General features: G+C 42.6%; 2 protein-coding genes across 7 annotated transcripts; one reads left to right on the top strand and one right to left on the bottom strand.

Moving 5' to 3' along the window:
• The first annotated feature begins 34,959 nt into the window (after positions 1–34,959).
• BCL2L14 (BCL2 like 14) lies at positions 34,960–58,568 on the top strand. The gene is made up of 6 exons (XM_077807433.1): positions 34,960–35,195; positions 48,350–48,786; positions 52,746–52,913; positions 54,158–54,228; positions 55,562–55,834; positions 57,360–58,568. Exons 2-6 carry the CDS (start codon positions 48,357–48,359, stop codon positions 57,399–57,401), a joined length of 984 nt encoding a protein of 327 aa, XP_077663559.1. The 5' UTR covers positions 34,960–35,195; positions 48,350–48,356; the 3' UTR covers positions 57,402–58,568.
• Positions 58,569–80,162: 21,594 nt separating this feature from the next.
• Positions 80,163–269,244, bottom strand: LRP6 (LDL receptor related protein 6). 6 transcript variants are annotated; one of them, XM_077807430.1, is made up of 22 exons: positions 269,173–269,244; positions 256,821–257,214; positions 160,618–160,814; positions 159,700–159,831; positions 149,689–150,085; positions 148,436–148,607; positions 126,492–126,708; positions 125,198–125,487; positions 122,653–122,879; positions 119,197–119,381; positions 118,394–118,720; positions 107,618–107,820; positions 105,392–105,603; positions 104,223–104,413; positions 97,420–97,629; positions 95,765–95,890; positions 93,363–93,599; positions 90,263–90,373; positions 88,168–88,398; positions 86,653–86,789; positions 85,336–85,433; positions 80,163–80,454 (listed from the first exon to the last, which is right to left on the bottom strand). In XM_077807430.1, the coding sequence occupies exons 1-22, from the start codon at positions 269,225–269,227 to the stop codon at positions 80,163–80,165; spliced, it is 4,641 nt and encodes a 1,546-aa protein (XP_077663556.1). In that variant the 5' UTR covers positions 269,228–269,244. The 6 variants fall into 6 exon arrangements, with proteins under 6 accessions (XP_077663556.1, XP_077663552.1, XP_077663553.1 ...); XM_077807426.1 differs by lacking the exon at positions 269,173–269,244 and adding an exon at positions 177,007–177,204 and having other exon boundaries at positions 256,821–257,008; XM_077807427.1 differs by lacking the exon at positions 269,173–269,244 and adding an exon at positions 177,007–177,204 and having other exon boundaries at positions 80,163–80,448; positions 256,821–257,008.
• Between the last annotated feature and the right edge of the window lie 19,114 nt (positions 269,245–288,358).

The following is a 288,358-nucleotide window of genomic DNA, read 5'->3' as shown; positions in this document are numbered from 1 at the left end:
ACTAGCTTTGAGCTGAGCTGGCAAGCGGAACTCCCTAAATTGTAACACTTCATTTTCTCCATGCCCCTCTCTTAGTGCCTCACTTTATATTATCACAGGAGCCTGGTTATCCAACTTCCAGTTCACCCCAACTCTCTAAGGTCCAAATCACCCTGCTGTCTAAGCACCAGTCTAAAGTCCCTTTTAACTAAAGGTCAGTTTCGTCTCCCCACCTTCACCTCCACTTCAGACCATATATTGCTTCCCTACTTATTCATGCTCTTATTCTTCTTAAAATTTTGGATGTCTCCAAAATTCTTTGGAAACATGCCTTGTACTGTGTCGTTTGCCTGAAAACCATTTAAAAAAAGAAATCCATTTGCCTATGTAACCTATTAGCAGAAGAAAACTGCCCTGTCCCTTAGGTCTCATATTTTTCAGTACATATGCTGAAAACATCTGAAATTGTTAGGATTTAGATAGGCTGATCGGGTGGTCTTTGCAGACTTAACCTGGCCTTTGATATATAATTTGATTTTGAGTCTCACTTGCATTCTCTTTGAATAAGTTCTTTGTTATCAGCATAAGAGTTTTTAGTGGATCAAACCAAGTATTTTTGTTGTGGTTAGTGTGTAATTTCTGTGGGCCAGATGCTCAGTTGATGTAAATGAATAAGCCAGGCCAATTTACACCAGCCAATGATTTGGCCCTGTATTTTGATGCCAATTTTAATTTGTTCTCCCCCCCACACACACACACACATTTAGTATATAATCTCTCTCCATGGTTTCTGGGGAGTTCTGTGGTTATCTTTCAACTTTGACTCTGATTCAAAAGAAGGAACCTCGAGCAGCTCAGTGCTTCATGCCAGGGCACTGGTTTAGCAGTGATTCACAGTGAAGAGTGACACCTACTGACACCCTGATTTACCAGGACCAGTTCCATCAGGGATAGGGGATACTCTTCCAAAGGACACCAAAAGACGAAGAAAGAGTGTTTGCCTTTTTAACAAAGCCTTTAAATCACTAGAAGTGCATTTTGCCCCATTGTAATAGGCAAAACCACGGGGAAAAAAGCTCATGAGTTTTTCGTGTCTCATTGTTTTTCTCAGTTTTAAGCAGAAAAGTACACAAGGAGAGAAAAACTTGTTTAAAATGGAGTGATACACCTTTAAGAGGAAGGTAACAACCAATGATCCATCCTCTCTACATAGCGACTCGACTTGTTCTTCCACTTCTGGCTTAGAGATAAAATGTTAAATGTCATTTCCTGTATCAGTGGTTAACCACTGGATGCTGGATCAGAGATTTACCAGAAGTGCAGTACTCAAAAGAGGACCTGCTGCTTTCAATAACCCTTTCTTGCACCTTGTGGGAACCATTTAACCTTTGCAAAATAAAATTAAAAGTCTGGATTTGGATAGGGAAGTGAGTCACAGGATTTGTGCCAAACGCTCACACCTTGTACAGGAAGCTGCAAGGATAATTCCTCCCCTGTTCCCTTTTTGTTACAATGCAGGGAGGGAAGTGGGATAGTATAGTAAATAACTGTACAGGTTATTTGTTAGCCCTCTGCTTTATCGACACTTAGAAATCAGACAGTGGGAGTCAGGGCTGTTTCTTTTGTATCCATTTCCCTGCATTAAAAGCTATGATATTTAGAAAACAGAGTGACACTGGAATCCGGAGACCAGGCTTATATTCCCTATCAGCCTTTACTTCTGATTTATTTTCCACTGAAGAGCCAGAGCAATTAATCTCTCCAGGCTGTATCAGTTTTATTATTATTGTTATTGTCATTGTCACTTGTGTGGGGAAGGAAGTGAGGGGGGTTTCCTGTGATCAAAAATCATTTGGGGGAACCTCAGAGTTATGAGCAGATAAAGAAGAGCCAACCAGGGCTACATTTTCAAAGAATGCATTATAAATTTGTATTTGGGTATAATTGTTTGTGCAACTGCCTGCCCAGCTAGAAAGAGTTGTTTTCCTAATTACGTAATATTTGTATAGCACTCAGAACATAAAAAGTGCTATTATTCCAGTAGACATGCATCAAGATTTGAAAACAATGGCCAAATAGTTGTGACTAGAGTACAGAAATAACAGTTGCTTTTAAACTTTGTTGATATATATAATACCCAGGACAGTGAGAATCCAATAATACTGACCATAGCCAGTTACACTGTGCAGACAACTGATGCCCACGCGGCCCTATACACAACTTTTAATTGCAATAACTCCCATCTCCTCAGCCCTCAGCTCCCTGCATCCCCTTCAGCACCCTATACCAAAAGACCCAGATTTTCAAAAGCATTTAGGCACCTAACTCCCATCGATTTCAGTGAGAGGATCTGGGCCAAAGAGCTCTGACAATGCAGCTCACGCTTAGAATGTAAATGTTCTGGGGCCGGGCCGGTCTTTGCCTAGCACAATGGGGCCCTGATCCCTGACTGTAGCCTCTAGGCACTACTACAATAGTCATAGTCTCAGACTTTAAATGAAGTGCCCCTTTCTTGCCCAGCCGAGAGACAACACCCCCATCTCTGACAATTATCGTTATTATTTTATATTGTTGTAGTGCCCAGGAGCCCCATCACGAGCCTGGATCCCAGTGTGCTCGATGCTGTACAAACATAGAACAAAAACACAGTGTCTGTGCCAAAGAGCTTGTGCACCTCTGATATGATATGAAACACCGCCTGCCTTTGCAGCCATAAGTGCCATGCACAACTTGACCGGCAGTGCCAGCCTCCTCCAGCCCCTACCTCCCTATCACACACACGCACAGGGAGACCACTGGAATTCAGATCCAAAATTTCCTAGGCACATAGGCAGCACATCTCTTGTTGCTCTCCAGTAGCGCCCGCGGCGTCACTGACAGGCTCCAGAGGCAGATCCCTCCAGCTTTGTTCAGCATGAAGAACTGCTCTGCCTTCGAAAGCAGGTAGTGGAAAAAAACAACAGATCCAAGAGGATGCCCTCAAAAAGCCAATGAGCCCCCTGACTGCAAAACTCACACAGGAAACCTCCAAGATACTCATGCCTTCCCAGGAATCCTGCTTGGAAAAATCAAAAGGCCTCACTACTTTCCCCTCCACAAAGGAGCCCTACAAAGCCGTTCAAGCCAGCTGTGCTTGCCCTTGCCAGAACTTCCTGAATCCACCCCCCATCTACCCTCGCTTTCCAAGCAATGCAAATATTTGAGAGGCCGCCTCGCTTCCCCAGCATCTGATGTAAAAATCCACATCAAATCTGAGCAGTAAAGGCTGTGACTCAGAGCCACTCAGCAGCCAGAAGTCCTGTCACCCAGCCCAAGCTTTTATACTGCAGGAGGTCACAGGAACACACTCTCCCATTTATCAAAATAAGTGGAACCCCTCAGAAATAGCTCTTCATTTGCTGCCCTAGACTCGCTTTCCTTTTTTAAAAGTGCACACTAAGGAGCTGCTTCCTGGTCAGCCAGGGGACTGACAGATAAAAGACTGACATGGTACAACCTCTCTGGAGATGAGAATGACCTTCTTTCTGGCTGACTGGGAGAACATGTAATGCAGCCGGGTTCTGTAGTGTCACCTAGCAGTTAGTGCAAGGATGAATTGAAAGTCAGGTAACCTGACTTGTACTCTTGACTCAACCCACCTCTCTTTCCTCCTGTTACCCAATTCCTGCCACCACCAGCATGGGACCCAGTAAGGTGGAGGTATGCAGCTGGGGCCCAGGATGAGGGCCCAGGATATGGTATCAGTGTGTCATGGCAGGGTGGAGTGTCTGGAGACAGAGTGGGTGAGTGGAGCGTGAAGTAGCTAGCCTGCTTGAGGTGTTATGGCAGGGCTGTCAAAGTGGGAGTTTGATCATTTTTTCTCCCGTGAAAGTGCAGTCTCTGGGAGAGACATGGGACTCCTGCTAGGTTGAACAAGCACACCATTCTTCATTACAAAACACCTCAGAAGAGCACAGTTGCCTTTAGTGCTTTGAGAGTTAAACTTTTGGCTGCATTGCAAACCCCAAGCATTCAAAAGTCATGAGTCAGCCCCCTCCTCCGCTCAAATCATATATTTGACTTAAAACCAGGAGATTGGGGGGGGGGGAATCAATACAGTTGGGTTCTTTTGATTTCCCTTCTGATTTCCAAGCCCTTTGGGATGTACGTGAGTCACATTTTCAAGGTGTTTTTCCATGCAGACATGAGGATTGAAATTACTTAGGTTTTTTTTAAATGAAAGCTGAGAGTCTCACATATGCACATGACTCCAGGAGCTGGAGCTTTAAGAAAAAAACACTAAGGGCATGGCTACACTTGCAGATGTAGAGAGCTTTGAGTTAGACCAGCCTTCGGAGAGCGCAGTAGGAAAAGCACCGCAGTCTGTCCACACTGACAGCTTCAAGCGCACTGGCATGGCCACATTTGTAGCACTTGGAGTGGTGCATTATGGGCAGCTATCCCAGCATGCAAGTGGCAACAACATGCTTTTCAAATGGGGGGGTGGAGTGTGACAGGGAGTTTGTTGTGTGTATATGGGTGGAGAGAGAGTGGATTTTTTGGGGGGCTGAGAGCATGTCACCATGCTGTCTTGTAAGTTCAGACAGCAGCAGACCTCCCTTGCTCCCCCGCCTTTCTCTCTCTCACACAGCATTCCACACTAATGGTTGCTTTGCCTCGGACCAGATAAGCAGCCAGCTGTCAGAAACGGAGCTTTCAAAGGGCATATCCGCATTCCTACAGCCAATTCCAAACAATGAGAAGAGTGGCCACTTGGCTTAAGGGGATTATGGGACATTTCTGGAGGCTGATCAGAGCGCAGTAAAGCAACACCTCTTCCACACTGGCGCCGGGCACTCCAGCGAAGGCTCAGCAGATGTTATTCCACTCGCCGAGGTGGAGTACCAGCAGCTCTGTAGCCACGGAGTCAGAGCGCTCTACGTGCCTTGCCTGTATGGACGGGTAGTGAGCTAGGGCACCCGGGGCTCTTTTATTGCGCTCTAACTCACAAGTGTAGCCAAGCCCTAAGTATCATAAGAGCTGGCAACACTGCTTTAGCTGCCCATTCAGCAGGGTATGAAATGGTGGTGATACTGATTCCCTCATCCCATAGTTTATAATATTTGAAAAGCACGATCAGATCCTTGGCAGAGCAATAATACAATAAGTCAAAGAGTTTCTATTTATATGTGGATCTTTAATAGGTCCTGTTCACAGGACAGAGTCAGCTAATCTTGGGTTAAGGTGTAGCCTCCCACATAACTGTAGTGTAGCGCAAAATAGAATCACTTGTGATTTTTTCCACAATTAGGCCTTGTTTATACCTCAAAATTGCATCAGTCAAATCAGTCTTGAAATTGACTTAAATGGGTGCCACTCCCTGTGTGGATGCACTGAAACTGATTTAAAACTGGCTTATATTGTTTTAGCCACTAACTAACCCAATTTCCCTTCCATACCTTTGGTCCCTTCTTCAGCAAGGGATCACAATGTTTCTTGCCATAATGGGAGGCCAAGTTACAAGGAACCTACCAGACAACCTGCAAAGGAGGGCCAAGTGACGGCCTGGGAATCCTTTGGTGCTCGAGGTGAAGCATTTGTTTTTAAATGACAGGGTGTAAGAGCCTACATTTTGTCTCACCAGTGGTGGTACTTAAAAGTAGAGACACAGGAGTCACCTTAGTGAGAGCAGGGAATGTGCAGCTAACGCCTAGGGCCAGCCCTGCAGACTTCTCTTCATCGTGATGTCAGCCTGTGCTGCCCTGACTGGAACTAAAAAAAAACCCCTTTGCCTCACATTTGACACCAGAAACGGTAAACAGCCTTGAGTGCCTTCCCTGATTTTTAAACTGGCCCAACTTGTAAACCTTAGGAGTGTGCTTCTTGGCCTGCCAAGGTGTAAATGTGGGCTGCAGCACAAAAAGGCCCAAAAGAAGGGACATACGTTATCCATGCAGGAATCTTAAAATGCTCTGCGATTCATTCCTTCAGTGGAAATTATTCTCTCTTTAACTTCATTTTCATAATTATTTCTGAGGTAATCAATTTTCAGCAATAAAAGGGGACCCAAAACCTATGTGGAGCATTGTTAACTTTGGGACTAAACTGAGTGACATATGGAGTGGCTGGGTCATTACACGTATTGAATTTATTTCTCCACGTTAAGTATCCTCACACCTTCTTGTCAACTGTCTAAACGGGCCATCTTGATTATCACTACAAAAGTTTTTTTCTCCCGCTGATAATAGCTCATCTTAATTAATTAGCCTCTTACAGTTTGTATGACAACTTCCACTTTCTCTGTATGTATGTATATATCTTCTTACTATATGTTCCATTCTATGCAGCCGATGAAGTGGGCTTTAGCCCACAAAAGCTTATGCTCTAATAAATTTGTTAGTCTCTAAGGTGCCACAAGTACTCCTGTTCTTTTTGCGGATACAGACTAACACGGCTGCTACTCTAAATCCCTCAGAATGAGGAACAACTGTGAGGTCAGCTCAGCAGGGATATTAAGTTGGCAGAGCCATGGTTATTCCTTGTAAAAAAAATGTTATACCCTCTATTGAAATGGTTCTGCATATAGACCATCAGTTTCTTAGCTCTCTTGCTTTAGTGAAAGCAAAATGCCCACGGAGTAGACAGACCTTTAGTGGCCTAATTTCTCAGAAGCCCAAAGCCCATATCTCTCCGGTAGCAGCTCATATAAAAGGTCGGTCACAGTGTTTTTAACCAGAATTTCCCCTCCTTCACTGTTGTTCAGCATGCCAAGTACTAGTTTACTGTAGCCTTTCAGCATGCAATGTACCTGTTGACTGTAGTTCTCCACCCCAGCACTAGTTGCATTCCTGTGGCTCTGTGCATCTATTGTACCAGTGGTAAGTAAAGCACTTTGGAGTCTAGGGGGAAGAAAAAGTGCTATGGAAAATGTTAACTAACTTATTTTGCATGAAAGACGCATTGTGTTAGGGATGTATAGCAGAGAAGCAGCCCCTTCCTTGGTGATTTCCTCAGTATTGTCAGCCCTAAGTGCCCAAATATCATGAGATTTAAAAGTATGTACAAGATTCTTATTATTTGCCTTCTGTGATTTGAGTCTTTAGAAATCACATTTTCAAGCTTTTGTCTACAAGCCTGAGGGCTGGAAACTTATGCTTTTTTAATAAAAACTCAGAGTTCCCTATAATCAAATGACTCCAGGAGCTGGGGCTTTAAGGGGAAAAACCCCACCAACTATTATGTGAATTGGCAGTACCGCTTCCTGGTTTCTACCCCCCATTTCCCGTCCCAATTTTACACACTTGCTATCTGGTCCCTATTTTATTCACTCTGAGCGCTGCAGGGCTGCACTCTTTAATAGGAACACAGTCCCAGCATGCCTTTCTCAGTCTGGCCCTTTAAATTTGGTGTGGCCAAATAGCCCCATGCCTATAGTGGCAATTTTGCAACTACCTGCTCCTTGCTGTGTTTCCCTGTCTCCTAGTGGGTATGTACTTGTTATGTTTTTCTTCCCTTGTACCAGTGAATACAGAATAGTCTCACAAGCAGCTTTGTTTCTTCTAAGGTTATGTTGCTCATTTCCCCCACCAACCTGAAACCATAAACATCTGCCAGTAACCCACAACCATTTCTACACCACTCAGTCTTGCTATCCCCAATAAGGGGTTCTAACTTCAGCCTTTGTCTGGGGAATGGGGTGTGGGAAACAGCCTGTTTCTACACAGATTCCCCAGCAGTAACAGTCCAGAGGGATAGATAGGGATGTGCAGCCAATCATCTACAAAGAAAATGCTTTTTACCACTTTTCAGGAGATATCAGTGAGCTGTCTGAGCCAAGGAAAGCAATGCAGGTCTCCTGCTTAGCCTCCCCAAGTGTCTAACCATGTGACACAGGGAAAGGCTATTCAAAACCACTTCTGCAGATGCCCACAGAATCTGCCAAGAGGCAGATGCCTTGGGTGGTAAATTAGCTTCCACAGTCTGGCGTTTGGGGCTGCATGATTGTCATCCAAAAATGAGGAGCTGGAGTGGGAGGCACTGGCATTGAGCTCCTAGCTGGCTAGCACCTGGCCAGCATCAGCCATTTCATTAAGAAACATTACGACATTACAGCATTAACCCATCTGGTGCCTAGGAGTCAAGACTTCCCAGCATTGTGCAGAAGAGAGAAAAGCATAAAGATTTACTTGAGTAAAAGGGACCCCAAATAAAAACTACAGCTGTTGCCCTTTGAACTTTTCAGCAGGAATGGCCCCTGGAGAAACACAACTGGTCAACATGTTGAAACAGGACAGATCCTTAGTGCACTAAAAACCTAACTTCCTACATCACCATTTTAACTGTATTTTTTCTAAATATGCATACACATTCCCAGCCTGTCTATGCCTACAAACAGCTTCCATCTGCTGACATCCATGCATCCCAAACACCTCTGTTCATAACATACGCCTATCAATGCCCATTCAGGGCTTTCTGTCTGCCAGTGCAAATCTCTTTTCTATCTCATGCTGTAGATTTAACTGCCAGATGCATTGTTACACTGAGGATCACAAATGACTTGCCCAGTAAGTAGCACGTGCCTTTTTAAAATAGAGTCTCCTTTTCTGTTTTCACCATTTAGAAACTAATCTTATCTCATGTTATAAGCAAAAAGTGCTTCCTCAGTGCAAAGTGTTATTCATTATTATAGACAAACAAGTGCCAAATCATCCCTCTTAAAACAAGCGTGTTAGAGATGCAGGCAGAAGTTTAGAGGGGAGGGGAGGAGAGGGGAGGGGAGGGTTGGGTTGGGTGGGAGCGGAGGATGGTTTGTTTGTTTTGTCACTCTGAACATAGGCACCAACTCCACGTGTGTTCCAGGGCTGGAGCACCCACGGGGGAAAAAAAAAAGTGGGTGCTCAGCAGCCAGCTCCCTCTCCCTCTCTCCACACCCGAGCCTCCTGTCCACCAGCAGCCCCACCAATCAAGTCTTCCCCCTCCCTCCCAGTGCCTCCCACCCGCTACAATCAGCTCTTCTGCAGCGTGCAGGAGGTGCGGGGGGGAGGGGGAGGAGCAGAGACAGGGCGCGCTCAGGGGAGGGGGTGGACCTGGGCAGGCAGGGGTGGGAAGGTGGGGGAAGGGGTTAGGTGGGGATGGGGCCTGGGGGAGATAGGGGATTGAGCACCCCTGGGGCCCAGAGGAAGCCTGCGCCTGTGACTCTAAGGACATAAGAATGTTCGTGGTCAGACCAATGGTCCATCTAGACCACTATCCCATCTTCTGACAATGGCCAATGCTAGATGCTTTAGAAGGAATGAACAGAATGGAGTAGTGATTGAGTGACCCATTCCCTGTTATTCATTCACAGCTTCTGGCAGTGAGAGGCTATGGGACACCCAGAGTATGGGGTTGCATCCCTGAGCATCTTGGCTAATAGCCACTGATGAACCTATCCTCTGTGAACTTATCTAATGTTTTTTTTTAACCCAGCTATACTTTTGGCCTGCACAACATCCCCTGGCAATGAGTTCCACAGGTTGACTGTGCATAGTGTGAAGAAGTACTTCTTTATGTTTGTTTTAAACCATCTGCCTATTCATTGGGTGACCCCTGGTTCTTATGTTATGTGAAGGAGTAAATAAAACTTCCTTATTCACTTTCTCCACACCATTCAAGATTTTATAGACCTCTATCATATCCCCCCTTAGTCATCTCTTTTCTAAGATGAACAGTCCCAGTCTTTTAAATCTAACCTCAGATTAAAACTGTTCCATACCCCTCAAACCATTAGAAGCTGCTTGCGTGGTGCGAATGACAGCACTGCTGGAAAGAGAAGCACTGTTACCCTTCTCTGTATCTTTTTCAGTTCTAATATATCTTTTTGTGAGATGGGGTGACCAGAACTACATGCAGTGGTCAAGGTGTGGGTGTACCTTGGATTTATGTAGTGGCATTATGGTATTTTCTGTCTTATTATCTCTCTCTTTCCTAATGGCTTCTAATATTCCAGTATTTTTGACTGCCAATGCACACTGAGCAGGTGTTTTCAGAGAACTATCCACAGTGACTCCAGGATCTCTTTCTTGAGCAGTAACAGCTAAGTTTGACCCCATCGTTCTGTATGTATAGCTGGGTTTGTTTTCCAGCGTACATTACTTTGAACTTATCAACATTGAATTTCACCTGCCATTTTGCTGTCCAGTCCCCCAGTTTTGAGGTCCTTTTGGTAACTCTTCACAGTCAGTTTTGGATTTACAAAATCACTCAAGATAGTTATCTGCAAACTTGGCCACCTCACTATTTACCCCCTTTTTTCCAGATCATTTATTAATAGGTTGAACATCACAGGTCCCAGTACACCTCTCTAGGGATCCTGCTATTTCCCTCTCTCCACTGTGAAAACTGACCCTTTATTCCTTAACCTTGCTTCCTATTTTTTAACCAGTTATGGATCGATGAAAGGACCTTTCCTTTGATCCTATGACTGCTTACTTTGCTTAAGAGCCTTTGCTGGGGTACCTTGACAAAGGCTTTTTGAAAGTCCAAATACACTGTAGCAACTGGCTCACCCTTGTCCACATGCTTGTTGACTCCCTCAAAGAATTCTAATAGATTGGTGAAGCATGATATCCCTTTAAAAAAGCAGTGTTGACTCTTTCCCAACATATCGTGTCCATCTATGTGCCTGATAATTCTGCCCTTCACTATAGTTTCAACCAATTTGCCTGGTACGGAAGTTAGGCTTGATGGCCTGTAATTGCCAGGATCACCTCCGGAGTGTTTTTTTAAAATTTGAGTTACATTAGCTATCCGCTGGTACAGAGGCTGATTTAAGTGATAGGTTACATACCAGAGTTAATAGTTCTGCAATTTCCTATTTGAGTTCCTTCACCAAAACTCTTGGGTGAATACCATCTGGTCCTGGTGACTTATTACTGTTTAATTTATCAATTTGTTCTAAAACCTCCTCTATTGACATCTCAGACTGGGACAGTTCCTCAGATTTATCACCTAAAAAGAATGACTTAGGTGTGGGAATCTCCCTCACATGCTTTTCAGTGAAGACCAATGCAAAGAATTCATTTAGCTTCTTCACAACAGCCTTGTCTTCCTCGAGTGCTCCTTTAGCACCTTGATCATCTGGTGGCCCCACTGATTGTTTGGCAGGCTTCCTGTTTCTCATGTACATAATTTTTATTTTATTTTTTACCATTAGTTCTTGTATATTTTGCCAGTTGTTCTTCAAATTCTTTTTTGTCCTGCCTGATTATGCTTTTACACTTGACTTGCCAGAGCTTATCCTTCTTTCTATTTTCCTCAGTAGGATTTGGCTTCCAATTTTTAAAGGATGTCTTTTGGAATCTAACTGCCTCTTTGACTCTGTTTTGCTATGCTGGCTTTTTTTTTTTTTTTTTTTGGTCTTCTTACTGTGGTGTTTTGGTTTGGTTTGGTTTTTTTGAGTCATACATTTAGTTTGAGCCTCTGCATTTAGCATGCTCAGAGAGACCCATTCATGCCCAAGTTTCACTCAGGAGTGAAGATTTTATGACCAGATTATGAACCCCAGAATTTAGAGACTTATAATGGAAACAGAAGCTGACTTATCTATAAGCAGTGCTAACATGGCTCTATAGCACAATTGGCTTTTTAAACTGTCTCGTGAAATGCAGCCACCTTACAATGAAGACCGGTGTGCAGCTCAACACAGATTCAGCATTGTCTGGAGAAACGCTTCTTTCTTTATGCTTTTGAAAGATCTTACACCACGATTCTATACACAAAGGGCAAAACATCTACTTTTGACCTCGGTGGCTTATTTTAGGTAAGCAGAACAACCAAGGAGAGAGAACAGAAGTAAAGTCTCCGTGAGATAGCACAGTACATGACTGCTGTCTACCAGCTGTAGCAAGTGTGTCACAGATCTGCAGCAGGAAGGGGAAATGTGTCTCCTTCTAACGGTGCAGTACAAGAAAGAAGCCACAAATAAGGTGACTATTTTCAAAAGAAAAAATAACTGGGACAATTTCATGGTGACACTATGTTAGGTCCAAACGTCAGCATATGAAAGACAGAAGAATAGTTGTTTTTTTCACATGTTCTGGTGTCACTACTGCTAGCTTCTAACTCAGCAGTGACACATGCATATTTCCTAAAGTGGATGATTTTTTTTCCAGTAACTTTATCTCCTGAGCGAGCAATGAAGAAGTGTCATTCACATGCACTCTGAGCAAAAGGGCAGCTTAGATAGCAACTCCTATCATTTGAGTTTTCTCTTCACTCCACACACTGTTTGTCACGCTGAACTCTTGTTCCCCTGGACTGCTTGTTCCTGGCACACACACACACAGAGCAAATTTTGGTGTAGCAAGTCATCCTGAACAAACATTTTGTAGTTATTTAAAAAAAAAAATCCAAATGCTTTGGCTGATTGAATGAAACACTGAATTTCAAGAGTCCCAAAATGATGTCCCAGGAACTTCTATGAAAAACTGGGACATACAAAGTGATTGTCTCTGCACATTATGTGTTTCCACAGTATGCATCCGATGAAGTGAGCTGTAGCTCACGAAAGCTTATGCTCAAATAAATTGGTTAGTCTCTAAGGTGCCACAAGTACTCCTTTTCTTTTTGCGAATACAGACTAACACGACTGTTACTCTGAAACCTGTCATTATGTGTGTTGTAATTTTGGTTAGGCTTTACAGAGAAGCTTAAGGACTTAGGTGCCCAAATCCCATTGGACTTCTTTTCCACTTTAGTACACCATTATTATGCTGGTCTAGCAGAGTGGAGAAACAAAGTCTTCTATTTTTAAGGATTTTGAAGTACAGAAATCATAGGGCTCGGCTGGCCAATCTCTGCCCTGGGGATCCCACTGACTTTGGGCTAGTGTGCATGCCTGTGAGAGTAGAATTTAACCTCGAGGTTTGGGGAGTCAGGCTTTAAAACAAAAATCAATGACAGCGCAACAAAACACACAGTCAAGAGCCAAAGTCAGCGTAAGGGGTAGGGCATAAGAGCTGGGAACAGGAGCAAGGCAGAAAAGCAGGAACTGGGAACCGTCGGGGGGGCCAGGAGGAGAGGGTCTGGGAGAAGGAGGAGAGGTACAGGCTCAGACGTGAAGCTCAGAAGTCAGGCAAGTAAGTAGGTAAGGTCCATAGCAGCAGCCACCCAGGGATTCCTCTAGATGCTTGGACAACTTCCTGTTCCAGTGCCTCTTTCTGATTTAGGTAGAGCTTTCCAGCCAACCAGTGGGGCGGGACACCTCCTCCAAACAGGAGCTTTGTGGGTGCGGCTCTTTGCAAGCTAGAGCTTCGCTGGTCCTCTTCTCCAGTCATTCAGGTGAGGTGCTGGGTGGCAGTCTTCGTGCCTTCAGCTGTTGCTGCCACCTACAATGCCACCCACCCCACAGCAGATAGCTCCACATCCCTACCCTGTTGCCAAACGAAAGGCTGTCAGCTGGGCTAGGGAGCAGAAGAGAAGTTTGCTCCCCTGGGCAGAGGCCTCAGAGAGCCACCACCGCCGTAGCTCCTTCTTCTAGACCCAGAATCCTCGGGCCTGATGTGACTTAGCTCAGGCCCTATGTAAAAGAACATCTTACGGTAAGAGCCTGTTTTATGATGATTTCCTGCTTTAGAAGGCAAAGGGATGCCCAGGCCCATCTGCTCTTCCCTGAGCTTTGGATTTCTGCTCACAAAAATAAGCCCAAATCACTCTGTCCCTGTAGGTGAACAAGACATTGTGGGTCCTGAGTGGGTGGAAAGTCTCCTTAAGGACAAGTGAAAGGAGGGTGGGTAGGAAGCAAAGGAAGAAATTGCTGCTGCTAATGGACTGTCCAAGTGGTTTGGCATTCCGATGGCTACATACAGAATTATGGAAAAGCAAACTTCTCCATAGCAACATGGCTTCTCTCTGTTAAAAATGTGCACCTTATTTCCAGTCTGCATTTGTCTAGCTTCAACTTCCAGCCTTTGGATCGGTTCTCTGCTAGACTGAAGAGCCTGTTATTACATATTTGTTTTCCACGTAGACTGTAATCAAGTCACCCCTTAACCTTCTGTTTGTTAATAGACTGAGCTCCTTGGGTCTATCACTTGAAGGCATGTTTTCTAATCCTTTAATCATGCCTATGGCTCTTTTCTGAACCCTCTCCCATTTATCAACCTCCTTGAATTGTGGAGAACCAGAACTGAATGCAGTGTTCCGGAAGTTGTTGCACCAGTGCTAAATACAGAGGCAAAATAACCATTCTACTCCTATACAAGATTCCCCTGTATATGCAGCCAAGGATAGCATTAGCCCTTTTGGCCACAGTGTCCTACTGGGAGCTGATTATCCACCATGACTCCCAAATCTTTTTCATAATCACTGCTTCCCAGGATAGTCCTACATCCTGTAATTATGGCCTACATTCTTTGTTCCTAGATGTATACATTTCCATTTGGCCATATTAAAACATATATTGTTTGCTTGCCACCTGGTTTACCAAGTGAACCAGATTGGTCTGTATCAAGTGACCTGTCTCCATTATTTAACACTACCCCCCGATTTTTGTGTCATCTGCAAAAGTGGTGATTTTATGTTTTCTTCCAAGTTATTGATAAAAATGTTAAATAGTGTAGGGCCAAGAACTGAACCCTGCAGAACCCCACTAGAAACACATCCATTCAGTTATGATTTCCCTGTTTACAATTACATTTGAGACCTATCCATTAGCCAGTTTTAAACCATTTAAAGTGTGCTTTTCTAGGTTTTTTTAAATAAAAATGTCATGTGGTATCAAGACAAATGCCTGATAGAAGTCTATGTAATAACATCAATACTGTTATTTTACCAACCAAGCTTGTAATATCATAAAAAAAGATATTAAGTTAGTTTGACAGGATCTGTTTTTAATAAACCTGTGTTGATTGACATTAATTATATTACCCTCCTTTAATTGTTTATTAATCAAGTCCCTTGTCAGCCTCTCCATTTTGCTAGTCAGGATTGATGTCAGAGTGACAGGCTTATATTTACCTGCATCATCCATTTACCCTTTCAAAATATTGCATATTACCTTTCTTCTAGTCCTTTGGAACTTCCCCAGTGCTTCAAGACTTATTAAAAATCAACATTGATGGTCTTGCAATATTCTCAGACAGCTCTTTAGAAACTCTTGGATGCTGATTTTAAAATGACTAACTTTAGCAGCTGCAGTTTAATAGCCTCCTGAGATAGTAGTCAAATGGAAAGAGTGTTATCATATGATATGACTAAATCATCTGTTTTTTCCCAAATGCAGAACAAAATATTTATTAAAAACTTCTGCCTTTTCTGCATTATTGATAATTCTACTCTTTCTAGCTAATAACATTTTAGAGGACAGTAGCTACCACAACTTTGTTACGTGTCAGCCCCGCAGCTCACAAGTTAACATGAGTATGAAAGTTACCTACTTCCCCTCCTTTTCTGCCATATTGCCAAGTAATAACAGTGGTATGGGAGCGGGGGTGAATGGCTTGAGAGTAATGTCTGGAATTTGGGGTGCGAAGGAGGAATGTAACTTTCAGGAAACTTGTGAATCTATGCTGAAAAGAGGTTGCTGGCGTGGCAGAAAGGTGGGAGAGAGAGATTATTTTCTGGGCATGGCCTTTAATTGTCTAATAACTCTTTGAAACACAGCTGCTGGCATAAGCATGATAACTGCCAGGACTGTGGGTCTGGAGAAGAAAATTGTATATCTGCTGGCCCTCCAGGGCCCAGCCACATCCTGGAACTCGGCTCATCTGGTGCATCAGTCAGCTTCAAGCTTCCTTGGTGAATCAGAAGAAAATCTAGTGGCTGTCTGCCACACAATTAAATGGTGCATTTTTTCAGCATGAGTGAGCAGAGCTATTCCTTTTCTGAATAGGTCCCCAAAGAGGGCAAACCCAAGGTCTGCTGAAAGCTGATGAGATTGCTCATGCAAATGTGGCGCCATCTGGTGCTGAGAGTTTGCCAAAGCAGCACCTCAAGGAATCCTTGTTAAAGCTCCCATTGTACCACAATGAAGCTCCAGCCTCTTTTCCAAAGTTTGGCTGAAAAGAAAGCCTTTTTGGAATCAGAAAAGGAGTACTTGTGGCACCTTAGAGACTAACAAATTTATTCGAGCATAAGCTTTCATGAGCTACAGCTCACTGCATCCGATGAAGTGAGCTGTAGCTCATGAAAGCTTATGCTCGAATAAATTTGTTAGTCTCTAAGGTGCCACAAGTACTCCTTTTCTTTTTACGGTTACAGACTAACACGGCTGCTACTCTGAAACTTTTTGGAATCAAAGTTACAAAGTGAAGTTATAACTAGACCCCCTTGGAAAAATAATCAGAGAGTAGGAAAGGGATGGGATGCTTTGTGCACTGCCTGTGAGCTCTGGATCTATAACAACTTGAGTCCCCTGGTGATCTCAGAAATCTCCCTCCACCCCATCTCACCCCAATTCTAGCTCAGATCTGACTGGCACTCATTGCAGATTTGTTCCCCCACCCACCAAAAAAATTATGATGTTTCCCTGTGCAAATGGTCAGTTATCATTTAGGATCCTAATTTTGTCCAGAGGGTAAAATATGTCACTATCCTTGAGCATGATCAAATTATTGGCCCTGAATCAAACTTGTGGCAATATCATTTTTCTAATGTAAAGATAACAGATTATTTGCCCATCTGTATCATCCATCTCTATCCTGCCTCAGTGCAGCTTAGCCAGTTAGCACTATATATTTTTTAACCTAAGTCACACTTGAGTAATTTGCATAGTTAAGTCTGTTTCCATTGACGCAAAGTTGTGTAACGTTTTAGACATAGGGTAACATTTTCAAAAGTGCCCGAGTGCCTTAGCAACCCATACCCTATTGCTGTCCATAAGAATTAGGCTCTGAAATGCCTAAATTCCATTTGAAAATGGGAGCTAGGCTCCTAAGTAACTTAGGTGTTTTTGAAAATATCACCCAGAACCTAAAAGAATTAGAAATGTGCAGCCAGGCCAGCCTGTCAGCTCTGCAAGGCTTGGCTGGCACAATAACAGGGCGGGAGAAGTGTAAGACGTGTTCCCGTACCTTAGGAGGGGAGGCTGGTGTGATTGTACCCTCTGAAGGAATATTGGGCTGATACCCCAGCAGCTTTGTAAGGAATTGCTGCTGGAGGAGCTGTGTTTCAGATGAGATGTAGAATCAAAGGTCCCGGGTGTTTTATGGGCCGTAAAGTACTTCTGGCAGTTTTGAGAAGCATAGTGGTGTTCTGGCAAAATTCCAACTTAAGTATTTTTGTCTACTTACATTCTCCCTGCATTTTCACTGGCTCTGGGATTCGTTTCTACATCCTGTTGCATTGTTTTGCTGTGTGCTGTTAAGTAGCTGCTACCTTCCGCCCCAGAAGCAGCTGTCTTTCAGGAGAGGGAGAAGTGATCATGCTCTATAGAGACCGCCATGTTCCTTGCCCTCTTGCTGTGCAGTGAAGAAGGGGAGTAAGATTACGGGAAAAAAAAGCAGTGGGACTGTGGAAAGGGAAAAGGCAGCTGGGCAAGTGTCATGGGGTGGTGTCCTGTGAGTCTCTTACCTCAGGTACAGACCACACTCACTCCAGGCCACCTTTATCACCATGGTACTTTATTATAGTGTTCTATCAGGCTACTGCCTGGAGGACTATTTACATACAGACAAGTCCCTGTCAGCTCCCTCTTACTTCAGGGAGTGGGAGGAGTATTAGCAGCAGCCAGCTCTGCTTTCCTTCCAACTCCACACCCCCTTCCTTTCCAGGGCTTGCCTCCTCTCTATTTATCTGCTCCCAGGTGCTGGGTTTGCTTCTTTCTCTAATTAGCCCTTCAGGTGTGGCCCTACTTGTCACTTGATCCTCTGCTTAGATCCCAGTTAACCCAGGTTGGTGGGGATGTGAGTGACAGGGAAAAGGGGGAGGCAGGTGTGCAGACAAGGGGTGGAGTCACAGTTAATGGTGTACGTTCCCCTCCCAAAAATGATGGAAGAATCTCAGTAAAATGGAAAGTGGCCTGAACTGCATGTTCTTTGATGCCTTCCCCTACCCTACCCCCCTCACACACTCAGTGACAACATGGTATACAGTCATGGGCTGGAAGCATGACTTGATGCCATGACTATGGTAGGGAGAAGAAAACACACTGCTTCCTGTGGTCTACTGGGGGTTTGCAGGGTTGGGGCCCTGGCCACTTACAAATCCCTGACTTTTGCTTCTGTTCTAGTCTATGATTTTTATACTGTCATATCTGAGCACCTTCTAGTAGTGCATTAAGCCACGTGACTTCATATCTTTCACATATTGGCTGTTCTCTCATCCTCTCCCCAGGGGGAGAAGCATGTACAATGGAGTGTCTTGTTTGTCTTCTGTTTGGTTGTTTGTTCTATAAATATACCTGCTGCTGTGCATTTATACTAGAGAAGGCAAGATTGAAGAAACCCACCTTGTACTTGGAGTGGAAAGTGCTGAGGTTTGTGATGGTCCTTAGTTCCTGGGGAATTTCATTCCACAGTCTCATACCGGCCCCTGAAGGAAGGGCTGTCTCCTGCACAGATGAGCTTCACCTTTATTGCTGAGAGTTCTGTTGTGCCAGAAGAGCATAGTTGTCAACCATAGTATTTGCCCCAGAGCTTTAGATGATCTTTTAAATACCCTGGGCCCAGGCCACAGAGTGCTTTGAAGATAAGGACTGAGATCTTGACTGTGACTGGATATTGTATGGGAAGCCAGCGTAGGGAGCTGAGCACAGGTTTGATATGTTCCCAGAAGTATTCCTTCTAATTTTTCCCACGCATGTGCGGAATTAATTTTGTTATGTGCACCAATACGGAGGTGATGTGTGGCACATCACCTCCATATTGGTGCACACAACAAAATTCATGTGGCGGGGTGTGGCTGAGGGGTTCGGAGTGTGGGAGGGGGCTCAGGGCTGGTGCAGAGGGTTAGGGTGAGGACTCCGGCTGGGGGTGCAGGCTCAGGGGTTGGGCTGGGGATGAGGAGTTTCGGGTGCAGGCTTCCCCGGGGCTACAGTGGGGAGAGAGGACTCCCCCCCAGCTCTCTCTCCCCACAGCAGCACCTGGACTTGGGGGGAGAGGTGCCTCTCCCCGCCACGGCAGCACTGGGGCTAGGGCTGGGGCTGTGGGATAGGTGCCTCTCCTGCAGCTGTGGCAGGCACAGGCCAGGTCTGGGTTGAGGCCAGGGGAGGGGTGCCTCTCCCCCGGCCACGGCAGGTCTGGGGCTGGGCTGGGGCTGGAGGAGGGGTGCCTCTTCTCCATCCGCGGCAGATCCGGGGCTGGAGGAGAGGCATCTCTTACCACTGCAGCCCTGAGCACCTGCGCGGCACTTAATAGCCTTCTGCGTGGCCACACAGCTTAGAGGGAACTTGGGTTCCCAGTAGCCTATGTTGCTGAGGAGATGCACTGGGGTGTTCTGTACTAGCTGGCATTTCTTAAGTGTCAAGACTTCATACCCAGGTATATCACATTGTTTTAATCCAGCCAAGAGGTGACAGACATGCAAAATTGATGCCAAGGCTTTGTCATCGAGGAATAGTTTCTTAGCCAACTGGAGCTGGTGAAAAGCCTTACTCACAGATGCCGCTATGTGAGAGCTCAGTATCAGCCAGAAATCTAAGAGTACTCCTAGACTATGGACTGAATTGACCAATTGTGGTATGTATCTTCAACCAACAGCAACTGCACCCTGGCTGCAATCTCTGCAAAATACTTTCCTTTTACCACCAGCATCACCTCTGTCTTGCTTGGGTTGAGCATCATCTAAAAGCTGATCTCATCCAAGCACTGTACCATCCTGGTAGCAGTCGTGCAGTCATATATGATGAAGGATAGGTAGAGCTGTATATCATCTGCCTATAGCTGGCACTTGAGTCCATGTCATCTGTTCAGTTCACCTAGTGGCTTCATCTAGATATTGAAAAGGACCAGAGAGAGAATTGATCCTTGTGCAACCCCACCAGAAAGGGGTATAAGTGCAATTTCCCATCACAACTTGTTGGAAGCATCCTTCCAGGAAGGATTCAAACTATTTTAGTGCATTACTCTAGATTCCTGCCACCTCTCTCAGGTGAGACGGCAGAATCTCATGGTCAACAGTGTCAAATGCTGTAGAGAGGTCCAGCAGGATGAGAATGGATGTCTGTCCTCTCTTCATTGACAGGAGGAGATCATCCATCAGTGCTACAAAAGGGGTTTTGGTTCCATGTCCTGGCCTGAATCCAGACTGCTGGCCTCCAAGCCATTCCACAACAGAAATGATGCATCAGCATTAGTTCTTCTCCAGGTGCAGGAGATGAACATACAAGCCATAGTTTGTGTACCAATTGGCTAGGTTTATAGAGAGCTTTGGGGTGCTCCCAGGTGAAAGATGCTCTGTACAGTATATGGAAGTTGCTATTCAGGGATGTACTTCTGAACCTGGGGTAGAGGATGAGCAGATAATCCTGTATATGGAAGATAATTGCACATCTTCTCACCCATTGCCCTCCAGTGGCTTCATTTATCCACTCATTCGAGCTGACAACAAAAGACACAGGAAAAGCAGTAGGCTCCCCATAGTACAGTATGAGGGAGGTCTCTGGCCTCAGAAACCACATTCCCTGTTCTGTTGTGTGCATAAGGAATTGCAGCATTCCTTAGAACTGTGCGTCTCTGGACTGTGAGAAAGGGTATCCTCATGTGGTACCCTAGTTCTAGGTCATACCCTGGGGATCCCGTCACACTGACTGTGACCTCTCTGCTTGAGTTTTTTCCATCTGTAAAATAGGCAAGTTTTATTATTCCCATCCATGATGGTAAGGGCATGGAAAGGATAAATAATGTCTATGTCAAGCACAGCTGCACTGCTATAGTGCTTCAGTGTAGACACTACCTACACTGACAGGAGCGGGTTTCCCATCAGCGTAGGTAATCCACCTCCCCAAGAGACGGTAGCTAGGTCAACAGAATTCTTCTACAGAGATTTAGGTTGGCTTAACTACGTGGCTTGGGGATATGGATTTTTCACACCCCTGACCAACATAGTTAAACCAACCTAAGACCAGACCTAAGTATTACTCAGTTCTGAGTTTTAGGTCACATTTTTCAAACTTGTTATCTAATATTAGGCATTTAAATAAGTGACCTGAGTTTGAGGGGCTGGACACTTATAGCTCCCCCCCAAATTTGTCCAAAAATTTTCATTAGTGTATCAGTGAAGGCTCCCAGAGATCTGAGGCAGCAAATCACAAAATTCTTGGCCAAGATTCAGGGCCAGCCTTAGGGAAAGTGGCACACCCTGGGTGAACTTGTATTTTGGTGCCCCTGCTGCCTCCCCTGGATCCCCCTGCTGCCTCCCCTGGATCCCCACACACACCCTGCATCACCCCGGCCCCTGCTGCCTCCCTTGACCTCCCCCATCCATCCCCCATTGCCCCTGGCTCCCGCTGCCTCCCCACCCATAACTCCTGGCCCCCATTGCCTCCCCCCATTCCATGAGCTCCATTACGTGGCCTCACACCCAGGCCCACCCTGCTCATTGCCTCTTGACCATGGCACCCCCCTCACCATGGTGTCCGGGTGGTTGCCCACCCATAAGGCCGGCCCTGCCAAGATTCCTACTCCCCAAGGTTGCTGTGAACTCAGCAGTCCTTACAATGACTGCCCTGATAGTATCTAACACATGGCTTTTCAAAGGGCTGTGAAATACCCGCAGGTTTTGTGAAGAAAGTTTGTGTTGGGTCTCCCAGGGTCTGCCCACAGGCAAAACTCCACCTGCCTGAGATGCCAAAATGAGACACCACTCACCTTGAAGACATTCAGACTAGGACTGGTCAGAAATTTTCCAATGAAAATGCCTATTTGTTGAGCCCAAAAATTTTTGGCCCAAAACAATCGGGGTTGGATGAACATTCAGCGAATCCAAGGAAGGTATCCCACAGAGCCCATCTTGGATTCCTGATGAACTGCTGGGCACCCCAGTTTTTTCTAAGGTCCACAGCTCAGGGGCAGAGTCCTACCAGGAGATTGCCCGAGGACTGGGAACCCAGTGATTCTAGTATCTGCGGCTCAGGGGCAGTCTGACATGCCAGGACTTCCAGAGTTTCCAGGCTCCCTGTTATGGGTCGGGAGCCTGAGAGCCCCAACTCTAACTGGAGCTTGGTTTCTGGATCTGTATGAGGGAGCCTGGAAGCTCTGAGAATCCTGACCTGAGCTGGGGCTTTCAGGCTCACTGCCATGGACAAAGGAGTCTGGAGCTCTTGGGGGCTCCCAGGGTCTGCAGCTCTGAGGCAGCCCCACCATGCATACTGCCCTGGGGCCAAGGATACCAGGGCTTCCAGACTCCAGGCCTGCCCAGGAGTCAAAGCCCTGGTGCCCCCTGAGTCAGTCTGCAGGGAGTTGCTGGGTGGAATTCTCTGGTTGCTGGGTCACTCTCTCTAAGTTTTCATCCGAGGTTCTCAAAGTCCTTTAAAAACACTGATTACTTGTCATCAGACAGGAGATCATTTCACCCCCAGCAAATGCAGCCATCTCCGCATGGAAACACAGCAGCTAACAGCACCAATAAACCCCATGCAACAGTTTTAGGACAAAGTGAAAATGAGTAGCATACCCATTGAAACAACTGGAAAGGCTAAGGTAAGGGGAAGATAATTACCTAAGCTGGAATTTGACCAACCTTGTCCTTATGACAAGTGCCACGGGGAGCTTCAATGACTGCAAATGGGCAGAGTTAGAGCTGGTTAAACAGTGGGAAAAATTCTTCACAAATTCTCTGGCAGGGAAAAAAAATGGTGAGTTGCTTTGTTGACTCTGGTTCAACCATCTGAAGAACTGGTCCAATGGGGAGGGAGGAAAATAGCTAGTTGCGAATACTATTTGAAGAGCAGCCCACTGGCTGTGTGGAAAAAGGGATGGTGATCATCAGACTTGCAGCAGGACCAGGCTTCCTAGCGCCAGCCTAAGACTCTGATTCAGTGCTGACTGAGAGGGAAAAAGACTATCCTACTGAGTTACCTTCCTGCAGCACCCTGGTATATTTCCTGGACATTCTGCATTCAACTATTGCTCAACCCTGCTTAGGTTGGGAGCGCCAGAGTGAGAGCAGTATGTCTCGTGGGTAGGGCTCTGGGATGGATGCCAGGAGCAGAAATTTCTCCTGCTGTATGACCTTGAATAAGGTACTTCACCTCACTCTCTGTTCCCCCCTCCTGCTCTTTGTCTGTCTTGTCTATTTAGACTGTAAAATTCTGGGGGCAGAGACTGCCTGTTACTATGTGTTTGGGTATCACCATAGGGCTTTGATCTTGGTTGGGATGTCTGGGCACAATTGCAATACAAATAAATAATAATGGCAGGATAACACCACAAGAGGGATTGTCAGCAGCATCTAAATGAAACTGATGTTTACAGTGGGCTTTTTTGTCAAATGCATTTCCAGCTATGTTACTCTGCATGGGGCCCAGGCAACGTGTATCTTATTACTTAAAAATCCTTTATTTCCAAACCGTTTGCTAGGCAGAATGTATCAGGCACTAGGAGAAATGTTTTCATGAGCAAGTCATTGCTTATCTGTTCTTTTGGCACAAAAATTGATAGAGTAGGAACCCAGCACCTGGAACTGAGCTTGGAAGTGCACAACCAGGCATTCCATCTCATTCACAGCTGAAGAAATGCAATGGAAGATCCCTTTCGGGATATATGCAGCTGTGGTCCAACGTGAGCCATTTACAATCTGCTGTTTTTTCCTGCTGGGCTAGAGAAAGGGAAAAGTACAAAAACAAGTCAATGGTTAGCTAAAGAGAAAAGGAGGTAGATTTAAAATGAGAGCTGGTGATAATGAATGGCTGAGTGATGTGATTAAAGGGGAGAGGGCATACATTTTTAAACCAGAAAGTTGTATGTTTTATCTCTCTTTCCCCTTGCCTCAATCAATCACTCTTCTTTTGAGTTTGCAAGCTCTTCCAGGCAGGGACTGTGTGTGGGTAGTGCCAAGTACATGGTAGGTGTTACTGGAATACATATTTATATTCAAGCTCGCTGTAGCCCAAGGGCTGCCAACAGATTGCCTCAACATCAAATTCAGGACACTGCAGGTCCCAGGAAATAAATTGTTTCCATGCATTTAACAACAGTGCTTTGAACTGTTAATGTTTTTTTAAATCCAAATCAGACTGGAATGCAGTGGATGTATGAAACAAGAGAAGTTGTTTTTAAAGGAAAACAGCAGTGACTAGTTAGACCTTAACTAGATAGATATTTACTAAATAAGAAAATATACTCTCTCTATAAAAAGGCATTTTCACGGCAGCTTTCCAAAATGCCTTCCAATGTTTCAATATCTGCATCCAGCAAAGAGGGCTACTGTATGTCTCACTTGGCTGCCATTTTAATGACACCAAGAAGGCCAGGGTCGCTTGAATTTGACTGGAAAAATTCAGGCCCCGTCAGAAAGCAGTGGACGCACTTTTTAAAAAATAATGGAATTTACCTTTGTAAACAGTTTTGAAATCCATTGGGGGAAACTCAAATAGCTTTGATCACCTCTGTGAATAGAGATAAGGTCTGAATTCTGCACTGCCTTACACCTGTTGAAACACCACATAAGTAATTTTGAGGGAAACACTAGGGGTAACACTTTCAAAAGCACCTAACTGACTTATGAGCCAAGTTCCATTTTCAAAAGTGACTTAAGAGTTTAGGTCCTTTTTGAAAATGGGACTTAGGCTCCCAAGTTACTTGGGCATTTGTGAAAATTTTCCCCTAAGTCACTGAGCTAGCAAAAGATTGTCATTTACCAGAGTTTTTGCCAAAGAAGGGAGTCTCTGGTGAGACTATGCACTTACCCATACACAGCTCTTGGCTAGGTAATACAAATGTAAATTATTATTATTTTTTTAAATAAAAGAATAGTGTATAAAGTAATGAGGCACAGCATGTTTTAGTACATAGTGCACAGGACTGGGAGCAGAGCTGGGCAAAAATCAGACTCTCTGGCCCATGGGGAATTCTGATATTTCAACATTTGTTTTTATCCCCAATCAGGAAGAAAAGTTGAAATATTGAAATTTGTCATGGAAAAAAAAATTGGATCAAAATGAAACATTTCAATATTCCTGAAACAGAAATGTTTCCTTCAACTGCATTTCCCCATTGGGACACATTGCCTCATGGGAGTTGTAGTTCGGGAGCCTGCTGTCCCTATTCTCTCCTACAGGCCAGTCTCCCTGTTCTGACTACATCTCCCATGAAGAAAGAATGAGGGGCAGAACTACAACTCCCATAAGGCAGTGTACTACAATAGAAAATCAAGAGGGGTGAGGTAATAGCTTTTATTGGACCAGCTTCTTTAGTTGAAAGCGCCAAGCTTTTGAGCTGAAGACGACCTTGTCCCTCTCATATCCCAGGACCAAGACTGGCTACAACAACACTGAAAACATATAATAGGGTAATGCTGTTTAATGTTGAGATGACTTGAAACAAAACATTTCAGGTCAGTTCAACAAAACAAAATATTCCATTTTGGTTTTCCTAATGGAAAATAGAAAATTTTCCAGCAAAATTGAAATTTTCTCACTGAAAACTATCATTATGTGGCAATTACACTTTGCATTCAAATGGTTTTCCCAACCAGCTCTCAGTGAGCAAGACATGGCAACTGTGCTCTCTGTTATGTTTATCTATGTACAGTGTCGGTAGATGGCACTCCAGAATAGTTAGCACTGCTCCTGGCTTTTATAAGGCCCTGTGTCAAAGCTCTGTCCTTGTCTCCATGGGTCCTGCATTTCCTGGCAGATTACACTAGCCTCAGAGGCTCACTGTGACCCTCCACATAACCCTTCTCTCTCTAGAGACAAGGGTCACAGCTTACTGAGCCATTTTCATCATAAGCCAGCGAGGGAGGTGAGGAGAAGCTATCCTCCCTTGCACAGTCTCTGTTGTCTCCCAGTCTCAGTGATTAATCAGGGGGAGAAGCCCAGGCCCACCCTCTACTCTGGGCTCCAGCCCAGGGACCCTAATAGCATCAGCTATGGTAGCTGACCTTTTAGAAACATGACACATACAATTCCCTGGGCTACTTCCCAACAGCAGCCCCCACTTCCTCAAGCTCCCCTTCACCCTTACTTCGGCCTCCTTCCTTGTGCCTGATATGGTGTATACTGCTCAGTCTCTCCAACGGCACAACTTCCTCCCACAGCTCCTGACATCCACACCCACCTTATTAACTGGGAGTCTTTTAACTAGTTTCAGCCAGTCCCTGACTGGCTTCAGGTGTCCCAATCAACCTAGCGTTCTCCCTGCCTTCTGGAAAGTTCTTAATTGGCCCCAGGTGTCTTAATTGACCTGGAGCAGCTGCCATTTAACTTACCCTGGTACCAGGGATTTGTTCAGCCTGGAGCTAATATATCTATAGCCATGTGGCCTTTCTCGGTCACAGACCCATAAAGCCTATTGTTGTACACTGCAAATGACTTCCCTTGTACAGCTCTTTACATCTGTTGTGACACAATGAATGCCTAGTTTCTGATCCTTGCTCTACCACTAACAACTTCTGTGCCTCAGTTTTCCCAGCTCTAAAATGTGGATAATAAAGTTTTTGTTGTGAAAAATAGTAAATTAGCCTTCTCTCGTGCAAGTTACTCTGCACGGGTGGCCACCTACGTCTGCAAGGGGCTCCACTGACTTCAGTAGGGCTCTCTACAGGAGCACAAGAGTAACTTGGAATAACTTGCAGGGGTGAGGCCTTCATGCTGCTTTGAAGATTTAAGGTTTTATGTAAGTGTTAAGTCTTATGATTAATGGAATAATAAATGCAAAGAACCAGGAAGATTGAAAATCCAGTATTCCCATCTCAGAAAAAAGCCCTGGTGCACACAGATGTTAGGCCTTAGCTTAAATGAAAAAAGCAACTTTTATTGTACGCTTAAAAAACAACAACCCTATAGCAATAATGCCCAAAGGAATGCAGAGAAAGAAATCCCAAAGTTTCACAGCTGTGTGCCTTCCTCGAAGTTGAGGATTTTATTCCATGCATTTCTTTGGGTATCGTTGCCCTCATTTAATACAAATTGACAAAGTTTGAATATATTAATGATGTAGGGTTATCAGTCTGCCATCTGTGGCATGCATTTAGGCTTCCACCCTCTGTTCCTGCACAAAGAGCAACGGTTCAGCTCATTCTTGGAGCAGCGTCTCTGGTCTGAAAATTAGTATTTCTCACTTACTAGGAATATGCTACAATAGAGCCAGTCTGCAGTAATCCAAACCAAAGTCATTATTGTCGCCGACCCATGCATATACAATAATTACCACAGACTGGAACTGTACTGCAACAATCTCTGATCCCCTTGATTCATATGGTTTCATACAGCTTGTGGTCTCCAATTCTATAATCCCATTTTATAACATTTTGCCTTTACAGCCATCAACTACAATGAGTCAAGTGCATAAGAATGTCTTTTTATTATTACTCCTCTCGCCTATTCAATGTTTTGTACAAAATGTTCCATTTAAAAAAAAAAAACAGGTATCTAGGTTTGTGCCATTGTTCTAACAGGGGGAAGTAAAATATTATGCACAAAATGAGAGTATACAAAAGGAAAACAGGGTTGCTGATGCCATGAGCCTTAAAGCAATGCAGGGAGCATAGGAAAAAGCTTTGCTGTGGGTGAGAGATTTATCATGTATTTAGGCAGAGAGCAAATAACGTGCACAACACATGCTGTCCGAAAACTGGCAAGGGTAGGACTCAAACTCAGTGTAGATCGGTGTTGCTCAGCAAAATGAAAAGCCTCTGTGGGCAGAGGGACCAGCACAAGTCCTATACATCAAGTAAGCCCTTGGTGCTAAACTTTCTTGCACCCGCCTTATGCTTTCCCTCTACATGATTGAATTTCAGCCCTCAGTGTAGCTGCACCAAAGGAAACCCCTAGAATAGACAAGGAAAACTGGGATTTGCCTGGATGTTGCTTATCCCTGCATGAAATTGGGATCAGCTCCACTGGTGCTAGGGTTGCCAACTTTCTAATCACACAAAACTGAACACCCTTGCCCCATGCCCTGCCCCAATGCCCCGCCCCTGACCTGAAGCCTCACCCCCCCCACTTACTCCATTCCCCCCTCCCTCCTTCTCTCGCTCTCCCCCACCCTCACTCACTTTCACCAGGCTGGGGCAGGAGGTTGGGGTGTGGGAAGGGGTGAGGGCTCCGGTTGGGGTTGCAGGCTCTGGGGTGGGGCCACAAATGAGGGGTTCAGGGTGTGGGAGGGGGCTCCAGGCTGGGGCAGGGAGTTGAGGTATAGGAGGGGGTGAGGACTCTGAGGTGGGGCCATGAATGAGGGGCTTGGGGTGCAGGAGGGGGCTCAGGGCTGGGGCAGGGGGTTGGGGTGTGGGAGGGGGTGTGGGCTCCAGGAGGCAGTTTGGGTGCAGGAGGAGGTCAGGGCTGGGGTTGGGGTATAGGAGGGGGTGAGGGGTGCAGACTCCGGCTGGGCGGCGCTTACCTAAGGCGACCCCTGGAAGTGACCGGCATGTCCATCTTCTAAAGCAGAGGGGCCAGGGGGCTCTGCGTGCTGCACCTTCCCGCAGGTGCTACCCCCGCAGCTCCCATTAGCCACAGTTCCCTTAGACCCACTGCACCAGCTACTGGACTTTTAGTGGCCCGGTCAGTCGTACTGACCGGAGCTGCCAGGGTCCCTTTTCAACCAGGCATTCCGATTGAAAACCGGCCACCTGGCCACCCTAACTGGTGCCCACCCCTGCTTCCCCTAACTCCACTAGGGCATTGCACTGGTGCAGCTGCACCAGTGGCTAAAATCAGGGCTAACTCCAGGTGTTGACATCAGGTTTTGGCAGATGTAGGGCTTTGTCCTGTGCCACCGCAGCTTTGTCACTGGCTCTGGTGGCCCCAGGGTAAAGCAGGAAATGACTTTCAAAAGACAGTTATTTGTGCTCTGAAGCTCATGCCTGTATTTCATTAGTGACTTGGGGTCTTCAACAGTTTTTTTTTTAAAGAAAATACACTTCTTCAATTTCTTAAAAATAAAAGCCATCTCACTAGGCCTCTGGAGAATCGTCCCACCTAGAGGGACCCTGGGATGGGAGAGAGACCTCTGTGGTTCCCATACCACTCCACACCCTGCCCTCCACCCCCAGCAGCTGACACAAGGGAAAAGGGAAGTGTGGCAGTGATTCCCAACTAATAGAATGACCCCTTGGGGCAAACAGCAGCTGGGGTCAGAAGTCCATCCTGATACAGACTGACTGAGGAACAGGGGGAGCACAAAGGTATCTTAAAGCCACTTTTGCCTCGCCCCTCCTAAGCTGTGCTGCTGCTCAGGACCTGGTCCAAAGATAAAGATGTACAGAGCTGACACCCCTCCCACACTCCCCCCACCCCAAAAAGCCAAAAAATTAAGCTTTTGGGGCTTTTTTGAGGGATCTTCTCCCCCCCACCCCCCCGGATGTGCAGTAAAATGAATAATGCCCAGGATGGCTTTTCCGCTCTTTTTCTCTTGCTTTCTTCCCCCTTCTCCCACTTTGTAACTTTTGAAAAGTTGAGGGAATTTTGAAAAGTTAGAGTGGCAAAGTTAGAGCTTAATTTTGCGATATGTCCCTCTGTAATTTTTTCAGAAGTGGAGAAGTTTTGAAAAGTTACAGAGTGGAAAAAGGAAAAGAGAGAAGACAAAAAAGTAGAGCCTCTCCCTAACCCCAGATATCATTCAATGGCCAAAAATGGGAGAAGGGGGAGGGAGAAAGGGATGACAAAAACTTGAATTTGTGAAAAAACTGTGGTTTTTGAAAACCTAAATGAAAAATGAGGCAAAAGTTAGGAACAGAACCTAAACTTGATCTCATCCATGCTCCTACCCACTTACACATCACGTTTTCGTGACTTGGGCAGGAATGTATATTTGTAATCAGGCTGTGTCAGTTAAACTTTAACTAAACATGTCTGTTATTTTTCTGTCCTTCCAAAGCTGATGCCCCGACCCTGCCCTCCCCCACTCCACACACTTAAGAAAAGCCAAGTAGAGTCATTGTGATCACGGGTATAAAATATTCGCCCTCCTCCGTGTTACTCACATCTATAAAATTGCAATATTTCTTGATGCTCTACTGAATGTCTGATCAGTTTCATTCTTTCCCAATGGCTGACTGAATCTCATTCTTGTCTTATGAGTTTGGTTGTCAGGAGGATATGGCTATTGGTTAATTTATGTTAGCTATGTATGAAAGGAGAGGCTTTTATTTTTAATATGAAACTTTTGGTTGTGTGTCTGTCTGCTCGTCGGCCTTGGAGCCAGAAAACGTGAGTAGGAAGTGATGAAATAGCAGCAATTACGTAACCGATACCCTCGGAAGTAGGGTCTGCGGGACACTAAGATTAGAACCATCTGCCCAACAGGTGTCACAGCTGATCCAAATCTATTGCTGATCTGTTTCTATCAGACTGTAAAACTGAGGCCTGCTCCACCTTATGTAAGCGGGGGAATAGTCCCGCTCTTGTGGGGAACTTTCCTGGCTTCTGCACTACCCCGGTGAAGTGGGCTAGCGAAAGGATCTGAGTCCTCGCTCCCACTTCCTTTACCCAGTGGCCTCCCTGCCCTTGAGGACTCTCCTTGCACTCTGCTGTCTGGCAGAGTCCTTGTAACCCCAACAAGGCTGGGCCCAGGGTTCCTGGGGGGCTTGACCCCCAACCCTGCTGTGGTCACCTAGGACAGGGGCTAGGGTGTCCCCACTCCGGGGTACTCTCTCTGCACTGTGCACGTCTCTGACCCACTGACCATTACATACAATTTAAAGCAAATGCAAGTTATTTAATCAACAATTAATTTTAAGAAGAATAAGGAAAAACGGGAAAGGTGAAAGGAAACACATCACCCCGCTCTGTAGCAGGGAACGTCACAAACAGGGTCTCTGGAATGTCAGGGCAGTTCATAGGCTGTTCCTTGTAAATCTCAGGCCCTGGCTGTGCTGCGGGGATGCTGTGGCTTGGACACTTGCTCTGATGGCGGCCACACGCTCTCAGGCTCTAAGTGGTAGGACCCTTCTTCCCAGTGTCGCCCCCGCCCTGTCGGGGTTACGATCCAAGCCTGGCCTGCAGAGCCTCTTGGCTGAGGCGTCTCCCTGTGCTGAGCCCCCAGGGTCCCCCTCGCTCTCCCCAGCTGCTCACCGCACCCAGCTCCAGACTGCTCCAGCCCCAGCTCCACCACTCTGTCTCTGCACTGTTGCTGCTCTGCCTCCAGCTCCCTGAGCTGTTTCTTTGGCCCCTCTGCCTCTGGTTGCTGCAGCTCTGCTCCCAGGGCAAGTCTGCTCTGCAGGCTGCTTCTGTGACTCTGCTCCCAGCACTGACCTGCTTTGTGGGCTGCTTTTCTGGCCCCTCTGGCTCTGGTTGCTACAGCTCTGCTCCCAGGGCAAGTCTGCTCTCTCTGGGCTGTGCCTCTGGCTTTGGGGCTGCAGCTCTGCTCCCAGGACAGGGGCTGCTTTTCTGGTCCCTCTGGATCTGGCACAGCTCTGCTCCCCAGCTCAGCTCAGACCCCTGCTTTCTCCTTAGCTTGGCCCCACTCTGACCCAGGCAATTCCTGCTCACACGGAGGACGGGACCTCCCTGGCCTCCTGACTCCCTGATTAGCCTGCGCACCCTGTCATTCAGGCTGACCTGGAGCATTGGCTTCTCCCCATTGTTCCTGGGGACTGTCAGTCTCAGGGTCCTGATTTCCTATAGACCCTTCCCCTTTTAATACTGGGAGCTAGCCAACCAAAACACCCCCACTGACTGTTAGTAAGGGGGCAACAGTCCCCTTACACTTAGGGTGGTTTGTTTTGTGCCACGGTTGTATAGTTGATATGTGATTTTGGGTTTTGGTTTGTTTGATGGGTGTTTTGTTTTTTGCTACATTAATTACGCAGGTAGAGTGGTATAGTTAAAACAGCAAAACAAACCAAAAAAACTAACCAAACAAAGCTAGTGTGGATACAGCTATACTGCTATAAGTCACCTTTATAACTTCGTCCACACTAGGATTTTATGCTCATATAACTATTTCAGTGAAGATATCACCGCCCTAACCAGAATTGTTCTACCTGTACAACTTTTCTATTGTCCTCAGACAAAGGTTTTCGTGTCTTTAATTGTATAGAATGGACCATTTTTAAAGTAAAATTATTTTCACGGCGTGATTTCGTTTCAAGCTAAGCAGGACTTCACTATAACTGAACTAGCATCTTGTGTATTGCAACAATTTGAAACAACCTGCCACTGTTTTATGAGCTCACTGTCAACTGAGTTTTGTTATGAGTTCACCAGGTGTGGCTTTAACTGAATTTTTCTTAGGCAAACATTTCACTTAGGTGAAGGAATTATACAGACTTTGATCCTCTGCTAGCTGCTGGAAAAGCCATCCTGACACCACCCCAACTAAGGACACTAGCCAGATTTCATCCCCACCTTAAGCTGCCCAAGGATCTGAATAACCCCTGACCAAGGAGAAACCCCCCTCTCACCTAACAACCTCCATGGGCTACAGCCTAGCCAGTGCTTCCAAACCTCGCCCTTGACAAAGGAGGACACTTATCTAATACCATTAGTTATAGAAGAGGCGCCCGCACTCAAACTCCCCCAAGCTACCACAGAAAACCCTCTTTGTGTATGAAATGTATAAACAAAAACACATCAACAGAATATTTTCAGGCCTTTTTATTTTTTTAATGGCAACAGAAACCTGTTTTTATACAAGTAAACATTCCCTTGCAGTCCTAGCAAATCAAGTTAAGCACCAAGAGAAACACAAGAACTGAACAGAGCTACCCTGATTTATACCAGCTGCTCCCTTTTAAAGATTTGTGGGTGAGGCAGCCTCAGGAGTTCTTTGGCTGGCTGAGCTGAAGATACAGGATACATTTAAGAATGGGGCAGTACCAGCTGGAGCAAAGCAGTCAGCTCAAGTAGAAGGCAAACGGAAAATGCAAGGAACCCAAGAGGCATACACCAAGGTAAAGGGCAGGAGGGTGGGTAGCTACCTGGCAGAAGAGAAGCAAGATGGAAAGTCTACAAAGAATTTAGTCTGATTTCAGTCTGAGGAATAAGAACGGAGGGAGAGAGAATGTGGACAAGAAGTTCAAAGTGAGTCTGTTGTAAGTGTGTGTTGAGGGAGAGATTCAGTTTTATTGTTAAGAGCAATGTGGAAAAGGCCAAATTCTTAGACTGAAGGAAAAAACACCCCACTGTGAGGTGCTCAAATGATGGTGATGAGGGGCATTTTAAGTATTTTAGACAAATCCCATGTAATTATGGCAACATATGATCCAAAAAGCAAAGGCTGGCCCTGAGACAGATGCAGTCAACAGGTTATAATAGCCACAGCATATGCAATGTTTTGCTAGCACAGCTTACTGAACATGTTGACACATGAATGTTCTTGTCTTGCAGTGGTATAAAGTCTGATTAAGACAGATTGCAGGGTTAAAAAATGGTGAGTTTCATTTCTTAGGGAAGCAGGTTAATGAAGTCATTAGAGGAGCAGAAGTCAGGTTAAGTAGGTTCTATTCTCAGATCTGTTGCTGAGGCCAGGCCTGTACTAAAAAAAATTAGGTCAGTTTAACTACCTCAGTCAGGGTGTGAAAAATCCACACCCTTGAGCAGTGTTAAGTCAACCTAAATCCCTGTGTACAGAGCATTACTGCTACCACCTCTGAAGGAAGTGGATTACCCATGCCAATGGAAGAACTCCTCCCATCAGCGTAGGTAGTGTCTACACTGAGGCCCTACACAGCCACTGCTGCAGCTGTGGTGTTTGAAGCATAGACAAGCTCTGACTTACTTTGTGACCTTAGTCAATTGACCTATCCTCTGGGCCTTAGTTTCCCTATATGTAAAATATCTACAACGCACATTGTGTAACCTACTTAATGAATGTTTGTAAAGGGCTTTGAGATCTGTAATTGGAAGTTGCTATTCAGTATAAATGCAAAGCAGCATTTTAAAATGTACTATCTCCCAACAGATGTTTTTATTCCCTTGAAACACGTGAAATGAGTTGGTGGGGTTTATAGTCCAGTCTCTATTACCCAAGACACCACTACACAAAAATCTACCCTCAGAACTGGCTTCCTTATGACAGTCTCATAGGGTTGCCAACTCTACCTAAAGTTATTCTGGGAGATCTTTTCCCCCAACATATGATGTCACTTTCTTAAAATATCCTATTAAAATTTCCCAAATTGCTTTCAATAGTCACTGGGAAATTTATGTCAATTCCGGGAAACTCCAGACCAGTCCTGGAGGGTTAGAAATTCTACAGTCTCCACTGAGCAATTCAGTCTGCAATCGCTCTTCCTCCTAAAAGCTCCCCCCACCCATCTGAACTGAGGCACAAAAGCTGCAGGAAAAGCTTATAATGCCACTGTACCTGTCCTGTGGATAAATGCAGGAGTTCACTCTCCTCGGCTGTCAAGCTAGCACCTTTCACAAGCACTAGGCCCACATTTACTCTTCAGTAAAGGGGCCCAGTTACAACACAACAGATCCCTGACCTGATGATAACCACAGTTAAACAGTTCTGTGTCCAGGGGACCTAACCACATCTGAAAACTGGGTTAGAACTTTGGGCTGAGAGCTATAGCAGCAGTGTAGACCACGAGGTCTGTAAAGAAATATGGTGTCACTGTTAAGAGCATCATGTGAGTGAGTGATCAGTATCTTCTGTGGCCTTTGAGTAAATACAAGTGAAAAAGAAAAAAAATTATTTCATATTTTTCTTAATTTGTAGGAGTATCCCCCGAATTATTATGAAAAGAAAAGTACTTTATCAACATGGTGGTGCAATCTGACCTAAATTGATGAGAAATGGCCTTGAATCAGATAAGGGTGCAAATGTTTGCCCCAAGGAACGGTAGCTGCCACAGACTTTTTGCTTCCCTATTGTAAATTGTATATTTTTCAGGAAAGTCACATGGGCACCATCAGCCCCACCCCCTAGCTGCTCTTAATGTAAACTGGCAGATTTCTACAGTACCTCTGATTATAAGGAAGTGAAAGACACTCTCTCAAGTGCAGCTCTGCCCTTATTTGAAGCATGTAAGCAAATGTTTTAACAAAAAGCTGAAATTTTAAAATAAAAACATTACCCCCTTTTCTTTGAAGGAAAGCCAGGAAGATTACAAGACTCAACTGGTTTTAACAGAAAAGAAATAGTGACCGGAAAAACATAAGGAAGTGCTCAGCTCAAGAGACTTTAAGCCTGTTGGTGCAACTTCGGCGGAAGGTAAAAACAAAGCTAAAATAATAATTTATGCTAATCTTTTTTCCCCCCTCCACTTGGTTTTTTGTTAGACTATGCTGGGCCATTTCTGACTATCTGAACCATCAAGTGTTGTAAATGTGAACTTCATTCATATAGAGATGTAACTGTTTATAATATATTAGTGAAACAACTGTTCCATTTTGTTCTTTTTAACTCAATACTTTGTCATTTAAAAAAAAATGATTGGGCTAGAAATGGAAAAAGCTGGAGGTCCCGTGGGATCATTAGAACCAAAATATTCAGAGCTCTTACACAACTGGCTTAAAAAACTTGTGACAACGTCACTCAGTGTGCTTTAAAAGAAAGTTCTGCTTGTCTAGCTGAAGAGGGCAAAGTTCTCCTCCACAATTCATGCTGTGTATACCTGTTGCATGTAGAACTTTAATTCATGTCAATGGAAGATTCACCCAGTGAATTCATGCAGAATGTGCATCTTTACCTCCTTGTTTTGTTAGACCAGCTCAGATCTCAAAGGCTACACAGGTTCCAGGGTCAATAATTGCATATGGCATTTCTCCATCTCTAACCAAAATGATCTTTTAAATCCTGCAACTTAGTAGTGGTGGTGATTCATTCTTCTCTCTGAGTAATAATCACTAAACCAGGCCCCAGAATGGAATTAACGATCACTGTGAAGTTGAAGATTTGATTTATTGGCTGTGGCATAAATATGAACTCTTAACCAGTTATGAGTGTATTGAAAGTAAATTTGTATGTCCTGTTTAAGCTGTCTGTCTTCTTTAGAGCCTGTGACCTTCCCTTCAGCTCTGAGTACAGGAAGTTTCTCCTGAACAGCCAGAAAGTAGGCAGGGAATTTCTCCTCTTCTATGAGGAATATACCTGGAAAGCATGTTCCTGTAGCCTAGATTTGTGGTATGTCTGTTTTTCTCCTGACTCATTAAAGAGCCAGTGGAGGTTTGCATAAAAATAGGAGTGTTTAACTTCAGTGTCCTGGTGAAATTCAACTTTTGTTAATTCTAAATAACCCTTCAGTTGGGGGTTAGATAAGATGTCCTTAACTTCCTGGCCTAAAAAGCTGCTGCGTTCTATCCAGAACCAACTGTGTGCCCGTATTAGGGGAAGCTGATGCTTGCCTAGCTCATAGGGATGTTATAGCTGACTTAATGTTTGTAAAGTGGGTTGAAATTCTTGGATGAAGGGTACTGTATAAGCAGTGCTTCGATACCTCAGCGATGGGCGCTCTAGAAATACAAAATGGCATTGCTTCCAGTCCTCCTTTACTGGCAGGAGCAATGTTGGCATGTTATGGGGGTTTTTAAGATGGCAGGGTGGAGGACTTATAAGGGATAGTCTTCTGAAAGAAGTCTAAGAACTGCCCACCCCTTTAAAAACAAAACAAAAACTCTGATGCCCAATTCTGCTTTCAGTTACGTTAGACTGTGAATCCGCATGTAAACAGCGGCAGAACTGAATGAAAGAAAAAAGCATGTGTGAGCGTGTGATGATTCAGTGAGAAAAATTGTTATCTAGTCAGTTTTTCCTGCGCTGCCTTTTATTTAAGTTTTGTTTTTCAAAACAGGTTTCACAGTAAATCATCCAAGCTTCTTGTATAACCCGAGGAGTGAAGCAATAAGATATAGATTAGAAATCAGAACTGGACTTCTTAGTCTATCTTTTTACCTTATGTCTGGGTTAGGGACTGTCTATAACTCTGTGTACAGCGCCTAGCACAATGGGGCCCCAAAGTGCTACTGTAATTCAGATACATATGGGAAAAATAACAAATGCAAGAAATAGAGGATCTTTCTCTGGAAAAATAAACAAACCCTTCATTCCCAAATGGAACTGTTCTGTAATAAAGGAAAGGCAGAACAGCACCATACTAAAAGGAAAGGCAAATTAAAATATTTGTTATCCTATTCTGACACTTCAGTGCAGTAACAGCGCAAGACTCAAAGCCCACATATCATTTCCACATCAATAACAATGAGGAGAAGGTAGTCCTACAGAGTAGTGCAGATCATTTCGGAACTGGGTCCATTCAAACAAAATGGATTGTGTAATGGCTGCTAGAGTGGATTATACTGTTCAGCTATTAGATGGAAATGTGTAAAATACATTATTTAAACTAACTCAGCCGTAGCTGGCACAGCATTAAAGGATCTTGTGATGAACACATCTGATGTGGCTATAAGTAAGCTCTGTGGCTGATCCATGTCTGGTACAGAGGAACATGACGTAGAGGGGAGTAGTGAGAAGGAAAAGAAAGGTGTGTGGTGGCTTTGTTTTTCTAAACTTCTGACTACCGCATTGGAGAGACTGAAACTGGAATATTGTGTCCAGTTCTGGTGTCCACATTTTAAAAGCTATATTGAGAAACTTGAAAGGATTCAGAGACAGACACACACATGATTTGAGGGCTACAAAAAATATGTTGGAGCAAGAGATTTAAAGAGCTTCATTTGCTACACTTGATCTAAAAGAGGATCAAGAGGTGACTTATTTAAAATGCACAAATATCTTTATGCAGAGAAAATACTGGGTAAGAAAGAGCTCTTTAATCTTGCAGAGAACGATCTAACAAGAACCAATGGCAGGAAGGTAAAACCAAAACAACTCCAATTTTAAAAAAGCACAAATTTTTAACCGTGAGGGTGATTAACCATTGGAACAAAACACCAATGGAAGTGATGGATCTTCCATCCCTTGGTGTCTTCAGATTAAGACTGGATGCTTTTCTGGAAAACCTGTTAGCCAAACACAAGTTATCAAGCTCAATACAGGGGGAACTAGATGAAATCTATGGCCAGGGTTATGCAGGTGGTCAACACATGATTTAATGGTGCCTTCTGGCCTTAGAATCAATTAATTTCATTCACAGTGTTGCGAAACTCAAGCTTACCAAAATAATTATAAATAACACACATTTTAGTGGGGGTGGGGAGTCTTTTGATGGGTGGGGGGGTTTGTTTGTTTTTTCCTTTATCTTCTTTTGTCTTTCAGACTCTAGTGTGCAGTTGCTTCACACTTCCAAGCTTTTCTCTGTAATTGTGATGGCTAGAAACTTTTTACATTTAAAAAAAAAACAAAACAAGAAAGAGCGGAGGTTCATATGGGGTTTAAAACAATACCTACCTGATATCACAAGACTTGTGATTCATATCATGAGAGTAGGCAACATGTCAGCCAGTTCATGGAAAGGACATGACATGACATTTTTTCAGCAGAATTTAAAAAAAAAAAAAAAGGGGGGGGGGGGGCTACAGGAAAATAAAGGAGAGGGAAGTAAACATTGTGTCCGCTCAGATGCCTGTGAACTCCAGAAACTTTGAAAAACAAGGCCAGACAGACTGAGAATGAGCCAATACCAGGTCTCTTCAAACCATCCTCCATAAAAACACTTCCTGTTTCCTCCAAGATACTTAAATTCCAGCAAAGCCTAGAGAATAATGTACCGGTTCTGGTTTCAGTTTCTTTCAGGGATTCCTGAGCATGAGTAAAGACAAATACACGCATTAAAAAGCCGTCTTTTCAGAAACTCTCATCTAAAAGCAGTTCCTAAGGAAATGAGCTCTCTCATGCGACAGGGCTGAGCTCTCTGTTCAGAGCCCACCTGTGATGGTCAAGAAGTGACATAGAATATCAGGGTTGGAAGGGACCCCTGAAGGTCATCTAGTCCAACCCCCTGCTCGAAGCAGGACCAATTCCCAGTTAAATCATCCCAGCCAGGGCTTTGTCAAGCCTGACCTTAAAAACCTCTAAGGAAGGAGATTCTACCACCTCCCTAGGTAACGCATTCCAGTGTTTCACCACCCTCTTAGTGAAAAAGTTTTTCCTAATATCCAATCTAAACCTCCCCCACTGCAACTTGAGACCATTACTCCTCGTTCTGTCATCTGCTACCATTGAGAACAGTCTAGAGCCATCCTCTTTGGAACCCCCTTTCAGGTAGTTGAAAGCAGCTATCAAATCCCCCCTCATTCTTCTCTTCTGCAGGCTAAACAATCCCAGCTCCCTCAGCCTCTCCTCATAAGTCATGTGTTCTAGACCCCTAATCATTTTTGTTGCCCTTCGCTGGACTCTCTCCAATTTATCCACATCCTTCTTGTAGTGTGGGGCCCAAAACTGGACACAGTACTCCAGATGAGGCCTCACCAATGTCGAATAGAGGGGAACGATCACGTCCCTCGATCTGCTCGCTATGCCCCTACTTATACATCCCAAAATGCCATTGGCCTTCTTGGCAACAAGGGCACACTGCTGACTCATATCCAGCTTCTCGTCCACTGTCACCCCTAGGTCCTTTTCCGCAGAACTGCTGCCTAGCCATTCGGTCCCTAGTCTGTAGTGGTGCATTGGATTCTTCCATCCTAAGTGCAGGACCCTGCACTTATTGAACCTCATCAGATTTCTTTTGGCCCAATCCTCCAATTTGTCTAGGTCCTTCTGTATCCTATCCCTCCCCTCCAGCGTATCTACCACTCCTCCCAGTTTAGTATCATCCGCAAATTTGCTGAGAGTGCAATCCACACCATCCTCCAGATCATTTATGAAGATATTGAACAAAACCGGCCCCAGGACCGACCCTTGGGGCACTCCACTTGATACCGGCTGCCAACTAGACATGGAGCCATTGATCACTACCCATTGAGCCCGACAATCTAGCCAGCTTTCTACCCACCTTATAGTGCATTCATCCAGCCCATACTTCCTTAACTTGCTGACAAGAATACTGTGGGAGACTGTGTCAAAAGCTTTGCTAAAGTCAAGAAACAATACATCCACTGCTTTCCCTTCATCCACAGAACCAGTAATCTCATCATAAAAGGCGATTAGATTAGTCAGGCATGACCTTCCCTTGGTGAATCCATGCTGGCTGTTCCTGATCACTTTCCTCTCATGCAAGTGTATCAGGATTGATTCTTTGAGGACCTGCTCCATGATTTTTCCAGGTAATGAAGAGGGAAGTATTCTGTAAACAACAACTCTAAACCACAAATTGACTTGACACTTTCAGCTAAACAGTGTAATAAACTAATTATAGATTATTTCCTTTTTTTTTTTTTTTTTTTAAACCTGCCAAGACCTGGCTTTAGGTGCTCTCCCTGCCACTTGCAGTAGTGACTTTTTTGATGCGTAAAGCAATTTAGGGAATGTGGCTTCTCACTTTCGGGGCTTGGCTTCAGTGATTTAAGCTGAATTATAACTCGAGTTACCCCAACTCCAGTCCCATCCACACACACAATGCTTGGGTGACATGGTGTTTTTAACTCGGGTAGGCTGGGCAATTGCGGGGAGATAAGCTACTACATGAGTGAGCACTACTAGTTGGAAGCTTACACAGCTACTCTGTAGGGTGGACGCAGGTGAATACTGCTCGTCCTCCAGTGCTTTTCCATATTTCCCCCTACATGTCCAGAAAGGACAGACAAGTTTTCCTACAATTCACTGAGAGAGAATTCATGGAGCAGTACAGCTTAGTGCAGTACAAAGATCCATGGAATGCACCTCCCAGAAGTCCTAGCAACACATACGAGTGAGTACAGCACCAGCGTAGACTCACCTCATGTGTTATCTTGGAGTGTGTCAGGTCTGACTCAAGCAAGGCTGACTCAAACGTAGATAACTCAGATTAATGCTGCAGTGAAGACCTGTCCTAGGTGCTAGGACAGTCAGGAAGGAATAAATTCCCAGGTCAGACTGGCAGAGACCCTGAGGATTTTTCTCCTTCCTCTGCGGCATGGGGAATGAGTCACTTGCTGGTTTCAGCTAGAGTAAATGGTGTATTCACTGTAACTCGACATCTTTAAATCAAGATTTGAGGACTTCAGTATCTCAGCCAGAGGTTATTTGCCTATTACAGGGGTGCGTGAGGCTCTGGTGACATGCGATGTGCAGGAAGTGAGACCAGATCATGATGATCCCTTCTGGCCTTAAAGTCTGTGAGTCTGTCTTCAGGAGACCAAGTGCTGAAACCTAGCGTTAGGTCAGATCTAATGCAAGATGCTGCTTCTCTTGAAATCCTTTCCATGACCCTTAGATCTCTCCTGTTACTGACCTTGTGAGATGGTGATAATCCTGAAGAGTCCCCAAACTGATACAACTTTATGCCAAAAGGGCCCGTCATAAATAGTCCTGTTGACTTCAGAGGGGCTACTCTCATAAGCAAAGCTGCTGCATCAGGCCCAGAACTGATGAATGGGCTGATTCTTTTACATGTTGGGTTCTTCCAGGATGAAAGTTGTTAGGTGCATACAAGCTTGTTTGCAGGAATCTGAAAGAGTGAGGTCCTCTCTAGACCCTCCTTCTATAGGGGGGAGAAATAGCCTATTATATATCCTCCAACTTTGAGATGTAAAACAAAGGTCCTGGCCATCTCATGTTAAGAGGAACACATGGCAACTTCACTGTCTCCGCTGACAGGAGGGTTATTTATAATATATTTTGTAACTAGGTTTTTGCCTGGAGAAAACTCCCCCATCTTGTCAAATCTTGGGGAGCAATCTTGTCTCCCATTTTAACCGTATCTTATTGCTCCAGTCATTCTCAGAAGCCAGGATGCATCCTTCCATTTGAGGAAGCCATGTCTGCATCCCTGCCCCACATGCAATGGATGGGATAACTGAGAACCAGGCCCTTGTGTCTACCCAATTCCTTTCCCATCTTCAGAGTCTCTCACAAAAGTTAGAATTCCTTTCTTCATTTCTGTTTCTTACATGTGTTTGCAATTCTTACCTCCTCTCCATCTGGTTTAATTGCACCTTATCTGATGTCTTTCTGCCTCTATCCTGATGGCTTTTTAGATTGGTTTCTATCGTAAACTCAGTGGCTCATGTCCTTAAGAGTAGCCTTTAAAGCCCGTTTCTAAACAGCTCAGCCAGTGCCCTAGAGTCTATGGTGCAGCATTTGTAGGCATTGTATTTACTGCAGGCAGTCCTTACTCAGTGCAGCTAGGGACTAGTGTCCTCTCTTTTTCCTATATCCCAGCTGCCTCATCTCTGCCCAATAAATAGTTGAGTCTCTCTTGTGTTTGGTGTTCATGAAGAATTGGGGAAGGTAGGATATAAACGACTTACTAGTTCACAGAAGTCTGGGAAATCCTGCATGTGCACACATAAGATAGACACTATGGCTGGAAACACTTTTTTTTTTTTTTTTTTTTCTGATCCCTCTTCCCTCACCCCCCACCTCCCCAACTGTTATGATTCTTTCTCTCCATGGCTTGCATTATTATTTAAATGTTTTCGGACCCAGCACTGACCTCTTTTTCCATAGCTTTAAAGACTCTAGTGATTTCCTGAAGCAGTGGCTGAATTGGGTCTTTCCCCTCTGATGAAAAGCATAAGGTCTAAAATGAAATATAATTTTGAGCTGCAATATACACACAGGTAATGGGGACTGTAGGTTTGTAAGCTAGAACTGGACCCAAGTTACAAAGTCTATACCCACTTCTCTCTGAAATTCCTGGTTATTTGGATATGTGGTTTTGGTTTAAGCCAATCTCTGTTGTTAATATTTCCAGTCTTCAGAGGTGGTTGGGGAGGTTGTTTTGCCTCAACAAAAACCCTTAAAATCCAGTGCAACATCAGAGTACTTTCTAAGCTGCTCCTCTTTCATATCTGACTAGTCCCAGAGGTGGGCAAACTACAGCCCATGGGACCGTCCTGCCCAGCTCCTGAGCTCCTCGCCCGGGAGGCTAGTCCCGAGCCCCTCCCCCGCTGTCCCCCCTCAGGGAGCAGTTGGATAGGGCAGAGGTTCGGGGGGGGCAGTCAGGGGACAGGGAGGGTTGGATAGGGGGTGGGGTCCTGGGGAGGGTTAGGGGTGGGGATCCCGGGAGGGGGCGGTCAGGGGACAAGGAGCAGGGGGTGGTTGGATGGGTTGGGGGTTTTGAGGGGGGCAGGCAGGGGGCAGGAAGTAGGGGGGCGGGGGCAGGGCCAGGCTGTTTGGGGAGGCACAGCCTTCCCTACCCAGCTCTCCATTCAGTTTCACACCATGATGTGGCCCTCGGGCCAAAAAGTTTGCCCACCCCCGGACAAGTCCGTAACCTGACATCCTTGCTCAAGACATTGGCAAGTGCATAAAGCTAAAACAGAGCAATACGTGGAGGTCGGTTGCCTGTGTTTCTTATTCCAATGCAGTCATTTCACTGTGAGGACTCTGCACTTCTCTTGCATAGACAAAACTCCAAGGCAACAGTGGGCAGCAGTGAAATGCTTCGAGTTCCTTGGGACTCTGGCAATATCCTGCCCTGCATGATAAATAGCCTACATTTTTGCCTGGGCTGAAGGCCCAGTGACTGTTCAAGGTCTAATAGTTTGCAAGCCACTAGGTGCAGAGGTGGCTGTTATATGTCATTGGAAAGCTGAGACTCGTGGATTTCCAAGGACACTTCACATGCCAATGAGGAGTCAACCACCGAAGTTGTATGAAGGAAGCTTGTTTAACTTCAGTGGGCAATTGTAGGTCCTCTTGAATAGGAAATTAGCATATCAGCAGTAGCGTGGAATTCAAACAGTGTATCAGACATTTTTCCTGGGAGAGGCATCACAGACAAGATATTAAAGTTAATCTGCTAACTTTCTTTGCTTCTTTTTTAGTTAGTTAAAGGTTGATGATAAAAGTATGGCGGGGGTGGGGGTGGAAATAATGCAGTACATTAGGTGACAAGTTAGCTATTATACCTCATGTTCTCTGACTTACCAGGGCAGAGAAGCACAATCGACAGACTAATACAAATGCTTTCAGGACCTTTTCTAAGCATGTGTCCCAGGCAGCACCTGCACCCATCTGCCATTACTGAGTGGAAAGATGCAGAGGCTGGTGGTCTTTTCCCATACACTGAGGAGAAAGGATATGGTGTCTGCCTGAACTGGGTTTGGAAGCAGGTCTACTGTGGCCTCTGTTTGTAGCACAGCATTCTGGCCTGCAATCCAGCCACTGAGTCCCTCCCGCACACACAGCGAGGTTGCTGTACCTGTTACCAATGGAGGTGTTGAAGATTTAGAAATTCAGCTGATGTAAATCAACACAGCTCCACTGTCTTGAGTGGAGCTATGCTGGTTTACACCAGTGGAGATCTGGCCTTCAGTACACATGATAGCATCAATTTATTATTATTTATTATTATTTATTTAAATCTCAGGCTGTATTGACCTGAGGTCAAAAAGTTTTCCAAAGACCACAACTGACTGACAAACGAATGTCCATTTGATTTCACATGGTAGTACCAAAACAGGACATCCTAATCACATACTTCACTGCTAAATAGAGAGGCACATAATAGACTGGCTTGTGCCCGAAGGGTAGGAGTTTCAAAAGAGCCTAAGGAAGTTAGTTGCCTCACTCCCGTTGACTCTCCCTGGCAGTTAGCACTTTGTGCAGCTTTTTCCAGTGGTGCCCTAATGAACATCCAGTGTTGGAGTTAGATATCGTAGTGGGAACACAGTAGCACTAATATTGAATATAAAGGAGGGAATAGTTAGATGCCAACATGAAAGGCCTGGCAGTTGGAAAGGACTAACTTGAATTTGTTTAAGTTCTGTATTGTTATCTGAATATGGACGCGTCACTCCCCTGCAGAAGTAGCAGATGTCCGAGGCCTTTGCAGATCAGCTTCCGAGGGGAGAGGAAATCTGTGATGTGAGGCCAGGGTATAGAGTATGTATAACTTGTATAATTAATGCTATATACAGCAGTCCTTGGACAGAGGTGGTCACAATCAGCATGAGGCTAGCCCCCTTTTCCAGAGAAATCATCCCAGGAACCAATGCCCACCTCCCAAGGAACATCTTTTTCTCAGGATTTGACTTTAGTTAGAGAGATTAAAACAGGAAGCAAACTTTTTTGCTTCTTCTCTACAGCAGCCACATGGAAACCACAACAGTAAACCAACAACAATGAGGCATTTTTCCAAATCTGAAATCTTGCTTGTACGCTAAAATCTTGCAAGACTCTGTGTAACAGTGCCATTGTGTGACCCAGCCATAATAGTGCCTGTGCAAGCGAGAGGCTCACTTCATAGAACTTCCCCTCCAGTGTTCCAGCTGAACACCCTAGCCAAGTAATTGGGATGATGTTAGAAATTTTCATATGGCTTTCTGCGGGGCAGCTGTTCAGTCACTTGCTTCCATTCGTTCCTGTTGTTGCTCTGGGTTTATAGAGGTCAGGAGGGAAACGAGCCCAGTGACAAGCACAAGTAATGGAGTGTTTCAAGAATGATAAACAACAATGGATAGAGCAGCTGAAAGACCGCAGGCAGTGTGTGTGTCTAGCTGCACCAGTTCCCCAACAGAGGAGAGGATACAATAACTAGGCACCACTGTATCAGCCATTCAAAAATCATGATTTTAAAAACTAACAAATATGGGGTTCATATTTTATTTGCCTTCCTGGCTGGAGCCTTTAGAGTTTACATTTTCAGACCTTTCTCTACAAACTAGGGCTGTCAAGCGGTTAAAAAAAATGAATTGTGATTAATTGCACTGTTAAACAATAATAGAATACCATTTATTTAAATATTTTGGTGTTTTCTACTCTTTCAAATATATTGGTTTCAATTACAACACAGAATACAAAGTATACAGTGCTCACTTTATATTTTTTATTACATGTATTTTGCACTGTAAAAAATCAAGAGGTTTTTTTCAGTTCCCTTAATACCAGTACTGTGATGGAATCTCTTTTTATCATTAAAGTTGAACTTACAAATGTAGAATTATTTCAAAAAAATTTTTATTTTTAATCTAAAATTTTAGAGCCTGCAAGTCCACTCAGTCCTACTTCTTGTTCAGCCAATCACTCAGACAAACAAGTTCGTTTACATTTGCAGGAGATAATACTGCCCGCTTCTTGTTTACAATGTCCTTTGAAAGTGAGAACAGGTATTCTCAGGGCACTGTTGTAGCCAGTGTCACAAGATATTTACATGGCAGAAGTGCTAAAGATTCATATGTCCCTTGATGCTTCAACCACAATTCCAGAGGACGTGCGTCCATGCTGATGACGGGTTCTGCTTAATAACAATCCAAAGTAGTGCAGACCAACTCATGTTCATTTTCATCACCCAAGTCAGATGCCACCAGCAGAAGGTAGATTTTTCTTTTTTGTTTCAGGTTCTGTAGTTTCCGCATCGGACTGTTGCTCTTTTCAGACTTCTGAAAGCATGCTCCACGCCTCGTCCCTCTCAGATTTTGGAATGCACTTCAGATTCTTAAACCTTGGGACGAGTGCTGTAGCTATCTTTAGAAATCTCACATTGGTATCTTCTTTCACTGTAGATTTCACAAAACGCAAAGTGTTCTTAAAATGAACAAAATGTGCTGGGTCATTGTCCGAGACTGACATAACATGAAATACATGGCAGAATACGGGTAAAACAGTGCAGGGGCCATACAATTCTCCCCCAAGTAGTTCAGTCACAAATTAACGCATTTTTTTTTTTTAACGAGAGTCATCAGCATGGAAGCATGTTCTCTGGAATTGTGGCCAAAGCATGAAGGGCCAAAAGAATGTTTAGCATATCTGGCACGTAAATACCTTGCAATGCCAGCTACAAAAGTGCCATGCAAATGCCTCTTCTCACTTTCTGGTGACATTGTAAATAAGAAGCAGGCAGTATTATATCCTGTAAATGTAAACAAACTTAGCGATTGGCAGAACAAGGAGTAGGACTGAGTGAACTTGTAGACTGTGACGTTTTATATTGTTTTTGAGTGCAGTTATGTTACACACACAAATCTACATTTGTAAGCTGCACTTTCACAACAAAGATTGCAGTACTTGTATGAGATGAATTAAAAAATACTATTTTGTTTATCACTTTTAATTACAAACATTTGCACTGTAATATACACTTTGATTTCAATTACAACACAATACAATATACACGAAAATGTAGAAAAACATCTACAATATTTAATTTTTAATTGGTATTCTATTTAATAGTGCAATTAATCACGATTAATTTTTTTGAGTTAATAGCATGAGTTAACTCTGATTAATCAACAGCCTTACTACAAACATGACAGCTAGAAACTTCCATTTAAAAAAAAAACTGAGATTCTTGTATCACTTGATGAATCCAGGAGCTCGGGAACTCCAAATACCATGAGGCTTGCATTAACATCATAAGAGTTGGCAACACTGCAAAGTTTTATAGTTGGGGAGGGGCTGATGGAACCCAGCAGAGAGTGGAGGTAATGTGGATTTAGTGAAATTTGCACATAGGATGCGCTTTAGTTAACTGAAATCTTTTCTTCCATCACATCCTTGCGAGAATCAGTATTAATATAACAACCTTCCCTGTTTCCTGCATTCTACCCAAAGTTAACAGCTTCCCAGTTGCATCTGGTATCTCTCGCACCCATCTCCAAGCCACCCATGCTAGGAATTGCCACCCAGTTTGACATGCACAAAGTTCTTTTCTCTCCTTCTCCACAATAGTTCTGAAAATTCAGCTGTTCCAAGGAGCATCCTCTCAACAATGACCATGTGCCACTTTGCTTGTTCACTATACTGTAACTATTTATTTGTGCCTTTAGACGGTAAGATCTTTGCATCAGGGACCCTGCCTAGCATAGAAATATTCCTATATTGCATAGGATTAGAAGGGGCTTCCTAGGTCATTAAGTCCAATCCTGTGCTATCACAGACAACTCTATCTCTTTAAGCCCGTTAAATAAACTTATCAAGCCCTATGTCAAAACTAGTGAGGTTGTTTGCTCCCATTGGAATGCTATCCCAGAAATGTGGCAAATGTTACCTCCTGTAAAGCACCATGTACATTTGCATCAACTTAGAAACAATAACATGCAGAAAGTTTCTGGCAAAAACATCCCCTTGCCTGAATGATATTCCAGAGACCATGTTAGGGTAGCCAAATCCAATTCAAGTCAACATAAAAAAATGAGAGAGAGGGAGCATGCTGTAGTGGCTCCTTGCCCCCTGGGATCCATTCTTCCAGATCTAGGAAGTTGCTTGGACAAGCCACTTAACCACTCTGTAAAATAATACTCCCCTGGCTCACAGGTGCTGTGAGGCTTAAGTCATTGAAGTTTGTAAGTGCTTTGGTGAAAGGCTCTCTAGTATTATTCAGAATTAACAAAATTGGTGTGCTCCCTAAGCCATTAAGACTAACAAGGAATATGTCATTTTAGGGGCAAGATGAAGCTAACCAGTGACGCCAACATGGAAGAGATCTCTCTGGAGGATGAGGACAGAGACACCGTGGAATACAAAGTTCTTATGGCCTATGCCCAGCGGCGTCTCTCTGTGAGTAAATACAGGCAACTTCTGGAAAGGGAGGTGAAGACCTTGAAAGGATCGTCTACAGAGAGAGGGGAAAGGGAAGGGATCCCTCAAGCCAATAAGGGTGAGACGCACCAAGAATTGTCAGTCCAGGACAAAGGGCCTGCTGCCCAACGTAAAAAGCAAAGGAAGAAAAAGTTCATGCAGAGATGCCTGCTGCTTTTCTCCTGTGCCAGAGGAGAGAGGGAGAAGGGCCCACAGGAGCTAGCCACAAACCAAGACACTGTGAATGGGTATGGCTTAAAGTTGCAGATGGCACTCCAGACCTCTTCTCCAGAGTCAGAAGGTGGGTGCCTGATTAGTTTCTCTTTCTGTCTCCAGTCCCTTTTTCATGCTGGTTTCTATTTCTCTCCTAAATAGCTTATTGATGGCTGATAATGCTGCCTTTCTCCTTTACTTGTTAATATATTCTTTCATGCCAGCTGTGGGAATAAAATTGCCAGTCCTGGTTCCTAAACAAAAAAGAGAGTAGATTCATGCTTGTAATATACCTTTTAGTCTCCACACTGAACCTATACACCGGCCATGAATATCCTGCCATAATTGTACAATTGCACAGATTTGCTTTTCCAAGCACTAGTTTATTGTTCCCTGAACTGGGCTAAAGAATGTAATGAAGAGTAGTTTAAGAAAAACAATAGATGTGGGCCAGACTGCAGTCTCCTATGGTAAAATCAGCAAAGAGGGGGCTGAGAGGGACTCATCCAAGGGGTCTACTCAAGCAGTTTTCCTCATAGAATCATAGGATTGGAAGGGGTCATCTAGTCCAGTCGCTTACAGTCATGGCAGGACTAAGTATTTGGCCATCTGTGACAGGTGTTTGTCTAACCTGCTCTTAAAAAATCTCCGATGGAGATTCCACAGCCTCATTGGGCAATTTATTCCAATGCTTAACCACCCTGACAGTTTGGAAGCTTTTCTGAATGTCCAACCTAAATCTCTCTTGCTGCAATTTAAGCCCATTGCTTCTTGTCCTATCCTCAGAGGTTCAGGAGAACAATTTTTCTCCCTCCTTCTTGTAACAACCTTTTATGTACTTGAAAACTGTTATCATGTCCCCTCTGTTTTCTCTTCTCCAGACTAAACAAACCCAATATTTTCAGTCTTTCCTCATATGTCATGTTTTCTAGACCTTTTAATAATTTTTGTTCTTCTCTGAACTCTCTCCAATTTGTCCACATCTTTCCTGAAATGTAGCGCCCAGAACTGGACACACTACTCCAGTTGAGGCCTAATCAGCACAGAGTAGAGCAGAAGAATTACTACTTGTGTCTTGCTTGCAACACTCCCGCTAATACATCCCAGAATGATATTTGCATGTGGTGTGTTTTTGTTCGTTTGTTTTTGTTTTTTGCAGCGTTATATTGTTAACTCATTTAGTTTGTGATCCACTGTGACCCCCAGTGGACCCTACTGTGACCCCTGCAGCATCTATCCAAGGCCATCATTTCCCATTTTCTGTGTGAAATTGATTGTTCCTTCCTAAGCGGAGTACTTTGCATTTGTCCTTTATTAAATGTCATCCTATTTTCTTCAGACCATTTCTCCAGTTTGTTCAGATCATTTTGAATTTTAATCCTATCCTCCAAACCACTTGCAACCCCTCCCAGCTTGGTATCCTCCACAAACTTTATAAAAGGACTCTCTGCCATTATCTAAATCACTGATGAAGATATTGAACAGAACCAGACCCAGAACCAATCCCTGTAGGACCCCACTCGTTATGCCTTTCCAGCATGACTGTGAACCACTGATAACTACTCTCTGGGAATGATTTTCCAACCACTTATGCACCCATCTTGTTGTAGCTCTAAGTTGTACTTCCCTAATTTGTTTGAGAAGGTAATTTTGCTGGCTCTGCACCCCCAGTGTCTTCTACTCCCTGGCATCATAGTTGAAATAGAAACACTGTACCAAGGCTTTTCTAACTTCTCCCACAGCAGCCACCATTACTACAGGATCCCTCTTAAAAGGGGTTCCCTACTGAAGAGGGAGGGCAAGGTAACACAGCCCCCAGCTGGGTGCCTTCTCCTGAGAAATCTCCATGGGACCCCAGAAAGATATGGGTCACATTCCCAGCCCCACCCCCATCCAGTGCAGGCCTACCACCTGGCCCAGGGATCCCAACCCTACAGAGAGCTCTCCATGGGGTCTTGAGAAGAGGGAACAGTGCCACGGAAGTGGCAGAGCCTACCCTCCTCTGTCCAGTAGGCAGGAAAGCTGCATGTGGAGGGTGCTTATCTCCATGCTCAGATTTAGCGGGCCACTCTCTGGCCCATTATCAGTGATTTATCATACACCCAGTATCCAAAGGCTATCGCTTAGATGAGGTGCTGTGTCATGGCTGATGAGACTCCACCAGGTCTCCACAGGCAACTAGCTCATGCTCTAGAGCACAAGGGTCAAGATAGGTGATAGAATGGCCCGGTTTACCAGGTGTATCCACTGCTTGCAAGGTGGCCCCAGTATTCTACTCAGAATAAGACACTTGTCCCATCTTCAGTATTATTGGCTGAATTACATCCTGTGGTGGTAGTCATTGCCTTCTCCCCCTTTGCTATATTTACAGGGCCTCCTAAAACAACCCATAACTCACATCTCCAATCCAGTCACCCCACCAGCTTCTAAACCCTCCCAAGCATCTAGGACAAGCCACCCAAGCAGTCATCCTCCCAGCTGTCAAAGCTGGTTACATCTATCAATACAAGATCTCTGCCTACTCCTCCCACCCTTGTGGATAAGTGGACCTAACCAGACTCGTCCATTGGCAAAAATCATTTGCCCACCTCCAGATGCCATTCCGACCACATACTTTTTAATTTCCTGCCCAGACATTATTAAGGAAGGTCACACTGGCCTGTTTTAGTAATCTGACATTCCTTTCAATGTACCATAAACCAACCAGCAGATGGCAGTCTGAGCTCAACTACGAATGCTGTTTCCCCCATCAGTACTGTTAGACGCAGGGTTTGGTCCTAAAACCAGGCTTTAACAATACGGTAGCAGATCACCCTCCCAAGCCCTAAAACAGTGAACTCACATTTGCAGGGGAACCTGCTACTTGTGGCAGTGTGGGATGCAGGCATCCTTCAGGAAAGGGGGGTGCTTGCTGTGATCATTTGTATGTCAGCCCCAGATTGTCTTCCTAGATCAGACATTAGCTCAGCTATGAACTCTGGGGCCAACATTTCCAAACCTGGATGCCTAATGTTAGGCTTCTAGATTCATGTTTAGGCACTGGAATAAATGATCTGATTTCCACCCTGCAAACTCCACCGCCAAAGGCTGAGCAGACAGCAGCTCCCAGACATGATATAAAGGGAGCTCCCTCAGAGCTGGGTCATCCAGGAGCTGGTCTGGCTGTCTGCTGGTCAACACAGGAGTTGTCCCTTGCGGGATCAGAGTTCAGGTCCCAAGCTCCCAGGGACTTAGTGCAGGAAAGAGCAACTTCCAGCTCGGACAAGCTCGGCAGCAATCTCCCGCTCGCTTGGTTGGTATGAGAAATCCTCCGTTTGGCTGACTGACCATCAGTTTGTAGATCACAAAGGTCCTGGATAGAGTCTTAGCTGCGGGGTTGGGGGGAGGGTGAGTGTGTGTGTGTATGGCATACATCAAGCCCGGCCACTGGATTAAAGGGCTCTGTTCATGGTCATGTCCGCTCCAGCCTCTTGCCATACAAGAGGAACACAGAGAACTCCCAGCCTGGGAGAGATTGTCTTTTATTAAAACGCATCACCACAGTGTTTTATACAATTGGGCATAGATGAACCAACCATTTACAATATCCCAATACAACCAGCTCTGAAAGCCGCAATCCTGAGGATAGGGTGACCAGATATCCTGATTTTCGGGGCTTTGTCTTAGATAGGCGCCTATCACTCCCCACCCCCGTCCTGATTTTTCACACTTGCTGTCTGGTCACCCTACCTAAAGAGCAAAGCAATCTCATCTTCTAATGTGCAATCGTCTCCAGATGTACAAAGGCATACAGTAACCAGTGAACACTACATACTATCTTCCACTGGAGAGCTACTGCTCAGATAATGAGAAGTTTGTGGTGCATCATGGGTGTGTAGCATTCCCCTCCATTCCTAATTACAGCCACCTGAGCCCAAAGAGCAGCAAGGCTCTGTGATCGGGAAATGTGCCTCTTGATCTTGTCCTGTTCTTCCTCCTCCGGGTTCTGTGAATGCTAATGTGTTAAGCCTGCTTGAGGGACTAACCAGCAGGATTTCTTTTTTCCAGGTGAGGCAGAGGGTTTCCTCCACGTTGCAGACAGACTTGCTAAGATAGTTAATGCCAGGTCGCACTCAGCTCCCCGGGGAGTGGGTTTCAGAGCGCTAGAGCGCACTCCAAGTCTAGAGGCAGATGGTGGACAGCTCAAATTCCCTCCGCAAGAGGGAGGTGAAAAAGGTAAGATTGACTGACTGAGGTAGCACAGTAAAACTCCTCAAAAACAACAAGGCGTCCGGTGGCACCTTAAAGACTAACAGGTTTATTGCGGCATAAGCTTTTGTGGGTTAAAAAAAACCCCACTTCGTCAGATGCATCAACTACTCAGTGTATGATACTATGCTTAGAGCTACAGCCTGGAGCCTATATAACTGTAATTGGGGTAGGCTTGTGCTGAAGAAACTAGCTCATTTTCTGGTTATTCAGGTTCCGGGTACCCCTCCTACCACTGTTGTTTAATTTGTATCGCAGTAGCACTTAGCGGTACCAGCTGAAATCAGGACCCCACAATGCTAGCTCCTACACAAATGCTTAGTGGCACACAGAGGCTAGCACAGTAGAGCCCTGCTCTCAGTTGGGTGCTACTGTAGTACAAATAATTAATAAAGCTCATGAGAATCTTGAAGTCTGAATTGAACATGACAGAGAGCCTGGGTGGGGAAGCAGAGGCACAGGTAGATGAAATGACTTGCCGAGGGTCGTGCTGAAGGCAGAGCCAGGAATAAATCCATAGTCTTCTGATGCCGAGCCCAGTGCCTTATTCACTGGACCATGCTGCCTTTGTGACTTGCTTTCTCCTTCTGCAAGGTGACTGCACTGACTGCATGATCCACTGGCTACACTATATTTCTGGATCATTTGTTTTTCCCAGGCTCAGTGGGGATTTCTTTCTCTTTTGGTGTGAGGTTTTCAGGACTCTCTTTTCATTCAGAGGAGGGTCGCCAGACATGGTAGCATGTTCCTTGCTCTGGTTGTTTGACAAGCGGACGCCTCATAGCTTGCCAGAGCTGCCACTAGCAGATGTCGCTCCTGAGTGGCGGGGTGGAGCCTTGTACTCCCACTAGTCACTTCAGGGTCTTGTCTTCAATATCAGATACTCCTTGAAGAAAGCAAGAATAACAGAGATTAAACCCCAGTCCCACTCCCTGACTGGAGCAAAATTCTATAAGGGCATAATAAATTACTGGAACTTGTAACGGACAAAGAACATCTCCTATTCCAGAGTGTGCTACAAACGTCTGCCTAAAACCTACATGCAGGTCTGTCATTGTATATTTTACCTGGTTCAAGCCACAAAATGGGAGTTGCTTTCTTACAAAGCTGATCATTCTCTATGTGGTGTAGACAATGAGCTAGTTCCTTTAAGTCTGCTACCTGGATCCTGCTAGAAGAAAGTAATTATTTCTTTTCCTCCCCAACTCCAGATGAAGAAGAGAGGATAATAGAAACGATAGTTGCATTGTTAAGACAATCTGGGGATAAACTGGAAGAAACGGTAATATACACTTTATTTTTTAAATGAACAGTCCGCTCTGTGTACGTTTCATTATACGTTTGCCAACAGTGAATGCTATGATTAAGGTTGCAAAACCATTTCTATTCTGATCCTTTTTCACACATTTAGAACTTTCTGAAACTTTCATTATTTGGGCTGAGATTTTTCTGCGCTAGGCCTCGCATCTTAAGATTTGGGCTTTAAGATTTTCAGAGGCACAAAAGAAAGTAGTTGCCTGGCCGCTATTCATTTCAATGGGAGTTGGACACCTAACTGCCTTTTGGGCTTCTGAAAATCTCCCCCTTTCAGCATTAAGCTTGGCACATGAGTAGTTTTCAGGGACCGCCCTAAACCAAAAGGTGCCCCAGGTGAGGAGCATCTTCAGTGCCGCCCTCCTTCCAATTGTTAAACTTTTGAATACCTTATTTTTTATTGCATTTGTATCCCATTTCATGACTTTGGTGCATGATGTGCATGCATGATTTATCCCCGTCATATAAAACAATACACTTTCACGCTAGATCTGTAAATCTGTATCTATTCATGCCATACAAAAGCAAATAAAAACTTGTTTCCACTAAGATTGTAGAAACTTTTTAATTTTAAGAATAACTGAAATGTACTATCAAAACCTGAAATGCTTTACTTCAAACATTCTATTTTCCCTTTTGTCACTAACAACAAAAGCAGCACCTGGAGCCTGACACCCCAAGTGGTCGCCTGCCCAGGGAGGTTAAACTCTCTCTGTAACTTTGGAGGGGAAATCTTTTGAATTAAGAGTTAATGTTTGAAAATTCTACCCTGAGCTTATATAAATTGCCCCCTGCATGAATTCATTAGTTGGAGCTGAGGCTGGGATTTTCAGCACTGAAAGCATAGGTCTCTACTACTGTACTTAATTCCTGAAGCTGGTAGTGATAGTAGATTCTTGTCCTCTACATAGACCAGTCACTAGAGGGAGGACATGTTAAACCCTGAACCAATAGATTTCACATACACAGACACATCACTGAGAGTACAATCCTACACACACTTTACTCATGCAAGTAATCCCCACTGATGTCAGTAGGACTGTGTGAGTAAAGTAACTCCTGTGTGTACGTTTGATAACTCTCATGGGTAAGTTTGCAGGATCAGGCCCTAAGCCTGAAAATGCAGACTTCATACATGAGAGCACATCTTTCTAGATCTAATAACGAATATGTTGTTGAATGCAGACTCCATGGAGACGCTAGGGTGGATTTCACTTTTCCAAGCACTAGATTCCCCCTCAGTAAAACTCTGTATTTATGACCATGGCTTTAATGGATTAATAGTTATGCTCCTTTTTCAGATAAAAAGGGACAGCACTTTCTATCACTGTGTCACAAAGATGCTCTCCTATGCCTTCTTCAAGAAACTCACTGATCAGTACCTGGAGGAAGTCCCAGGAGATTCTACCAGGGAGACAGAAGGCAAAATACAGTGCACCAAAGCTGCCTTTGTGATGGAAGCTACAACCAGACTTACAGCCGTGGACAACCATCCTATGAACATGGTCCTTGGGTTTGGAGTAAAATACCTCAAAGAAAATTTTAGCCCTTGGATTCAGAACCATGGTGGATGGGTATGAGACTTCATTCTTTAGAATGATAGGCTAGCACACCTCTATGCAATGAACATCCTTTTGGATTGAAAACAGATGTTAGAAAATTGTACTGCTTAAATATCTCTTTTAGAGGATGAGAGTGGTCAGGGACTGTATTACATGACTATACATTCAACAACATATAGAGGGCCTAAACGTATCCAGTTCTGAGAGCAATGAGAGCCATGGGCACAAAGTATCTCTGAAAAACATGCAATTAGGCTCCTGAGGTGCTATCTTGTGATCCCCTGACACAAGACACCTCAATCTTTGCACATAGAGGCCCAGATCCTCACAAGTATTTAGGCTCCTAACTCCCATTAAAATCTGTGGAAGTTAGGAGTCTATATACCTTTTGAGGATCTGGGCCATAGTCCTTTAACCCTGTAATGTAACCCACTAGCATGGCCCTCTTTTGACCATGCAGAGTCCCAGTTCTCTACATCTTCTGTCCTGAAAGCTTCCTTAGTCTGTTTTAGGGCTCAAGTTTATGCCCTCTTCCATGCTGTCCCTTATGGAATGCATTCCCACTTCTGTGCCCCCAACAGCATCTCTCCTCTTTCAGCTGTCTCCTTAGAGCTCACCTTTGAAAAGTCCTCCCAGGCCAATTCCCTTCCCAGCAATGCCTCTGTTAGGGTTACCATATTTGAACATTCAAAAAAGAGGACACTCCGGGGGGGGGGGGGAAATTTGCTCGTGCCAACTCTGCCTCCTCCCTGCCCCATTGGGCCCCTTCCCCAAATCCCCACCCCGGTCCCACCTTCTCCCCTGTGTGCACCACGTTCCTCCTCCATCCCAGCAGTGCAAAACAGCTGTTTCGTGGCGCACGCGCTGGGAGCTAGGGAGGAAAGAGTGATCAACATTCACTCTTTCTTGAATGATCAACTCTTCTTTGGGGGAAAAATGATAATGGCAAAATCCCAGACGTTTTTAGATATTTAAAAATTCCTGGCAGATGGCTATTTAAGAACCAAAAAGCCAGACATGTTCGGGAAAATATGGACGTACTGTAACCCTAGCCTTTGTGCGCCCCCAATCTGCTGACCCACAGCTCATTTGCCTGAATTTGATTGCAAGCTCCTCAGGCAAAGGACCTTGTTATTCTGTGTTCTGCAAAGCAGTGTGGTCAGCTGTGACGCTGTATAAATATGTTGCAGCTCTAGACTCTACGTCTGTGGTAGGCAACCTGCAGCCCATACGTGGCCCGTCAAGGTAATCCGCTGGCAGGCCGCAAGATAGCGTGTTTACATTGACTGTCTGCAAGCATATCCACCCGCAGCTCCCAGTGGCTACGGTTTGCCATTCCCAATCAATGGGAGCTGCGGGTTGCCCACCACTGCTCTACATCAATTCAGATCGCTGGTATGCAGGGCTGTGTGGTTGATGGCCTCACAGGTCAGCAGTGGAGAAATCCATTGTTGTGATGCGCACATTGACAGCATTTGAAAAGGGGTACAGTCACACTTCCTATTTTACCAAGTCCTTCTCTTTTCTTCTGTTGCAGGAACATGCCTTGGGATTATTGGACGAGGAAGAAGTAGAATAAACTTGAGCAGATTCACTCTCCAGGGCTTTTAATAGCCTTGGACAGGCACACATGCTGTAGCTTTACAACAATCCAATGCCAGAGTGATTTTGAGAGGGGAGGGTAGAAGAGGAGAATGCTGGGACTTGAAGGTCCCCAAGGGAAGGAAGTGTGATCACTCTTCTTGAAGCCTTCTGTTAAGGTGGAAGTGTTAATCAATGTGTAGGAGAACAAGACTAGCTACTTTTCTCAGGGTGAGCAAACATCTCAGTGGCCCTAGAGTGCCACCTTGTGCCTCATGGCTAACATGACTTCAGATGCCTTTTTAAACCTTGTAATGGATGTATCTTAAGGTTCAAATACCACAGTGTGTAATCCATGCCAAGCAACTCCTGAATGTAACTGAGCTACAGCTGCAAGGCCAGATTTTCATGTGCTCTGAACCCAGTGATGGGGCCAGATTTTCCCACAGAGCTCAGCATGTTAAGTGCTGCAAATGCTTTTCGGAAGCTGATCCTTAATGCTATCACCTTACCACTTACAATCAGGTTATGCTAGAGCTGTATTTGGGCCTAGTGTGTGTTTCAGCCAATCAGAGGCAAGTTTGTTATGAAATAAGGTGGATTCTGACCAGGGGACACTGTATTTATTTTCCCTAGCTTGAATCACAGACCACCGTTCAGCAAGGTCCAGCCAGTGCTGTTTTTAACATGCTGCAAATGGCGTAGCACTGCTGGATCCACATCCCTCTTCTGGTGTGGTGCTGCTAATGTGTTAATTGCTCACCAAGAAGGACAGAGAGACAAAGTTGGCTTGAATGTAACAGTGAAAATTAGCCATCCAAAAATAAGCAGCTGTTTTTTATTTTGCTCGGTGTTAGTGGGCTGGGATGAGAGGGATTTTTCTCCAGCAGCAGGAGGGCTCAATGCAGAACCTCAGTCAAGTGAGCTGTTTCTTATTTAAACAGTCTTTCACTTTTCATACATGTCACAGTTACTCTTTGAGTGCAACCTACTTCTTCTACAGCAGAGCTCAGTCATACCCCTTAGCCTGAGATGATGGCTTTGATTTGCTGTAGGCTAGTGTGAAAACTTGTGCACCACTCTTGTAGTTGCAGTTAATTGCATTCACTGCATCGCAGTCCAAAATTTCATTGCTGGGCCAAACACTAGTTCTCCATGATGAATAAAAGAGTGCAATAAATCTACTTGTGTTTTTTGGAGTGAGGCAGCTGACAACCACCACCTCTAACCCTACCCAAGTACCTGTAGTCCACTCTTTATAGGGTGGGGATCCTTTTGGATCTTACCCCTGACATTCTGTACAGGGCTGAGGGGTTTTTGTTGCATCCAACTATCCCATGTGGGATGGGTGCTGGTGTGGGTTTAACCAGAGCAGGATTATGCTACTTATTATAGCAACAAATCCAGCTTTAAAATGGGGCTGAGCTCTGAGGTGTTTAAGCCATGTTTAGAAATGAGCACAGCTGCTTCCCAGGATGATTTTTGTTTAAATGGTAACAAACCCATCCTGTAGATCTCCCTCAAGGGGGTACGTCATCAAATGGCTTCCCAAGCCCTACAGAATAATAACCTGAGCACTTGTGATCACCCCAGGCTAACCCATGTGGTCCCTCTAAGAGGCTATGTAGACTGGCAAATGAAACCTACCATTATCTCCGGTCTCTGGAGCTGACATCTCCTAGCTCTGCTTGCCGGGCAGGTGACACACAGGGAAAGTGGACTCAGTTTGCCAACTTACCCACTGTGCTGGATTTTCTACCGTACTGCTGTGCAATCTGTATGCAGGTGCTGGTGCCTGCTCAGTGGCTCTGGTGACTGCTGCACTTCTCTGGTCAATAGGAGGTGCTGAAGATGTACCTCAGAGCAAGCATTTCACCTCTCCATTATGTACTACTATAATTTTCAGAGGGCCTAAGCGTATCCAGTTCTGAGAGCAATGGGAGCCATGGGCACTAAGTATCTCTGAAAAACATGCAACGAGGCTCCTGAAGTGCAATCAATGCAACCTAGGGCTCTGTGCTCCAAAATTTGCTATCTGCATAACATCATGTGATCACACCTCTCCTACCCACCCATCTCCTTTTCCTGTGTGGGCAGAGAGCTCTCCTTGTGTTTCAGTGGTTGGCAAATCAGCAGGATAAAAAAAGAGAACTATAATGAATTAGTGGGGGGAAAGAAACTCAATAGACCCCATTGCCTGAAAAGAGGATGTACTGGCTAGACCTAGCTCCATAAAAAGGCTCATGATCTGGAACAAGTGATGGGTTAAAAGTTCACAGCTAATTGAAAAGAGAGAGAGAGACAACGCCCCACATCTGCATAAATCCAGCTGTGAGCATTAAGAGGCTTTGTGTAGGTGATGTGCTATACATTGCAATTACATCAAAAGCACAAAGGGGGCCAGGGGGACCTTATCCTGACTGGGGTTACTGTAATAAAAATATTAAATACTAATCAACCAAAGCTCACGTTGGAGAGTCCGACCATGGAGAGTTCTGCCACGTCCCATGACTTTCTCACAGGGGGCACAAGCTGCAGACACAACTGAAGGAATTTCACTACTCCAATCTGGACAGTCACCCATGAAGTGTCTTGTTTTCTGTGGCGTTTAATGCCCCTAAAGTGTGTGAGTGGCAGCACTGATGGTGAAAAAGTGCATTCCTACTTGACCCAGCACCATCTCCTCTAACGGCCCTGCTCTACCTCACCCACAGGAGCGGTGGGAAAGATCACAAATGTTGCTCTGGCTATTTGCATAGCGCAGGTAGAGGTGGGGATGCTGTTATGAGGAAAGGGCTGTCTCTAGGTGACTTGAATATGCTATTGCCCAGCTCCTCTGCTCATACCAAAAACTGCCTCCTCAGCAAGTCTCACCTAGCTTAGAGGCAGCATGATGAGCCCAGTGGTGAGCTGGAGCCGATTCACGCGAACCAGTTGTTAAATTTTGAAGCCAGTTTAGAACCAGTTGTTAAAGGGGTAGCCATTCCACCTGAGCTCCGGTCCTGTCCGTCCCACGTGAGCTCTCGGCTGGGGAGGCTCCCTTGAAGAATTTTTACTCACCCAGCAGCACAGCGGGCCTTCGGCAGCACTTCAGCGGCAGGCCCTTTAGTCGCTTGGTGCCGTCGGTGGCAATTCAGCGGCGGGTCCTTCACTCGCTCCGGGTCTTCGGCGGCGGGTCCTTCAGTGCTGCCGAAGACCCAGAGCGAGTGAAGGATGTGCCACCAAAGGCACGGAGCAACTAAAGGAACCGGTTCTTCAGCTTCTGGCAGCTCATCACTGGATGAGCCCCTATACCAGCAACAGGCTCAACTAGCCCCACCCCACTGTGCCTGCAACCAATGCCAAGCCTGGAGGCGGAATAAAAGCAGAGAGGCTGGCCCAGTTCAGGGCTGACCGGCCAGGAAGGAGCTCTGCCTGAAGGGAGCTTTGCTTGTAGCTGTTCCCAAGCCTGAAGGAAAAGGCAGGAAGGCCCCGTGGGAGAACTAGTGGGCAGCCCAGTATTAAAGTGGGTTTGCTTTTCATTTTAGAAAATTTTGGGGCTAAGCCCCTCCACACCTTTCCCCCCTCCCACCCAGAAGAGGTAGGACTGAAGGCACAACTAGCCCATGGGCTGAAGACCACCTCAGTGGACACTGGAGAGATTTCTCTCCCCATGGTCACATCCCAGTCCAGAAGGGGATGCTGCTCCAGCCACAGGCAGGGCACACAGAGAGGCAGAGTGTGTGAGAAAGCGGATTTTTTTTTTCTGCTGACTGCCCCCATGGAAAACAAGTGCCGAAAACATCCTGCTCAGCATTAAATGAATTCAGGTGCCCACTGTTCTCTGGCTGTATTTAACATGTGGTTAAAAAAAATCCCTGGAGATTTCAAGAAGCTGAGGCCTGGTCTGCACTTAAAACTTAGCATCACCTAGCTACACTGCTCAGGGCTAGGAAAAATTTCACTCCCCTAGTGCCATAGGTAGGTTGACTTAACCCCCTCCCCCCCCCCCCGCCCGTGTAGATACCACTAGGTCAATGTAAGAATTCTTCTGTCAATCAAGCTACCGCCTCTCTGAGAGGAAGATTATCTACAGCGATGGAAGAACCCCTTCTGTCGCTGGCAGAAGCATTTATACTAGCGGGCTCGAGTGGCACAGTTGCGGCGTTGTAGCTGTGCTGCTATAGTGTAGACACACCCTGAGTCTGGTTGGCTGTGGCCTTTGTCATTGTTTGTTAGTTAAACTTGTGACTTTATGGCTGGGATGAAAGCCCTACAGCCTGAGGGGGTCTCTGTCCAAAACACAGGGAAAGCAGGGACAGGCTGTGTGTCAGAGGCCTTTCTGTCAGCAGCTGGGAGAGCAAAGAACGTGCTATGGGGCGGGGACACGTTAACTTCCCTAGGCATGATCACGTTGCAGTTCTAGAGAGAAGGTGGGGGTGTCCTTGTGAGTGCCCTTCTCTAGCAGAGCTGCAGGCCACTAGGAGGAGCCAAATCCAGTCTTTCTGCACCTCAGTGTTGCCAAACCCCAAATTAAAAAAACATGTTAGCGCTCCTCCCATGCCACAAAAATCATGGGATGTTCTTTCTGGTTATTTTTTAAAGTTCAGTTCTTTGTATTTGCCTTCTGGATCTTGATCCCCTAGGGTGTGCTTGTGGAAAAAAACCCATAAGGACTAGGAACTCTTTTAATGAGAGAGCTGTGATTCTCATGCAACCACAAGACTTCAGGAGCTCGGGGCAAATATTGTGAGACTCATGATAAAATCACAAGAGTTGGTAACACTCACTCCTACTCTGTAGTAAATGTGCTGGAGTGTTTTAGGGGTGGTGTAACCAGGGAGTTGGGGAAGGGGTTTCATTACTCCAGCCATATTTTTTGAACTACTTATTTAGGAAGTTTTTACAAGTTTCCACATCCTTGCCCTATATGTATCAGAAACAAAACAAGCGTTACAAGTTAGCTTTCATTTAAAGAGACATTATAGCGAAATATAGTCATCAGATCTTTCTGTTTAACAGGGTGTCACTATATTACAGAATAGGCATCATTACAAAACCCATGTCATTTCTTTCTAGTGACTATTAAATTGAGTGAAATCTCCATGCACATTTAAGAGACCAGGTATGTCTATCAAATGTTAATATTCAAATATATTGGACAGGTTGCTGGGCGGGTTTTGGCAGATGAATGTATTTTGACTACATAAAAGGGAAAAAAAGGTAAGCAAATATCTGTCTATCCAACTTCTGTTTACTTTGCTGGGTCCGCAATTGGTGTGTTAATTTTTCCATAACCACAAGCTCCCATTTTTGGGGAACAATTTCTCAATGGTTGGGCTATTTTTCTTTTGTCAAATGAGAGGCTGGCAATAGCCAAGCAGCTACTAGGAGATGAGAGATGAATCTCTTGATTTCCTTTTGTGTGACTATTTCCACTAAGAATCCCCAGGAGGATTACCAAGGGAGCGTTTAGTAATATATATCCAACCATTTGTGATCTTTGTTTAGGGATTGCATCCTAATACTCTCTGATGACTGGAGACATCCATCATATATGCATAAAATCTCCTCTTTCATCACAATTTCTCCAGCATTTATCACCATTCTATCTCTCTCTATATCTTAATCTGACTGGTGTGAGGTGCTATTGGAAATAGTATCTTAAAGACATTTTCTTTTATTGTGTTACAAGCAGAGGTTACTGGTCCTCTTTTCCAAATCAATCCCCATTTCTCTGGGGTAATTTGTCTATCCCATCATTTTCCTACTGTGTCATATATAGACCGATATAAATTAGTTGTAATTTTTTTGTTTCCTAGCTGACCAGACAATCGCTTCTATTTTTTTGTTTCCTAGCTGACCAGACAATCATCTTTCTGTCTAAAACAAGTTTTCTAGAAAGTTGAGGTACGTTGCGCCTGACTTGAAAGTCCTGGTACCAGGGGAGAGGGGGCCAGGTTTAAGTTAGTTTTGATCTCTCAATAAGTTAGAAAGGTTTCTTTACTGAATAGCTGGCCAACCGTGTGTATTCCAAGGCTCCCCCAATCTTTGAGGCTCCCTGGTTCACGCTTTGGCTTAAGAACTGGATTTTTGGCAATGGGTGTCATCTGTAAGGAAAAAGAACTGATCTTATCTCTAGTTCTATCCCAAACCCACCGAGTAGCCTTTGCTAAAGGATCTGTGTAAACTCCTGGAGGGATGTGATTTTATTTTTTTAATTAATCCATGGCAGCCTAGTAATGTTTACAGTGGCATGATTTTCTTGTTCAATAAAGACCCAGTGTTTGACTGAGTTAGACCACCCCAATCCATTACCATTTTGAGCTGGCTGTCTTCTCAGAATATTTGGAACGGTACTCCAGCCATATATAAACAACAAACACACTGCAAACAGGGATTCTGATGCTTCCCAGAGAAGCCCAGGGTTATGAGGCACCTTGCTACCACTTGCCCGCAGCATGAGGGAGCCTTGTCTATGCCTGACAAGGGTCAGCTCCCCAATTCCACCAGCCACAGGCAACACAAGCCCTCCCCTCTCAGCCTAAGTAGGCTCTGCTGTCCCTTTGCAGGTTAATGACAGGCACCGTCCAAGAACCACCCTGGCATATCCACCATCTGTTCCATGGGACAGCTGCTGTATTCACAGAGTCCCTGCTCCTGTTGGAAATGTATCCTTCAGCTTCCTAGACAGACCTCAGATCACTGCTCTGCTTAGCACACAGCACTTAGATATCTATTTAACAAAGAACAGAGATGCAAGTGAGAGCAAGTAGAAATGTTGGAAACAAATGGCTACATATAAAATAAAATCCTAACGTGCTTTCTAGAGCCTAGACAATTAACAAGATAGTCTCATCTCTAATCAGGTATTGCTCACCAGCGCTTTTCATCCAGGCAGTCTGTGATCCCTTGATCATGAGACAAGCCATGCTGTCACTTTGTCCCCTAGGTGTTTCCTGGCATTTTTCTGATATACCAGACCAACCCTTTGATCTTGTTCCCTCCTCCTGTAGATTTTGGGCTCTCTTGTCGATTTTGCAGTCTTGATTACCTGGTGGCTCAGTATGCAGACATGCTTACCTTGGAAGCCACACAAAACACGACCAGACATAGAGATAAGCATTTACTACCCCCTGCTTGAATGGAACCTGTCCAAGGCACATCACCGCCTGGTGAGCTGCCTTCAACTTCAAAACTTTAAGAACATAATTTTCACTATAGATGCATAACTTCTTTAATATTATCCCTGTATACATTTCCCAAAGATTATGATGATCAGTGGGCTACTGGCTGTCAGTAGAGACCTTACATGCCACCCTTTGGTGAGTTATTGTGCATATACCTGGCCCAGGGGATCCCTATAAAACTCCTTGTCCCACTGTACCTTCTGCCAGTGGCACAAAGAAGTTCCTGGGTCATAGCTGTTGCTGACAGGAACAGGACTAAAGTCAGCAGAGATAATCTACCAACAGCAGCTCAGACAGGGTGGTGGCTCTTCTAGAGAATAGGGAAGCACTTACCAACTTCTCATGTCCTGGGGTAGCCACCTACATTTCAAGGGCAAAAGACAACTTTATGAAAAGGACTTATTATGCTACATTTGCCTTCCACCTCTTCCTTGTCCCCCAGTGTTTCATTAATGGGATACAAACATATAGATTTATACCAGTGTAAGATCCTTGTATGATTACTACTGAAATATAGAACATTGTGTGTTCCACATTCATGTTAGCCCTACACTGTAGCAGTGACTGTGTATGTGAAGAACTACCCTCTACTGGATGCTATGTGGGAGCAGCTTACCACTGGGAGGTTGTCCAATGGAGGAGCAAAGTAGTAATTATTATAATTGATGATTGCTGAAGTAATAAGGGCTTGTGTATTTGGAGTAGAAAGTCCCATGTTTGGTTTCAATTTGTGACCATAAAGATCATGGATCAAACTTTCAAAAGTACCTAAGTGACTTAGGTGCCTAAATCTCAAAGACTTTCAATGAGATTTAGGCTCCCAAGGTGGCAGACATCCTCGATGGTATTTAGGCACTTAACTCCCATTGATTTAAATGCAGTAAGGCACCTATATGCCTTTGAGGTTCTGGGCCTACATCACTTTTAAAAATGAGACTCCACATGGCTAGGGTGAGCAACATAGAGGAGAGCTATGAAATAGTTTCCAGCTGCAATGGTATCATCTAGCCATGATCTCCTCTTGATTCCAGCAACTGGACTAACACAGTAGAAAGCTCAACCCCTATTCGCCATTCTCACCAGTCTTTATGCAGAGTAAGGTCAAGCCTACTTGTCCCACAAGCTTTATTTAAGCACAAAGAGCCCCTGTGGACCTAGGAAATGTGCTTTCTTTAAGTGAAAACCACTTAAAAAAACAAGTTTGGCAACTAGGAATTTGTATGTGTGCAGCCCAAGCCCAAGCGTGAAATGATGCCTGTGGTTTTAATTAAGGCAAATGCAAGTCAGGAAAGACAATATCCCATTATTGCGCAGGGACCATAGTCTTTGTCATGTTGGACGCAGTTTCTGCATTCAGTTAAAGGAGGCAAATTAGGCCCTAGTGCCAGAAGGAAAACCAAATTGAGAGCCAGTTTCAAGGACCAAAATTCAATGGGAGACAGGAAGAATTTATCATCTCCACAAAAACTTTGGAATACGCAGTGGAAACACACTTCAGAAATCCATGGAAAGGCTTTGAAGAAGAGTGACTCATGGTCACTTTGAAGATTCAGTTTTCTTCTTTCTTTCCGTTTATGAAACAGGTTTTAAGAGTCCCACACCCTATTTTGCTCTAGTTGGGAATCCCAGGTGGTAGGTTCCCCCTTTATCACTAACTACCTCAAAGGCCACAGAGACAGCTTTTCCTTGTAGCTTAGAAGTTGGGCCATTCAAGAATGACACAAAGCACTCCCTAGCTCCCCAAGTGTCCTGTGTCGCTAGCAGTAGGAAGAGTGATTGGGCAATCAGGGGTTGGGACCACATTAAAAATAGACCACAATTGGCCATGCATCTACCCATGTGGAGTATTATTAGTCAACACATTTGCTATTGCCCAATATGCAATCCGGTTTGTAGCTAAAGTGCTTAACATGAAAGGAACATAGCTAATTACTTTATGGCCTAGGGTTGGGTCTCTACTGTAGCTATTGACTTGTGAAGTTTGGAAGACTCAAAGGGTAGGTCTTCATTGCAAAAACAAGCCAACAAAAAACTTGGCAACAAGTCTTAGAGCCCAGGGTCTACAGATTTGGGCTCGTGCTATGGCACTACGAATAGCACTGTAGACATTCCCGCAAAGGCTCTGAGATTCACCCTCTCGCTGGGTTTCACAGTACAGGTGGGGACACTGACACTGATAATTTGAGCTCTGGAGTGCAAGCCACACGAGCTGCAGTCTGTAGACCCAGGCTCTGAGACTCAGTGCTGCAGGGCTGGGGTTTTTTTTGTCTTGTTTTGTTTTGTTTTTAAGTGTAGACATAGATCTTAGATATTGCAATGGTATGTTTTTGCTGTAACTATTTCCTTGAAGATGGGGGTAACCATTTGTCAGTTTCTTTGCATACACATGGAAATAGAACAAGAGATAAAAATCATATAAATCCAATAACTCTATCCTTTGAAAAAACTGCAATGGAAATTAACACAAACACCGACAATGAAACACTGAGAGGCAGACTTAAGTACAAATGGGGTATCTGCAGCTCTTGCTGGAGTCGTATAAAATGGAACAAGTTATAGATGGAGAAAAAAACCACCATTAAATACAGCCTCCTTGGAAGAACAAGACATGAGTCAACACACATTTTCAAACTGTGGGGTGCAGCCAGGAATGGTTGGCGGGGCGTGCCTTCTCCACCCCAAGTCACCTCAGTGGGACACCCAGCCTGTAGCGGAGTGTCAACATCTGCCACTGCCGTGCTGATTTCCACTCCCAGTGCTTCTGCACCCAGTGCTAGGTCCGCCCCCACCCTGACAACCCAAGGCCGGAGGGGCAGGCATTGGTGTCTAATTTTGTCTGATACATTGCAAGGCTAACATTGAGAATATTGTAGTATCAGCAACACATGGAGCGTTAGGGCCAGGGTACAATTTTACTGTTAATATAACATGAATTTTATGTTAAGAGAGTTTTGGGGCTTGTGAGTAACACAGCATCTTTTCTGGATTTGATTTTTATAATGCTCCTCCTATTTTGCATATGAATGTTCCCTATTCCAGGGTAGCATTTTCACTCCTATCTGGCAGAAAAGCCTTTACAAACTTAGAATGGGGAGCAGGAATAGAGTTGTCCAGAAATCATTCCAAACCTGAAATGGTCCCATGCTCAAAGAACATTAACATGCCTAAAAACCTCCACAACTAGATCAGTCTAGTTTTTCATTACTTAAAAGTGGCTGTCAGCAGCACTGCAGTTAGGAGACAGATTCTGCCAGTACACAGTTAAAGCAACAGCAGCTAATCATGTGAAACAGCAAGACAAATGCCAGGTAATGAAAAACAAATGTCAAAGGCCTTACTGGGTGTGCAGTAAGCAAGGTATCTTGCCTTTCCAGCCACAATAGTTCTACTGGTGATTTGCCGATTGCTTTTTACAGCCATAGTCAGAGGTGGGTTTGAGTGCGGATTTAAAGTTAATTTAGGAAAATTAACAATAAGGGCACAAGGATTCCCCCTCCCCCCTTCATCTTTCTTCTGCTTTTAGGAGCGATGTAAAGTGCAAGATGATTCAAACATCAACAAAGGGGGTTGGGGGGGATCAACCCCAAAGAACAAGGAGCAAAATGTTATCAGGGCAACAGGAAAAAGCAACATCCCTTCCATTAGTCCCCCTCCACCCTGGGCATACACAGAGGGGAAGGTTTAGAGTCTACATTCTGCTCCAACTGAAAACCAAGAGCGTACCTCCCCAATCAGTGCAGTTTACCAAATACATTTCCTTGTCTAACCCCAGGCTGTGGGGGCATTTATAGAAGGGAAGGGCTACTGGAAGCAGCAGGGAAGAAAGTAGTCAGGACTCCCCTCTAGAATCTGAGGGTTTCGGATGGTGGCCCCGCAGCAGCCCTACTCACCGAGCCCTTGACAAGTGCTGGTGAGGAAAAGAGAAAGTCCTGGCAGGACACACAGAAACATTGCCTTCCCAAGTCCCAGTATAGTTCCGATTCATATAAGCTGAGGTCTGGCTTATGCTCTTGGGTTTTATTTAGTTACTAAAGTTTAGCTGGGGTCAGTTCTTTTGTCCAAATAGCAGAGAAACCCCAGGATGTAGAGAGGTAGGTGCGCTGAGGGACTTCTCTCAGGCTTTTCACTGTGCCATAGGTGCCCTGCCTCCAGTCCCCAGATGCATGTCCCAAACACCCCCCCCACTCGCTGTGCAGCACTTACAACCACTCCCCTCCATCACTGCACCCTGCACCTAGACCAGCCCGAACCCCTTCCAACCCATAAACCCTTTTTCCACCCACCCACCTAACTAGTATCCTGACCTCCTCATACACACAACCACCAAAACCTGCTCCTCCTGACTTATACCTGAGCCCTTCTGATCCCCCTCCACATTCCCTTTCCCCAAGTACTCAGTCATGACTTTCTTCCCAGCTGCAAAAAACCCTCATTTCCACCTTTCATTTCCATCCCCTCAGCAGTTAGACCTCTGCTGTCTCCTCCCCACAAACCACTCTGCTCTTCTCCTCTCTGCAGATCCCACTTGAAAACTCCTTAGGCACCTTGTCCTGACCTCTGATTTCTCAGCGTGTTCTTCTGGCTGGAATCAGCTTCCAGGCGTGATCACCCAAAGTTGGCCACTTTCCACAGTCTAAAAAGGAACATTTAAGGGCAGGAGACCCAAGAGCCAGACTAAGTTTTTCCCCTTCAACAAAAAACAAACCCTACAAGATTTTGCAGAGAGATTAGTATTCCTCTTCAAAGTGCCTCAGTGCTCTCCGCTACCATAAGAACAAGGCTAGCCCAGCAACCCTGCAACAACCACCACTACCCTGTGCCCACACACAATAGAAGAAAGTGTTAAAGGACAAAGAAACCAGTTTCTGTTTTCAGCTTCCAAAGTGTGCTTGTGAGCTGGGTTTTTTTGGGGGGGAGGGGGAAGAGGGGGTAAAATTAGGAAAAGTACGTCAATGGATGTCAAAGCATCTGATGCCTCATGAGACGTTAACACATTTCATTTTCAGACAGCCCTGCTACCCACAGTAGGTGTTGCTTTCTGATCTTTTCTGCCTTTACTCTTTAATTCTTGGGATATTTGCATAAAAGCTGGATATTTATCTCCAGATGTCACCTGCTGCTCACTCCCCACCTGAAGTCAAATAACCCTGTTTGTAACATCATGCTCATTTCCACAGCAACCAGCTGTGATTTCACAGACAGGACAATGATTGCTGCAGTTGAGGAATGAGCCACAAAAGCATATTAAACTCCTTAGGAAGCAAAGATCTGGTTTTCATTAAATACCGCAAGTAATAAGAATCAAGGGAAGTAAAATGCAGGAAAGACTGGGGGACAGCACTGAATAATCCCCTGAAAGCTGGGCCTATGTACTGTCTAAGTGAGACTATATCAGGGCTGACTTGCGCTTAGCAGGACAGGGACCAAATTGCTCCTCTGTTGAGGTACAAGGCTTACAACAACTAAGATTTTCCCCCCCATCGCTTGATTATATCCCTCTAATTATCTCCTCCTCTCTGTCCTACTTCATAGCCAGATCTCCACTCCAGTGTGTCCACAATGCTGCCACTATTAGTATGTTTAATTATTTGCAATACAGTAGCGCCCAGAGAGGCCAATGAGATCAGAGCCCCATTGTGCTATGCACTGCACATACTCATAGTGAGAGAGGCAGTCCCTCCTATCCTAAGAAGCTCACAGTCTAAATAGACGAGGCAGAGTCAGGCTGGGAAGGAGACCAGAATCCCAGAGAAGTGTCAGATAGATTAAAAAGTCCAGCTCTGATTTCTGGTCTGTATCGTATTACTCCACTCATCAGGTTATACAAGAAACTTGGCTGATTTCTTTTTCTTTTGAAAAAAGAAAAATAGTGCAGGAAACGTTCCCGACTAGAGAACAGCTTCTCTCACTGAGTCATCATTGGGTCCCACATGTTGAAAGGAAAGGCTCTGTTCTGCCCTCATTTGCACAAGCGCACTGACTTATGGAACACAGCAGAACTGGGCACCACAGGTTCCCAAGGAGGGGTGAACAGTTCTCAGAACTCCTTTCAGAACAGCTCCTTTCTTTCATGCACCTTTTCTCCCCTGCATTTTAAGGCCCTGTAACTTGCCAACATCTGTCCTTCCAGCTGAGAAAAGGTGGTGGGAACACTACCACCTATTTCTAGGGTGCCAACCACTGTTTCTTCACTTTAAATAAACGTGACAGACAAAGGTTGGAAGGGGCAACTGAGGCATAGGGAGGTGAAATGACTTGTCCAAGGTTGCACAAAAGCCATTGACTTGAACCTGAGTGTCAGTCCAGTGCCCTATCCACTCACTATGATGCCTCCCCATCATCTTCCCCACCTGCCTTTCACTTTGTCACACTCTTCTCTGAGCTCCTCCAATTGTCTGTCTTATTGTTAGAAACAAGCCGTCGATGCTCTGCACCCACTCTGCCCAGACCTGTAGCTCTGCCTTCGCTCCTGTTACATTCCTCCCTTTGGCCAGCTATCACCACCTTCTCCAGGCCCCCTATACCCAGAACCCCTCCTATCCAGTTGTCTTCCATCCTGTCAGCAGTCAAGTCTCACTCTACCATATTGCCTAGGAATTCATAACTAAAGGAAGAGCCTGAATGAGGAGCTGGGAGGTCTACTTACTGTAACCCTGAGCCTCTCTTATCCTAACCCCTCCCCACTGTTTGTTACTCCGACTTGCCGCAGCACAGCTAAAATTAGAGTGGATGTTCTTTGGGGCAGAAACCAAGTGTCTTCTTGTGGGTGACTCCTAGCACACCGGTGGGTGCTGCCAATAGAATAAAGCGGGAAAGAAAGTGGGCTTGGCCTGGGGAAATGACGGGGGACGAAGAGAGAAAGGGTAAGAGTTTTGACAATATTGGCAAATGTGGGGGGGAGGGCACTTTATGGGATCCTCCCACTTACGCCAACTTTAAGATCCTTCCCAGCCTCCAGACAACCAGGCTGCCCTGTTTTACTGCAGTGTGCCCCCACCCACCCACAGCCCTAAGAGTGTGGCTCAGATCCCAGCTGAATCTAAGCTAGACCCCAGCATGAAGCTTTCCAGTTCAAATATTTTATGTTCTTCCATGAGATAGAGTCTGTAGGGATGCAACCCCCCCCCCCCCTAAAAATTTGGAAAGACTACACTTGCTGCTACCACAGGTGACTTCCAGTGCATGGGTGTGTGGAGAGGGCAAGGCAGGGCTCACACACAGAGGTCTGCAGCAGCTTAGCTTGGTTTTAAAGTCACTGAGCCAAACACGTATCTCATGTAGGCCCCCAAGTTGCCAAACCAGGAAAAACCAGGCATTCAAAGGAGCACATTTGTGTTAGAAATGTACAAAGTGTAATTTAGTTTCAAGCTCTGAGCTTTCCCTTACCTCGCTCTACTGGGCATGCTAAGATTCCCGTGCAATCTCCTGCCAGCTAGGTACAGAATTCCCCTGCTGAATTTAAAACAGGTTGAACAAGTTCAACAGCAACCGCATGAGAGAACACAGGATTTCACATTCCCAGCTTCTTAAAGAAGCACTGGCAAGATTGGTGGAGCCCAAAATCTCATCGCTTACCCTTTCACAGCAGCCCAGGCCTCTTCTGCTCCCCCTCCCTCCCAGAGCCAGAATGATTCAATGTGGTTTTCCCCTGCTCTCCTCTGATATAAAACCAGTTGCAGCATTCCAGCACTCGCACTCAGCTATGCACAATGCAAGAATCATAATTGTGCTATGGAAACGGGTCCATTTCAGGCTTCCCATGGGTCTTATCAGAGAGGCAGGAATATTTTTGGAAGTTATTTTTTACATCAGCCATCCCCAGTGCACCTCGATTTCACCAGTCCTGCTATACTTTTGGAGGCTATAACTGGTGCAATGAAGAGCCCTGGTAGTGCTGCAGCAGATCCACAACTTCAACTAGTTTGTTGGCCTGCAATTGTCTTGCCTGCTTATTATTCGCCTCAAGAAGGGGCAGAGGGTGGCTTTAAAAAAAAAAAGGCAACTCAGAAATGGCCCAGAGGAAATGCAGACCAGTTATTCTGGGATCTGCAGCCTGTCATGCCTCCCTGTGTTGTTTCCCTGTAAGAAATTACTTTAGGGAAGGCAGCTACATTTGTGCATCAAAGCACAGCACAACTATTGTGTACATTAGCATACATGAGGGCTCACTAACCCCAACAGTATGTGAACATTATAAAGTGTCTTCCATCACCCTGCAGTACCACTGACTCAGCACAAGGGGCTGTCATTCTCCAGGGCACAGTCTCTTCTCAGGCTGTAGTAGTGATTTACTAACCACTAAAGAGAGAGAAGCACAATACTCATCTGGCCCCACAGAGTGAAGGCATGGGTTCACAACAGAGCACAGAAGTTTGTTATGTAACTCCCCCAAACAAAATAACTTTGCACTGTCTTATCCAAGAATCTAACAACATTTTATAAACACTCATTTTCACAGGCTATCACCAGCAGGAGAGTGAATTTGTGTGGGGGGGGTGGAGGGTGAGAAAACCTGGATTTGTGCTGGAAATGGCCTAACCTGTTGCTCACTTTAGATAAGCTATTACCAGCAGGACAGTGGGGTGGGAGGAGGTATTGTTTCATATTCTCTGTGTATATATAAAGTCTGCTGCAGTTTCCACGGTATGCATCTGATGAAGTGAGCTGTAGCTCACAAAAGCTCATGCTCAAATAAATTGGTTAGTCTCTAAGGTGCCACAAGGACTCCTTTTCTTCCTGTAAGACTGGTAAATATTGCCCCCATTTTACACAGGAGAAAACTGAGGCACAATAGAGTAAGTGACTTCCTCAAGATCACCTAATGTGGAAGAACTGGGAATAGAACTCTGGAGTCCGGCTATAGCTAATTCCACACTAGTCACACTAGGCCACTTGTTGGACTCATTGGGGATTGGGAAGGGGATTCCTAAGATGGGTTTTAAAAGCTCACTACATGACGATTGTCCCCACCCTTAGCAATCCTTTCCAAACCCACTTCTTTGGCATGGCAGCAGGGGTTCTTTGTTTTGTTTTAAAAGTAACAGTAAAGTATTAAATCTGCCTATGTCCCTGATCCTACAAACACTTAATGTCAAGACTGGATATCTTTCAGAAAAGATATGCACTAGCTCAGCTGGAAGTTATAGGCTTGATCCAGGAATCACTGAGTGAAATTCTATGGCATGTGTTGGGCAGGAGTCCTGATTACATGATCATAACCACCTCATCTTGCCTTAAAATCTATGAACTCTAAGCACAAGCAGTCCCCTGGAAGAGAGAGGAAGGATGGTCCAGTGATTAGGATGCTAGCCTAGGACTTGGGAGCTCTGGGTTAATTCATTGCTTAACCACACACTTCCTGTGTGAACTTGGGCAAGTCACATAGCCTCTCTGTCTCAGTTCCCCATCTGGGATAATAGCACAGGGGTACTGTGAAGATATATACATTAAACATCGTGAGGTGATCCGATATTATGGTGAGATGGGGTGAGGGGGAGAACAGGTAAGTACCCGAGAGAGATGGAGATTGACTGCAATGGAAGTCAACAGGACGACTTGATGTCAATGCAATTCTTTTTGGGTTTTAAATTAATCATATGTATTAGCATTTGCAAAATCTGGGCCTGTATAATTAGAGAGTTAAATTACATTCTGACATTTACTGGAAGCCAAACCTACCTCAGCTGTTACATTCCTTCCTCTTCTCCCACACAGTGCAACAAAACTGAAGTTACTCTATTTTTTTCCACTCAGTTTTATTATAAAAATCAACATTTCATTTGTTACAACTCAGTTTATAGTAATAATTGAAAAGGGATTTTTGTACAAGGTTTATATACAGCTTAAAAGTAAAGCACTTTATTTTACAAAAAAAAGTTAGTGAATGAGTGGATAGGGCTGACCAAATGTTGGCCATTATAATATAAATACATCCTTGCAAAGCACCATCGTACCAAAGTTGATGAACAAGAGACACCAGCTGGCTTTAAGACAATGACAAACAGTGATTAAAGCTTACAAAAAAGGATAAAAACAAATAAAAATAAAAAGATTTAAAATCTGAAAGCAGCACCAGATCCTTCACTTGCAAACAAGGCTTGTTCAGCTTAAGCCTGGTGGTATCCTCTTTACAAAAGACGCTTCTCTTTTCCCTTCTTGACTCTTAACTGTTTGGCTTAAGGCTACAGCTGCCTTAATGAGTCTTTCCCAGCTTTTCTTCATTTAAAAGATGGGGAAGTATGCAGGATAGCTCTTCAACAATCCCACCACGCCAGGGTACTTTATTAAAATAACTTCCGGATGGAATCTAGTTGCCAATTGTGCCCTGCATAACTTTGGAGCTGGATTTCCCAGCTCCAATTAATTTTGCCTTAGCATCATTCAGAATCCGTCAAGGTTTTCTTCCCTTATTTAAAAAATTACTAAAGAAATTTGCCCAACATTCTACAATTTCCAATAGCATTTGAACCATTAATGCTTAAAAAAAAGTTGCAATATTGTGTGCCTGCCTTGTACTTACTAGCTACAAGAACTATTCCTAATTCATTTTATTTATGCATACTCCACGTGGCAAATAAATTGAGGCTTACGTTTCAAGTGAAATTCCCCCAAAAGCAAGAAAATTCCAGGGTTAGAAAACCTGCTTTGCACAATAATTTAAAAATTACTTTTGCATTCAATAATTAGTAACATATTTACTGATTCTTTCTGGTAGAAGCAAGAGGTAATCCGCTATTTTTGCATGGTGTGTGCAGAAAACAGAGATTCTGCCCGTAACTATGTCATGTGACCTTCACACTAGGGACAAATGTGACAAGGAAAGTAACTGATTACTTTTCAGAATGAAATTTTTGAACTGCACCAATTGATCCAGGAATTTCAATTTTAGCATTTCCCTCTAGAATAGGAAAACTTTAAAATTCAGTCAGGTAATGTCTATCAAGCTGATAAGACTGGAAATACTCAAGGTAGTTGCCTTAAAAATAAAATTTAGATAGATTGGACACATTCAAAGAAGGGGGGGGGGGGCATAAAGCAGAACTCAGTTTGGGTGTGTAATTCATGCAATGGACCATTGATAGAAAGCATTCATCATAAAGGTAGGGGTAATGTACAACTTAGAGATCAGAAACCCAACCATCACCAAAACCCAACAATGCAGGAAATGAGATATTCTTCATGCGCCAGCAATGGAGTGTAATATCTGCTGGCACCAAGCACCTTAAAGGTACACTTTCATTTATCAGTAAGTGAGGCCTGACAGACTGATTTCCGTGTAGCTGTAAAATACACAGAAAATTCTTACTAATTTGCATTAATTATCAAACTAATGATAATATATCACATAATGGAATTTTTCCTTTTTATTATCAAGTATGACAGAGCATTAGTTTCTTGTAGATATAGTCGTAAATGTTCTGTAGTATGTTCTGTAGATGCAATAAAGTCTAGGTAATGAGACAACACTACAAGCTGCCATTAGCTCTTTGCAGAGAGACAGGGTGAGCCTTCTGGATTATTAATTATTATTGGTGGGAGTGCAGGAGGAGAAAGTTATTGGCTCTGTTGATCAGGCATCTTCACATTAGCAAAGCTCTGTCTGTGTACATACAAACAGAGTTATATTTGGGATTTAGAACTCAGGAAATTGTAAATTACAGATCCCACAGCATATCCTTTGGTATAAATTGGTTCAACTGCAACTTCTATATTACCAAGTTTCATTTAATGCCTTAATATGTATATAGGTAGGCAGCTTGGCTGAATTTTGGATTCATGGAAACTAGAATTTTAAGATTTTAAAATGCTATCAGTAGGAAATAGAATTAAAATGTCCCATCAAAGTAGTTCTTTGCATATAAATCTCCTAGCTTTTAAAAATGAGAAAAAAAAACATGCATGTTCCTTTTAGCATGCAACAGGATATGGCAGGTATACATTTGGAGAACCGCAATTCAAACATGCAAAGCTACAGATAAGTGTAGTGACCAGAATGTACACCTAGGGAAAACTATACCCATGTTTACTGGAATGGGCTATGTGGTTTTTAAAAAGCTATACCTTTCCCTGCCCCCTCCAATTAAACAAGATGAATTTATTTCCATGTGCAGATATTCAGCTACAGACATTCTGATGCACAGGCAGGATAAATTACACATGGTGCACTTGAGGAAAATGCCCCACTGTATATGGCTCTGATTCAGGAAGGCACTTAAGAGAGCCTAAATTTAAGCATGCATGTCAATGGGACTACTTAAGTGCATGCTTAATTTTCAGTATTGAAGCACCTTGCTGACTTGAAGCCAAATGTTCAGTGGACTTAAAACTTCATTTCTCAGTCAATTTCAAAGTAGCAAAGCGCTTGCTCCCTTATGTGGGACAGAGACAGCACAAGCCATGTCTGATTGATGGGAAAGGAAGAGAGAGAGATTGTTCAGTCTCTCTGTCAAATCAGTCCTTGGCTTATCCACCAGGAATGTTCCAACAAGGATGTTAGTTGTGGTGACGTTTTTGTAATATGGACATCTACTTAATGGGAACTTCCTTAATCTTAAATCAATTTAAGATTTCCACTTTAGATTCATGTAAAATATCTATGATTGCAAATGTAGGTCTCAACTTTTCCAGCAAAATTCTTTGGTAAATCGGAACAGGAAAAGAGCTCATCTCCCCAATTGGTCTTCATCATCTGACAGTTTTCCCCCCATCATTAAAATAAAAGAAGCAGCGGCATATTTAAGTACATGCTGCACACAGTGAGAGCCACAGTTCAAATATACTTGGTCAAATTCTGCATTGACTTAAGTTCTCCCTCCCCCGCCCCGCTATTGACTTCAATGGAGTTGTATCTGGGTGCGAGTACAAAATCTGGGCATTACTGTCCAAAGCCAGAGAGCTAATTCTTCTTAAACAAATCCCTCCAGTTGTCAAGTTTAACAAGCATGTTATCTGTAGAAAGTCCTTGTAAAAAGTCAGTCTCAAAGAGACAGTCTGACGCTCCCCGTAAGAGGATACCACAGCTTAAGTTGAACCACCTCAGAGTTTTTCAGACAAACAAATTGGCACACTGAAGCATTCTGCAAGTAGAGACCATTGACATCGCAGTACAAGCACTTGGACTGAGATATAACAATGCAATATTCTTCTGAGTTCATTAGTGCAAGTTTCCACATGTGAACCCCACACGGAATGCTGCACATTTAAAAATGTAAACAATGTAGAAGTCTCAATGCTGATCAGCACCCCAGCCTCTGCTCACCCTCTCCCGCTCTTCATATAAATGGATTGGATTTCCCTTTATAGCTCACAATACCTTCAATATCCATCCTACTGGAGACCACTAGCAAGTTTCTTCACCAACAGGAAGAGCCAAAAATTTCTTAGGTACCTAGAAGACAGCTCAAGGTATCAGCTGGGTTAATGTTTATGCAAAAGTTAGTGCACCTGACCCAATGGTCAATTCCAATTGTCTGAGGATCATTCAGAATTTTTTTTAAATACTTTGCTTGAATGCTTCCTTGGGTATCTTCAATTATTAGAAAGGTAAAGCAAGAATGCCAAACTTCATGGTTTCCCTTAAAGCTGAAACCGAAAGAGGCTCCAACAGTCGAGCTGAAATGCAGCACAGGCAAGAATCACTCAAAAACTTCATGAAAAGTATGGGATTTAAAACTAGAATGTTTTTAGCCTGCATCTCTTAGTAGAAACTGACTTTAACAGAGCAGTCAACCCATCTGGGTCTTATGAAGAGTTACTACACCAATGCTGAGCCCCAGTACCTCAATGCAGGAGTCCCTCAGTATCCTTTGTGAGGAGAGGTAAGAGTTAGGGTCTGAACTTTGGAGGTGCTCCTGAAACTCCATTAAAAGCCAATGGGAATAGCAGATTGGTAACACATCCCAAGATCAGATCCATTGTGAGCTCCACTTGTTCAGGCTGTTGAACTCAAACACTGCACTGGAGTCAGGAAGAGTTAAGAAGATCATATGTTGCCCTTCAGTTCATGCAAACTGTTTTTAAAATGAATGCATACTATCCCTTTCTAATTGCCAAAGAAGCTAAGGAGATACAAAAATACAGGATGCTAATATAAAGTGATTTGGTTCAGAATATCTTAAAATCTGACATTCACAGTGGTTAATACTAAAGTATTAAACGCATGCCACGCAAAAGAGGAGGTATGTAGAAATCATATGGAGAAGACCGGCTTACCTAACATGAACACAGCATGAATAGTTAATACAGTAGGGGAAACATTTCTAATGATCAAAATTCCATTTCTTATAGATTGTGTCCCATCCTCCCATCGACAATGTTTAAATGCTTCCTTACTAGGAAATAATATAAATATATATATAAATGATTTGTATACTGTGATATTAACTATACACTGAAAGTATTGCAAGGAAACAGGATTCATTTACAGTAAAACTAGTAATTATGGTTAAATTTATAGTTTATAAATATGTTGTCTATATTATATGTGGTATAAAAATACTTGACATTTTGTGGGCACTAAATCAAAACAATTTTTAAAGGGACTAAAACGATTCAGGTATCGCCATATTACCCTTGTCGATTACATGAGAATTGGGCTGACCTGGTACAAAATGGAACCCTACGGGATCAGCTGAATAAAGAAACCCAAAGCATAACTTGGCACTGCAACACAAGGCTAATAAAAAAACAGAGGATGAATTTTCATTGGCCCAATTCTAGAAGTACTTTAAACAAGGAAATTTGATTTAACAAAATGGCTCGGGGGGGGGGGGGGTGAAGCAGAGGATACAGGGGTGGAAAATGCAAAACAAATTAAAGACATTTTTAGAAGTGTACCCAACAAAATTACTGAACTTCCAGCAATGGAGAAAGTTTTAAAATGGGGGGAGTGATGCAAACGTAGGCAAAAAAAATTCAGATGCATTTTAATTTTTAAAATGTGTGTGACAATATATTCTAATATTTCATTATATTTGCACACACATATATAATAAAATATTATAACACATATAGTCACTGCTACGATTGCTGTATTCCTGTAGAAAACATAAAGCCCTTTGTGTAAGGTTAATATCTGTCCTGACTGTTTCTTCAAGTTTAACTTTCATTGCTGGCCCTCCATAGTTAATGTAGAGGTTATTTGGCTACTTCCAAGTATCTATGGTATGCTGCTCTGAGACGGACTTCTTTTTTAAACTTTTTTGGTATTGACGAACCCCACACTTTGCCTCACTGGACAGTGACGCGTCCTGGTCCTTCCATTTTCTCATGTGCTCGGTCACTTCACTGGATTAAGGCATGTTTTTTTTTGTTCCATTTGCAAAAATAAAAATTTTGTACAAATTTCTATTCTTTTATACAAAAATTTCTTCTTATGGCACAAGCAGCAGATGCTGTTTAAGAAAATATATAAATATCCTTTTTTCTTCTATACAAATATCTCCAGTATTCCCCACCCCATTTCATAACTTTTAACTGTACACTGTCCTTCCTCCTCCCTCTCCAATAGCTCCCTCCCCCCTCCCTGGTATGGACAATTTGTATTTACACTTTTGTAGTGGAGGAAGTTAAGGAAGGGGGCGGAGGGGCCCTCATGAGGAGTCCGTGCAGGGGGATGGAGGCGGCGGGTAGAGGTGATGGGAATAGCTCCGTTCTGTGTACGGGGAGGGCGGACAGCTTTCATAGTTCTCCTCTGCCGAGAGGTACTGGCTCCTTGGCGTCGGTGGAGGGGGCACGGGCTCGGAATCATAGTTCAAATCACTGGTGTAGCCCTTAGTCGCTGCTGTTGTGACCCGCCGGCTGGGGGCGTAGTCGCTGTCACAAACGTCTGTGCTGCATGGCGTGGTTGGAGGTGCAAAATGCCGGTAGCTGTATGGCCTGTAGCTATGTAAGGACATTCATAGCAAAGATGTCAGCACTTAGAGAAACTATAAACCAAAGATTCAGATAACAGAACACAGGACAGCTGTACTGCCTCAAAGGGAATACTTATTAGCAGAGCTGTGATTTTTCAGAGTACTGCCAGCTCCAAAACGAGGCCCCAAAACCCCAACCCCACCTGTCTGGGCACAACCACCCCAACATTTTTCAGAATTTTCGCAAATGGAAAAGCTGGAAATTAATTCATTTCACGTCAAAAGAAATGTTTTGTTTCAAGAAATGTTTTGTTTGGGCATCTACTTTTCTTGTTGAAATAAAAGCAAAGGAAATGGAAAGCTACATTAACAAGGGGACTTAATGTGCCATTCACAAAACCAAGGAGGAGGGGCTAGTGATGGAGGTACAGCTGGTGGTGCCCCAGCTTATACCCAATAGCCTAGTGGTTAGGGCAGTCACCTGGGATGTGGAAGAGCCAGGTTCCAGTCCCTGCTCCAGAGCAGGGACTGGAACCTAGGTCTCCCCTCCACCTCTGCCTTGTTTTTGTGAATGGTGTCCAAGTCCCCTAGAGAATATAGCCAAAAAAATTGAAATGTTTCTTTTCAGAAATGTCAAAACAAACAGTTTTGACGTCTTAATTTTTTTCTTCAACTGAAACCACTTGCCAAAATCAGCATCAATTCATTAAATGTTTCAGTTGACCTGAGTCGGCATTTCTCAGCAAAAAATTTCAAATTTTTGCTCAGTCAAAATATGTTGCCCAGCTCCACTAACTAGCCATCAGCTTGGTCTAGACATCACAAAGCCTCAACCCTAGTCAAACAGGTACAAAAGGGGTGGGATTTGGGGGGTTTTAGAGGTTGGGGGAAACCAGAGTGTGTGGAGTAGATGTTCTATTTCCAGTATCCTCTGTTGATTAATTCAGCACTGGATCAGAGTCCACAGACAGAGAAGCTAGCTCATGCGACTGTTTTACTGCAGCCAGGAGACTCATCTCCCTGAGCAGCTAATGTAGCTGCAGTTCCCATGTGCTGCTATCTGAAAGAAGTTCTGAAGTGGGTGCAAGAAAAAAATCAAGTTGCACATATAGAGGAGAGCGACTTCTATTGCCCAAGACACTGAGGCTGTAGCAGCCACTATTGTCAGCACCTCTGCCCCAAAATCAAGATGGCCAATTTCTCTAGGTCAGTGGTTCTCAACCTTTCCAGATGACTGTACCCCTTTCAGGACTCTGATTGGTCTTGCGTACTCACAAGTTTCACCTCACTTAAAAACAGACATAAAAATGCAAGTGTGACAGCACAATACTACTGAAAAATTGCTTCATTTCTCATTTTGTCTGTATGAAATTTTAGTTCGTACTGATTTCGCTACTGCATTTTATGTAGCCTACTGTAAACTAGGCAAATATCTAGAGGAGTTGATGTACTCCCTGGAAGATCTCTGTGTACCCCCAGTGGTACATACCCCGGGTTGAAAACCACTGCTCGAGGTAATTGTCAGAATGTGAGGAAAGACAAGATGATCAGAAGCAGCAATAGGATATATTTTTGACTGGGAGAGAAAGTTCTAGAAACATCAAACCCAGCACCACATGCTCAGTATCATTAATGAGATTCAAATGTCACATCAGCTAACAGTAATCAGAATTATCGAAGCTGGTGCCAAGCTTTGATGTTGGTTTGCTTTCTAAGTTGCCAGTCCCTTTTATAGAGTTTTCATAAGGCCAGAAGGGACCACTATGAACATCAAGTCTGACCTTCTGCAGAACACTGGCCATGTATTCTCCTTTAACAGAAGATATGATTTTTGAGCCCCAATAATTTCATTATCCACAAGCCCATTACAGAGAACTTATTTTTGACAGAGATACACAACTCCCTCTGGTAGTCAACCAGTGCTGCTTGTGTGTCTGGGGTGGGGTGGGGTGGGGTGGGGTGGGGTAGTGTAGGGTAGGGTAGGGTAGCGGGGCATGGACTATAGACTTGGAAAGGTGCTCCTTTTCTTTCATTTGTGGTAAAAACCCAAATAAATTAAAACATAAAATTATTACAGCAAAGAGACCAAACATCCATCTTCGGGGGAAGGGGAGGGTGTGCATTAACATTACATTAAATAAAAACAATGGGCAAAAGCTTACAAGTATATAAACAACAACAACAACAGTGAAATAGGCCATAGTTTAAAAAGGGAGAAAAAAGGAAATATGTAAAAGTTTAACAGTGAAACCCCCCTTTAGTCTCCCCCCCCGACCCAAAACAACAAAAAACAAATAGGAAGAGGGTTAAAAAAGGATTTAAAAATTTAAATATAAATACATATTAAAAAAAAAATCAGAAACACCTCATTGTGGAATCAGAAATAATTATGTTGTGCACAAGCTAGGCTATGTATCCACGGTATCTATGCAACATTAGTCTCTCTTCTTCCTTTCCTAGGATTTGCTTGTCATCTCTCTCAAGATGGCAAGGCCCAAATGATATATTGTGTGCCAAACAAATTATTCATGCAGGAAACTTAAAATAGCATAAGACATACTCTTCTAGAGTGAATGGCTCTCTCACTATCTTTCTGGTGTAAATGATTTTCAGTAATAAAAGTAATGGGACACCAAGCTTATGCAAAACTTAAATAAGTTTTGGACAAAAACTGAGTGATGTCCCTCAATGATACTCATTTGAGAGAAACGCTGCTAACATACTTGTTGCATTTTGTCTTAAATTTTTGGCCCCAATCCTTCAGACACTTATGCACGTGCTTCAGTGGGACTACCTTTTCAGGGCCAACATACCAGGCAGATCGGACCTGGGGTAAAGATCTGCACACTGAATGCTGAAGGCCTCTCACAGTCCAAGTACGACTTCCTGGAGAAAATGGTGAAGATGACCAACATCGATGTTCTCACCCATGTTGCAAATGAAAAAAAGACCCACTGCTACAAAATCCATGGCTATAAACTCATAGCCAGCAATTACCACCCAAAATGGGGGCTGGCAATTTACATCAAGCAGGAGATCAACAAATATGTGGTTCTACCTCCTACATTGCACAAACTACCACCATCTCTGTGCGCATCGGCAAGCTAACCATCATCAATGTATATAAACCACCTGGTACACCATGGCCTCAACCAGCTCTGCAGAAGGTGCAGGACCTTGCTTATTTGTGGGCAGCTTTAAGTCACTACACACAATGAGGCTATGCTGCAAACAATCTTCCAGGCGAAGAACTGACACACTGGACTACAGCAAATGATATACGCCTCCTTTTTGATGCAAAACAGGAGGTCACTTTCCACTCTGCAAGATGGGGCAGAGGATATTGCCGTGACCTGACGTTCATCTCTAAAGAGGATACAGGGCACACCAACACCTATATGCCATGGATCATCCTCAATGACTTCCTGAACACTCAGCACAGACCCATAATGGAATTCAAATCCCAAATTTCTCTACCCAAAACTAGCTCCAGGATGGAACTTTAAAAAAGCAGACTAGGCCACTTTCACTATGATTGTGGAAAACACCATCTCCTGCATTCCCCCTTTTGACCATTTTACTGCACTCCTAATCTCTGCCATGAAGAACAACATTCTCTGGGGACACAGGTATACTCCCAGCTGGACTGCAAAGAGCCACAAGCTCCTCCAAAAATATGATGAGCGTAAAGACCTAAAAACTGGAAATGCCCTCCTGGTGTCACGGGATGCAGCAAGGCAGAAATGGTGGCTTGAATGCGTAGAAGGTCTAAACTTCACACGCTGGAGCAGACATGCCTGGAACATTTGGGGGCTGCAAATCCAGCGCATGCTATTAGGCCACAGGTGAAAGCCAATGCCATCGCTGCTAAATGTTTGTGGACTTCAAAACAGCCAGCGAACAGACAGTAGTGCAGACAAGTCGAGCATCAGCTTCAGCTGGTGATGTTCACAGGTGCTGCATTGTCCCAATGGTCTGGGCCATTCAGAAGTAAGGAGATCGATACCGCCAATGCAGCCATGAAACTGGGAAAAGCAGCAGGAAAAGATCGTATCTATCCTGAGTTTTTATATAACGTGGATCCACTGGCATGGAAATGGATGATGCAGCTTTTCACCAACATCCTGGTGACTGGTGAAATCCCCCAAGTGTGGAGAGAAGCCAAGGTCATTTTCTAAAGCCTCTGCTGTGACTTTCTGTAATAGCAAACATGGAACTTCCAGCTATCAGTTCAGATAGGGCCACGGCACGAGAACTTAGATGCACCAAAGATTACCCAGAACTTCCCATCTAGCAGGTTATGGATAACATATCCTAACATCAACTGAAATCGCGAAAACCACTGTGGACCACACATGACCACCTCATGTCTCTGGATCTAGCCAGGGAATGGCAAAGTATCTGGACCTTATCTACCGTTCCAAACAAACACATTCATACTGACCCAACAAGCCGCCCTCTTAGTTTTGACCTGCCATGCAAACTTTGGACCACATTTAACTGCCTCCGAACCACCCATGGGAGACGTGGCTACTAGATTAACAAAGACTCCCCGTCACGCGACTGTGCCGAGAACATCCAAACTATCGATCGCATCATAGCGCAGCCCCCCAAATATGGATTCAAAGGTAAACTGGATGATATCCATAATATGGGGGAGGAGAGGTTGAAATGGCTTATGGATCTATCACTGCATCCATAGCATGTTGCTCTGCAGATGGCATGTGCGAGACAGAGAGAGTGGGACTATGCATGTGATTAAAATTAAGCATCTGTATAATTGTTTGCAGGATCAGGGCCTTAGACTGTAAACTCTTTAGGGCAAGGACTGTCTTTTATTCTACGTTTGTACAGCACTTAGTACAATGAGGCTTTGATTCCAATTGAGGCTACTGTACTAAAAAATTACCTGTAGGATCTATGAGTGGAAGGACTGTTTGAAGAATAACCAAATTCCATGGTGTAATGTGAGCGTTCAGTAGCTGGTGATGGCGGAGGGTTCAAAATCTTAAAAAAAAATAAAAATAAAGAGGCATCTTTTTAAACAGCCACAAAAAACTTAAAGAGGAAGAAAAAATTAAATACAGCCGTGATGCTATTCCTACCCAATATTAAAGAAAACACTAGTATGTAGTTCATGCATTTCCTTCTTGTTAAGGCAAAGCTCAGTACTGCACCTAGACAAAGCCATGGCCCCTTCCCAGCGTAAATTCCTCTCTATAATCTCAACATCCTGCGAACCTCGCTTGTATCCATTTCCATCTAGGCTATCACTAAGCTTGCCTCCTAAGCAGCTGACTACTGTTGCTATTTTGAAGCACTTAATGCTGAAAAGTAAACCCAAAGCAGGCAATTCAAGACTAGATTGTCATCAGATATACCGCTATCCTAGGCAAACTGACGGATGACTGCCACAACCAGTTCGCTGTTTCCAGTATTGTTATTTTGCTGCCCCTTGTTCTTTATATGGCTGAATGGATTCTGACTCTTAGAGGAAAGAGGATATTTCAACTGTAGTGAAATAAATATCCTAGGGGGAGTACGTTATGAGGCCTCCGACATCATGGTCAGCAGTTCAAATTCAGCCCATATTTGATCATTCAATTTATCATCACCTGATGGGCTGTTTTGTGCGTTATATATGAAGTAGTTGGTAGTATCAGTTGCTACTGGAGGACAAGATTACTTAGGATCTAGACTGTAAAGTCTTTTGGGCATGAACCGTCTTTCTGTTCTGTGTTCTAACACAATGGGGTCCTGGTCCATGACTGCAGCTCCTAGCGCTACGTTAACAGCATGAAAGCCACCATTACAACTGGTTCTCCTGCAAGGACTGTGGATAGTAGACTCCCCTTTAGCGAGGATCCCTCCATGCCAAGTTGGAGGTGCTGCAGTGGGGTCAAAGGGGAGAAGTTTTTTCTGCCTGTGCTGTATCTGTTCTATAGTTTAGGGCTTTTACAGTCTCTAGGTCAATCAGTCCCACACCTTTCACCAGCACTAAATCTACTAACTCTTTTAGTTTAGCAAGACATTCCTTTGCAGCTTTGGAAGAGGGCATGCTGTACACACACATTTCCTTCCAGTTCACCCACTCCATATTCAACCAACCAACCAACCAGATTTGTTAGACTAGAAATCCAAAACAAAACCCCTGCCAAACAGCTAACCCCAGACATGCGCGCTGCTACTGGACTGAAGGATACCCACGCATGGAAGTGCGACTTACTGGAGGGAAGTAAGTGCCCTTGGTGCTTGAAGAACTACTGGAGGATGCCCCCGTGACATGGGCTCTGTCGTAGGGAGGGCCGCTACTTCCGGCCATAATGCTGAGGGAGCTGATCACAGATTTACCACGAGACATTCCTAAAGAAGATGACAGACAGTATGTACATCAGTATTAACATCTTTAAAGCAAAACTGAAGAAGGGATGGGGTTAAAGCTAAAATCTCTCTACAGGATACAGGCACTATAAACACATGACTCAAAAATAAATAAAAAATAAAGCTGTCTGCATTAAACAATCCTAGTCTCCTTGAAGGAAAAGCAAAATGAAGTTACTCAGGGGATAAACATGTTGGCTTAACATTCTAGCCACTGAACTCAGGAACCTGGCATGGGGCTGCATGAAAGCTTGTGCAAAGAGAAACTGATTCCTTTCACTTGAATGGCTTTGAAAGGCTTAAGAGAGAAGGCACTTCAGCACTCTCTCTATACTCAAGAATAAAACATTAAACTGATTTTGCCCGTCTCATGCGTGCGAGAGGAAAGAGGTTTTGTTCATTCTTTTCCACATAGTGAGTTTTTGCAACAAAGTGAAAGGAGACTAGGAGGGAGGCCTGACAAAAGGGGAAGATGCATGTGAATGCATTCCGGACTACAGCGAAAATTCTGCTCAAAGCTCCCTCTTATGAAAAGCAGCTCATTACAGGAAGGCAAAAGAGGCTGATGCATTGATATAACGCCATAACAGGTTTGCAAAAAGCATTTACAGGCACCTCTTTTGCTCCAGTTGGATCAAAATAAAGCAGCAAGAGTATGGATTTTATTAAAAAGACTTGGCACTGACTAATGACAGCTCATTATTTATAAAGAAACAGATACAGGAGTCATGCACATTAATTAAGACTAAATGCACTTTTGTGACCAGCCTTAGTTTCGTATCTCATCGGATAGATAAGGTTACAACATATGGCTGCTGTTTGCATAATGCTGTTTAAAAGGGTTTACAGAAATGAGGCCATAATTACTCCTGGTCATTAAAGATCCCATAGAACTCTCCTTAAGCACACAATGCAGGATATTTGTCCCTGAGACAGGGCAATTCCCAATCAACATGAGTGACTATATTCCATCTAAATTCTTGTTGATTTAATTCTATTTCCTGAGCCTACACTGCTGTGTAGAATTGTTGGTGCCATTACACTGGCCCCAGAAGAGGATGAATTTCAGTAGTAAAAGAAGTGATCCCCAGGTATGGGTATATACAATTACTGGTAGTTCTGCTTCTTGTGGATGACACTGTTAGAAATCAAACAACTGAGTAATACAATTTAGAGGGTTAAATCCTGTCTTCCGAGGGGCAGGTGCCCAGAATTATGTACCTGGTACAAACACCTACTTTGCTGGTGAGCATGCGCAGGAGCGTGCATTACAACTATATAGTGCCATTAAGAGGCAGGATAAGGAAACCTAAATTTTTTAAAACGTAGTTTTAAAATGCTTAGACATCTTGTTACTTACCTGGGAGAGACCCTGACAGAGAGCTTGGGTGAGGCACATAACCAAGTGGTACGGAGGCTGGTCCGTGCACCACATAGTCATTAGTCATTGTTTCCCCATCCCCCTTCATGCGTGGGCACAGCACCCTCTGGCAGATAAAGTACATTGCTCCAACCACAAAAACAGTGAGGATCACTCCAATGATCGAGCCTATGGTATTGTTGGCTTGTGGTGCTGGCTCCTCTGTTGTGTCTAAATGAGGAGAGAGAAATCAGATTCTGTAACTTACTTTGTTAGGTCCAACCACTTCAGACATGCTAAGTTTAGCATTCATGCCACTCTCCCCAAAACAAAAACTGGAAGTCTATGCTACTGAGCTTCCAAGCCACTTACAAAAGCCTTCTAATTAAACATGCAGCGTCAACAAACGCCCATTAGGCACTAGGATGACATTTTTACCTGCAATTAAAGACAGCTACTTTTCACATTTGACCTAAGTAGCATATAAACCTAGGGCAAAAGCCAGTGTTCTAATTAATACCATTAACTCCCACTCCTCTGCTTCATGGCCCAGCATTCACTGATGCTGAATAGGAGAACCATGGAAGCAATGATCAACTGTGTCTTGTGGCATTTCCAAAGACACCTAACCTGCCCCATGTGCGCTTCCCATTGATGGTAACAGCTACACCTGATCATCTGTCCTAGAAGTATCATCTCTGCAAGGCAGTGCCACCCTGAATTGTTATTACAAGCCCATCAGCAGTCAGACAGGGATGCCATTCCTGAAGGTACTGGACCGTAAGCAGTGATATTTCTCAGAACAATGGACAACAACCTGACTATGCCTTGAGACTCTGTGAAGACAAGCAGGTATCAAAGCATTTACCTATTCTATTCAGTGTCTTATATCACACCCATCTCCATGGTATCTAAGTGGCTACTCTTCAATCCATATATCCTTGTTCCCTGAAGTCTGCACCAACCCTTTAGCCAATCTCTTTGGCTCCCATATTTTTTCATCTCTGTAGATTCATTAGATAAGACCCTGTCCACACTGGAAGCAGAACAGAACTAGCTACAAACTTATCCCAGTGAATACATTGACCTAACTTCCCTCCTCCCTCATTACAAAGAATAGAGAAGACAGGAAATGGGCTCAGGTCAGCGTAACATGCTGTATGTGCACGTTTGTGATAGTGCCTTCTGGCGTCTGGCCCACAGGGAGGATAAGGCACCCTACTATTACTGCCAACAAAGGGAGATCTCATTTATCTCTGAAGTAGATTTAGGAGCTAAAGAATTAGGGGTCATTCTGGACATACATTTGGGGACATTCACACACACATTTGTGTGTTTTTATTCATTAATTGTGTCTGTTATGTGCAGTACACCAATTGGTTACAATAGGTGAGGAGATTTCCCATTTAATATTTCTAATAATGTAACAATGCCGCCAGTGAACTTCAAGGCTGAAATCTATTCTGTTTGGCGTGTAGCTTTTTTTCTAGGGCCCTGGAGGATTTCAAGGCAGGCACGCCCAAAGGATATTATATTCCATAAACCATAATCTGCAACTATAAACCAAGAAGAGAATTACATAGGCTTTAGGCACAAAGGAAACTTTTTAGCATATTTCTATGTGCAGAGACAGGAGCACTCCTAAGGTTCTTAAAGTACCTCTTGTGAATTCTATGGCTGAGAGAACCACGAAGCAGAGCAGAATGGTTACAACAGCCTCAGGACATTTTGAAGAGATTCTTATACCACAGAAGAATGCTTCCATCCATGCATACAAACATATTATTAAGCAAGAGTTCCAAATTTTTTAAATTTTTTTTAAAATACAAGGGGCAGAATTTAACTGTTTTGAATCTGAGACACATCATCAGAATAATATATTTTTAACTCCAAAAAGAGCTGCATGTCAATTAGCTCTTCCCATGATCCCCAGGCATTAATTATTGGGCAGCAGGTGAGGCAGGAACACCCACCTTAAAATTAATGTATGTGGCTTTAATATTGGGTTGGGAGAGCGAATCCTAACTCACTGAGGAGGTAAACAATCATCTTCACTTGCTGCAACCATGTCTCTGATCCCAGATTTTACACTTACAGCATCCTTGCTCATCGGAGCTGTCACTGCAGTCCAAGTTGTGATCACATTTCTTGTTTTTCCCAATGCACTGGCCACTGGCGCAGCGGAACTGATCGGTTAAACAAAGCACTGGAGGGGGGGTAAAATGTCCAGAAATGTTCAATGTCACATACTCAAGAAAACAAAGACAGGTGATCAGGTTCAGTAGGAGGGTAATACAGTGATAACCTGAGAATGTTGTTTCCTATTTGCAGGGTAATAAATTATAGTATCCTGGGCTGAATGAACTCAGAGGCAGAAGGCAACAGTGTTTATAGGAAATAAACCCAGGATAAAATTAACAGGAAGCACACAAGTTATAATTACTATTAACGTTATCCATTAAATATTTGAATTTTGAATGAGAGAAAAGAATTAAGTTATAAAAACTTGTCAAGCTGCTAAAAGATAAAGTTATTTCTTTTCAAAGAGGTTACAAATTTCTTCCAACACTCATCAGACTCTTCCTCCCTCTTTCCCCAGCCCTGCCTTTCCCTCCCTCTAGGTCAGCAAATTGCTAGACCATTGGACAAAATATTTTTGTTGACATTTACATTTTAAACCTGAAGTGGAAGACAGAGGAGAGGGCTGGAACTCTCCCAATTCAGAGTGTAAACATGCATATGTGACCATTAGTCTGGGGAGAAGGGCCCTCCAGTGAGGGAAAGGAGTTAAAAGGGTTTAATTTACAAACAGGTTTGCTGCGCTTGATATCATCATATTCTTTGCTTTTGTTATATTTTGCTCTGTTTCATGTAAGTTTGGGAGCTTTTTCTTTAGCTGAGATGAGCGAGAAGTTGAACCAGAGGTTTTGTGGCTAGCAATCAGCTTGAAAATTCAGGGTGTAGGAACCAGTTTAAGGCACAGCATTATGGCAGACTAACACAGTAGAAAGATATGTATAGTCATTGTGTGGTTCTGGAGAAAACTAAACTGAACAATAATTATCCAAATACCTGCACTCTAGGTAATAATGGCTGTCAACTGATCAAAGTACAACGTTTCATATACTGTATGGTTGTAAAATCACTGTGCAGTGATTATGTAAATATCAATAAGCGTGCAAGGAATTGTAGGACTAGGGTGTGACAGAGTGACAATATCTTGTCATATCCCAAACAAACCTGACAGAATTAAGATAAACTTAATTCAATAAAGTTAAACCTTATTGAATTAGAGTTAGTATCTTTGGGGTACATTGTATTAAAAATGCAATGATGTATGTGCTATTGTAGAACTGAATGTATCTTTTCTAGTAGGGAGGGGGGAATGCTAGTGAAAGCTGTTGGAGAGATATGCATATACTAGTTCATACTAGACTCTCCAGAGACCAACAGACAAAGAAAAGACTTTTGGTTAAAAAAACTGAGTTTAGGCTGACTAAGGGGTCTTCTTCCTGATCCAGCAAATGGACAGGAACACTGGTTCACAGAGGGGCCCCAATCCTCATTGGAGGATTGGAAGGCCTTGGCCTACCGAGGCCTCATAAACCTGTTTGGTTGTTCTGAAATGAAGCTCTGATGAACTTGTAATCACAAGGTAACCCGTAGGGTGGGGGTGATGCCTGGTAAGCTTATTAGAAGGTTTGCAGGCTCTTTTATTATTTTTAATATGATTTCTCTGTAACACTTTTTACCTTAAGAATAAAGCAGGCTTGCTTAGAAACAGCTGTGTGATCACTTAAATCTGTAGCAATCACTCTGCTATCTATCTCTGAAGAGGAAGCAAGCAGATTGTCCTTGCTGGAAATGACATTATCCTTGCTGGAAATGATATAGTGAAGGTAGGGAACTGTGCAGCCTGGAAACATGCCAGGCAGAATGGAGTAAGACGTGGGTCTCTGCCCAGGAAGGCAACATCTAGGGAGCTAGAAGCTAGGAGTTGGATGCCCTTGTTGAACCACTGAGGGGAAATACAGGTACAGCTTCCCTGAATATTGACATATCGGAAATACTATTCTTATTTTCATTAGTAAATGGCGAGCTTTCTTTCTCACACTAATCAGACAGGACAATGCCGTATCAGTATGATGTTTTTTAAACCACCTGAAACTTTGCAGCCAGAAGTTTCTCATCCTAGAGACAAGTTATCAACAGAATCAGAATCTAATGATGTGAAAGACTGGATGGCGTGGCAGGACTGGAAGTGGATAGGGAGACTTTCATTCCAAACCAGTCAGCTTGTTGAAATCTGGCCGAGATCATTAGTTTCCTAAATCATTCCAACTGAAGACTGGCTTGGGGCCTGCATTCTCAGCCCTCGTCCTGGCAACTGACTTTAAAGCAGTCCCTTCAGATTCAGAAGTTTTTAAGGCCTCAGAAGAGGAAACCGATTGAATGGATGTGCGAAAATGGCTATCCCCTCACGCTCAGAAGCAGCCCCTCCAGGCCGAGGCTGAGACACACTGTCAGGGCAGTCAGATGGAGGAGGACAACTTGCGTGTGTTACACTTGTTTTACTGACACAGGACTTGAGACTCCAAACTTCCAACCAACATGAAAATTCATTTAATTTACAAAAAAACCTCAAACTACAAAAATCGGAGGCTGTTCACATTTGGCACACTAGTATCACTTCTTTGCATGCTGCCTTTTGTTGGAGTTTGCAGGTGGAGGACATCTCCAAAACTCTCTCATCCATCTGCATTCTCACCCATCCATACTCACACCCACTTTAAATTCCATTGTATTCAGATATTATATAATAAATTAATAGTAATCTCATTTTCCCACAGTTTCCATTAGTCAATAAGAAGCATTCAAACAGCTCTCTCAGCATACAATTAAACACAAAACTAAGTCCAATGCTTTGAGATTTTTAGAGCTTGAAATAAAATATCATCTCATTCTTAAATGGCATCAGTAGACCTCAAAGTGCTTTACAAAGGAGGTCAGTTTCATTATCCCCATTTTACAATTGGGCAAATTGAGACACAGACACTTGCCAAAGCTCACACAGCAAACAAGTGACGGAGCTGGGAATCACATCAAGATCCGCTGGCTCCTAATCTAGTGCTCTATCAACCAGGGACCAGATTTTAAAGGTATTTAGGTGCTTAACTCCCAAGCATCCACTATACCTTCACAGTTCTTTTCATCTGAGTTGTCCTGGCAATTTGCCTCTCCATTGCACCGGAAAACGCTGTCTATGCATTGTCCGCTTTCACACTGGAACTGGGAGTCTGAACAGACAGGGCAGTTCTTTTCATCACTATGGTCTTCGCATTCAGTGAATCCATCACAGCGCCAGGCCACTGGGATGCAGTCAATCTCCCCCGTGAAACAGGTGAATTGCTGAGGGGAGCATGTTGGGGGTTCTTTTAAAAAAAGGAAACAAAAACAAACCCAAAGGAACACATCAATAATCCATGTCTACAAGCAGCACATCTTAAAGGAGAGAGGTGGGAGAACCCAACTCTTCGACAAACATACCCCATGCAAGGTATTTTTTTCCCCTCAGTGATTGGTGCAGCTCTGAGCTTCATATGCCAGAGTGCAGGCTCATGTAACTGGAATACAATCTGGCACAAAGAGAGGACGAAGAAACATATGCATGCAAAATTCAAAGGACAATTCTCCACCAGCACAGTATACCCTTCCCTTGTACTTCATTAAGTCTTCAAAGGTTTTCACTTGAAGTCAACACACAGAGAGTGTTTCTCTTCCTCTTTTCCCCCTTTCCCGCAATCCCACTGTGTGCACAAAAAATGGCTCGCTTTCTTTTTAATGTTCAACAATAATTGTATAGAAAACATTAAAAGGATATAATGTGCTGCAGATGGATGTGCTGTGACTCAATGTCTAGTTATGTGCCCTCTATAACTGTGTTCAGCCAAACTTGTTTTAGAAAGACAAAAAAATTGCTCCATCAAGTCAACTCCTGCTATCTCCACACAGCTGTTAGCAGTTATTTAACATTTACTACAGTAACTGTTAATCTTATGTAGTAAGCGTTCGTTTAAAAAAAAAAAAAAAAAAAAAAAAAAAAAAAAAAGAAGAGGCCCTTTTTTGGCCTAACATTAAATTTGCACTCAGAAAATATCTGGATTATGTTAGTTCTTTTTTCCACTGTGTGACCACATGTCGCCTTGCTGGCTACAGAATTGCTCAACAAATCCACTCAAAATGTCAACAGAAAGAGAATGAAGCTCCTGAGCTCTCCTCTACTTCCCTCCTTGAACCAGCAGGGCCTGGCCAGAGGGGCAGCATCTTCCATTGCTCTATAATGACTCTCCCTCTCCGCCTCCAGCTGCAGTTTGGAGTGGTGTGCATGGGATGACTTTGAAGATGGAAATGAAGAGGAAGAAGGAAGAATAGATGGTACACAAAGCAGAAGACCCCAGAATCAGAACGATCGACAACAATTTGGGGAAACAATTTGCTATTTTAAAAATTCAGTGCAAGAATTGTTGATCCTCCACCTCTTGTTTTCAGAGTGAGAGAGTGAGAGAGAGAGAGTGTGTGAATTTAGCAGAGGCAAGAAGTTGACAAATCAGCACCCTAGAGACTAAAGTCCTCTGTTTAGCCAAGGATCAGGTACAATGAAGGCAAAAGAGGTTCCGGTTCCCCTCACAGTACTCTGCCTAAATTCTCATCTAGAAGAGCCACCTCCAAGCCCCATGGGTTAGTCAGTCCTTGGCCTCTGCTGAGAATACCCCCAAGGGTGCTAATTACCCACCTCTAGGGTGGTGCCAAGGAGTAGACTGAAACACTCATTTGTACTTCCTGTTTATATTTATTGCAGAATTATGAGCCCCTAAACTGAACCTGCCTGAGGTAGTTACGACAATTTTTTCTATCAAATGTTAATCAGGGCTTTGAGTCTTACTGTACCCACAATGATTTTTATTTTTCCAAGCCACTTAGGCAAGGTTCACAAAAACAGTGCTCTGTGCTCCCTCTTTAGCAGCAGCTAACTTAAAAATACCTCTCGCCAAGAGCTATGTGTTTAGCACTGGTGGTCCTGGGGAAGCCACACAAAAGTGTTGTAGTGTGCTTTAAAGTAGCAGGTTAAACAAAACCAGCTCAATTAATTTCAGCTGTTTTCAAAGTCACCTGTGTGTCAAATAGAAAATGTCACACTAACGAAGGTGGGGAGGGGGAAACAGCTCAGCTTTCTCAGATGGTATTACAAACCACTGAATAAAAAAAACCAAACCTGAAATAACTCAGTGTCCTTTTAGTTACTAAGGACAATGGAAATCTGTATCTTGAAAAGCCTTCTTGCCTCAGAGTTAATTAACACCACTCACTGGGACAGGTTAGTTGTGGAGCTATTGAAGAGACCAAAATGGTATCCAGATACTCGGTGTGGAAAAGCATTGTTCAAGACATCTTATGCAGGAAAGCTCATCCCCTCATGGCACGTACCTTTCCCCCTCCAGAACTTCTCCCAGATTGAGGCATGTGGCTAACATGAAGGCCGTCCTAACCATATGTTAGGGGTTCAACTAACGAAATGCAGACAACTGGAAGGACTTACCTCCACAGGATAGTTCATCCTGAAGCAGAACAAGGTGCACTGGACAAGAACACCGGGTTGTACCGTCACCCTTCACAATACAAATGTGCGAACACCCGCCATTATCTTGAGAACAAGGATGCTGTCCTGCAATTTATAAACAAGATCTTTATGCAATATAACCCCAAACCCACATGTCTGGTTGAGATTATTTAGAGAGAAGAAATTAATTAGTAAAGCTTGGGTAAAAAATAATCCAGATTTACTTTTTCAGGCCCTGATCCCATAATGAGCTCAGATGAGGTAGATCCCCTGCAGTGGGGCTCCTCATGGACACAGGAGGTTCACCTGAATGGAGCTCATTATGACAATGGCCTGCCTCCCTTTCTCCCTTCCCAAATGGAAAACCTTCAGGACAAGCAGCTCCAGAGTCTTTTTTTTCCTTCACAGACATTTATAACTATTTGTGATCTGAAGCATCATAAAAAAAAAATCACGCAGTGCAACCTTTTAAAAACAGGAAACAAAACCTAAAGGTTTGTTTCTTGGGAAAGGTGGAATTAGTTCTGGAAGAATACCACAAAGGTGCCTAAAATTTAATACTGCACTCACTCGCTCTCTCTAAGCCAATAAAAAAAAAAAGCAAACTTTTCTGATTTACAAAGTCTGAAGTATTTGCACTGCCTCCAAAACTCAAATGAATATGATCTAGATAAATATGTCTTTTCATTTTAATGTTTAATAAGGATGCCCTGTTTCTTCTTGAAATTCTTGACAGATTTACTGTGATTAATGGCAAACAAAGCTAGTAGTCGTCTGCTTTAATTAATATCCCCAGACAGTTTCCTAAAAAAATTCTCCAGTTCAAAGCACACATCATACTTATGTTAACGTGATTGCTTCCTCTATGATGGCTGTGGCTCCACTTGGCTGCACCCAGCCCCAGCCAATCCCCCATTCATTTCAAGTTAGGAAAAAGTTTGTGCTCTTGAAAAAAAAAGTTTAGAAACTATTTGAGTGTATTTACTCCTGGTGAAAAGGGCTGAAGTTCTCTAAACAGACAAAGCATGTGGCAGGTTAAGCTTAACTACTCTACCCCATGAATGTGCCACAACCCTGATCCAAAGGAACCTCCTCTAGGACTAAGATGGTATTTTAGTCTCTATATCCACTCAATCCTTAGTGTCTGTCATAGGACTACCTATAAGGTTGCCCATTAGGGTATGTCTACACTGGAGCTGAAAGGTGTAATTTCTAGCTCAAGGAGACCTGCACTATATCATTCTGATCAGGATCAGAACTCAAGGCAGCTAGCCCCTCCAGGTGCTCACACCACCATGGCTTCCCTTCTCTTTAGTGTGCCAGTTCAATCAGAGCTAAAGTAGGTATGTCTCCTCAAGCTGGGAATCACACCTTCCAGCGCCAGCGTAGAGACATCCTCTGTGACAAAACGTGATAGTGGTTTTTGTTACAGTCTCCTGTCCACTGGGAGTTGTACTGAGAAAACTCCACACAGGCCCCTTATCAGCCTTTTGGCCACTACTGATCTGGGGTGTATTTAAATCAGTGACATAGGAAGAAATGTCTCCCTATGCCATTAATAATCCCCTGTTGCGCCACTTCCCACCCCAACCCCACACCCCCAATTGCTTCTTGCTAATAGGGATGGTACTTACTGTATTCCTGGATGTTTAGTTCTTTAACTGCATGTATGTCGCTGAGCTGTGCAATACGAGCCTGGACTTTCATACGTCCTTCTCGACCAGTCATGTCGATTTTTTCAATCATTTGTTGTTGCTTGTCAATCCAGTACAGCCAGTTTTCAAATACTGTCAGCCCAACGGGTTGCAAGATATTGGAGTCTTCTAAAACTATTCGATTTGCCCCTTTGGAAAGGAGGTTGTGGTTTAACAATTGGAAGAGACCAAGATATCATCATGAATACATTTTACATAGATGTAAATAAGCATATTACACATGCACGCACGCACACAGTCGTATGTCCTCAGTAGTTGTCTGGATTTAAATTCTGCAGCCAGATCCCCAATATACACAATACACCAGCGCGGGGAGTGGAAGCTCCAAGGTAGCTTCAGGGAAATGCAAAAAAATGGAAGGTGTTTTTAATTTTATATTACAGTCAGTAGTATAGTGAGCATAGTACCACTTGTGTTACTTTGATATTAAATTCAGCTTTACGCTGACTCAACTTTTTCATTTTGTACTGCAAATTGTACTGTACTGATAACTCACAACTGCATTCTAGAAGCAGCTAGATGTTCCAACTGCTGGAAGGGTATAGAAAAAGTGGATATAAGGCATAAGAACAGCTATACAGGGCCAGACCAATGGTCAATCTAGCCCAGCATGCTGTTTTCCGACAGTGGCTGATGTCAGATGCTTCAGAGGGAATGAACTGAACCAGTAATCACTGAGTTATCCATCCCATTGTCTACTCCCAGCTTCTGGCAATCAGAGGCTAGGGACACCCAGAGCATGGGATCGCATCCCTTACGTTCTTAGCTAATAGCCATTGATGGATCTGTCCTCCATTAACTTATCTAATTTTTTAACAACCTCATTATAGTTTTGTGTCTGGGCTTGCCCGGGCTGAGCCCAGGCATCTCTAGGCTTAATGGTTCATAGCCCCAGCATCTCTGGGCTTGTCGCATCAGTTATGAAAGTAAGAAAAATTGCTTGAGCCCTGGCACCTCTTTCATTACAAATTAAGTACTGAGTGCATTGTGTGAAGTACTTCCGTTAGTTTGTTTTAAACCTGCTGCCTATTAATTTCAGGGGACCCCAGTTCCTGGGCATCGTGAAGGGGTAAATAACTCGTCCTTATTCACTTTCACCACACCAGTCATGATTTTATAGACCTCTATCATATCCCCTCTTAGTCGTCTCTTTTCCATGCTGAACAGTACCATTCTTTTTAATCTCTCCTCATCCAGAAGCTGTTCCATACTCAACCATTTTTGTTGCTCTTCTATGTATCTTTTCCAATTCTAATATATATTTTTTGAAACGAGGTGAATAGAACTGCACACAATATTCAAGATGTGAGCGTACCATGGATTTATATAGAGGCAATATGATATTTTCTGTCTTATTATCTCTCTCTTTCCTAATGGTTCCTAACGTTCTGTTGGGATTAGGTTTTCCAATGTGCATTACTTAGCACTTATCAACACTGAAGTTCATCCACCATTTTGTTGCCCAGTGACCCAGTTTTGTGAAATCCCTTTGTAAATCTGCTTTGGATTTAACAGTCTTCAGTAATTTTGTATCATCTACTAATTTTGCCACCCATTTACCCCTTTTCCCAGACCCTTTATGAATATGTTGAACAGCACTGGTCCCAGTACAGATTCCTAGGGGACACCGCTATTTACCTCTCTCCATTCTGAAAACTGATCATTTATTCCTACCCTTTGTTTCCTGTCTTTTAACCAGTTACTGATCCAGGAGAGGACCTTCCCTCTTATCCCAGGACTGCTTAGGTTACTTAAGAGCCTTTGGTGAGGGACCTTGTCAAATGCTGGTACTCTTGATCACCATTGTTTTTTGACCCCCTCAAAGAATTCTAATAGATTGGTGAGGCATGATTTCCCTTTACAAAAGCCATGTTGACTCTTCCCCCAACAAATCGTGTTCATTTAAGCGTCTACTAATTCTGTTCTTTACTATAGTTTCAACCAATTTACCTGGTATGGAAGTTAGGCTTAACAGCCTGTAATTGCCAGGATCGCTTCTGGAGCCTTTTTTTTAAATTTGGTGTCATATTAGCTATCCTCCAGTCATCTGGTACAGAAGCTGATTTAAATGCTAGCTTACATACCACAGTTAGTAGTTCTGCAACTTCTCATTTGAGCCCCTTCAGAACTCTTGGGTGAATGCCATATGGTCCTAGCAAATTATTACTGTTAAATTTATCAATTTGTTCCAAAACCTCCTCAACTGACACCTCAATCTGGGACAGTTCCTCAGATCGGTCATCTAACAAGAATGGCTCAGGTGTGGGAATCTTCCTGCATCAGTCTTCACGGCAGAGGATGTGAAAGAATTCATTTAGCTTTTTCAGCAATGGCCGTATTTTCCTGGAGCATCCCTTTAGCCCCTCAATTGTCCAGTGGCCCCACTGATTGTTTGGGAGGCTTCCTGCATCTGATGTACTTAAAATTTTTTTTGCTGGTAGTTTGAGTCTTTGGGTAGCTGCTCTTCAAATGCTTTTTTGGCCTGCCTAATTATATTTTTATATTTGCCTTGCCAGAATTTATGCTCATTTCTATTTTCCTCAGTAGGATTTAACTTGCAATTTTTAAAGGATGCATTTTTGCCTTTAACCACTACTTTTACTTTGTTGTTTAGCCATGGTAACATTTTTTTGATCTGCTTAATATGTTTTTTAATTTTAAAATATGTTTAATTTTATTTGAGTCTATTATGGTGTTTTTAAAACATTTCCATGCAACTTGCAAGCATTTCACTTTTGTGACTATACCTTCTCATTTCCATTTAACTAACGTCCTCATTTTTGTGTAGTTCCCCTTTATGAAGTTAAACGCTACAGTGGTGGGCTTCTTTGGTGTTTTCTCCCCCGCAAGGATGTTAAATTTAATTACATTATGGTCGCTATTACCAAGTGGTTCAGCTATAAGGCAGTTTGGGGTTTTGGCTCTCAGGAGGTGATTAAGACTTTTGGCAAAGAGGAGGGGAAGTACTTTTTTCCCCTAACCCTTCTGGGAAGAATCAACAGCAATTTTAAGTTTTGTGCATGGGCTTGAGCTCTTCGGCCTTGTCTTCATCAGGGAAAAAAGGGGAGTTGTTCATTCATCACTAATATGATGTAAAATCCTAGTGAAGACAAGGCACTTTGTAGTTTTCATACTAGTTAGTAGGAAAATGTAAACCCTTGAAAACTATGAGGGAGTTAACTCAACCTGCAAACTAGTGTGAAAATTATAAATTGCCTTGCCTTCACTAGGTTTTTACTTTGCGTTAGTTACCATGTGTTAGTTAATTTGAATTAGGAATATACCCTTTTCCCCAGTGAAGACTCCCTCTCCGTTCTCTATATTAGCAACCCTCGGCAGCGACCAGGAGAAGCACATTAGCTGAATGTTTATGCTACAGTGAGAATTATTTAACAGCACTGACTTTTAAATGGTCATTATTAGATTTCAGAGTTAAAATTCCATTCAGATGAAAGGGAGCACAGTTCATACTTGTCTCAGAGCTACTGCTGAAGATGGCCTGTAAACTTACTCTGCGCTACTTTACATTAAGTTTTTACATTTATTTTCTTCACAACTCTAGGGCTAGAAACTTATATTTAAAAAAAAACCCAGAGCTTAGATTACAGTGCACAATTATACTGTGAATTTGGTGACCTGTAAACAGATTTAGTGAATTTATTATGCCCTGCACTTATACTTACTTTTACTCACACACACTCATCACAGGAACTAAAAGTTCAGAGAACCCACAGCTGGACTGTTTGGATCTAAATCCAAACACTGCCAAACCTTCTGGGGTGTTCAGGTCATTTCTATCTAAAACTTAAAAAACAAAACAAAAACAAAACAAAAAACCCCTACAGCAGGTAATAGCTTGTGAATGTGTTCAACTACACTATGCTTTGCAAAAAAAGTAACTGACATTTTTAAAAAAGACTAGTACAATGAACCACCACATATAAAAGGCTACCATTTTTTTCCAAGGAATGTGTGGCCAAGATTTGCTTTTGGGACCAAAAAGTTATCTATTTATTATTATTATAATGCCTGAATGTTTTATTATTTCATGTTTATTAATATAAATGTTTTGCATTTTTATAGGCTTTCATTAGATGCGCTCACAGTGCTTTACAGTAAGTTAAACTAATTATCATCTCCATTTTAAGATGGGTAAAGTGAGGCACAGATAGGTTAAGTTGCTTGCCTGATGTCTCATCATGATTAGCTGATAGATTCTGGCCTGGTCTACACTTAAAACCTAGAGAGTGACTTTTCTACAGTCCACAGTGGTGTTAAAAATCCACATCCCTGAGTGCCGCAACTACGCTGACTCTTAACCCCCAGCACAGACACAGCTAGGTCAATGGAAGAATGCTGTCATCAGCCTAGCTGCCGTTGCTCAGGGAGTAGGAGTTCCTACAATAACAGAAACCCCCCATCTTTCGCTGTAGTCTATGTCTACACTGTAAGGTTATGCTGGCATAGCTAAGGTGCCATAGCTATACTGCTACAGTGCCTGTAGTGTAGACATGTGTTCTGACACAGCACCTAAGAATCCTCCCCCCGCGGCTTTCAAATACAGACAGCGCTTTCACGTCTTGATCTGGAGCTACACCAGTGTTGAATTTGGCCCTAGGAAAGATGTTAATGGATTCTGTAGAAGGACATATCCAGCTTGATGCAGGAATTACTAGTGTGAGGTTCTATGGTGTGTGTAACGCAAGAGGTCAACTAGATGACCACAATGGTCCCTTCTGGCCTTAAAATCTATGAGTATGAGTCATCTGTTGCGGGAACACTAGCTGTGAGATGTCAAGAAGGGGGCAGAGAGGCGCACAAAGGGGAGCACGACTGTTACTGTCAACCTTTACAAAAATAAAAGTTTTACTTCTTTGGACAGAGTTCTTTTATGATCCAGTGAGGAGGTGGGGGATCTACATGACATTTCTCAACATATTGCACAAACTTTTAGCTTAAAAATCTCAGTCTCTTAAAAGTACCTCAGTTTTTCACCCACATTTATGACTGAGATTAATTTACTATTTGTGACTAAACCAAGACCGTGATATTTATCCCTCATATAAATAAGAAATCCTAAAGTGGGGACCACAAAGTTCACAAAGCGTCCACTAGTCCCACCAGGATTGTCATAAAGGAAGATCCTAAAGGCTTAGAAATCCATGTTTGCTCAAGAATGAAACATGACTAACAGGACTTCTTTCCTGCCATTACTTCCCTCCTACATGGGGGAAACTGACTGGAATAGCCATTTCAGACTAGCTGCCTGTGTGGACACACAGTTCCAGAATAAAAGTCAGTGTATTCCAGAATAATTAGTGTGTGTCCAAAATAAACTAATTATTCTGGAATATACTGACCTTTTATTCCAAACTAGTGTCCACATAAGGAACTATTCCAGTCCATTTCCCTGCGTAGACAAGCCTTTACTCATGTGAGAAGTCCAATTGACTTCAATGGGATTTCTATTATTAGGACAACACAACTGGGCCCCAGGTATCTGTTGGGAGCATTCTCCTCTCTCCTATCCTATCACACATATGAAGCATGCGGTCTCTCTTTGTAAGAGTAACAGCATCTGCAGACACAGGAAGCAAGAGAGTTTTTAAGAACACAATGCAGAAAAATTATGCTCTCAGTTTAAAAAAAAAAGGCCTATTAATCAGCATTCTTTAACTAGCAATCTGTCTGAACAGATAGGATTTACACTGATAAATTGCTGTAACTTATCTTGCAGTGCAAATGTCTAAAGATGAGTGTTTTGGAAAAAAAAAATTCTCCATGTTCATGGAAGGAATGGTGAGGTTTTAATAAACAATACATAAAATCTGATGACAGCTTTTTTTTTTTTTAAAGTAAGATAATTTAAAAACAAAAGAGTAGGTTTATAATTTACACCAGCCTTCGACTTTGGTGTTCTAAAAATTGACATAACAGATGCAAAAGGGGAAACAAGGAACGAGTAAGTTTCAGATGTCAGTTAAATCCTGCAGATACTGAATCTGTGGTGGTCAAGGTCATCCAAGGATACATCATACCAAAATTTCAATGTTTTAATGCACTAAGTGTGGTCTACTGGTTATAACACCCGATTAAGAATCAAGAGTTCTTTTTCTGGATCTTCCATTAACTTACCGTGTGTCACTGGGCAAACTGCATACACTTGCAACTGAAATAATACCACTTGTCCTATCATACAGACATGTTATGAAACTTAAATAGAAGACGGAAAGCAAATTGGTGTCCTTGGATGGAATACACTACAGAATTCCAAAGCATTATTATATCATTAACGAGCATATATCAATGCAATACTTTACTACCAAATTCATTTAGTTTCCATCACCAGTCTCTACTCTTACTCTCATATCTCATACATGCATGCAAATGGGGGAACGGACATGCATCTGAAGTACAAGGACAGACATTGCAGGTATTACATAGTTTATGTTGCCACAGGCACAGAAATGGCCAGTGCATGCCGACTTTTCACCAACTGTACACTTCCTGGTACACTTCCTGGAACTGTACACTTCCTGGTTTGCCTGACAGGTACTAGTACTCCAAAAAAGTGATGTCCATGAAAAAGAGCAGTGATTATTTGTGAACTGGCTTTGAAGGAGAAGCTAACCAAGGTCTTGAAACTAGAAACTGAAGTGAACAGCACTAATATTGAGCAACTAAGAGTGCAAATGAATTTCTAAACGTAAGTTTTATTTTACCTGAAAGGTCACTGCTCTCAATTCTCCGGAGCTCTGAATCAGCCCAGAATAACTTGCTCAGCTGGCTGTCAAGGGCCAGGGCTATAGGTTTACTCAAGCCACTGAAAAAGAGGATCTCCCGTTCAGTTCCATCCAGTGCTGCCCTCTCGATTTTGGGTGACCTTTCCTGCAGATTAGTGAAATACATGTACCTGTAACAGGAATAGTTAGAGTCAAACAGATTAGTAAATTATGCAGGTTTTTATTAAATAACTTTTTTCCCCTCTAACAATGTCTCAGAGAGACAAACATCCCTTCTCACTACTGTGCGAAGCGGGAGAGAGGAGGCAGCTATTTAAGACAATAACTGATTTGGGAGTAAAAAAACATTTTCAGTGTCAGGCTAAACTGTCCCTTCCCTTTTGCAGGTGCTCTGCTCCGGGGTAGGAGGAAGGGAACACAGGATACCTGGGCCTAGTACACATGCAGGAAACAGGCTTGCTCTATCTCTCAGCACTCAGGTGTGCAAGGGAGGAGGAACTGACCATCTGTACAGGAGCGTTTCTAGGCAGGATGGGGCCATGTCTCTTGCCCTGCATTTCACCAGGATGCGTGTGAAGAGGGCAGGAACATAACCAGAATTCTCTTACAGCTGGGGCCCACAGCTCCCTGCACCCAGCCCCACACACTCCCCTCAAATATGGCCTGGCTGCCTCTCCTTCATGACAGAGGGGTAGCTGTGCCAAATTTCTAGCTCCAGTCCAGGGCCAAGTGGGGTGCGGTGGGGATGGAGGGAGGGTGAACCCTCTGAGCCCTCTACCCCTCATTGCATCCATTTAAAGATGTATCAAGTCCTGCCCTGTATTGGGTTTCTCCCCTTCTATAACACAACACTACCACCCTCTAATGGCACTGCCTCTCCATCCCAACAAGGCTCAGCCTCAGGAAGGCCATAATTGAACCCTGCTAACCTTTACCAGTGAAATCCTGGCCCCAATTAAGTCAGTGGAAGAATTCCCATTGACTTCAATGGGCCCGTATTAAGAATTTTAGAAGTCTCAACCTTCAGCACCAATGCAAAAGTTCCAAAGACACCTTTATTTTGATGAAGGGTAGCCAGAAGCTAGAAGATTTATTAATAGGATCTCCGGGTTGGATTTTCCCTACTATTCCACATTACAACTACATACCCTTTCTCTGGGTTCACCACAATGGCCCGGGGCCTGTCGTCTTCTCCTTTCAGCACCACGCCCATCGGTCTCCCATCCAAGCGTGTCACATTAATCACATTAGTGGCTTCACAAGTCCAGTAGATATAGCGGCTGTAGATGTCAATGCTCAGATCATAGGGCTGCATGTCTAGGTTCTGATTGGGAACCGGACTCGTCACCACAGTAAGGCTCTGGGAAATCACCAGAAGGATATTACATTCAGTGCATCACCTAGAATTGGATCTGCTGTATGTGAAATTCTTCCAAGTTAGAAAGAGGCCTCCAAAATATGATCCTAAACCAGGAACACATGTTCAGTTGATTCTCTCTCTCTCGGTCCCTTGGTGAGCAACAGCAGAGCAAGCAGTGGACACAAAACATACCCTGGCAGATTTAGGGGGATGGAAATCATACCATTCGGTTGCAGCTCAGAAGAACTGATGTTGTTGTTGGGCTTTGTGGGGGTATCAAAGGTGGCTGGGGGAGTGGCACCGACACTCCCCAGTGCCAGGAGTTTTGAGAGGCTATGAACGCTGTATGACTGGCTGTACTATGCCTTAAAGGACAATTCTTGTCTGCTGAAAGTTTCTCTCTCAATTCACCAACCCAAAACAGATTACACTGGTTAAATCCCAACCACTCTAAGAGAGGAGACAGCTAGATCACTAAAGTCAAGGTTTCCACTTGGAAAGGCACTCTCTGGGCCTTGGCATGGCACAGTTTTGATGTTTCTCTTCCAATTCTATCTCATTCTCTTTTTCTTAATAAACCAAACTCCTTAGACAGTCCAGTTCCTCAGTACATAGACTAACGTGAATACAGAACACACAGCTCTCTACAACACAAAGTCCATGTCACCAATAATCCCTAACCCTGAACAGTCTATAGGATAGATCAGGAAAAGAAATGTTCAGGAGACCAGCTGATGGCTTGGACAACAGCTCTCGCATCAATCCTCCTACATCATTTTCATCACATATGTGAGTAGGAAAATCACATTAGGGAACCCTTCTAACTGGTAGAGGGGATATCTGCTAGCACCGGTCCTTAGTCTAGGTATGAAATTTAGCACTTTGGAATTTTCCCATTTTACTCCCTTCTGAGTTTTCCCTGTTTTTCCAAGTATTTCAACTACATGTAATCCCCCTTTCTGGCCCTCTTCAATGTATAGAAAATTATTATGCAGACATTATAATCGCTCCACAGATAAGATCAAAGTAATCTTCCCTGTGACATACACAATTTACCCCACCCAGACAACTTTATTAGAGACATATCGATCCAGCTGAAATTCCATGTACCACATCTTAGCCTCCAACAGTCTCTCTGGAAAGCCTGGAGTAAATTCAATGTGACATTCTGGGGACAAAGGTGCTCTGTAGTTTGTCTTGCACTTTTGGAAAAGTTGCCAACCTTTTTTTTTTGGCTTGTCACATCTTCCAAAGCACTTGGCCTAGAAACCGCACACTTGTTTTATTCTGCTGGTCCTGGAGAGATCTGGCACTTTGGACCAGTTTTGGATGTTAAATTATTTAGACGTTCACGAAAAACATCCCTAAATAGGAGTGAAGGATGAACGAGCATTTCAACGGAATCCAGCTCACATTTCCCACCCCCTCCTTAAGAAACTGCACTTTCTTTTAACAAAAAAATTTATGTCTTCAATTCCCCGCCACCAAAAATAAATAAAAGATTTTAAAAAAGTCTGAGAATGAACAATTGCACAAGCCTTAATCAATTACTGTTACCTCACCCATCCTGCACCACGCTTTGTCTCCAGCCCCATCCGTGCCTCCTCTCTGCTCCCCAATCATGTGCTCCCTTTCCATGCTGCTTGGATTCTTGCAACTCTGTTTCATGCCTCTCATCCAGAGTCCCACTGGTCTACTACCCCACTCTCTTCATGACTACACCAGAATTCCCCAACTCCTAGACAGGAGCGGCATACCACCCCAAATCTCTTACCCTCAAGTCAGTGTACCTTCCCCGGTCATCTCTATTTCCCTGCACAGACTATTGCTCCTTCTGTATTTCCTACATGAATCCTACTATCCATTTCTATTGAGGTTCTCATCACCACCAGTCCAGACCAGCTACAGCGAACCCGGAGCTAGCAGGAAGTCTGTCCGTCTATATTATTTAAAATTTAATCATTGCTTCGTATAAACAGTGCCTCATCTCTTTGCAATTCCTCTCACTGGATACCTGGCTGCCATCTTCTTGTGCCTTCCGGATAATGTTCTGCCGAGAGTCAATCCAGTAAAGTTGCTTATCTAGGGGGTCATAATCGATGGCCCGGACATTCCTGAGACTGTGGATAGGGAGTATGATATCTGGACTCTGTTGCTCATCTATCACCATGCGATTAATTGCGTTCTTCTGACTGAACAACAGGAAAGTTGTAGGAGCTTTAAAAAAAGGGGGAAACACACAGAGCAGAAACACCGGTTATCTATATACCCACTACTAACATTACTACACAAAAGCTATCAATACCTTACTTTCCCCTAGAACCCACCTCTTTCCTCCTCCCCACATATACACACATCTACAGAGAGTGGTTTTTTTTTTTTTTTTTAGGCTTTAAAGGCATCTTTTAAAATAAATTCTTATGTGTGGGGATGTAAAAAGCAAGGATAATTTCAAATGCAAAAAAAAAAAGAAAGAATATGGACACACTCTTTGAAATCATGACAAGATCCAGGTATTCAATTTAAAACACTTTTCCCAAGTCTCTTCACAGCATCCTTTTAGCCCAGTGGTCTGTCCTGCAATAAAGTTACAGTGCACTGTAGAACAAGGCCCAGCAGCCTCAGTAAAGTAGATCTCAAGCCTGGAAAGATCAGCAGGGGGACATTTCACCCATTTCACCCACAGGGGGACATTTCACCTATAAACCAGGCGAGGCAACAGTTGGGCGAGTGAGGTTCCAGAGAACATCCTCTGTCTATTATTTTAGGCATGTACTTTGAGTATTTTTTCTGGTTGCTGCTAAGAAAAAAGTTTCACTGGCATAAAAATATACTTTTCACACTGTTCAAAATTCTGACCTAGGTGCAAGTTATTTTTGCTTTCTGAAAAACCTGGATTTCCCCCCAAGCATTTCACCAGTGACTTTTTTCTACGTTTAATCACTAATTAATAGAAGATAAGACAAAAGCAAACCAAACACCCCTCCCCCCTAAACACACACACAAAGTTTGTTGTACGTATGTAGTATATAAACAGCAACACACCACATTTGGAAAGGTCAAATCCCTTATTCATTAGATAAACCAGAATTTTAAGGGACACATGTAAAAGAGAAAGTTTTAGACCAAAACAAAGGAAGTTGTAACTGAAAGCATGTGTCAAGGTTCCTCCCCCACTCTGAACGCTAGGGTACAGATGTAGGGACCTGCATGAAAAACGTCCTAAGCTTCTCTTTACCAGCTTAGGTCAAAACTTCCCCAAGGTACAAAATATTCCACCCTTTGTCCTTGGATTGGCCGCTACCACCACCAAACAAATACTGGTTACTGGGGAAGAGCTGTTTGAAACGCGTCTTTCCCCCCAAAATACTTCCCAAAACCTTGCACCCCACTTTCTGGACAAGGTTTGGTAAAAAGCCTCACCAATTTGCCTAGGTGACTACAGACCTAGACCCTTGGATCTTAACAACAATGAACAATCCTCCCAACACTTGCACCCCCCCCTTTCCTGGGAAATGTTGGATAAAAAGCCTCACCAATTTGAATAGGTGACCACAGACCCAAACCCTTGGATCTGAGAACAATGAAAAAGCATTCAGTTTTCTTACAAGAAGACTTTTAATAGAAATAGAAGTAAATAGAAATAAAGAAATCCCCCTTTTAAATCGGGATGGTAGATACCTTACAGGGTAATTAGATTCAAAACATAGAGAACCCCTCTAGGCAAAACCTTAAGTTACAAAAAAGATACACAGACAGAAATAGTTATTCTATTCAGCACAATTCTTTTCTCAGCCATTTAAAGAAATCATAATCTAACACATACCTAGCTAGATTACTTACTAAAAGTTCTAAGACTCCATTCCTGGTCTATCCCCAGCAGAAACAGCATATAGACAGACAGACCAGACCCTTTTGTTTCTCTCCCTCCTCCCAGCTTTTGAAAGTACCTTGTCTCCTCATTGGTCATTTTGGTCAGGTGCCAGTGAGGTTACCTTTAGCTTCTTAATCCTTTACAGGTGAGAGGATTTTTTTCTCTGGCCAGGAGGGATTTTAAAGGGGTTTACCCTTCCCTTTATATTTATGACAGCATGCAAGCCTCCTTTCACAAACAGTCAAATCCCTCTGCTCCCCCCTTCCAGAGACCCTTTGTCATTCTCAGAGATCCACTCAGTAAGAACTTCAAAAGGAAAGGTATTAAATAATTGTCTTCTTGATATCTGCAAACTCAGACTTCTCTAGCATTAGTATTATCCAAATGAATTGTTCATTGTATGTGGTGGTAGGGCAAATTTCCCATTTTAAGTCCCCCCATTCTCTGGAACTCAGTTTGGGTTTTGGAAAACATTTTCTATTCTCCAACGTAGTTCCTCCCAACAGTCATATTTTAACTATATCTCTGGAAGGAACTGTAGGTGAAACACAGCAGCAACCCAGCTGGGGAACTGCTTTTCAAGCTTAATAATGCAGCATTGGCTCTGAAAGTTTGAGCTCCCAGATCTCGTTGCAGCAGCATCTCCTTCCCATAATTAAAAGAATATGTGCACACATGTGCATTGTGGTCAACAAAGGGAGGAATTGGCCTCTAAACAGAATCTGTGCTAGAATAATGCTCAGAAACACATAACCAAGTAAAATACGCAACAAAGTTAAAATGATCCATGTGCCAATTACAGAGGCCAAGAGAAAACTTAAATTACAAGCAGAAAAATCTAAGTCTCCAATTACCTACAAATGAGAAGTGGGAAATCTACCAGGGTTGAACATGGCTGAAAAGCTGTTAATGCCTAATGAAAGACTCTGAACCATACTATTTAGGAACAGTTCTACATCTTTATAACATAACATGTTTCCTGTATTTTTCTCGTTGCTTTGTAACGAAACATTTCCATGAAAACAGGATCTTTACGTGACTACTACTTATTTCTCGTCCGAAGACAAAATTCCCCGCTTATGATATCATAGTTATCACCACAACTATGTCAATTATTCTTTTGACATGCAGTAGAGGAGGAAGGAGGACATGGTACAAAGATTTTGTTCGCATGCAAGTGGTCCCTTGTAATCAACAGAAAAGAAATACTGAAAATGTGGAGTGTGCAAAGCAGAAATGTTTCCAAGAGGATGATTTTCAAAGTATTCCATGGAGGTGACATTCTCAGAATAAGTGACACCTGATTTGGGTTTAGTGCAGCAGTTAGATCTCTTTACTCATGCATAATGCAGATGAGATAATATCTGATTCTCTTAACCCAGACTAATCTGAATGACACCAGCAGAAACCATCCAAGCATTCTGGCAGTCAACAATGGAGGTTACTTACCAGTAACTGGAGTTTCTTCAAGACATGTGGTCCCTATCTGTGTTCCACACATTAGGTATGCATGCACACTGTGTGCTTGAGTCCAAAAGTTTTTGCAAGCAGTGTCCATTGGCTCACGCATGTGCTGTAACTCTCCTCATACTCCAAACCAAGGGCATAAAAGGTGATGCAGGCCAATGCCTTTCCAGTTTTCCATTCTTACAGCAGTTCAAACAATCCACAGCAGAGGGGATGGAGGGCAGGTAGACGGGGACCACACATCTTGAATAGCATCCAGTTAACAGTAAGTAGCCTGCATTGCTTCCTCTAGTGATGGTCTCTATGTGTACTCCCCATGTGGGAGATTAACAAGCAGTGGTAAGCCAAGAGGTGGGTGCAAGGAGACCAGCGCTGACGGTACAACTGCTTTCCTCACAGCTGTCTGCATTTGAGCAGACCAGAGCGTTATGTCTTGCAACGGTCTGCAAAGAGCTCAATTAGCTGCCCTTCATATCTCTGGGAGAGGTACATCTCTCAGCAATGCAGCCAAAATAACCGGCCCTCTAGTAGAATTAGCCCTCACCTGCTCCGGAGCGGGAATATAAGCTAGTTGGTAACGAAGGGTAACACAACTCGAGATCCATTTTGAATGTCTTTGTGTCTATGTAGCTTGAGCCCTTGATCACTCTGCTACGAAAACAAATAGTTTAGGTGTCTTAACATCATTTGTTCTTTGCAGATAAAAGGCCAAAGCACTTGAGACATCAGACAATGCAGTCATCTCCCTTCATCTGAGGCATGCAGTTTTGGAAAAGCTACCGGTAAATGGACTACCCGACTCTCATGAAACTCAGAAGCTATTTTAGGAATGAATCTAGGGTGGGGTTATAACAAGACCTTTTCTTTATAGAATGTAGCATACAGTGGGTCCACCATGAGCACTCCCAGCTCACTAACTCTTCTGGCTGACATTATGGCTATTAGAAAGGCCACCTTCATGGACAGGTGGGTCACAGAACATGTGGCTAGAAGCTGAAAGGGGGAAGGGGAGCAAGCGAACAACAAAACAAAATTGAGGTTCCACTAAGGTCAGGGGTGAAAGTAAGTCGAGTGACTTACCGATACTCTGGGGCCAGCTCTGGCCCCTGGAAGGGGCAGGGACTAGGGCAGAACAGGGGTGGGGGGGTTGAGGGGGTCAGAGCCAGCCCCAGCCCACCCTGTAAGGTAAGTGCCCCCCCACTGGGGTAGCAGCAGCAGCCCGGGGCTCCGGAGGCTATTTAAAGGGCCCGGAGCGCCCCTCTTCTACCGCCCTTTAAATAGCCACTGGAGCCCTGGGGAAGCGGCGGGGCTCCAGCGGCTATTTAAAGGACCGGGGCAGCAGAGACAGCTGGAGCCCCGGCCCTTTAAATAGCCCCTGGCGCCCCCGCTACCCCAGGGTTCTGGGGGCTATTTAAAGGGCCCGCAGCTCCCCTGCTTCTACCGCCCCAGTCCTTTAAATAGCCACTGGAGCCCTGGAGTAGCGGCGGTGGGGCTCCAGTGGCTATTTAAAGGGTCCGGGTGGTAGAAGCAGGGGAACCCCAGGCCCTTTAAATAGCAGCTGGAGCCCTGCAGCCACTACCCCAGGGCTCCAGCAGCGGGGCTCTGGAGGTCATTTAAAGGGCCTGGGGCTCCAGCCACTGCTGGGATTGCCCCCTGGGGAAGCCAGGCTGCCCCAGTACGGTACACCGGCTCTTGCCGGTATGCTAGACCGGGGTGTACCAGCTTACTTTCACCTCTGACTAAGGTGCAAACTTCACCAATGGTGGAAAGGCTCTGAGACTCCTTTTCAGAAATCTAGTTGTGACAGGATCAGTGAATACTGTATGGTATTTAGAGAACAGAAATTACTGATCGCTACTAAATGTACTCGCAGAGAATTGAGCATGAGACCTGAAGACTTAAGAATAAGTAGATACTCTAAGATAGGAAGGATCCCAGCAGATTTTGGACACAAGTTGCATTGGTGAGCCCAGGCGGAGAAATGCTTCCATTTTGCTTAACAACAGCTTCTCACAGACTCTTTTCTGCTTTGGTTCTGGATGGATTGCACCCTTTTAGAACGAGTATTCTATTTCTGATGCCCATCCAAATACAAGGCCCTGAGTTGCAACAGTCCCAGGTTGGGATGCTAGGACTTGCCCTTATGCACTCAGAGTCCGGCACCTTGGGGATGTTCTTGGGTGGGTGAACTGAGGCCTTCAGCAGATTGTAAACCGAACTGTCTCAACCAGTTGGGTGCAAACAGGAAAACATGAACTCTGTCTTCATGAATCTTTGGTAGCACTAGTGGTGTCAAAGGCATACTCCAGGCAACCCTTCCATGACACCAGTAGGGCATCTTCTGTCAAGCCCTTGCCCAGGGCTACTCTGGAGAGGTACTGAGGAAGTTTCCTGTCCTCCCATGAGGTGAAAAGGTCTGATGTCAGCATTCCCATTGGATGAAGACGTCATCAAGAACCAAATTATGAATCTCCCGTATGTGATGTGTGGAAAAATGTCTGCTCAAGCAGTCCACTGGGGAGTTTTGCACCCCTGGTAAAGAAGCTGCCAATAGGAATATGCGATGGCTGATGCACCAGTTCCAAAGGATGACTGCCTCTATGCACAAAGGGAGAGATCTCATTCTCCCTTCTGTTGTCATGTTGTCCAACATTATTCAGACATGTCTGGATTGGATGAGAGAGGAAGGAGTTACAGGCTCAGGGGACCACCTGGAATTCTAGTAAACTGGTACTCCCAAAGAGTCCAGATGCTTTGTGCCATGTAATTACCCACGTGAGCATCCCAACTGAAGAGGAAAGCATCAGGATTGAGGATTGGCTCAGGGGTCAGTGTGAGGAAAGGGATCCCCAAACCTTCTCCACTTTTGTCCACCAGACTTTGTCTAAAACTTTAGGCAGAACTGTCACCTCTGTTTATGTTGCCTTTCTTTGGTGAGTGAGTCCACAGAGAGAAAACAGGCAGTGAAAATAAAGCTTGGCAAACAGTGTCATGTGTGTGCATGAAGCCACATGACCGAGGAGGGAAAAGGCAAGTTCTGATTTATGTCCTGGTTCTGACAGTGATCTGACGTATGAGCACGCTCATGGCCTGAAACATCTTGAGAGGCAGATATGCTCTTGCCACAGTCGAATCCAATATCACCCCTATAAAATTTATGAGACTCATGGGGGTCAACATGGATTTTCATGACTGATGCAGAAACCCAGGAAAGGCAGAAGGCTGAGCAGAACATTGGTTGCTTGCTAGACTTCCTTGTAGGAACCGCCCATCAGTAGCCAGTCATTAAGGTAGGGGAAGACTGTAAATCCCTCTCTTCTCATCCAAGGTGCCACTATTGAATAGACCTTAGTAAAGACTCTGTGTGTTGTAGCTAGCCCAAAGTGGGAGGGACTCTAAATTAGTAATGCTCATCGAAGAGGAACCTGAGGAACCTCTTGTGGGCTGGGTGGATGTTTATGTGAAAATGTATGTCTCATGCTGAGAGCCACGAACCATGTGTGCTCCTCTAATGTGGGAATTACGGATGCCAAGGAAATCATGTGGAATTTTAGTTTTCAAATGAACCTGTTCAACTGTCTCAGATCAAGAATTGGCCTCCATCCCCCATTCTTCTTGTGGATGGAGAAGTAAGGGAGATAGAATCCCCTCTCTTGATGTTGAGGTGGAACCCTTTCTATGGCTCCCCTGAGAAGGGAGTTCACCTCTTGCCTCAGAATCGCCTCATGAGAATGGTCCGTGAAAAAGAACGAAGAAGGGGGTTTGTGGGTAGGAGGTACCAGAGACTCCATCAGCTAGCTGCCATGAATAATCTTTAATACCCATTTATCTGTAGTTAGGGCAGATTTGCCAAATGGGGTGTGGAAGCCTTTGAATATCAGAGGAGGGGAATGAAGCGGCATCAATAAAGGGACACAGGTCTCAACAGTCCCATGGAAAAAACCTCTTCGCTTGGGGTTACAGTATGATGTGGTGGTGAATGTTGCAGAGGCTGGGTTCCTGGGTCTATAAACCCTCTGTCTCTTGAGTGGTAGCTCCTGAGAACATTGGTGGTAAAATGGCTGAGGAGGTGGTCTTGCCCTATTAGCCCAGTTTATAGGGTTTTCTCTTAGGGGCAAGGATATAAATGCCTGTGAATCAAGTTTTGTCCTCAAGTCTTTGAGGGAACAGAGACACTCATCAGTCTTCTTGTGGAATAGGTTGATAGTATCAAAGGGCAGATCTTGGATGGTACTCTGCACCTCTGGGAAAACCTGAGGATCGTAACCACAAATCTCTCCTCATAACAATGGCCATACCCATTCCCCTAGATGCAGTATAGTTGTGTCCACGACGGCCTGGAGGGAAATTCTGGCTATCAATCTGCCCTCATCCACTAAGGCCTGGAAGCAGGCCCTACGCCCCTCAGGGAATCTGAATTCCAAAACTTCTTATAATTAGTAAAATCTGATTTGGCCAAGAGGGCCTGATAATTTGAGATTCTGAACTGGAGGGAGGTGAAAGAAGACCTTTCTCCTTAGAAGGTTGAGTTGCTTGTGTCCCTTCTTACAGGGAGTAACCTTTGAGTGCTGTTACCTGGACCACTCTGTAGCCACCTGCACCACCAAAGCATCAGAACAAAAACTTTCCCCCCTTGGATGGAACAAAGCACTGCTTCTTAGCCCAATTAGGAGTGAGAGCACAAGAAACAGAAGTGTGGCAAATCATCTTTGCTGGATCCATGATAACGACCTTGTGATGGGGAGGGTCACTTGACTGGGACCAGATGGGTGCAGAACATCTAGTAAACTATGCTGAGGTTCCTGATCTCCCTCAAGCTGAATCTAACTCTGAAGCCACCCTGGGCATAAGCTCTTGATATTGTTTAAAGTCATCTGACAGGGATGGAGAAGATGGAGTAACTGCTTCAACTGATGAAGACGACGAGATTGCTACTGTAACCAGCTCACCTTCCCTTTCTGAATATGCTGACAGGGCTGGTTGTGGGTATCCGGGAAGTGGCAAATAGGATTCCTGCACCGATTCCGAGTGTCTAGGGTAGGGCTCCCATGATCCCCAATATTGCCAGTAGGATGGATCAACTGCCAAAGGAGAACCCCATGGCATGGGGTGGGGGAGCCTGTTTCTTGGCCAACTGTATCTGCCTGGAGGTCAGAACCATGATCTTCTGGGGCTCCTGTTTTGTGCCACCTTTGCCCGATGCTGCAAGGGCTAAGACTCATCCGAACAGAAAGCTGGATCCTTATCTCCAACAGAACCAACGGTACCACTGATTGAGCCTCAAGGCTGGCATGTGGGATGGGAGAATGACTCTGTCTCATCGGGACATGACTCTGTCTTCTTCTGGTGTACCAATGTCCCAGAATAAAGATGGTTCTGAGACGAGGGCTCAATGTGGGTAGGGAAGAGCAAAGATGTCCGCTTCAGGGAGACGCAAGTCTGATTGTCCTGGGGTATGAGGAGAGTCCACTGGCAGAGCAGTCTGAACTAGAGCTTCCCTGGTCATTGTGGTACGTGTCGCTACAGGTACCGCTTTGACTCTAGAAGTGGATGGGAGCATCAGGAGCTGTTTATCCCAAGCCAATTGGATTGGGGTTTCATAGCCTTCTCCAGGAGATATTTTCCGAGTCTCAGTTCCATAAGCTCATGAATTCTGGGGGGAAAAGAGCAGCAGATGCTCACAGAAATATAAGCCTCACCCATGCAGTAGAGGCAGTGCTGATGCTTGTCATTCACCGAAAAGGAGTGAAGGCAGGAAACACAATTTTTGAACCCTAGGCATAATCCCAGACTTCTCCAGGGAAAATAAAATGGGTGGGGAAACACTAACTACAGAAGAACCTCAGAGTTACGAACTGGTCAACCACACACCTCATTTGGAACCGGAAGTACACAATCAGGAAGCAGAGACCAAAAAAGGCAAATACTGTAACGGCAATTAAATGTAAACTGCTATAATAAATTAAGGGAAAGGTTTAAAAAAAAAGATTTGACATGGTAAGGAAACCATTTCTGTGCTTGTTTCACTTAATTTAAGATACTTAAAAGCAGCATTTTTTTCCTGTGCAGTAAAGTTTCAAAGCTGTATTAAGTCAATTTTCAGTTGTAAACTTTTGAAAGAACCACCATAATGTTTTGTTGAGTTACGAACATTTCAGTGCAGAACCACCTCCATTCCTGAGGTGTTCATAACGCTGAGGTTCTACTGTATACTATAAAAACTACTAAAACTAATTATGTACAACATTTTACATCAATGACGCAGTAAAAAAAAAAAAGAAAAAAAAGGGGAGATGAGGACACCAAAGATCTCGATTCAGACCACGCAGCTATAAGCAGGAGCTGAAGAGGTGTAGGCCTGCACCACTTTTCATGCCCTGGGTTTGGAGCATGAGAAAAGCTACAGCACATGTACAGGCCAATGGCCACTGCTTGCAAAAAAATTCTGGATTCAAACACATGGTGCTCATGTGTATCCCATGTGTGGAATATATGTAGGGACCATCATATTAAGAATTATGAGTGCTGCACTGGAAGCCACTTATTGAGAGAAAGATGAATTATTTGGCTAGAAACTAACTGTGGCTGGCCTAAGGGCCTTGTGGTTCACCCACTGCACAACAATGAAAAAAACTGGGGGTTGGCTGCTTGCTGTCTCTATTGTGATCAGGAACTGGAAGTGCTGTGAAGGCAGCACCCTGGGGCCTCTTTTCTCACTCAAAAGCAATGCCTTTAGCCACACTGGGGTGAGCTCTGAAGGAAGGTCTGTCCAGCACCCCTTCAAGCTGGAATATAAATCACAACTAAATTCATCTCCAACAACCTAAAACGCATCCAACATTCCAAAACATACACCAAAATCCCATTAATCCTCTATGCCTGGTAAATCTCAAAAAAATAAAAGGGGACATGAAGTAACTTTCATGGGCTGGCACAAAAGCAGAAGTGTTTCCAGCCTCTCTTCTTACCCAGCCTTATTCTGCTTGGCAGAATGAATAAAAAGGTTCACTGAAATTAATCCCGTTGCCAAGCTGTTGGCCTGGAATTTTTTTTTAAAATATCATAACTTTTACTCAACTGCCTGGTAGGATTTTAGTGTGGTTAGAAAACAAAATCCAGCCACATTCACACACACACCCCCTCTGCCAGAACATCCTGCTTTAAAACTTTGCATTGGAACTGGAAAGGTTTTTAATAACCTTTCAGTATCAAAGGTAGAAACGAGCCATGACTTGGCACATTATGTTCCTGTACCAAAGCAAATGGTCTCCTCTTTGTTGCTACTCAAAATAAATAGAGAAGAAATGAAAATGTTTCTTTTTTTTCCTAGTAAAATACTTTTATCTGTTACCAAATTGCATTTGCTTCCATAATTTATTCCCATCGGAACAACAAACATGGCATTCTTTTCCCTATGTCTCTAATTTGTCATTTGTGCTTAGGGCTTACCACTACAGGTCCTGTTGTCAGAATTCAAGGAATAGTGAGCTGGGCATCCACACACAAAACCACCAACTGGCACTGCCAAGCAGAGATGGGAGCAGTGCCCATTGCTAGATGCACATTCATTCCAGCCTGCCTGTCTTGAGGAATGGAAGACCAGGATATCCATCACATAATCCAAATGGCCTTGGATGATGGTCCGGTTCTGGCCACTGGTCTTGTTGGCTCGCTCAATGCTGCGCCGGCTCCAATCTGTCCAATAGATGTAATCCTGGTATTGAGTCAAGCCGAACGGGTGAGGCAAGTCATCGGCTATAACCTCACGGTCAAGGCCTGTTTTCAAAAAAGGGAGAGAGGAAAACAAGAAGAATTACTGGGGACATACTGGGTTTTTCTAACAATGTGTTAGACATTGCTTCTTCGTGGATAGGTTAAAAAAGGCAACAAAAAAAAAAATTAGTTTAAAAATCAGCTTCCACCAGGATTGCCAGTCTCCTGGAACAACCCGTCTGCAGCACGAGGCCCCTTCCTCGTCTGTCTCTCTCTTTCACGCATACGTCCTACTCGCATGTCTGATGCATACAATGGAGTACGCCTACTTTAAAAAAAAAATTTTTTTATTTAAATCAGTTCTGAGCGTATTATATCTATGAGCTTTTTTGCAGTTTGGCTTTCCTACCACCTCGCCACAACAAATGCTGGTTATATTTTTTGCCGGACAGGACACTCCAAAAGCTATCAGTTGACAGCTTTGTCCTACATGTAACTAAAAATACACAGCTTGCACAGAAAAAGCAACAGCAGCTTACCTAGCATATTTGAAGATTCTATTAAGTTGGTATCTAGATCAGTCCAGTAAAGTCGTCTTTTCGCATAATCAATTGTTAGCCCATTAGCTCGCCCCACGTTTGGTACCAAAGTAGTACGTTCACTTCCATCCATGGCAGCTCGGTCAATCTTGGGCTTCCCACCCCACTCAGTCCAGTACATAAACCTGTATAAAAATGCCACAAATTTCTCATTTATCTGATATAGAAGTTCTGTGCTGATGCAGACTCTTAACATTTCTTGCGAGTACATGAAAGGAAAAAACAACACAAAAGCAAGAAGAAAGGGAACAGAAAATCAGAGTTACAAATTTAAGTGTTTATTAAAACACATTACATTAAATATTTTTCTCAAAATACAAGCTAGGAAATGAGTCAGACTTCCCTATACTGTTTTCAATAATATTTGCTCCATCCAAAGCTGGACCCTTACCAAGGACTTCCTTACTAGAGCCCTTCAGTCTTTAACTAGTTCACGTGTGTTAGCTAATAATAAACAGGATGGCATCTGGGTACATTAAATTGCATGTTGTTCTTTATCAAAAATTGGTCCAAAGCACATTGCATGAGCAACAAAAATTGCCTTCTGCTTCTATTCAATCCTCCACTGAACACCAAACTAAATGTTTCTTTTAAAATAGGTGAGTGTGAGGATATTTCCTTTCTCCACTAATTTCCACACCAGAGATTGCTTTTATAGATAGCAATGGACTAGACAATTTTCATGGTTGAAGTACCACAAAACTGTATGGTATTTCCATTTCACTCAGATATGGATACAAAGGATCACACACCTGCCTGCTAATTTATGCCTCGCTTGTTGCCAATGTGGAGTTATCAAGGATACTACAACATTTCACATACCAGTGTATGTTTTACTAAAGGATGTTAAACACACCACAAAATCCTTCCTAAAACAGTATATTTCTTGTGCAGACATTTGGTATCAGCAAGGCAAGTACACATCTTCCAAAATGTTATGACTACATAGTGCTTAAAATTTGAATATAACATAACTAGCCAAATTAAACACCTTTATCCCAGGTCATGATAACGTTCAGACAAACCTGATTTGCATCAACCCAACCTCTCCAGGGAGAGATAGGTTTCTGAAGTAACTGCCTGATGATCAAGGAAAAATGTTTCTTCCTTCGGCTGTCAGGGTACCTGAAAAGCTTTTCACCCAGTCAGATGCCCACCACAGATCTAGTACAAATCTCCACAACAGAAAGGCCATGGGAAGTTTCATTTAAGTGATATGAAAGTTGCAATAACAATCTGGCACGCTTTGGGGGTGTGGGGGGGTGGGGGAGGGAGAGGAGAGAGGAAAGGAAACAGATTTGTTCCAGATCTAGTACTGGGTTGAGGCAGCTGACCACAAATGGGAACTAAGCTTAACTAATTTTGTGTGACAAAGTGGTGCTCTGCAGGACATTTTAAAGTTCTTCTCCCATGTACTCCCAACAAGCTGAATCGTAACAGATTGTCCAGAATAAAAGCTCAAGTATTCCTAATTGCAAATCTGAATCATGCAGAATAACACTGTATTCATTCAGATTGAGAGTCTCTGGCCTTGCAAACAGATCTCAGAGGCTTTCCACTGCAGTTGGGTAACGATACACTTCATCTCAGATACTGCTGAACCAAGGTAATGCTCTCACCCTCCTATGCATAGAATACAGATCATCTAAGTACTGTGATAGCAGTCACCACATAAGCATATACTATTGTTCTCTGGCATCACTGTATTGCAGCAGGGAGATGTGTTTCCATATGTATGATACCAAACTCTTTGTATTGTCTGCCATGGACTATGCTGACCCTAATATCTTGAACACACAACACCCAAAAAGGTTAGATAGGTAAGCTAAACTAAATAGGAATAAGATCACTATGAGTGTGAAGTGATCTGACAGAATATGTACTGGCCAAGACTATAAAGAAATGGATAGATAATGGATAGGTTCCTAAATACATAGGCTCACTATTCAAAGGGAGCTGCTGAGTTAGGTGTCTAAACATAGGATTAAGAAGAAAACCCACTTCTGAAAATCTTGGTGATTATTTACTGTTTTAAAAACAACAGGAGAGAATGCAAGTAAAGCAACTTCGCTGTCGGGGTCCCAGTGTGAATTTAAGATGAGGAATTGAGAACCACTCTGGTCTACGTGTGTTTTGACAATATTTCTGGCCAGACAGCTATTAGAGCAAGGGAAAATGAGGAACTTTGCAGTAAATGAGAAATACTAGCTCTTGTGAATACCAGTGATGAAAAGGAGTCACAAACCTCAAGGTAAGTGGTAAAATCACAGCACTAATCTGCAATTCCAGGGATTGAGCTGCTTTGAGGGACTACGTGGACACAGCATACTCCCAAAACATCTGGCTCAGATTTGCATATCACATCTGCAAATTTAGTTCTCTCCCACTTTGGATGAACATTTTTGGTATTTAGCAAACTTTAACTGCTATTTTTCAAGTGAAAGATGGTATGGAGAGGCAGCTCTACCTAGTGAATGGGAGCCTGGAAATCCTGAGACTTTCCAAGCTCTGCAGTGACTCAGTCTGGACTCGAGCACATAATTCAGTGCCTGATTTTCAGAGTTCCTGAGCTCCTACAGTTCCAACTGAAGTCAGTGTAAATTGCGGGAATTCAGCGTGTTTGAAAACCAGACCCTAAATTTCTCTGTCTCAGTTTCCTCATCTGTAAAATTGGGGTAATACATAACTAGCGTCTCTCACGTGGATTTTGCAAGGAATAAATTAGTAAATGCTTGTAAAGCATTTCAAGGTTATAAAGTGCTATTTAGATGTTAAGTATTATGACCTTTTTTTTCTTATTACATTTTAATGTGATTGAGTCCATTTTCCTGGAGAAAAAAAAGAGTTCCCCCTTTATAAAATCTTACATTTTGGATTGGCAGATAGTGCATCCACGAAAACTGCTCTATTTCCCTCCCCTGCCTACCCAACTTATCCCTTCCCTCCAAAATAATTGCTCTCCTTATTCTCACACAGTGAGCTTCCCCTTCCCCTCAGAGGCAGAGCACATAATACCCTCACAACACCCTAATCTGTGATGAAGGGAGCTCCATTTTAAAAGGACAAATATTTTCAGAGCTTTCACTGTGATGGACCTTTTCTAATTAACGAATTCCATAAACCCAAAGCTACTTCGATTTTATGATTAATTAAAAAACTAAATATAAATCCTTTTTTAATGAGCTTCTCTGATTTTTGTGAAGTATTCCTAATGATTATTCAAGGACATTAAGAGCACATTCCTCCAGCCCTTGTATTCTAAATTACTAGGTTATATTTCCCAAGCTGAGTTCTCACAGGATTTATATACTGGTGCCTCATTAACATGCCCTACGGAAATTATGCATGTGTTATTTTTAAGAAGTTTGTAAACATAAAATTAAGTCAGCAAGTTACCCTTCAGCAGGGTCTAATGCCAATGCCCGGGGGCTGTCCAGATCCTTCCACACCAATACTTGACGATGTTGTCCATCCAGCTTTGACACTTCAATACGATTTGTTCCGGTATCAGCCCAATACAGGTTCTTCCCTAGCCAGTCTACTGCCATGCCTTCTGGGTAATCCAAGCCAAACTCCACCACATGTTCGAGTGCACTGCCGTTCATAAATGCCCTGCTGATAGTCTTCAGGGATACAATGATACACAGGCAAATTAGGAATTTTACCAGTCTGTCATTGGGGTTTGCATTTAAAAACTTTCAGATTTCAGGCATCTTGTAGAAAAGAAGTTCATACAATATGCTGCTTACTCCTACAATTAACAATAAGGCCTATTCAAGAGTGTTGATTTACTATGCTCTATGAAAGGTCACTGAAGAAATAAATGGGTTGACTTTAGCTGGGTTTCATTAAGCAGTCTACATGCCACACTGACCTTAACAACTCACTGACAGCTTTGAGGAGAAAACATTTTGGAATTCTCAGGCTCATGCTGAAGCCTCTATGCTACAGCGAGGAGCAATATTTTAGAGTCACAGAGACAGCATTTAAAGGCAAGAAGGGACCACCAGACCATCTAACCCAACCTCCTGTATATCACATGCCACTCCCCACCCAACCACTCCACGCCACATTATTAATTAATTATGTTTATTATGATAGTGCCCAAGGATCAATCAACAGCGGGGACCACTGTGGTAGGCACAATACAGATTAGTAGACAGTCCCTTCCCCGAAGAGCTTACAATCTAAATACACCAGACAGCACACAGGCTGGAGGGGGCAGGCGGGCAGAACACACCAGCACAGTGAACACTGTGATTGTGAGAAATGTCTTGTGTCAGTGCCATGATTTATTTTAAACAAGATCCTCATCTAAAAAGTTCAGAACAAATCATCACCCAGATGAAAACAATCAATGGCCAAGAAGTCAGTTAGCTCTGTAGTGCCAGTGTTTATGGATGGATGGTAAGCAACTAATTTAATTCTCCATTAAGAAGAGTTCTGATCTCTCTTTTGTCCAAAAGATTTCTCTCTTTTAACTCTCAACTTCATAGACCTTCCTATGACAACAGAGGCAGCCATAATTGTATAATATTTCACAGCTTAGCCATTCACTGATATACAATTATGACCAAGAAGCCCGAAGATAACATATCTTTGCCAAGGGACAACAATGGTATGCAAACACTAGTTTCTTCCCATCCCCCACTCCTCATGTTTCTAACACTGCAGAAGTCAAAGTTCAATTCTGTTTGCTTACAGTTTGTGCGCTAGAACCAGTGATGTCACAAGAGTGTCCATAATTGGGAGTTCAGGGTCCCTTAATCCCTATCTACAATGCCCTTTCAAACCAACGTTGGGAGCCACGTTTAATCTATTTCAACCACAGTTCAAGTTAAACCAGTTTCTACAACAGTTTGGCCAGCTTCCCTCTTGGAAACTCATTTACAAGCTAAGTTTTCAGCCCCTGTGTGCCCAACTCCTAAATTACAGAGTGCCGAACACAGCAAGTTATTGTGTAAGCCTTTATTTAAAAAATCCTGATATTTCCATTTCTGAATAAATTTACTCCTCCTGAAAATGAGTGTGTGAAACTAGACTGGTGGATATCGATGCTGAAACTTGTACACCATTTGTCTGCCTTATGCCTATTTCTGATCTGCAATACTCCCCAATATTTCAGTCTCAACCGAATAATCTAGCTATTTCAGTATAACTTACCATTCATACCATATTTCACCTAATGTATGGTATCTTCATAACTAATGCATACCGAAGTAAGATTAACATCAGCTTTCACTTCAGGCTCAAGACACAGTTCCCTCCCACAATGTATTTGGCAAGATATCCATATTAAGTCCCCCAAATCTCCCTCAAAGTGGCGTCTTCCTCCAGTTTCAGTTTTCCACAAAATGCTGACTTTTATCCTTGCAAATTCATTGTGTATGTGAAAAAACATATACCCACTGATTTAAAAAGAACATGTCTGAATTTAGCCAGGATATGAAGACATTTTGTGTTGAGTCACGCTTTTCCCTCTGAACTAGAATTATGTAAAATTTATTTGTTGGTCAGTTCTTGAGTTTAAAGTGTTTTGACAATGCAGCAATAGCAGGACTGCATGGGTGGAGAGTGAACCCTGGGCTCAGGGAGGCTAGCCAGCAAGCCCCTGGCCCAGCCTGCCCCTTCTACACGAGGCCCCGCCCCTCCCACTCCCCTTCCCCCACAGGAGCGCTGGGCTGGCGGTGCGCCCTCCCCGCCCCCGAACACAGGGCAGCGTGAGCACCAGTTCCAGCCACCAGGAGTCCCCGGCCCCCGGCCGGGGTTCTGGCCATGGAGGAAGAGCCGCAGAGCCCCAGGGGGAAGCAGGAGGAGACCTGGGAGCGGAGCATGGGTGGGACAACACAGGGCTGTTTGGGGAGGCACAGCCTCCCCCGGCCTTTGATACCTGCTGCCCATGCAGGACTGAACACTAGACAGAGACAACTCCCTCCTTTACCTTCAGTGAGATATCTGTCCAGTAAATCCGATTGTCTGTCACGTCAAAATCCAGAGCAGAAGCTTCTTTGACTCCCGTAAGTGGGATGGCAACATTGTTGTTGTTGGTTTCCAAAGAGATTCGCCTGATATCTGCTCTCCGAGAAAAGAGCAGGAAAGCTTCTGGGACAATGCAAGTCCTCATATCACTGATGAGCTCTAAGCCTATGGGACAGGCGCAGCGAGGGCCCTGAGGTCTGTACAGACAGAGGTGGCTGCAACCACCATTGTCCTCTGCACAAGGGTTTGCACCTGCACATTCAGTAGAAGCAAAAAGAATTTTTTGACATTGTCCTCCTTTTCAAGAGAATTATCCTCAGACAGAAGTGCTAACTTTCTCCACAGTACATTGCCCCACAATCTACCTCAGCCTTGTCCTATAGCAATTACCTTAAGAATGGAAATAGTTGCAGACTTCACACCCATTCAGAACACTAATAAAGAAGACTATTGTGATAGTTTTTTGTGTATGTTATGGAAGTCTGTCTATTAAGAGCTGCACCGACACCACCAAACACTCATTTCACACAGGCCAAACAGCTGGGAGGAGGCCTGCATTTGACACATGTAACTTAGTGCCCATTTAGACCAATCAGTGCACATGCAAAACCTGTGTCGCTCCTAGCTTTCGTGCAGACACAGAGCACAGTTCGTAGACAGGTTGTGAGATGAAGGCCTAACAGTCTTAGCTTTATTAACCAACCGTTGGTCCTAAAGAAATACAAATCAACACGTAACTAAACTGAATTTTGTACATGTTCTAATAAGGCCCAGTCTACACTAGAAAATTAAGTCAGCCTAATCATGTCACTCAGGGGTGTGAAAAATCCACCCCCCTAAGTGGCGTAGTTAAGTGCATCTAAGTCCATGCGCAGACAGCACTAGGTCGACGGAAAAATTCTTCTACTACCCCATGGGGAGGTGGATTACCCATGCCAATGGGAGAACCCCTTTTGTCGGAGTAGGCAGTGTCTACACTGAAGCAGTACAACCAGCACAGCTGTAGCATTTGAAGAGCAGACAAGCCCTAAGATGACGACCAGGCTATCGAGCCCTCAAAGCCTGCAGAAGATCATTGATGACACCGTTCCCTACTCTCACTAGCTGAGTTAAATACAACCACAGATTTTCTCTCTGTTCTTGTTTACACTTTGGGGTAGTGTCTTTACAGTGTGAAAGAAACCAGTTACCCCATTCAGCTGCTTATAAAGCTGCTTTTCACACTTTTTGTCCAGATCTGATTTTCAGTCACTCACCAATGATCTGATGGACATTAGTAGCTTTCAGGCCCATTAGGTCAGGCAGTTGGTCTATGATGATTTCTCTTTCTGCTGTACGCTTATGCACTCGCTCTATGCTACGCCTTTGCCAGTCGGTCCAATAGATGTAATCTCCCAGCAAAGTGAATCCAAAGATGTGAGGCAGCTTGTCCTCCACCAGAACTCTCCTGCTACTGCCATCTGCATTCATGACCTGTGCAGATACAAAAACATTTGAATGAGAGAAACCCTGCCAACATGCAGAATAATTTCTCCAGACAGCCCACAATTAATAACTAACTTTCAACACAAAATAAAAAAAACAACTACTAAACTATCAGAAAGGCTTTTGGCAAATCCTCCATCCACAAACCCATGCAGGACCTGTACATCTAAGGCTATATCCTTATAAGCAAAATCCTGATAAACAGATCCTAAAGTGAGGTTATGACTCAGCAAATCCTATAGTAAGAACATGCAAGAACTGCTATGCTGGTTCAGACCAACGGTACATCCGTCTCCAACTGTAGCCAGTACTAGAACTTCATGGGGAATAAACAGAACTGGACAGTTGGAGTGATCCACACCATCTTCCCCCCTCCCAACTTCTGGCAGTCAGAGATTTAGGGTCACCCCAAAAACAGGGTTACATCCCTGATCATCTTGGCTATCCTCCATTAACTTACCTAGTACTTTCTGAAACCCAGTTATACTTTTGGCCTTCACAACATCCCTAGGCAATGAGTTCCACATGTTAATTGTGTGTTATGTGAAAAAGTACTTCCTCTTGTTTGTATTAAGTCTACTGCCTGTTAATTTAATCAGATCACCCCTGATTTTTGTATTGTGTTGAAAAGAATAAATAACACTTCCCTATTTACTTTTTCCACACCATTCATGACTTCACAAACCTCTATCACAGTGATGCCCAAACTTTTCCTCTCACCCCCTTCCCCCTCCTTACCAGTAAAGGAATGTGTCCACGCCCCCCTGGGCCAGGAGCAGAGTCATGGCTAAGCAGGGGGGCAGGAGCAGAGCCTCAGCCAGGCGCAGAGCCTCAGCCAGGGCAGGGCCACGTGATGCTCCCTCCTCACCCTCGCATGGGGGTTGGCTGGGGCTCCGCCACGCTCCCCGGACATTCCTCCATGCTGCCCTAGGGGGCGCACCCTACAGTTTGGTGACCACTACTCTAGCATATCCCCCTTTAGTCATATCTCTTCTCACTAAACAGCCCTAATCTTTTTAGTTCCTCCTTGTAATGAAGTCAGTCCATACCTGGATTATCTTTGCCGCCTTCTCTGAATCCTTTTTCCAGTTCCACTATGCCTTTTTAAGATGTGGCAACCAGAACTGGACACAGTATTCAAGATATCGGTATTTATATACTGGCATGATATTTTCCATCTTATTTTCTACCCTTTTCAATTAAACTTTTTGACTGCTGCTGCATATTGACCTGAAGTTTTCAGAGATCTATCCATGGTGATTCAAAGATCTTTCTTGAGTGGTAACAGCTATTTTAGAACCCATCATCATATATGCGTAGTTCGGGTTATTTTTCCAGATGTGCATTACTATACTTTGCATTTACCTATGTTGAATTTTCTCTTTTTTTTTGCCCAGTCACTCAGTTTTGTTTGGATTTAACAATCTTGAATATTTTTGCACCATTTGCAAACTCTGCCTCCTCAGTTTTCACTCCCTTTTCCAGATCACTAATGAATGTGTTGAACAGCACAGGTCCCAGTACCGATCCTTGAGGGACCCTGACGTTTACCTCTCACTGTTGTGAAAACTGACCATTTATTCAAATCCTTTGCTTCCTACATTTTAAACCACTTTATGATCCATGAGAAGACTCTCTCTCTTATCCCATGACTACTTAGTTTACTTAAAAAAACAGGAGTACTTTTGGCATCTTAGAGACTAACAAATTTATTAGAGCGTAAGCTTTCGTGGGCTACAGCCCACTTCATTGGATGCATTGAATGGAACATATAGTAAGAAGATATATATACACATACAGAGAAGGTGGAAGTTGCCATACAAACAGTAAGAGGCTAATTAATTAAGATGAGCTATTACCACAGCAGGAAAAAAAAAAGCTTTTGTAGTGATAAGCAAGATAGCCCATTTAGACAATTGACAAGAAGGTGTGAGGATACCTAACATGTGGAAATAGATTCAATATGTGTAATGACCCAGCCATTCTCAGTCTCTATTCAAACCCAGGTTAATGGTATCTTGTTTGCATATTAATTCAAGCTCAGCAGTTTCTCGTTGGAGTCTGTTTTTGAAGCTTTTCTGTTGCAGAATTGCCACCCTTAAGTGTTTTACTGAGTGGCCAGAGAGGTTGAAGTGTTTTTGAATGTTATAATTCTTGAAGTCTGATTTGTGTCCATTTATTCTTTTGCATAGAGACTGTCCAGTTTGGCCAATATGCATGGCAGAGGGGCATTGCTGGCACATGATGGCATATATCACATTGGTAGATATGCAGGTGAACGAGCCCCTGATGGCATGGCTAATGTGATTCGGTCCTATGATAGTGTCACTTGAATAAATATGTGGACAGAGTTGGCATCGGGCTTGGTTGCAAGGATAATAAGTTCCTGGGTTAGTGTTTTGTGGTATGTGGTTGCTGGAGAGTATTTGCTTCAGGTTGGGGGCCTGTCTGTAAGCGAGGACTGGTCTGTCTCCCAAGATCTTAAGAGCCTTTCATGAGGGACCTTGTCAAATGCTTTCTGAAAGTCCAAGTATACTATATTGCCTGGATCATCCTTATTCACATGCTTATAGATACCCTCAAATAATTCCAATAGATTGGTGAGGCATGACTTCCCTTTACAAAAGCTGTGCTGACTCTTTCTCAACATACTGTGTTTACATATGTGCCTAATCATTCTGTTATTATAGGTTTGTTTGAGGGTTTTTTTTTGTTTGTTTGTTTGTTTTACCAATTTGCCCAATACTCAAGTTAGGCTTACCAGCCTCCAACTGCCAGGATTGCCTCCGGAGACATTTTTAAAATCACCACATTAGTTGCTAGTTATTTTGTGATCCCAAATTAGGCATATCAGTCACACATCCAGTCCTATACCTCCGATCTCCTTTCTATGTTATCTTTATTGCTTTTCATTTTAAATGGGAGGGGTAGTGTGATCTGGAGGATGAATACAAGTTTAGAATGTCAGGAAGTCCTGGCTCAGCATATAGGCTAGTTAGCAGTCCCTTCTATGACAGCTTAGTTCAGCTCAGGACGAATGATAATATTCCACACAGCAGATTCTGCAAACTAGAGGGTTAGGGAGAACTAACTGTATCCATCATTTTAAACAACAAACCATTTTTGTGTTCTTTACAACTAAGATCAACATCTTCTGAACAATAAAAATAATGTAAATCACTTGGTGACTTTGGTCAGGACACTTCAATTCTCTACCTCAGTTTTCCCGTTGCTAAAACTGTGTAATTCTTACCTTCCTCAAAGGGGCATTGGGAGGATTAACTAACCTTTGTACAGCATTTGACCATGTTAAAGCACTGGGTAAGTGCTAAATATTATTAGTAAATACTAAGTGATGGAGGTGGAAGGAAACTAATATTTTAAAAGACGTATTTCTATGCCAACGTAACAATCATGTTACAACATGATTTGATATGATTACTGAATTTTGTGCAAAGAGAAATCACTACTGAAATGTACTGCATTTACTTTAAATATTTTTCCATTTGTTTTCAACAAATGAACATTTCAGGAAAGACTTTTCCTTTTACTTCCATGCTAAAATATTGCATAATTTGTAAAATTCATCCATCTTTCAGAAAACTTTATGAAGTATCCAGATAGCATTCTCAGCCCTGCAACAGCTCAAAAAGCATCAACTTTTCTCCCCCTTCTAGAACCTACAGTGTTACCCAAGATCTTCTGACAAAACCGCCTTATTTTGGAACACTAGATTGGGGACAGCAGAAACTTTTGAATCACGTTCACGTATTGTTTTAAATGGGTCCTGCGCGTCCCTGGAAGAGCCCTGGGGGCTTCCTCTTCTCTCCATGACCCACCCCAAAGATCTGTGCAAAGACAACCTTCAGTGTCAGTCAACACCAATGCATTAACCAGGGGGGCCACTGTTTTGTGGTTAGAAAAACTTCCTAGCACTACGGGATGAGCAGCCTGCCTCTCTAGTGCACCATCCCCCCCTTCCACTCCCACTTGCAATCCTCAGGGCAGTGGCGGCCAGGGTGAAGGGGGAAATGAAGAACAAAAAAACCCCAAATCTTTCTCAGCATAATGCAGAGCAGGCTGGTTATTTTTTTTTAAAAGGTAATTTCTAATATCTTCCATATTAAAAATTTTTTTCCAGCCACCACTTTGGACCACCACCATAGTCTCCAAACACATATTTTTGATCAGAAGTGATTATGTCGCAAAACTGTCTGGTAATGCTCAATTTTTCCCATCCCACATTGAGTACCCAGTTCTGTGAGCCTTCCCTCCTTGGACAGAAATCCTTCTGAAAATAGAAGCTTTGTATGTTTGCTGGCTTGGAGGAATGGGCTTTAAATTTGTCTTAGAAATAAATTCAAAATTACTCCATGAAATGGTCACATCAAAAAGTTTTAGCCCATTATTGTACACTGTATATTTACACCCACACACACACAGTGTCCACAAAAAAAAGCAGGCATTACATTTTACTTTGTGAAATTTATATTGCTACATGTATTAAGATTCTTTTGAAAGTACAATAAGCACACTTTTCCAAACCTAATTTTGTATTAAGGTACATTTACCAACCTAGGTCTACACCTTAAGCTTTTTACACCAATAACCAAATCCAAATGCTGCTCTTCTCATTACAGATTGTTTAATTTTTAGACTTCCCTTCGAAAACTGTGCTGTTGTTCTACTTCAGAAACTTTCAACATCTGCTGACTTCCCCCATTTTTTCTAGCTGCATGGTTCCCCGACATTCTTTTTTGACAAATGAGGTGCCTGAACAAAGATGCTTAACTGAAGAAACATGAAACTGCTCTAAAAAATGTCTGTAAGGCAAACTGTGACTAACACCTTTTGCTCAAGCCAACGGTCTCTCCATCCTTCAAGCCACCAGTCTCTCTAATCAGCATGCAGAGTCCCCTTTTACAAAAATCTTCACTGGTAAAGAAAACATCTCCACCCTTTAAGTGAAACTCACCATCCACATTTTATCTTATCAGCATCTTGCTGACTTTCACAGTTGTTCTAATTCTCTGTGCTGACTTCACTTTTTTCCTCCCGAAGCCATAAAGATAAGCCACTTGTCTGTAACTAATTAATTCACAATAATTAGTGCTTGCTAAGCAGAACAGCCAGCTATGGGGCATGCCTAGACGTAAACAGATCCTGTAACTGGAAGTGACCAAATAAAATAAACAGTAGTCATCATTAAAATGTCACTAGTTACCAAAAGTAGCCACCACACTGCATTAGCTAAGTTACCACACTTTCACCCTGTACTTACAACAGAATACAATTGTGGTATTAGAGACGGTGTCCTGGGAACTGCTGGTAAAAGATTACTTAAAAAGTGTGCACTGTGAACTAAATGGAAGCTCACATAAGCTTCAAATGGCAAGCTATGCTACTAAAACAGAGCAATCAACCATACTTGTCATGAAAGGAAGGTGAGGAGGGGGCAGGGAGGAGAAGAGAAAGGAAACCATCACCTAGCCCTTTGTGAATTTCTGGTTTGGAGTGTTTAAGGAGATTACTTACCTGTAACTGGAGGTTCTTTCGGATGTGGGGCCCATATCTGTATTTCACTGTGGGTGACGCATGTGCACCATGCGCTGGGAGTCAGAAAATTTGAAAGTAGCGTCGATTGGTCTGCACATGTGCCCTGTCTCGCTTGGTGCTTCCGACGGAGGCAATAAAGGGCGAGACAGACCAACCACCTCTTCAGGTCCTTTTCTACTGTGAATAAGGGAGGGTGGGTATTGGAATACAGAGAGGGACTACACTTCTCAAAGAACCTCCAGGTACAGGTAAGTAACCTCCTCTGGTTCCTGGAGTGATGGTCCTGATTGCATTCCACTGTGTGTGATTGACAAGTAGTATCTAAGCAGGGGGAAGGTGTGAGGCTGAGACTGGTAGGGTTGAATGGAAAACTGCCATCCAAAAGGAGGCATCAGCAACTGAGTCCTGTACCAGGGCATAATGCCTGGTAATTGTGTGGACAGCGCTCCACGTGGCCAGTTTACAGGTATCTAGGAGGGGTACGTCCTGAAGAGACACTACGGTTGTTGCTTGAGCTCTAGTGTATGAACTAGATACACTAGATCCTGTAGGGGGAGGGAGGCTTGAGAGCTGATAGAGTAGAATGCAGCCAGAGACCCATTTGGAAATTCTCTAGGTGGAGATGGCATGCCCTCTGACTCTCTCCACTACAGTGACAAACAATCTCGGGGACTTCCTGATTGGTTTTGTTCTCTGTTGATAAAAGGCCAAGGCTGGTCATACATTGACCGAGTGGAGTCTGTTATTCTAGAAATGTACGTGGTTTTGGGAAGAATACAGGTAAGTGAATGGATTGGTTAAGGTGAAATTCCATAACCACTTTAGGGATAAATTTGGGATGCAAGTTTAAAGAAACTTTATCTTTATGAAAGATGGTGTATGGAGGGTCTGCCTTCGCCGACTCTCCTCACCGATGGGATTACAAAAAAGGTGACCTTCATGAAGAGGAGGGAGATGGAGCAAGTAGCTAAGGGCTCAAAGGGAGCACTTGTCAGTACCAAAAGAACAAGTTTCGAGTCCACTTGGGGCACAATCTTTTGAGGAGGTGGGAAAGTTCTTATCAGGCCTTTCCAGAAGTCGGAACCGACTGGTTTGTGGTTGTGTGAAAATAGAGTAGCCCTCAGTAGGTTGATAGAATGCACTGACTGCTGCCAAGTAGACTCTCACGGTACTGAGGGAGAGACCCGATGTCTTCAAAGTTAGGATATAGTGTAGGATGAGTGGAATATCCGTAGCTGCTGGTAGAACACCTCTTTGTTGTGTCCAGGACGAGAAATGTTTCCATTTAGCTAGGTCACATTTCCTAGTCAAGTCCTTTCTGCTATCAGAGAGGATCTCTCACAGGGCTGAAAAGCATGTACAGTCTAGGGATGGTGCCCATCCAAATACCACATCCTGAGCAGACATGCCAAACCCGTGGAGAAAAAAAACGCAGAAATTGGGCTTGTTATTGGCTTGAGAGTTGCTTGTTGGCTAGTTTTTGGCTTGTAGCTTGTTGGGCTTGTAGTGTGTTGGTTGTTGCTGCTTCCTTCCTTTTTTTTAAAAAAAAATCGGCTCCTGGCAAGCAGGGGAAAGGTGAGAAGAGAGTCGGGGTGCACAGCGGGCTCACCACAGTCCCAGATTTCACGCCGGGGGGATCTAGTCACAGAGTGTTGGGGTTCTTAGGGATTGGCTTGTTTTGGCCTGGTTTTGAAATGGGATTAGCTTGATTTTTGGCTTATTATGCAAGTCAGGGTGTTTATTTACTGCATGAAAGTTGGCAACTGTGGTCCTGAGGTAGAGTGGTCATGGTTTAGGGTGTTAAATCCTGCTGCTGTATTTGGTCAGGAGCTCGGGAAACACTGGCAGTGAAATTGGCAGACGAGACAACATGCACAGGAGGTTGGGGAACCAGAACTGTCTAGGCCAAAAAGGGGTGATCAGGATGACTGTTGCCCTGTATCGCCAGATCTTGCGTAGCACTCATTGCAGGAGCAGCACTGGAGGCAAGGCATAGTTGAACAGCTCTGATCAGGAAAGAAGGAGAGCATCACCCTGGGAGCAGTAACCTAGGGCTCCTCTGGAGCAATAGGTGGTGCACATGTTGGCCTGGGAAGCAAACATCACGTGAAAATGCCATGCAGCACTGTGTCGTGATTTTCCCCACTTGCAGTCGATAGCAAAGTGCCTGCTGAGGGAGCCAGAGTACATTCTGCGTCCCTAGAAGCTAGGCTGTAAATAGGGTGATCTGACTGCTGATGCACCGGTTCCAGAGATTGACTGCTTCTGCACACAGAGAGGCAGATCTTGCTCTGTCTTGCTTGTTGATGTAGAAAACCGTCATGGTGTTGGTCTGACATTATCAGGATATGGTGAGAGTGGATGAATGGAAGAAAAGATTCACATGCCTGCTTTCTCACCCTTAATTCCAGGGCACTGATGTGCATTCTGGACTCTCGAGTTGTCCATGTTCCTTGCACTGGGTGGTTGCCCACATGGGCTCCCCAACCTAGTAGGGACGCATCTGTAATTATGGCCTTGTTCAGTGAAGAGGAAAGAAAGGGGACCCCCACACATACATATGAGGATTTGTCCTTGGTGGGAATGGTCAGTGTGAGGTTTGTGGAATGATCGCTTGGGGAATAAACCAACTGTAGCCATGTTTGAAGGCAACAAAGGTGGAGACTTGCAAATGGAGTATCGTATGTGCACAAGGCCATGTGGCCAAGTAGGGACAGACAGGTTTTGACTGTGACCTGAGGGTTGCTCAAGATGTGAGCTATATCATCATTCATGGTCTGGAACTTGTCTGTGCTCAAGTATACCCTTGCAGTGACAGAGTTCAGGGTTGCCTCAAAGAAATCCAAAGATTGCAGGGGGTAAGAACAGATTTTTCAATGTTTACTCTGACTCCCAGTGAGGAAAGGAGGCAGAGCATTATAGAGGCTGACATATAGACTTCTTGGCATGATTTGGTGATGAAGAGCCAGTCATTAAAGTATGGGAAAACAATGTCTGACATGAGCTGCTACCACTGAAAATATCTTGGTAAAGACTCTAGGGGCGGTAGCTATCCCAAAGGGTAGGACTCTGTATTGGAAATGGCTGGAGCCCATAAATCTGAGATACAGTCTGTGGGTGGGATAAATATTGATGTGAAAGGGACAGCGGTACCATTGGAGCCCAATGTTTCTGGCTTCTTGTCTTGCCTGTGGGACTTAGGACATCTTAAGTCCTCATGTGCTGAACTGGTGGATTTGCTTGCAGGCACATCCGGTTTCTTTGAAGTGGACTTAAAGTAAGACTTATTCCCATGCTTATGAGGAGTGCTTCCTAACTTCCCAAGCAGGCCCTGCCATGGGGTGTGTGGATTCCCTGGCACCGGGGTTGGACTTTGCAGCAGAAGGCAGGCTACTTGATGACTCAGGCCAATGTATGGGGTTGAGGGGGGGTTTCCAATCAGGGTCTCATTGCCTTCTCCATGAGATACTTGCGGAGATTAAACGCCCACCCTTCTTGGGTACGGCTGGGGAAGGACTGGCAAACACTGCACCAAGCCATGATATGAACTTCTCCCAAGCAGCAGAGACAGCACTGGTAGTCATCAGTGACTGAGAAGGACTGTGGACAGCAAGCGCAGAGTTTGAAGCCCAGAGTTCTGGGAATAGTCTGATACCCAAACAGAGTATGAGGGGTTCCCCCGTAGCTTAATCTAAAGCTAAAAGATACTAAAAAACTATTAAAATTACTAAATCTATTAAAGTTTATTAAGAACTATTCAAACCCAGGTCTTTCTCCTCCTCTGTTGCATTCAACTGACCAGACCCCAGTTTATAGCAAAAATTCTTGTTGCATGACCTTTCACTTTGTACTATTAAATTTCATCCCACTTCTCTTACTCCAGTTTTCAAGGTTGTCCAAATCTTCTTGTATGATATTCCAGTCCTCTTCTATATTGGCACTGTTTCCCATCTTTGTGCCATCCATAAATTTTATTACCAAACTCCTACTTTTTCTGCCAAGATCATTCATGAAAATGTTAAACACTGATCCCAAGACTGATCCTTGAGGAACTCTACTAGTAACCTCCCTCCATCCTAGCAATTCACCTTTCACTATGATCCGTTGTTGTCTTCTCTTTAACCAGTTCCTTACCCACCTTTCAATTCTCATATTAATCCCCATCTTCTCCAATTTAACTAATAATTTACAATGTGTGAAATCCATAGATTAGATCTACAGCATGTCCTTTGTCTTGAAAATTGGTTATCTTCTCAAAGAAAGAGATCAGGTTACTGTGGCATGATCTACGTTTTGTAAAACCATGTTGTATTTTATCCCAATTACTGTTTACCTCTATGTCCTCAACTACTTTTTCAAAATTTGTTCTCAGTTCTTGCATACAGCTGAGGTCAAACTAAGAGGCCTGTCGTTTCCCAGATCACTTTTTCCCACCTTTCATAAAATATAGGTAACATACTTGCAATTCTCCAGTCATAGGGTATGACCCCTAAGTTTACAGAGTCACTGAAAATCCTTGCTATTGGGCTTGCAATTTAATGTGTCAGTTCCTTTGATACTCTTGGATGGAGATTATCTGAGCCCCCAGACTCTGTCCCATTAAACTACTTGAGTTTGGCTTCCACCTCAGATATGATCATTTCTACTTCCACATCCTTGTTCCCATTAACCAGCAGGCCACTGCCCCCCGAACTCCTCATTATCCTTATTAAAAAGTGAGGCAAAGTATTTAAGTATTGGCCCATACGTAGATTATCTTTAATTTCCACTCCCTCCTCTGTGTTTAGCAGTCCCACCTCTTTCCTTGTTCTCTTTTTATTTATACGGCTTAAGAACTTTTTACTATTGTTTTAATTTCCATTGGAAGGTCCAACTTTGCTTGGCTTTGGCAGTTTTCTCACTTTTCCCCCTATATTTTCTGAGTTCCAACAGGTAGCTTTCCTTGCTGATCCATCCCTTCTTCCATTTCTGTAGGTTTTCTGCTTTCTCTTAATAACCTGTTTGAATGCTTGCTCATTCAGTTTAGTCTGTAATCTTTCCTCACAAATTTTTTCCCTTTGCTCAGGATGCAGGCCTCCGATAGTTTCTGCATCTTTGACTTCCAATAATTCCAAGCCTCCTCTACATTCAGATACTGAAGTTCTTCAGTACAGTCCACTTCCCTAACTAATTCCCTTAATTTTATAACGTTTGCCGTTTTGAAATCAACCCCAGCTGCAGACCTATTTTTGTTTATCCTTCCATTTAGCAAGCATGTAGGACCATTAATCATCGCCTGATGCACAGAACTGAGATTCTCAGCACCATGCAGGACCTAGTGGATGGATCTGCAGCAATGAGTTCCCAAACTGTGGTGGGGAGACAAACAGCATGCTCATCCCTATTTTGGCACTAGCCCACCTTGATACTGAGTACTTCAACAGAAAGGCTACTTTTCTATCGTTATGCAAGCAATGATGGATCACAGAGAATGCTTCATTGATCTCACATTTTGAAGAACACAGGACTTAGAAAGCTCAGAAAGCTGCAAGCAGAAACATTCTTTCCCAACCGGCAGATGACCATCAGTGATGCTGAAATGCCCACGCTGATCCTGGAGGACTCACCCTACCCCTTGCTCCCCTGGCTCATGAAGCTGGGCACTGGCCACCTTGACAGCACCAAGGAAAGATTCAACTACCAGCTCAGACTGGCTAGGCTATGGAGGAGCCTCAAATAGGTCCTGGCTTGCGGCATGGTCGGAATCCCCCCTCACAGTTCACGAAAGGGGCTTCTGTTTTGGGCTCCTCAAAGGCACCCATAGCGGTTTGCGGAGTGCTGGTGGGGTCTCTGCCAAATATGGCATGCAGGTCCACGGCTCAGCACCTGATCTGCTGTTATGCTCCTAGGCCTGGTATCCCCAACAAAGTTCCTTCGCTTTCACGTGGCACTGCTGCTGCTCTCTGTCGTACCCCTTTGCCCCACAGCCTCTTCTCCCCACAGGCCAAGGAGATCCAATACTTGTGTATTCCAGGCAGAAGCATACCTAGTCGTACATGATCTGTTGGGCAGCTGCACCCAAGGGTGAGCTCCTAGGTGTGTAATCAGGATGAGGCACTCCACAAACATGTGGGAAGCATAAGGGGTGGATGTGGCTTCCGGGCTCCATGACCCCAGGACAATGGAGTTTAAAATTGTGGCCCGAATGGTCACTGTCACAGGGAACGGGGCATTGTGAGACAGCTGCTGGAAGACTGTTAGGGTCAAGTCAGGTCATGTAGTGTCTACACTCACACGATGTTGCCCTCATTAGGTCAACCATGGCTCTACGCCATTCAGGGAGATGGTTTTACTATACTGCTGTAAATGGATGCTTATGTCAGCTGGCGACAGATCTGAACACAGACACGCAAACACAGACCTAACTTTGTAGTGTAGATCAGGCCTAAGTAACTTGCCCAAGATCACTCAGGAAGTCTGTAGCAGAGCAGGGAATAGAACCCAGGTCTCCCAAGTCCTAGGTGGGCAACAAGAAAACTTGGTTATTTATGTGAACTTAACATTGGTGAAAGGTGCTGGACTGGCAGTCCAGGCACAGCACTATGGCCGTGCAACCTTGCCCACATATGCCCCAATCCTCACCTGGAAGGGTGGGAGCATAAATCAGGTTCCATGCCCATTCAAACCATAACCACTCGGCAGAGACTGGCAAGAAGTGTTGTCAATTAGTGCCAACTGTGGTGAAGAAGTTTCTTAAAGGGCACATCTGTCTACAAAGAGCTGGAGTTAGAGCAGCAGTAATTCCATCATGACCAAACAGACAGCAACATTTAGTTCCTACTGACCTTAGCTGGATTTCAAGAGGTTTTAAAAGGATCCCAATGTATAATTCACAAAACAAAAAAGAACCAGAGTGACGCAGGGGGAAAAGCAAGAAGGGACGCGGGGGCGATACATACATTCTACACAGAAGAGAGAAAAAAACAGTCATAAATCAACTCATTCTAGAGGATTTCAAAATACACTCTTCAGACTGTGAAATTCAGAGAACAATCAGGTCACAAGCTGATCTTCCTTGCATGTGTACTCCTCTGTGGGATCCCAAACTGGATTATTCAGCCAAACTGATAACCAGGCACTCTGAATCCCTGGTTAAGAAACCTGTCTTATAATCTGAGCTAGTGTCTCCAGTGGTTTGTGCTGCTTTAACCACAGTGTGGTGTGGGTTTCACATTCTGAGGCTATTCTAAATACTTCAGACCACAGTGAGAATACAGGCTACAACAGGAAACAGATGTGCTTAACCACAAAAGCTACCTTTACTGAAAGAGTGAGTAGTTCTATGAAAGGGGGGGAGAGGAGGAAATCACACACAAGAAATGCAAATGGTCTTTCCTCTGGGCAAGAGTCTTGCAAATCAGTAAAAGAAAACAATATCAATACAAAACTTCAAAAAAATATAGCATGTTGAAAATAAAATTAATTAAAACAAAAAATAGTGGCCATATCTTAAGATGCTGATGACCAAACACGATGTGAATAATACATACAACTTAATATCTCATAGTATTGTTTCCATCTGAAACCAAAAAACTTCAGAGTGGAATTTTGCATCAGAGCAATTTGTTCGGTGTCTCAATTTTTGCCAAATATTCTAGATGTAATTCACTTCTGAATACCAACAACAACGAAGTGATATAAGTGGGCTGATGCAGTGACATTCCACTTCTGGCAGCACTAGCTGACATTTGACTGGTGGTCTCAATCTAGTCAAAACACCTTGGCCATTTCATCAGTAAATTCCAGTCAGTTCCAATTAGAACAGGAAGGTTTGGCAAATCATTACTATGGTGTATTGGCAGAGTTATATGGAGGGACCCCAGTGAAGTGACCTTTCAGCATTTTCAGTATTATTTCTATTGTCATTCTGAAGATTACCTTAGCATCATTTCAGAACAGGACTGAAAACACTCTTGGTGTTCGGTTCAGCTTACCCGATTTTGGGAGATTTTTGTATTAATTATTTCTGAAGAAAGGACAATGGTTTTAATGCTATGTACTGTGGTCACCTCATGAAATTAAAAAAAAGCATTTAATAGGCACCTTGTTGCTGTAAGAACAACAGCTTTAAAAATAATTCAAAAGAATATAAGACACCCCAAGAACATTTCACACCAAGTTGTCCCTCCTCAAAAATGCCCTCCCAAAACAAAACAAAAACCAAAACCCCACACTCTAAATAATCAATATGCTACACACACCCCTGGAAAATCTGGCACTGTCATAGGCAGCATACTGAGCATGATGGATCATTGGTCTGACCTAGTACGGCCATTCTTAAATTCAGATTTGGCCAAGTTTGCAAGGCCTTACGCTCATCTTGATATAGTGTAGTTGTAGCAATGCTGGTCCCAGGATATTAGAGACACCAGGTGGGTGAGATAAGGTCTTTTATGGGATCAACTTCTGAAGATATTACCTCTCCCACCTTGTCACTCAACTTGATGGCATTTCAGAACACAATAACTTTTGAATGCCACATCTGATCAACTCCAAAATGCCAGGGAATGTTCTAGGCATCAATGGGCACAACCATATTGATTTGGGTGAAATTCAGGAGACAGGAAAAGGAAAACGGAGGACACACAAAGCCCCTGGCATCTGGTTAGCAAACTTAGCAACTCCAACCACCTCTGTAACTGTCTATAGATCAAAGAACCAGCAGATGGCAGCCATTACCACCTTCCAGCATAACACACCCATCTCAGCTCTGCCCTTCCTCCCAACACGGTTTAAAATGTCGACACCCTGAATTACTTATCTCCCACACAGAAAGAACATAAATAAGAATGGTGAAGGTAAGGGGGAAAATGGGGGCACACAAAGAGCCCCTAGCATGGAAGCAAGAATGGGGAACCCTGGTATGGGGGAGAAAGTGACACGGAGAGCACACACAGCCCCTGCCAGAGGGAGCATGGGGGTTTCAGGAAATACAGTGGTCCAGGAAGGTGGCGCACAGAGAGCTCGTCAGGGGTGAATGCAGGAATCCAAGGAGCCTCTAGTGTATGCAATGTGCCCATCTTACACAAGCAACAAAGTGTGACCCTCTAGTTCAGACATTTTAATTGTTGAGGTAGTTATTAGCTGGTCTAGCATGGGATCTGTACATGTATATACACAATAGTATGAAAAACTAATCTCATTACTTAGTATGGATAATACTTATGATGTGATGGTGAAGAAGGCAAATTTGTAGTAATTCTACTGAAGATCTAATTGTTCTTTCCATGTTAGGTGTTACAGAACCCACCTTTTGCTCTCAGATAAAACACCGTAAGTGTATAACAAGGATATTGCCCAAAAACTTACTAAAATTATATCTTTTCTGTATTTCCTTTTCTATTACTGCAGACATCATAAACATAGCACTTAGAGGAGAGGAAAGTGATCAGGAACAGTCAGCATGGATTCACCAAGGACAAGTCATGCCTGACTAATCTAATTGCCTTCTATGACGAGATAACTGGTTCTGTGGATGAAGGGAAAGCAGTGGACGTGTTGTTCCTTGACTTTAGCAAAGCTTTTGACACTGTCTCCCACAGTATTCTTGCCAGCAAGTTAAAGAAGTATGGGCTGGATGAATGCACTATAAGGTGGATAGAAAGCTGGCTAGATTGTCGGGCTCAACGGGTAGTGATCAATGGCTCCATGTCTAATTGGCAGCCGGTATCAAGTGGAGTGCCCCAAGGGTCGGTTTTGTTCAATATCTTCATAAATGATCTGGAGGATGGTGTGGATTGCACCCTCAGCAAATTTGCAGATGACATTAAACTGGGAGGAGAGGTAGATACGCTGGAGGGTAGGGATAGGATACAGAGGGACCTAGACAAATCGGAGGATTGGCCAAAAGAAATCTCAAGAGGTTCAACAAGGATAAGTGCAGAGTCCTGCACTTAGGACGGAAGAATCCCATGCACCGCTACAGACTAGGGATCGAATGGCTCAGCAGCAGCTCTGCAGAAAAGGACCTAGGAGTTACAGTGGACGAGAAGCTGGATATGAGTCAACAGTGTGTCCTTGTTGCCAAGAAGGCCAATGGCATTTTGGGATGTATAAGTAGGGGTATTGCCAGCAGATCGAGGGACGTGATCGTTCCCCTCTATTTGACATTGGTGAGGCCTCATCTGGAGTACTGAGTCCAGTTTTGGGCCTCACACTACAAGAAGGATGTGGAAAAATTGGAAAGAGTCCAGCGGAGGGCAACAAAAATGATTAGGGGACTGGAACACATGAGTTATGAGGAGATGGGGATGTTTAGTCTACGGAAGAGAAGAATGAGGGGGGTTTGATAGCTGCTTTCAACTACCTGAAAGGGGGTTCCAAAGAGGATGGATCTAGACTGTTCTCAGTGGTAGCAGATGACAGAACAAGGAGTAATGGTCTCAAGTTGCAGTGGGGGAGATTTAGGTTGGATATTAGGAAAAACTTTTTCACTAGGAGGGTGGTGAAACACTGGAATGCGTTACCTAGGGAGGTGGTGGAATCTCCTTCCTTAGAAGTTTTTAAGTTCAGGCTTGACAAAGCCCTGGCTGGGATGATTTAATTGAGGATCGGTCCTGCTTTGAGCAGGGGGTCGGACTAGATGACCTCCTGAGGTCCCTTCCAACCCTGATATTCTATGATTCTATTCCACTTCTGTTATTGCATAAACTCACTCATTTCCCATCAGACAGCTTCTCCCAAAATATCAATTAAGCAGTGTCTCAAATCTAGCATTTTTAACACCCTAATTACTTTCATGGTGACAAATTGATTTCAGAAACAATGGATTGTGTTATCATTGGGATTGACTCAGGCCAAAGATACCCAAGTAAATAGGGGAAAAACAGCTTCTGTTTACAAACTTCCTGACAATCAACAATGACATCCTCTAGGAAATCTCAGTAATACAAAAGAAACTACATTTGGTAGTAAAGGATCAGACAGAAATTACAGTTGAAATGAAGGACAAACAGGGTTGAGAGCATAGAGACAACTTAAAAAATGTCACAGAGAGAGAGGGGTAACATCTATATACAAATAAAAAGTTTTAAATGGGCAAATAAGTATTCCTGATAATGGAATAAAAACTTCAAGCATTTAACACTTCTAAAACATGGTGGAATGACCTCAAAGGGGTAATATACTAAGTGGGCACAAACTACACAAGGATAGATTAGATTGTAGATATGGAGGGGGAGCACAACAACTTAAAGATTCCATGAAAACAACACATCAGAGTGGAGGGGACCATAAAGTTTGGATATAAATCCCAAATCATAAGAATAGGAATATATCTTCTAGGGTTGTATTACCACACTTCAGAGAATGAAAGATATTAGGTTTGTAGTGTTGAGGGTGATCTGAGAGAGAATTTAAAGTTAATGAGGCAATAAAAATGGGTGATTTCAACCACCCACATATAAACTGGTCATATGGTTTAGAGTCCGTGGAACAGCTACTTCGAGAACACAGAAGAGGAGAAGTTACTCTGGATTTAATCCTAAATCCAACATCCATCTCAGCTCAATGTGCAGCCGTGCTCAGAAAAGCAAATAAAGTGTTAGGATGTTTAAAGAATGTGGAAAAAATAATGAAAAAAAATACTATAAAGCCATTCATTATATAACTAAATATAAACCTTCACCAGGAATACTGTATTCTGTTCTGGTCAACCTACCTCAAAAAAGATATAGGAATAACAGAAAGAGTTCAGAAAGAAAATACCTCAGCCCGTGGCGCTTCCTGCAGCCCCCATGGGCCTGGAATGGTGAACCACGGCCAGTGGGAGCTGCGATTGGCCAACCCTGCGGAAGCTGCAGGTAAACAAACCGGCCCGGCCCACCAGCAGCTTTCCCTGATGGGACATGTGCCAAAGGTTGCCAATCCCAGATATAAAACATAGTTTCTGTCTGGAGAAAAAAATTTCCCTGGAACCTAACCCCCACTACTTAAACGAATTCTTATGGGAAATTGGATTCGCTTAACATTGTTTCGCTTAAAGTAGCATTTTTCAGGAACATAACTACGTTAAGCAAGGAGTTACTGTACATCTCTCATTTGTACAATATACCAGGGGCAGAATTAAGAGGCAAAGCGGTTTCAGATGTATGCTTCATCTGCATTTACTTCTAATATCTAAAAGAGCTATTGGTTCTGTCTAAATGTAACTATACAAAAACATGTGTGTTCAACTTGGCAGGGAGTTGACTGTTTCTACCTCTCAATTTTCAGTGCTTTATTAAAAAGTGGGGGTTGAACAAAAGCAATCAAGCTTGTCTACACATCAGTATTTCACAATATACAGATATATGAAAAAGAATTTCTCAATAACATTTTTCTGAATGCTTGGAAAACAAAATTTTCTTATTAGGGTACTGACGAAATAGAGAGTGTTGTCATCAAAGGAAAATGTAGCCCTACAATTTCAGGATTAGAATGCAGAATGGAGCATTCTCCAGATGCCAAGCTTTTAATTCCCTGGTCATACACAATAAGGTCTTCTCTGTTCAAGACCTTTGTACCCAAAAAAAAACCTTAATAGCTTCCATTTTCTGTTGCCCGATGAAGCTGTGTTCTGAAAGCATGTGTGTACTTATGCTGAAAAGAAGCAAGATATAAAAGACGTTCCCCATTAATCATCAGGGTTAGGGAAACTAATGCTAGGCATGATAAATAGAGTTGGGCATACAGAAACACTTCAAGTTAGAACTGCACTCAGAATCATTAGATAATGGTTGGATCTGTATGGGACGCACACAGTCTTTGCTCAAAGCCCCCTCCCCCCCCGCCCTCTCCTCCAGGAGGTGTATGTCTGTTTCATCACTGGATTTGAGAAGAATGGAGAAAAGGAAGGAGAACAGATAAAGGATAACTGAAGCAAAAAACACACTGAAAAATTGCAAGGAAACCAGCTGTATCAATCATCAGAGGGGTAGTTGCGTTAGTCTGGATCCGTAAAAGCAGCGAAGAGTCCTGTGGCACCTTATAGACTAACAGAAGTATTGGAGCATAAGCTTTTGTGGGTGAATACCCACACACACTCTATATCAATACAGGTTTTGCTGGCCATTTAAAATCCATCCTATGTCTTAAAACAGGTAGTATACATGTCCAGAAGACCGTATTCACTTGAGCAGGAAAACAAAAAAACTGTTCAACAGAGCAGATCATACATTTTTAACCTCATAGCATGGCAGAAAAATCCTTTAAACCTGTAGCAAGTCAATGAGAAATCTTCCCCACTGGTAAGCACAATAGCAGCCATCCATTTCAATAGAAGTTTATCAGCAGTGAAACCTGACCGAGATAAATGAGGAAGCTTTTGAGCCACACAGCCTGCTTCTGCCTGCTGCAGGCTGCCAGATAAAATGGGAACAAAAGCTCCCTGCTGCACCCCCTACCATTCTCCATTAACCCCTGCTGATGTTTTATCATCATCTGGGGGCTCCAGAAAAGCATAGCATGAATCAGTGCGTAAAAATAAATACTAGAGCACATATGTGGCACAAACATACCAAAAATCTGGCTTGCAGGAGACACTGACTTCTTTAGTGATGCAATAAGACTACTATTTGAGTAATGCCACACATTGAAAAACAAAAAAGCAAGCACTATTTAATGATTTTGTATGGAAAATCTACTTGTATACAATAATGCATAATCACACTGAAATGTCTCTTTGTCCATACACAAGGTCACTTATCAAGCAGGAGCAGGCTGAGTTTTCCTGACACCAGTTCCAAGTTCTACAATTAGACCATGCATAAGGCCCTTCATTTTCAGTTTTTATTTTTTAAAAGAACTTCACAGGAATTTATTAGTATTTATTCTAAAATTTTAAAAATGAGTGAAAGATAATTAAAAATTAAAAAGGAAGGGTAGTGTGCAAGGCAGGGCAGTAGGGTGACCACCATTTCAGAAACCAAAAGCAGGACACATGCAGGTGCCCTGCCCTCTGTGTGGTCCTGCCCCTCCTCATCCTCCCAAGTCCCCACCTCCTGCCCCTTCTCTTTCCTCAAGTCCCTACCTCCTGCTCCTCCTCTTCCCCCGAGGTCCCACCCCATGGGCTAGGCTGGAAGCTGGAGCAGGACTGTGTTAAGAGCCACCTAGGGAGTCCAGACTGCTATGGGGAACCTCAGACCCTCCATCTGTCCTGAAGCAGCCTCTGGCCAGTGTGCCCAGCCTCTGGGGTGCACCGCCCAAGGGCAGGTGGAGGGTCTGGGACTCCAGGGCTCCCCACAGCAGCCCAGGCTCCCTGGGTGGTTCTTACATGCCCAGCTCTGGCTTCTGGCCTGGCAGAGGCCTCAGGAGGGAGAGGAGGAGGAGCGGGGGGGCAGGACCTCATGGTGAGGGGGGAGACTAAGGTTCACCCCTGCCCCTCTACCCTGCACCAGGAAGACGCAGGCATCACCCTGAGCCTCAGACAGGCGCAGACCAGTGACGCAGGGAATCCAGGACAAATGCTGTCCCAGAGACATTGAGCCCGGAACCAGGACTTAGCTCTGCATTTCATGACTGTCCAGCCCAATTCAGGGTGGGTGGTCACCCTACAGAGCAGGAGGTATGCTTACTACTCACAGAGGTTGGGGATACTTGTGATGTAGCCTCGTCTCCTCGGGCTCCCTGCCTGTCTCGCTCCCCAACTGCGCAGAGGAAGCAGACAGGACTCCGGCACTTCAGCATGGCCAAGACAACAGTAGGCTACAACTTGGGAGTACTGACCCCCCCAACTCCCACAGGGCATAGCCCTCTCCTGAACGCAGCCTTTCAGAATAGCGCCGTCCACTTCCTGGGGTCACACTGAAGGGTATGGGTCAGGACAGGGCTTTGTCCAGCAGGGAGCTCAGTACTCACAGAGTCTACTTGCTGGCTGGTACACAGTGGGGGGGAGAGATGGGCAGGGAGCTGGGTCCCGGTAGTTGAGACCACATGCACAAAGTCCCATCCACTTCCCCTGCAGGACAGAGCCCCCAACCCTGTCCCTGGCCATTTAGTGTGATCCCAGGAACCAGATAGGGCTGCACTGAAAGGGCCAACAGGGGGCTCTCTCTGGGAAGTGGACAGGGTGCAGCCTTCTGCTCCCCTTTTGTGCCTGACCCCGTCCACTTCCGCCACAAAAAATTCCTGGGTCCTGAACAGCTAAAATTGGTGAAAACTGGGTAAAGCCCGAATACTGACTTTTTCAAAATCCAAGAATTTTTTTTTGGAGAAAAATCAATAAATACCGAAAGCAGGCTACACAACATCTCAAATTAAATTAAAATTTAATTCTGAGCTCCTTTTTTCTCTCCAAGGTTAAAGGATCATCTTATACTAAGGCTACACAAATAGTGGGGTTTTTTTTTTTGTTTACTTTTTTTAAACAGCAGAGATCTAGTAATCTCCTTAGCATATGTACCATTTTGGTGAAAACGGTATTTGATATTCAGTTGTTTACAGTCTCAAAGGCTTGTACATTAAACACAAAGAGAGCGCAAATTTAGCCCAAAATTGAAATTTATGAAAATTGACCTACGGCGAATAGAAATGTTTCTTGTCCTCCCCGTTCCTCATTTTGCCCTTCACCGTTTCTTTTTTAAAAGAAATGAAAGGGGGAAGGAGAGAAACCTATTCCCCCTGCAATGTTTGAAACCCTTACAACATTGTGCTACGCAGATAAGAACTCGGAAATGAAATTGACTAGAAATATGTGAAAATGACTAATTTATTTTAAAACTGTCTGAATTGGAAAAAAAGCACAAATAGTAAAACGCACATATGTTTACATAATTTTTCCTAATGTGTTATTACCAATGTAAGTAAGGAAATCTGTTTTTTTTTTTAAACATATGTCTAAAGATGTCCTTTTTAAACAAATCCTCCCAATAGCAACCCATCCCCACTCCCCAGATCTATTACCTGGTTATTAGTCCCAATTTATAGATAGAGAAACTGAAGAAGAGTAGTGAAGTGACTTGCCCAAGGCCACAGAGGAAGTCACTGGGATTAGAATTAAAGAGTTCCTCATTCAGAGTAAATCCTCCACACCTATGCTGCCTCCTGAAGACCTTCATGGCAAATATATCAGTGTCTATAGACAAATGGAAGTTGCTCTATTGTCTTAACTGTGTAGAATTAATTAAAAATGCCATTAACAAACCTCAATTTTGTCTGTTTTCGCATCTCCCCAATATATTTTGCTTTCTGCATAATCCAGGGCCAGTCCATTTGGCCAGCCAAGCGAAGTATTCACCAGCACAACTCTGTCTGACCCATCTAATGCAGCCCTCTCAATCTTTGGAATTTCTCCCCAGTCAGTCCAATACATGTATCTGCAATGGAGAGCAGAAGAGAAGTTTAAAAATACTTTAAAACTAATGCTTTCAACATTAATGCAGCTCATCTCTAATACCCCCACACCAAAACTGTGTGATCAGAAGACATACAACACAGACCAATGCATTTCTAGAACATGATTTCTATCACTGAGGTGGTAAAATTCAACTTGTGCAATATGTCCTCAATGGTGCTTATATGTGTAAATGCACTGATCAGTTTAAACAGAATTCCCATACCAATCCGCTGCAATTCTCATAATTGTATAGCCATTTTTAACGAGCTTCAATTAATAGCCAATTCTACTTAGTTACCCAAATCTGGAAACATGGGCAAAGACCAGAAAGAAATAAAGAGGACCAGTCAATTAATCAAAAAGTAGAAATAGTTCATTTGTCCCCATTTGGTAACTTGCAGATAATCCAGGTTTTTTAATTTCAAGCAAAAAGAGTATATGTAATATTCATGTTCCACTATCTGCACCGGTGTACATACAGGCATCAGTTCCTATTTTACTAAATTTTTGTTTGTGTTTTATATGCAGGGACAGGGTTGACTTTTTTAAAAATCTTTTTCAGCTAGAGATGTTCAAGCACAGTGTTAAACAAGAACTGACACTAACGGTTCAGATGTAATTTATTTAGTAATTCTGAGAAATTGCAAAATGAGAAACAGGAAAAGAATAGGAGGAAGAGGTTGAAAAAAAACTAAAAAATTTTAACTTTGGAAACGTAAGACCTCCCACAAATCAAATGGTATTAAAGATCACTTGTTCTTAAATTTTCAAATCAGTGTACATATATCTTCATAGCCCAGATCATGTTACAGTTAAAAGCCAGATGAGTGAAATTGAGTTTAATATGATAAAAAAATTGGTATTATTTATACTCCTTAATACAGACAGGCTTGAACTCCACTAGAAAGATCACTAGGGTTTGTATTTTTTGTTTGCCTTTTAAAGAGACCATAGTGTATTTGGCATCAGAGAGCTACAATGAATCTCTGCCATTGTTAAAGGGTACACATTACATTTCTGAATGATACAACTTTCTAAAACATTTATAAACACTTCCTTACCCAATCATGGGATCCAATACGATTGCTCTTGGTTCTTCCAAGTCTTCTGATATCAAGATCTTTCTCATAGTCCCGTTAAGTCTTGTCACTTCTATGCGGTCAGTGCCGGTGTCAGTCCAATAAAGGTTTCGGGCAACCCAGTCCACAGCAATGCCATCGGGATGCGCAATCTGTGCCGTGACAACGAACTGACTACCTGATCCATCTATAAAAGAGCGGCGAATGGCCCTCACCTCATCATCAGTCCAATAGATGTATCCTTCCACAGGATCATAGTCAATAGCAATGGCATGACGGATGTCCTCTAGCTGCAAGACAATGTCTGTAAAATCCGGGGTATCCAAGGAAATGCGCCTCAAGTCCGTCCTGCGGGCTAGGAGCAGTAATTCGGTGGCTCCTGAATATACCAAAACCAAACAAAAAAAAATACCCTTAATTCAAAAATTGCACATGATAAATATGTAGATTCTTACCAAGATTCTCAGCTGGTGCAAATTAGTGTGGCCCCACAGACTTCAATGGTACTATGCAGATTGATTTGCACCTCTGGAGAATCTAGCTCAAAGTTCTTCAGTGTGAATTTTGGATCCAGTGCTGAATGATTCAGAGGACATTTTCTGTAGAAATGGACTATTAAAATCTGCATGATAATAAGAAAATGTTGATGAATAGTGCCCTTTTGGTCCAACTTGAATTGTACATAGCATGTAAATTTTGCAAAGTTTAATATATTACAGTATGTTTTAGATACGTAGACTTGGCAAAATTAGATTTTTTTATATATAATTTCAATCGCTAATACCCATTAATTTTTAAGGTTTTTTTAAGACTGAAAATGTAAATCGATACCAAAGCTGTGGAAAATTAAGGGAGGGTTTATAACTGTTACAATACAAATTGTCGACATCACATGTCAAAATATACAAGGTAAAATATGCTTAAATCAAATTAATAAACTCTCAAGCAGCATTTTCTTATTCTATCTGTAAATTTTAATTATCAATGGAAATACTTTTTCATCGGGGTGCGTGTATGGCAAAATCAATATTTACCGATATTTATCAATAAAAATTGAATCCTTCCAAAAGCACTGAAACCAAATCAACAAATCTGTTGTGACTATATTGGAACCAACAGTTGGCTACCCTCTCATAGATAACATATCTGGTGGCAATAGGGAAAAACCTTTTATTAAAAAAAAAAAGTGTGTGTTTAAACAGTGACATACCTATGAAACAAGCTAATATAAAACAATGAGAGTGACCCTCCTGTGAAATTCCTGTGTCAATCAACCTGGCTTGTTTAACAGTGGGAAATGCATCATATTGCTGGGATTGACTCTCATGAAGCTGGATGGACTCTTCATTAACACATCTAATGAAAGAAGTCTGTATCAAGATGTGAAGACCACTACTACATAGGCTTACAAAGTCATGCTGAAATGAAGTGTACTGATGCCTTTACAACCTTTACATTTACAGAGGGAAAAAAAATCTGTTCATTTATGCTGTAGCTGATTTTTCCATAGAGTACAGCACAAGCTAGTGGTGAATTTGTCATTGTATCTGAAAATATTTTTATTTTCAATAATGATTTATTTTGCCGGATTTTAAAGTTTTTATCTTATGCCAATGAATTTCATTTTTATTTAAGATAAACCAACTTAACTGGAATGGGTGAGGTGATTTATCTATTTGGTAAGGAGTGACCGGATGGCTTTAAGAGGATCACAAGCAGGGCTGGGTTTAGGGGGGTAGAAAGCAGAGCAATTGCTTGGGGCCCCAGAAAGCTAATGAACATGTTTCAGCCCTGAGCAGCAGCTGAAGCCCAAAGCCCTGAGCTTAAGGTAAGTGGCTGTAAGTTTTTCTAGTGCTGGGTGGGGGTCACACTTTACTGTCTGTCTGTTTGTTTTTTAAGTCCAAAGAGGGTCGACAGCACAAAATGGTTGAGAAACACTGCTAAAGAAGATGGTGATTTTGAACAATAAAAGTTTAGAACATTAATACAAGTGTTCTTTCTTAAGAATGGACTAAAAAGACCCTGTGTTATTCTCCATCCTAAACCATCGCGTTCTCGTTTAGAAATATATGTATACATTTGTCAGCTATTTAGCTAGCAAAAAACTCTTCTTTTATGCATTATCCAATGTAGGTTTTCCCCATCCCGCAGCTATATTTTCATGCCTTCTTTAAACTTTAACATGAGACTTAAACAAAAGAAAAACAGACCAGGGTTACAAGGGTATGCTACACAGCAATTAAACACTTGCGGTTAGCCCACGTCAGCTGACTCAAGCTCAGGTTGCGAGGCTATAAATATACAGGGTAGATGTCCGGGCACAGGCTGGTGCCCAGGCTCTGGGACCCTCCAAGATCACAGAATCTGGAACCCAGGCTCCAGCCTGAGCCCGAACGTCTACACTGCAATTAAACAGCCCGAAAGACTGAGCCCGAGTCAGCTGACATAGGCCAGCTGCGGGTGTTTAATTGATATGTAGAAATACACTAAGTCCCATCATTACAAAAGTTAAAGAAAAGTAAGCAACCTTGTCACAGAAGTCTATTAACTACCATATCCACAATAAATAAATAAATAAATAAATAAATAAATAAATAAATAAAATCTTGATTCGATTTCAAGGTCAAAACATACTTACATTGAATTACCATATATACAGTAATAGATGCACAAGTAATCAATTTGCCACCAACTACCTCAGCTATTTATAGTCAATTAGCAAAAGATTCTCCAATACAGCCTCATCAGAATCTACATCATCTTTTATCCAAGCTTCCATTTGACCTAAATTGTAGAAATCATCATCATCAACTGCAGTTGAAGTGGTAGGAATGCATTACCACCAGGTTTGCAGATGATCAAAAGAAGTCATATGAAGTATTTCAGATAGTAATTTTAATACGTAACTTTAAAAAACTTTCTTGGACATGGGTGAAAGTTATGATCATTTTGAAGAACTATTGCCAGTTTGCCAGAAAGACTTCAGCTGAGTAAAGTACTGTCTGTGCTGAAATTCACCCTTAAAATTGACAAATTGACCTTCTGATTGTTCTCAAATAAGCTCCATTTCAACACAGCACTGACAAAAGAAAAAAGAATTTTGTTTTGTCAAACAGACTGCAGGCTGGTCTCCACTGTAGAACATACATCGACATAGCTACATCTCTCAGGAGTGTGAAAAATCCATACCCCTGAGAGACAAACATACCGACCTAACCCCTGGTGTAGACAGTGGTATGTCTATGGAAGAATTTGTCTGTTGGCCTAGCAACTGCCTTTTGGGGAGAATTACCAATGCCGACAGAAGTACCCCTCCCATCAACGGAAGTATTGTCTACACTGAAGTGCTACAGCGGGGCAGCTGTACTGTTGCAGATGTGCTGCCATAGCACTTTAAGTGTAGACATACTTGTGTCTCTAGGACCCGTGTCTTTAAGACCTCATTCAATATCAGGAAATTATTGGCTTTCAGTTAACCTATGTTGCACACCGGATCTTTGAGCTAAGAATTTCATGGTCTTTATCTAGGAGCATAGCAAACATTCCACTCATCAAACAAAACCAACCCCGCAAAAACATGGCCAATCAAGCAATAAAGAGTTAAAAATGTTCTTTAAAGTGATTATCCACACCTCTGTAAACAGACAACTTATCTGGCTAGTTATATCGCTTTTGAAAGCCATTCTGTTGGGAAAATGGGAATTGATTAGCAGAGAAGCACCTCACCAGAAGTTTAGGTTGAAGCGGTGTAACTTCAGATGATCTCAGCAGGCTCTCCTTGTCCTGACTAATACCAAAAGTAATAAATCTCAGAGGTTGGAATATCTATAGGATGACCACTGGCCACATATCACCACCTTGATCATCATCAAGGAACAAATAAGGGAAGACTCCAAACTAAAAACTAGACAAACTTGTACAAAACATCCGTTGAAAAGCCTCATATAACATTGGATTGCGAGGACTATGTTCAGAGGACTATACAAGACATGTAGGTTGCGCAAGACATGAAGTTTTTAAATCTCAGTATTTTGTTAATTCAAATTCCAAAGGTCATTAAAAACAAACACATACACACAAGACTAAAGTCCAGCTTCAAGACTCTGTACATACACCATCAATTTTCTAAGATAATTACCCAGAATAGTTGTAGCTTGTAACTTTTGCCCTTTGACCCCACGGTAACGAAGTTTCACTTAAAATTTGTGTGTTTTTGTTTTGCTTTGGTACAAGATTAAAAACAAAACCAAAACCAAAAAGCTTCTACCTCCACTGGTGAACAATACAGGAAAAAATCATACCGGGTACACATACTTAAGAGGAAAAAATGCAGGAAAGAGGATTTCAGGTTTGTGCATACCTGTGTATAGGGTTTCAAGTCATCATTTACTGGGGCACTAACTCCTTATGAATATACAAAATGGCTCATAACCCCACTACCACCATGACTTCAGTGGGAGAGGGGAACACACTGGAGCTACCAAATGTAATGTGCTTTTTTAATTCAAGTGTTACGGAACTATATTTAAAGTTAGCATTTAACAGTAAGCCAAAAATACTGAAGTAGTGCTATAAATTAAACAATCGAGCAGTTTTTTAAAATCAGGTCTTCTGATTACCATCTTGCTGATCTCCCACACAATTTATGAGAATTTTAGCACCCAACAGCTTATATACGATTAAAGTTGGAGACCAAGACCAACATTTAAAAAAATATCTATCTATACGGGTTCCTAGAGTTAGGTGTTAATGGGAACTCACTGGGTGCTCAGTTCTTTTTGAAAAGTCAAGCCACTTATTTAGGTGTCTAAATATGGACACAGAAGCCTTACTCTAGGGCACCCACGTTTGAAAACTTTAGCCTACTTTTATTAAGCAGTTTGAAAGCTGGCTTTGCAAGCTGGCAGTGCATTGTATCAGTTCTACTACTCCTAATATTTCTCTAGAAAGTCTCTACTAATAATCAAGTCTAATTTAAACACATGGGGGGAGGAAGAGAGATCTAGGAAAGAATGGGAAGAAGCAAGCGGATACTTGCAATGACATGACTTTAAAGTCGTATGTGTCACGACCTGCCAAGCTTTACAATGAATTCCATCTTTACAATAGTATAAACAAAGCATCTGCTTGTTGCCCTGGTGATCTGTACATTATTTTACTTTAAAACCATTGTTGGTCCCTCAGAATAACAGTATTTTCTTGGTATCGGTCCAGGACTATATAAATAACAGGACCCATGCCTAGCACAAGTCTAATGCTCTCTCTGTGCCTTATCAAGTGTAAGTAATGAATAAATTCTCAATACAATTATTACGTATTTGATTAAATTTCCTTCTCCTAAAAATCTTTGCCTTGATTTTTATCCCATCCCATTTATTTTGTTGTACCTGTTGCTGTCAATCTGCCCCTGCTACTACAGGAGGAGAGAAGAGATAGAACCCCAGCAAGATTTCTCATCTAGATGACAACAGCCTTGAATTTACAGAGGAAAAGGAAGAAGTGTCCAGAAATTAATGGCAAATTTCTCTCTTGTTTAAAGGGAGGTGGGGAAAGGAACAATTTTAAAATGAAGAATCTTGATATGTATAAAGAAATCTGGATTCAGGCTTTACAGGCTGTGGAGGCAGAGAATTTAGGAGTTTCAAGGGGTACTCTTAAACTGCCACAGGAAATACAGAGTTCTGGTAGCTGTCCTCAAGACAAGAAAAAAAAAAGAAAAAAACAGTATAAGGGTTGCTAGATATGGATGGGATAAAGAATATCTCTTCTTGACAGTGACAGGAAAACCAAAGCAAGATTCACAGCCAAAAAAAATTATTTATTTATTTACTTTTTAACAATGCTACATTAGAAAAATATTAGGTCTCCTCACTAAGTGAAAGCAACTACTGTAGTGTTTATTCCTTTCCAAGGGCCAACAGTTAAACTGTACTGGTGGTAGAAAAAGTGCGAAATAAGAAGAAAATGTCTAGCGCACATAAGGACACAGAGTGCAAGTGAACGAATGGGGAGATCTTCCCAAGATAAACAAGAACGCAGTAGGCCTCTAAAAACAAACTCAAATTTTACCATTAAACAAAAAGAAATGTCAATCAAACAGCATATATACAGCCAGAGTGTCAATAAAATTAGGTTCATATGGATGCATGTCATACTGAAAAACACCCCAAAGTGCTTTACAGAACAGCAAGCTAAAGTATCAGTAGTTCAATGACAATGTAAGTAAAGTATACTGGCTGTAGCAGTTGCATGCTCAAAATAGCTCAGTTAGCCTTGGACATATCGACTGAGGAACTGCTGGCTGGCAAACTGGTCATTCTCCCTCTCTTTTCTTTGAGTAATAGGGATTTTTGAACTTTCACCCAGATGTTGGAGGAGTGTTAGCATTGGAAGTAAGCCAAAGTCCCAATTACATAACTGTTTTCTTTTGGAAGGGGAGTGGAAATTAAAAGTGACTGAGCAGTCAGTATAATTAATTAGTCATGAGGAGAATAATTAACTTTATCCCAGCTCATACATCAACCCTTCCTAAAATACTTTGGAGAGAAGTTTATGGAATCTACCCAAAACAGGAAAGGGGAAAAAAAAGAAAAAGGTATTGTTCTGAATAGTCAGAAAAAATGAAGTTCCTCTAAGGTGCGATTTAAAAAAACCCAAAACACTAGAAAACACACTTTGCTATAAACTGAAACTATTCAAAAATGCTAGTTGTCATGGAAACTGCTCAAGGAGGGTCAGCCAGCCTCACCTTTGGCTGCAAGGTTCATCTGTCAATGCCAAACCACTGCAAACATGCACACAATAATCACCCTCCAAATCTTTCCTGTTCTGGCCAGCGCGCTAATCTAACATTCCAGAAAAATAAGGATCTCTGCCTCTCAGAGGTATTCCTTTCAGTATGAAACAATTTATTATTTAGTTTCAGAGCTATCATGATTTTTGCTCAGACCACCACTAGAAGATAAAATTGCCTTGAAAGAAAGAGGCATTGTCTCTCTCCTCATTTTCACTGCTCTTTACCTGGAAATCATCTTTTTTCCCAGCAAAGTCAAAAACATGTTACATTTCAAAACCTCATCTGAAACTTTAATTATTCAGCTTTCTTTGGTTCTTTCAGCACAACTGAAATTTACTGAATTTATCTGGCTCACAGGGAAAAATTGATTTTTTTAATTCACTGTGTTCAGTTTCACTTTTTCCAGGACAGACACATTTAACAGGCCAACTGCAGAGTAAAAATGGAAAATCAATTTATTTCACTAATATCAGTAAGCAGCCTACAAGAGAAAGTCTACACACATAAACAAGAACAGATTTACTTCTTTTAGATCCTTGGGAGTCCTGCTGGCCTGCTCTTTTTAACTGCAATGCCCCACAAAATTCACAATTTTGACATTTCACAACTACCAAAAGCAATCGAATGCAACTTGGAGCTGGCCCTGTAGGGCTCAGGAAAGTCCTGCCTCCCTCACCCACAGCAGCCCCAAGTCTCTGTCACCTTCGCCACCTCAAAGAAGGAGCACAATTGTCAAAGATACTTTTTTTTTTTAATTATTATATAATCTCTGAGCAAAGCATAACAACTTTGAAAGCTGGATCATACCCCACACACAGGCCTTCCCTGGTTCCCTTTGGTCCTATCCTCCCCCAGCAAAAGTCTCTTAGCAGCTGTGATTTACCAGAATGATGCGTACTGGGGCATTAGGTAAGCACAGCGAGACATCCTAGAATGTGAAACAAGGCTTGAGGTGTATATATTTTTACTTTGTTTTGCACTGACTACTCTAATCCTGTTTAGCAGTGGGGTATACAGCACATATTGACTAAGGAAATGGATTTTCCATTTTTAATTTCCATTCCACCTCTTAAAAGGTGGGCTTGTTATTTTGGATCATTCAGAGAGTCAGGCAGAGTCATAGAGTTTAAGACCAGAGTGACCACCAGATCATCTCATCTGATCTCCTGTATATCAGAGGCCACAAAACACCACCCAGCCGCCTCCACACCAAACAACCATAATTAGATCAAAGTATTATAGCCCTCAGGAGACTAAACTATTGTGTGCCACAGGCAGAGAACAGGAGGGACACACAAATTGATATTGATATGATCATCTAAGTCTCTGTTGCATATACTCTACATATCGCTCGCACAATGCTTTAAAGTGATTCTTAGTAAATAAAATCACTGATATATGAAGAGCTATGCTGTATGTCTGAACAGGAGCACACTAATGGTTCAGTATCTCATGTTCTTATGGAGAGAATGGAATAAAAATTGATTCATCATGAACCAGGCAAAGAAATAAGCTGATATATTTTATGGCTGTGAATACCCAGAATCTGATATCAGAGTTTAAATCATTATTTGAAATTTTTATTTATGAAAATAAATACTCTTCATCTACATGCCTCAGATAAATTATTTTGACAGGTAATAAAAACATTAGCTTGTTCATCATGGTAAGGATGGGAAAGTAAATTTTTTGCATGGGCTGGCAATTCCTCATGACAATTTTGCAAGGCTGCTTTAGAATCTTTATGCTTTTTTGCTCTTCTATGTACAAGAGGCAATTTATTTTAATAAGGTTCTCACGGACACAACTAGCCATGTTAAACAATCAGGAGGAGTGAAATAGGAGGAGATAAGAGGAAACACTGAAGAGCAGCTGACAAGTCCTAGTAAATGTCTTAAATTAAATATAAAAGGGTACATTAATAAAATAAAAAAACTTTTTTTCAAATTATTCTATTTAAAATTAATTCTGCCTGTATCATTTTATGGGTTCCCCCCCGCTACCTTTTCAGTAGGGAGAGAGTCTGCATGAAAAAAGGTTCTTTGTTTTACAAGAGTTAATTTGATCCTGATACTTATTCTTCAGCTGTTTGACATCAGGATCATTATAGCAATCCGATCCAATGTTAAAAATTATTTAGATTTTCAAACTTGAGTGCCTAAAGTTAGGCACCTGAATCTATATTTAGGCACTTCAGTAAACATCACTTGATTTACAGGGAGGGGTGTTGAGCAGTCATATTTCCCTAACAAGTCAGCTAGACCTCTGGGTGCTCAACACCTCTGGAAATAATGCCACACTTATTTTAGTGCCTAAATACAGATTCAAGTGCCTAACTTTAAGCACATGATCTGAAAGTTTCAGCCTATGATGTTAGGTATGAATGGGGTAGGATAAGTGGCAGCATTAAAGAGAGATTTTGCTTGGTTGGATCTCAAAGAAGGGATGAAAATATTTAATGTACAATAACAACAGAAGTGCTTTACAGACATTAATTCACTGAGGTCAGGTATACACTACAGACTTACATCAGTAGAACTGTGTTGCTCAGGGGTTCGAAAAGTCCACACCCCTGAGCGACAGAGTTATACCAACCTAACCCCTGGCATACAAAGGGGAGAGCTTCTCCGTCAATATAGCTCCCACCTCTCAAGGAGGTGGATTAACTGTACCGATGGGAGCAGCTCTCCCATCATCATAGGAGCATCTTCGCTTCAGCATGACAGTGGTTCAGCTGCACCTATGCAGCGTTTTAGGTGTAGACCTGCCCTAAGAAGCAATATATGAGGTAGTTGTTACCTCCTTTTTTAAGAGATGAGGAAACCAAGGCTCAAAATGCTTGCCCAATGCCATATAGTCAATCAGTGGTGGTGCTGGGACTAGACCCCAAATCTGGTCTCCAGTACCTATTCTTTAGCCATGAGACCATGCCTTCTCTTTTTAAAAGTAGAGAGATGAACATATTAACAGAACACAATTAGAAGTTTTCCATGTATGTGCAAGTCTTCAGGGAACATTCCCTATAATTTACATCTGTATTGGAAAAGCATAAATCATTCTATCCTATTATTTCCCATAATAATATTTCCAACCCACGAGCCCCTTCATATGCTTTATCCAATTAAATGGACAAACACCTTTCTTCCAGAAACTACATCAAGTTTATTCCAAAATAATCTTTCAAAAACAAAGCCTACCATCTTTGCAGTTCTTTCCATTCTCAAGGAGTTTCACACCAGTGGGACAAGCACACTGATAAGAAGGCTTGATAGGAGACATCAAACACAAGTGGGAGCAGCCACCATTATTACTTCCACATGGGTTTGTAGCTGTTGAACATAAATCACACAGATTAATATTTTTGATAACAAATGACCTCCTCTCATGTGCCAGGAGGCACAAGGCTTTTTTAAGAGTCTGTGTTCGGAAAGTGGATGAAGGAGGAAATAATAAACACAGAACAAGTAAAAGTTAATTCCAAGCATTAAGAGTGGATAATTATTGTACCCAACTGCAAAGACATTGCATATTTCCTTTCTTGAAAATGTGGCATTTGGCTCTACATAGGATTCTTGTTTCATCTGTGCTCTTATCAGTTTCACAAACTGCTCAGCACCAAAACAAGCAGCGGCATGTACAAAAATACAAAATGCAAGCAAGATAAATTCACTAAAAGGTTAAGATGGTGGTTATCCTACAGAGCTAGTCATGTTTAACACCATTAGCCACATTAACAATAGTTTCCATTCAGGAACATGGACTTCTCAGGTAATGCTCAAGAGAGAGAAAAAGTAAGTCCCCTATTGTTTAAATCTCCAGCACATGGCCCCCTTAAAAATAAATAAATAAAAAGGAACGCTGCACAGCATCACTATGGCAGGCAAGAGGAGGAGGAGGGGTGAGATGTTTTATTAATGTTAAAGAACAACGTAAAGAATACTCAGTGTCCCTTTAGGTCTATTCCCAAGTCCCCTGCTTTGGAAACTTTGCATCATAAAGCAAATGTAGCCATCCAGCTCTCACGTAATTTCCTCTTGTCCCCAAACAGAAAGGCATATCAGACTTCTACAGATCAGTTCCAACCTGCAGCTAGAAAAGAAACCAAGACTCCTTACCATTTGGCTGCCTCTGTTGACTGAAAACATGGATATCCATGGGAGAGAAAATGTTGGAATGTATTTCACGCAGGTCCTCCCCAGAATATTTGTTGCAAGCCAAAATAGAATGAGTGTTCCAGTCAGTCCAGTACAATGTGTCCCCAAACAAAGTCAAAGCAAAAGGATGTGGAAGAGAACCTTTAACCACTGCTTGCCTAATAGGGTATAAGGAGGAAAACACATGTTCACATATAATTAAAAGTACACTTTTGTTTTAAATTTTACACTTAAATAGTATAATATCTATGAAAAGGTGTTACACTGACAGCACTGCTGAACAAAGTCTCCTGTTTATCCATGGGAAAGCGCATTAGCAACAGAGGGCAATTCACTTTCTATTGGCCAATCTGTTGACGCCAGAATGCCAACAGATGCCAGCTGTTCGGGGTATACAGCTCCACTAACAAAGCACTATAAAAGTGCCAAGGAGTAGTTACCTTTTCAGAGTGCTGCACAAACATTAGAGAGTTATACTGAGATTACACATTTCATTTCACACATGCCAAACAACCAATAAATAATTCAAGTCACTTCCAACCTTGACACAGATTTAGAACTGAAAGGGTTTGTGATCTATTACCAAGCCCCGGGGCCAACCATCTCTTCTAGGTTTACTATTATTTTCAACCATTAGAAGAACAGCTATCGTATCAAAAATTTAAATATTACAAAGTGTTTAAATACCAGAGTTCTATTTATCATCATTTATTTCACTAGATTGTTTTAATATTTATTAAAAGCAGGGCCATTAAGAGTCATCTATTGGCCACATTGCTATGACATCTCTTCTCACCCCTTTTATGCGGTCCTTACCTATCCCCAAAATGAAGTACAAACATTGTGGAAGACAACATGTTCAGATTACTGCTATGCTGAAATCAGTCATCAATGAATCTGGCCTCATGGGATTAAAGCTGAGTATTTTGCAGTCTTTCTCCCTCACCCCAAAAGCAGCATGTTCTACCTCACACATACGAAACACTGTAGCTGACTTCCGAACACCCCCTTTACCCAGTGTTCTTCTGTTCTGAATGTTGTCAATTTTTAATACCTCTGCGCTTTTGCCATTCCTTCCTTCCTTGGTGCCACTATCTAGCTTCTGCTTAGAAAATGGATGAAGTAGGACTTAACAACAGAAATTGATATACATTTCCACTAGACATTCAGTTGCTGGCACAGGTCAAACTCATTTTGGCAAGCTGCATTTATTTAAGAGGACTACTAAAGTAAAGCAGACATTCTAAAAGATAGTTATGGAACCCCACTTCCCATGAATTCTGGAGACACATTCCTGACCAAAGGTTAGAGCTTGAGGTACAGGCTCAGTTTCTTTGGGATCAGGATTTGTAAGATGTACAATGACCAACCACCCTCATTTCAGTCTTTTCTTGAGTGGAAAGGAGTTGCTGGTTGCATAACTTGTTGAAGAAATATCCACACACTCCCTCCTAGACAGGAGTCAACAACTGACTGAGGGACAACAATATTCTCACTTTTCTGATCAGTGTTAAAAAAGCATAGCAGCAGGACAGTATTGTGAAGTATGAACATGTCCTGGACCAGTGGCTCTTTGGATAAAGGACATTGCAATTTCTAGTACTTCACTCTAGCACATTCAATTATTGATAAACTGTCTTTTAAAAACTGCTACTCTTTTCAATTTGCTAGAAAAACACATTGATTCATTTAATGGTCATGTTTATGTTCCAACACCACACTAAATAAAATCTTCTATTTCCTTACATTTTGCAATAGGATCTCGGATATCAAACCATAACTGCTCTTTTACATGCCTCCATCTGGGTCAGACAGGTATTTATTAGCACCTAATTAAAATGAGGAAACTCAAGTTCACACATTGTGAGACACTATTATAATGTAGGTTTCAGTTGAAATCCAACATTGTGACAATGAAGCTTGACCTACTGGAACTCCCAGAATAATGGAGTTTTAAAAAAATATATGCCAAATAGCCATTAAAAAGCTTTCAAGTTTGCGTAATTAGACAAGTTTTAACAGGGTCATAATTTGTCCAAGTCTTTTAACATGATCATTAAAACAGCAGAATTCCAAGGTCTCACTGACTACCAACACCCCTCCCCCCCAAAAAAACCCAAAACAACAACAAAACCCCACACTGCTCTGAATACCCAAGGTCAAATTTTTCAAGAGCCCTTAGTGCGCACCTACAACTCAAGCCATATTTTTCAAGAGAGCTCAGTTCCCATTTAGGCACCAAAATAAAGTGCCCAGATTTTTAAACGTTCTCAGGTCCCAAGAGCCCTCAAAGAAAATATGTCATTGAGAACAACGGAAGATGCTGGGTGCAAAGCACTTTTGAAAATCTAACCCTTAACATGCAGTGCATAAAGTGATTTGTGATCCTTATCTGAGCCTGACCCTATCTGGAAAGGTTCATAAAGACTAGGAAGCTACCACACTTGATTGCTCTATCAATTATGTGATTATACTTAAATGTGTGTTATTTTTTTCTGTAGATAAAAGGACAGGTCATGGTGAAAAAGTCTTTAAACCTAAGTACACAGGTACTGGTTTCTGGTACTTCATTAAGCTAAGTAATAATATAACACTATGCTCCACTTCATGTAGTTTTCTGGACAGCAATTAGGAGATGTGGTGATAGTTCATTTTCAATCACCTAATCTAACTGGCATTTTATTCTCTCTAAACATGTTTTATGGGCCATATTAGCAAGTTTGCTCAAGAGTGGCTACACAATTTGCATCAGCAATGAAGTTGAGCTTCACTAAACGGACCTTCCTAAATCTGCCAGCTCTAGATTCTAATCAATGGGAGCTTTTTCTTTCTCTCGCTCTTTCTTTCTTTCGTGGAGAGGGATGGGAGGGAGGAGAGTAGAACCACAGAAAGCAGGGAAAGGAAGAGAAGTAAAATAAAAGAAGCAATACTCCCTCTCGGGCTGCTATAAAGCAATTTTAAGTATGATCTGCATTAAGGGCTGAAAGGGTTTGGTGGGGAGGAAGGGGAGAAACTGGAGAGGAATAATTTTCATCTTGATTTACTAATTATGAAAGGTGCCAGAGTGACAGTACTGGAGAGTGTTGTTGTATAGTTAACTGCTGAGTACGGGTAACAGCAGTGCAAGCTTCCCACAACAGTCCTGCCAGTGTGCTTAACCACTAATGCAAATGAACCCCACTTAAGGGTAAAAGGGGAATAGGGTCTCCACCCCTCTGGTAAGACTGCCAAAAAGGGCACCAATTATGAGGTAGGTGGTGTAACTGGATTGACAAGATCTCTGACAGATGGCCGGTGGCAACTACTTTCAATCATTAAATTATCAGCCCATGCTCAATTTGAACAAGTGATGTGAAGGCAAGATATTGTATATCCCATTATCATTCTACCAAGCTATTCAGTTTCCTCAAAGGCTTACAGTTTCATAGGCATAGTCAAATTACTGTCATAGCTAAATTACTACTTCTAGTCACAGGTATCAATAGAAATAAGAGCAGGAGAGTTGGGGATAAGAGAGCAGTTTTATTAGCCCTGTAGACCTCATGGAGATTTCTTAATCAACACATAATCATCAGATAAAAATATTTATAGAGAATAACTGGAGGTTCAGTCAAAATTAACATGAAAAATGTAACCACAGAATTAAACTTCAAAAGCCGGAGGTAGTTTCAGGATGGATTAATTAAAATCACCTATTTTAATCATGATTTAAATTAGCAAGCAGGAAACCCTGATCTGAATCACTGATTTTTAAGCTTGCTTTGCATTTGTACTTTTTAGTTATTTTCCTAAAAGAAGGTTAATTTTCATTGGTTGGTGATCATTAAAACATGATGATCCTCAACTAAATATAGCCATTACAGTAAATCTAGTCTCTCTTTTTGCTAACCAGGAGGCCCTACCACATCTATAGACATTTATTTAGTCTAATTTACACATATTCAGATTCTTAATTTGTCTTAATTCTTAATGTTTACATTTTTATATTGTCAGAAAATGGTGTGAAGCATTTCTTATTTACGAGGTGATTAATTTTTTTTACTTGTGATTTGTGACAAGCTCTATTTGGAGGGAAATTCAAACAATTAAAAATGCACAAAACCAGCATTTTAAAATAACTTTAATTTGGTTAAATAAAGGAGGGGTATCAAAATATGTTTTGCATTTAAAACTAATCGATTTATTGAGAAAGGAAGTAACATCTCCAGTTAACTAACTGAACTGACTTTTCCTGGTCACCATTGTGCTTCAGAATTTTAGAACTAGTAGATCTCATCTTCTCAAACCTAGTTTTTAATACACAGATTGGAGGAGGAAATAAACTTTTCTGTTTTTTCAACTCCCATTTGTTTCTTAATTCTGAATGATCTAGTCACTGCACTGAAATAGCTGAATAAACAGAAATGAAGAAAATATTCCCTCTGAACCTACAGAAGAGGCTATTGCTACTAAAAGCCATTTTAGCACTTCAACTAACTCTGGTTCCAAGCGCTCAGCCAGTGACTTCCACCAGCTCAGTGGTTTGACTTCCTTTAACATTTGGCAGCAAACATGTACTACTTAATATTTTTTTAATTTAAATTTTAAAATTACTGTAATAGATTACAGTAGGCCTTACCACAAAATCTCCAATTTAATTGTAAATAGGTTTATTTAAAAAAAAATAAGCCTGTATTTAAACTTTTTAAAAGTCCAATTAAAAACATCATTTTTTTAAAAATCACCTTTTTATCCACCCTTCGCACCTTACTTTAAAAACATTTACAAACTATATACACTGTTTTAGTAGTGGGAGAAGAGACAGTGCATCTCTGTCAAGATGAATCTCTCTTGTGCTATGTATCACTGTTTCCTGACTATAGCCAGTTATATTATCAGCATGGTAATCAGTAAAATTAAAAACAGATTTTACCAAGAAGTCTGCTATTGCATGAAGAAAATTTAGTTCAAGTTAAATGTATTTGCATTTATACTGTTGTTTAAGATGCCTATATAATACTTTGTGAGAAAGCAGGAAGAGAAAGGACTAAACACTTACTATATGTGGCTATACACATTTAAAACAAACTGAGTGAATAAAAAAAGATTGATGGCCAAGCATTTACCTATTGTATATTAAGAGCAACCAAAATTCTTGCCCTGTTGTGGAATGATTGTTTTTTGGTTTTATTAGGTCACCATATTGAGTACAAACATTTTTCCTACGCATGACAAAAGTCCAAACTGTAAACGTGTAGGAAGTGGCCAGTTATACATCCCTATTCTTGATAGGTTGGCATTTCCCTAAAATCCTGTACAATATGCTGCCAACTCCCAAATCCAAGAACATATTCAATTTAAGATGAAAAACATTTACAGACTTCCTTTAAAAAAAAATGCACCAACTAAAACAGAGAATAAAGATGGGATTTTTCCAAAACTTAAAAGAGCAAACAATTAGACCAAAGGATGCTGCATTATACTAAATCTAACACTGTGGATCATCCATACCTCCTTATTCTAACTAAGCTTTCATGCCTCAGTAAATCCATTATTTCCTCTTTACATTAAAGAGGAAACCCATTCTACCTGAAAACTGTATTTCAATAAACCCAGAACATATGGGGTGCTTTCAGCCATTGTATTTCTCTCAGCTGTTTATATTCCATCTCCACAGCACCAAGAACTTCATTCTTCTATCCATATTACATACAGAACTTATTAGTATACACTAATGGCTTCCAGCATGGTATAATACTGCAAAAATCAAAAAATTTCAGTCAGCTAAAGCAACGTTTTGTTTCAGTTCATCATTTCCACAACACAGAACATAAAGGGCTGTCTAGTAACACTACTGAAACAGAGTCAATACTGTTCTGAGCTAAAATTATAGGTCTCAAAAACTGAGCAATGGAACTGCAGACTGAGATAATAAAGGCATAACGTACATGATGCAGCATCCAAAACTGAGGTACCCATAATCAATAATCATTGTTTAAAAATCTTGGTCAACATTTCTATATCAGCAATATGCAGCACATGGACAGAAGGTACAGTAGTTGGGTCCACTAGTCATGGAAGGTCTTTATCCCTAAAGTCTCTTCTCTTCATGTTCCATGTTGTAGGGGCCAATCTCAGTGGTAGAGAGTAAGAATTATCCTATGTACATTTAATTCCACCTTTCAAATGAAGATCCTGTACATATTACCATCTCCCAGCAGTTCCAGGATAGTAAAACTATCATTGTTTTGGTTTTTTGCAACTGAATTTCAAAAGCGTAAAGGGGAAAAAAAATGAAGTTATCCACACCACTGCCACATGCTAACAAAATAGCATATAGACACCCCATATTAAAACAAGTAATCTTACAATACAATTTGTGTGAGAAATAGTTCTTCATGTACAACACTTGACCTCTCCTGTCCGATAACTGAGTGAAGAGGGAGCAATCTTCTGTCCAGATGGGTTGATCTGATGGTGTAGAAATCCCACTTGGATGGTTGAGTGTTTCCACTGAACTGAGCTGCCTTACCAAATCCTTAATAACCTACCCAATCATCCAACAGAAGGTGAAATGGGCAAATTAAGTTCAACATTTTAGTTCATTTACACCAAACAGGGACATTCCACTTTTATCTGAGTATTCATGACCCACTCAAAGGATTCCACATCAGGAATGTAAGTAATGAAATTGATGGCCTGCTAACCAGGAAATCACAGTTAATGATTTAAACAAAAAAGTCTCCGCTATTTCAGCATAGCTACATTTCCTCAAAAACCTCTCAGTAGCATACCAATTAAAACATACAAGCACACAAACGTGCACACACACACACACACCCCCACACAAAAATCCTGTCAGCTCAAAACGCTAACACCAGTCTGCAATATTTCGCTTTACTTGTTGCGTGGTGTGGATGAGGCACCTTCCTTTGTACCACAGGGCCTCCATAATCCCACACTGCCATGGTTTGGGCTTTCAGGCAGGTCAGGCCTTGCTTGCAACAAGATAAGTGTCTTGGACAGCTAAGAGGCAAATTTGCCATATTACTCTAAAGTGACAGCGGAATATTAAAGAAATAGAAATCCAATTTACAATCTGGAGGTTAAAGTTTTCTGACTAGCCATGAAATCAAGAACACAGTCTTTAGGGGTTACTGCTGGCCCATATTTACATTTGCTCGTTATTAGCCTATTGAAAACTATTACACCTCTGATACTATATACTGGATATGTTTTGAATGAATGCTCATGGCTACATTTTTGTCACAGATTCCATTATTTTCAGGGTTTTTTTTTTTTTAAATCCCTAAAAAAAGGTTTTGCACAGGTATTTTACTATATCAGTGATAGGTGGGAAGATGCCAAAATGTCATTCTTTTTAGTACATGAAAAGTATAATAGAAAACGTATAACAGCAACAGACTTGTATAATACAAGTTAAACTCTGTCTTGTAGAGAATATTTGTCTGTCTACAGACCTGAAGAACTCTTTGTAAGCTCAAAAGTTTGCCTCTTTCACCAACAGAAGTTGGTTCAATAGAAGTATTACCTCACCCATTCTGTCCCCATAGTAGCTGTCTACAAAGTTATTTAATTATACCATAATCCTTAAAAAATGTCAGTTATATATCCATGACTCTTGACATTTTGGGCTATTTGCTTGTAGGTGGGTGTGATGTTAAACAGTTTCAATGAGAATCCCAGGCCCTGCCAAACTAAATCCTATGACAGTGGTCCCCAAATTATGGGGGAGGAATGTTCGGAGGGAAAGGGGTGCGGGCGCCATGCAGCAAGTCTTGGGCTAACCTCCCATAGGGAGCAGGCAGGAAGAGCCACGCTTCCAGCCCCACACCACCCCCAGACCAGTTCTCCCATTTAACCCCGCAGTCTTGCTCTGCCTCCAGGCCTGGGCCATCACCCTTGGGAGGTGAGGAGCATAGGAGTAGTTTGACTTCTATACTGGGTGGGCAGCTCCAGTCAGGCCAGCGAGGCCACACGTGGAAGGCAAAATTCTGCGCCTGCCCAAGGTTTGCAGTTTGGGGGAAGAGGGGAGAGGAGCAACGACCCCCTGCTTCCATCCCCAAACTACATCCATGGTGGAAAGAGAGTGCCATGCTTTCAGACCCGCTCTGCCCCCAGGCGTGGGCCAGCCCCCATAGGGGTAGGGAGAGAGCGCCAAGCTTCCAACCCCACTCTGCCCCCAGCCCAGCTCTGTCCGCTGCTCCATCCCCAACCCAGCTCTGCTCTCATTCCCTCTCAGACCAGCTCAGCCCCTAGCCCAAGCTCCTCCCTATCCCCAGTTCTGCTCCCAGCTCTGCCTTTAACTCAAGCTCTGCTGCTTGGCTGTGCAGTAATGGGGGGTGACCGGGGGGCCACAGAGAGATTCCACTGATGGTAAGAAGGGGAAGGGAGGAGTGCGACTGGAAAAGTTTGTATACCAATGCTCTAGAGAATATGGAAAGCTAATAGTATGGTGGCCAACTTTTTCATGCCAGAAAACTGAACACCCTTCCCCCACCCACTGCCCTGCCCCTTCCCTGAGATCCCACCCCCTGCTCAATCCATCCCCCCACCTGGCTCATATGCTTATTTTCACTGCAAGGCCCAAACAGGCATAATTTATTGTTTTGACAGAGGTACTATGCTAATTTCAAGTTATTTGTTACAGGATTCTAGAACTGGCAGAAAAATAGTCAAAAAGGGTAATTTTTAAAAACCTGAAATTTCACAAAGGTTGTCATGATTGTTTCCCTCCCCCTTCCCATTTTTCATAACCAGCTCCATGTTTTTTGTTTGCTAAAGTTACTGTAATTTTATCTGTGAAATTAGGACCACACATACAAATACAAATCCATAAAGCACAACCACAGAAATGCACACTTGTCCAGATACCCATATAAATAAATCTGTAGAAACTGACTCCTACACCTACATGCAGATACACACGTGTATTCATGTCTACAACTTTATCATGCACGAACACATATACCTCCACATTATTTAATATTACAATTGTTGTTTAGTGCCTACAGACCACGAGTCTGAAACAAAGTTTATAATGTAGCTAGACGAAGGTTATGAAATGAACACACATATTTTATGTCATCAATTTTTCTGTGCGCAAGCCAGCAAAAGCAAAGAGTTAGGCCGCAAATTTTATTTACACAGGTAAAACACACATGCAGCAATACACACCCCTCCCTACACAAAGCCACACACTCTCTTACACACATACAATACATGCACGCATACACTTGCCTACACAGAGACACCCAGCCGGGAAGGGAGGAAGGTGGTCTGGAAGAGAAAAGATGGGGGAAGGTGGAGGGAAAGAGACCAAGGATGAGAGCAGGGTGGGGATGAAAAGGGGTAGTGAAGGAGACCGCGGGAGGCCGAAGGGTATAGGTGCATGAGGATATGGGGGGCACAGAAGTATACAGGGACATAATGGGAGTGCAGCAGCATATGGAGATGAATGAGGTGCAGAGCTGTGGGGGGTGAGGGACATGGGGGTGGCAACTCTGGGAGGTGGAGAGGATGGGTGGGAGAGCACTGTAAGGGGCAGAGGGCTGGGATGGGTAGGTGTGAGAGGCAGGGCTGGGATGGGACGGACGCAATGAGGGAGATGGAGGTGCGGTGGGGTTGGGACAGAGGGATGCAGTGAGGGGATTGGGGGTGAAGCCCCATTCCCAGCACTCGGGGATACAGACCTCGAACTTCTGGGTGTTGGCGATAGGGCGACAGACTGCAGTTCGCCGCAGGGCACGCGCTGCAGCTTGAGCCCAGTCACAGGAGGAGCATGAGGTGGAGAAGAGGGCCAGCAGCAACAGGAAAGGCGCGTGTCACAACCTCTCAATAGCTGCCTGCTAGGCACGCTAGTTTGTCCCCTGCCCTACCCTAGCCAATGGGAGCTGCACCTGCAGGCGGGGTGGCAGGGCATCACGCGCACCCCACTGGCTGGCCACCCTATAGCTTAGGAACCGGACATGCCGGCTGCCTCCCGGGATCCGTAGAGGCTAGCAGGGAGCCTGCCAGCCCCACTGCACGGCACCACCAACCAGACAGTCAACGGCCCGGTCAGCAGCATTGACTGGAGCCACCAGGATCCCTTTCTGACCAGGTGTTCTGGTCAAAAACTGGACACCTGGTCACCCTAGCTAATAGAGAGCAAGGCACTTAATAACAACACAGTGGTAACACCAAAAACCTGCCCAGTATACCCTAATTCCTCCAGGGATCATGTGGTTTCTTCTTCTGCCAAGGTAACAAAAGCTTATTTTAAAATAATTGAGAAAGTTAAATCATAGAATATCAGGGTTGAAAGGGACCTCAGGAAGTCATCTCATCCAACCCCCAGCTCAAAGCAGGACCAATCCCCAACATGGTTTACAGAGGTCTTTCCTCAATACACCAACAGCTTTATTTATATATCATTATCATAGCTCAAACACAGTGCTAATTACCTGACAAAAAGAGGGGAAACAAAGATTATTTTGGGGATATAAAACATTTTTAAAAAAATAGATACACAGTATTTCCATTACTTTTGCCTTTTTTTAAAGCTACATCTGCCATGTGATACTTCCTTAAAGTCTCCATGGTAAAAAGTGCCTTAAGATACTGCATATTCAATCTTAAGTTTATTATACATTTTTAAAATGTATAATTTTGTAACTGAACAAGAGGTTTGATGCTGGACTGGAATCAGGACATGAAAGCCTTACCCTTGGAAACCAAAGGTGAAATACTGGTTGAAAGTGAAATGATTCTGTTGGTCTCATTTCAGTGCACATCATAAAATTACCTCAAAGTTCAGTTTGAGTCAAAGGACTCTGCTGAAGAGGAATTTGGGATGGAAATAGCATAGGATGTCGTGCTCAGGAATGAGGGATGCTGAAAGAACTACAGATAGAAGCACCTATTACAGTGGCAGTCCCATGTTTTTAACTCAATTTTGTTTTGCTATTTCCTCATTTTTGGGAGCACTAGATATTTTAATAGAATAGATATTTTTATCATGTATATTCATTTATCAGTCACGAAGATTAGAGAATTTCTGCTATATTTTTACAAACTATGTCACATAGAACTGAGAGTTCTATTTTTCTTACATAATTACTCTTAAAAAAGCTCTTTAAGCTTGCTCTAAGGAAATATTGTGGATACAGTTCAGCTTTATTTTAAAAAACTTAATGAGACTTTTTAAAAAAACATTCCACAAGAAAAGAGCAATATTTTTAAAATTAAATTTGATTTTTTTAGATTCAAGTAAAATTTGACTGATTATAATCCTGTATTCTTCGTTTGTATGGTTTTACTTTAAAACAACTGAGGTAACCATTGTTTATTTGTAAATATTCTTTATAAATATATTATTCTTTGTAAACATTATTTTCTAACAAGTTTGCATTCCTGGGCTACTGGTACACCGCTGAGGTGGATGAAGGCACTGTCCGTTCAGCCTGACAATGCACAAAGGCCCCAAAAATATGCAGCCTGTTGTGATTTACTGCTTAACTAGAATCACTAGCATGTAAATGTTCACAAGTCCAGACATTTGGAAACTGCATCTCTGCTGCATCTTTCTGAAATAAAGTGCCCAGAGCACTTCTAGCAAGAGTTGGGGAATTAGCTCCAATTCATGCCCACCTATTCCCTCCCCTGCAATTTCAATTAGCTATGGTATTCTTCCCTTCCTCTTCTGAGTTGTCATGCAGTGTTAACACAGCTATTGACTTTTCACCCCAGAGATGGCTCCATTTTAGTAGCTGAAGAAATTTTTAGCTTTTTAAAAGACACATCACATAATTATACTGTATCCATAAATTATACGTACACAAGGATAAAAGGTTCTATTGTAAATGTCAGACTTCATATTTTTAACTTTTCATCAGATCCACAACAACTAATCATCTGACAGACACACATGATTTCATGCTTGAAAGCAGACCCACAATGCTCAAATGCAAAATTAGAAACCCGGGAAACACTTACAAGGCAGTTGTTGAAAGTATGTTTTCTTACAATGGCCTCTAAACCCATCTCATTAACACAAACGCTTCCTGAGGGACCATGTAAGTGCATTTCCCTTCAGCCAATAATGTGTTAACTTATTAATTAGAACTGCTGCTGCAGGGTAAAACAAGACAAAATTAATTCAAGAGCTGCCTTAGCAGGCCAACCTATCTCAGTACTCTACTCACAGGAGAGATGTCTGCAATTCAGTTTTGTTTAATTAGTCCCACAAAAAGCAACTGGTTCACTCTGATAAGGAGGATAAGAGCCTCAAAAAACAAAAACACTCCTTCCATAGGCCAATTTCATTTTTAAACTATTGTTTTTCCAATGTGAGAAATGGCTGTTTTAAAGAAGACTGTACATTCCTCTCTCTCGCTCGCAAACCAAGGACATTGAACATCAACTTCTGCACTACCATCCTTCATTTTAACAAACCCATCACTGAAGCAGTCAGGCCAATAAGTCCCGGAGCTAGATGACAATTATATATGATTACTTAAAATTTGCTGTTTGCGTTTTCTTACAAATGGAATCTCATATCAGAAATTCAGTGGGAGAGTTTTACTATTTGAATAAATGGAAGGGAAGAAGCATTGCTAACATTGTCACAGGGCCTAATAATCATTTTTTATTCAGAAGCTTGCAGGGTTTAGACGGAGCTCCTCTATCCCTCTTTCTAGTAAGCAATAAAACATTGAACATGATCTGTTGGTTTCTCCCTCCTCCTCCTCTCCGACCCTCACTTTCCCCCATCCCCAAAGTAGGAGCCAAGAAAGTGAGAAAGTAAGCTGTCATGGATGCACCATATTATTTATTGTCTTTCGTTGCTGACAAGCACAGTAGCCTGTTTAATTTAAATCCATATATTTTGACTGCTATTTAGTGCAAGAAATAGAAACGGCAGTTAGTCTAGAAGATAAAGAATAGAAACAAAGTAGCATATTTCCTACAATTTCTGGTATGTTCAACATCAAGATTTTTCTCTCTTTCACATATTACTACCTAATTCAAGGGGAAGGAGGGCGTGGAAATTAGACTATTAAAAAATTACATATGAAGTGTATTATATGTGATGCCTAGTTAAGGATCTGAACACTGAGGTCATTTCTACCAAAGTATCTGCACCCTGGTTACACAGCAATTAGTTACATGCTATACAAGTTCCGTTTTTTAAAGGGCCATATCCATCTCTACACCCCTTCATATTATACTATGAGTCCTCACTAACAGTAATTTAGAAATAAGGTTTGGCTTAGTGATGTTGTCCTTGCCCTCCCAGTCTTCTGCTCTCCACTTTTGCAATGTCGTGGTATGTTTTTTATGTACATGGATTTTAAAAGATGGCCTGCAAAAGAGGAAAAATTTGGATTTGTACCCTTTTTTAGGTCTGTGTGCATTTAAAGAAGGCCTCACAAGTTTGTTTCCTTTCAAAGGTTGTTTTTTTGTTTTATTTCCTGCCTTTTTTTTTTTTTTTTATGTTAGAAATTCAGATCTTGGCTGAGGAAACTAAGAAAATGGTGACATCAAAAGAGCCAAGCCACTGAAAACTGAATAAACTAATGGTATGTTAACAATGGAAAAAGGTGTGTTTTTAAAAACATGACTGGTAACATTAAAAAAACAACCTATTAATGCAGACAAGCCAAACTGTGGTTTAACACATTAGTTGGTCAAGATTAACCCTGGGAAGGAAAATAAGGAAGGAAAACTTTGACCAGTTAACACATTAAAACTACAACATACTGCATCTATATTATGATTTTTAAATGGGTTAGCTAACACGTTTTAAAAACACACCTGTTTTGCCTAGTGTACACAAAGGTCTAGAAGGTAAAGACAGAGAAGAAAAAAAAAATTTAGAAAGAGCTGCTTTGCTCCTTGAACAAATCTTCCTCTTTTTCCATGATGAACGGGAATTGTAAAAAACACAGCACACCTGACACAGATGCTGACTATATTCTGAACGTTTACAGCTCCCTTATGTGCCGAGGGAAAACCAGGTGCTGCAGAGAGTGGAGTACGCTTGTGACTGCTTAAGGCAGGTTATAAGCACCTGGTCCAGAAACAGTTAGTATTTATTTGAAGAAAAATAAAAAACAAAAAAACCCAATTCCCTCCTAATTCCAACTATCATTTTAAGGTTAGCCAAAGGCAAGTAAGGGGATGAGTTCACTTACAACCTAAATTTCACATGTGTTGCTGCACAGTAGACCATTAAGAAGAGAGATGCTGAAAACAAGCCTGCAGGAAAGAAATACTGAAAATGCAAAAGTGCCTGCAGGAACAGTAAGGTATCAGGTAAGCTGGAAGGACTGGGAATGATGGATAAGACGCAGGGAAACTTGTGTTTGCACGTTAGGAAAGCACATACACACATATATCAAATTGGATAGAGGTTAGTATTGATTTTGATCACTGGGTGCTTTAACAATGAACACTTACCATCACCAGATGTCTACATTATGCATAATTTCCCATGGACCCTACCCAGACTATCTATTCGAACCCAATGACTCCCACCACCCACTGCTGCCATCCCCCTATTTTAGTATAGTTAATAAGCTTCTCCTCTTTCTCCCATCCAAATATGAGAGCATAAAACACGTAATTCAAAAAATAAAGCAAGCTACATATTTATGCTGTTGGGCAAAAACTACAAGCTGGGTTTCAAGTGTGATCAAATCAGCTGTCATTTGTGAGTCTTTTGACAATTATACAAAGCTTAGTCATTTAAAAATTGGATGAGAAATCCACCTCTGGCATGTAACCTGTCGGGTGGCAAGCTGTCATTTTGTGCCCTTCACGTGGTCAGTTTCAGTCAAGATGAAGATTTTTAAGCACCCATTACTTAACTGGATTTAAGACCTCTCCTTGTTCATTACAAGAGAGCTTTAACATCAGTTTATTTTTAGCCAAAATTAGACTAACTGGAACATCCTCTGTTCCCTTCTTTGTTAATGATTTATATTAAAAAATATTATATATCACAGACCCAAATAATTTTATACATCAGTTGTTATTTTGCATTTTAAGGCATTTTACCTGATAATGTCATTTCTGCCCCTTTCCCCACCACTTTGGAGCCATTGGGCAGTCCTGCATTCTTAGCGGCAGGAGTATCATCAGCTTCCAATTATTTTCCTTTTTCCCAGGCAACAATTCCAGAGCCATTTCAAAATCCACTTAAACTACAAACCTCATACCCAGCCTGGAATTATCTATACTAGTTAAATTATTTATAATAGTTGAAAAAAAATATTGTACGCAGCTGCTGTTATCCCTCAGACAAATGCTAATACAAAAATTCTGGATGAAACACTGAAACAACAAAGTTTTTTGTCTGTTAAGAGGCAGGCTTCAGGACGTATGTGGCATAAGCCACCGAGCCAGCCATGTTGTGGTTTTATCCTCTGCTTTCTGGCAGGAAACCATGGATTACAAATAAATAACACATTAATACAGTGGATGTGTTTTATAAATGCTGCCTGTGTAACTAGCCACAAATTAAAATGAAAGGCCTAGATAGCAGATACTGAGGCTCTTTAAAGGGCCCAGTTATTTGACCATGAATTTATGTTCACACAGGAACAACTGCTAAATCACTAGGATGTCTGAGGAGAGAGTAACAAAGAAACCTTACTAGACATAGCTAAATCTATAACCCCCTTAACAGCACTGTTGTAGAAACACAATCAATTTAGCACCCACACATACATCTCTGAAAATGGTCTACCCTGTTCTTGTCACAAGTAACACCTTATCTGACTGAAAGAGAAGAAAAGACTGAAATATTTTCCCCCATGTTGTTTATTTGCTGCATTTGACAGGCCTCTGCTTAGAGACACAACCAGAAGGGCTAGAAATGTTTGTTTTTAGAGAATTGCAAGTTGAGATTCTGCCACATTTACCTGATGCAAGGACCCGGGGCTATCAGAAGAAGACCAAAGAGTGTGAGGCTTGCAATAAAATTGCGAGAGCTGACAGTACTGTCTTTAAGAAGAAATAATCCACAGCAAGCAGGGGCAGAAAATCCATTAAAAAAAACAGGAAAATGTTACTGTAAAACCACATAAATTAACAGGGGTCCCTTTAAGGATCACTTCAGAAGAAAGGCTTTTGTAGCTTTTCTAAGAATACAACAGATTAAGAACCATCCCCCAGTTTGAGTATCCATTCAAACCCCACCTGTAATTTGTTTTTATTTTACTATTAGTTTGTTTGGAGCTTCATGTGTGCTAACGTGGCAGTTTGACTGGTTCGAATCAGCTGCTATAGAGCTTATGTATTTATTAAACAGAGTCTGTTCAAAAACCATTGGATTTGCATACAAGTCATATTAAAATTTCTTACCGATGAGTTCCATCCAGGTTTGATTTGTGGATGAAGTTCAGTTTAGCATCTGCCCAATAAAGCTTCCATTCCTCATAATCCAAAGTCAATCCATTTGGCCAGTAAATATCTGTGTTTATTATAACGGAGCGGCTTGAACCATCCATCCCAGCACGTTCTATCTTTGGCACTTCTCCCCAATCTGTCCAATACATGAACCTATAATTTTTTTTTTTTAAAAAGAGAAGGATACAGATTATGTTCAAATCTACACTCTAATCACTGGAATTATTATATTCCAGTCAAGATGAAGGCTTAGTTGCTATTTTTCTAAAAGAGACTGAGTTCTCTTTCTCTGAAGCTATATTCTACAGGGCAATGCACCGACCTTCTGTGAAGCAGAACAAGCGTATCTAGGTTTTGCTTCTGTTTTTAACTAAAATCTCTCAAACATCATTTGATAGTGCAATTTGATATTACCCTTTTCAGGGTCTCTTCCCTCAGATCGCATGAGACCTTTGGGGAAATTCTACACACATTATCTATAACCTATCAGCATCAAAATTAATCAGGGAAATTAGACAATGTGCACTGTCATAGAAAATAACTCCTTTAATATGGATCACAGGAGAAGAGTGTGGCAGTGCAGGGATTGTGGGGGGACAGTAACTGTACGCAGTGGCAGAAAAAGATATAATGGACGGTTGTTTTCTTTCGGGTCTCTGTTTGTTTTTTGTGCTGGGAGAGCACTTCTGGCAGGGAAACTGCTTTTGTGAAAGAATGGATTTAGAGACAGACAACCAGCTGACGTGTTTTTAAACACAATTTAGCCTGTCTATATTGGGTGCCAAATCTGGATTTTAAAAAAAGAAATCACATTACAGGGATACTCTAGGCTGTGAAACTCTGTTTTAAAACACATTAACACATGTTAATACATACCTTTTTAAGCACTACTTAGGAAATCGTGTAAACCAGTGGTTCTCAAACTTTTGTACTTGTGACCCCTTTCACACAGAAAGCCTCTGAATGCAACCCCCCCCCCCACATATAAATTAAACACACATTTGTATATATTTAACACCATTATAAATGCTGGAGGCAAAGCAGGGTTTCAGGTGGAAGCTGACAGCTTGTGACGCCCCAGGTAATAACCTTATGACCTCCTGAGGGGTCCCAACCCCCAGTTTGAGAACCCCTAGTGTAAACAAAGACATGTAAAAGCATGTTACCTGGTCATAGTTAACCCTAAGAGGAAACATATGGAAGTTAGATAAGGGAGGGGGGAGAGGGAAAGAGTATAATCAGAAAACTCTGCTCTTTTGCTGATGGTAGGAGGAACTAACTCTTCTCTTCTGGACTGGTAAAAGGACTTAGGAATAAACACTATTTTGTACCTAAAGGATCAACATATGGGGCAAGAACTTAAACAGGTGGATAAGAAAGCCAGGCACAACATTGTGTCAACAAGGGAAAACTGCAGCTCTTGGACACTTGTAGCACTCAGAGGCACAATATGTCACTGTATGGTGCCCACATGTGAGAACAGGACCTGGCCACCCATGCTTTAAACAAAAACAGACATGCAACATATTTAGAAACATTTGCAGATGAAGTTCTTCTTGGCAAAGTTTGTTTTATTTATTTATTTCTATAAAGACTCAGGAAATTCCAAGTCTTAATCTATGTTTACAGACTCAAATGAGAGTTTAATACAATGTTATATCTACAGACAGACATGCACCACAAGCAACACAAATATTGCCCAATTCAGTCTCACATGATTCACGCTTTAAAAAGGGATTTTTCTGCCTTAAACTCACACACTGCATGGGGGTTTAGAGAGAATGCATGAAATTTCTCTAGACATGAATGAACACCATGAGGGAATGAGTTATCTGTCAAGAAGAAAATAAATCTAATCTTACTGCAGAAAAAAAGATTACTAAATAGCACCTTTGGCAGGTTATCTGGCCAACCGGCATGGTAAGGTGCAATTAGAAACTTGAAAAAGAAATTCAAGCAGTACTTCTACAAAAAGAAATAAAGTTGATTTAATAGTTTTTAAAGAAACACCCCTTCCCCCTCCCCCAGCAGAGTCAAATATTTTCCAAAGGTTAACAGGTTCCAAGGTATTGACCACCCTGCCTGACCAACCCTTCAGGCTGAAACAGATAGCTCATTAGTCGCTATAATAGGCTCATTTCTTTCTCCCTTTCTCCCACCTTTTAAACAAAATGCAATTATTCAAGTAAAACCAGGTAAGGAAAGCTCAGTGACAAAACAAAAGTCCTCCAAGAATTCACAAACAGGCCCATTTCATTTGTCAGAATACATACACGCCCATGCACGCACAAATTCAGATTACGATTTTAGGACATTTCAAACCAGTTCCCTTGACCTTTGTTCAGTTTCTCCAATAGCTTTTTCACAGTCATCTGTTTGTTTTCTTCTCTATGGTTTGGAAGCCTGCAAGTTTTAGTCCCAGTTAAACTTGGTGGAGCCAGCAGATCCAGCACACCAGATGATGACACAGAAAGAACATATGTAAGTGCTGTGCTTCATTTGGGAAAATCAAGAGACTTATCTTCACTGAATAGCGAGCGGAGGATTTTTCTCTCCTTCTGTCCACATACACAAATCTCTCACCCAAGCGTGGTGGTGCTTTCTAGCTGGGCCAGCTGGTTACAGCCCAGGTTCCGCATTCACATGGGCTGGTAACTCACTCTGCACAGTCAAGTGCAGACAGTCCTCTAGTTTCTTCCCACAATCCCCTGTGTGCTGGGAAGGAGAGACTATTTCTATCACAATTCACTGGGAAAGAATCAGTGGTCCATCTTAGTGCACCACAAAGATCTCTGGGATGAGCCCCCACAAGTCCTGGTGCCTCATATGAGTGAGTGCAATGTCAGCGTGAATGCAGCTGAGTGGACATATCTGTGTACAGCTTTGCAATGGGGCTGCTCACCTCTTAAGTCAGGCCAACACAATGGCTCAGACTCCAGTGCACATCACCCAAATTAACTCTACCATGAAGAAATATTCACAATAACTTTGCTCACGTAAAAACAAAGAAAAGAAAGTGTGATGATTCACAAGACTACAGTCTAACATCTTCTATAGCTGCTTTAACATAAATCCCTTTTCCATCTTTAGGTGAAGTCAAGCTACACACTTAACTATTTCATTTCCATTCTTCTGGAATGTTTACAGAATCAAGATTTTTATTTGATTAAATTGTGGCTGGTAACAAATCATAGGGGGGAGGTGAAACAGGTATATGGGTTTTTTAAGGACTTTTCTTTAAATTTCTGTAAAATTTCTGTAAATTTCTGCAACTATAGTATAGGAGAGGTGTTTTTTATTTCACTACTGAAAGAAAATCTAAAAGGAGTATTTTCTGTTAAATTATACCATCCACTTGTTATCATATGCTACTTAACTTCCATTATAGAATATGCCTTTTCCAAATTACTAATAACGAAGACAAAGATTTTGTCACAGTTCTTTTTAGTAAAAGTCACACACAGGTCACGGGCAATAAACAAAAATTCACATAAGCCTGTGACCTGTCCCTGACTTTTACTAAAAATAAATGTGACAAAACGGGGTGGAGCCTGAGCCCTGCTGCAGGAGGAGTCCAGGGCCCACCACCACTACAGCTGACAACTCCAGGGTCCCCTCTCTGGTGCCCATGGTGGGTGGGAGCTCTAGGATCCCCCAGCTGCCCTTGGAGTTGGGGGGGGAGAGGAAGAAGAGCCTCTCTCTAGCAGCTCAGAGCTCCGGGGCTGAAGCAGAAAGTGTCATGGAAGTCATGGATTCCGTGGATTATGTGACCTCCGTGACATAATCTTAGCCTTACTCACAACTTGCTATAAAACTCAACTTTTGGACTGATGTTTCTCATGCCTGGCCTCAGCCCAAAGAGGCAAATTTGTAAAAAAGTTTAACTGAAATCTGCGCCCCTGTTTTTGAGTTGTACAAGAGGAAAAAACAGATGGATTTCCAACTACACAAAAATGTTGAATATGCCTTTTTGCATATAGCTAACTTGGAAAAAATTTAAAGTACAGCTGTTTTTCAGAAGATTAGTAATTACTGAGAACTGGCCTCCAGTTCCTATGAAAAAAGTGAGAACAGTTTTAAGTATTGAACAGGTCAGTATTGCTCACATGCTTTGGAACTTTTTGCCTTCATTCAGACCTATGATACTAACTACAACACAGCATTATAGGTAACACAGATGTGGAAGGTTTCAGAGTAACAGCCGTGTTAGTCTGTATTCGCAAAAAGAAAAGGAGTACTTGTGGCACCTTAGAGACTAACCAATTTATTTGAGCATGAACTTTCGTGAGCTACAGCTCACTTCATCGGATGCAGTGAGCTGTAGCTCACGAAAGTTCATGCTCAAATAAATTGGTTAGTCTCTAAGGTGCCACAAGTACTCCTTTTCTTTTTAGAGATGTGGAAGAACTTCTAGTTGACTCTTTCCTCACTGAAGTAACTACATACCGCAGCCTTTATGTGCTTTGAGGATGCAACAGGCACAGATTTCACTGCAGAAATGTGTGTGAGCACCACTAGAGCAACAGAAATTTGTACTGTTTGCAAGCCCCAGGGTTGAAATCCTGGACCTCTTTAAATTAATGGTAAAATGCCAACAAATAGTTTCCTACCCTCCACCCAACATCACATCAGTTTGAAGGATGAAATCTGAGCCTGCTGTCTTTAATCTATGCCCAAATCTCACCCAAACACTAATCAAAATCACTTAACCATTTTGACTATGTCAGATGAAACGGAGATAAAACAGACTATAAAACTCATACACGCTAACAAAAATCATAAATTTGTGGGCAGATTTTTTTAAACTCAGACCCATCCTCTCAATTTTAATCCAAAATCCCTTTAAGGAAAAAAGAGAAGATTGATTATCTGAACCATGGAAAATAGAAAGGTTCTTCGACCCATCTAATTCACTTGGATAGTCTGCTTGACTAAGGCCCAGAATTTTGTTGATAGCAATTTAAAAAAGTTTTTGCTTAGAAAGTTTACATCACCTGCAAAAATGCAAAGCAGCAGCAAGCCCCAGTTCTGCATTAAACAAGCACACCTTCAGCTCAGCCTAATTTGCAGTAATAGCTTGGGCAGAAATTAATTTAAGATCAAATTTTCAAACTCATCTGCCTGAAGTTGAGGACAACAGTAAAAGTGGCCGGGCTGTCAAAGGTTCTAAGCATTCAATTCCTGCTAAAGTTAATGGGAGTAGAGCGTGCTTAGCACTCTGAAAATCAGGCCACTTCATTTCAGGAGCTCAAATCTGGACTTGAGATACCTGCAGTTAGGCACCTATGAATAAAGAATTGAGCCTTTGTGTTTAATTCATGATATAAATGGCTATATTTGCATTGGGCCACCAGATGAATGGTGTAGATAATGCCGTAACTACTGCAATTCAATGGTAATGAAAACAATCTTCCTCAAACTTGTTTACATAGTAAACCACTTACAAAAAAAAAAAAAGTCTTAAAGCAACCCTCCCTCCCTTCCCCCACCCACAATCTCTCGGTTTGCTTGCTTTCACCCAGACTAGGGTTAGCCTCATCCCCAAATACAAGTGTGGTTTCAACCAAGAAGCCTCAGTGAAGAAAAATCAAGACTGAATCATCTCCTTGGCCATTTTTAAATGATACAGAAAAAAACTAAACATAGTTTCACATCAAATTCTTGGTCTCTGAATATAAAAGGAGGAAAAATGATTGCTCCATCATGCAACATTAAATGCAAAGCAGCTCTTACACCACTGAAAGTTAATGTGTGTGCTTTTCTACTTGTGTTTCTTTTTTTCTTTCAGAACAATGATCACGTTCAACCTATTTGAATGAAAATAGCTTTTGCTCTCCCAGCCCCTTTTCCTCTCTGAATTTCAAAATGTTGTCATGATGATGTCACCCCCATGACATCTGCAGATAACTAAAGGAAGTCAAACACAGGGTTTTAACTATTGCAGATTTGAAAAGAAGTGAGATCAAAGGAGGTAGTTCTTAAGGGAATATGCCAGCCTAATTAATGGTAGGTTTCAGAGTAGCAGCCGTGTTAGTCTGTATTCACAAAAAGAGAAGGAGTACTTGTGGCACCTTAGAGACTAAACTTTATTTGAGCATAAGCTTTCGTGAGCTACAGCTCACTTCATCGGATGCATACTGTGGAAAATACAGAAGATGTTTGTTTCATGATTTGTGTGTATAAAAATGAAAAGCTCATGAAAGCTTATGCTCAAATAAATTGGTTAGTCTCTAAGGTGCCACAAGTACTCCTGTTCTTTTTATAAAGTAGTATGACTGGCTAGAAGTTGGAGTGTGGAGCTGTTCAGCTGTAGCCGAGCAGTTTTAATATGTCCCAAGCTGGTAATGACCAAAAGAGATTACTAATCAAGGATACAGCAAATCAATTGATGTTCTCAGTTCAGTCTCTGTAGATGGAGGGGGGAAATAGGTAACAGGGTCCTTAATCCAAAAAGCTCATAAACCACACACTATAGGAAAAATATTTCAGGTATGCATAAGAAAGCATGCTGAAAACAAATGTCAAGATTAAATACTGTAATTAAACAGTTATTTGTGACAGTGGACACACAAGGATGGAAATTCATCGCCATCCTCCACCAGCTTTGTAGCTCTCTAATGCCTTCCAATGGTGCTGCAGATTCTTCCACCCCTACTATCCACCCAGAAAACTAGGCCCCTGCTCAGAGTATCATTAAAAGGACAGCCCACACTGTCAGGTTTCAGAGTAGCAGCCGTGTTAATCTGAATCCGCAAAAAGAAAAGGAGGACTTGTGGCACCTTAGAGACTAACAAATTTATTTGAGCATAAGCTTTCGTGAGCTACAGCTCACTTTATCGGATGCATTCAGTGGAAAATACAGTGGGAAGATTTATATACACAAAGAAGTACCTCAGACCTTTTGTCAACTGCTGGAAATGGCCCACCTTGATCATCACTACAAAAGATTTTTTCCTCCCAGCTCTCCTGCTGGTAATAGCTCACATTACCTGATCACTCTTGTTACAGTGTGTATGGTAACACCCATTGTTTCATGTTCTCTGTGTATATAAATCTCCCCACTGTATTTTCCACTGAATGCATCTGATGAAGTGAGCTGTAGCTCACGAAAGCTTATGCTCAAATAAATTCGTTAGTCTCTAAGATGCCACTAGCCCACACTGTGACACACACAACAGTCCCATTCAGTGACTGGAGATTCTGTACATGATACTTAACTGATTATAAGCCAGTTAATTGGGACACCTCTCAGGCAAGCATTTACCTTCCCCAATGTTATTCAGTGCAAAAGACAGCTGCTTGATTGGGAAAGCCAATTATTTGGTATTGCCCTTCTCAGTGAATGCTTCAACTTTCCAATTATGCTAGTTTTGGTCCCTACGAACCGCTAAGCTCTGCAGGGACTGAGGCAGCTGAGAAGCTTGTAAAACCATTCCAGGCCCTGAACTAAAGCAACCCCTGTGGAGCTTATCAACGCTGGAGTGGTCCCTGCTCTCTATTTGGTTCCAGCCTCAGTACAACTGTTGCTCACCTAATAATGGAGCAATATGAAGCCAAGATGACGTGCCATCCACTGGGGCCATCCAGATAAATGTACTGAAGCAGACAGGGATTTCCAAAAAAAAAAAAAAAAAGTATAAAAATTACATATAGTAAATATATGTTGGCTATTGAAGATACTGGAAGGTAGTGGCTCACTGGAATTTTCCTGTAAAGTAACTGACTTTGCAGAAGGAATTTTCACCCGCAAGCTTTGATAAAATAAATAATGGGAGATGATTCTGAATTTGCCATTGTATTAACAACCCAAGAGTATCAAATTTTAAAAAAAACAAACAACTTAAGGATCCATCTGAGTTTCCTGAGAACATATTTTTTAAAAACATAGAAAGAGAGCATCAAAAGGAAGTGGTAAATGCATATATGCAATGGATAAATTATTTTCAGACATCAGAAAGACTGTCAGTGTGAAATTTCTCAATTTACTGAAAGACTCAGGAAATCCTTTTATGCTCCCAAATGAAAAAAACAACCAACAAAAAGCACTTAAGGTCAATAACATCTTCTCCTTCCCCAGTTATTGCCATAAAAACAAAGGAAGAACAAACAGTCCCTACAAGACACAGTCTGGATACAACAAAAGGCATTTTTAGCTACCTGAATAGTGCAGTTTTTTTAAGGCTCCATGCAAGCTGCAACTTCTTACTATGCTTACCAGTTAGGGGCACAGCTGGTTAAAAACTTCAGTTTCTCCACACAAAAATTACATATTGGACAAAATGAAAGCAACACAAAGAAGTTTACTGATATTTTCATGCAAATCGAGTCATCTTCTTTCTGTTGATCTTAAAATTTCACGTAGGGCTGAAGATGTCAGCATGCCTACCATGTGACAGTCATCCCAAGTGATGCAACTGGAGATGTTAGATTTTTCTTTCAGCTGCCATACTCAGTCTCTGTACCTGTAGTACCAAAACAACAAGATCTGGCCAGCAAAGTATAGAAGATGATGGAGAAAGAGGATATTTCACATCTCTAAGGCCTAGTCTAGGCAGAAAATGTTCATCGGTAGCCACAACTTACACGGGCCAAGAAGTGCTTTTGCCAATATAGCAAATGCCAGTTTCCTGAGCAAAATACACTGTACTTACTGGCAGAAGCACTTTTATGCTGGTATAGTTGTACTACTGGAAGCCCCAGAGTAGATGCAAAAGTATCAGTCAAACCCAAAAATACAAACAAACAAAAAAAATATCACACAACCCACTTCTAACCAACACTGCTAGATCATCAAGAGCTTCCAGTATCAATCTAATCTTAGGGCTCGTCTCCACTTACCGGTGGATCGACACTGCAGCAATCAATCCACTGGGGGTTGATTTAGCCGGTCTAGTGAAGACCCGCTAAATCGACTGCAAATCGCTCTCCCATCAACTCAAGAACTCCACGGGAACAAGAAGAGTAAGGGGAGTCGACAGGATAGCATCTCCTGACATAGCGGAAGCTACATAACTTAAAATTGTGTAGCTTAGATCCACTTTCACCCATACTGTTGACCTGCCCTTAGCTTCTTACTCTGAGAAGTTGGTAAAGTGGGAGAGAGAAATAGCCATTATTTTTAATTAAATTACTTTCCTTTTAAAAATTTTATAAGCCTAGGAACTCCACTTTTGAAAAATCATTTCATCTAATACATTAAATGATAATATACCAAACTGATGCTTTGCCCGTTTTTAAAAAACAAATACCTGATATAGTCATTATCTAAGTTAAAATATTACAACAGGTCAACCTGAAACCAGGAAACACAACAGTCCCATCTCCTATACAGAAAGAAATAACCAAGCTTGCAAAATCCATCCATATAAAACATGGATATCCAAAACAACTCAAATGTGCAGGTATTATATAATCACTCTAGTTAAAAAATTCACTGGCTGTGTTACAACAAAACCAGAGAGAAAGGGTTGCCTTTCATTCCCATCCAGACTTTAGTTAGAGTCCTTTGGAAGTAGTATTTGACACAGTAAGCAAACATGCTGATAGTGTTCAGAGACACATGCACGATTGGCCTTTTGGTTGCATAACCCCGGGAATTAGCCAAAAAGAAAGAGGTGTATTGAACCGAAGCAGAACCAGTTCTTGCCGAGTGTTGACGAAGATGGCAGCTCCACTGTTTGAGCAAGTACAAAGGGCTTTTGCTCCAAGGACTTGCAAATTAACCTTTCCTGTCTGAAGGCTGTCGCATACTAAAAGTCTGAGAAAATTCCTATTTTTTAACCATGAAGATGTCTTTTTATTATTGTTGTTTATTTTGAAGTGAGCAGGAAATAAAGCTAGTCAGAACTGCAGCATTTAAAAAAAATCATTTTAGAAAATCCACCTCTGTGTGAGTAGCCAAGCCAATAAGGAGATTATATGGTACCAAGGTTCAAAAAAGGGTAGCATAAAATCATAGAAATGTAGGGCTGGAAGGGACCTTGAGAGGTCACCTAGCCCAGCTTCCCATGGCCCAAATATATCTAGCTCATCCCTTTGTCTAACCTGTTATTAAAAAACTCCAACAATGGTGATTCTACAACCTCCTGGGGAAGCCTATTCCAGTACTTAACTACCATTATCATTAAAAAGTTGTCCCTAACATCCAACCTATGTCTTCTTTGCTGCAGATTTAGTGGATTACTTCTTCTCCTACTTTCAGTGGACATGGAAAACAATGGATCACTATCCTCTTTGTAACAGACCTCAACGTATTTGAAGACTCTTATCGGGTCCTCCCTCAGTCTTCTTTTCTCAAAACTAAACATGCCCAGTTTTTTAACCTTTCCTCATAGGTCACATTTCCTAAATCATATGTTTCCAGCTCGCAAAGCCACTCACTCAAATTTGGTCATGACGGAGGGGTGGCTCAGCCAAACCTGAGTGTCACTGCAACCCTATGTGCCACGTCACAATGCCCAGAGCTGGGCCCAGCCCCCTGGGACAGGAGCTGCTGCTGCAGAGTGAGTACAAAGCAGTCTCTTTCTCCAACTCCTCCCATCAACCTTCATCTCCTCCCTGAGGTTAGAGGGGGGGGGGGGGGGGTGTGTGTGTGTGTGTGTGTGTGTGTGTGTGTGTGTGTGTGTGTGTGTGTGTGTTTAAAACACATAAGTTAACTAAACAATTTAATACTGTACACAGCAATGATGACTGTGAAGCTTGGTTGAGGTGGTGAAGTCAGAGGGTGGGCTATTTCCCAGGGAATGCCTTACTGCTAAATGATGAACTAGCACTCAGCTGAGCCCTCAAAGGTTAACACTTTGTTGTTAATGTAGCCTCACACTCTACAAGGAGGCATGAATGGAGAGACAGACACACACCGTGTGTGAGAGAGAGAGAGAGACCGAGACCAAAACACACACCATGTGTGTGAGAGAGACAAGCATTGCTCCTTTAAGTACGCTGACCCCACTCTAAGTACACTGCCCTTTTAAGTATCAGAGGGATAGTCTGGATCTGTAAAAGCGGCAAAGAGTCCTGTGGCACCTTATAGACTAACAGACGTATTGGAGCATAAGCTTTCGTGGGTGAATACCCACTTCCTTTCAAGTAGATCAGCAAGTTGAGACAGTGGCTGCTGCTGGCAAGCTCCCTCCGTCCTGAGCTGTTGTGTCCCACCCCCCGCACTCTGTGGAGATGGGGGGCAGGACACCCTCACATTAGCACCCCTCTCTGCACAGCAAGCCTCCGGGAGCAGCTCTAAGTCAGAGGAGAGGAGCAGCACATGGCAGTTGCGGGGGGGGGGGGGGGGGGGGAATAGCTGAACTGCAGGCAATTGGTACTCTGCTGGGCAGCTGCCGGACAGGGAATTTACAGGAGCTGGGAGCTGATAGAGGGGCTGCCGGTCCACCCTGGTTCCAAGCCCCCACCAGCTAGCTGCAATGGACTGCTCTTCCTACAAGCAGTGGACAAAGCAGGTGGCTGCCAAAAAACCTTTATAAGGGAGCACTGCGCAACTTTAAACAAGAATGTTCCCTAACTGATCAGCAACGTGTAGTGGAAAAAATTAACCACACGTTGTATTTGGATTAAAACCAAGCCTGAGGCTCCTTTTATTGATTACCAGTGCGGGGGGAGAGGGGGTATAGCTTTAAGTAGCTGTCCCCTGATGACAAGCACACACAGCTTTTTAAAGCTTAAAACCACAGACAAATTACACATACTTTTGTCTTAATTACCTTATTTGGAATATATTTGGAACAAGCTTTTTCCTGTTATTGACAGGTTGTTCTTTTGTGGTTAATGTTTTTTAAGCTGTGCTGCTGCAATTGCCTTACAATAGAATTTTCCTCACTTTCTTTTTATGCTTCATGTACACAGTTAGCTTGACCAAAGTTTTAGGCCTACTTGGGTCCACTGAATTTTTTCTCCACAAATGTTAACAACGAAACAACATTAACTGGGACGACTTTAAGTGAGGAGTTACTGTACATGTAAAGATGGGTCACACTAAAAAAGGACAAATGCAGTTGGTGGGTCGCCTTAGTAAAAAGTTTGTGAACCACAGCCATGGGATGAATTTCATCAGACCCTGCCAACTAGAATACATGTAATTCATCTAAATATTTTTAACGTGTTCTTTCCCTATTCTGCCTTGAATTCCATACCTCATGTTGTTAGTATTGTATTAAACTTATTTACACAATTAACTTATTTAGAGAAGACCAAAGCAAAACAGACATTAAGCACTTCGGCCTTCTTGGTGCTCTGTTATTAGCTCTCCTTCCCTGCTAGGCAGTGGACCTGTATTATTTTAAACCACCACTGCACTACATTTGAATACCAGCTGCATGATGGCGATGCATACATCTCAAACATATTTCTCAGCACTACAACAGGCTGTCTCTACAGGAATCACATCAAATGTAACACAATGGATCCTGAAAGCCAACGTGAACCTTAGTTTACATTAGTAGCAGGTAAACTGGCTGAAATAATAAAACCTAGATAACCAGCGAAAGGGGCAAATTAGCAAAGTTTCTGTAAAGGAAAATTGTATTTATCCAATCTACTAGAATTCTTTGACCTTATCACAAAATAATGGATGAGGAAGAAAAAGCTGATACACTTTCTATAGACTTCAAAAAACAAAACAAACAAACCAAAAAAACCCCCCATACATACCCCAACAAACCACTGTCAAAGTCCTTCACAAGAGGTTATGGAAGAAACTAAGTAGTCATAGCTCATGAAGTGGATAACGGACAGAAAAACAGTAGGAATAAAAACCTTTTGCTACACCAGAAATTGATAACAGTTGCAAGAGCTCCAATAGTGACCAGTAGGATGGTTGGTGTTTAACATTAGTTACTTATTTTACTTTTTAAATCTTGTTCAGAATGTAGAACTTTTAAAAAAAATATGTAGCCATTAATGTATTGGCCAATAAAGGAATGCAGGGAAAAAATAGGTGTTTATCAGTTCGAGCATACTGCTGTTATTTGGCTTTTTCTGAGCACCAACAACAGGCAGGGAGCTATAAAAGATGTAGAAGACCAGGTCCTTGCCCAATGGGCTTATAAACAAAATCAGAGACACGGTGGAGTTGAAACAACTTGCAAACATACAAGACACTTCTGTTCACGATGAAGCTTCCATCCTATAAGTTACCTGAAATAGTGTACACCTTTACAATTGTCCATCACTAAGTGAAACCAGGTTACCTGTTAACTGCCAGACAGTTGTCCATCTAGTCAATTCTCCTATTTCCAACAGCGATCAAAACCATATGTAAAAATCCTGAGAATCCTGCCCACAGGAATTTCTTTGCAGACTACCCTGCTTCCTATCCATTAGTGGTTAGTTTATGCGCTGAAGCTGGATCCTGCTATGCTCTTAGACAAAATGATATCATGTGACAATAAGTTCAATAGGTGAATTATACATAATGTAACCATGTATTATCAGTTTCAATTTATCCTTCTATTTCATTGGCTGTCTCCTTATTCTTGTAAGATGAGAGGATACACAGTCATGTCTGAGTTATCTTTATATACTGCTACCCCCAAAACCACATGAAGTTCACCTCTGTAATCAGTTTTAAAAAAAAAAGTAATTACTGAAATAATAATGAAGAGTCAGCTCTTCAGTAATAAGAAAAGGAGTACTTGTGGCACCTTAGAGACTAACCAATTTATTTGAGCATAAGCTTTCATGAGCTTTTCATTTTTATATACACAAATCATGAAACAAACATCTTCTGTATTTTCCACAGTATGCATCCGATGAAGTGAGCTGTAGCTCACGAAAGCTTATGCTCAAATAAATTGGTTAGTCTCTAAGGTGCCACAAGTACTCCTGTTCTTTTTGTGAACACAGACTAACACGGCTGTTACTCTGAAACTCTTCAGTAATGACCAAATTCAGGAAAGGAATGGTTTAACTTTAAGCACATACTTAAAGTCTTTTCCTGAACTGGGGCCTTAATGAGAAAAAATTTAGAGCGTGCAGTAAATTACTCTTTTAAAAAAAAATTAGTATCTGTACAGTAATTACACTGAGGAAGTGGTCAACAACCTGATACAACAGGTGAAAGAGGAGGAGGAGGGCAGGTCAGTTTGTGAAATACTGTATAAACTTTGACAAATGCTTAAGATTCAACACTGACAATCAAGTAATCTGCATATTCATTTGAGGGGAAAAAATAACCACACAGAAAGGACTGAATTGTTGGCTGCCTCAGTGCGTGGTTGAGAGCTGAACAAAAGCCAACAGACGTGCTTTATAGAGCTGAAGAGAAAGCTTGCCCAACTTTTCAGAGTCATTCCCCATAGAAGATAAAGTGGAAAGCATCTGGGAAACGGAGACAGAAATATGAGCTGAAATTGAGAATTAAATCACTTTCCTTCCCCCTCTTTTGTTCACAATTAAATCACTTTCCTTCCCCCTCTTTTGTCCACAATAGACTTAGAGCTCAGTTGAATCCTTGAAATAAAAGCTAAAATTGTCTTTCAACATATCCAATATAAAAACTCGCCTCTATAAACAAGGCAATATAATTCTGCCATTTCAAATAGTATTGGGCCGGAACGCAGCACACAATCAGAAGCCAACACACAACTTCTCCATCCCTCTCCTCCAGAGAAAACCGTCTTCGTTATTTAATCATACTGTTTCTTCTGCTTCAGGGGGGCAGAAGCTGAGAGTTCTGCATTAAAAAAGCCATAAAAATTGATGCGTTTCTCTTGTCCCTTTTCCTTCCTATACCACAACACTGCATTTCAATTTACTGATCATACTTATCCTACGAGAATTACCATAGGCCTTGTTTATACTAGAAGGAGTTTACCAGTATAAGTTATACCAGCTCCTCTGGCACAATGAAACTCTCAAGGATAAAATGAAAGCTCATTTGTGCAGGACATAAAACTTAATCTGGGGGTGGTCTAAGAAGATGGAACTCCCCCACGGACTGAGGACCATCACAAACTTCACCACTTTCCATTACAGGTGCAAGGTGCATTTCTTTGACTTTGCCTTCTCTGACAAACACATAGCAAAAGGTGCATTTATTCAAACAACTAAATCTGGACATTCCACTGCATAGGCTGCTCCCTTTGAGGAGAGGATAGGAGAACAAACAGCACGTCAGATGTAAGGTTAGGTTGCTCAATGAGCTATTGGAAGGTGCTCGGATATTATGGAAATGAGTGCAGCATCAGAACCTATACAGAATCAAACGGAAAACCGTCCTCGTGTAGACACAACTTATACCACATGTACAAATAAAATCACCTATTCCAGAAAGACAATTCTACATTTACACTAATGGCAAATGAAAAATACTATATTTTTTTTTTTTAAATTACATGCATTACTAGCTTTATTATACCAGCAAAAGTGTCTGTGTAGACCTGGCCTAATTGTAACAACATTTCAACATCTTAAAATCTTAATTCAAGGTCACAAATGAGTTGCTTGCTTTCAACTTTGCCACATTTTGTCATATGTTCCCATATCGGTCAACATCTACTCGGGGGAGATTCAAAGCTAGAACAGCAGGGGTCTACAGTAAGGAAGAAGAAAGAACGAAAGGTAGGTAAGGGCAATAATTCTTAGTTGTTAATTTGGTCTTCTGGAGTACTAATTTATCCCAGACCTCTCTCTGATAGGCAAGGGAGACAGTATAACTGATGTCAAATTACAGTACATGTAAAATACCTGTTAAACTTTATTTTAAAAACCTCCTGAGGGAGTCTGGTATCACTAAATCAAGAAACCTAAATCAATAAAGAAATTTTACCCTTCTCTGGTACATTATTTTATATCCAATACATACAAAATTTCCCAAAGCAGTAGAGAAACCTCCAAGGAGGAACCAGTGCTTAACTCACTGCTCTGAATTTGTAATTGTATTGGTTTATTACAGCAAGAGCATATGTAGTCTTTTCCTTTATCAGAGTACAAGTTTTCGCCTGTGTTCATTTAGAACAGCGGTCACCAACCTGTCGATCCTGGGGACTCTCCCATTGATCACAATCTCCGGAAGTGGCCAGCGTGCCCCCGCAGCTCCCATTAGCCAGGAATGGGAAACTGTGGCCAATGAGAGCTTTGGGGGCAGTACCTGCAGAGAGGGGCAGCACACAGAGGCACGCTGGCCCCGGGGAAGGGGTGGAGTAGATCATGGGTTGCCCTTAAATTCAAAAAGTGATCTTGGGTGTAAAAAGGTTGGAGACCACTGATTTCGAAGGAGGCCTGATGGAAACCTCAGGTTGTTCTTGACTACCTCTAAATCCTCTCTATATTCTGGAGGGGATTATTTTGTTAGACAAACCAAAGTCTTGGATGTTCGAACTGTTGACTAGGCGACAGAACTCTCCTTCCCTCAACCATGTTCCAAACTGCTAAGACAGGCCACAGAATTCCCTAGAGGTATTTGTCATAGAACAAACTCTAGGTTTTAGACATTTTCAAAGGAGTGTAGTATTTCTTCCACAATCTCCACTTTCTCTACATATAACAGTTCTCCAAAAAGTATAGCCTGGTGAGCTGAACTTTGGATGCCATTTACATCAAGGGTCTTTTCTTGGTTGAAAATAAGTATGGTATGATAAGATACAAAAGGAGAATTCAATCAGTGTCTTCATTAAGCAAGTGGAGAATCGGCAACATTTAGCAATATTTGTACTAACTCTGTATTAGCATCCGCACTTGCAGACAGACTTCCCTTATTTTCTGTCACTACCAGACTAGCATGCCTACTGCACCAGTTACATATGGCTGGTTACAAGGAAAATCCTAATGCTTTAAAGGATTTTTTGAGCAATTATTCAGCTGTATGGTTTAATAGACTCTCCCCCTGCTCTGGAATCATAGTTTGTGTTTTTCAACAGAACCAGGATCACTTGCAACAGAAGTTGACAAAGTAGCCAGCTCAATGTCAATACCTTTTCTTCATTTAACTTTTCATTTCCTGCATCCGTGGAAGAACTAGTAATGCACTGATGATGTGGTTTTGGAAAATCCTTGGAAAATTAGTTCCCTGGAAAATAAGATTCAGTTTTGGCTTACAACATTGTTGAGCCCAGTCAATTGCCCTCAAAAAGCAGGATCAGAATAAGATTCTCTTTCATGCTCTATGTATTTGGTTTATCCCAGCACTTCAATCAGAACACAACACACTAGCTTAGTCAGGATCTTGAATTATGCGTCCTCTGACCAAAAAAGTTGCCTCTCCAGACTAGGGTTTATCTGTAATGGTGGACCACACATACAGATACCTTGTTTAGAAAAACATGGCAACTCTAGAGAGGAGTTGCTGAGATACTGACTCATAGCACTGTCTACACAGAGTTAGGTCAGTATAACTACGTCACTCAGGAGTGTGGAAAATCCACGCCCCCTGAACGACGTTGTTATACTGATATAAATTGGTAGTGTTGACTAAGCCTTAACAAGGAAAAAATATCCAGCTTTTACCAGCACACTGGTTTAAACTAGAGAAAACCGGTAACACAAACATGGCTAGATTCCACTCTCCGTCCCCTCTAGTATTTTTTTACCTCACTGAATCCAGCTAAAACTAAGGTCTTCATAATGAATCAGAGGAAATACTTAAATAATATTGTTGATAAAGTCAACATTAAAATATCAAGTGCATATGCAGGGTACACAAATTTAATACAGAAGGTTGTAAACTATTTACTCAAACATCAGTAGGAGCAATATGCACAGTACAGTTCTGCAGTGCCAAATCTGGGTCACCAGGCTGAACCAAATGTAAGGAATGTTGGAAGAAGAGCCAGTTTACGAGAAGCAGTAATGCAAGTGATCATCACGTTTGGTTTGGTTTGCAGTTTGGTTACCAACAAAGAAAAACTATACTTCCTTCTTCTAAATTGACTTCCAGCCAAATCCTTTATATCAATAACTAATTAAGCTCCTCAGACACAAGTTAAGTATTTATCCCATTAGTTAAAAAAAGGGATAATGAATAACAGAACGTTTAAGAAATTTGCCCAAGACCTCTGGCAGGGCCAAGAATAAAATCCAGATAATCTAGCTCCAAGTCCTTTTTTCAACCAAATGGTTGTCTTCAACTACAGTTTTCTTCTTCTTTAATCATGTAGCACACAACTCACTAGGAAATGACACCTAGACCCTTGGCTCCTTTCGTATTATAATAATAGCACAAGTAAGGCCCTGTTATTACTTATCCAAAGCCATCTGATATCCAAGAGGAAAAAAGGAACAGAAAACATCAAAGAGAAAAATCCGTGTTGCCAATTCATGGTTTTATTGCGAGACTCGTGATATTTGCTGTTATACTGAAAACTCCCATTCCTGAAGACATGCGGTTATGTGATAATCTCATTTTCGTTTAAATAAAATTAAGTTTCTAGTCCTCTTTGTTGCAGACAAAAACTTCAAAATGTAACTTGGATAAGATGCACACACCAGGCTCAAAAACTAGAAAGCAAATATAAAAAGGTCAATTTTATTTTTAACTCATGATTTTAAATACACTCATGATTTTTGACTATTCGGAGGTGGAAATAAAAAAGGAAACAGAACTTTCTTTGCTTTTCTGCTCCTTGTTTTAAATGGTTAAAGCAAACAGCACGGGGCACTGCAAACAGACTAAAAGCTTACATTAGAAATGGCACTACATTCTACTACAGCCACATTTCCATTATTTATGTGCACCTGGGAGTCAAAGGTTAAAATCAATTCAGACAACCTGAAAACCAAGCCATGATCATAGTGTCTTGAGAGCATCATATAGGTCAGTCACCCGCTCTTCCAGTAAGCTCCACCACCACGTAATCATGCATACTGCATACAAATCCACTTCTAAAGACAGAGATGCAATGAAGGCGAAACAAATCTCACTACTCTCATCACCACTCCCCAAGCCCAGGTAAGCCCCACTCACAAGACACATTCTAACGGGGAACAAAGAAAAATCTCTACCAAGCTACACAGAAGAAAACAAAATCCAGTATGCATCCAATGACATGTAAACAAAAAAGATTGTCAATTTAAATCTGAGTTTGCTACTGAATAGCTAGAAAAATGCTACTCATTTGCTACTAACTTACGCTGGATAAAAACATTCTGTTTAGTTAAAAAAAAGCCCATTTTCTAAACTAGAAAAGAGTATACTTCTCCTTTCCTTCACTAAATACATTTTACATATAGAATACACACACAGAATCAAGACACACACCATATTTGAGCAGAAATAATGCAAAGCAATTTAATTTTGATCACAAATTGTGAAAAAAACTAATACCTGAAAGTGACATGAAGGCTCTAGGTAAGGCCTCGTCTACGCTACATGGTTAAGCCAACATAAGATGCCTTGCACTGACCCAGCTATGGAAGTGTCTTCACTTAAATTTGGCTCCCACTGACATACTTGCCTCTCTGTGCTGATTTAGGGCTTGGCTACACTTACACTTTATAGCGCTCTAACTTGCTCAGGGGTGTGAAAAATCACCCTGACTGCAGCAAGTCAAAGCGCTTTAAAGCGCTTGTGTAAACCGCTCCCAGTGCTCGGAGCTAATCCCCTCGTGGAGGTGGATTACCAGGAGCACTGGAAGAGCTCTCTCCCAGCGCCTGCGCACAACCACACACACACACTTCAAAGCGCTGCCATGGGAGCACTTTGAAGTTTCAGCGTATCCATGCCCTCAGTAACACTATTTCCCCGAGTGGCATAGAGTCACAGTTGACGTAATTAGGTTGATGCAGATACAGTGTAGACACTACATTGCTTACCTCAACTGTTACTGGCTTTCAGGAGCCATTCCACAATGACCCACCCTGATAATAAAATCAATACAAGTGCTCATGACCAACACAATGTGCTAAGTGTGCACACACAAGGGATTAAAACTGCAGTGGCTCTATGCCGATATAAATTAGGTCGCCATTTTTGTAACGTAGATATGGCCTAAGATCAAGCATAGCTGAAGAATGAGAAGAGTTCATTTACAGAGCACTAATGTAAAGAACTAGTTCGATTCCTAGGTCTGGTTCCTACACAGATATACATTGTTGGCACCTGCAGATTACACATCTTGTTTACAGGTTTCAGTGGTAGCTGTGTTAGTCTGTACCAGCAAAAACCAGGAATCCTTGTTAGTCTCTAAGGTGCCACATCTTGTTTAAAATCTTCAAAGAATTGGATGGTTAAGAACAGATTGGAAATTCCACGGTGGTGGCCATCTAGAACTTTTAACTATTTAGAAAACAATATATTTGTATACTATACTATCAATATGGTTCTTTTGGTGGCATATTTCCCTCTGAGTCAGCAGGTCCCTGCTTTATGCTCATATCCAATGCATGCACTGAATTTCCTGAAGGGGATAAAGACTCAAAGGTTCAATAATTATCTTCAGATAAACCATGAGGTCTAGGTGTCTTCAGTCCATCTTTCATAGCTGCAGAAATACAATTTTACGGGGATTTCTTTTCAAAATAAAATAATCCCAGTGTCCAGTTCAATAATCCTTTTTCTAAATAAAACCGGTTCAAATGTACGCAATCATAGGCAAGCTTTTGCCACATTCCGAGTATATAATGGCTACAACGTTTGTCTACATGGTCACCAGGCTAGCATTTACCTTCATAAAACAGGTATCTGACAGATGCAGAATGGTTTGACACAAAATATCGGCTTCTGATTGCTGAGACCTACAGGTTTGTTCTTCTCCCTTTCACCAACATGTACACTTAATTCCCACTCCGCAGAGCACCCCTGTTCTCTAGCACCCAACCCCCACTTCCTCATGCACACACGTACGCTCCAAGCATCTGAAGCTATAACTGTTTCCTTAGGGCTGCCTTTCATACACATGAATTTATTTTTAGCTTTGGTTTTGTTCTTGGGCCAATGTAATAGTTTAACTCAGTGCAACTCAATATAGTCAGAAAAACTTGGAAGTAATGTTCAACTTGCATGTTTCAACATTCTCCCAGCCTCCCACGAAAAAGAACAGAGCATTCAGAGGAAAGATTGAGAAGTTCAGGCCAGCAATGCTTTTAAATCTGCAATTCACAATGCCACAAGAGAGCAAATGATGCAACTGCTCATCTGAAGCTGGAATCAGCATTTTTATTAGATCTGTAGACTGGTGATGACTTTCCTCTTTTAAACTTTTTAGTGCCAAGATGGTTCCTCCCCACTCTCCATGCAGTCTTTATATTTCCATCATACTTTGTCTCCTCCTCTCTTCCCAATATCATTTTGATGGGGGAAACTGAGGAAAACCCATGTTCATGCTGACGCTTGCAACTTGCTCTAACAAAATGTTTTGTGCTCATAAAACTCACTGGCGCTGTTGTGTATGTCGAAAGATCAACATATTAGATGCTGAGTAAATTAAATGGCTTCTACGTGCTGTCCTGAAATATAACATGTCAATCACAAGATCAGACATCTGGGTCACTGAAAATTCCAAGCTAAGGGTGAAGAATACAAGACATTTCTCCAGCATTTCCTGTAAATTACTGCTACCTAGAATCATAGGTCTGGAAGGAACCTCAAGAAGTCATCTAGTCCAGTCCCCTGCACTCATGGCAGGGCTAGGTATTATCTAGACCAGAGGTGGGCAAACTATGGCCTGTGGGTCACATCCAGCCCGCAGGACCCTCCTGCCCAGCCCCTCAGCTCCTGGCCAGGGAGGCTACCCCTGGCCCTTCCCCTGCTGTTTCCCCTCTCCTGCAGCCGAAGCGCACCGCGCCACCGGCTCAACACTCTGGTAGGCCGGGCAGCGCAGTTGCAGAGCCGCAGCCTGACCCAGTGCGTTGGCTGGTGCGGCTGTAGCTCCGCCAGCCACCGGTACTCCAGGCAGCGCAGTAAGGGGGCACGAGGGGTGGATAGGGGGCAGGGGAGTTCAGGGGCTGTGGTCAGGGGTGTGGATAGGGGTCGGAGCGGTCAGGGGCAGGGAACAGGGGGTTGGATGGGGTGGGAGTCCCAGGGGAGCCGTCAGGGGGCGAGAAGCAGGGAGGAGTTGGATAGGAGGCAGGGGCCGGGCCACACCTAGCTGTTTGGGGAGACACAGCCTCCCCTAACCGGCCCTCCATACAATTTTGGAAACCCGATGTGGCCCTCGGGCCAAAAAGTTTGCCCACCCCAATCTAGACAAAACACCAATCAGGGATGGTCTAACCTGCTCTTAAAAATCTCCAATGACTCAGATTCCACAATCTCCTTAGGCTGTTTATTCCTCAATTTACTCAATTTTTTCAATGTTTTTAATAATTTTTGTTCCTCTTCTCTGGACTTTCTCCAATTTGTCCACATCTTTCCCGAAAAGTGGCACCCAGAACTGGACACAATGCTCCAGTTGAGGCCTAATCGGTATGGAGTAGAGCGAACGAATTACTTCTCATGTCTTGCTTACAACACTCCTGCTAATACATCCCAGAACCATGTTTGGTTGTTTTAGGGTGCAACAGTGCTACACTGTTCATTCATATTTAGTTTGTGATCCACTATGACTCCCAGATCCCTTTCCACAATACTTCTTCCGAGGCAGTCATTTCCCATTTTGTATGTATGCAACTGATTGTTCCTTCTTAAGTAAAGTACTTTGCATTTGTCCTTGTTGAATTTCATCCTATTTATTTCAGACCCATTTCCCAGTTTGTCCAGAACATTTTGAATTTTAATCTTATCCTCCAAAACCCTTGCAACCCCTCCCAGTTTTGTATCTCTACAAACCTCGTAAGTGTACTCTCTCTCTCTGCCATTCTCTAAATCATTGATGAAAATATTGAACAGAACCAGACCAAGAACTGATCCCTGCGGGACCCCACCCGATATGCCCTTCCAGCTTGACTGTAAACCACTGATATAACCTACTCTCTGGGAACGGTTTTGCCACCAGTTTGGCAGACACCTTGTAGGAGTTCCATCTAGACTATATTTTCCTCTTTTGTTCATGAGAAGGTCATGCAAGACAGTATCAAAACCCTTACTTAGGTCAAGATATACCCCATCTACTGGCTCCCCTCTATCCACAAGGCTTGTTACCCTGTCAAAGGAAGCTATTCGGTTGGTTTGACACAATTTGTTCTTGATAAATCCATGCTATTACTTATCACTTTATTGTCTTCTAGGTGTTTGCAAACTGATTAACTATTTGTTCCATTACCTTTACGGGTACTGAAGTTAAACTGACTGGTCTAAGTTCCCAGGCTGTCTTTATTTCCCTTTTTATAGATGGGCACTATTTTTATCCTTTTCCAGTCCTCTGGAATCTCTCCCGTCATCTGTGACTTTTCGAAGATGATCGCTAATGGCTCAGATATCTCCTCAGTCAGCTCCTTGAGTATTCTAGGACGTATTTCATCAGGCCCTGGCGACTTGAAGACATCTATCTTGTCTAAGGGCATGGCTACATTGGAAACTTCAAAGTGCTGTTGCGGGAGCGCTCCCGCGGCAGCGCTTTGAAGTGTGATCGCGTGCGAGTGCTGGGAGAGAGCTCTCCCAGCGCTCCTGGTAATCCACCTCCATGAGGGGATTAGCTCTCAGCACTCGGAGCCTGTCTACACTGGCGCTTTAAAGCACTCTGACTTGCTGCGCTCAGGGGGGTGATTTTTCACACCCCTGAGCCAGCAAGTTAGAGCGCTATAAAATGTAAGTGTAGTCAAGCCCTAAGACTGGTAGCTGTGTTAGTCTGTATCAATAAAAACAACGAGGAGTACTTGTGGCTTAGTATTCCCTATTTTAGCCTCTGATCCTACCTCATTTTCACTGGCATTCACTCTGTTAGATGGCCAATCGCTACTAACCTTTTTAGTGAAAAACAAAAAAGTCATTTAGCACTTCTGCTATTTCCACATTTTCTGTTATTGTTCCGTCCCGACTCCCTGGTCCCACCCCACTGAGTAATGGGCCTACCCTGTCCTTGGTCTTTCTCTTGCTTCTAACGTATTTATAGTATGTTTTCTTGTTACCCTTTGTGTGTCTAGCTAGTTTAATCTTGTTTTGTGCCTTGTCCTTTATAATTTTGTCCCTACATACTTGTACTATTTACAGGGTGGATAAAAATCAATGATTATTTTTTTTAAAAAAAGATCAGATTTTTTTATTTAAATCGGAATTTTTTGATAAAATGCTTTTTGAGGAAAAAACACCTATCTAAAGATATTTTTAATTAAGATACATTGTAGCTCAAAGATATCTCATCATGGAATAGGGATTATAAATTGCAATTCTACAGTATGAAACAATATATTCATGTAATGTTTAAGAAAAGTTTTGTAAATGAGTTCCAACAGTTCATGGACTAGGGACCCAATCTTATGGGGTTCCACAGGCTTCTGTATAGATTATTTAGGTTAATCTTCCTATCTATCCAAAGTGACAGTGTTCAGTCTAGAAGACACCATCAGAGATGCTTAGTTTTGCACTTCTCAAATCACGGATTTGTGTCTTCGGAAGCAACATGCTTGTTAACAGCAAAACTGTTTTTTAAATAAATAAATAATATAATATAGAGAGGTGAGAAATAACAGACGTCAACCCTATTGTCCCTCTGCAAATTTGTGTACACAGAGTCAATCCCTTACCTCTCTCTAAAAGTGCAACGTTTCAAAAAGTTCAATGAATAGAAGATTGTTGGGGGCAGAATAGATCTGGACAAGGAGAAGTCTGGAGATAAATGTAAAAAGTGAAGGACATATGCTTGTTTTATAAAAATATTATATGTTTGCTGTTGAAGAATTATATCCAGAATACTTAACGGTGTTGTTTTAGCTAAATAAAATAATTTAAATATCTGTTTGGTGATGTTCTCCTCCTAATAAGAGCATGGTAAGAAAATCCTCCAAATATTAATGATTAACCTGTTGAATTGGAGATAGTTCCCCTTCCAATAACTTCATAAATATCTGCTTCAATTACTTTTGGTAAATGAAATAACCAACCAACCGTTCATTTTCTGATGTACCTTTAAAACTAATCTGAAAGTTTTCAAAATAAATCACTGTTTAAAAATGTATAGCGTGTACCTTCTAAAAACGAAACCTACATCTCTCTCTGACCTGTGAAGAGTATGTATTAAGGTTATAATAACCAACAAGAATGCACTTTTATGTAGAAAATCATGATTGAATCGAGTGTTCCTAACTAGTGATTTAAATTAATTTGATTTAAATCAAATCCACCCTGGTTATTTATATTCATCCTTTGTAATTTGATCTTGTTTCCACTTTTTGTACAACTCTTTTGAGTTTCAGATCATTGGGGATCTCCTGGCTAAGCCAGGGTGGTCTCGTTATACTTCCTATCTTTCCTATGCAGTGGGATAGTTTGCTCTTGTACCCTTAAAAATGTCTCTTCGAAAAACTGTCAACTTTTTTGAATTGTTTTTCCCCTTAGGCTTGCTTCCCGTGGGATTTTACCTACCAACTCTCTGAGTATGCTAAAATCTGTTTTCTTGAAATCCATTATTTTATTGTGCTGTTTTCCCTCCTACCATTCCTTAGAACAGGGGTGGGCAAACATTTTGGCCTGAGGGCCACATCGGGGTTCCGAAAGTGTAGGGCGGGCCGGGTAGGGAAGACTGTATCTCCCCAAACAGCCTGGCCCCTGCCCCGTATCCACCCCCTCCCACTTCCTGCCTCCTGACTGCCCCCCTCAGAACTCCTGACCCATCCAACCCCTCTGCTCCTTGTCCCCTTACTGCCCCCACCCCCATCCAACCCCCCCCATTCCCTGACTGCCCCACCCCCTATCCACAGCTCCGCCTCCCTAACAGGCCCCCCAGGATTCCCACACCTACCCCTGTTCCCCCCACCGCCCACCGAAACCCCACCCCATCCAACCACCCCCTGCTCCCTGTCCCTTGACTGCCCCCCAGGGTCCCCTGCCCCTTATCCAACCCCCCTCACTCCCTGCCCCCTCACTATGCCACTCAGAGCACCAGGACTGGCAGCCGTGCCGCCCAGCAGGAGCCAGCCATGCCGCCGCGCAGTCTAGAGCATCGGGCAGGCTGGCGGCTCTCGCAGCCACGCTGCCCAGAGCAATGGCAGCATGGTGAGCTGAGGCTGCGGGGCAGGGGGTAAAAGAGGGGAGGGGCCACGAGCTGAAGGACCGGGCAGGACGGTCACACAGTCCACATGTGGCCCACGAGCTGTAGTTTGCCCACCTCTGCCTTAGAATCATGAACTCTACCATTTCATGATCACTCTCACCCAACCTGCCTTCCATTTACAAAATTCTCAACAAGTTCCTCCCTATTTGTCAAGATCAAATCTAGAACAGCCTTTCCCCTAGTAGCTTTTTTCCACCTTCTGAAATAAAAAAAAAAATGGAATGTCTCCAAGACATTCCAAGAACTTTTTGGATAATCTGTCCCCGCTGTATTATTTTTCCAGCAGAAGTTCCCCCATCACCACCAAGCCCTGTGCTTTGGATGATTTTGTTACTTGTTTTAAAAAAAGGCTCAGCCATCTCTTGTTCCTGGTTAGGTGGTCTGTAGTAGACCCCCTACCATGACATCATCCTTGTTTTTTACCTCTTATCTTTACCCAGAGACTTTCAACAAGTCTGTCTAATAGTACTTTATTGTAACAACAGAAGCTAGAGGACTCAGAAGTACTGTGCAAAGGGCTGTAAAAATAGACAGTAAAGTGAAAGACCCTATCCTAAATGGTTTATAATTTAGGTTAATGATTAGAGCCAACAGGCGGATGAAATAAATGGATGAAGGTGAGGGAATGGGAAGACAAGGTAGTAAGTTTTCATGTAGACTTGTTCTGTGCACAAAGTAGTTCCCACCACCCACCAATTGTTAACTGGCAGTGTTCTGTAAGCGTCACAGCAGAACTAAGTCATAAGGAAAGATCTCACAGAGAATAAGGTACAAACTGTAGACTTTATGGAGGAGTTTGTACCACGCATAAGGGTTAGCATCGGAAAAAGCACGAAGGGGTTCATGGAAGAACTGGAACAGGCAGAGTAGTCTGGAAGCACTAGTGGAACAAAAGTGGTAGCTGAAGATGTGATAATGCCTTAAAACTGAGGACAAGAAGTTTAAATTTGATGTAGTAGAGAAAGGATTCCGAGATGGAAGCAGCAAGCAAAAGGATGGAATTTTGAATGGAGTCCAGCTGGGCAAAACCGCAGTTGTCAAAACCAGAATGAGGATCTGAATGAGAGCTTCAAGAGTCGAGACATAGAGAAGGCTGAGTCTTGGAGATATTATGTAGGTAAATGTGGCCACATTTATCATTATTCCAGATAAAGTCATCCCTCCCTACAGAAATCCATCTCAATAAGCTATACAGATAAAAACACATTTATACAAGTGTAACTGCATCCATTTTGGGGGCAGTACCAACTTAACTGTATCTATTTCTAAATCAATATAGGTAAATGGTACAAAAACTGTGCTTAGACTGCTCTGAAGACTGATCTGTAAACTGTTGACTTCCCATCTTATTCTTAACATTCAGACTAGATAGATTTCAAACTACCCATTTCCTAGAGTTTAGCTTGCATTCAGACATCTGTTTAAAGATCAAAAGTTCTCTAAAATTGACATGCTTGGTCAGATTTCTTTAAAATTTGGTGTGCCTCAAGAGGGTGCAGAGAAAGGTTAGTGACCTAAATTTGGAGTCATCTGAGCCAGGGCTTCCAGAAATGTAAGCCCTGAAAAAATAATTAAAAAAAGAAAGCCAAAAAAAAAGCCACACATTTCTAGGTGGAGGCTTTTTTGCCCAGAGCTAGAGATCTGATGCCAGTCAAAATGGTCTGAGGGCAGGTCTACACTTAAAATGCTGCTTAACTGCACTGCTTAAGTGAAGACTCCTACGCTGACAGGAGAGAGCTCTCCCATTGACATAATTAATCCACCTCACCAAGAAGTGATAGTTATGTCAACAGGTGAAGCTCTCCCACCAATATACTGCTCTCTACAGGTTCCCCAGTTATAGCGCGCCCCCCCCAAAAACAGTTTCTTTCTGCTGCCTTGTACTGTTAAAGTGAAAGGTACTAATGACTGGACGAAACAGACACCTCAGTGAGTTTGACTGCTGTGAACTACCTTTCAATTAACACAACTAAAGATAAGTTAATCAGAAGCTTGAGGTTGGCTACAGTTTGAGAGTCATCGGTGGCAGTTTTTTTTAGGGGATTGTAATCAAGGTATTGGGGGGTGGGCAAATTAGACATGTGAATGCTTCTTGGGGCAGGGAAGGATATTATCGAGGAGTGGGGAAGAGGGGTTTGGGGCTGCAGCAAAAGAGGGGGATAAATGGGAATGGGATAAATGGCCCCCTCCTTGCATCCCATGTGAGCCAGGATCTGGGGAAAGTCCTGAACCTTTGAGTGGGAAGAGCTGAGAATGGACATACTTCATGCATCTCACAGGCTCTAAAGCACTCAGAAGGAAGATAGTACATCTGCTGAGATGAATGGAGCAGTTCACACACCTCAGAGCTCTTGTTTCAGGCTGTATTCATCTCTATGGGGTGTTCTCATTCAGCTGAGAACATCACATTGAGATGAATGGGCCACTTTGCCCTTGTCAAGGTCTCCTAAATTGCAGAGGGATGTGCAGAGGTGCCCTTTCCCTCCATCCTTCCTGTTTAAAGGATAACCCTTCTAAGTGTCCTAAGATCCATACATTTGCCAGGATTTTCTTGAAATTTGTTATGCAGACTAAGGTTAATGATCCACATTTGGGGTCATTTGAGCAAGGAGTTCCAGAGATATAAGCCCTGAAGTAAATAGCCATTTTTCAAAAACCTATTGGGGTGGGAGGAGGAGAGAGGAAGAGAGCTAGAGATCAAAGTATTGCTGTGATGAGGATCAAAATGGTCTCAGTTGGTCAATTTTTACCCAAAGTAGTGAACAGCATCCACTAAGTCCTTGGGGACCCAAACTGAGAACAGTATTTAAGAACATGTTCACTTTCTTTACTTATAGCCATCTGCAGTCCAGAAGGTTTACAGCGTGCATACACCAATAAAGGAAAACCCCATAAGAGGGTTTCTATGCAGCCACTTTATGGTTGCCTGGGTAGTTTGAGGGAACATTTCAACAGCATTGCGCATACTACTTCTGGATCTTCGGGCAGATTCAAGTGGTGTTGCAGAATGCTGAGCTGGGCAAAACTCAAACATTGGAAAACCAGGAAATGCAGAGTTAAGGTTACAATGCCCTAATATGCTCCATTAACACACACAGCTTCACTGTGCCAACCCCATAGTTCACCTCCTTTTACAATCCATTTACTCTCACGCACAGGTTTCTGTGGGCAAAAGGCAAACACTCACACTTAGCCAAGTCCCGAGAAAGAATACAAAATGTCTACAACTTAAGAATCATTTCACAATCCCGTATACTTGGGCAGGATCTACACTAGGAAATTAGATCACTATAACTACATCGTTCAGGGGTGTGAAAAATCCACACTCCTGAGTGATACAGTTAAATGACCTAATCCCCAGTGTGGACAGCATTAGGTCTATGGGAGAATTCTCCCATCAACCTAGCTACTGCCTCTTGAGGAGGCTAGAATACCTACACCAGCGGGAGACGCTCTTCTGTCAGCACAGGTAGTATCTTCACTTAAGTGTTACAGCAGCATAGCTGCATCAGTGCCCTTACTCACAGCATACCACCTCAACCTACACATTCACTTAACTATCATTAAAGCATTAGAATCCGGCCATATTCCACCTGTTATCTGCTATATTGGAGCAGTGCTGATTGAAGGCAGAGTTAAGTGTGCATTGGAAATTCTATATTTCCTGGGTTTCAGAACCTTGAGTTTTGCTCAGCTCAATAGTCTACAAAGAGACAACATACCACCAAACCACCCTAATTCTGCATTAACATAGTTTTTTACATTGAATTACACATGACTTGAGTTTGCGTACATTACTTCCATACAGGAATCATGCAAGCTTAAAGAGCAACATATTTAGTGCAAATTACACACACACTTTCAATTAACTGAGTTTGCTCTCAATTTAATTTATTCCTTTCATATTAGGTGACATTTAGCCTGTCCATTCCAGTGCTCTGCTCCAGATGACAATATTTTCTTTTATTGTAATCATGGATAGTAATCCCTTCGTGGTAGTTATCCAATTTTACCACAACTTTTAACTGACCTATTGACAATTACTATTAAATTACCCTCCTCTGAACTGAATACAACTGTGATAGAATGGATCTCTAGTTATGCAAATCACTTTTAAAAAAGGAGTGATTTAATACAGAGGTTTATTCTAGTTAGATAGAAATATGCAGTTAGTGTAAGTGGAAAATAAGCCATAGAGTCTAGATAAAACGCATGTGCAGAAAAGTGAGAAGCGTAGTAGGGACGCCAGTTTTCTTCACCCCTTTTGCCACATTAATCCTTCCCACTACAACACACTACTACATCAAACACCCACAACTAGCTGTATTGTGCGGGGGTAATCCGATAAAGGGACGTATGGAGAAGGGCAAAGTTGCACTACATAGTTTGTCATTTAGGATAGCTGTGGTAATGGTAAGGTGTGTACATGGGGGTGGAAAAGTAGAGTGCATGAACGGTTAGGAATCTTAATTCTTTATTTCCTTGTTTTGTTGGTTTGAATAAATTTACTTTGAAGTTGTTAGGAGTGCTATGCACATATGCTTTTTGGGTACTAATATGAAAGAGATTAATTTTTGAGCCGGGGCAGGCAGGCGGACGAGGGGGGGGGAAGAGAGAAAACTTGTTGCATGTCTCTTGACTACTCGACAGACCAGGGGAAAATTTGTGGGGAGGGACTGAGCTGTGTAATGGGTGTATTTTGCTCATTCAGAAGACCAGGAAAATGTATCCATGCTTACTTGAAAATTTCCTTTCTTCAAATAATAAAGTCCACAAATCTATTACATTAGGTACTACAGCCTGCTTGAACTTGTGAGCAGAACTAGATGAGTCAGCCACAGGAAGCAAAGGAATGCCCCACCACCAGAAGTTCCCTCTGAGAATTTCCACAGCCAGCATAATCCCATTCTACTTTCCTAAATTACAGATTGTGTTAACTATACTTTGAATAAAAGGCACAACAAATTTCCTACTGCAGAGCATGGTGATAATTTCCCCCAAACAAAAAGTACAACTGAATCTTTGCATGTCAGTTTCCTTTCCTTTTCTGCATGATCTGGTTAACTCCAGAGTCCGCCAGATCTGTGGACCTTATTACCCGAAGAAAGGATGTTTTCAAGGTATGCCCAGACAAATGTTTCTGTTCTGTGTCATGCTAAGGTCCACAGGTCGATAACAATGGGATTTTCAAAAGGGCTTGCCTCCAAGGTGAGAAAGCAGGATCATCCTTTAAATTTGGACACTCAAATTGAAGTAAACTTTGTATCCTCTATCTTCCCTGGGGCACTGAAGACCAGAGAAGGGTTCTGCTGAAAAATGGCATCATCAAAAGATTGGATAACAAAGTGGGTCAATTTATGTACGGATGGCCACCTTGCAGATCTCAATACAGTAGACACGCTTCTCTGTCCTCAGTCTGTCAGTGCTCCTACAGATTGGCCTTTGATGCTTGACAGAAGGAAGAATATTTCCTGAATTTATTTTGGAAATGAATGCTCTGATACTTTTTATGGCTACCTGTCTGGATTAAAACTATAATACTGAGTCTCATCCGAGCAAGCTCCCAACTTCATTAATTCATCTGACTGGAGACAGTAGTGATTGGGAAGGCTACTTTAATGGCTAGGCAGCATGACACCTGCAACAGGAGTGCAATGGGGGTAGTGCTGTAACGACCAGGATGAGCGTCCAAGGTTATGTCTGTAGATTTCAGCCTCATAAGCAAAGAAGCATCTAATGTCTGGGTTCGTACAAAACTTTATTTTCTTGAACATGTTGATAATATTATTCTACAGACACTTGACCTTTTCGCTTGGACCCTCCCATACACCCACATTAAGGCCCTTCTGGAGAGTTGCAAGGCTATACAGTAGAACCTCAGAGTTATGAACTTCCTGGTCAACCACACACCTCATTTGGAACTGGAAGTATGCAATCAGGCAGCAGCAGAGACACCCCCCCACCCCCCAAAAAAAGCAAATATAGTAAAGTTTGTGTTAAAATGTAAACTACTGCATGAATAAAGGGAAAATTTTAAAAAAAAAATCTGACACGGTAAGGAAAGTGTTTCTGTGCTTGTTTCATTTAAATTAAGATGGTTAAAAGCAGCATTTTTCTCCTGCATAGTAATGTTTCAAAGCTGTATTAAGTCAATGTTCAGTTGTAAACTTTTGAAAGAACAACCATAACGTTTTATTCAGAGCTATGAACAACCTCCAGTCCTGAGGTGTTTGTAACTCTGAGGTTCTACTGTACTTCACTCATTTAACATGGTAGTTAAACTATGGTCTTTGCTCAAACCAGTAAAACAAGTTGTATTGATAATTGCTCTGAAGTATCCATTTTGTACCTGCGTTGTCCTGGATGGAGGACTGTTATCTGCAACAGGAGACCTTCTCGGAGGTAGAGACATAAGATGGCCCAAGAATACCACCTACCTCTAATACACTGCTTTTATCTGTAAATCTCAAAGCACTTTACAGGCCTGAGAGCCATAGCCTCTTCAGCCAGAAAAGATTAAAATGGTGTAATTACTGCTTTTTCCTACTTATCTTTTCATGGTTCTGGGAAACAATGGAAGAAGTGGGAAGGCACAACGTTGAGACCTTGCCTGGCTTTGCAAGAGATCATTAATCACCTCACATCCTGGGACCTGAAACATTGAGAGGACACAGAGCACTTTATTGCTGTTTCCAGATGCAAAGAGGTCAATCACCAGCCCACTATACTGATTTACAATGAATAGACACAATGAATACTCTGCTTAATCTCACTTATGCCATTTAAGCCTTACTGTGCATCTTCCCCTCGATAGGCAGTGCACACAGAGATAGGAAACCTGGCTCGGCCCAGGACAGGAGAAGTTGATTTTCTTTCTAAAGTAAGCGTGATTATTATGTTCTAATTCATTTATGAAAATCCCATCAGATACATTGGCTGTCACAACCAGAATCTGTTTCCATGAAAAGAAGAAGGCTCCAAGACCTCCATAAATGATTGCATTCCAGGAGGTGGATGCTCTGTGCTCTCGCTCTTTCTGCTCACCATTCCCTGGATGGAACTGGGACTTGAAGGAGCCCTCGCCATTATTCCCAGCTGGCATCTGACATTAGAAATCACAGGTAAATCCCTTTGAAAAATCTGATTCTCTGCATTCACCAGTGGAGGGAGGGGAGACTATACAATTGGGCCCTTGGCCTCTGCCAACAGATGAGATAGGGAAGGGATAAATTACTGGAGAAGGCTCACATGAACTCCAATTCACTGGAGCATGATTTCGCATGAAATCAACAGCATCCAATAAGACCTGAATTTTTGTTTTGGTGACATCATTTGTTCTTCTGTTAACAGTCTTCTGAGGAGAAACCTTGTACCAAATAGGATTCATCCTCAGCCCAGCCATATCTAAACCAGGATTCCCACTAGTATTTACTAGCAGGGTCAGCAGCAGTGGAATTTTTTTCTTCTAAAAATCCCTTGTGTAGATAAGGGCCTCATCCTTACGGTCACCATGTCATCAGCAAACAAACTATCAGGTAGCCCCAGAATATTCTCTAGCACCCAGTAGCAAGAGGTTTCCAATGTAACGGAGATGCACTGAAGTTGCTGAAGCCATGGCACATGGCTCCAGGAATCTTTGTGGTGGATTTAACGTGGCTCAGAATTAGGACAGATTGAGTCCCGCTCCCTCTTTTTAGGAAAAAACAGTTACTTACCTTCTCGTAACTGTTGTTCTTCGAGATGTGGTGTTCACGTCCATTCCACATTAGGTGTGCACACGCTGCGTGCACCAGCATCGGAAATTTTCCCCCTAGCAGCTCCCGTCGGGCCAGCGGGGGACCCCTGAGTGGCACCACTGCGTCATGCATATATACCCCCTGCCACCTGACCCCTTCCGGTTCCTTCTTGCCAGTGACTCAGACAGAGAGGTAGGAGGGTGGGTGGTGGAATGGATGTGAACAACATCTTGAAGAACAACAGTTACAAGAAGGTAAGTAACCATTTTTTCTTCTTCGAGTGCTTGTTCACGTGCATTCCACAAGCTTACCTCTGGAGGAGGGTAGGAGTCACGGAACAACTGATTGGAGGACCGCTCTGCCAACCGCCGCATCCTCTCTGGCTTGCTGGTTGATCGCATAGTGGATTGTGAAGGTGTGCACAGAGGACCAGGTGGCTGCTCTGCAGATCTCCTGGATCGGGACCTGTGCCAGGAAAGCCGTGGAAGTCGTTTCCGCCCTGGTCGAGCGGGCTGTGACCACCAGGGCCGAAATACCTGTGAGCTCAGATGCAGCTTGTAATCCAAGGCGAGATCCGCTGCGCCGACACCAGGAGGCCTTTCATCCTCTTGGCTATGGCCACGAACAGCTGAGCAGATTTACGAAAGAGCTTGGTGGAAAAGGCACTCCAAACAGAACTCCAGCGCTCGACTGACATCCAGGGTGTGTAGACTGTGGTGACTCGAGTCTGTGTGGGGTTTTGGAAAAAACACCGGCAGACAAATGTCCTGGCCCAAACGGAATTGCGAGACCACCTTAGGGAGGAACTTGGGGTGCGGTCGGAGCTGCACCTTATCCTTGTGAAACACTGAATACGGTGGCTCAGAGGTGAGAGCCCTCAGCTCAGACACCCTTCTGGCCGAGGTAATGGCCACCAGAAATGCCACCTACCAGGAAAGGCGGAGGAAGGAGCAGGTAGCGAGGGGCTCAAAAGGGGGTCCCATAAGTTTAGAGAGGACCAAGTTAAGGTTCCAAGGAGGGACTGTGGGGGCGTGAGTATGGAAACATCTTCTCCAGTCCTTTAAGGAACCGTCCCACCACTGGGTGGGAAAACACCGGGCCGCCCGAAAACCCCGGATGAAGGCGGAGATGGCTACCAGGTGTACTCTGAGTGAGGACGGGGCAAGCCCCTGCTGGTTGAGGTGCAGGAGGTACTCTAGGATGACTTGCACCAGGGCTTGGCACAGCTGCACCTGTCGGGGCTCACAACAAGACGAGAACCTTTTCCACTTGGCCATATAAGTAGCCCTGGTAGAGGGCTTCCTACTGCAAAGCAGAATCTGCTGCACAGGAAGGGAGCACTGGTTCTCCAAGGCGTTTAGCCACAGAGCTTCCACGCCATCAGGTGTAATGATTGCAGGTCGGGGGTGGAGAAGCCGCCCGCCGTCCTGCATGATGAGGTCCTGGTGTATGGGGCAGGACTACCAGGGCCTCCACCAACAGCTCTAGGAGTGTTGTGTACCAGTGCTGGCAGGGCCACGCCGGGGCAATGAGGACCGCCGCCACCCTGTCCCTGCGTACCTTGAGCAGGACCGTGTGTACCAAGGGGAGCGGGGGAAAGGCATACATCAAACCCCCTCCCCACGGGATCGCAAACGCATCTGCGACTAAGCCCGGGTTGCGGCCCTGGAGCGAGCAGAACCGTGGCCACTGGGCACTGGCCCTGGTGGCAAACAGGTCTACCTGGGGAAAGCCCCACCTGCAAAAGAGCGAAAGCATAACGTCCACTCTGAGCATCCACTCATGTACGCGATACGACCTGCTGAGGTAGTCCGCCAACTTGTTTCATGCCCCCGGGAGATACGACGCCTCGAGGTGAATGGCGTGGGCTATACAAAAGTCTCAGAGGAGCAGAGCCTCGCGACAGAGCGGCGAGGAACGGGCTCCGCCCTGCTTGTTTATATAAAACATGGCAGTAGTGTTGTCTGTCAGAACTGTCATGCTGTGACCACTCAGAGTGGCATGAAAGGTCTGGCCGGCTAGACAAACAGTCCTGGAGAGCCTTCACAGTGATATGGAGCGACCGCTCTGCTCCGGACCACAAGCCACGAGTCCTGAGTCCCCCAGGTGAGCCCCCCATCCGTAGTCCAACACGTCCGTCACCAGCATGAGGTCCGGTTGTGGGGCGGCAAAGGGGATGCCTTTGCAAACCACAGGCTGGGACTGCCACCACAGCAGGGAGTCCAGCATGTCCCTTGGGGCTGTCACTACCAAGTCCAGGGGGTCCCTGCCTGGGCAGTACACACGAGCAAGCCATGACTGTAGACTCCTAAGTCTCCGTCTGGCATGCCTGACCATGTGCGTGCATGCTGCCATGTGGCCCAGCAGCCGCAGGCAGCACCTGGCCATTGTCGTTGGAAACTGGGATAGGGAGGCCACTGCTTGCTGGATAGCTCGGAATCGGGATACCGGAAGGCTTGCCCTGGCCTGCACCTTGTCCAGGACCGCCCCTACGAATTCCACTCTCTGCGTGGGCACAAGAATGGACTTGGGGACGCTGACCAGCTCGCGGAACAATCTTAGGGCCACCTCCACGTGGCCCTGCACTTCCACTTCAGACTGACACGCCAAAATGGGTATGGGTAAACCCAGATCCTCTGCCTCTGTAAGAAGGCCGCCGCCACCGCCATGCATTTTGTGAACACCAGTGTGGCCGCAGCTAGACCAAAAGGGAGAACCGCAAACTGGTAATGTTCTTGGCCCACGGTGAAGTGCAGGAACCGCCGATGAGCTGGATGGATGACGATATGAAAGTATGCGTCCATGTCGAGGGAAGGGATGATGGTGCCCAGAGAGACCATGCAGAACCAAGCCTTGACCAGGAACTTGTTGAGCCCATGCAGGTCTAAAATGGGACGAAGGCCCCCTTTGGCCTTGGGGATGAGGAAGTACCGGGAGTAGAAACCTTTCCCCTTTAGGCCGTGCGGCACCGCCTCTACCGCCCCCCACCTCTAGCAGCAAGCAAACGTCCTCCTCTAGGAGATGCTCGTGAGAGGGGTCCCTGAAGAGGGACGGGGAAGGGGGGTTGGGGCGGGGGGAGGGAGGGAAGAGAATTGCAGCGAGTACCAGTTCCGTACCATGCGTAAGACCCAACAGTCCGACGTAATGCTAGACCACGCAAGGGAGAAATGGGACAGGCGGTTCAGGAAACAAAGGATGGATCCGGTGACTGGTCTGGTACGCTGTACACGAGCGCACCTTCAAAAGCCTGGCTTAGTGCCCGGCTGGGATTTGTGCTGACCGTGGTTCTGACCCAGCGCATGATTGTTGTTATTATTGTGCCGTCGCCGGTTACCCCTGCCTCGCCTACAGTAAGGCTCATGCCTATGACGAGGCTAGTCCTGGCACTGAGGGGGAGGCTGCAGCTTAAAGGGCTTCCTCTGCGTCACTGGGGTGTGCATTCACAGCGACTTAAGCATAGCCCTCAAGTCCTTGAGGCTATGCAGCCTTGTGTCTGTCTGGTCCGAAAAGAGCCCGGACCCTTCAAAAGGGAGGTCCTGAAGCGTATTCTGGACCTCAGGCAGCAGGCCTGACTCCTGAAGCCATGCCGAGTGCCTCATGACCACCCCGACGCAATTGTTCTGGCCGCCGCATCTGCTGAACTCAGGGAGACCTGGAGAGAGGTCTTAGCTACTGCCTTGCCCTTGTCCACCTGGGCTGTAAACTTCTGTGGGGAACCTTGCGGGAGGTTGTCCTTAAACTTCCCCACTGCCGCCCAGGAGTTAAAATTATGCCTGTTGAGGATAACCTGCTGGTTTGCAATCCTCAACTGAAGGCCCCCTGATGAGTACACCTTTCTGCCAAAAAGTCCAGGTGTTTTGCCTCCTTGGCTTAGGGGCCGGGGCCTGTTGTCCATAGCGCTCCCTTTCGTTCACCACTGAGACCACCAGGGAGCATGGACTTGGGTGGCAGAACAAGAATTCGTAGCCCTTTGATGGGGCAAAGTATTTGCGTTCCACACCTTTGGCCGTTGGAGCGCTGGAGGCCGGGGTCTGCCATATAGTCTTATAATTCAATTGGATGGTCTTAATGAGCAGGAGCACTGTTCTAGATGGACCTTTGGGGCTCAAAATGTCCACCATGGGGTCCTCCTGCTCAACAGTCTCCTTGGCCTGCAACCGCAAGTTCGACCCTACGCAGTAGCTCCTGGTGGGCTCTGTGGTCTATGGGTGGAGAGCCGGCCACTGCTATATCCACCACCGCCTCATCCGGAGAGGACGAGGTTAGCAGCTGTTCAACCCCCTCTGGCTGGTCCTCCTGCTCCCCTTCTTCCATGGGAGGAGCCTCTGACTCAGGCCGGGGCGGGAGACCTCGGGGTGGCACCGGACTCGGTGCTGGTCTCTCCAATTTAATCTGGGGGGATGCTGGAGGCCTGGATACTGTAGCTTCCTGCGCCGTAGGGCGTCGGTGCGAGGACCGGGACCCGCTGCACCGAGTAGCTCACCCTGGACGGGGCACCTTGGCACTGTTGACAGGCCCAAGGAGTCCAAAAGGGCCAATGACCTGGCGGCCCCCATTGGGGGTGCCAAACTGTCTAAGGGTCCCTGCTGTCTGGAGCCCGGTGTGAGTAACTAATGGCCTGAGTCGGCGCTGGACTGCGGCGATGCCGACCGCGAAGGCCACAGCGGTGCCGACGATCTGTGCCGGTGGGAGGTCGACGAGCAGCTCCTAACCAAACGGGAGCAGGACTGGGACCGGTACCGATATCCCCAGGACTGGGATCTGAACCAGGACCAGCGCCGGCATTCCCGGGAGCGGGATCGGCGTCTGTGGGAGTCCTCCAGCGAGGGCCATCTCGACTCCTCCTGGTGCCAGTCTCTAATTAGTGCTGGAGAGCATTGTGCCTCTCCCATTATTTCCTCACGTCAACCCACTCCCACTACCGTGACTTCCTTCTGAGCCACGGGTAACTGGTAGTCCACAGACGCGGAGCACGACCGGGACCAACTCCAGGAGCGATGCTGGGATGATGTCCTCGAACGGCACACCATTGCCAGCTTACCCCTCAACGGCACACGTGGCATGAGTGCCGAAGGATTCTCCCCATATGGGAGGGGGCTCGTCGCCGACAGCTCAATGAGGTCCTTCACCACCTCAAAGGTGCCAGGCTTGGAGGGCTGATCCAGTAAGTCCTCGAGCCCATCATCTGCACTGAGCTCACTTAGGCCTGGGCTTGGTGGGACTTGTGGTGCTGAAGCGGCGTTCCTGCTCTTATTGGTGCTCGGGGCCTTGGAAGGCGCTGGCCTCCTATGCGGGGAATGTCCACGCCTTCCCTTTGATTGCATCATGGGCTGCACCGGGAAGGATGAGCGGTGCCAGGGCCTAGTCTGGCACTCTGGGGCCAACAGCTTTCGGTGTTTAGCTGGTGTTGGGTCTCTCGACAGCTCTTGGGCACTACGCACCGAGGAAGCCAGAGCCGATGTCAGGTGCTCCAGTCCCCATGGCTGCAATGCAGCTTCCATCAACAACTGCTTCAAACAAAAAAGTCTCTTTCTTTCTTTGTTCTTGGCCTGAAAGCCTTGCAAATCTTACACCGCTCAGTTTGATGCTCTTCCTCCAGGCAACGTAGACACGAGCCGTGGGGGTCACTAACTGGCATATGCTTGCGGCACGTGGCACAAGCCTTAAACCTGAGGGCCTGCAGCATGCCCCGTGGCGGGTGCTGGAAGATTCCAAGCACCTAATCACTTAAGTGTCCACAACAAAGGTATGCTAACTAACTGATAACGGCTATCTATGAGAAAGGCTAAGGGACTGTACTCATACGAGAGAGAAAGAGAGAGAGGGGCCAACGCCGCCACAGATTGTAAGAAGGAACCGGAAGGGGTCGGGCGGAAGTGGTATATATGCACGGCGCAGTGGCGCCACTCAGGGGCCCCCGCCGGCCCAACAGGAGCCACTAAGGGAAAATGTTTCCAACACTCGCGCACACCTAATGTGGAATGGATGTGAACAAGCACTTGAAGAACAAGAAGAATTTAAACTGAGAGACATTAGAATCTTTTGAGTAGGACAACCGCTTCCTTCTTGGTTTCTGAACTGCGAATGCCACAATCTTAGGTCCACTACAGCTTCTCTAGAAAAACTGCTCTGTGGGACAGCCACACCCTTTCTCTACTTCTCCAAACCTAGCCTGAAGAGAGGCAAATTTAAATTAAGATTTCATATGAAGAGGAAGGTTTTTCTTTTTTTAGAAAACCTAATAAGCTTGAAATTGAAAGTTATTATAAACAACAAGAAAAACATTTAAATCACGGGTTCTCAACCTGCGGCTCAACCAGCACAGAGCTGTGGCCCATGTGAAATCCTCAGGAGCTTTCCTCAACATTTGTACATGTGATCCAAGGTCTAGAGTAGAAATTGCCACTACCCACCACCAAGTTCCCTGCACTCGAACACTTTTCACATTTAATCATGGCAGCAGGAATAGCAAAATATATGGAACATCTTTGGCAAGGAATATGGGGAAAGCCGGGGGCTGGTCTACATTGGGAATTTACATGGGCACAGCTGCGTCACTCAGGAGGATGAAAAATCCACACTCCTGGTAGACTTAGCTATGCGAACCTAAACCACAATGTAGACAGCACTAGGTCAGAGGTTCTCAAACTGGCAGGCAGGACGGACGCCCTGGGTGGACACGGAATGTATTCAGGGGGTGGGGGGCAGGTGAAAAGGCAGAGCGTAGAGTGGCAGCTGCTGTGTGGGCATCCAGCTCCAAAGGCAGCGTCACCACCAGCAGCATCCCAGAAGTAAGGGTGCCATGGTATGGTATTGCCACCCATACTTCTGCACTACTTCTGGGTGGCCGAAAAGCTGTATAATATATACTTAAATGGCTCTGTTTGAATCAGTGCCTTACTGTTTTTAATATTTAGTGAGTTGCATGTAGATCTTTTAAAATTGGTGTATATACTTGTGTGATGGAGGTGGGGGGGGGGGGAAATACGTAAACTACTACAGACACACAGAAGAGGGGCGTGATCAAATAATATTAAGAACCACTGCACTAGTTAAACAGAAGAATTCTTCAGTCGACCTAGCTACTGCCTTTCAGGAAAGTGGATTACCTACGCCCACGGGAGAACCCCTCCTGTTGGCATATGTAGCGTCCACGCTGAAGCGCTGCAGTCACACCCCTATAGCATCTTCAGTATAGACATACCCTGGATAACTAACAGATCTTGCTAAAGCTATTTGTACACTGAAGCAGTAATCACAGCAGTATTGCTGAAGACAATGTCTCCCACTCTGTTCATTTGATTAAGCCTCCACTAGAAACACAGTTTGAAGTCTGTACTATCTAGTTAATTGAGGACAGCAAAAACCCATGGTCTGTAAGCTTAACATTGCAGACTGAAAATATTTGGAGGTGAGGAAGAAGAGGGAAATACAAAATTAAATAATCCTCAAAAGTTCCAAGAATGATATTTTACCCATCACAAAGTGAGAGAATACATTACACATTTTAAGTTATCAAAAAAAGCAAGAAAAATGCCTATAAAGTACAAATATGAACTGCTCTCTGGTTTTCTCAAATTGAGTTGACAGGAAGGGATTTTTGCTTTTGGACTAGGGAGGTATATCTGGATAAAAATTTAGACAAACATTTTCAAGACTAAAATCCTATTCCATCAGGAAGTTTTCTTACCCCGTTACCAAGAACAATGTAAGAACATAAGAACGGCTATACTGGGTCAGACCAAAGGTCCATCTCGCCCAGTATCCTGTCTTCCAACAGTGGCCAATGCCAGATGTCCCAGAGGGAATGAACAGAACAGGGAATCATCAAGCGATCCATCCCGTCGCCCATTCCCAGCTTTTGGCAAACAGAGGCTACGGACACCATCCCTGTTCATCCTGGCTAACAGCCATTGATAAACCTATCCTCCATGAATTTATCTAGTTCTTTTCTGAACCCTGTTATAGTCTTGGCCTTCACAACATCCTCTGGCAAAGAGTTCCACAGGTTGATTCTGCATTTTGTGAAAAAATACTTCCTTTTGTTTTAACCCTGCTGCCTATTAATTTCATTTGGTGGCCCCTAGTTCTTGTGTTATGAGGAGTAAATAATACTTCCTTATTTACTTTCTCCACACCAGTCAGGATTTTATAATACCAGTTTAGAATTAGTTGAAAGCATTTTAAGAGTTCAATTTAAATTTTTCACCTTTTATGTGGCTTATTTAATTAATCTCAGACAACGAAATTAAAAACAGATCAGATTCTCTTGCTGCGGACAGATAATTTTAATTTCTGGTTCATTGGCCCCACGTTTTTTTATTTAGGCTTCCAGCACTGTAGGAAAATGCTTAAGTCCCAAACTCTCTAAATTAATGGAGGTTTGTTTGTTGTTCTAATTATCCTAAAAGCTTTAATCCATACTAGGGTTTGTAAAATTTACTTGCCTCCTTTCCCACTAAAAGGGTAGCCTAAAATGTTTGACAAATTTAAACTGTTAAAGCGAGCATGGGATAGGACAACTGCTATGTGATCTTTTAAACACAAAAACAAAGCAGGATCAGTGTTGGTCCATCTTAGGTGTTGTTCAAACAGAAGAGAAGACTCCAGGCCCTTTCTCAACTTGTAGCTGAAGAAATAAAACAAAACATAGTTCTGTGCTTATGTAACAACATTGCATACTGTACATCAGCAGACCTTTACATGTTTTACAAAAGGTAAATCCCCATTATCCCCATTTTACAACAAAGGAAGGAACAGACAGGTTAAGTGATTTGCCTAAGATCATCCAGCCAGTGAGCTGCGGAACCAGTAACAAAACCTCAGTCACCTAAATTTAAAAATCTTGTGGCAAGAGCAAATGTTTGCTCAATAATATACATAACATGCATCTCACTCAACTAATGTGACAATGTAGCCTGCCTCAAAACAAAAACCTCTACATTATAGCAAATATGTTCTCACCATAAAAACTGTACCAATCGTTCAGTATGACAAACCCCCATTCAGAGAACTATCAGTATTTAAGTGACTAGTATAAAGTTCTCTGCTATAGTCTGCATGTAATTATTGTTTTCAATGCCTGCCTGAAAAGTCAAACTATTAGATTATATTAAGACAGTATACAAATGTGGAACAAAGAGTGCAGTTAGGTTTCATCATTTTGATCTTACCTGTATTACACATTCATTGACATTTTAAGGATGAGTGTGTAGTCTATCTGCCTATTATATAGTGTCATGGTCTGACTTGCTTTTGAACATGGGAGCTAAGTTTTCATTACAATAAGAGTCACACAGGGAAACTTGCCTTTTGAGAGCTCCCATGTTTGCAATTATATTCTGGTCCTAAAAGTGGTTCGACAGGTTTTACTTTAAAATTAAATACCATTTGACCCTGAACTTAATTATCTAGTAACTAGCTCCCTGCTCCAGGGTGTACTTAAACCTTTATTACACAGAACCTGACATCTGATGACCTTACAAGTGACAAACCATCAATTAAATCCTCTGCTGTGCAATTGCCCATTTTAGACATAGCACCATTCTGCAAAATCCTTAGAGACAGACAAATGCTAAACTTTATAAACAGGGTCCTGCATACTCCATGGCAACAAACCCTAAATCATCAATAATGTATTCAATTACTATAAAATATCCTCAAATCCTGCCCACAAACATAGCCCACTGCAGAAAATACTCAGCTTTGTAAAATTAAATTGTTTATGATTTTTAGGAGAGCTTTTTCCAATATGGTCTCCAGGTGGCCCAGCTCTCCTTACTCAGCCTTAGTTCCTGTGACGTCATCTCAGTAGAACTGAGACACAAAACCAAAATGTTGGCTGTCTAGCTGCAGCAAAATGGTAAATTCCACTGCACAAATGCTGAATTATGTGACGTGAAAAAAAAGCCAAGTTTCACAGCCCCAGAATCACAGAGTCCATGGGGCCCAGATTCAGACAGAGAATAAGTTTGCATCTCCTAGAGCTATCGTTTCAAGCTATCTGCAGACTCGGTAGTTGGTCTACCCTCTGTTCCTATTTTCAAGGTTCTCTCTACAACCAAAAGGGCTAAAAGCAATTTTTAAAAGCTGAAATTCTGGAGCAAGGGGCAAACTCTGTTGTATTGCAGAAATACATAAGACCCTACCTATAAACAAAGATAACTTATTTAAATACTTTTTATTAACACATTCACAGTCACCTACAAAGCACTGTAGTATTAGAAAGAAAACAATTTTATAACCAAATACATTAATCATGACAGTGGAAATCTGAAGTCATGTAAGGTATTTTTCTGAAGACACCAATAAAACAACGTTGACGGCACTATTCAGCTCACTTCTATTTATATGTTTTGGCCACCCTTGCAAGTACTCCTCCATGAATATGGTTTTCAAGACGTGTACAGGAAAAAAAATAAGTACTTCTCTAAATAAAACTTCTCTTCAATAAACTATGGAATGTGTGCCAAGTGAAGATTAGAATGCACTTAGTATTTACATTACAGGATACAAAATAAAAATATGAAACTTTTTAAAGTGGCCTGCAACATACGGAGGGGGGGTGAAGAATGGATTGATGCCTTTTATGATGTACAAAGTTGATTACATCTTCCTTTCTGGCCCTCCTCAACAAAAAAAAAAAAAAAAGTGTTCTACTTCTTTTCTATTTCTCTGACTATATCAGGATTATTAAGTCTGGTCTTCCAGGGCGCATCCTCTGGTAAAACATGGGAAGCCTCATTTTCTCCTTTGCAGGTCATATTTACCAAAGGCCACGCCCTATACTTAAAACATACCCCCAGCATAGCTTATGTCTCTTGGTGAAATGGTATAAGCTATACCAACAAAAACATTTAAGCCAATATACATTTCCTATACACTAGAAGGGTTTGCCAGAATAGTTGTTCCAGCAAAACTTTTCTAGTGTAGATGAGATCAGAGTTAGTCCTCCATTCACATAGGGATGGCTAATATAGTACAGGATGCAACTAAGGTGAAAATGAAAATAAATGGTAAGATGTATACTAAGAGGAGCTGAAATCAGGTGATACGAGCTTTTGAAAGATAAGTGTTCCACAGACCTATTTCTGCTAAAAAACTAGTTACCCATTTTAGACAAAGTTGTGCTGCTTTCTGAATCAACTGTTCTGATTGCACACACAAGTTAGTTCTTGAAGTAAATTTCAAATGTTTTAAATTCTAAACTCAAAAAATGACCCATGAAGGAAATGTTGCTAGTTAAAGTACACAATGTCTTGGGTAAATAAAGAGACACATTAAAAGCACGGAGACAGCACTGGGCATGGCTATTCTTGCCAATAGTTTCTACTGCCAAAATATTGAAATAAGGTGTTGCAATAAAATGCCTCCAAAACAGGGCACGTACATTGCAAAACAACCTCCATATGCATACGTGGAGATTGCAGTGGATCACAAATTACAAGTCACATTAATATTAACTTACTTAAATGATTTCTTGTCAATGCATGGAAGTACAAATACTTTAAAATAGGATTGGAAACGTCTTTTTTTACATCAAAGAATAATTCTGAAGAAGCGTACGCACATCCCAGAGGGGTGGGGGGGAAAGGGAATATAGGTTTTTAGTGTCAAGAGACTGGTATTTTGATATAATAAAGCCTGAAATCTTTCATACTGATGGTTCATCTAACGCTGGCACTGGCCTCAAGCTGGTATTCCATTTCTAGCTCAGCTACCTCAGAGATCCAAGTTCCCTAGGGCAGTGGTCTCCAAACTTTTTTGATTGCGTACCCCATCAGTAAAAATTTTTGAGCACACACCCCCAATATATGTATATTTGTTTATGTATAAATTATATACATGTACTACTGTACTAATATATTGTGTAAATTATAAAACACACAAAAACTAGAAATTAGAAAACGATGAGAAAGATGAAACAATATTTTTAAATAATGTTTATTTTATTTATTAACAGTTAAAAAAAAAACCTTTTTGTGCTCACTAAAAAAATTAATAATATTTTTAGTGAGAGCAATGTGATTGAATATGCTTTATTATTTTTTAAAATCTTGGTTTAACACTTTGTGATACAGCAGGCGCTCAGGGTGGGGTGCGGGGTCTGGGAGGGAGTTAGGGTGCGGGAGGGTGCTCAGGGCGGAGGTGTGGGAGGAGGCTCAGGGCTGGGGCAGGCAAGAGGTGCGGAGCACTTACCTGGGGGAGCTCTTTTTTGGAGCAGGGGGTGTGCAGGTGGCTCTGCGCAGAGCAGCACCACCCCCACGGCCACGATTCTGGGAGCTGCCCCCACCCTGGCAGGCAGGGCCACCTGGAACGTAGGGGCTTTAGGGCCCTGGGCTAAGGGGGCCCCGGAGCTCTGGCCTGCAGCTCTAAAGACCCTTTCGGGATGCTGCCCTGAGAGCATGGGCTGGAGGACTCAGGAGGAGCAGGGCAGCCACACAGCCAGCGGCTGGAGAGAAGAGACGCTTTCCCCTTCAAAGAGCCACTTCTCTCCGGCCAGCTTTGAAGGGGAAAGTGCCGCTTCTTTCTGGCCACTGGCTGCGCGGCTGCCCCGCTCCTCCAGGGGTCGGAGGACTCGGGGCAGCCCCCTTTTCCCCCCCGCCTCTGGCGGTGCTCCCCCTGCCACACCACCCTTTTGCTCCAGCAGCACTCCTCCTGCTGCGTCCCCCAATCAATCATCTTGCGCACCCCACTTTGGAGACCATGCTCTAGGGTACCCACCAGCAGATAACAGGGATTGGTTGTGTTGCATCTCTTTCTTTTCTACTCTATGCCAAATTAAATAAAATCCCAAGTAAGAATCAAGCAGACATAGCTAGATTACATTATACAAAAAGCATAGCTAGCTACGCTCTAAGCTTAGTTGCGGAGGGGGAAAATCGTGACTCATCTTGAAGAGCAGTTCGCCATAGTCCCTGTTTGGGAAGAAAAGCAGCCATTGCAGAATTCCTACATTCTCCTCTTGAGGATGGAGGGGATGAAGCTCTACGTCCCACACTAGCTAGCACAGCTATGCATGTCTGATGGGAAAGTACACTGATCCACGTATTGATCCAACAAAGGGTACTTCCCCTTCACAGCAAGAGAACGGGAAGGAGAATGACTATGAAGGCACAATCTGCTTCCTGGTATGCTCAAGCACAACAATACAGAGGGGACCATGAGAGGTCACTTGCACTGAGGCAGGACCAAATATACCTAGACCCTCCTTGACAGATGTTTGCCTAACCTGTTATTAAAAACCTACCATGACAGGGATTCCAAAACCTCCCCTGGAAGCATATTCCAGTGCTTAACTGTCCTCATAATTAGGAAGTTTTTCTCAATATCTGACCTAATTCTCCCTTGGTGCAGATTAAGCCTATTGCTTTTTGTCCTAAGTTCAGCAGGTTTGGAGAACAATTGATCGCTGTTATCTCCTCATAACATATTTGAAGACTTACCAGGTTCCCCCTCAGTCATCTTTTCTCAAGACTAAAGATAGGTTTTAAAAAAAACTGGGTTTCTTCATAGGTCATGTTTACTAAATCTTTCATCATTCATGTTCGTATCCTCTGGATACTCTCCAATTTGTCCACATCTTTCTTAAAACTGTGGTACCCCAAACTGGACATAATGCTCCCTGCGGCCTCACCAATGCTTTGAGCAGAACAATTACCTGCATCTTAGATACAAACATTCCTGTTAATACATTCTAAAATATTAGTTTTTTATAACGGTATCATATTGTTGACTCATTCAATTTGTGATGCACTACAGTTCCCAGATTAGGAGTGGCCAACCTGACCCTGAGAAGGAGCCAGAATTTACCAATATACATTGCCAAAGAGTCACAGTAATACGTCCGCAGGCCCCATTAGCTCCCCCCTGCTCCCAGCATCTCCCCCCAACCAGCAGCCCCGCCAATCAGCCCCTCCCTTTCCCTCCCAATCAGCTGTTTCGTGGCATGCAGGAGGCTCTGGGTGGGAGGGGGAGGAACAAGGGCATGGCAGGCTCAAAGGAGGGACGGGAAGCGGTGGAGTGGAGGCAGGGCCTGTGGTTGAGCAGTGAGCATCCCCCAGACATTGGAAAGTTGGTGCCTCTAGCTCTAGCCCCGGAGCCGGTGCCTATACAAAGAAGTAATAGAAGTAACTTCTGAAAAGCCGCATGTGGCTCCGGAGCCACAGGTCGGCCACCCCGTCCCAGATCCTTTACAGCAGTTCTGCTGTCTAGCCAGTTATTCCCCATTTTGTAGTTGTGAATTTGATTTTTCCTTCCAGAGTGAAGTGCTTTGTACTTGCCTTTACTGAATTTCATTTTGTTGATTTTAGACCAATGCTGCAATATGTCCTTTTGAATTCTAATCCCGTCCTCCAAAGTGCTTGCTCTCAACTTATTGTCATCTGTAAGTTTTATAAGCATACTCTTTAAAGCATACGTCCATTAATGAAAATATTTACTAGTACTGGACCCAAGACAGACCCACTGAGAAACCCCACTAAATAAGTTTCCCCAGTTGGACACCGAACCATTGATAACTCTGAGTATTATCTTTCAACCAGTTGTGCACACACTTTATAGTAAACATAGTAACAGTAATTTATAGACCACATTTCCCTAGTTCACTTATGAGATTCTCATAAGCGATTGTGTCTAAAGCCTTACTAAAAATCAAGATATATCATGTCTAGAGTTTCTCCCCTCGTCCAGCACACCTCTCAAAGAAAGAAATTCGGTTGGTTTGGCATGATTTGTTCTTGACAAATCCATGCTGGCTATTCCTTATAACCCTATTACCCTCTAGGCTCTTACAAATTGATTATTTAATAATTTGTTCCAGTATTTTTCCAATATTAAAGTTAGGCTGACCAGTCTATAACTTCCTGGGTCCTCTTTGTTCCTCCTTTTAAAGCGAGGTAAACATAGTACCTTTCTCCTGTCCTTTGGGACATCACCCATCCTCTATAAGGTCTCAAAGATAATTACTAATGGTTCCAAGATTGCTTCAGCCTGTTCCTTAAGTAATGTAGGGTGAATTTTATCAGGCCCTGCTCACTTGAATAAAACCACCTTATCTAAATATTCTTTAACAAAATCTCTCTATTTTGGTTTGCTTTCATTCCACCTTGTTATTAATATTAATTGTGTTAAGTATCTGGTCGCAATTTACCTCTTTAATGCCTGTTTTGTTTGTTTTCACTAAACACCTCAGCTTTCGTGATGTCACACTTTATTCTCTCTCCTTCCCCATTAAGCTGAGGACCTACACTTTCCTTCATCTTTCTCTTGATCCTAATGTATTTACACAACCTCTTATTCCCTTTTATGTCCCTCACTAGGTGTAACTCATGCTGTCCCTATGTGCTCATGCTATTTTTTGTACTCATCCTTAGCTATTTGTTCATGTTTCCACTTTTGGCGGGGGTGGGGAGGAGGGGGTAGGATTCTGTTTTGATTTTCAGGTAATTGAAAAGCTCCTGCTGGAGCCATATTGGCTTCTTGCTACTCTTCCCATCTTTCCTTCGCATCAGGACAGTTTGCCTGTGGCAAGGCCATGATTCATCCAGTGTAGGAATTATGCCAGATGAAAGAACGAATGTATTAGAAATCACTCTTGTGCTGTTACCAGACTATTTTAAAAAAACAAAAAACAATCCATCAGTCGAAGAATCATGCCTGCTACCTGAAACATACCTACTTAGTCCAGTGGTTGACAGCACATCTTGTGGTTTGTTTTTTCTAATGCTTTGGTATTATCAGAGTTTAAAAGCTCAATTTGCGCAAGAGTGTAGTTAGAAATGACAACGTTAATACATTTGTGGCCGATTTGGGGATGTGCTCTCTCTCTCTCTACAAGCAACCAGAACTTCAACAGCAGTTCAGCATAAGTTAGCATGTGGTCCTTGTTTATCTCAACTAGTTCTTGTGTCTTGAAGGGTAAATTCATCACAGCTTGTACAAATTCACCTACTAATGTGATCTCTCAACACTCAAGGCCTATTACATGCTATGATGGAGTCCAAACCAAAATTCAAACATTGAGAAGTGACCACTGTTTATTGTTATATTTATAACCAGTAGTGCCCAGAGGCCTCAAATCAGGATACAGCAAGACATTTCATACCCTAAAGAGCTCAGTCTCGAATCTCTCTCCATACAGGTCCACTTCAGCAGCTAATGGGAGCTATCTCAACATTTATGGCTTGTCTTTGGTTTATCAAAATCGTTATCTTAACATGTCTGCATACAGATGGACAATAATATCTACTTAACATCTAAAAAAAGCTAAGAAATATGTCAACAAAAAGTGGATTTTTCCAGCATGAAAAATACAATTAGTTCCTCTCATCCCATAAACCCATAGAAATACCTTTCCTAGAGAAGGCCATTTTTCTAACCACAAACTCTGAACTCTGCCTTATTTTTTCACTTAAGGAAGAGAGAGAATTCATGGAATGTCTTTAAAACTAGATTAAATACTGTCTTCAGTTCACTCTGCACTGTTTTGGCCACATCAGAGTCACCAGTACCCATGGATATTTTGTACAATTAAAAAAAAAACAACCTTGATATTTCTTTTCTGTTTAGCTGTGTCATTTGTGCAGTACATTTAGCCATAGGAAATCCTCAGTCTTCCAGGTAGGTATTTGTCTAAAATGAATACATTTACTTTGGTTGTTCACTTTTTTTTTCTGTGAAATGTCCCAACAGAGCAGATAAAAACTGATGGGTTTTATTTAAATTGGGTTATTTAAATTAAATATAGGGTATTTTAAATTAAATGTATTTAAAATTAAATTTGAAATGGACAACCTATACTTAAGGCCTAAACTTATATTAAATTAATTTAAATGTAATACAAAACATAATATTAAGCAGTACATATTTTCTGCCAAATTTTAAAGAAAGTCAAACCACTGAGGAACTAGTGGAAGTCACTGGCTAAGCACCAGGACAGAGTACATGGTGGCCAGAAACAATTAGTTCAATTCACTAACTGCAGAAAATACTTCCTTTGTTTAGTAAGTTAGCTAGTTTTCAATGAAAATTATTTTTGAAAAACTTTTTAAGTATCCAACACACATTCCGTAGACTTACTGAATAAACTAATTTATAATACTATTTTTACCCATTTTTAATTTATTTGAATTTCCATCCAAATAGAACTTGACAAAAAACATAAGAAATTAATCTAGTAAATAAGTTAGCAAATGGTGAATGATGCATTTCTTAACAAAAAATGTAAAAATTAGTAATCTAAATAAGTGTGAATTAAGCTATACAATTGCTTCATAAATGCGTAGACATACAGTGCATCCTCCTGGTTAGCAAAAAGAAGCACCCAATTTAGTGCAAAGGCTATATTTATTTGCAAATCAACATGCTTTAATGGTTACCAACAAACTAATGACAATCAACCTTTCTTTATGAAAATTACTAAAAAGCAGAAGTGCAAAACACGATTAAAGTTGATTATTTAAATCCAGGTTTCCTGCTTGCTGATGCAAATCATGACTAGTCACTTTGATTTAAGCCAACCCATCCTGATTCCTGAAGTGAGTAACCGCATTGAGTGAGTATCTCCAGTGACTTCCAACTGGACTGCAAATCTCTTGCAGCTTTGAGCTTGTGTCAAAATCTGAATGACACCAAAAAACATATCTTCAAGTACACTGTATCACCATTTTTGTGGTTGTCCAGTGCCTAGCACAATGGGGCTGGGACCTCTAGATGCTAGTGTAATGCAAGTCACTAATAAAATTTTAAAAGATGCCCAGAATTCAAGGCAACGATGCATACGCACTCTCACTGCCACCAGTCTCGGGGGTGGAAGAGAATAGTGGGGAGAATGAAAATTGCCTCAGGGGTCAGAAAATCCACTCATTTATGGAGTCAATTATGCTGCTTGCTAGAGTATGGGGTTGGGAAACAGATCTGACACAGCTCCATGTGACTAGTTAATTGGCCAAAGTAATGAGTTGAGGCAAAGCAGACATCACTACTCAATAAATCTTATTCCAGCTGCTGGGTGCTACTCTCCTGTTTGGGAGAATGAAAATTACAGGTGGATTTAAAGCTTGTCAATTGCTCAGTCACATTGTCAATTTAAAACCCTGAACTGTGTGTAAAAATAAAGCACAACTCTAACAACATTAACAAAACCAGACTATAGATGCCAGAATTTAGTGCCATACTCATTCCTGAAGAACAGTCTAAAAAGGAAGAACCAAGTCACAGAGTATCTTCAAAGTCAGTCATAAAAAGGCCAACTGTTCCCATACTCGTTTCTACCAAGGAGCCCGTGCTGTTCCATCAGAGAAATGTTAGTCATTTCAGACAGCCATTTCACGTGTTGGACATGCTGTTTTCTCTAGTCTCTCCATGTAACCCTTTTGACTGCAGTCAAATCAAAGGAAACTCATCTAGAAGCTATGGAGAGAGATGAAAATGGTAAACCTCCAAAGCAAACTTTGGACAGACAGATATTAATGTGCAAAAGAGGGGGCAACAAGTCAACTTTTCATAAATAAGAAACTAAGCTTGGAATCTCTCTATATAATAACTAGTTCTAACTCATTCTCCAGCTAGTGCATTCTTCAAATTCGCACCTATATTCCCTAGTATCCATCAGATTTGGTGCATGCAGAAATACGGCATAATGATCTAGATCAGTGGTCATCGACTGGTCAATCCTGGTGCCTCTGCCAATCGATCGCGATATCTAGGCTGCTAAAAGTACGGTGGCGCAGAGGGGCTCAGGCAGACTGTCTGCCTGCTGTGGCCCCATGCAGCTCCCAGAAGCGGCTGGCTGCTGGCACTTCTCTGCAGCCCGTAGAAGGAGGAGGGGGTGAGAGACGGCTCCACTTGCAGCCCCCACAGCTCCCAGTGGCTGAGAGCTGCAGGGGTGGCACTTGCAGGCGCGGACAGCGCCCGGAGACCCGCTTCCCCCTTCCCCATAAGTGGCCGCTGAGATGTGCCAGCAGCCAGCCACTTCCAGAAGCAGTGTAGGGCCATGGCAGGCAGGCAGCCTGCCTGAGCCCCGGTGCGCCACCAGCTGGGAGCCACCTGTGGTGAGCGCCTCCCAGCCAGAGCCTGTACCTCGCACCCCCTCTTGCGCCCCAGCCCGGAGCCCCCTCCTGCACCAAACTCCCTCCCACAGCCCGCATTCCCTCCCACTCCAGCCCTGAGCCCACACTCAAACTCCCTACCAGAGCCTGGACCCCTCACTCCCTCCCGCACCCCTGGGGCTGAGCCTAAGGGAAGGAAAGGGGCAGATTCCGAGTTCATCTTAAATTCAAAAGGTGATCTTGTGCGTAAAAAGGTTGGAGACCACTGATCTATCTAGATATATTAATACTAAAAACATTTACAAGGGGAAAAATATATATATATAAAGTTAAATTCTCTTGCATACTCTTTACCAGTTGAAGATTAGACACTGCTGGAGTATTAACATTAAATGGCTACCTGAAGAGAACTTTTTAACTGCTGGATCTTGTGTTAAAGAAACAATAATTTCAGTTACCCCAATACTGCCCTAATGAGATAACGGCTTCTATTACTTGTGATTTTGTCCTCCTTGCCTTTATGGTGTGCCACAATGAAACTCAAAGAAAAAAACCTGGATTTCTGATGCAACATTCCAAAAATTATCTTTAATCTTCTTTGGAAAATAGAACTTCAGACCTAAAAATCAAATATAAAAAAAACCACATCCCCACATAAAAGATTTAACTTTGACAAAGAATTTACATTGCATATTTTTCCTTGGAAAACAGAGTAAAGCCAACTTCAGAATCTAAAATTCTAGTCTAGAGGGAAGGGGTGTGTATGCAAGGTCAAGGAGAAGAAATATGCAAGATGATTTAGGAAAAAAAGATTTAAAAGATTTCAACAAGCTTCTGCATATTAAATAGAAAACTAAAAAAAAAAAGCATTTGCAGCTTCAAAAATATATTTCCTAGGAAAAGAGAAAGAATTTTTTTAACTGCTTGTGAACAGTTAATACAACTAATTTTTCCATTTCTTGTTTACAACTTTAGGACAAGTGGAAACTTAAAAGGAGCTTCCAAGTTTTACCTCTTGCACAATGTGTCTCTATAAAATTCTGAAGCTGGTATAGAAGTAGAGTGAACACAGCAGAAATACACTATTCTTATATGAATATCCAGCATAAATTAGGAATGCAAGATTAGCAAAAAAAAAACAAAAACAAAAAGCCCACGAAGTATGTTTAGGTTTACAGATGGAGGAGTCTGAGGACAAACCTTTCATGAACAGGCCCCTACAGTGAAATTCTTTCGTCCACAATAAAGCACTTAAATAAATAGCCTGATTTTTGAGGTGGCTGAGCATCCCGCAACTCCCATTAGTTCAGAAATATTCTCTCTAGTATATTTTCTAGTACTTTTTCCTGAGTCAAGTTTTAGTATCCCACCACAGTAGGGCTTCCACCACTATCTAACCGATCTGAATCTCTGGAGGCTTTTTGTAATAAGATAAATTTCATTTCTTAGTGTCATTCCATTTCTCCCTACTTATACCTACTCCCTAAAAAAAAGACCAAATTTTTTCCCCATCCTCTATGTTTGCACCCCTCAAAGTATTCATACGTAATTATTTCCCCTCTTAATTACTGCTTATCTATCTTTCCAGCCTCCTAGGCCTGCTCCTAAGTGATTTGTCGTCTTCCTGTAAATTTCCCCTTGTTTGCCAATATCTTTCTGAATTGAACACAATATGCTAGGTATGGTGCCCACCATATCAAGAAAGGGATTTTCTTTCACATCTTTGCCTTGATGATTCTCCCCATCCAAACTAAAAATCTAAGTAGCAGTTGTTTGTTTTAAAATGGCAAGCAGCTATAGCACTGAGAGGTGCTGAGCACTCCGGCTTCATTCCAGCAGAGCATTTAAGCACATGTTTAACTTTAAGCGAGTAATTCCTCTGAATGAATCAATGAATGTGTGCACTCAAAATTAAGCATGTGCTTAAGTGCTTTGCTGGATTGGGGTCAGAGCGCCTTCCATATTATGGGCTCAATCCTCCAATGAACCAGATTCCTCCCCTCCCCCATTTTTTTTTTAAACAGGTATAAAATATTGGTTTGGTTTAGAACTAGACTATTTCTGTAACAGGTATTCAGAATAATCAATATTATTATAGGTATCTGCAGGAACAAGATGTCTTCATAATGGAGTGAAAAATGCATATATTGAAAAACTCCACACACACAAAAATTTCAGATATCAACATTAAAAAACACAAAAGAGTCTGTAAAACCTCAAAACACCCAGAAACCAAAGAGGAAAGGAAAGGGAAAGAGGAAGAGAGAAGCAGGGGTAGGATGGTGAGAGAAGGGAAGCACAAAACAACACCCTAATACAGTCACTTCTCTCATCGAAACCTTAGCTTAGTGCTTGTCTACACTGGCCAGTTTCTGTGCAGTAAAACAGCTTTTTGTGCTCAAACTGCAGGCGTGTGTACACACTGCCATGCCACTTTATGCGCAGAAACTCCTCAGTTGCAGCACTGCAAAAAAACCACCTCAACAAGAGTCATAAGGTTATTTGCTTTCTGCGCAGTAATTGGCCTCCGGAGCAGTCCCATAATGCCTCAAGTGACCACTCTGCTCACTGTTTTGAACTCAGCTGCCCTGGAGACATGCGCCCCTTAGGGTGACCAGATGTCCCGATTTTATAGGGACAGTCCCAATATGATTTGGGGTTTTATCTTATATAGGTACCTATTACCACCCCCCCACACACACACCCTGAAGTGCTGATTTTTCACACCTCCTGTCTGGTCACCCTAGCGCCCCTCCCCTTTCAAAGAACTGTTTCTGACCGTCCTTGCATGCTGTGCTGATCTGCTCCAGGACACAAAGCAAACCATTAATGCGGAACGCTCCTGCTGTGGAACACAGAGGCAAGTGCAGGGATGGCAGGTTTGTAGAAATTTTGGTGGTGCCTAGAACCCCCAGAAACCAACCCCTCCCCCCCCCCCCGCAAACTCCCCACACACACCTGCCTAAGGCTCTGGGAGGGAGTCTGGGGTTCAGACGATTGGGGTGCATGAGGGTGTCGGGATGCAGGCTCTAAGAGAGAGTTTGGGTGAAGAAGGGGTGAGGGGTCAGGCTCTGGGAGGGAGTTTGGGTGGGGGAGGGGGTCTGGATTGCAGGCTCTGGGAACGAGTTTGGGTGCAGGCTTTGGGCAGGGGTGCAAGAGGGATGGAAGTGCAGGCTCTGGGAGGGAGTTTGGGGACAAAAGTAGGTGCAGGGGAGGGGTGGGAGTGCAAGAAGGAGTTAGGGGGAGGGGGTGCAGGATAGGGTGAAGGGTGCAGGCTCTGGGAGGGAGTTTGGGGGCAAGGGGGGTGGTGGTGCAGGAGGAAATTTGGGGCCCGAAGGGTGTGTTTGTGGAGGGGGTGTGGGTGCAGGCTCTGGAAGTGGATGGGGGGGGTTTGATCCTTATCTGGTGCACCCCCTCCGGCAGGAGCTCCTAGGCAGGGCAGGCCGGGGGGGGAGGGGGGGGGGACTCCTCACACTGCTGTCTCCAGGCATCGCCCCTGCAGCTTCTCATTGGCCGCAGGGGCGTTTGGGGGCGGGGGCAGCATGCAGCAGCACAACCCCCTCACATGGGCTGCCAGCAGCCACGTGGAATGAGCGCACAGGAAGCCGCTCAGCCCCGCTGCGCTGCTGGGTGGCAGCGGGAACCCCCAGGCTGTTTTAAAATTGCCCAGGGGTGGCAGGTGGGGGCAGTGAAGCGCGGGGGGAGTGTGTGTGCGCGCACGAGCGTGGGGGGGGGGGGGCGGACTTTGCTGGAGTTGGGCCCCTGGGACAGGAATATTCCTGGTGCCTGGGCACTACGGGCCCATAGAACTCACCGCCCAAGGGTGGGTGTGTGAGTGTGTGTGAGAGAGGGGGGTCAAGGCAGGTGTGGGGGGGCAGGTGTGTGTGTGTAGGTAGGCAGGTGAGGAGGGCTTCCCCCTCCCCCAGAACTGGTTGCTTCCTGCCGCTGTCTGAATTTACAAGACAGCATGCTGACACACACTCTGTCCACCAAAACACACTGTCTCTCTCCCGCACCTCCATACAGACATACACACTCCCTGTCACACACTCCTCCTCCTCCTCCCCTCCCCCCCACCCCCAATTCAGTTGAAAAGCAGCTGGCAATGTAGTAGGATGCCCATGGAACAATGGGATTGGGAAACCTGCATCATGTGATCCTGGGCCTGCCCCATGGGGCATTGCAAACCTTTCCCAAAGCACCCTGCAGCCAGTTGCACAGTGGGATAGTTACCACAATACACTGCTGTTTTTGCCGTTGCAAGAGCTGCTAAAGTGGATGCACTCCAGTGTCACAAGGAGCACAGCGTGGACACACAACAGCGGTTTAATTCCAGCGGTTTAATAGAAGTGGTATAATTTGTGGCTCATAAACTTGCCAGTGTAGACATACCCTCAGCCTGTGCAACAACACAGCTACCACCACCACTGCTTACTCCAAGCTCGGAATGTCAACACTAAGTTCTTCAGGGAGCTTTTTTAATGCTGTTTGTAATAGGGATAAAGGAGATGGGCGAGGTGGTTTTGGAGATTTACAAACCATCTGGAAAGAAAAAAGGAAAAAAAAAAGAGGCGGTCCAAAAGTATGCAAATATGTGCATCTGTCCCCTATTTTGATATTTTAGAGACACACACAACCACCAATTTTCTCACAGCCTCTGATGAGAATTCCAGCTCAAACTGTTTCAACTTTAGATTACTACCAGTTGTTCACACAGGGTCAGGCTTCAAAAAGGGGAAGACTGACAGAGGCAAAGAACTTAAATAGGAACCTGAGCTCTACAAAGTCAATATTCCCACTCCATTCCAAGGACTGCCCTTTTGCCTCCATAGTCCGAATCCAACTCTCATTGAAGGAAATGGTGTAACTCCTGTTGACTTCCATGGTGTTTAATGCCTCATGCAGATAAGTAGCAACATTAAATTCTGACAGGGTTTGATAATGTCCCCTTGTCACATCAGCCTTCTGCCTCCATGTCAGGTCAAGCTGGGCACCCAAAAAAAACAAAAACACATGGATGCAGCAAAATTTACTAGTATTTTTGGTTACCTGTCAGAGGATCAGATCTCTTTACAAACTTCAGTAATTAACTCAATGTGCACATGGGGTGAGTGGATATCATCTCCGTTTTATAGATGGGAAAACAGAGAACGTAAGAGAACTGCCTGCAGTTACAAAGGTCAGCAAGTAGAGGTGGGAACAGAACCCAACTTTCTTGACTTTCACACTTGTGGTTTATCCATAAAGCCATCCTTCACCTACTTATAGAAGGTGGAAATTACAGTGGGCTAGATCTTTCAATTGTGTAAACTGATGTAGCTACATTGAGTTTAATGGAGCTAAACCAATTTGCAATAGCTGAGGATCTGTCCAGGAATGTGTAATTGGTTCATTTTTATGTGAAAAATTTATCTTTTGTTTGCCAACAATGAATTCCTGTCAAATCTCACTATTAAACTGCATATTTATAGTACCATAGACTGTTTAAACACAAATTTGGTCTTTAGTTATAAAGCCACTGATTGGGACTATGTAATTTGTTAAGTATGAATGCTTTTAGTGGCTATGAATAATGACCAAACCTTTAATTAAACAAATCTCTTATTTCACCATTGACTGTTCAGCCAAGTAGTTTTCAGTCTGCCAGCAAGATAACAGGTGCTGGCTTGAACCCTGTATATGCCAATAATTTTTCTCATCCATATAATTATAATCACTTGCATGATTTAGGGGCCAATGGAAATTCCCATTCAGCACCTACAAAGACAAATTTCCAGTACATACAAAGAAGAACTACACTTAGCATAGCAACCTACATCTAGCAAAGCAACAAGCTCTTAGGCTTATTTTAAGAGACTTACTGTGTTTTCACCTTCTCTAATGTTTTAACTTGTCTCAGACAACCACAATAAGGTGGCAAATTGCTTAATCAAGTATATATGATGAAAATCAACACAGAAAATGCATACTTTATGCAACTATGGAACTTCTGTGAGTGATCTTCTAATTAAGAGAAGTATGAAACGTAATGAAGAACATAAAAATTTTGGAAACACAAACATTTAAAAAACTAGGTCAATAACCAGCTGAAAACGAGAGTCAGAATTATGATAGATGGATGGCATCTTTTATTTTAACTGTACCCTCCAAAAAAACACTCCACAGATTTTAAGTAACAGAAAGATTAAGGAATAGATGGAAACTTCTTATGCTGTTGTGTTTTCAGAGACAAGCTGTTTCAGTACGTCAAAACAATAAAAATAAAGTAGGAAAAAACATGCCTGGTGAATGCATTGCAAGAAAGTGAGACAGTTCCTTTAATTTCAGTACCACTTTTAACAACATGTAAAAGTTGAGATAATGCTTATCATTTAAGTTAAATTTAAAAAATAATTTCACACTTAGTTTCATTTGGAAACTAACATTGATTTAACTTTTCAGTTGCACAATCTCACATCTTTACTGTTCCTTGTTTACAGTGAGAGAAAACGTAATGCTTTCTTCCCCTCCTACCCCACACACAAAAGGTACTTTATGCTGAAACACAGAAATTAAGATAGGTTTCAGAGTAGCAGCCATGTTAGTCTGTATTCGCAAAAAGAAAAGGAGGACTTGTGGCACCTTAGAGACTAACAAATTTATTTGAGCATAACCTTTCGTGACCTACAGCATCACTGTATGCATCCGATGAAGTGAGCTGTAGCTCACAAAAGCTTATGCTCAAATAAATTTGCTAGTCTCTAAGGTGCCACAAGTCCTCCTTTTCTTTCTGAGAAATTAAGATGTAATAGTAAAAAAAGTGTCAAGAAACCCCTGGGAAATGAAAATGTAAAGTAGGTGTTAATAAGGAGGAAGGGGAGAGAGGGAGGAGAAATCACAGTCCCACAGAATGTTGACAGTTTTTAATATGGGAAACGAAGAAAAAGGGTTTTTGAACAAAAGCATTAAGGTTCACACAATGTGCCACTATTGTCTTTAAGTTATTATTCAAGAAATACTAGTGAAAAACGTTTCCATTGTTTAATGTTTCTGGTTTAAGGTTACATCTAGGTTATGTTCTTTGCACATTTTAGGTTGAAGATGCAATTATTTTTAGAATTTACTGCTAATTTAAGCCTTTACAATTTAAGCTTTAGGATACTGCTCGGACCTAGAATAGCATTACTGATCTATCGGAAGTAACTCTGCTCCCAGGGACCATGTGGATTTTTGCTATTTTTGAACACCCACAACTGTGCTAGGTGCATTACAGAAAGCAGGTAACAGACACATCCCACCCCGAAGAGCTTGACAGCAAACTGGGATTTTCATCATATTGGTTTTATTGAGGTGGATACAACATCAGACCTTTAAAACAAATGAACTTCCCCCAAAAGAAAAACAAAAGTGGTTCATCCCTCTGCTGCATTTTCTACAGCATGTATCAAAAGTGTGGTTTAGGTATTTGTTTGGCCAATGCAGAACAGTTACCCTATTAAATGTGTTAGCTGTAATTTTAATTTAAAATCCAGAGAAGATTTTAAAAGCCCATTACTCAAATTACACACACACGAGGAACAGGCAGGAATGGTCATTTTATTGTGACATACCAGGAATAACTGAACTCTCCTCACACTCTGCAAGTAAGGCCAGGTCTACGCTACAAACTTCTGCAGGTACAGATGTCAGCAGGGCTACGATGAAGTGTGATTTGTGATAGACATAGCTGTGCTGACAGAACCTCCCAGTGCAGATGCAGTTATACTAAACACTGCACTTTTGCTGAGATAGCTTATTATGCTTGGGAGGAGGGGAAAGCTGAATGAACTATACCGGCAAAAAAATGCCTATACCTGCAAAGGGCTGCTAGTGCAGCCCTGGCCTAACAAATCCTACTCTTAAGGATTGCCCCTTTCCATTCACAGCTGTCAAGAATACTTTGTCCTCTCATGTCGGACAGGTTGGCATGTCCAACCTCCAGGCTTGATGACTAACACTCTGTACGTAGGAATGAAAAGCTGGCCTTTTATAAGCAAACAAACCAACCACACACAACCTTGCAACTGCTCCAAAGCACCACAGCCCATCTCCATAGCCATAAAAAGCGTAGCACCTCAGCGCTCACTCTCTTTGTTGCCTCCCTATTGAATACCAGGCCAGACTGAACATTTCTGTCCTCCTCTACAACCTCTCCGTGCAATCACGGCTTAGATTACGTGAAAGAACCACTTTACACTGTGTAATCAAGAGCTCCTGAAACAGCTACTCTCACTGGAAAAAACTGAACTATTAAACTGAAATGTGAGACTCACACATGCAAGAGACAGAACTTTCTCACCGTGTCTTCACTGCTGAGATAATGCAGGCTCTCACCAGGGTGCTGCCTCTAATCTCCCTCCTGTCCACACATGAAAACTTCTGCGAGTTTGGTGGTTCCTTCAACCCAGGCTCACCTGCCTGGGCCAGGGGTATGGGTGAGAGCTGGGTTCCACTTTCACTCAGGCTGGTAACCCACCATTTTGGAATGATGACACAGCTACATCACTTGAGTGCTGATAGCTCTCCAGTGCCACCCCAAAATTCCCCCCCACCCTCATTGTGCCCAGAAAAACAGACAAAGCTTTCCACAATTCACTGAGAAAGAATCAAAGATTACTGCAGCTCACAGACCCTTGGAACATGGCCTCAGAGCTCCCAGTGACACACACAGTTGAGCGCAGCACCAGTGAGGACACAGCCGTTTTGCAGCGTGGCCACTCACACCTGGGCGGGCTCACCTGGATGCCGCTAACTCTGCAGCGAAGACATACTCTTAGGCCTTGTTTACACTACAAAATTTAGTCCACTTACATTAGGTTGACAGCCACCACAGTAATTACTGCAGTTTTTCATGTCCACAGTGGGGTGATGCATGTCCTCACCAGGCACACTTGCACCAACTTAAGTGGGCCAGAGTGGGGGACTTACAGACCAAGCTATCAGCCCCGCTCAGGGCTCACAGCCAGAGGCCCGCCGTCCCAGGCTGTCTGCTCCAGCTGTCAGCCCCACGCAGGGCTGACAGCCAACAGGTGATGTAAGTAACAAAGTGTCCTCTCAGACAAAACGTCACCCTAACTACATCAACTTAAGCACTATACCTATCATGGAGGTGGAGTTACTAGGTCAGTGTAGTGGGCAATTTTCATCGGCAGGAGCAACGTTGTAGCATACACGCTTACAGAAGTAAGTCGATGTAAGCTGCCTTCCTTTGACCTAACTACAGAGTAGACCAGGCCACAATAAATGATTCACAAAAAAGCAGTTCGTTCCTAGAAGAGTTAGGGATATCTATGAACAAAATGCAAAACTCAGTTTAGACCAAGTCCTCTCACAATAATCCCCTCCACCCTTATCCCCTCCCTCCCCCCCGAGAGAGAGATGAGAAGAGATGGTGCAGGTTGGGGGAGTCACGTGTAGGCTTCCTAAGTTTTTAAAGGTGACCCAACAACATGGTGATGGGCACAGCATAAGAACCTGGGTTAGATAAGTGTGTATATTCTGGTTATCCTTAATAATGATGGTGGCAAAGAGGTAAACAAGGGAATCTCAATGGAACAGGACATTAGTAGAAACAAAGAGTAGTGGTGGTAAATCCTGTGAGGTAAATAGAAAGGAGCATAAACACTGCCAAATTAAATGTAAAAATGTAATAAGAAAAGCCAAAAAGGAGTTTGAAGAACAGCTAGCCAAAAACTCAAAAAGTAATAAAATGTTTAAGTACATCAGAAGCAAGAAGCCTGCTAAACAACCAGTGGGGCCCCTGGACAATCGAGATACGAAAGGAACACTTAAAGACAATAAAGTCATCATAGAGAAACTAAATGAATTCTCTGCTTCAGTCTTCACGGCTGAGGACATTAGGGAAATTCTCAAATCTGAGCCATCTTTTGTAGGTGACAAGTCTGAGGAATTGTCACAGACTAAAGTGTCACTAGAGGTGGTTTTGGAATTAATTGAGAAACTTAACAGTAACAAGTCACCAGGACCAGATGGCATTCACCCAAGCGTTCTGAAAGAACTCAAATGTGAAATTGCGGAACTATTAACTATGGTTTGTAACCTGTCCTTTAAATCAGCTACTGTACCCAATGACGGAAGATAGCTAATGTAACATCAATATTTAAAAAGGGCTCTAGAGGTGATCCTGGCAATTACAGACCGATAAGTCTATCATCGGTACTGGGCAAATTAGGTGAAACAACAGTAAAGAATAAAACTGTCAGACACATAGAACATAAATTGTTTCACAGAAGTCAGCATGGTTTCTGTAAAGAGAAATCATGTCTTACTAGTCTACTAGAGTTTTTTGAAGGGGTCAAACATGTGGACAAGGGGGATCCAGTGGACATAGTGTACTTAGATTTCCAGGAAGCCTTTGGCAAGGTCCCTCACCAAAGGCTCTTATGTAAATTAAGTTGTCATGGGATAAGAGGGAAGATCCTTTCATGGATTGAGAGCTGGTTAATAGTCAGGGAAGAAAGGGTAGGAATAAATGGTAAATTTTCAGAATGGGGAGGGGTAACTAGTGGTGTTCCCTAAGGGTCAATCCTAGGACCAATCCTATTCAACTTATTCATACATGATCTGGAAAAAGAGGTAAACAGTGAGGTGGCAAAGTTTGCAGATGATATTAAACTGCTCAAGATAGTTAAGACCAAAGCAGACTGAAGAACTTCAAAAAGATCTCACAAAACTATGATTGGTCAACAAAACTGCAAATGAAATTTAATGTGGATAAATGTAAAGTAATGCACATTGGAAAAAATAACTCCAACTATACATACAAAATGATGGGGGTTAATTTAGCTACAACTAATCATGAGAAAGATCTTGGAGTCATCGTGGATAGTTCTCTGAAGACTTCCACGCAGTGTGCAGCGGCAGTCAAAAAAGCAAATGGGATGTTAGGAATCATTAAAAAAGGGATAGAGAATAAGACGGAGAATATCTTATTGCCCTTGTATAAATCCATGGCACGCCCACACCTTGAATTCTGCGTACAGATGTGGTCCCCCTCATCTCAGAAAAGATGCATTGGCATTAGAAAAGGTTCAGAAAAGGGAAACTAAAATGATTAGGGGTTTAGAATGGGTCCCATATGAGGAGAGATTAAATAGGCTAGGACTTTTCAGCTTGGAAAAGAGGAGACTAAGAGTGGATATGATAGAGGTATATAAAATCATTAGTGGTGTAGAAAAAGTGAATAAGAAAAAGTTATTTACGTGTTCCCATAATATAAGAACTAGGGGCCATCAAATGAAATTAATGGGCAGCAGGTTTAACACAAATAAAAGGAAGTTCTTCTTCACACAGCGCACAGTCAACCTGTGGAGCTCCTTGCCTGAGGAGGTTGTGAAGGCTACGACTATAACAGGGTTTAAAAGAGAACTGGATAAATTCTTGGAGGTTAAGTCCATTAATGGCTATTAGCCAGGATGGGTAAGGAATGGTGTCCCTAGCCTCTGTTTGTCAGAGGGTGGAGATAGATGGCAGGAGAGAGATCACTTGATCATTATCTGTTAGGTTCACTCCCTCTGGGGCACCTGGCATTGGCCACTGTCAGTAGACAGGATACTGGGCTGGATGGACCTTTGGTCTGACCCAGTATGGCCATTCTTATGTTCTTAATGGGAAAAATGTTTACCAAAAAGGGAGGACAAAAAAATGAGAGAATCAAATGCTAATTTTTTAAAGCATCTAGAAGGATATTACAGACAGTAAGAACAGAAAATACCTCCAAATCTATCAAAAAAGTAGTTGATGCAGTCCTTTAAAAAATAATTTTCTAATTTACAACGGGTTGCACTCATACACTTTAGGACTGATTTACAAAACTGTCTGAATTGTGGTGAGCCATATATAAGGTAGCCAACTAGGTGGAACTGTAAAACTAGAGGTTTTTTGGTCAAACTCCCCCTCCTCGCCACAAAAAACAAACAAACAAACAAACAAAAAAACAAGCTCACCATACACCCTGGCTTTTTGACCAAAACAATTCTTTTTTGGCTGAAAATGTAGGAAGCTGAAGTTAGTCCCTTATTCCTAGATCTGTATTAATAAATCAATGTAAGATTAATTTTTTTTTTTTTTTTACAAATGTCACCATACATGAGTGACTGCATTTTATAACAATTTATATTAATTATGGTTTATTCAAATAATTAACTTTCAAATAAGGACCTGGGTTTTCACTGGCTGTGACAAAATACTTCTTGGGTCACCCCAAGTGACACATCCCTATAACCATGAAGTAGCTGGAACAAGTCACTCCCTAATCCACAGCTTTAGTTCTGTGCAATTTACTGCTACCTCACTCCCATCCCAACTTCCCTTTTGCATGTGGCATTTGAATAAGGAACTGGGTTTTGACTAACTGTATCTAAGAAAATGTGTCTTGGGGTCATCAGGAGACTGTTTGCGCTACCTAGGACATGCCACTTCCTGACTCAAAGCTTCGTTCTTGAGCAATAATGTAGCCACATGTCACAGCCATACCCCATTTCTCCTTCGTAAATGGTATTTTAATAAGGAACTGGGTTTGAAGTGACTGTATATGACAAGATGTATCTCAGGTGACCCCAACTGACATACCAGTGACCTTTATGGAGAGACAAGGCTATGCAACTCCCAGAGCTGAAGCCTCATTTCTGGGCAAAACTATGCAAAATACTGTACCCCAATTTCTATTTTGTATTTTGCTTGTTAGACAACTAGAAGATACATGTAAAAATCAATCAATAACAGTCTTCAACCAATTTGTTTCAACTCCAGCTGTAATATTTTCACAGAAATTATATGGATGATTAGAAATTAAGGTGTTTGTAAAAAACCCTAGTTTCTTCTTGGACAAATTAAGAGGAAAATAGCTAAATTTATCATTTTTAAAAAATGTTGGTACAAATAATACAATATTTATCAATAGTGTTGTGCCTTTTGCTCATTACACAACAAAAATAATGAAGAAACAAAATGAGCACAGCTGGCGCCGACATAATTACATACAAACGTGCCAGGTCTAGCTCAATGCATACTGCTGCTTTTCGTCATTTCTGATGGCTTCTAAAAACACAGAACAACATGTGCGCTACAAAGGACTTAAACAGATACGAGCCTGTTCCCATACACTACAATTACTGGAACCAGTGAGGGTCTTTAGTGTTGCTGTGAGCAACAGCAGCAAGGTGGCTTAGTACGCTTCCCTTCTCAAGGGATTTTGAGAACTCTCTAGTTGCGGTACCTCCACTTCCATCCTTTCCTTTTCAATTCTAAATCCCCATCACAGACATGCCAGTGACCAAGTTTAGGAAACACACAAAATGGTTCCCTGTGTTGTATGTTATCCCAACAATGTAGTCCCTGTAATGTACAGCATCTGTGCTTTAATAAACTGCTGCTTACACAAATAATTGCTGTGAACTTTATTGAGCTAAGGGGTCACACGCTTCCTAGCTGAGTAGGCTGAGCTCACTGCATGCAACATGGGCTCCTTGCATCACTGCATTCCTACCCCCACAAACTCCCTCACTGTGCCCTCCCATCCTCCTCTATTTCAGGCACTGCCTGCAACTCCCCTCACTCCCCTCCCCCCCCCCACAGGGTTTTGTGTGTCCCCTTTCCTCCCAAACCAGGGTCCCCATTCTCCCCTCCATTTCAACAGTTCTGTGTGCAGCCCCATCTTCCCCAAAACTCTCCATTCTACCCATGGCAGGGGCTCTATGTCCCCTACATTCCAAGGTCCCCCATTCTCCCCCACTCCCACAGCAGAGGATTCCCCCCTCCAAGCAGCCAGGGACCGTATGCGCCCCCCCCCCCATCCCTCTTCCCTCCTCCACTACTATTTCTTCTTTCTGTTTAGGAGGTAAATCACTGAGGGTGTCAACATGATAAACTGCATTGGGAGAACAAGCAGAGAGGAGATGGAAGTCTTGTTGTGCTGGAAGGCGTTAACTGGAGCCATCAGTTTTTTGATCTATATACAATTGCTTGAAAACTATGGCTGTGTTAAAAAGCTGGTAAGGCAGAATGTCTCTCCCATTTCGCCCCCTTTCTGCTTGACAATTTTACCCAAAAATCAAGAGGGTTTTGGTCACTGATGCCTAGAACATTCCCAAAAATTCAGGATGTGGCATTTTCTTTTCTGTATCGCTATTATTAATTTTATCATCTCCACCTAGTATTAAGCCATTACCATTGCTAACTTTTCTTTTGTTCCTAATATGCTTTTAAAAACTCTATCTTGGTGTCCTTAGCCCTATTAGCCATGAATTTTTCCCTGACAGCTGTAGACTCCCCTATCAATTTTCCACATTTCATAATATCTAATCTATATGGATTTCTATCTATTTCCTTTTCCATATGTTATATATTGTTCTATTATTATTTCTAATTACTGCCTTCACCTCACCACTGAGCCAAAGTGCAATTTTAGCCAGATGTTGGCCTCTTTCTCAATTGTGGCCATCCAATAAATTCTTCTTCAAGACTTCCCAATCTTCCTTCACATTTTTCTATCTAACGTTTTCCTCTCAATAAATTTTGCTCATAATTTTGCCCAGCTTTGGGAAATTAGTCCTTCTGAAGTGAAGAGTACATATGTTACTGGTTTGGACTGTCCACTGTTTCCTCCTACTGACTCTAAGCAGGGCATGGTCACTGGCCTGTAGTCAACCACCAACTTCCAGTCCAGTGATGAATTCATCTTCATGAGGTCCAAAAGAGAGAGCTACCTCCTGTTGGGTGCAATACCTTTTTAAATTAGAAAATTATCTATTACTTTTAGAAACCCTAATGACATTTTATTGCTGGCTGCATGAGACCTCCAACATGTGTCTTTCATACTGAATTCCCCTGTGACACCATCATTTTTCTTTCCACACATTACAGACAGGGTGTTTAATGAGTAACTCATCCTGTTCTCTGGTTTGATTCAGTGGTCTGTAATAGACACTCACCAATACCCTCTTCTGGGTGCTGTTAGTTAGCACTCTGATCTATATGCATTCAAGAGCCTGAGTCATCAATAACCCTAACACAGATAATGGCGTCTTTAATGTTCGGTGCCATCACCATGCCACTTTTATGCACTCCAGTCTTCCTAAACAAGTTATAAACCATGGGCGACAGGTATAATAGGCCAGGGAAGGCTAAGCCTCCCCTACTCCAAGCCCTGGCCCCGCCCATGCTGCACTATCTCCTCCAAGTTGGCCGTAGCTCAGCTCTGGCCAGAGGCCAGCAGGTGGCAGGTGCTGCTGGGTGGCCTGGTGCTGGGGCCAGCCATGAACTGGTGTCAGCCGGGTGCCAGGACCTGGCTGGTGGCCCGGGGCTGTTCAGCCGTAGGGAGGCCTCAGGGCTGGGGGGGCGGGGGGGGGAAGGAGGGCAGTGGAGGGGGCTCAGGGCTCTGGTGGGTGGGATCAGGAGGAAGGGGCAGGGCCACATGGCTAGCCTCCGGGGGGGAAGGGGTGCCTCACATGCCACCCATAGTTATAACAAAATAATTTTAACATTCCAATCATGTGAGTCATCCCCCCAGATTTCAGTAATGACAATTATATAAAATTTCTCCTCACTGAAAATTTCCAACTCCTCTTGCTTATTACCCAGACTCTCAGCATTGGTAGTATAAGCAAGTGAGAAACTTATTCTCTTCACATGCTTTGTTACTTTAGTTTAGCAGTTCTCAAACTGTGGGATCCCAAAGCCGGTTGCAATACCATTTTAATGGGTTCGCCGGGGCTGGCATTAGACTTGCTGGGGCCGCAGCCAAAGCCCGAGCCCCACCACCCAGGGCTAAAGCCAAAGCCTGAGAGCTTCAGCACTGGGTGGTGGTGTTCAGGTTACAGGGCCCCCACCTGTGGCTGAAGCCCTTGAGCTTTGGCTTTGGTCCCCCCCACCCGGGGTGGTAGGGATTAGGCTTTGGTCCCCACTCCCAGGATAGTGTTGCAATTTTTCTTGTCAGAAGGGGGTCACAGTGCAACAAAGTTTGAGAACCCCTGCTTTAGTTCAATTTGTGACATGATGAATTTGAGCTTGAACCAAGTTACTGTAATGCCCTCCTAACTGCTCCAGCTAGTCTCCAACAAAGATGATCATTCCCCACCTCACCTCACCTGTTGGATACATTAGTACAGCCCAATATTCCAGAATCCAAAACCCCCAGCCTGACACCAGTCACACAGCCAACAGTCCTGACTCTGTGACTAGTTGCTTCACACACCAAGGGCGACTAGTCAGGTATCTCCCCTATAGCTTTCTGTTCCCTTCCTCCAGAGATAAGTAAGGAAAAACCTGACTCGCTCAATATCTGGTAATGTTTTGATACTTCTAGCCTTGCTGACTGTCTCCTGGCTCTCTTCCTCTGTTGTCCACAAATTACCAAATTACTCTAAACTCCCTCCAAAACTCCTATTTTCTGCTCCTGTTCATCTGGCAACTGATTAATATACTGATCAGACTTGCTACTCAGCTCCACACCCATACTAAAGGGAAGGCTTAACCACTCGGACTTTAAACACTGCTTCTGTTGAAATATCCAAAGGTCACAGCCACATGGCCCTCAGTAGAAGAAACAGACCTGCTTCACCTGGCTGGCTGTCCATGGACCCACAGTCCAGTCGCACCACTGTCACAAACAACAAGCAAGAAGCCAAACACACTACTCAACAAGTCCCTCTACCGCCAAGCACAGGATCTGCAGCTTCTCCCTCTGAAACATCCCTGTTTGCTACTCCTCTTGCCTTGCTAAAGGGGGCATGTGTTTTAGGAGGAAGGAAAGATGGCGACATGGGCCACAACTTTTTACAAAGAGAAGGGGCCAGGGAGTGACTTGTCCAATTCAGAACAATCTAATGGTCACAGGGACTTTTTTTATATCACCCTGGGCTCTCGGCTCCCCACTGCCTGGAGGCAGTCTCCCGGGGAGCCAAAAGCCTGGGGTGCATCCAGGCTCTTGGCAGGGAATTGCATATGGAGCTAAGAGCCCTGGCTCTCAGCCCCTGCCCCCCACACACACTGTCCCTCTTACGTCAATGGAAGAACTCCTGGTGAGGATGCGCACCACCGATAAGAGGGCAGTGCGGACATGAAGCACCGCAGTAATTACTACGTTAGGTCTACTTAGCTTTCTAGTGTAGACATGCCCCTATTGTTCTTACAGTTACGATGTTTTTCCTGAGATTTAATCTAAATCTGCTATACTGTAGTTTGAACCCATTGCCTCTTGTCCTGCCCTCCAGGGCAAAAGAGAACAACTCTTCATCTTTTTTTGTGGCAGCCTTTCAAATATCTGAAGACTTATATCTTCCACACACACACACCCCATCTCCTCTTTTACAAACTAAACATACTCCGTTCCTTCACCCTTTCCTCAGAGGGCTTGCATTCCATCCCTACGATCATCTTTCTTGCTTCCCTTTGGATCATTACCAGTTTCTCTATATCCTTTCTATACAATCAATGACCAAAACTGGACACAGTACTCCAGTGCCGCCTAGAGCAATACTATCACCTCCCGTGACTTGCAAGCTATGCCTCTGTTAATGCAACCTAAAATTGCATTTGCTTTTTTTGCAACAGAAATGCATTGCTGGTGCATGTTCAGGCTGTGATCCCTCAAGTCCCAGATCCTTCTCAACAGTGCTGCTGCCAAGCCAGTTTTCCCCCATTCTGTATTTGTGCATTTGTTTTTTCTTCCTTAAGAGTGGCACCTCACATTTGCCTTTGTTGAATTTCATTTTGTTGTTTATAGACCAGTTCTCCAATTTACCAAGATCCCTCTGAATTTTAGCTCCATCTTCCAAAGTATTGGCAACCTCCCTTAGCTTTGTGTCCTCTGCAAACTTGATCAGTATGCTCCCTTTACCTATATCCAGATCATTAATAAAGATGTTAAACAATACTGGACCCAGAACAGATCCCTGTGGAACCCAACTAGAGACTTCTCTCCAATCCAACATCATTCCATTAATAGTTACTCTTTTGTTTGTGGTTGTTTAACCAATTATGTAGCCACTTAACGGTAGTTCTGTCGAGTCCGCATTTCTCCAGCTTACTTTACAGAGTGGCACGTGGGACTGTGTCAAACGGCTTGCTGAAGTCCAGGTATATTATGACCACCGCATTCCCCCATCCACCAAATCAATTACCCTGTCAAAGAAGGAAATCAAGCTGGCTTGACACGATTTCATCCTGGTAAATCCATGCTGGCTGCTAATGATCACCCCTTCATCCTCCTGGTATTTGCAAACTAAATGTTTTATACAGTGCTCTAGTAGCTTCCCAGGTATCAAAGTTAGCCCGACTAGTCTATAGTTTCCTGGCTCCTTCTTTTCCCCTTTTAAAGATGGGTACTATATTAGTCCTTCTTCAGTCTTCCAGGATCTCTCACGTCATTCACACATTTGTAAATATTAATGCCCGTGGGCCGAGATTTCTTCTGCTAATTCTGTCAGTACCCTTTACTAAATCATGTTAGTTAAAACTTGTTCACCAACATATTCTAAAAATTCAACCTGTCTTCATAGTCTAGACTTCCCTCGGAAGTTAGTTGTAACTGTAGGGATTGAAAGCAGGAAAAAAACATGAGCATGAGCACATGCATACCACCAGGGGCAATTTATGCAGAACAGAAATTACTATTTTGGTTTAAATATTTAACCTAAGTTATTGAGCAAACACTGCATGTAAACATCTCAAGTTTGTATTAACTTTTATGCTCAGTTGACAGTTATTTTATTAATTTATATAGCCCTTATCACCACAGCAACTAGGTGCACTGAATGCAAAACATTTCAAACAAGTTATTTTGAAGGTGACTTTATTTGATAACTGGTCTTACACCAAAGGCCTTTAGAACCAAAACCCAATCCGCACATGAATCAAAATAAGTGGGCTTTACACCATCTTGCACATTTTCTGGGAGGAGATACATGGATACGCGCAGATTTGAGCAGGTGATAAGGAAGGGAATTCATCTTAAAATGTCTAAAGTAGTATTAAATTACTGTATTGTACTGATTTATATTTTTGTACTGATTTATAACAACTGTGTACAATGATTTGCTAGTAAAAGTCAGATTTTTTAAAACTACAAAAGCAAGTTATCATCCACACCTCTCTATATTTTATATTGGGAAATTGAGTTGCTTTTTAAAAAAGCGATCTTCAAGGTCTGAACAATAAAATTGGTTCTTTTCTTCTAAAGAGTTTAGTGTATAGCGACCTAGAAACATTCTGGCAATTGACTAGAAATCAGAGGCAACACAAAACCAACAAGCATGTAGCCTGTGCTACAGTGGCAACACACCACCTTCTGAAATACTGAACTTCCACAAGTCAAGAAAACAGAAGCACTTCTACCAGGCCATACTCAGGTTTCTGGGACTTGTGGTCCTAAGATGCCCAGCAGATTTGCCTAACTGGAGAGCCACAGACCACTGCACACCCAATGAAAGAGAGAGAGAGAGAGAGAGACAGACACACACACACACACACACACATATATGAAGCTGCTGTCTGTGATGGTGTTGGCAGCAGAAGGGGGTGCCAGAAATTGCCCTGCTTTCAGCAATTGGGGAGAGGGGGATGGTAGAGAGTGGGGGGAGGAGTAATGGGGGTCAGGGACGGGTACAACAGATATGGGACTCAGAGGGGGGCTTCAGACATCCTCCAGCCCCTTCATTCAGAGCTGCTGTTCCCTTTACCCTCCATCCAGTTACTCATTTGCACATTGGAGCCTAACTTTACACTCCTATTGTAGAAAACCTTGGCTTCTGTGTGCATAAAAAAGTTCAGTTTGTTATTGTATTGAAAGTCTAAATAACTTTTCATTGTTAAAATTAAAACAATTTTTGTTTTCAAGTTTCAAAAATGTTATGCCACTCAGAAAAAAAAAGTTTTTAATAAAAATAATTTTAACCCCGATGAAGCAAATGTTTATATACACGCTTAACTTTAACATAGTTTCACAGGCTATGAAACTAGTCATGCAAATACAGTTACATACATGCATAAGGGCTTGTCTACACGTGGAGTTATTTCTGAATAAACTCCATGTGTGGACATTCTTATTCCAGATGAAGGCCACCTTTTTTCCAAATTAATTTACTCCACCCCTTTGGAAGTGGATTAATCTAAATCAGAAAAAGGTTCTCTTATTCCATTTTATTTGACTTATACCTTCTTGCAATAGTCACTTTGTCCTTGTCGCTGAGGTGACAGATCTTGTAAATGTACATGTATGCCTAGTCTTCACTAGAAAAATTAATCCAGCTGAAGCTATTACAAGGTTTAGAAAACACTTTGCTCATGCATACCAAAAATTACTACTTCAGTTAAAATGTTTAGTTCTAACTTCTTGAGCAAGCACTACATTGAAAAATTATGTATTTTATTACGTAGTCCTGTTGTAGCTGTGTTGGTCCCAGGATATTTGAGAGACAAGATGGGTGAGGTACTATCTTTTATTGGATCAACTTCTGTTGACGTAAAAGAAACTTTTCAGTTTACACAGAGCTCTTCAGGTTTGACTTCTGTACTCTGTCTATTGGTATATTACTACATTTATGTAGCCCTTTTCTCCCCAGGGGAATGACTCCAATAACCAAATCAATAAGATATAAATAATGGATTTAAAACACTTGGTTTTTAAATAAATCACTGATTTAAATCAGATTAAGGCTTTATAAAACTAATTTAAAATGTGCTATTGCAATTTTAAATTAAAACATAAATGCTGAGTTTTGTGTGTCGATGCCCCTACTGGTAGTATATCTTATATGAAATTTACTGCACTGCTAAAAACAAAAACAAACATTTTAACATTTAAGATCCTAATCTTGCAAACATTAATTTGTAGAGAAACCCTTAAAGTTATTCTGAATACGGGAGAGTATAAATTTAAAGCAGAATAGGTATTCTGGAATAACACTAATATAAACCAGGCATACATGTTCATTGGCAAGTTCTATCACCTCAGTGACAGAACCAAAATGACTGTTATAAACAAGATACAATACAAAAAAAAAAAGTCCAGAATGTATTACCAATGGGTAGCTGGCCACTTAACAAAATGACACAATCCCAAGGAAACTAGTAAAAATCATAGTCTATACTAGCTTTTATGGGCATGTGATCTATACCATATGTAGAGAGTAACACTGTAGTCAGACATAATTTGGGTCAATAAAAAGGAACACGTTATAACTGGAGAAGTATCATCTGCAAATTGGAGCATGAGAAAAATCACTCCCTTTCTCCAGAGGAGGTTTAAACTTAAGAGCTTCCCCCAACACATTATAGCTAGAAATCAACCTACATTGTCATGAAAAACAGTATATTATTCTTTGTACTCTAATGTCACCCATTAATTGAAAAGCCTTTATAATGTGAACTGATTAGAGTTTTACTTGAGAGTTTATTCACTAGCAATTATTTTAACTCTAGAGTTATTTGAATTAAAAAAACTACCACTGAAATGTAAGACATTAGTCAGAGCTTCCAGCGGACACTTAAAGTTCCCTTTCACCTCACAGTATACCTAGAAGTGAGAAAAGCTAGCTGGTCTTGGTAGCACTTTTCTTGAGACTATATGCAGTGTTGATTTTTTGTGTTATAAAAACTAAACTAAACAACTTTGTTTACACTGAAACATTCACACATTATCATCAGCTGCACATTATCATCTGCAGCACCGCTATTAAGAACAGTTTAAGTTTTAATGCAGGTCAGACAAAACACGCAGTTACAGAAATGGCGATTGGGACTTGGTCAGAGATAATCTTCTGAAACAATATTGAAAACTCCCACTGATTTCAAATGACTATAACATCTATTTCCCCTCCCTCTGAACCACACATACACAGGAGTTTATTCCACTGCCAGAAGGATGAACAGTAACTGTGTCAAATAATAAATTGCAGCATGTGAAATGAAAACCTTAAGCCATGCCCCAGTGTTTACACAATTGGCTAGCAAGATCGCTACACATTTTAAGTTATGCTGGCTTTCTTTAAGTAAAAATGCCAAGTTAAAAAAAAAAAATTCATCCCCATGTATAAACTACCAATAAAATACCATAAAATTAGGAGGTTTGGCAGTGACAGTGGCAGTTACCCCATCCATTTATTTTCCCATCATTTCCACCACTGCGGTGACACTCCCTACAAGAGCATGCCATTCCCCAGATTGGTCAACACAGCTTTGGGGAGAACAATGGCTGACGACAATACAAAGAGCGTCATGCAAAAGTTCTTACTGGCCTGAAAAACTAGGGCAACTGGGGGTAGGGGAGATTTGTTTTGAGAACTGTGGTTAAAAAAAAAAAAATCAAGAATCCTATTACAATTTAACTTCTATTAAATGGGCCCCTGCCAAGAAGTCATGATGCAACAGCTAAATGAAATTAAATTTCTTTAACTGCACACATTCAATTTAGTCCTTTTGTTTTTTAATATAGCAAATGTATAAACACCTTTCACTACCTAATTCAGCTTGACCAGAAAGCCAGAATGGTTCACAACACTGCCAGAGAAAATTTTTAAAAAAGGTTTTGAAACAAACTCAGCTAAAAATCAGAAACTTGTTATATGTGCCGATTTATATTAGATGGATTTATTAATGTTACGAAAATGGTCATTATGCATTAAACTGATTTTTTTCATTAAGCCCTGTGTAATTGCCAAGATATTTTTCTTTTTAAATTGAAAATATTTACAGATTATTTAATTTGGAGTAACAAACAACTGTGTGTAAAAAAAAGAGAGACAGGCTGAAATTCCAAAGAGAAGAGACAGTTTTGTTTTTCAAGTTCTAGATTTTACTATTAGGCTACTGTTCTTAGTCCTCTTTGCTGCTGGTTCCACACACCAGCTCATGGGCACTAATATAAAACTCCCAGACAGCACACTGGTACTTCTATCTATGCAGTAATAAATTAATAAATGCAGGGTGGATAAAAATCAATGTTTTAAATAAAAAAAATCCAATTTTTTTTAAAATCAGATTTTTTGATAAAATACTTTTTGACAAAGAAAGCTATCTAAAGATAGTTTTAATTAAGATCACTATAGCTGAAAGATATCTCATCATGGAATAGGGATTATAAATTCTAATTTATAGTATGAGACAATATATTCATGTAATGTTTAAGAAAAGCTTTGTAAACGAGTTCCAACAGTTCATGGATTAGTGACCCAATCTTCGGGGGTTTCAAAGGCTTCTGTATAGATTATTTAGGTTAATCTTTCTATCGTCCCTTGGCCCACCCTGCTTCCCACAGCCCCCATTGGCCTGGAGTGGCGAACTGCGTCCAGTGGGATCTGCAATCAGCCAAACCTGTGGATGCGGCAGGTAAACAAACCGATCCGGCCCGACACAGGCTTTCCCTGAACAAGCGACAGACCGGCTTTGAGAACCACTGGTCTAGAAGATACCATCAGAGATGCTTACATTTGCAGTTCTCAAACCACGGATTTGTGTTTCCAGAGGTAACAGCAAAAATGTTTATTAATAAATAAAAGGTGAGAAATAACAGACCTCAAATCTATTGTCCCTCTGCAAATTTGTGTACACAGAGTCAATCCCTTACCTCTCTCTAAACGTGTAAAGTTTCAAAAAGTTCAACGAATAGAAGATTGTTGTGGGCAAAATAGATCTGGACAAGGAGAAGAACTCTGGAGATAAATGTGAGAAACAAGGGACATATGCTTGTTTTGTTAAAATATTATAGGTTTGCTGTTGAAGAAAAAAATCCAGAATACTTAACGGTGTTGTTTTAGTTAAATAAAACAATTTAAATGTCTGTTTGGTGATGTTCTCCTCCTAATACAGCATGGCAAGAAAATCCTTCAAATATTAATGATTAACCTGTTGAATTGGAGATAGTTCACCTCCCAATAACTTCATAAATATCTGCTTCAATTACCTTTGGTAAACGAAATAACCAAACATTCATTTTCTGATATAGCTTTAAAACTAATCTGAAAAGTCTTAAAAATAAATCACTGTTCAAAAATGCATAGTGTGTATCTTCTAAAAATGAAACCTACATCTGACTAGTGAAGAACACGTATTAAGGTTACAACAATCAACAAGAATGCACTTTTATGAAGAAAACCATTTAAATCAAGTCTTCCTGACTAGTGATTTAAATCAATTTGATTTAAATCAAATCCACCCTGAATAAATGCTACTGAAAACAGAAAAAAAAGATAGTTTTCATACTTTCTGTATTCCTATCCCTGTGCTGATGCCACTCATCCTTAATGCTCAAGAGAAAGTTTTGACATACGATCAGCTTGCAAAAATGGCATCTCTCTTCAATGGATTTTAAGCAGACAAAACTGCATTCCAAATTTGATTAAAAAGTGAAAGAATAAAATTACTGCTAACGTTTTTCTGATTTTTAGACTGATCAATCTCTTCAAAATATTAAATAAACCACCAGGAAACATGCCCTTTATTTCACAACTTACACTAGTAACTAAATTGTATCAATAAATCTCATCAGGGACAGTTTTATTGGAGAGTTAGAAGAGAGAATATTCCTTTATATTTAAAGCTCAATCTTTGAAAGGGTTCTTGTCTTGAACTTCTACTGACAAGAACTGTAGTAAGATTTGGAAATGTTTTCTTGCCTTTCAATTACATGAAGATTTAAATTAAAAATTGAAAGATTGTGATCAGAGAATAAACTATTAATTAGGAATCTGACTTTCTGAAAGATTATGGAAAGCGTTTTTGCTCATCTATAGTGGATTGTCCTGTTATTGCTTATTTTTGGTCAATGAACCCCCCCAAAAGTGTGTACTACTGCATTAGATTTATCTTTGGCTCCTTCAATTTTTTTCTTTTTACAGCTCTACTCTCAGGTAAACCTTGTGAGAAAGTACAATAATCTACATACTCATCCAATTCTAGCCACCAAGAATGTTATTGTGCATACTTGGAAATTAAGTACTCCTCTTGCAAAGCCCAAGTGGCTTGCTAAAGTTTGGTTTCTATTAGTTATGGACAAAATTTCTCTTCTGTTACAAAACAAACTGCTAAACTTGATTGCCGCATGGACACTATCTTTGGCTAGGTCAACAGAAACCACAGTAACCTTGACAAGCCAAAAAAGCTTCCCAATTCTGTTTTTCTACAAATTTCATTCCTGATGTTCTGCATATGAATTTTAACTATTTTTATAAAGAAAACACTAGTGTGATGTAGTGCAACCAACTGCTGGCAAACCTATCCCAAACATATTTGCCTTATTTTTCCCCTTCTCTTTTTTGGGTGGGCTTTATATTTTCATTTGCTTCCTTCAGTATTTTTATTGTTTTAGGGTTGTATGTAACTGATGTATTAAGTTTACTGTTTCAGTGTCAGAGTTTAAAAACTTTCAAAGCAATTGGTGGGCAGGGAGGAGAACTCCATCTCCCTTTTGCTGGTTACGGTTGCATCCATTTATTTCTAAACCTGTTGATATACGCGTGTAGGGACTGTGGAGGAAGTACTTTTATTCTTATTATATCTTGTCCATAAGCCTCTCAAAATTATATGGGGAAAACTTGAAAAACATTGTATTACAATTTATCTATAAAGTTTAGCAATTGAATATGACAGCACATTTTACTATATAACTCCTATACTTGAAAACCAAACTATGCCTTCAAATAAACTAAAAATGAGATTGCCTCTCTTTAAATTGTAATATGGCTATAAGGACAAATTCAGAACTAGCAACCAAAGCATCCAACATTCTACCTAATACCCCCAGATATCTGAAACTGAGAAAGGTGTTGGCAGAGACCCTTTTATAAAAGCACCCTCTCTGTCGGTCTTCTTAATATTGCTGATACAGGTGAACTTTCTTGCTCAGATAAAAACACACTCTTCTTTTATTTGTAAGCTACTCTACATAATAGACCCTATTCAAATTTTTAAGAAAAAGAATGTTGGGTTAAGTGGGCCACTAGGTTATTGCACCAGCCTTTCATTTCTGGAGACCATCAGGTTTTAGAAAGAACATCACAAGCAACCACGCATTTCGTGGTCGCATCCTAAATTTCAGTGGGCATTCATCTACATCACAAAAACTACCATTGAATTTAGCATGCTAGATGGCCACCGTTTAGGGAGAGGCCCCCCGAAGGGAATTAACAGAGAGTACTGCAAGTCATGACTAAGGTCCACTACCAGACTTTGAAATGGCAGTTGAAGAAGAAGAAGAAAGCTTGTACTATGCCTAGCCTGAGCCAGTTCTACTGTATCACTGTTTTTATTACAACAGAATTTCCCAACAGCACTGGGGTCAGATATTTGCAATAAATGTATTTTCTAATTGACTACTGAAACCTCTCTCAACATTATCATTATGTTTTTTCTCATTTATTACGATGTTAACACTATATTGTAACAAATGCTGAGCAGAGACAAAAAAAGTTATTCAGATCACAGCAGCAATACAGTATATTACAGCTCCATAGGCAGGTGTTGGCTTTACAAACAGACTCCATCTGTTTTCACGTTAATCAGAACCAAACGAATTATCATCCTCTGCATTGCTACTAGAACAAGAATAGTTTCTTCTCACATTGTTTGCTTGCGCATCTAATGTTTTTAAACAGAGACAGTTTGTTGTTCAGACAGCAAGCCATCTCGCACGTACACAAAAATCATCATCAATATTGCTGATTATTATTTTCACAACTCACAGCAAGTGCAAGAAAAACAAGACCACCATCTGGTATGCAAACTGGCTTAGGACAGTACCATATTTAAAGGTCACAGCATAACTGAGAATATTCAGATCTCTTTAAGCATGGTGAATTTCAATAACTAATGACCAAGACATGCCAAAGATTTTAAAAAAAAAACAAAACCCAAAGACTTACCCTCTTGCAGGATCTAAGGCTATTGCTCTGGGCTGATCCAATTCTTGCCAAAATAAAACTTTTCTCAAAGATCCGTCTAAATTGGAAACTTCAATCCGATTTGTTTCAGAATCTGTCCAGTATAGTTTCTCTCCCAGCCAATCGCATGCCAGCCCGTCAGGTGACAAAAGCCCAGAAATGACCACATTCTGTATACTCCCAGTTTTGTTAAATTCTGTTCGTTTAATGGCTTCTTCGCTTACATCACTCCAGTATATCAACCCGCGGACAAACACAAAGTCCACTGCGGCTGCATCTTCCAAACCACCCACTACAACTGTAGCATTCTCTTTCCCATTTTCAGCATCCACCAATCGCAGATCACGTCGGTTTGCATACAGCAGCAGCGGGGCAGCTTTAGGTGGGGGGGAAAAATACACATATTAATGTAAGTCAGGCTATTACAATTTAAGGCAGTAGTACTTTCATAGACATGGTATAAAAGGGCTAATTCAATGACTCCAGAAAAGGCAGCCTTTGGAAGTTAACTAGATAACCTGAAGTCACAGTTTCAAATCTCAGCAAGATCCTCTCAGCTCTTTCAAAGGAGATAAATTACTAACATACCGCTCACTATCCTACGGTGTGTGTAGTTCAGATAAAAAAAAAAAAAAAAACAGGTCTCAATACATTCATTGAAGAACACATGGACCCTTTTTCCTAGCAGAGCAGTGTTCAAACAGTATCTGAAGGGGAAACTGAGGCCAGTGTGCTGTGCACCATTTGCTCACCTGCTGCTGCCCTGCAATCTAAAGTCGGCTCCTTTTTAACAGTGTTGCACATACACACTCTGAAGCAGCTTGGAATAAAAGACATTATATAAAATGTTAATTAGTACTAAAGCGAGGGGAAAAAGTAGGGCTACAAAGACTGCATGAAGTCTTCCTTCAAACTGAGGCCCACCATGCCGTGTTTACTTATCTGATCAAATGTCTTTTTTTACATGCCTAGTTTGCCTACCACATACTTGTTTCTGCACAGTCGGTATAAGTTTCATATGTAACCCACAAATAAAACTACTGAAAGGTAGTAACCATGAAAAGAGATATTTTAAAAGTAACATCTATTTAATTATACTCAACCACAAGTAGTATCACATGGCATCATGAACATTCCAGCATCATTTGCACGGCAATGGAAGTTAGTAAGAACAAGTTTTTAAAACAAAGAAACACCACAAACGAAATCTCCTTTTAAACTGTTATCACAAAATGGAACTAGCCTTCTCTATGATTGCCAAGGTACTATTGTGATGAGGGCACATAAAATACCTAGCTAGACACGGAGGTTGGCCCTCTAAACATATTCATGTACATGCCATTATATCATTGCTATCAACTTAACAAAAAACTGTAGACTTACCTATAGCTGTCAGTTCTCTCTACAAGCTAAAGTAACCTGTTAGGTCACCAGAGAGGGGCCTGCATTAATGGAGTCAAAAACTGCACATGGTTTGATGACGGCCATTGTTTCTGTATAGGTCTGAAGATTCTTACAAAGATAGCACATTTGTTTCCAGAAAATAGACAGTTCTTATATAAAAAGCTTACACTGAGACTAGAAATCCAAGTGCCTGTTAAATCAATTTACACTTTAAAATGCCGCCTCAGAAGTTCAGCTTTCTCAAGACTATTCATTGCATTTGTTCCATACCATGTCCTTCAGAAACTCACATGGGGAGCGGGAGGGGACAGAACAGAAAATAAATTTTTGTTCTGTGTCATTCTGTGTCAGGAACCGTATGTAAAAGTGTTCCAATTTTTTTAAAAAAATAAAATTTGAACTTTGTTTTTAAAATTTTGTTTAGGTTCATTTTATAAACACTGCATAAAAATTCCCCTCACATCCAATCATTTAGATCTCTACATAACATTGAGTGTTTTTTTCTAACAAAGTCAGATTTCAAACTTAACATCTTTATCTACCCACATTATTGATTTACAGCAAAACATTTAGTGCAGGCATAGTACTTCTATGGGAGTTGAGGAGGCATTTTTACAGAATCAGAGGGGAACCCAATTTTAAGAAACAAATTTGTTACTTTATCTTTCTACCTTCCTTTCTCTCCCCTGCAAAAAAAAATCTAAAAAATTAATTTTAATGATTTAAAAGATAGTTTCCAAAACTTTAGGTCTCAAGTTGCTTAGACAGGTCACAAGAAGTCACATACAAAAAAAAGGCACATTTTCCAAAAAAGTTATTCAACACTCTGAAAACGATAAATGGGAATGAGCAAAATAATTGTGTGTTCCTGTAAGGTTACCATGTAAACTGGGAAGTTTAGCTAGTGGTACAGTGCAGTATATAAGTGTGTATAGCAGACTGACAGAACCGTTTCTAATAAGATAGTATGCACCGTGTTTGAATAAGGCAAATCCAGGCACAAACAAGTACAAGCTCCATTATTATGTACAACACGGAGGGAGAGTACCCAGGCACACAGCATGCACTGAATTGGAACACCAGGCATGTCAAGGGTAATCACGAAGGCACTGCTGAGTCTAACACAACTGCATTGCATAGTTTTTCCATTCTTTGTGGGAGCTCAGTTCTGGCGGAGGAATGATTCTGAAAGATGTCCTTTTTGCAAAGTGAATTCGAATTACACTTCAGAATGAAATTTGACTACAAGCATGACACACAGTTTTACACAGACTGATTCAAAACCACAACTTGTAGTGCATTCTGCAGGGCTGGCTGCTGAGAGTATTAAACCTTCCAAGTTGTTGTAACATTTAGAAACCAGGCATCCATCAGTGAACAATAAATCTGAGGATTTTTTTTTTCCCTGAGAAAACCTGAAGCTTTGAATAAGTCAACAAGACCTGATCACTCAAACTGGCAGCATCAATAGGAAATGCCCTTTATGCATATTATTTAGTACCCATTTGAATTACACAGCATTGGAGAGGGAAAACTTGTTGCAAAAAAATTCATCTTTCCCTGTGTAACTGACATGGGGTTTGTTTGGTTCTTTTAGGGACATAGGATCTGAGGAAGCGATCACACTGAAAAGCATGCCTTTGTTCAAACAACACTGTTCTGTGCTTTATTGAAGACATGGCAGATGATGTCCAAGTGGAACTCCTCTGAGAACGCAAAAATAGCAGTAACTACTTCGCAATTCAACTTGATGAGTCAGCCAACATATGTGTGCACATGCGTGCATGCTTTGATTATTTGCAAGTTACGTTTCTGATAGTTCTATTGAACACTTGCTCTCGCTAATGTGCAAAAACAAGGTTTGTGATACTACAGCAAATAGTCAGAGATTTCTGCATGTAATGGGCACAGTGTTTTGCAATCTGCCTGCCTGGAGCCATTCGACGATTGGTAAGAATAGTGGTCCGATCACATCAATGCAAATCATTACACCTACCAGCTTATGGCTTCACTGTTTTGTACACAATCTTTTTGCCAGCAAGGAAATAGCTGAAAACCCACACCTAATCCTTCATGAAGCTGTAAAAGCAATGCATTTAATTAAAGGCGCGCCAATGAATTTGTGTTTCTGTACACTGCTCTGTGATGATATGGGTTTCCCCTTACTATTAAGTCCTCTTTCATACTGACATGAAGGGAAAATGGTTACAAGGTTTGAATCATGAACAAACCTGCAAGTTTTCCTCAATTTTTAGCTCTCCCCCTTTGCTGACATTTTCAATGACTTATCCAAGTGCAAAGAAGAAACCAAATGGTTTCCTCTTCTTTCACATTTTGAAGGAGCTATAAATTCAGAAGTTAGCATGTCCAACCCAGCTGTTCAGCTATTCTCCTAATGACCCCCAGAAGAGAAAGATGTCATTGACTTGACAGCATAGATTGGACCACTTCAAGACAAACTGAGAGGGACAAGACTGCAACTGACTTTTGCTGAAAGAGAAAATACAGAGCTTTTGTAACATCACATTGTTATCCTCACTTCTCTGCAACTCAGCATTCTCTTCAATAGTAATGAAAAAAAGTATCTATCACCCTATAGTCCAAAGTTACTTCATTTCAGTATACTTCCCAGTTAAACTTAGTGCACAGCACCTTTTGTCAGCTCATCCACCACACTGAATGCTGCGAATTTAAAGGTTGGTCTTCCTTTACTAATGGAATTCATTTACACAGCTTCACAATTCTTAATTTTTGTACAGTTACATAGTTTCTGTGCAACACAGGAGGACCATCTTTGACCACTTGCTGAAGCACACACCAGAGATTGGTATGTAGATTAACAAAAGTCAAAACAAAATGTACATTTTAAATGTACAAGTTTAAAATTAGCTTTCGGTAAATCAAAACTGTAAATAACCAATCCAAAGATTTCATTTCAATGCCTCAAAAGCATTAAATTTGCTGTGGCGTTAACTTAGGAAACAGAATTTCTACTTCAAATGAACAGATAGAGGTTTTGGAGGTGGGAAGGGAGGAATCTACTTTAGCAATTATGATTACTAGCAACTTTATTTTTTTAAGTTATTGATCAACTAATGTAATGCAGGTCCAACTGTACTTCCAAGGCACCCATACAAATCAGTTTACACATCAAATGTGACAAATATGTAAAAAGATTAACAGATAAGAAATAATCCTACAAAAACAATTTTATAAAACACGTAATTCACATCTGTCTCTTTTCAGATTAAGCACTACAGTTCAAACCCAGTTTTGAGAAGTTTTAAATATTGCATCTATTTATAAGCTTTGCTCTTTTGCATGGTATACGGTATGATTATTAAACCTCAGTGAAGTTGCTGCCTTATAATAACATCACTGATTTTCCACATGGACATCATAAAGTGGATACAAGGCTTCCCAATTAAACCGTGTTCTATTCTGAATGGGTTACTTTCTCCGTTAATCCATTTTTGCACAAGAAGATTCTTGGATTTCCACAATGAATTAAGAATAACTGAGTACAAATTATTTTATTCCTTGATCGATCTATCTATACAGTGAAAGAAAAGAAGCTGAAATTCAGAATAATCCTAAATTTTTGCTACTTTTTACATGCAGTCAGTTTCCAGAATTTGGCCAACAATGGCCAGGACTACAGCAAATAAATTACACTCCCTCTAAGTATTTTGAATCTTTGACAACCGAGGGCAACTAGGGAAAAAGTTTGTTGCTAGAAAGCAACCAAAGTATAATAAATAAAGATAATAATATGAAGCAAATTCCCCCCCCCCCTTTTTTTTTTTGGCAGCAGGCAATGAGGAGAAGAGGCTGAAGGGGAAAATTATGTTTCCTTTTATTAATTCACATTTCTATTTGAATAGTGGGAAAAATAGTTTGGCTAAGTGACAGAATTATTATTAGTAGAATTATTCATGTAGTTACTTAATTAAGACTGTAGATTTCCCTTCTCTCCTCTCTCAGAGATGAATAATTTTCAAATTTGACACACAGTGCTTACACATGGCCCTCAAACAGAATTAAAACGATATTGTCATTTCTGTTACATTGATTTAATTGTAATACAGAGTAATTCTATTTGGGTAATATAATCCCATAACAAAAAAAAAAATCTTTGCAGATGTTGCCATCTTCCATATCCACATATATAAAAGCATTCATTATTAGCACATCAGAAGCCAGTGAATATTCTATCTTTAAAATATAATAAATAATAATCTATGTTAAAACTTTGGGGACTTCTCCCAAAATTAATACAGAAAGTTTAACTAAAAGAATGTTAATAACTAAACTACAGTTTAAATGGGATAATCCCAAATGCATATTATTAATCCAGTGGGGAAAAAATGGTACAGTATTCACACACTCTCCCCTCAGATTTTTAGGTTTGACTCCATTTTGAAGATGCTTTAGGGTCCTGCCAACTGACTTGAAATGCACAGCCTTATATTTTAAACAGTAGCTAATTAATCACTGTAAAAAGAAAAACAAATTTTAGTAAGTAAAACACACAAGGACATAATGGAAAGGAGAAAACAATTATGACAAGCTAATTTCTAATGCAAATACCATCATTTTAGTCAAACTGAGCTCGGCCCACTTGGAGCAAATAGCTAATCTTCTCACACTGTGAATTCCTTTCCATAAATATTTATAAACTACAGGAGCATTTGGACTTAAATTAAGTCTTTATTAGCGTGTTAATTTGCCTGCCAAGTATAAATAGCTTTTTCCTATTTAATTTTTAGGGCAGTCATCACCCAGCATTTATAATTGTAGATGCAATGTTTTCCCCTCCGAACACCTGGAAAATTGTACTTTTACAGAACTATGCTGCCTCTTCATTTATACTGGCGAACGATTATGCAACGCTGGTTAAACTGCTCAATACGTGGAATAGGTTGTGTAAATACTGGTAGTTATTTAAGAGAATGAATGCTCTTTTCACCCAAATCAACTATTAGTAATAACCAGGCAAAGAACAGAGACAATCCCAAAAAGGCTTGTCTACAGTTTGCTCAAAAGAATAATAACCAACCATCACATGCCACCACTGGACAACGCTACACTTGTACAAACGCTTGTGTCCTACACATAACAGGCATCCAAAGTGTGCTGCAAGCACAAAGGGCTTGTCTACACTGGCACTTTACAGTGTTGCAACTTTCTTGCTCAGGGGTGTGAAAAAACACCCCCCCCCCCAAGCGCTGCAAGTTTCAGCGCCATAAAGTGGCGGTGTAGACAGCGCCCCAGCACTGGTAGAACTCTCTCCCAGCGCTGGTAGCTATTCCCCTCGTGGAGGTGGCTTTTTTAGAGCACTCTCCCAGCGCTATGCCGTGACTACACAAGCCATGTTAAAGTGCTGCCATGGCAGCGCTTTAACACTGCCAGTGAAGACGTGCCCTAAGTCAATGGCTGGGACAAGTGGCTTAGCTGGGCTTTAGATGAACAAGTGTCATCTGCCTGATGTGAACAGGAAGCCACGATCAGTGCAGCAGCATTCCTTCATTTCACAGTAAGCACCCTGCATCAGGCATCCATGGGGTAAACATCTGTGGTTACAGGAAATCCCTTACCAGTGTTTTAACTTGCAGCAATAGCTGGATATTAAAGCATGTCCCTGATGTGCTACCTCACATAAACTGCAGATAACTTGCTAAATTCTATGCTACCATCTGTTTCCAAGAGCCATATTCATGGACTCCTTCAAGCTGGCCCAAGGTTGATGAGGGCCCCCTGCTAGAACTATCAGTCTGTTCAGGTGCAGCACCCCTCTGTACATAAAGGTAACAAGGCAGTTTGCCAAATTGGGAGAGGTCCTGCACAAGGCCAGGGATAACAGCTGCATTTCTGGTGCCAACCCAAAATCCTCTCTCCCACGTATGAGAAACTGGACTCTCTTGGAGAACAACCCACCAGCAAGCCAACTCACATAATTAACATTTGCCAGGAAGCTAATGAGGATGAATATGCCGGGGACAAAGAGGACAGTGTTGAAGTCTAAAGACTGGCTGCCAGAGAAAACGGATGGTGACAGAACAGGAGATGAGTGTCTGACTGTGTGTCTCTCTCATATGCGCACGCAATGTACTATACACTACTTGACTTCAAATGAAGAAGTAAATATAGCGATGAGTGCACTGAGGTGGATTGCTTCAAGCAGGCACATATGGGATGCAGTATTACCAGAAGGGTAGAAATATTTGTCAGAAAGGGTGGAAATTCTCTGATTCCCAGAAGTATGTGAGTAAGAACTCGAGCAGAGGAACATTCCTGAGCTGCTATCCTCTAGCTGAAAAATTTGCACAACTGCAACAAAACCCCCAGCCCAACCTGCTGTCCCTGCAGTCAGATTGTCACTTCCAGCTAAAACTTAACAAGAGAAGAACAAAGATCCCTTACTGGAAGGTAACGGAGGAGGGAAACCTGAAAATTATTAATATCACTCTGAACAATATTTCTGTAAGCTATTATGATTACATTAAGTTCTTCCGTTGAATAGTTTCACAGTACACAGGTGGATACAAGTACTGCATCACCTTCATAAACCACTGACAAAGTAAATTACAACAAGAACAGGAGTACTTGTGGCACCTTAGAGGCTAACAAATGTATTAGAACATTAATATTAAATAAATAATAATAATAAATATTTATTTATTAATGTTCTAATAAATTTGTTAGTCTCTAAGGTGCCACAAGTACTCCTGTTCTTTTTGCGGCTACAGACTAACATGGCTGCTACTCTGAAACCTGTAAATTACAAATGTATCCAAAAAGAAAAAAATACCAGTGAACTCCATCATATTTGAACACACTTTGCCATAATGCTACTTTATATTTTGCTCCCAGCCACAGGTGCTATAATCACCTTCCTAATACTTTATTTAAAAAAAAGTTTCAGTGATGATTTAATGAGGATGAGGGATACAACTGTGGAAATTACTGTATTAATGATGGCATTTACCAAACCTTAGATCATGCTGGTTTCAGAAAGCTCTCAGCTGAAATACGGCAATGACAAAGGCAAACCAAATGAAAAATATGGCATGCACAATGCCAGACTGATCTCTAAGGAATGATACAAAGCCAATTAAAAATGGGCTATCTTTTATACATACAGGGATTAAGGGACAGGGGGAATGTATTGTGGTAAATTGGAGGAGGATCCTCTAAGGTCTAATCTCCAACACTGGCGCTCCAGGTCTCAAGAAACCCTTTATCTGAAGACTTGAAGCTCCCATTGGAACTCCTCAATGCTGCTATAAGACCCCAACTAGTTGTTTCAGAATAGAACAGGATACAGTATACCTCTTCCTCTTCTCTGCTCCCAGCATGCTGTTTGAGCAGCACCTTTAGTCTCTACTAGCCCAAGGAGCCTGGTACCTGCTAGCCTTTCTAAATTAAAAACAAGAGAGTCTTTACACAATGGTACCACTGGACAATTTTTTTTTTTTTTTTAAAAACAAGTTTTTTGAGCACATTAGGAGTTTGTCAAAATATCAATCATCCAACAGGCATTTCCATTCCTTCAAGGACTGATTCTAAATACAGGACAGCTGCAGGTCTGTCCAACACAATGTCATGATAAATTTGCACAAATATAATTTATAAGCTTCCTAGTCAATCAATTCTTGATGCACTCCTGAACTCTCTTACTGATCAGTGAAAATTAGGAAGTTTTCCCCCAGAAGGGAAGAAGAGGTAAGCCATCAGTTCCCGCAGAATCTAACCTGTTCTTTTGTAAAAGAGAAGTTAAGTTTCTAGCACCTATGACTGAGGTAACTTTGCAAATGTAAACCTGTGTGGTGTCATTTTCCTTCGTTAACAGAGAGGCCTATTGCCCACTACTTTGCTCCCAAGCAGCAGCGGAACCTCTAAAAGATTCTGACCAGTTTCACTGCTACTATTAAAAATACTATGGGTAACTGTGAAGCTGACATGAATCAGCTCAACCTCACTCCTCTATGCCCTGGGGAAAACTCCAAGCAGCAGCAACAGCGGGCACTGTTGATGTTCAGAAAAGAGGAAGCTGCAATCCCAAAAATAAAACCCAAAGCTGGAGGAGGCATACATTAGCAGTGACTGCACCAGCAGTCAGGAGGTTCTGGGACAGTGGTCTGCTCTCCCCCACACCCTTCCAGCACCAGAATAGGTCAGAGGCCAACATGAAAGATGGGAGTCTTTTAGTAGGATCCAGGGACATCTCCCCCTTATGAACACCAGCATTCTCCCCCCCAGCCGGTAGTGGGACCAAGGTTTCACCACTGGAGAGGCCCCACATATTACGTATCAACCTCTGGCTAGTAGGTGCCTAGTATACTTTTCCCTTGATCATGAGGGTATAATTTGCTAATTAACTGGGATCTTGCATTTAAATGTTACTGGTGTTAATCCAGCCAAGACTGGTAAACAAATGATCAAAAATTCCTACTGTCACCTGGCTAATCTTTGTGATACATCAGTGGTTTCTTTGCAGTTTATCATGGTCAAATATCCAAATCAAAGATTAGCATCAAAATGTGGCATCCCTAAGTAATACTCTTAGAAGACAGAATGCTGCAAAATAAGAATGAACTTCAGTTCCATTCCTGTGTATAAAGGAGGGGCTTCAGTCTCCAGCACTGTCAGCTTGGCACATTTCACAGCACCCAATTCACAAACCAAGAAGTAAACATATGCACAAAAAATTTCACCCTTACTCATGTAAAAACGTAGTTTTACTTCGGACAATATTCTATGTGGGCACAGCTTACCTTTGCCTCATTAAAGGGCTGCTGACGCCTCCTGGAAATTGAACACATTCTGTTCAGAACCAATTCTGCTTGCATATCATGTATCTTCTTTATTACGAAAGACATATGCATAAAAATACTATCTTTCTTTCTTCCAAGTTCAGCTGCTCCTGCTGCTTTTCCCAACCTGAAGTAACAATTAAGTGCGGTGGAAATTATTGTAATGTCACAGATAGAAGATTATGATTTCAGGTGGGGGAAACAAACAGCAGGAGCAGATGAACTCTAAAGAAACAAAGATGCTGTTTTGATGCAAATATACTCGGCAAAAGATAGAGGGAAGAGAGAAAAAACGACAATCCAGAATGGTTTATAAACTGAATGTCTTTCAAAGTTTCCTACAAAGCATCAGCGGGTCTGTGAAGACTTGCAAAAAATATATAACTAAGAGCTGATTGATTTGGAAAAATGACAGTCATGGTGCCAATATCCCACTGACTTGTGTACTCTTGCTCAAAATGCAACTTAAGGAAAAAAAACAGAAGAATATCTGGTTAAAGGCAACAATTAGTGCTAGATGAATTTTTATTAAGGAAATGTATGGTTATTAAATAATAAAGTGTACTGCTCAAAATACATTATTTTTTCTCCTTGCCTGAGATCCAGTTACTTAAAATTGAACTTTACAGCCACAAGTGGAGTATGAAATGTTATGTAGCCCATTTAAATAAGTAGTATACTTACATTTCTCCAACAGGATGCAATATGGCAAACAGATGCATGGGGGGGGGGGGGGGAGAAGAGAGCTTTCCTCTTCCAGAGCAGTGAGCAACTGACTATCAAGCTCTTCCTCCAACCCAAATCCCCTTCCCCCAAGCTCCCATCAAAACAAATTAATGGTTGCAAGCCAATTTTTAAATCAGAATGTGATTACTTTTTTCTGATATATCAAAGAATCCCTTCCCTCATTAACTTTGGAAAAGGACAGTGATGTGATGGATATAAACACAGGTCTCTTCCCCCCCCAAAAAAAGGATTTTAAACAAGTAGAATCGGTTACTGTAATCAAATTTACAGCATACAAAACCTTCAGTTATCTTTTTGTTCTCTGCAATACAGGAAATTGAGGGGAGGGAGAAATTAAATTTTGTATTATATTGTATTAAAAACAGTGAATGCCATTTGGCAGTTCATTTCGAATCCCTGATTTGAAAAATATATCAATATTCATTCCATATATATTAGCCAAGTCTATCAACATCCTTTACAATCAGCCCTCTAAAACACAAACTTCTCTCAAGTCCCAGAATGAACCCAATACAGATCAGAAGAGTTTTATTCTTCTTGCCAAAAGAATGAGGAGTCTGGTGGCACCTTAAAAACTAAACTGATTTATTTGGGCATAAACTTTTGTGGGTTAAAAAAAAACCCCACTTCTTCAAATGCATGGATTCTTCTTGCCAACTGTGCACTTATTCCGGTGCATATAAAATCCAATGAAACGCTAGATTATTACATACACTTTTTTTCAGTAAAGTGTACAGGACTTCAATTATCTCTAAGCATTTCCCCTAGTGGATAGGCCCAGGGGGCGACCAAAACAAAAAAACAACAAACCAACACACCCACCCACCGCGATGTTTTAATGCTTTGCTCTTTGAAACGCTGCCCAGAAGCTCCTCACCCCCCTGCCTAACCCATCCTGGATTACGTGCAAGGAGAATTGCAAACCCTGAGCTTTTTTTTTTTTTTTTAAAGTTTGCAAAAACAAATATATATACATATATATTTTTAAGAAGACTCCTGAGCACGCAGGATGAACAGAAATAACTCCAGCCACCCCCACGCAAACATCACGAAGCCCAGAGAATATTCGCCACCAGGTGATTTTCTCTGAAAGCGACTCGGGGGCTGGTGGGGGGGGGCGCACAAGCCCGTGCCGTGCCTCCCAGCCGCCCCGGCCAGCGCAGGGCTTGCCCGCGGCGCTGCGGGAAGGTCGCTGGGGGAGGAAGGCTGGCCCCATGGCACTGCACAGAGCGGGGCTGCCCCTTCTCCTGGGCCCCTCTCCCCCGCGCCGGCGGCCAGGCCTGGCCTCCCCCCCGGCCGCGCGCGCGGAACGTGGCCACGGGCAGCGACCCCCGCAACTTCCCCCCCCCCCCCCCACGCCCGCTCACCTCGCACCAGGGCGCAGAAACTGCAGAGAAGCAGGCTCCGCAGCGCGGGCCCCATCTTCCCTCTCTGCTCGCTCGCTCGCTCACCGGCGGCGGGGTGGCGGCGGCGGCGGCGCTGCTGGCGGGGGAGAGCAGCAGCACCTCTGCTGCCAGTTCATACTTCCAGGCGGGGGGGAGCAGCTGCAGATCCCCCCCCCCCGCTGCCTGGCTCTAGCAGGCGGCTGGTCCCTTTGCACCGGCCGCGCAAACGCGCCCGTCCATGCTGCCGCCGCCGGCAGTGTGCAAAGGCGGCCGCAATTCCCCCATCCAACTCCTCGGCCAGCCTCAGCCGCCGCCGCCGCCGCCTCCCGTGCACAGCAGCGCAGGGATACACGCCCCCCCTTCGCCGGCTCAGCCGCCGCCGCCTCCCCCGGACGGCGCCCCACGCCCCAGTGCAGCGCCCTCCTCCGGGGCCAGCGCTCGCACAAAGCCCGCCGCGCGCCGCCCCCCGACAAAGGCAGGCGGGGCGAGCCCGAGCCGAGCCGGGCGGCGCTTTGCCCAGGCACCGTGCCCGGGGAGGGACGCTCCAGCAGCCCCTATCGCATTCCGATGGGACTATTTTCCTTTCCCTCCTCCCTCTTTTTTGGGGAGTGGGGGTGCGAGGCGGTTGTCGATTCAACACTGGACCTGGGAGGGCCGGACCTACTTTCAGCCACAGAGCAAGAGCGAAGAGCAGGAGCACAAAGGAAACTCACAGCTGCTGCTCCTGCTTCAGGTGAAGGCAGCCCTGGCTCCGGCAGGCTACGTGCTAGCAGCTCGGGAGAAGCTGCGGGAGACAAGCAGAAGGGCCCGTGCCTCTTTCCTTTTTAATTCCCTTTGTCTAACCACTGCAGCAAGGCATTAACCACACACTGTGAATGAATCAGTACTAATGGCCCTTGAACCAGCTGGATATGCAGGGATCTCCGCGATAAACTTATGGGACCAACCCTGCACTCCTTACACAGCAAAACTTCCACTGACTTCAGAGAGAGTTTTGCCTAAAGACTGCAGCTTCCTTCAAAAAAATCCTTTCAATCCCACATCAGCCAACCCCCAAAATAAAATTTCTGCCAGTCACGCAACTGGGTGGAATAATATTGACATTTAAATATTTATCAGTCTCATAGGCTTTTCCTGATCTGGCCTCCTGATTGAATTAGAAACCCCCTAGGGGAATGGCTGAGTCATGTAATATTAAAGTATCAGTATCCCTAGAAAAAGTTGAGCAGCATTGTAAAATGAAGCTACAGTGTGGGGTCACTATGGGCTGCAAAGGAATTTTTTTTTTTAATCTTTCCCAGTGCAAAAATGTTATTTATTCTTTTTAACAGAACTTTGCTGCTTAATTGGTGCAATGATGCATGTCTCATTTCCCAAAAGTCACTAAGGGTTCTTTTTGTCCCCTTCACTGAATCAATGCAATAAACAGTTTTGAACAAAAATAAAAAAACACAAACATAAAACCACACAGTCAACATTTCACATTTAAATGTAACAATAAACACTTCCCAAAATATAGCCACTTAAGCACCCCCCTTCTATGTCAACTACTATAAACAGATTTTTAAATATTTAGTAATTCACTCCTAGAAGCTTTTAAAAAAAAGTTTTATTTCCCTGCATATTTTGCTCTTTCCTAGTTGAAAACATTGAATGAAAGTTTTCTTGCATTTCCATAGCTTCTTTCATCCGATTTACAAACTCCACTTAATGATTTGTACTAAGAGACATAAATACCACTTTGCCCACCAAGGAATGCAGCAGCTGTTTAATAGCACACAGACACAATACGCAACAGCTTAGGGCAGAAGTTGAGAGAAATACCATATTAAATTTAAAGGGTCATATTATTCTCAGATCTACTACAAACACAGGAAAAACAACCCTTCCAATTTCATAGTTTACTTTGTTCTTTCCTGGTGATCATTTATAGTAGGATGTCAGCACCGGAGACAGACTAGGGTATGGGCCTTATAGATCCTTGCCTAGGGCCCCAGTTTCTTGAGTCTTGCGATTACATCAGAATCTCAACTTTCATTTAAAAAAAACAAAAAGAAAAGAAAAATGCATTGTAAGTTTCGCATCCATATGGTTGCAAAGAAAAGCTAGAACATTTAAACAAGAGTCAAACCAAAGCAACAATATCTCTGCATCTGCAACACTAGCTCTGAGAGATGTGAACTGCCTCATTCATCCCAATGGTGATAGAACTTCAAGATCCACTGGTCTGGGAGACTCCATCGACATCACCTCCAGTGGTGGACTCAGTGAGGCCCAGCTACCAAGTTGATTTCCCCAGCTGCTAGTGTAAATATTGGGAGGTCCCCTGCCTACCTGGGGCTTGGAGAGGATGCCCCATTACTACTCCTGGAGAGATATGGAAGACTCATGTTGCTCTCTCTGCCTCTCAGCTAAGAGACATGGCCTTCCCTATTTCTGCCACTCCATCTGGGGGATGGGCTCACAGGGGGGCCCATGTCATGATGTATCTAGGCATTGAATTCCCTTAAATCCAGCCCCAGTCAGCACAGTTACCTGAGGCAAGAGCCTGCAGGGGAAACATAAAATTATTTAAGCTGTACCAGAAAAATTATAATAATTTTCACAATATAATGTAAATTGTAAAATCAGTGTTGTATAACAGTGATTAGCCTTTTAACACAAGTATCTAGAGTCTGTGATGAATTCCCTATCATAATCACATAAAGTAGAGCTGAGAAAACCCTCAACCTGAGAGCTATCAAGCCTGACCCCCTGAAGCATGCAACACATTTCCCTACATTATTCCCTCTAGTGTCTTATCTAATCTTTTGCTGGTGAAACTTCAGTGTCTTGACTACCGCTCTTGGGAGTCTGATCCCCTACCTAATTGCTCTCACTCTTAAAGACATCTTCCCTGAGGTCCAGGCTAGTTTTATTTTTAGTATTAAAACTTTACAGCATTCCATGTCTTCACCATGTCATTGTAATGCAAGTCTTCTCCTTTCCTGATATTATTTCCTTGAAGGTACTTAATGAATGTTATTGGCTTCCTCTACCTCAGCTTAGCCCTTTGTTCCCACAAGTATCAAGTCAGATCCTTCAATCTCTTTTCATCAATGCTATCATATCTAGTCCTATTCTGAACCTACTCCCTATTTTTCTTCTTATAATACAGAGGCCAGAACTGTGTGCAATATTCTAGGTGCAACAATACCAGGATAATATAAGAAAGGCAAGGTATGTGAGGTAAAATCTTGTATTGGACTAACTTCTGTTGGTGAAATGGACTTGCTTCCAATCTTCCTCAGGAAGAGCTCTGTGAAGCTCAAAAACTTTTCCCTCGACCAACGGAAGCTGGTAAAAGATATTGGTTCACCTAGCATGTCTTTCTCATATCCCAGGACCAACATGGCTACTACAACAATGTAAAGACAATAAAACAAACAAAAAACCAAGGCACCTACTCTGCTTTACTTGCAATTCATATGCACAGAAATTAGTTTTTCAGATGGACGACAAAAGGAAGTAGGTAAGACAAATGGCCTCACCTACACCTGCAGGTCTGTCATACTGTTTATAGTATGTTACTTGATTTGAGCTCAGAGTCAGAATAAAATAAAGGGGAGTGGGAAAAGGGTACATTTTGAATTTTAATAGGGATTCCTCATGTTAATTAACATTTAATCACTGCCTCAAAGTAGAATTTCTGGGTCACAGATTCAAAAACAGTCCAAGACCCCCAATCCTGCAAAGAGATCTGTGCAGGCTAGCAGGCTCTTACACCAACACAAAATCCTGATTAAGTCAGTGGGATCCTTGTAAGACTGGGGCCCAAGTCAGTAGTGATCAAAAGCAATTAGTGGATTATGATTGCCCAGCAAATGAGTTTGTGGCTACCACATCACAGAAACCACCATCAGAATTGAATTCTTTGCTGATTGTCTCAATGAGTCCAAGAATTCAATGGGCACGGTGGGTGAAATCCTGCCTCATTGAAGTCTATGGCAAAACTCCCACCCGCTTCAGTGGGGCCAGGATTTCACCCCAAGACTCTAGCTCACCCCTAGAAGTAGGACCACAAAGGCAAGGCTGAGGCACAATAGTTTGGGGGGATAGAGCATTATTTAGGGAAACCTTATGCTGCTGTTGCCGGTGTTGTAGCTGATACTGTTCAGTGCATTAACAGAAGACATTGGCTTTCAGTGCTGTCAGTCTGACACTTTTCCCAAGCCTTAAACTCACTGTTTAAAAAGAAACAGATTTAATTCTTATCCTCCCTAACCCTAAGCCCAACCCCTGTTCAAGTATAAGTGCATTTACCATCATTTCATGATAAATCTTTGGGAAGAGGTTTGCCAAGAGTTTCTCTTCTGAAATGAAACAGCTCTTTAAAGTGGGGCTACTTCAACAACCAAGTAGAAAGGGGTTAGATTATCTTGTGCATAATTAGGGTCAGCATTAATGGGAGATATTTTGTCCCTCACCACCTCCCCCATGCCATGGGGAGGTGCCTTCAACTTTTCAACAGGAAATAGGAAGCTCACAAATAGATTTCTTTGGATTGAGAGAGAGAGAACATTTTGGTTTTCTTTGTTTCTAAAGCACCACCTCCACTTGTGATCCTGAGAGGTCCTCTCAGAGCAATCCTCCTCATCTCCTCTCTTCTTCAGATAAACCTTGAGATGAGAAAAACTAGAAGCATCTCTCTTCAGAGCCCATCAGTGCCACTGCTGTTACCAGAGGGGACCATTTACACAGCAAAGCAAGTAATTCATCTCCTTCACCTACAGAACCCTTTCCTTGTGGCAGATCATATAGCAAATGGGGACTTGAAGGGACAATCAAAGTTTCTGCTCTCTCCTTACATCCTGTTCGTTCTCATCTTATTTTTTTCACTGATTCTTTTTTACCCTTCCCCCTTACCAGAAAAGGTGGCGGGTTGCTCAGCCTCTATTTGCATCTCCAGATAACCAAACCACAAGTGCCCTCCCACAGCCAAGCACTGCAACCACTGCAATAGCTTGGACTGTGCCTGAGCCACAGCCATATATATATATATATATATATATATATCTCTGTAGAATTTCTACTGAAGTGTCATATATATAAGCCACTTCAATAGAAATTCTACGGGGATACCCTGAGAGTAGGGATGGAAGCCTTCAAGGACCTGCCCACCACCTTACTTGCAGCGGGGAGGGAAAGAGAGGGGGTAGGGAAGGAGGAGCATATTTGTAATGGTGGCCTGGGTGGATCTGAGATCATGTGATATACCCAGCCCCCACTCCCCGCTCCTTTCCTCTCCTCCTCTAACTCTCAAGCTTGAAAATTCTCTGCCCCCCACCCTCAGAGCATGGTTCTGTTGTAGTGCTTTCAGCTCCCCACATGTAGGATTCTGATCCCAGATTTACACTACCCGTTGGACTACAGGGCAGGCCCAATATTTATTAATGTTTAGCATGCCTAAATTTCAAAGCCAAATTATGAAAATGTCATTTGAGAAAGTTACAGTTTTAGTATGTTTAAGTACTTTAATGCTCCATGGATGAGTTAAAACATCCTTTTCAAAGGGATCACATTTTACACTGAAATGCACTGAAGCATTGTTTTGTTTTAGTTTGCTAAAAACTTTCAAAAACAGGCAGCATATGGGCCCCATTAAGTCTAATGTGCATGCATTTTAAAGCAACAACAATTTTAAAATACTTCCTTTTCAGAACACTTTCATGGAGTTCAATATTTGCAATACGTATCCTCAGTTTTTACCAATTAAGCGTTGCATTGCAGCCTTTGAAGCTTAAGAATTAGCTATTGGTAAAACACTGTACGTGTTGTTCACACTATTTTAGTCACAGGGATTGGTGGCCCAAGTCTATGGCTATGGTTAAGAAAGGGAGGTCACCATTTCAGGGAGTAGTTAAACACACAACAACTTTCATATGGCGGCTTTCATTCCTGATGGGCCTTAAAAACTAAGAAATACAAGCTGTACGCAGGGAACATCTCATCTAACCCTAGCAACACAGCCACTTCTGGGATGAAATGCAGTAGTTAACAGTGCACAGAAACACTCTCGTTTTATCCAGTTCAAATTGCAGAGGGAATGTAGCTAATCAGAACCTAATCACTCATACTGGAACTCAGCCAGGATACCAGGGCTACCACCTTACCTCTCAAGAAAATTACTTTGAGATTTTCAGTAGCAGTTTCTCATAAGGGGCTTGGGCTTTTTACATCCATTCTACATCTGTAGGGTAGCACTACAGTACCCCTAAAATCAAGCTGAGTCTTTGGTTCAGTACAGATTCACGGGAGGAAAGTGTGCCCCCTATTGGCTCACCAACACCATTACCTGCTGTGCCTCACATCTCATACAGTCCATATCTGCTTAGATTGTGAGGCAGGATCACAATAAAGAGAAGGTATTGGAGCCATTCATATTTAAAGAGATGCCAAGATCTTCCTCAACTCAGTGCTTTGTATCCAGTGATAAAAATCAAAGAAAGAACTATGGCGCATTCTCGATGAACCCCCATTAACATTAACAGGGATTTTTGTAAGCTAAGTTTATACACTTGGCAATGCCCAGTTGCCACCACTGCTGAACACCATAGGTTTTTATTTTATTTATTTTGGTGTGTCCCAGGTCCTGTAAGGGAAACTTATAGGAAACATATGTCCCCAGTTTATCTTAGGCATATAAAATACTAGTGTGTACATTGTGGCTATATGCTACCTCATATTTGTTCCATTAAGGCAAATTCCTTAAAACTTTTTTTTCTGTTTTTACTGAAAGGCACATACTCTAAATGCTGATACTAAAGATAAAGTTTAAAATTACTGTTGCCCACATCTTAACCGAGCATAACTAATGAAAACCCGGTTTAATTGATATAGTTTTGGACATTTGTGAGGCTGAGTGAAATGGAAACTGAATCTGCATTTTCCCCTCTCAACTGGCAGCATTGTTAAGTGCAGGGTGTACCGTAACAACCTACATCTCTTCCATGCCATAAGGGAAAGCTGACATGTAGACAGAGGACAGCAAAAAGTTAGAGACACAAATTCAGCCTTGGTATAAACTGACACTTTGACTTCAAAGGCAGTTACAACTGCTTACAACAGGAATTAAACTGGGCCCTTAAGTTTGCACTGATTGTGTATATAATGATTTCCACCGTTTTACAACCTATAACTCATTCTTTGTAAGATGAGAGGGCGGGAGAAGCAATTATATATGGTTGAAGACTCATTTGCTGTTTTTCCATGTCCATTAGTTTCTTTGAATAATTTCCTTGGGCACTGATGAAGATTGTTCAAGTACAGCTGGGGATAAAACAAAGACAAGTAACATAGGAGACACTAAAAGAGACCTCCAAACGGTATTAATTATAAGAGTCACCCATGCTATAAAAGTATTAATACAGAACTGGTGCATTCAGTTTTGGAATAAATAGATTTTGTTTTCTTTTAAGGAAAAATAAGTTATTACAGCAAGAACATCCATTCTGTCTCTCTCCCCCAGCCCATAAATAGTACTTGGTCACATGAGTTCTTGTAATTCAGAAGACTGAGGGTATGTCCACACTATGGAATTAGGTCGAATTTATAGAAGTCGGTTTTTTAGAAATCGGTTTTATATATTCGATTGTGAGTGTCCCCACACAAAATGCTCTAAGTGCACTAAGTGCATTAACTCGGTGGAGTGCTTCCACAGTACCGAGGCAAGCGTCGACTTCTGGAGCGTTGCACTGTGGGTAGCTATCCCACAGTTCCCGCAGTCTCCGCTGCCCATTGGAATTCTGGGTTGAGATCCCAATGCCTGATGGGGCTAAAACATTGTCGCGGGTGGTTCTGGGTACATATCGTCAGGCCCCCCTTCCCTCCCTCCCTCCGTGAAAGCAAGGGCACACAATCATTTTGCGCCTTTTTTCCTGAGTTACCTGTGCAGACGCCATACCATGGCAAGCATGGAGCCCGCTCAGGTAACCATCACTGTATGTCTCCTGGGTGCTGGCAGACGCGGTACTGCATTGCTACACAGTAGCAGCAACCCATTGCCTTCTGGCAGCAGACGGTGCAATACGACTGGTAGCCGTCATCGTCATGTCCGAGGTGCTCCTGGCCATGTCGGCCAGGACCGCCTGGGCAGACATGGGCGCAGGGACTAAATTTGGAGTGACTTGACCAGGTCATTCTCTTTAGTCCTGCAGTCAGTCCTATTGAACCGTCTTATGGTGAGCAGGCAGGCGATACGGATTGCTATCAGTCGTACTGTACCATCTTCTGCCGGGCAGGCAAGAGATGAGGATGGCTAGCAGTCGTACCGTACCATCTTCTGCTGAGCAGCCATGAGATGTGGATGGCATGCAGTCCTTCTGCACCGTCTGCTGCCAGCCAAAGATGTAAAAGATAGATGGAGTGGATCAAAACAAGAAATAGACCAGATTTGTTTTGTACTCATTTGCTTCCCCCCTCCCCTGTCTAGGGGACTCATTCCTCTAGGTCACAGTGCAGTCACTCACAGAGAAGGTGCAGCGAGGTAAATCTAGCCATGTATCAATCAGAGGCCAGACTAACCTCCTTGTTCCAATAAGAACAATAACTTAGGTGAACCATTTCTTATTGGAACCCTCCATGAAGTCCTGCCTGAAATACTCCTTGATGTAAAGCCACCCTCTTTGCTGATTTTAGCTCCCTGAAGCCAACCCTGTAAGCCGTGTCGTCAGTCGCCCCTCCCTCCGTCAGAGCAACGGCAGACAATCGTTCTGCGCCTTTTTTCTGTGCGGACGCCATACCAAGGCACGCATGGAGGCCGCTCAGCTCACTTTGGCAATTAGGAGCACATTAAACACCACACACATTATCCAGCAGTATATGCAGCACCGGAACCTGGCAGAGCGATACCGGGCGAGGAGGCGACGTCAGCGCGGTCACGTGAGTGATCAGGATGTGGACACAGATTTCTCTGAAAGCATGGGCCCTGCCAATGCATGCATCATGGTGCTAATGGGGCAGGTTCATGCTGTGGAACACCGATTCTGGGCTCGGGAAACAAGCACAGACTGGTGGGACCGCATAGTGTTGCAGGTCTGGGACGATTCCCAGTGGCTGCGACACTTTCACATGCGTAAGGGCAACGCCAGATAGCTACCGGTCAGTTGGGAATCAATTTGGAGTGGGCAAATCTACTGTGGGGGCTGCTGTGATGCAAGTAGCCCACGCAATCAAAGATCTGCTGATATCAAGGGTAGTGACCCTGGGAAATGTGCAGGTCATAGTGGATGGCTTTGCTGCAATGGGATTCCCTAACTGTGGTGGGGCCATAGACGGAACCCATATCCCTATCTTAGCACCGGAGCACCAAGCCGCCGAGTACATAAACCACAAGGGGTACTTTTCAGTAGTGCTGCAAGCTCTGGTGGATCACAAGGGACGTTTCACCAACATCAACGTGGGATGGCCGGGAAAGGTACATGACGCTCGCATCTTCAGGAACTCTGGTCTGTTTCAAAAGCTGCAGGAAGGGACTTTATTCCCAGACCAGAAAATAACTGTTGGGGACGTTGAAATGCCTATATGTATCCTTGGGGACCCAGCCTACCCCTTAATGCCATGGCTCATGAAGCCGTACACAGGCAGCCTGGACAGTAGTCAGGAGCTGTTCAACTACAGGCTGAGCAAGTGCAGAATGGTGGTAGAATGTGCATTTGGACGTTTAAAGGCGCGCTGGCGCAGTTTACTGACTTACTTAGACCTCAGAGAAACCAATATTCCCACTGTTATTACTGCTTGCTGTGTGCTCCACAATATCTGTGAGAGTAAGGGGGAGACGTTTATGGCGGGGTGGGAGGTTGAGGCAAATCGCCTGGCTGCTGGTTACGCGCAGCCAGACACCAGTGCAGTTAGAAGAGCACAGGAGGGCGCGGTACACATCAGAGAAGCTTTGAAAACCAGTTTCATGACTGGCCAGGCTACGGTGTGAAAGTTCTCTTTGTTTCTCCTTGATGAAACCCCCCGCCCCTTGGTTCACTCTACTTCCCTGTAAGCTAACCACCCTTCCCTCCTCCCTTCAATCATTGCTTGCAGAGGCAATAAAGTCACTGTTGCTTCACATTCATGCATTCTTTATTCATTCATCACACAAATAGGGGGATGACTACCAAGGTAGCCCAGGAGGGGTGGTGGAGGAGGGAAGGAAAATGCCACACAGCACTTTAAAAGTTTACAACTTTAAAATTTATTGAATGCCAGCCTTCTTTTTTTTGGGCAATCCTCTGTGGTGGAGTGGCTGGTTGGCTGGTGGCCCCCACACCGCGTTCTTGGGCATCTGGGTGTGGAGGCTATGGAACTTGGGGAGGAGGGCGGTTGGTTACACAGGGGCTGTAGTGGCAGTCTGTGCTCCAGCTGCCTTTGCTGCAGCTCAGCCATGCACTAGAGCATACTGGTTTGATCCTCCAGCAGCCTCAGCATTGAATCCTGCCTCCTCTCATCATGCTGCTGCCACATTTGAGCTTCAGCCCTGTCTTCAGCCCGCCACTTACTCTCTTCAGCCCGCCACCTCTCCTCCCGGTCATTTTGTGCTTTCCTGCACTCTGACATTATTTGCCTCCACGCATTCGTCTGTGCTCTGTCAGTGTGGGAGGACAGCATGAGCTCAGAGAACATTTCATCACGAGTGCGTTTTTTTTTTTCTTTCTAATCTTCACTAGCCTCTGGGAAGGAGAAGATCCTGTGATCATTGAAACACATGCAGCTGGTGGAGAAAAAAAAAGGGACAGAGGTATTTAAAAAGACACATTTTATAAAACAGTGGCTACACTCTTTCAGGGTAAACCTTGCTGTTAACATTACATACATAGCACATGTGCTTTCGTTACAAGGTCGCATTTTGCCTCCCCCCACCGTGTGGCTACCCCCTCAACCCTTCCCCCTCCCCGTGGCTAACAGCAGGGAACATTTCTGTTCAGCCACAGGCAAACAGCCCAGCAGGAACGGGCTCCTCTGAGTGTCCCCTGAAGAAAAGCACCCTATTTCAACCAGGTGACCATGAATGATATCTCACTCTCCTGAGGATAACACAGAGAGATAAAGAATGGATGTTATTTGAACGCCAGCAAACATATACTGCAATGCTTTGTTGTACAATGATTCCCGAGTACGTGTTACTGGCCTGGAGTGGTAAAGTGTCCTACCATGGAGGACGCAATAAGGCTGCCCTCCCCAGAAACCTTTTGCAAAGGCTTTGGGAGTACATCCAGGAGAGCCGCGAATGCCAGGGCAAAGTAATCCTTTCACATGCTTGCTTTTAAACCATGTATAGTACTTTAAAAGGTACACTCACCGGAGGTCCCTTCTCCGCCTTCCGGGTCCAGGAAGCAGCCTTGGGTGGGTTCGGGGGGTACTGGCTCCAGGTCCAGGGTGAGAAACAGTTCCTGGCTGTCGGGAAAACCGGTTTCTCCGCTTGCTTGCTGTGAGCTATCCACAACCTCATCATCATCTTCATCTTCTTCGTCCCCAAAACCTGCTTCCGTGTTGTCTCCATCTCCATTGAAGGAGTCAAACAACATGGCTGGGGTAGTGGTGGCTGAACCCCCTAAAATGGCATGCAGCTCATCATAGAAGCGGCATGTTTGGGGCTCTGACACGGAGCGGCCATTCGCCTCTCTGGTTTTCTGGTAGGCTTGCCTCAGCTCCTTAAGTTTCACGTGGCACTGCTTCGGGTCCCTGTTATGGCCTCTGTCCTTCATGCTCTGGGAGATTTTGACAAAGGTTTTGGCATTTCGAAAACTGGAACAGACTTCTGATAGCATGGATTCCTCTCCCCATACAGCGATCAGATCCCATACTTCCCATTCAGTCCATGCTGGAGCTCTTTTGCGATTCTGGGACTCCATCATGGTCACCTCTGCTGATGAGCTCTGCATGGTCACCTGCAGCTTGCCACGCTGGCCAAACAGGAAATGAGATTCAAAAGTTCGCGGTTCTTTTCCTGTCTACCTGGCCAGTGCATCTGAGTTGAGAGTGCTGTCCAGAGCGGTCACAATGGAGCACTCTGGGATAGCTCCCGGAGGCCAATACCGTCGAATTGTGTCCACAGTACCCCAACTTCAACCCGGCAAGGCCGATTTAAGCGCTAATCCACTTGTCAGGGGTGGAGTAAGGAAATCGATTTTAAGAGCCCTTTAAGTCGAAATAAAGGGCTTCATCGTGTGGACAGGTGCAGGTTTACATCGATTTAACGCTGCTAAATTCGACCTAAAGTCCTAGTGTAGACCAGGGCTGAGTTATGCCTGAATAGCCTTGACTTGTAAAGCCTCTTCCAATGCCTTTTCCAGTGTCAGGGCTTTGCAGTTAATGCAACTTGTACTAATTTTTCCTTACTACAGTTGTGAAAAATCTAATACCTTTAGGATGATCTGAAAAGAGCTTACACAGAACAAAATCCCATTTAATCTTGGCATATTAAGAGATCTTTTCTTTGAACAATACATTTAAAATGCTATTTCCCTCCATCCCCAAACATTTTTTTAAGCAGAGCTCCAAAAGAAGAAAAGAAAAAGGTAGAAATTCAGAGCCACATATTCATTTGTGGTTTATGAATCTTGGCACTTTAAATTGCCAGAATTGTTAATGAACCTATGGGTTTCCTATGGCACAATGTGGCAATAAATCATTACCTTGTTTACCAAAATGTGTCAAGTTCCATGGGATTATGTTAAAAAACAATGGAAGGCCCAGGACCAAACCTCTTTAATGGAGAAAAAGAAGTATGAGTGAAATGTCACACAAAATCTATTTTACTCAGTCACTGCCCCAGCCTACCCTTCACATATACATATACCATATACTCCCAATTTGCTTGTGTTAAAAAAATATTAAGGCATGTGCTTGCTCCCTTTTTCTATATTTGATCTTCCTGACTGGGTGATCATTGTACCGGCAGCCTGTGTAGTTACAGACCCAGCTATTGCCACAAGTCTGTTTCCATGCAACATTTACATACCTACTATGAAGCTGATAAGTCTCTTTCTCTTGAACAATTGCACTATAGATACTTAAATGAGCACAAAACATATGAGGTCTGAGTCCACATAGTTGGTGGACCAGTTGCAGTGGCATACCACTGCCAATAAGGAACAAAGCCTGATTTCACTAAATGGAACTTTAATTTCAGTGGGCCCAGAGTTTGGCTGCAAATACACTGGGACATTAAAATTATGAGTGCAATTATTGAGAGGAAAAACACCCTTAGCTCCCATTGACTTCAGTGGGAGTGGAAGGTGCTCAGTACTTTACAATCTTCCCCCCAGTCCCCTACATGTGAATTATCCATTAACTAGCTTCATTAAATACAACTTATATAAGCCATCTCAGAAGACCTATATTTTAGAGCCCTGTGATCCAAGTCCTTCTTCTCCTTTTGGTACAATATTAAAAACATGACAGACGCATAAAAAGAATACCAAACACAAATTAAGGGCATATTCACAAGATTACGCAATAACTATTTAGGGACTTTTTTCTGCCAATCAGATGCAGTTGTCAATTTTCCATGAATAAAACAAACAAAAAAAGTTTGTAATCAAAGTATCATGCTTTATGTTCACACTGGGCTGACTACCCTCTCATTTACTCTCAGTGTAAATGGGAGTCTGGTGCAGGAAACGAGGAGTGCATGTGCCCCCTAATCAGTGTTTAAATTGATGGCAATAGGGAATTCCATACAAAGAACAAGCGGGGAAATTTACAGCTGAGCTGAATTTGAGACAAGAAATTCAAGTTCAGACAAGATTTGGCCATTATAACTATACTTCACAGCCAATTATTTTTGACCTTTTCCAAAACAAACAGTCCTCAATAAGGACGACAAATAGCATATGGCATATCTGAACGTTTTCCAAAAACAGTGATTGAGTTATTGGAGTATTAAAAAAATAAAACGCATCTGTACTATTTATTTCATGCCTTGAAACAAAACAAGAGAAACACTGCCATAGTTGGCTAATCAGAAACAGTTGGGAAGATTGTCTTTGGAGTCTTCCAAAAATTTCACTGCTGGATTGAGAAATCATGTCCTCCTTAAGGCAATCATTTTGAAAAGTTATGACACACAGTGGAGGGCCTTGGCTTGGGGCCATGAATTATCTGCACGTGGGACTCCAACTGACATAATTGGAAGATGCATACACAAAGGCAGAGCAGTACATGACCATTTCAATAAAAGGGCCACCTTATCCTTAACTACTCGTGATGCAAGAAGAGAATTTAGTGGCAATGGGAGCTGGTCGTAGATGGAAACAACAGGCCCATTAGAAAGAGCAACTAGGAAAACTCACTCAAAACACACACCAAATGTCTTCCCTAATACCATTCAGCAGGAATGCCCTAAATCATCACATCCAATGAAGTGAGCTGTAGCTCACGAAAGCTTATGCTCAAATAAATTGGTTAGTCTCTAAGGTGCCACAAGTACTCCTTTTCTTTTTGCGAATACAGACTAACACGGCTGTTACTCTGAAACCTAAATAAAGGTTCTTCTAACAGCTCCCTAACCCCAGAACAGATAGAACCTTGTGAGAGTATTAAAGTAGTTAGTTAGAAGGCATTGTAAAGGCACTGTAAAATGCACAATCTACAAGTTTGAACAGTGTCCATGAAATATAGAATAGCTAGAGTAGGCACAGAAAAAAGCTGTTCCTTTTCCCTGTTACTCTTCAACATTATACTAGATCTTCCACCATAAAGATCAGGTTCCACTGTGAAGTAGCAGATATCAAAATTTCATACCGGAATGAGCTGTATTTGATAGAGGCAAACTGCATCTTTGGTTGCTCACTAACATTAAGGATGCGACTCCCAATCTGCTAAAAATCGGTCAGTCAGTAATTACTGTAGAGACAAAGTAAAACTGAGAATGACTCTAAAGTCAGGCACCTAATAACAAACGTCTTTCCTGTGCCAATCTCAACTGATCTTTCAGCCAGGTTAAACAGAGTACCTCAGCATCTGAATCACCCCAGACCTAATGAAAAGTACCTATCCTTAACATGGAGGACTTGTCTTCTGTGGGACTATGCGTGAGCAAATGGATTACAAGAATCTAACCCCCAATCCCTTCAATTTCTGCTGAGCAGCAAAAAAATTATTTTCTTGCTCATTTCATTTTAAGGAAGTACTGAGTGCGCAAGATTAACCAATAACTATTTAGGGACTTTTTCTGACAATCTGATGCAGTTGTCAATTTTCTATGAATAAAATGAAGAAAGACAAAAAAAAAGTGGGTGATCAAAGTATCCTGCTGCTATGTTCACACTGGGCCTGACTACCCACTCATTTACACCAATGTAAATATGGAATAATGCGACTGAAGTCAATGGTATCACAAAAGGTTAAAGGAGGGAAAAGCAGAACAAGTGGTTTTAACTTGCGAGCTTTAAATCTTTTTTCTCACTGAACCAATATACTATTTTACAGAGGATAATACAGTACATTATAGATGTACTGAAACTGGAAAAGAATATTTAATCCAGATTATAAATGAAGAACACAGTAGTGGGCGTTGTGATGGATGGCTACACCTGAATTTATGGTCTGAATATTAATATCCTTATGAATTACATATGATATAAAACTCCAGGGTGAGGTAAAGATTTTCTATAGACAATGACTTCCTGAAGGTCAAAAAGGAGGGCTCTAGAAAGAACAACTTCAGGCATGCTCCAAGAATGTAGACAGAAGACAATATAGTGGGAGACCAACACCACAAGAGGCATACAACACAGATGAACTTGTATATAGAGGAACATGCCTTTCAAGGTAGGTGCAGACCTTTGGGGAGACAAGAAGAGCTGGTTTTCCCAGAGCAACTGGCTACAAACTGAGAGATGAGAAAAACTATTCTTATGTGAGGAAGAGTAACCAGAAAGCATCCACGAACCTGGCAGTGTCATGTTCACAGAAGTGACTTGAAGGGCCTGTATTCCATGCTCTAAGAGATACCACCAATGTCAGGAATGCTGATGTGTTAATACCATCAATAATTCTTTCTAGTTGGTGGGGGGAAGGGGGGAAATCCTTCACATCATTGACATCTGGTGTTTGCTGCAAGCTGTAAATTACAGATTAGAGAAAAAGGAAGCGAACTAAGAGTTTTCTGATTGCCTTTCCATGTCAATCTACACTCTTTTTTAGTTGGTGATTGGAAGTTTCTTATTACACAGCAATATTACTGAAGTACCAAGGTTTCATACTTGGCACAAGGTCATACTGAAATTATGAGCATTTGAATTGCTAGCCTATGAAACCATACAATATTGAACTCCCAATAGTTTGAAGTGTGGTTTCCCTGCCCCCAAACAGACCTGGAGCGCTTGAGTGTAATTTTCTTTTTTGATCGTTTGCATTGGTGATCACACAACTAGGTTTTCAATTTGCCTTTTTATATGGGACCCTACAAAATTTTTGTGTGCCAGTCTATATAACTTGATGATTTTTTAAAAACACATCTTATTTATGTTCTGCATAATAAAAAATAATAATAATAATGTGAAACACTCCTAGAGACTAGGGTAATTACTACATTTCTTATGTGATCCAAGTCAATCAGTTTTTGACTTTGTGCTGCAACATAACCTGAGATGTGCTAAAGAGTCCCAGAAGTACACAGATTATCATGTCATAGTGGCTGATAAGTCTTCATATGGCTCTGGTATTGTTTTCCTATATTAAAATTAATGTATTGTCGACAAACCCAACTTATTTTCTCACCGACTTCTACTGCTCCCTGATCTGTTCATTCCTTGAACTGTCTGCTGAAGTGTGTTACAGGTTGGCAATTTCATAACAAGAAGTGGGGGGGCACATGTCATATTTTAGGAGCATGCGGTGCAAAAAGAAAGTAGTCCATAAGAATCTATGATGAAAAAGTACAATATAAATATAATGTATTTTGTTTGTTTGTTTGTTTGCTTGTTTAAACAGCTGCTCTGCCTCACACATTTACCCTTTCTGATGTCCAGGAAAATAAATTAAGTCTGAAAAATGCATATTACTAAGAAGAATAAGTTATTTATAAATTAAAATGTGATTAAAGCAAATCCTCTCTCACCCATGAAGTATTAACATTTTTCAATTCAATAAACTGATGTTGCCCTCTAGTGTTGAAGTGTAGCTTCAAAATACTTTTGAAATAGAAGAATGATCCATACAAGTTATCCAATGGCTTCTCTTTTGTACCTGGAACAAAATGAATCTGGTAGACTACAAGCAGTTTTTAGAAACTAAGAATTTTTAAAATAAATTGTTCCACTTCTTGTAGAAATCTCAACTCTGTTTCCTTACCAAATTGGTCACTGCATCATTTCACATGCATCTTATTTCCATGCTTCTACTGTTAAAATGTCGAATGTCTGTTTACTATCTCATTTAGATGCAATGTTTTAAGATTGTATTTTTAGTTACATTTACCTACCACATGGGCCAGAGCCAGCCTTGGACAATGCACACCATGTCTGCCAACTATCAGCTTCCTTTAAAGAGAAGGCTATCCCAATTAACACCCCCTCCCCACCTGCCTCCAACAACCTCCTTACTACAGTAGAGACTCACAATGGAAATTTCATGGCTTTAGACAGCTGCTCCAGCAAGTGAGCTAAAAGGGAGCCTCCTTCTGGCCCAGACAGTAAAAGCTAAGCTCTTTCCACAGCATGTGTATGAGTAAATTGTCTGGCACTAAGAGATATGCAAATAGGGATTATTATTAGACTAAATACATAGGATGTATTAACAAGGTCTGCTGACACAGACCATATTTAAGACTTCCCACAAATACTGACTGTCCTTTTAAAAGGAACATAGTCAACTTAAAATCTAGTCAGCCATCTTAAGAAGAAACTTAGAAGTAGTTTCTGGCACTACTGCTGCTCCCATGTCCCTCTGACTATATTTATCATTTCACAGACACATTTTGCAAAAATGTTTCCCCCCCATATTCCTTGCTAAGAGTCTCATATACTGGAAAAAATAAACTGATTGCAGACAGAGTGTTTTCAACTACACAAAGCGAGCTGATAAAATTGAAATGCTGTTCTCGCTCTAATGTTTTTCATTTACCATAATCTAAGACAGCGGTTTTCAAACTTTGGCTCACGACCCGGTACTGGGTCATGAAATGCAAGGCACCGGGTCGCCTTGCTCAGCATCCAGGGACCCTGGTGGCCAGCCAGTAAAAACTAGTAGTCCCTACATTTTCTGACACCGCGCTGCGCCCCGGAGGCAGCCAGCAGCAGGTCTGTCTCCTAAGCAGGGGGGCATGGGGCTCCACGAGCTGACCCCGCCCAGAGCACCGGCTCTGCACTCCCATTGGCTGAGAACCAGCCACTGGGAGCTGGAAGAGCGGTGCCTGTGGGCAAGATCCTAGGAGCCGGATCTGCTGCTGGCTGCTTCTGGGGCACAGTGCAGTCCACGGTGCCAGGACAGGCGGGAAGCCTGCCTCTGCACCCCAGCTGCACCACTGATCGGGAGCCACCAGAGATAAGCCCGCACCCCAACCCTGAGCTCCCCCAAACCCAAAGCCCCCTCCTGCACCCCAAACCCCTCATCCCCAGCCCAGAGCCCTGATCCCCCTCCCACAGCCCAACCCACTGCCCCATCCCAGAACCCCCTCCCACACCCCGAACCCCTCATTCCTGGCTGCACCCTGCAGCCCTCTCCCCTGCACCCCTACCCTCTGCCCCAGCCCTGAGCCCCCTCCCACACCCTGAACCCCTCTGCTGCAGCTCCACTGGGTTGCAGGCATCAACAATTTTCTTCAACTGGGTTGCCAGAAAAAAAGTTTGAAAACCACTGATCTAAGGGGTGTTTCCTAACCTTATAATGACACATTTGGAGTCTTAAGCATCATGAAGAAGCTGGTACTTCTGGAGGTGAGGGCCGCTTTGCCGCCTGCTGCTCAGGCTTACCTCGACCAGGTCCTGCACAAGGGCACGCCCCACCCACCCTCCACCCCAGGTCCTCCAGACCTTTTCATTGGCCCCCCAGCCCCGTCTCCGTGAGCCGGCTGCACGACTTGCAGCTGGTCCACTTCCAGACCACACCACGAAAGCATCTATACACGCTTGTGCTCCACACTCTTCACTTTCTCACCCTCGCGTCCCGCCCCGACACAAAGTGGCAGGACCTCCTG

The sequence above is a fragment of the Eretmochelys imbricata genome, chromosome 1 (assembly GCF_965152235.1).
Source record: "Eretmochelys imbricata isolate rEreImb1 chromosome 1, rEreImb1.hap1, whole genome shotgun sequence".
NCBI classification, from domain to species: Eukaryota; Metazoa; Chordata; order Testudines; family Cheloniidae; genus Eretmochelys; species Eretmochelys imbricata.
Note: the sequence above shows the minus strand (reverse complement) of the source record. Positions and strands in the feature narration are given on the sequence as shown.

Coding starts and splice junctions, on each gene's coding strand:
- BCL2L14 (XM_077807433.1), top strand. CDS start 48,357: ATGAAGCTAACCAGTGACGCCAACATGGAAGAGATCTCTCTGGAGGAT. Junction 52,914..54,157: donor GCAAGAGGGAGGTGAAAAAG/GTAAGATTGACT, acceptor CCCCAACTCCAG/ATGAAGAAGAGAGGATAATA. Junction 54,229..55,561: donor GGGATAAACTGGAAGAAACG/GTAATATACACT, acceptor CTCCTTTTTCAG/ATAAAAAGGGACAGCACTTT.
- LRP6 (XM_077807430.1), bottom strand. CDS start 269,227: ATGGGGCCCGCGCTGCGGAGCCTGCTTCTCTGCAGTTTCTGCGCCCTG. Junction 160,815..256,820: donor GCCTTAGATCCTGCAAGAGG/GTAAGTCTTTGG, acceptor ATACCCTATTAG/GCAAGCAGTGGTTAAAGGTT. Junction 97,630..104,222: donor TGAGAGCAGTGACCTTTCAG/GTAAAATAAAAC, acceptor TCCTTTCCAAAG/GGGCAAATCGAATAGTTTTA.